This window comes from Balearica regulorum, chromosome 20, assembly GCF_011004875.1.
Source record: "Balearica regulorum gibbericeps isolate bBalReg1 chromosome 20, bBalReg1.pri, whole genome shotgun sequence".
Lineage (NCBI taxonomy): Eukaryota > Metazoa > Chordata > Aves > Gruiformes > Gruidae > Balearica > Balearica regulorum.
In genome coordinates, this window is record NC_046203.1 from 11,328,162 (window position 1) to 11,602,034 (window position 273,873).

Here is a 273,873-nt window from a genome sequence, read left to right on the forward strand (position 1 = left end):
ACGGAGCAGTCCCACAGAAGAGAGGAGCCCCTGGAGGCTGCAGGGAGGTGAAGCACAGGCGCCGTCCTCAGCACGTTCGTCCCCAAGATCCGGGGAGCGCCTGACTCCGCAAGGGCTGCACCCCGCCGTTTGGGCACAAACCCGGCCCCTTGTCGCGACAGCGAACCGGATGGGCGAACCTTCGCAACGTCGTACTCAAAATGTGATTAATGAAAAAGACGATCAAGTTGTTGAATTTCAAACAAAATACCTACACGGTAAAAAGAACATTTTACTCTTTATAGAATTTGTAAGGGAGAAGAGTACACTTCTGTTAACGTAAATTGTTAGGTGGAAAGGAAAGGAGCATGCAGCGAACCGAAGAACGTGCACGCTGGTTTCTCAGGGGGATCGCTGCATTTTCGATGGCTCTGGGTTTCGATGATTGTGGCCGTACGTTTGGAGGAGGAAAACCAGGAGCCCGTGGAGCCGGGCGTTTGGCGTTCAGGGCCTTCGCTCGGCGTGGAAAGGGCTCCGGTTCCCTGCGCGCCGCTCTGACACGTGGCTCGGAGGCGCTGAGCGGGAATCGGGGGCTCGCTTGAATGGCGGGTGGGGAGAAGAAACGGTCTGGGCCAGGGAGAAAATCGGGGTGGTGCTGGTGAAGACACGTTGAGGCTGCCGGGGGGTGGTTAACGACCCCCCCCCGGCGCGGGCTGCGGTGGGAAGGCAGCCGGCCCCAGCAGCGCTGGGAGACCTGGAGGGCTGCAGCCCTCGCAAACCCTGCGGCGAGGTCGCCCCGCAGTGCAGGGCTCCCCATGGTGAAGGGATCCCCACAGCAAAGGGCTCCCCATGGTGACGGGCTCCCCACGGGAGCAGTTTGCCGTCAGCCCTTCCAGCGCCGGGGTTATTTCGGGCAGTACACGGGCACGCGAGGGCATTGCGGCAGTTTGGGCTTGTGATTTCAGCCCGGGGAGCACTCTGCATCTTCCTCCCTGCTCCCAAGCCCCGGGATTTGTAGGACTGGCTTCGTTTTGGAAGTTCACCGTTGGTGCTGCTTGCACTCAGCCCCCACGGCCCCCAGCCTGCCTGACTCCTCGGAGGGACGGCAGAGCCCCGGGTGCTGCTCTGCTCGGGTGCCCACCGTGGAGGTGAGCCCCGGGTGCGTGCTGCCCCAGCCCCATTTCCAGCCGTGGCTTCTGCCTGCTGCTCCTCCAGAAAGCGGGCTCCTCCCTTCCTTTCGGCCACAAAAAGCTCCCTTTCCTATTTGGGCCTTTTTTCCCCGTTTTGACACCCTCCGTACTTCCCACATCACCCCCTTGGTGTGGTTCCCTGCCCTCGGGGACGTCACAGAAGAGCACGGTGTTACCGGGGGGCTGTGGCAGGAGGTGACGGATGGAGACCACCTCCCCTCCCCTCCCCAGGGTCTTCCACTAGAGAGGGGCCCCAGAGTCAGATCCCTGCTCACAGGGACGGAGCCACCGTGGCATCGGGCTGAGCACCGGCCGATCCGCCCGGGTTTGGAAACAGCAGGAGCCCCGTCAGCGAGCGGTTCGACCCCATCCTGCTGCTCCGAGCTCAGGTGGGACCCGCACCCCCATGAGCACCCCCCTGATTGCTCCCACCCGCCGGGCGATGGTGGATTCAGCTCTCCCCTTCCCGCGGTGCCCACAGTAAATAGCAGTTTACTGCGTTGCACCGTGACACAAGCGGGGAAGCTGGCCCTGTGGGCCCTCAGCACCCCGCATCCAGCAGTAACGAAATTCAGATTTTCTATCCTAATGTTTTGCACAGCAGGAAGATGCGGATCCCAAAGATTTGGCATTTCAGGGCCCGTTTTGTCCCAGAGCAATGAGAAAGCTCGTTCTGCTTACACCGCACAAAGCCCGTACACCCCCCGAGCGAAGGTCTCCGGGGGGGCTCAGCGCTTCTCAACGTCCCTTTCCCTCATTTCTCCTGAAGGTGCAGGTCACCAGAGCGGGAAGAAATCCTGGCTTCGGAGCATGAATGCAGTGATCAGGAAGATGGATTTTAAATGTGAAGTTAATGTAGGTTGTTACTATCTTTATCAAGCCCTTTGCCTCCTTTTTAAGAAGCCTGGCTTGGAAAAAAATGAATTATTGGCAGGATAGTACCCTCGTTCCGAGCACTACGTCGCTTCTACCAGAGCACGTGCCCTAAGGTAGCATGGGAAAGGTTACGTGTCCTGCCCCAGGAGGATTTCCCTTAAGTAAAAGAAATACTTTTCCCAATTATTTCCAGCACTGCCAAGTGGGGGAGAACCCAGGGGGTATGGGTGCGGGTACGGGTGCACAGGACACTTTAAACAAGTTCAGACTAAAATTGCTGCTGAAAGGGGTTTGCAGTCCTCTGCCGGGCTGTGCTACCCCAGGCAGCGGGAGCATTCGTGTAGTTTTGCTGTGGAATCGCTGCCCAACTGGGGCTGGAAGGGACCCGGCCGGCCACCCCCCACGCGGGCAGCCAGGCCAGGCCAGGCCGAGCTCTGTATCCCAAGGATGGGCCCCGCCGCGTCCCCACGGCAGGCAGTGGCCCCTCGTCACAGGTGATTTTTCCCCCTATACCTTACCAGAATTGGCCGCACCCCGCGTCCTTTGAGAGGCGGGAAGGCACCAGGTTACAGGGCGTGAGGGCCAGAGCAGCCGCGCAGCGTTCCCGCCTTGGACCACGCTCAGCTCCAAGCCAAGGAGTTAGAGACAGCAAGCGCCTGGGATCTCAGCCTTGTTTCTGTTTTATTCCCCGGCTGCCTCAGAAAAAGGCCCTACGAACGGCAGGGGAAAAAGCGAATGAAAGCGCAAAGCCACAAACTCTCCAGCTTTCGGCTCCTGTCAGCCGAAGGGGCTGCACAAAACCCCGCTCTGCCCACGGGGCTCGGGGCGGGCGAGGAGCCGGGACGGGCTGCTGGACCACGGGCAGAGCTGCCCCCCACGCAGCCCGCGCTGCAAAGGGACAGACAAAGGTTTTGTGGGCAAAACCTCGCGGGCTCTGCAGGGAACCCCGGCGTCTGGGGACACCTGCGTCAGGCTTTGGTCGCTTTTGCTTTAGGAATGAGGGTCCAGCTCCTCCCTCCACGCTGGCGGTCACGCCTCAGGACATACCACAAAATTGGTGTCGGCCACAGCTGTTTGATTTGCTAAAAACTAATTTTTTGTCGTGCCTTTCCCTATTTCACTACAGCCAGTCTTTGGTCTCAGTGGCCCTCAAGTCACCAAGGCAGCGTACCCGCGTTTCATCAGGCAGCAAAGGACAAGAGCGGATCTTCTCCGAAATCGTAAACGCACCGGTCAGCCCCAACTCCGCCGCCCGCTCATCCTCCCTCAAGCAGCCGCTCGCCCGCTGCAGAGCTGCCGGCCCGGCCTTTCTCCAAAGATCCTGGCAACTCCCTCCTGCCCGGGAGCCTAACGCAAAATTACAGAGCTGTTGCTTCATTAAACATCTCAGACAGCAGGACCACGGTGGAAAACGGGCACGATTCGCAGTTTCTTTTGGCTGGCCTTGATGCTGACCTGGCGTTTTGGATCTTGCAAGGACAGGCTAGGAGACTTTGCTTTCCCCGGGTCCACCCTTGAAGTTCGACCAGCTTCACCAGCAGGTACTTCAGCAGCAGCAGAGGAAATCGAAGTCTTGTCCAAGCAGTGGTTTGTCGTTAAATCACATGCAAACACAGGTGATTTCTGAAGCCCCTGCTGCTAACACAACATACATTTTCTGCTTCGTAAGCAGTACGAGGCACATTCCTACGGCATGACTCTGCGGCGTGCCGAGAGGCAGCGCTGAAGGCTCAGCCCAAGCCACAGGCCTGGCCTAAGCTAGAGCAGACCCAGAGCTTTAGTTTCACCAAACGAGCTCGCAGGCACTCTGCAGCTGAGCACCCTTCAGCTACAGCTGCTTAGGAACTGCAGTGCCTTGTGTACTAGAAAGTAACACCCTACTTGCATATACTTACTTGCACAAGCACTACTACAGGTGCACACCTCCTCCCATTCAGTTTGGGACAGAGTTTATTGGGAGATTTGAGTTTTCCCCTCCAGAGGCTCCAGCTCAGTGAGCGCCCGTGTCTGACAGCAGCAGACACTCCCCACCGCAGCGCTGCCCTCGTTCTGCGAACGACTCCGGCGGATCCCGGGAATAACCCGAACCCCAGCCAATGACTTTTAGCAGCCCAGCTAGCGCATACACCACACTCTCCCCTACACCCCCCTAGAAGTAGTAGCAGAACTGGTTTTTTCCTCCCCCAGTGCACACCGCTTTACAGTCCTGCTCGCCATAGCAGAGCTCCAGCCAGGATGGTCGGTACGCTACGCTACAAGAGCCGCCCTGAGCCGCTCCTACGAGAAGAGCTCACCAGGTACTGTCACCACTTTGAGAGGAGGAAAACATACCTGGCCGAGACCATTTTTCCAAGACCAAGGCTCATACAGCTCAGCATCTTGGGAAGAATTTGATCCCCTTTTCCTTGGGAAAAATGGGCCTAAATTAACATTCATGACTTTTTTTTTCCCCAGGGCACTGTTAGGGCTGAAGCAAACTGCAGTCATAATGCCGCTGCTAAGAGGGCTTTCAGTAATACCGCAGAGTCAGCTAAAGCCTTCTTATTGCCAGGATAATTTCACTTCACATGGAGGTTCCCACAGCCTGGAACCCATACGTCATCCCTCGTGCTGTACCGCCCCAGGGAAAATCCAGCCTCTGCTGGATGCAAAACAAGGTTTTCCCAGGATCTTTGGGGGGGATCTGTTGCACTGCCACAGCCAGGCAGAGCTGTTGGGGTGAGAGCCGAGAGCCAAGTGCCAAATACTGAAGTACAATTTCAAGCACCAAGCCCGAGACACACAGGAACCTCTGGAGGTTAAATATCTGCAAGAGGTTCCTTGTATCCTCACTGGATGAGACCCCAAGATTGTGTTTGCAAGGCCCTAAGTTTTGCCCCCCCAAAAAAGCTCATTTTCAATTAGCAAGTATCAACCTTTTGGCCTTTCCCCACCACACTTTTCAATAGCTGTGCATCCCTCCTCCAATCCGTACCATAACGGGCACCCACACCTCTTACTGACAGGTTTTCTATCTGGAGTAAGCAAGTTGCCTTGGCTTCAGGAGGTGCTAGTAGTGGGGCAAGTTGAGCTGGCACCCCTGCAGGTGCCCTTCCCAGCAGAAACAGCCAGGATGTTCACCGCAAAACACAAGTTCTGCGGCTCAGCCAGGTTTTAGGAGCCCTTTGACAAGCAGCAACACTGAGTTACAGAACACTCATGGAAATACAACACTTAAACTGCCCTTTTTTTTTTTCTTTCAGAGAACACAGCAGGACCTGGAACATAAGATGTAGAGAGGAGCTATAGGGCTTGCTTGCCCTGCTTCCCCAGTGTCACCATTCCAAGGAGTCAGGAGACCCAAGAAACACGAGACTGGGCCCTTTGCAACTCTCTGAAGCAGAGAGGACCACAGGATTCCACCCACAGACTTGCTCCTCCTCAGCCATGAAATAAAGCACAAAAATTCCGCTCAAGAACTGGACTGTGTGCATTGCACTGGCCACTAGAAGCAAGCCCGTATCTCCTCTGCTTCAAGGCACAAGAACACTGAGCAGAGAACCCAACCTGTTCTACAGCAGAAACCCCAGGATGCTGCCTAGGCCAGAGGTTCCTCCCAGTAACGAGGGGCCGGGTCACAGTACAGACTGCCAGGCACACGGAGCTGCTCTCCCCTGCAGTCCCTGCCCAACAGCCCACCTCAGGTCAGAGCCCGTCCAGCCCGCGCAGTACACCAGCGCGGCATTACGAGGCAGGCAGCCTGCGGAGTCATTGTCAAGCCTCAGTGAGCGTCCGTGTCCCAGCTGCAGCAGTTCAGGGAACCTGGAGCTGCTACAACAGCAGTTCCCCTAGCGAAGAGCAACACCCACCGCTCCCGGCTTGCACATTCAGCACGGGCAAGAACAGAGCTCAGAGCTTTACAGAGGCCACAAGTTACTGACATTTGCTCTTTACTGCAACACTGCCTTGAGGCAACTCCGCTCTCTGAACTCAGTGTTGCCACCAGCAAATGATTTCAGGGCAGCAAATAGGAAATGAGCATCTTCAAGCTTTAAAATCTGCAGACCCACCATCACCTCGGGTGATGCAGAGGGCAGGTGGTCCCCAGCCAGCACCCACTACTCAGGCCGCATGGGACAGGACAAACGAAGCCAGCAACGCTGTTTGCAGACAACTGCAACTTTTATTAAGTGTCTAAGGTGCTACAGAAAACTGAAGGAGCCTTTGTGTAGCAACTTCTTTTCTACAGTCTTAGCTCTGTTGAAAGAAGCAAATACCGCTCATTAGTAGAGTCTTAGTAAGTGGCCTAATACAGCAAGTTTCAGTCAGAGCTGGCTACTTACAGCTGGGCACTCAATTGCACCATTATTGATGTCATCAATGATATCATGTGGGTGCCTGCCATCAATGCTGCAGCCCACGGACTGGGCAGTTCCAAGAATCTCCTTGATGGTCCCTGCAGAGGGAAGATACAGCTTGTCAGTGCTTTACCACAGGGAAAGCTTTTCAGAACATGTAGAGAACTGAATTCCCCACACCTCAGCTCTTCCTCCCTCCCTCTGGGGTTTGCAGGCCACAGCGGTCACAAGGGGACAAAAGCCACTTGTCCCCAAGTGGCCAAGCGGCCCAAGGAGCTCCACCCCCCCCTTCCATGGGTATGGGCCCTCCCAGGAGCCAGGGCAGAACCTGGCTCTAGCACGTAGAGCGAGGACTCTGGGCAATCCCAACACCAGCACCCACCTGAGAGCTCCCGAGCCAGGGATCTGTGCCGCATCTGCCGCGCGATGTTCACTATCTCATCAAAGCTGACGCTGCCACTGTGCTTAACTGGGAGGGGAAGCAGCAGCACCATGAGCTCATGTAAACACCGGCCGTTCCAGTTCCCCCGGTGCCGTTAGAGAAGCACCATGCTCAAGCACTCAGACCACACCGGAGAGTTTACAACTACAGCGGGGCTGCGATCAGCACGCTGGTCCCAGCGCAGAGCTACCCACAAGAAGGATTAACCGTTTCCTGAGCTGGCACCTTCTGTCAGCTCCCCTCGGGACCGTACTACTCGCTGCACACAAGATGGGGGCAGTGGCGGGTGGCTGTTCTACCCCGTCTTCCAAGAAACCGGGCTCTGCCGGTGTACAAGCTTTATCTGTGCTGACACTTACAACCTAGAGGCAGGCACGTATTCCCCTCTTTGCACCAAATCACGTTTGGAACTAAAACCAGATGAAAACTTACTGTTTTTCTGCTTCTTCCTGTCACGAGGAGGCTCCTTCAGAGCTTTGATAATCAGAGCAGAGGCAGAAGGAACAACCTCAATCTAAACAAAAAGAGATTAATTGTTCCCCCCCCCTTAAGCAGAATTAGGCACCTAACGAAGATACTCGACCACGCAGTCAGTGCCTGGACAGCCAACTGCCAGAGCACTGCCGTTTTGGTTAGTTCACTGGTACGTGAGGCTTTTTTTTTTTTTTGAATTACAGTGCAGGAGCTTGTTCCCAGCCTTTCGGCACAGGCCTCCCCACGGCCAGAGGAGGACTGCTTCCTGGGCTGGGGCTTCCTCTCAGCTCACCACTGGAACATACCAGCCACCAATTCAGGACAGGTACAGTGGCAGGTGGCTACAGGATTAGCAAAAAGGTTTGTTTGGTTTTTAATTTCTATATTGCTTGAAATAAGGGGGTTTTTTTCCTGGTGAGAGGTTCTGCAGAAGAAACAATTTCTAACAGGACAAAAGATCAGCTCTGGCACAGAGCAGGCGCGTCCCCATCCCTCCACCCGGGCTGCGCACACACACACACACACGTAACCACCGGAGCCAGAGGCGCCGAGGGCTCACGCGAGGGTTTTAAGGTCTCCGCCAGAAGACCCCCACACAGCGACCGTGTGGAACTCATTTTATCCACCTCGGAAGGATGAAGGGCTGAGTCGACCCTGCCGGGGTTCCAGCCCGTGGTTCGAGCAAGCGGAGCCGCTGGGCGCTCTCCCCACGGGGCCGTCCCTCGTGGCGGTGGGTACCTGAGCTTGCCTGTTCTGGATGGTGAGCTTCACCGTGATCCTCAGCCCCTTCCAGTCGCCCGTGGCCTTGGCGATGTCATCACCCACCTTCTTGGGAGACTGGGGACAACAGACGCGTCGCAGTCACAAAACACGTCACCCACCGCGCGGCGAGGCACCCCCCGCACCCCGTGTCCGTCCCCACGCCGCAGCACCGGCCCTCCCCACCCCCCCCCCCCTCCCCGCTCCGGGGGCAGCCGCACACCGGGACGCGCTTCCCCCGCGGCCCCCCCCACCCCCCGGCCCGGTGCCATGAGGCTCCCGCCGCCCCCGGCCCCGTCTCCCCCCCGCCCGCCCGCCCCGGTGCCGCGGTACGTACCAGGCCGAGGGGGCCGATCTTGGGGGCCAGAGCGGAGGTGGCGCCGACCTCCCCGCCGGTGCAGCGCAGGTACACTGCGGGCACAGCAACGCGCGTCAGCCCCGCTCCGCCGGCCGCTCCCCCCACCCGCTCCCGCCGCCCCGGCACGTACCGACTTTGATCTCGTTGGGGTCGAACTTGGGCGGCATGGCGGCGGCGGAGGGCGCGGATGGCGGCGGATACTGCGGGCTGAGGCCTGGCGGGGCGGTGGAGAGGCCGCAGGCGCCGCGCGGGCACCGGATATACCCGCCGAGATCTCGCGAGAGGTCGGTGCCGCGCGGGCCCCGCCTCCGCCGCCGCGTCACCGGGGCGGGCAGTGGGCGGGGCGGGAGGCTCTCCCGCCTGGCGGCGCGCTGCGCACGCTGGGCAGAGCTCTATGGTCAGAGCGAGGCGCTCCGGCCGCTTGTCTCGACGGTCCCCGCAGCTGGGAGGTCACGTGACCGTGGCGGGGGCGGGCGGGAGGTGTCGCATCATGGCGGCGGGGAGCGGTGAGCGGGGACGGGCCGGGCCGGGCCGGGGTGGTGGGGGGGATCGGCTCCCGGGGCCTTGACAGCGTGTGCGGGGCGCTTCTCCCCTCGGCGCGGAGACGCGGGGCCTGGCGGGGCCGGGTTTGGCGGCGGATCGGCGGCGACTTCTGTCCCTCCCGCGGGTCCGAGGCTCCGTGTGGGTGCGAGATCCCTCAGGCTGCGCCCGGGCTCCTCAGAGGGGCGAGGGCAGAGGCACAGGGCTCCGTGCGGGCGCTGCTGCCGCCTCCGCAGAGACGACCGGGGGTTTTGGTGCCCGAAATGCGGGTGTTTGGTGCGGGAGGAGACGCTGCCCTTGCTCATTGTTGCTGCTTTCCTCAGGTGTCGGGGCCGGTGCCGGCAGCGCTCGGGCCTCCAGGCACAGAACGGCTCCATTCTGGCTGGTAAAAAGAGTAAAGAAGAGGAGGACCGAGAGAGATAGCCTTTGGAAGCGGTGTGACACCTGGGAGGGGGACACTGCAGGGAATCCCTAAAGAGAAGAAGAAGAAGAAGAAGAGAATAGTGACAATGAGGGAAAGGACTGAGAGGCAGAGCTGGAGCTGGTGAAGAAGAGAGGAGATTGGTTTCAGGTGTTGCCAGGGGAGGACCTTGTCAGGATCGAGCAGAGCCGGGTTGTTATGGGGGGTACAACTCTCATGACAGCTCCCCAGCACAAAGCGCAAGCGTGCTGTGGGAGAGTTAAGTCACAAAGCTGCAGTTTGCCTTCAGTCTCCTTCCTGCCTCTTGTTCCAGTGCGTGTTGGGCTGCAGGGCTTGCTGCTACCACTGCCAGTCGCTTGATAAGCTCCCTCCCAGAGAGCAGGACCTGCTGCCTGAGAGGTGTCTGTGGGCAGCTCTGTCCTTCATGACTAGGCGGCATCTCGGCAGGAGCCCTGCTCAGATCCAGACGCTGGCTCGCTGCTGCGTTGCTGTGCTCCTGAGCATTTTTTCCCAGAGAAAATAAAATCTCCCTTCCTTCCAGACCCCCATCTTGTCTGTGACAGTGCCATGCCCTATTTACAATGTCCAGAATGTTTTAAAAATTGGGGTTTGGGTCTTTTTATATAGCCGTGTTGCTGTTTCTTTTTGGTTACTTTTGTAAAATTAGGGGGTTTATTTTACTCTCGGCATCCAAACAACGGCAGGCTGTGGGATGCGCGGTGGGCATTCCCCTGCCCTTTCTCAGCCGGGGTGCGCGTTGCTGTCACTTAGGCAGGCGAAGCGGGTGCCTGCAGAGACGAACCGCCGGCATCCTCGGGGACGTGGGGTTTGCAGTGCATGGATGCTCACTGACTGCAGGGTGGGCGCTGTCCCAGGCACGCACAGATTGTTCTTTCAATAACTTAATAAAAATGACATCATATAAAATACGGTCACATGCCAAAGGCCCTTCTCGTTATTGACCGCTGAGTGCTAGTCTCACTTAAAATTGATGATGGGCAGCAGAGTGCACAAAGCTGATGTCACAGAGAGGAACAGCTTTGCTGTCACAGATTTGACATGTCTTTTCACTAAGGCAAGTTTTGACATTTAAATGCTGTTCAATCCATTTAACAAAATTGATGGATTGAGTCAGAAGTCTCTGATCCTTCTTCTTTTGACCCCGATACGATTCTTTCCCTGTTCAACTGTCTGTCCTTTAGCCTTCATGTCTTTAGGTATTTTCTTGGGTGAAATTTTAATGATTTTCCATTATCCACATGACTAATACATGATATCTAGCTGTAACAGAGAAAGGTGAGACATGACAAGGAGATGCAGGAGTCCTCAGTAAAGAGCTGAACACGTTCAGCGAAGTTCCGGATATCTTGCAGGCACCCTTGTCCTGGTTTCTCATCTTTAAATTTCCTCCTTTTGTTTCTGCCTGGCAGCTGACCCTTGCCAATGGCTCTTGATTGCTTTCCTGCATTTCCAAACTGTAGCTCCTGACAATGAACTTCCCTTCGTGCTCAATCTTCCGAATCTTTCCTCTTACCTCCCCTCCTGGGGTGAGGTGAGACCAGGGGGCATTTCTGTAATCTGAATTTGCAGCAAAGTGGGTCGGCAGGGAAAGAGCCATGAAACAGTTTGGGTTTGATTCTAACGCACACAATGAGTTTGTAACCGTCTTCTGTGTCTCGTAGCTGGTTCCAGCAGAGCGGTATGGCAGCAGTACAGCGAAACGGGACATCGTTGCCTCCTTGTTTCTGGACTGAAATGAAGGGTAGTTGCTTGGATGAATTTAGACTGAAGTTATACTTTGCTTTTACGCGAAGGATTTATCTACATAAAGCTTTGTTTAGTTTTTGGCGGAGATGTCCATGCTCAAGGAACACCTCTGGCTGTTTCCTGTGCGTACGTGCTTTTCTGGATACTTTGAGAGCAATTTGCAGACACCGAGCTGGCAGAGAACCATCTTTTTTACGTACAACACATGAGCTTCACGGGGCACTAAATGAAATTGTATAGCTGTGCCATTTACTGGTGAACGCACTGGTGATCTGGTGAAGTGTTGACTCTTTTTGTATTGTTTTTAAAATTGCTTATTAAAAGAATATTTTTTTAAAAGTCATTGCAAAGTGAAACTTCCGGTGCAAGCTTCACAGCTCATAGCTTGCTGTGGCTTTCAGCAGCTGTAGCTCCTGCCTGGGCTTCCCCTCCGCCGTGCAGTGCTGATCCTGGCTCCGTAGGTTCCTCGAGTAGCCCAAGGCTTCTTGCCAAGTCTCCCCGCTTTGAGCTCACTGTTGCTTTTCTGCCCCTCTCCCCTTCTCCCAGTCTCATCACCAGCCCAGACTCAGTCCCGCCTGCACCAGCTCCCTTTGCAGCCCTTGTCCACCCACACCCCAGCTTGGATTCTTTCTGCCTTCCCAGTTTTTGCCCTCTGCTCTCATGCAGTCTCAGATGAACGCCTTTTTCTCCTTGACTTTATTGCTGAGCTGGTCCCCATCTCTCTTTTCCCAGCATCCCAGGTGGTACTCATCGAATTACCAGCTGCTCTCCCCATTTCTTGTCCAGCTTTCTGCCCTTCCCACAAAACCCACCAACACACTCCCTTTTTCTCCCCTGCTGAGTCAGAGTCCTCTTCCAGAGCTTCTGCTACCCCCTCGCCCACCCGCAGTCCTGATTTCACCAGGCATCTTAACCACCATCCGCTCTTTCCTCTCTCTGGTTCAACTTCTCTTCCCTGGACACTTGGATCAGATGGTGTCTTTGCGTAGTCGAGTTGAATTAACAGGAAAACATTCTGCAGCTCTCAGTTCTGTAGTGAACTATTTTGGGGAGGGTCTGGCTGCCCTGTTGGCCCGGGATGGAGTTTGGCAATCTCACCTGGAGACACCCGGCCGGGGAGAAGCTCCTAGGTGCCCAGGAGGGCAGAGAGCTCACTGTGCACGTGGCTGGGGCAGCAGGGATCGGCTCTGGTTCGTAGTCAGAGTTTTTCTGGTTAGGTTCTGTTAGCTTTGCAGGCAGTTACTGGACTGTTAGAAATTGATTTGGCTTTATAAGCCTATTAAAAATCTGACTTTAAGCTGTTAGGTGTTTCAGCAGAATCTTTTCATCTCACTGTGTGCCTAAAATGGGGGAAGTTTTCCTGTGCGATTCTGCTTCTGTCTAGAGAGCAAACAAATCGAGTGTTTTGTTAACCTGGGACAACCCGTAGAGCTGAGAAGCAAAGTTTAGCTCGGGCACCCCGGCTCCGGTGTCTGCCTGGGGTCCCCTGACGCCCCGGGACGGGCTGTGTGACTGCATGACATGCCCGAGGAGGCTCTGCGCTGCTCAGCAGCCATCGGGTCCCTTGCAAACTGTTATCTGTATTTTGAACTGCGGTGGGGTCTTTATTCTCACCTGCCCTGGAAGGGGAAGGCAGCTGCGTTGCTCTCAGGATTAGGAGTTTCTCACACATCTAGCCTGATTTTATTCTAGAACATTTTACAGTTGCTTATTATTGTGCCAGAGTTGACTTTGAGTTTAAATAGTTTGGGTTTTGTCCCTGGTGCTTGATCTCTTGATACAGTTACAGCTTTTTTAGTTCCTATGCTAGACTGGACCCTGCGTTTTCCTGATCACTCAATAACCTTTCTCTGTACATGTTCCAGCTTGACTTAATTTTTCTTGCCCAGGGATGACCAAGACAATGAACCCACCTCAGAGACACAGCCGTGCTTTTGTGGCTCGTGTTAACGCTTCCACCGTGGAGGTGTGCTGGAATCTGCTTGTTTGATCAAGGCAGAGAACGGCTTAAACCAAGACAATTGCTGAGACAGTGATTTTTTTCTTTTTTCTTTTTTTCCCTCCACTTTTTAGAGCACAGTTCTGTAATCCAGGCTCCCCAGCAAACACATACTCCAGGAGCCCTCTGCCTTTATTTACACTGATCGTTTGTGCCGCTGAGACGGAGCTATCGTCAGAACTAAGGATGCCACTCTTCTTCCGTAAGAAGAAACCCAGCGATGATGCTCGGAAGCGCCTTGAATACCAAATGTGCCTGGTGAGCAATGCTGAGGTCTTTTCTGTTCTCTGTGTCTGGTCCTGGATGCCAGGTGACGTGGTACGTCCCCTGCGTCACCAGCTGTCATGTTACTGACCTTGCCACGACAGCAGGTCGTCTTCCTAGTGTACATCAGAGAATTCCTGCTTTCCCTGTCTCCCTTTGCCCTCCCATCCACGGGTCCCCCCTCTCTGCCGCTGTGGGCCCACGTAACGTCCTCCGCCCCACCTGCCAGCCCATCACTCCTTTCTCCTCCGTGCCCCTTCTCTCTCGCAAATCTCCCACTTTGCTTTTCCTGCCAAGGAACCTGTGACATCCCCTTTTCCATCATACCTGCCTTTCCTCGTGCCCTCTTTTGCTTCTCATTATTATTTCTTTTCTTCCTATCACTCAAAGAATTAACTTAATTAAGGATTTAGCCAGGATCTTCTGGGATAGATCCTCAGCAGGTTGCTGTCATGCCAGCGAGGTCAGCAGAACTACCTGCTTTACAGCAGCCAAAGATTTCGAGTTGGCTTTCTGAAAGCAATCTTCTTTTGAATTATTTCACCTATTCTGCTGTAGGAGCTGTGGACCGGTGCTGGCATAGGGGATCTGCTGTGCTCTACCCCAGAGGCACCTGCCTTTTAAAAGTGACAAAATTATGCCTGTTGGATGTCTCTAAGGTATTTTGGAAAGGAAGGGTTCGTTACGTACCGATAATGAAGCTAGTTTTACTGAATTTATTGAGTTGGAGGGTTTCTGTTCAGCTCCTGTGGGGCTGCGGGGGGCTAACTTAGTCTGTCCATTCTAGGATTAGTTTTGTGTCACGTGCTGAGTTTAGGGTCAGGATATCTGATTCTGAAGACTTAACAGAGGCATTAACACATGAGGGTTTGTTGCCTCGTGCAGTACCTTTTATTTAAGAATACAATTCCAGAGATGCAGTGCTGCTGACGGTGAGGTTTGTCCAGTTTCATTGCTGTTAGCAGCTGCATCGGATGTAGTTGATTTGAACATGGAAACCCACTTTTGAACAGCAGCAGTGAGTCCTTGCTCCTCCTTACACAGCAGAGCTGGCTCTGCAGCTCTCACGGCAGCAAAAAGGCGATAGCAGGTTATTTTGGTTTCTGTGTACAGTTCAGAAGAAGGTCTGTCTGCTGGGTGAGACATGCCAGTGACACAGCAGGCTCTTCACAGGCCAGGGTGGCACTGCTCTTGTTCCTAGGAAGTGATGGTTCTCTGGTGCTTGAGAACCCAGCGTTTCCTTGCTATGTCCTTTCAGTTAAAATTGCAGAATTAGGATGTGCTTTGGTTCTTCATGCAGAAATTCATTTATTGCGCCAAAAGGGGTTTTCTGCAGTTTGCTTTTGCTTGCTGCGTTGTAGAGCACGCCCTTTGCTTCTAGCGTCGTCATTGAATTACATGGCTGTGGCAGAGAACTGTAATTGCATTTTCTAGGGAGGGGCCAGTTGAGTAGTTTAGTCAATATGCAGCAAGAGGTCATGTATTTCTGCATGGTCTAATTCTCCGGGTGCGTTTCTCCTCTCTCCAGGCAAAAGCAGCTGGTGCTGATGACATTCTTGACATATCCAAATGTGAACTCTCAGAGGTACGTTCTCTACAACTTCCAGTGTTAGCTCACAGGTCTGATTCCTCTGTCTGCTTCTTGTTACCAACTGTCAGATTTAGTATCGTGTCTACGAGCCTTCAGACAGAAATGGTCTTGTTCCTGGTCCACTTCTTCCTACATCTGCTGAGCTCTGCCTTTCAGGCGGGGGCCTCTTCCCCTTTTTTGGTGGGAGATTGCCTGTTCTACCTGATGCTTCGACAACTTTTCTGTCCTGGGAATCCTTTGTCATCTGACAAGGTGGGAAGGGCAGAGTGGTCTCATACTCTCCACCAGTGCCTTGGTAGAACCCAAGTTTGGGACCTCGTGGCCTAATTTTGCTAGTCATAAGGGAATTTGTTTGCCAAAGCCTGACTGTTTCTAATCTTAGAGCTACAAGGTCTGCCACCCACACTTATTTTTCAATATAAGTGAAAATCCCTGGTTCCAGGCTGCTGGTTAAGGATGGAAATCTCACTTCCAGCTTGGCTTCCTTCATGGCAGCTAACTAAATCAGAAACAAGCTGTCTGCTGGAGAGAGAGTGGTTGGTGACAGATTGCCAGGCTTGCAGAGGAGACACAGCTTTTCATTCTGGCAGCCAGGCAATCCTGTTAAGCCGAAGCCCATTTCTATTTCACTTTCGGCTTTTATTAATTTGTCTTGCGTTTCTAAAAACTTGGTACCTGCGTAACCTTTTGTCACGGGTTGCCTTTGCCAACAGATATTGCAGGGAGAGATTTGGGGCCATCCTGGCGAGGATAGCTGTCTGCTGTGCAGTATGAAATGGCTTTGCTGAGACTTTGGGATGTTTTGTTCCAAGATGAGAAGCCAACAGCATCTTGTGTGTAGGTTTGCGAGCTGTGTGGGACAGCCTGCGAGCCAGTCTGGGTAACGGGGTGGCAGACAGAGGATGCGCTGAGCCAGCTCCATTCATAGCCGCAGCTGGTCTTGGATCCCCAGCGGCTCCTTTTGGATTGGTACCATAAAACTCTGTCTTGCTGTTTCTTTTTAGCTTTTGTTGTTTCAATAAATAAAGTCAGCCATCAGTTTGGTCTTAAAATTAACTCTGGACAAGAGTTTGGCTGATGCTGGTTCCTTGCTGCAGAACAGGTCACGGTGCTCAGCCTTGGCTGGCACGGGCTGAATTTGCTGGCATATCCCTTTTCTGAGTGCCCCTCTCCTGCAGAGCCTGGCCCTTATGAGGACACTCAGTCCTGCCTGTTGCTCACCTTTCTCATCTAGCCTGCTGCAGCGTGTTTGCCGAAGTTGCAAAACCACAGACTGCATTAGTATGATGACTAACTGAAAATGTGCCTGAACTCTTGAGTCATTTAATTGAATATTAAATCACCAAGACTTGAATTTCTGCCGAAACCTTGGTCTGTTCTGTGCTACGCACGACGCTGTCATGTTGTGGAAAGCCACTGCACGCTGTTTAAATGGAAGCTAACTGGGAAGTACTGGCATCCTGGGTCAAAACCAGGGCCAGTAATTTTAAGAATCACTTCTGTTTTCATTAAAGTTAGTTATTCACACTTTACAGGTGGACACTGTAGAAGTGCTTACAAAGATAGTATCTTGAGAAGTCTGACATGACTATTTTTAAATTATTTTTAGGTTCCTTATGGGGCATTTGCGACTTGTAAAGTCTTGCAAAAAAAGGTAATGTTGCAATCGGAAATTATTAGATAATTCTATTATTATGCTTGACTATTATTGGTGTGTTTGAAATGGCTGCATCTGGTTGTTTATGTGTTGCTTCAGAAGAAGCTTGCCTATAATGAATTTGGCCACTTGTATACGATACTACATAGAGAGCAATTTGGGTAGGACTAATCCTGCCTGTGTGCTTTGGGGCTGACTTCTGCCCTGAAAGATGCGATGGTTGTTTCTATCTTAGCCTATCTAACGGTATTTCTCATTGTTTAGATCTCATGTTAAATGTTTGACCTTCTATGAAAATCCATTTACTGTTTTAATATTTTGCATGATACTGAATAAGATATTGAGGTCTTACACAGCCCTCACAATTAAATCTCAGCAAATGTGCTTGTTCTAGTCAGCAATGTCTCTCGTGTTCATGTTTCAATGGGATCTTTCCTCCTCAGGTGCTGATTATTCATACGAATAATCTGACATCCTTAGTTCCAAAGTCCTGCAGCCTCATGAGTCTCATAACTGTGAAGGTAATTGTGATTCTTAACATTTTCCTTGCATTCTAGCTGCATTAAGTCACACTAGCCCAAATAAATCCCTTCTGTGTGACTGTCTTTGCCAAGAATCGGTAACAAGATGTGAAACCTGCCTTTCCTAGGTTTGCCTCCTAGGTAGACAGGTAGCGGTCACTGGGCGGTTTCTGTAAAATCGTAATGAGTCCCAGGACTCCTCTTCATAATCCCACACTTCCCCCCTCAACAGGCTCTCGCAGTGATGGTCAGTCAGGGCTGAGCGTGTTGTGGGGTAGATCTTCTGCACTGGTGGGTCATGTGAACGTGACCGAAACTGGTGGTGGGTGACCGTGTGTGATGGGGCTGTATCGCCGTGCCTGGCCTAAATGCTGAGGGCTTTCAGCTCTTCCACCCTGGTGCTGTGGTTCCACCAGAGGCAGAGGCATCCCAGCAGCTCCCTTCTCCCCGTGGAGGGAGGTCTCCAGGCATAGTCCTGCCTGTTCCCTGTGCCAGCGCTGGTGTTGGAGCAGTTCAACTTCCACGGAGCAGTTCAGCTCACTGATCCTGCAGAAAATGTCTTTCTCTGCCAGGCTGGCTCCATGGAGGTGATTTATCCAGTTGGCTCATCCAGTTACGTGGAGCAGCTCCCTTGGTGTCACTGCTCTGCCTACTCTCTTGTTTGTTTATCCACGTTTAGAGGCTTGAGTTTTCAAAAGACCGACAAGAATGAAGTGCCTATGTCTCCTTGAGAACTTAAGCCGCTTTTCAAAGCCCTGTTGGAAGGGAAGTAATTTCCATTGCTAGATAATTCATGGCCTTCATTCTTGCACTGTGACTTCTTTTTCCAACCTTGTTTGATGAAGTCGTCTACTCTTCCAGGTTCTAGACCTGCACAACAACCAGCTGGCATCGCTTCCTGCTGATATTGGTCAGCTGACGTCTCTTCAGGTAAAAGATTTGCAGCTGCATCCCGAGTGCCTGTACATGTTACAGGACAGCAAGAATGTGGGGTTACTGCTGTTTGTTTTATAATTAATCACAACTCAAATGATGGTGCTCGTATTGTCAGATCTATCCCATTGACATGACTGTCGCTGTTGAACTGGCTTGTTGGAGAGGGAGAGCAGGAGAAGAGCAGCAGAACAGGCCTGCTGAACTATGTAGTCCCAGCTTAGAGCAAGGGCTGTCAGTCCCAAAGGCTCACACTGCCAAGCAGGCGCTATGAGCAAGCAGAGCTGGAGCTTCCAGTGCACTTGATTTCCCAAAATACTCAGGTTTTACCATTCTCCCTGGGGTGATTATGTTGAGAACTCAGTGCAGCGTGTCGCTGTGCATGCTGAGGGTCCGCTCTGCTCGGGGTGCAGCTTTAGGCTCAGTCCCTGCTCCCCAGTGGGAGCTGGGGTGGGGGAGTGCTGCCTCGGAGGGGAGGACATTGCTTCCCGGGTCCCGCGACTGGCTTCAGCACCTCCTGCTGCTCTGGGTTGTGACGGGTTTCTCACTCATGAGGTAGCTAGACATACTCCGTATCCAGGGCTTCTGGAATTATTTTTTTTTAACCCGGACAGTATTGTCTAAGACCAATTTCAAGTTGTCCTTCTGGGCCCGAAAGTTGTCCCAACAGCATAGATGTGTAGAAGAACTGAGACTTGTGTAAAGAATGTCTTGAATATGTTTTCTGTTAATACTTTAGGTCCTAAACCTTGAAAGGAATCTTTTAAAATGTCTTCCGCAATCTATAGGAGACCTTGCCCAGCTCCAGATGCTCAATGTGAAAGGTATGGCACATGTTGCTTGTCAGTGCTCGGGGCATTATCCGTTTATTACCTGGGTCGCGTTGAGCTGCATTGGTAATTATTCCTTTCAACCCAAGCAAGCACCACGCGGTTTGCACTGTGAATGCTGAGGAAGAACGCCAGAAAGATTTGAATTCAAATAGTTGGCAAGGCAGGAGAAATCATAGAATCATAGGGTCATAGAATGGTTCGGGTTGGAACTACATCTAAGCTGAAAATGATTCCTAAAAATTCCCTGAGTTCTTAGGAATAACTGGGGTTGTTCGGCTGCTTCTTAGCAGATGCACGCTCTGTCTGCCTTGGTTCCCTGCCCTGTGGTTCGGCTCACGGCTCTCGGGTCCAGCTTGCTCCGTATGGTGTTTCCGTTCAGCTCATTGCCTTTCTGGAGGTTGTTGGGTCGTCATGCCCGATCTCAACAGCTGGAAGCTTGCGTGTGTGCCTGCACGCGGGCAGCATTTCGGAACCCAGCTGCCTCATTCCTGCGGCCAGGAGCACCGAGAGGGCTGGAGGCACGCGTCTTCCTCCGGGAGCATGAGACCCACCTCGGGCTGGGTGTTGTGCGTGCCCTGCAAGAGGAGCCCCAGGCTGGGGTTTGTCCCCCCTCTGGGTAATGATTTAGACCTAAAGAAACCTAAGGAAAAAAACGAAGAAATCTGTCTATGCAGGTTCAAGTGTAAGAAAAATAGTCGATCTTTGGCAGCAGCAGTTCAGTAAAGCAAGCAGAGTGGTCAGCCCGGATAAACTGAATTACAATTAAGTCCACCGACACCCAGAGCTTGGTCCTGTCAGCCTGCGTAGCCCCGCCAGGTTTGCACGGCCCTAACACAAAGCTCACAACCATACCTCTTTTCAGGAGTCCTGGGCATTTTCCAGATATGCAGTGCCATAAATTTGGGAGAAAAAGGAGACTTAGTTGCAGGGAGCTGTTGCTGAAACAGGGAAGGAAATGGAGGGCGAGGAACTTGGAAGCGCAGCTCAGTTCATTGCCGTATCTGTCCGCAGTACCTGCCTCTGACCCCTGGATGTGCAGTCCCACACTCGCTCCCCTTTCTCCCATCTCTGGTACTTGCACCGAAGGGAAGACGACTCCATGTTAGGAATATTCTCCTGATAAAGAGCACAGATCCAGCCTGCAGCACTGACCTCAGCTGAGGAGGTCGTTTCGGCATGAGGATCCACTACCAGACCCATGCACCTGGGCTGTGTGCGAGTACATCTTGAACCCCGTTTGCCTGGGTGGGCAACGGCAGTCTTTGGAGTCCTCCTGTGACCCGTGACAGCCCCGTCCCCGTAGCAGAGTATAGAAAATGAGTCACACGTAGGATTATGGTTTGGTGTTCCTGCAGATAAACTTGCTGGCTCCTGCTTTGGAAAAGTTACGTGATGCTAACTGGCTTTTCTCTCTCTCTAGGTAACAAGCTGAAGGAGCTGCCTGCTACCGTGAGCGGCTTGCGAAGTTTGCGCACTCTGGATATCAGCGAGAACGTGCTGCAAGAACTGCCGCGGGTGCTGGCTCACATCCGCACGCTGGAGGTACGCACCCGTCCCCTTTGAGCCATCTCTCCCCTTTGCAGGCTGTTTATTCTGCTGCAGGCTCTTTCCCTTCCTGCTTGCTCAATACAATAATAAATTCAGCACAGAAAGTGAATTTTTAGGGCTTGGGCAGGACCCACTGTGGGGGATTTAACAAGGTTATATGTGGTTCATGGTGTCCAAAACAGCTTTTGCAGACCCTTCCTGCTTTGATCTTTTCCGATCACTTTTTGCCATGGCTTAATCATGACAAAGTAATCCCCAGGGAGTGAACCCCCGGTCTTTGCTGCCGGGGCTGTCTCTGAGAGCACAAACTGTGCCTGTGGGCTCAGGCTGACTCAGCTGCTTTCCACCAAGGCTGATCCTACATCAGCAGATGGGATATTGCCTCCATTGCCATGACAGATCTCTGACTCATTGTCAGCCTCCGTGGATTTCTGGCTCCCTGGAGTACACATTCAAAATGGGACAAGCATCAAGATTTTTATGGATGTGTTACCTCCTGGCTGCCAAGCCTGTCAGTACTACTCTGTGCAAATGTCAGGCGACAGGGGTGACGCAGACACCGGCACGGAGGGTGTGAATAAATGCTCTCCTGTCTCACAAACACAAACATTAGGCTTCACTTCTCCTGTGGGCAGTCTCTGAGATGAGGGATCTGTGCAGCTTGCTCCCCTGTGCTGACAAAGTGGTTCCTCTCTGGACCTTCCTGCTAAGCCCTTCTCTACAGGAGGCAACGTTAGGTCCTTTTGGTGGCCACAGTAGGACAAAACAGCAAGTGGTCCTTCCACTTGTTCTTACTGGTATTCCTCTTCTCTCCATGTCCTTTCTGTCACCATCCCTTCCATGCATCATGCTCAAGGGCTCCAGCACACAGAAATGAGTAGAAAATCTCTCTAATTGAGAAGTGCTGTACCCTCTTGTGCTCATGTCTACAACGTAGACAAGTCTGCACAAGGGAGATGTTCCACTGAAGGACCAGCTGAGAAGCTCCCAAACAAGAGACAGTGGAGGCACCTCTGAAAGGTGTCAAGCACCCAGTGGAAATTCAATACAAACGTGTATTTATGTCAGAATTTAGGGCAACATGAAATTACCACTCCGTAAGTGAAATTTTGGGGAGCTGCAAGGGTAACTGCAGTTGGACTCTGGCTGGGCTGCCAGAATAACCTGCGGCTCTGTGTGTTCTCTTTTGGAGACGCTGACCTTGGATGCTTCTTCCATGACCTACCCATCACCTGATATTTGCAGTGCAGGTACAGAGGCCATTCAGCAGTTCCTCTGCAAAGGTAAGCAGGAAGAGTCTGCGGGTGGCAGCAAGAACCTGGGGACTGCGCTGTGCTCTCATTAGGTGCCGCGGCATGTTCAAAGATTGCATTAACGAAGGACAGACATTAGATTGGCTCTGCTTCTGGTGCTCTGCACACGTGGCACGCTGATCAGAGAGTTATGGGTCTTTGCTGGCAGAGAGCAAAACAGAAGTCCTTCCTTGAGACTTGCTTCTTACTGTCACACTGAAATTTGTAACGATTTTGTTAAAACACCAGAATAGCTGAGTCAGAGACTGTCTGAGTGCCCGTAAGAAGTCATTGCGTATCCCTGTGATTTGTTTTCCCTTTTGTGTTTCCTCAAGTGGGAGGATTAGGCATAGTCCAGGTACAGCCACCTTGGGACAAGGAGATAGAATCAGTAGTCCTTCGAGGTCCCTTCTCCCCTCCTTTTCTGTGAGAAAGGACTTGGGGGCTGCAGACTGCTGGTTTGTTAAGAGAAAGATGAAACCAGATGGGAAACTGAGAGGACAAAGATAAAGTACTGTGAGTTTGTAAACACTGAGTTTAATACAGACAGGAGGGTTTGGAAGAGGTTTTATGCAGAGGAAGTGCCTTGCCAGACATTGTGCTAATTCCTGAAATAAAAGGATGGTCAGAACGTATTTTAATATGGGCAGTAGCGTGTGCAGCCCTGCAGAAGTCAGTACCTGTGTGAAGGAAGCATTTCCCTCTGAGCAGCTTAGCTTTGATCGTCTTCCTGGTGGGAATGGGGCGGCAGCGTCTCCCCTCAGAGCTTCTGGTTGTTAATTCTGCATGAAGGAGCCCTTGGACGCTCGCCTGCGGTGGGGAGAGGGAGCACGGTTGGAAGCAGCCTCACACGCCAGCCAGCCCTCGGCCGTGCTACCAAGGAGGTCTTTAAGCACCAAATGTTCTTGTTTTGTCTCTGATACCTTTCAGAGTGTGGAATTGCGTACTACCCTCCCTTGCAGTATCTGCACACCGCGCTGGAGAGCGACGGAGGAGGAACATCGGAGGATGGGGTGGACAGGGCAGTGCATAAGTACTTGGAGGAGGAGAGCGAGTGGCAGGTGAGGTTCCACTGCATGTGAAGTTGTGCAAGAGGGGTTTGGATTTGTCTCACCACTCCATCAGTGGATCTCACAGCACTTAGCACATCATCCCTCATCACCTTCCCTGCCACGGGATGCCTCTTTTAGGATCAAGAGAGCATCAGCGCCCAGAAACAGGCGTAGCACTGTGGGCGTGGGTGGCTCTTCTCCTCCCCGATGGCTGGGGATGGTGTTACCACTGCTGACTCCTGGAACACACATCCTAAAGAACTGTCTCCATCCCTGAAAGCCGTGGTGCAGTCAAGGGACAGGGGTGACAATGTGACACGGGGTGTGCAGTGTGGTAACACGTGCAGATTTTTGGGGGGACAGCAAACTGCAGAAGAACGTTGTGATTCCCAGCCAAGCACTAGGCATGTCCAGCCCTACGTGGGACAGGTGAGGCTAGGCGTGTAATTCCCATGAGCTGTGCTAATTCCCGTGCTGTTTAGCAAGTACAGAGCAGATTTCTTTGACCCTGGAGATGCACGAATGACTGGACTTTGTGGCGATGTTAATCTTCTTGTGCCTTTGGTTGATGTCTGTACTCAGTTAGGGGAAGGTGTAATGTGGGCTAATAATATCTACAAAAATTGCTCCTGGGAGTAAATGTCTGCTGATACTGCTTATTTTTCAGAACAAATTCTTGGATTATGAGAAGAGGAAGGTAAGGATGAACCCCTGCAAATGCTTTCTCGGCAGAATAGCTCCACTTTTCTTCTTGTTTTCCCTCCTTTTATCCAGTTTCTCAGCTCAAACTGAATGTTTTGAGAACTGAGCTGTTGCAGAACTCCCCCACAGAGCTGCTCACTCCTCACTGCAGAAGACAAGTGGGAGCATGGGGGAATCTGTGGCTGGCTCGTCTGACACACACAGCCGATGAGCTGCCATCTCTCTCACCAGCGAGCAGTTCCAGTTTAAATCAGTCTGTGTTTGCTGAGTTGGATCCGGGGGCTTTCACGCCCGGTGGCTTTTTTCTCACCTCTCAGTGCTGAAAGCTCAGCTTGTTTTTCACGAGGTGGGCAGACGTGTGTGAGCAGCCCATGCACAGACGGCTCAGTATGTCCCTGCCCCGAACTCCAGCCCCTCCGTGTCTCCCACCTGGGCTGATAGTGCCACCATTCCTGCTCTCTCTTACTGTTCCTTCTTTCTGTCCTCCATTCCCCTCCCCTGGCTGCATTTTTAGTTTGCTCTTCTTTCTGTTTCATTGGTCTCTGTCTCTCGCCCTGTGCTCTGTCTGACGTGGAAATAATCAGAAGCTCCTGTCATGCAGTTCACCTCTCCCTTTGGCTGCAGCTGCTCGTAGCCGGCTGCTGCCTTCGCTCTGTTGTCTTCAGACAAGGGAGTCCCCTCGCCATCTGGAATTGAACACAACCTTAATTTTGGGCTTCCCTCCGGGTGTTTGTATTGGCTGTTTCAGTTGTATGGGTCGATGCGCAGGGACTTCGGCTTTGGGACTTCGGCTTCATGACTATGAAGTGGGTTGTGGGGAGTTTGGAGACTGTCATAAAAGAGCAGCAGCTTCTGGCTTCCTAAGGAGAGAATGTTTCCATCCCCTAGTCAAGCCTCGTGTTTGCCGTTTGGCTAGCTTTCTTGTAGTCGGGGGGATTACTGTGCCTTGTTCTACATTTTTGCCAGAATTTGTTCTTGCTTGGGAAGGAGCGGAGCCAGCAGTCTACTGATTTCATCTTTCTTCTTACTCCTCTCAGGAAAAAAAAATGCAGGAGAAGCTGGAATTTGAGCGACGCCTGAGTATGGGGCAAAGAGAACATGCTCTGCTTGTTCAGCAGATCAACAGTCAGAAGGATGAGATGCTGCAGACAGTGAGAGAGGTAGGTCTCCTCTGAGCCAGCCCCGTGCAGGACGCTGCCTTCCCTAAACCACGTTCCTCTGGTTCCCTCTTGCTTTGGCCCAGGACCAGATGAGGCTGGAGGAGGGTCTGACAAAGCACCAGCGCTATTTGGAGGAGGAGCGCCTGAAGCTGCTGCAGCAGTTGAAGCAAGCGGAGCAAGGCATTGCCAGCCGTATCCAGAAGCTGCTAGAGGACAATCAGAGGTAGGGCCCCAGGGTGTCTTGCAGTCATCTCTGTCCCTTGGGGGCTCGTGATATTTTGTCCCATTCTGAGCGGTTCATTTTGCTCTTTCTGAGTTTTACAGCACTGGTCAGGATCAATGTCTGTAGGTGGTGCCTTAGTTGAACTGCCAAAGTCCCATTTAAAGGAAGTGAAATTTGGCGCCTTAAAAAACTGTGTTTCACACATATCTGTGACGTTGGAGTTTTGCAGCGCTGTGGAAAAAAACTGAATTCCTCAAGGAAGGTGCATATTTGAACCCTGGTTCTTGGGTACCACTGACCTAGGTCTGCTGGATCTCCTGCTGGGCTGGTGCTGACGCAGGGTTACCGTTCTGCTTAAAGCCACTTTACTGTGCATGAGGAGCAAAGCTGTTTTCTGCCCTCTAGGGGAGCAGGATGTCCTGCTCAGCTTAATGAAAACCTCTTGGTTTATCTTTTTTTTAGGCAAAAACAAAGTTCAGACATTCTGAAATCCTTGGAGAATGAGAGGTGAGTTCTCTTTGAAATAGGCTCTTTTAGAAAACGGGCAAGAAGCTGGGAAGAGGGCTGGGACCTTCCTTTCAGAGCCACCAGTCTGAATCCACCTTAGGTCAGGGGAGGTTCATCTCATACCTGCAGCTGGAGGCGAGACTCTGGACTAGATGTGCCTGGTCTTACCCAGCCTGGCAAACCCAACGGGATGGTGATTCTACCTCTTTTTCATCTCTGAATGGTCTTAGCTAAGGAGTTTGGGAACAAAACCCTGTATTCCAAGGACCAACAGAAATCCTACATCTGTTGGAAATCAAGGCATTTATGAAGATGGTCCAGTGATGTGTACGGGCTGGGAGGAATACGTTGAAAGCGATGCTCCATTCAGCCCACACTCCGAGCTAGCTTTGTCACCAAAAGTGGTCGTCCCCAACTTTCCCCTGCCTATATGCTGCCCCCTCCCTCCAGCCAGCTGTTTGTGCGGTGGCACAGTAAACTGGATGGGGACACTGACCTGGCTGAAGAGAATAATCCCTTTGTATGTCAGATAGTTTTCCAGCCACGCCAGTTCCTGATCTGGTAAGTGGTGGTGTGTGCTTGTGCTGGGACGAGGACAGGGGAGGTGGGGATGGAGGCCAGGCTGCTTTCAGTGGCCCCGCTCACTTAGGTCGGCTTTAAAGCGCTCGTCAAGCCTCAAGAGAAAGGAAGGCAAAAAAAAAGGACTGACACTGTGTTTGGTGAGAATGTACGCACGTTGCATGGATGTTCTGTTTCTCAGAAAGATCAGCTTTCCACTCTAAGAAGCAATTGTCCCTGTGGTTTTGAGCAAAATTTACATTGTCTCCCATAGACTTAGAGGTTCCTTACCAAGAAATCACGGAGACTTTTGTGTCTCTGATAAGCACACGGCTTTGCTGAGCAGGTGCCGGGGTAAATCTGCCCAGCCTTTAGGCTCTGAGCTGGGTGGGTGGAGGAGAAGAGCGATAGCACTTGTTTGAAGGAGTGGCTGATTGTTCTTGTTTGTTTGGCAGAATAAGGATGGAACAGCTGATGGCAATAACACAGGAGGAGACGGAGCATCTACGCAGAAGGGAAGTGGCCTGTAAGTCCAGACAACTCTTTGGGGGGGTGAGATGCAAGAAAGACCTGGTTCCTCTGGAGATGTGCTGAACAGGTGACAGCCACATGGGAGATGCTCTGTCACACCCACGTTCTTGCTGTGCCGCTTGGTGCAGTGGGGCAGAGCTGCGGGGAGTAGCATTGCACTGAACCAGAGCTTGTCCACTGCTTCCACCTTCAGCCCACTGCCGGTTCTCCTTGAGGTGCAAGCTATGCTCCCTGGTGGCTCCAGGTGTCGCACAAGGAGTTTGTGACACTGGACATAAGCGCACAAAGTGCTTCACATTTCAGAGGTACCAAACAGACGTTAACTGATGAGGTTCCTGAGGCAGGAGGCGTATGGTAAACGAGAATGGTGCTAGGGAGCCTTTTCCGCTCATGATGACCGTGTCCAGATCCGCGGGGGCTGCAGGGGAAATGCTGTGTGTTGTCACCCCAAGGACGGTTGCTCTCAGTGGGATGGGCAGAGCCGCAGCCCGTCTGAGGGTCGGGAGGTGGTGACTGGGCTCAGCACAGGCAGAGTGGAGTTTGCTCAGCTAATTTCCCAATAAATAGCTATGATTCTTGCAGCTGAACGAGCCTGCTCTGAAATGAATGAAGTGGAAAAAGCAAGGACAGGTTGGGGATGAGAGAGAAGGCACTGATAGTTGCAAGTGATTGTAGCAGCAGTGGCAGATGAGCGCCTGTTCTAGACACCCGCTTCTGTCTCCTAGCTGCCATGCAACAAATGCTGGCCGAGAGCTACAAGAACAAGCTCATCCAAATGACCTACGAGTCTCGTCGGCAAGACCTCGTCAACCAGGCCTGCTCCAGGTATGGTGGGAGATGTCTGGGGCTGGTGGTGCTGTTGTAGAGTCCCTTTCTTTCCAGTAGTCCCTGGTGTAATTCCCATATTTACACCCAGGGACCCCAGCAGCCGCTGGAATACGGCAGGACAGCTGTGTAAGAGCAGGTGACAATGCAATTTACAGGGAGCGTCAAACTTGATTAAATGACCCACCTTTTAACCACAAGACTATGCATGTTAACCATACTTTGGATTAACTGTCACTTTTTCACACCGTTTATTTTACTTGGTACATATTGCTGAATGTGGAGGATGAAATTAGACTGGTCTTTTTCTTGTTAGCCAGTTCAGTGTCAAACTCTAGCACAGAACTCCTTTCCTCATCTCCCAGGGTTGTCTCGAGGATGCTGGTTGTATTCACGTAGGACTCGTTGTATTGCTATAGGTACAGAGAGCATTCTGTCTCTGTTTACAAGAAGGTGAGGAATTTTAATCTGTCAGCATCTGGCACTGAACAGAAACACCCTTGTGTGCCTGCGAGCTGCCCAACGGAGACCGGTGGGCAGACATGGTCCTGCCTGCAAGTGCAGGCAATACATGGCCACATTGTCTGGGTCTCCATCAGCGCTCCCTTTCCAGTGCAGAACACTGACGTGCAAGTTCACCACCTGAGCAGCTCACCGGGGCAGCAGCAGCCCCTGCGTGGACTTCCAGTCGTGCACGTGCAGGCAGCGGTGCCTCTGCTCTGGCTCAGTCTGTGGTGCAGGTTTGGTTTGGTTGTAGGGAAGGAGGTTTTTAATGTCAGTCTTCAGTGACCCTTTTTCCGTAACAAACTTCATCCCTGGATTCCCTGTTGCCCGCTTTTCCTCTTTTTTCCATCAAGAGTCTCAGACCCAGCAGTAACTCCATGGCAAATCCATCTTCTTGCAGCCTAGCTGAGATGGACCGGAAGTTCCAGCAAATCCTGGCTTGGCAACAGCTGGATCAGAACAAGGCTGTTAGTCAGATCTTGCAGCAGGTAGGTGAGGGAGCAAACTCCTTTTTGGGGGGCTGGAGGGAAAGCAGGGTTGAGAGTTGCACGTGAAAGCAGGGTTGAGAGTGGCTCACAGGAGCAACGGTGGCTGGGCTGGGCTGCATGCAAAAGTTATTTTGTAGGACACTAAGTGCTAAACTTTGGGAATCTCTGGTATTCTAACAGACTGATGTGGGTGATTGGAAGAAAAATGTATGTATTTCTTAACTAGACAGCAAATTTTCAGAAAGAACAGCAGCACAGACCACGGGAAGCAAAACTGGTCTGTTGATTAATAGGATTTTGAGACAGAAGTCCTGTCTGTTTGGCAGGTCTCCTGGTGACTTGGGGCAAGCTGCCTACAGGAAGCGTTTTGAAAGCCTCTGCTCCTTTTGAAAACCTTCTGAACCTGAGACCTCTGTGGCTCGCTTTCCAGAAGTGCTGGGTAGCCATGCCCTATTGCACAGCCTGGGTGCTCAGTGCTGCTGAAAATGAGAGGTGGGGTTCGTACGGAGCATTCAAAATGTGTGTTTGAAGAACACGAATATAATTTCTGTAAAGTGGGTTTTACCTTTTGGGCCTGTGGGATCTAAGCCATAGGGTAATCAGGACACTCGTACAGAGTAAGCACTGCTCGGGTGCTTGTACACGAGTCACTGCAAGGTAGCAGAGTTTCTTTCTTCGCCCGCTTGGAGCTGCATGAACAGCCCTGACTAAGCAGGATGCTGTCTGTCCCTTAGATTGAGATGCAGAAAGCTGCCTTTGAAGCTCTCCAGGTGAAGAAGGATCTAATGCACAGGCAGATCAGGAACCAGGTGAGTCAGCAACAGAGGAAAGAGCAACCAGCTACTCCGTTCATGCCACCAGTCAATGAGACACTTCTGAGGAGGATCAAAGCGCATAGAGCAGGGTCTGGAGGAAATGAAGAGCTCTTGCATTGCTAAGAGCTCTGGAACGAAGCATTGGGCAGTGGTGGTTAGACCACAGTCTCCCAGCTCCATGGGAGGGAGTGTCAATGCAGGTTTTAGATTCGTGGAAGTAGCGGAATTGCTGTTGCTTCAATTGTCTCAGCACTAATGTGGATGAAGTGCTGGAGAGTGGTCGCTAGAGGACAGACCTGCATTGGCTCTGTAGGGGTGATCTGCAAGTGCAATTACAATTTCCTTCAGATTGTGTACTTAGCAGGGCTGCTGTTTCCAGAGTCCACTGCATCTCCATCCAGCACATCGGAACTGCACCTTGAGCCATAAGTTCACCTTTTCTTTCCCATTCTCAGCCTGCCTTTCTGAGCTCCATTCTGCAGAAGGTGCAATGTGATAGTTGGGGGAGGAAGAGCCAAGAGCTGGTGGAGAAAGTAGCGGTGGTTGATGCATGGAGATGGGAAGGTAGCAGTGGTTGATGCAGGAGGATGGGTGGCTGGTTTCTGACACAGTGCTCCTCATCTGACCCTCTCCCGATCTGGCACCAGCAGAAGTGTCTCAGGTCAGGAGTTGGTGCATAAGCTTCAGGGTTTGGATATATCGAGTCACTCAGTGACCAATCTCTGGACCGTGCTAGAAGCCTATGGATCGTGCATGGCCAATCCAGGAGATGAGTCTAACAACTCTCCATTGCTCGAGTTCCTCAATAAGAGCCCTGCAATTTGCTTGCACTTGCTCTGTAAACAAAGGGAGTTTGTTCCCTGGTACCATGGCTGGACCTTTTACTACTGAAATCCAGCCCAGCCCACCAGCGTCCTGCCCAGGCAGTGAGCGGGCAGGAGCCCTGGGTGCCGCCTGCCGCAGAGCCCCGGGGTCGGCAGCAATGTCGTGGCACACGTCGAGCAGCGTGGCCTGGGGATGGGAGGTGGCCTGGCAGATAGGAGGGCTGGGCTCTCGGCTTGGCTTTGCTGTGGGACCTCGGGCAACTCACTTCACCTCTCTGTGTCTCAGTTGCCCCACCCAAAAGAGCCACGTATCATTATGGGATTTGCTGGAGCCTCTAGAAACCAGGGCTCTGCCCCAGTTCATCTGCGGTTTGAAGCAGTGGTGCTAGGAGGACTTTGACAACCAGCCGCTGCCTTCCAGAGTGGCTGCAAAAGGTTTGGCTGAACAAACCGATTGCAACGCGCTTCTAGACTTGAACAGAAGGTATTTAGAGCAGAGAGACAATTAGAGAGCAGGGGACATAGCTCCTCAGGCAAGAGACGACGAGTGACCTTAAGAGCATGTGTCACGGAAGGGCATCAGCAGGTTCCCCAAACTTCTGGGCGGCTCTGCAGTGCCCAGGGCAGCAGTTACACCTCATTTTAAAAGAGCGTAAATTAAAGTCATTTCAAATGTCAGTAAAAAAATGTTTCATCTTCTGTTTAGATTAAATTAATAGAAACAGAGTTATTGCAGTTGACACAGCTGGAGTTAAAGAGGCAAGAACTGGACACAGAGACGCTGCAGGTATGTAGGGCTCTGGGGCTGCCCCACCACCCTCTCTCTGCTCTGGGATCGCAAAAGCTCCACTTGCTTCTTTTGCTCCTTGCAGTTTCCACATGGTTTTATGCTTAGTCAGAAGGGTACGTACCCACAGGACACCACAAACCCCTCTTTATGTGGGAACGTTGCTGCTGCTCCTAAACATCTCAATGCATTTTCAGGGCAGAGACAATCGAGCCGGCCCTGACAGCAACGGGCAGTTCCAGGTTTGCTGGGTGGGGAAGGACTTTGCGATCCAGTCGTTGGCTGTCCCAGAAACACCTCCCTGCCGCGCATCGCATGTCTTCTTACGTTGTTATGTTGCGTTTTGGTTTTACATCCCTGCCAGTGATGGCTGTCAGCTCTCCCCCTTCGTTTCTAAGCCTTGTCTCCCAGGCTGCTCTGCCGCCGTCCCACCATTCGATGGGCTGACTTCATCAGCAGTCACACAGTGAGGAATAGGCAGCTTGGCTTAAATTTTGTTATTACGCCTTCGCGTCAGTTGTTTTCTTGTGCGTGCTATTTGCCGGGCTAGGTCACCTGTTAAGCGAGCCCGAAATCTGTAGCAAACACCATATTCTTTCGGAGAGTAGTGCACCCAGCAGGCTGGTAAGCGCTGACTTAGGCCAGGATCACCTCTGAGCCCTGTGCTGGACACCTTGAAGTGTAAGATTTGGGTTGTGCTACCTTAACTCACGCCGCTCCTCTGTATAACGCTGCATCGGAGGCCTGATGGTGGGGTACTGCCCAGAGCTCATGCAGGGAAGACCAAGGAACCCCAGGCAGATGTAGTTCAAATGACACTGGACTTGGGTGGCTCCTGTTAGGTGACCACAGGAGCTCCAGGGGAGTGCTGAAAACGAGGATCTGTCCTCGTGCCCCTCTGCAGCACGGCAGACAGCACAGCACGTTTGCAATTTCAGCACTGGGTGCTGAGAAATGAGGCATAAACAGCTTCATCTGTCTGGATAGCCCCTGCCATTTGGCAGAGATTGCTGATGGAACCCCCATCGCACGGGCAGCGCCCACAAAGTGCTTTGGCAGAAGCTTTTCTGCACTCGTGCTTCACACCGCCCGGGCATCAGGCAGTTGCTTCCTCCCCCAACGTACAGGTGCTTTAGTGATGACCTTGATAAATCATTGGAAAGCAGGAAGAACCAAAAGCACCCTGCGAAGGGGAGGTGTTTGCACAGGTCTCTTGCAAGGTCAGTCTGGGAGAGAGCAACCCCAGTGGGGTGTCCATGGTGCAGATGGGTAGAAGAGCTCATCTCCAGGTTAGCTGAAGCTGCCTGGGTTTCTTGTCTGGAGCAGCTCCCACGTGTCGTTAGTTGTCCCTCTTACCTCTGTGGGGGTCCTGACGCAGCAGAGCTCTCCTGCCGCCATCAGGGCAGAGCGTCTCTGATAGCTAATGGTGGGCTTTGCCTGTGAGAGGCAGGCGTTCCTGTCTCCTGCTTAAAAAGAGGACCTCGTCCCTGCGTAGGGTCCAGGTGCTGATCAGCGAAGGTTTCCCCACACTTCTCCTTTAGGAGGTCAGCCTTCTAGCGGAATCCCTGTCCCTTTGTCCATGGACACCTGAAGGCCTTGTGGCCGATGACTGCTGGCCTCTGCTCAGTTAATGATCCTCCAGCAGGTGTGAGCTCCCTGGGACTGACCCATGCAGAGATGCCACGTGGTCTCACGTTCCTGAGACAATTAACCTCTCCTCATGATTTACCTTGATGAAGGTGATGATTTACCTTGCCCTGGTACCCGGCAGTGCTTGACGTGAGACCCCCAACGAACGCAAACGTCCCAAAGGTGTGGGGAGGTTGCTGCTTCGCCTGTCCTGCATACCTGCAGGCTTCTAGACCTAGTTTCAGGCGATCCTTCTCAGTTAAGGAGGGGGACCGTGAACACTTGCGATGCCATTGACTGAGCTTGTGGTGGAGTGATGAAGAGCCGCTGCAGGCCAGCACAGTCTGGGGCTGCCCAGGGTGTGCTGGGGCCTGGTCCCACCACTGCTCGGTGCAGGACCCATAGAAATGGGCGCAGCTCGGGTCTGCCGTGCCAGCTGCTAGGACAGGACTTGGGCTGCCTGCCCAGCCCTGGAGCACAGGGGCTTCCACGGCTGCTGTGACTGGTTTGGGTATGGTAAGTGCTTTGCTGGAAACGCGGCGGGGGGGGCTTGCAGCCGCACGGTGTGGAGGTGTGGATGCCAGAGTCTTTCTGTTGCAGGGGGTGATCACAGAGCAACGCCAGGCTCTCGGCTACCTGCTGCAGCAGCTGCTCAAAGAAAAGAAGCAAAGGGAAGAAGAACTGCAGCAAATACTGGTAACGAAGGCTCCTATTTATGTGCCGTAGATGAGGAAGCACGTGGGCTGGCTGCAGGGAGAGGGTCCATGGCTCAGCACGGGGATAAAAGGGAGCAGAGCAGGGCTCTGAGGGGTTGTGTCCAGGTCCAGAGACTAATTTAACTTCAGTGAGTGCTACTGTAAGCTCTCAGGGGCATAGTTCCCGCCAGTCCCTGGTGCAGCATGAGGCATTGTCATCGTCCGTCTTCCCCCGTCAGGAAAGGGAGTCATAGGGCTAAATACTGCTTGCAACATTATCTGGGGCTGTGAAGGAATGAATTTGTTTTTCAGCTGGAAATGGAGGCAAAGAGCGAAACCAAACAGGAGAACTACTGGCTGATCCAGTACCAGCGCCTGCTGAACCAGAAGCCCCTCTCCCTGAAACTCCAGGTCACTGCTGCAGTTGATGCTTTCCCTGTACAGAGTGTGGGGGCAGCGATGGCAGCCCCGCCTGGACCCGCAGGCTCGGCTAAGACAGGCAGCGGGGCGCAGACGCCTCGCGCAGACCCCGGGCTGCCAGCGTGCTCTGTGCTGCCCAGCCGCCCCCGCGCTCGTCCCTGTGGAGGGACGTCCCTGTGGAGGCTGCGGATGGGGCTGTAAGGAGCCGACACTCCGGCTGTCTGCCAGCCGGAGCTGCCATCCCACCGTCAAACTGCGGTGCAGAGCACTCTGAGCACCTTCCAGGCAGGGCTTTTTGTGCCAGCTAAACCCCCAAACAGCCCCGCTTGGCTCCCCAGATTCCCCTGCAAATCTGTCTGAATGCAGCGACTCCTGCCCGTTCCTGCCCGTACGTATCGAGGCAGGACTTTGTGCTGTTAAAATACCGGGGGGTTCCCACGGGGGGATGGATCTGAGCTCTGCCCGTGCTGCATGTCAGCTTGCGTTTGCAAAGTGGGTGCTGTTGCAGACTTCGGCTGACAAAATGGTTATGTGTCGTTCTTCCCAAAACACGGTGTTTTGAATTGTGCTCATAAACCACCCGGGGCCGGAGCTCCTCCGGCTGTTGGGCTTCTGAGCTTTGCCAGCCTCGCTGCTGCCTGTCCCCGTGCTTTTTCTCGAGAGCGAAGTCTGGGAGCTCGCCTTGTGTTTTGCAGGAGGAGGGCTTGGAGAGGCAGCTGGTGAACCTTTTAATCGAGCTGTCTGCTGAACAGTACGTGCCAGTCTTTGCACACCATCGAGTATCCTTGCAAGCGCTCAGCACCATGACTGCCAGTGACCTGGAAAAGGTACGAGACAGCAGATACACAGTGCGGGATGACGCTGACGGATCCTGCCCTTGCTCCGAGCCCAGCTGTGCTCGTGGCTGTGCCCGCGGCAGGTCTGGCACGAGGGACTGTTGGTTCTCCTGGTGTGTCACCTCCCAGTAAGGAGAGGTGCCAGTGCTGCTCTGTGCCCGTCCCAGCAAGCGACTGAGCACTGGCAGGGCGGGCTGTTGCTTGGCTCTGTCTTTCCACACCCCTCAGATGCTCTTTGTAGCAGGCTGGCTCTTGCCAGCGAGGCCCAAGAGTTTGGAGTGTCCCCTTGGGGACACAAATCTCCTTTCCCCGCCACGAGCTAACAGCCCTGCTCTTGCACCGCAGATCGGCGTGACGGAGGCTGGCCTGCAGCGTGCCATCCTCAAGCGAGCTCAGGAGATCCTGGCTGTGGCCAAGACGCTCCCAGGTACCACCAGTTCTTTTTTGCCTGGTCTTGGGCACGTTGATACTCGTGGCAGGTACCTGAGCCTTGGCCGGTAGATCTGCAGGGCCAGGTGCCTCCCTTTGGGGAGCGGAGCTCAGGCTGCACTGGCGAGCTGGGGCCGCTGACTTTCCTATTGATTGGAGCCCCGAGCTCCCATCTGCTTGCAGCCACCCCCGTGTGTGCCGGGTGGGTGGGAGGGGGCAGCTGTGCTGGTGCTCAGACCTCCTGCTTGTGGTTGCAGAGCTGCTGAGGGTGGTGGACGCTGAAGTCCCTGGAGCCCCAGAACCCAGCACTCCCTTCAAGGAGCCTCCAAGCCCTGTGGTCCCAACGGTTTCCCCGCTGCAGTGGGATGAGAAGAAGTCGGAGTGCGTTGTCTGCATGGAGCAGGAGGTGAGAGCCGGGCACACGCGTGGTGCTGGAGCAGGGGGTGGAGTGAGGGCAGGTTCCAGCTCATCCCCCGCCTCCGTCTCTGTGTCCCCAGCCTGGCCCTGGGCAACGCTGGGTGCTCATCCCTCCGGCTCCCGAGCACAGCAGGCAGGGCAGGGCAGGGCTCCCTGCGGGAAGGAGCTTGCTGAGCTCCTGTGCACGTCTGTCCACAGAGCAGCCGTGGGAAGCGTCCGTGGGACTGCTCGGTCCAGCCCTGACCTGTGTCCTTCCCTCAGGCCCACTGCACTCCTGCTCCGCACAGCACAGCCCCTCGGGCACACGCAGCACCGGGCTGTGCCCAGGGATGGGGCGCAGGGCTCTGCCTGCCGTGCTGTGACACCCCCGGGCGATCCCCATCTCCAGCCCCGTTCTGTGCTGCGCTGGAGTAGGGCAGTGCTGGGATGAGCGCGGCGTGACACCAACGCTCTCCGTGTCTTCTCTTTCCCCAGACCCAGATGATTTTCCTGCCCTGTGGCCATGTCTGCTGCTGCCAGACCTGCTGCGAGCGGCTGCACACTTGTCCGCTGTGCCGCAGGGACATCGCACAGCGCATCCGCATCTTCCACAGCGGCTAGGCAGGGCGGAGGAAGGCGAGGCTGCCCGGCATCGCCTGCGTCACCTCTTCCCAGGGTGATGTGCCTCTTCTGCTCTGTGTCAGTATTAAAGACGCTAGCACAGCATGACCAGCACTGCCCTCCCCGTGCACGGCCCCGGGCTGGCTGCCGGCTGCACCCAGGAGTCTCGGCATCCTCCACGTTCCCGATGGCTTCTCAGCCTCTGCCTTGGGTCCCCTCTACATCTGCGTCCCCTCCTGCTGCCTGCCCGCCCAGCACCCTCCTGGCTGGTGGAACTGGGCACACTTCTGGCCCCTCCTCCCTGGCCGATGTATTTGCCTTCAGCAATGCCCTCGCTGCGCAGGGACACAGTTAGTGCCATCTCTGAAGCCACCTTGACCTTGCAGCTCCACTGCTGCGGCCGGGGCACTGCCGTGCTCCTGCATCGAGCGCCGTTAGCCAGAGGTGGGTGAATCTCCCGTGGGAGGACTCGGCCGGGGCGGGCGATGCTCTGGCGTGCCGGCGGTGCCTTGCACCAACGTCATGCCAAAGGTCTGGGGCTTCTGCTCTGGCAACCCACGGGAGTGTGTCTGGGGCACCGGTGGGCTGCAGCCGTGGGCAGCGGTGCCCGGGCAGAGCGAGGAGCTCCCCGACCCCTAATTCCTCCTCCTGGTGTAGAGGAGAGTCTGCAGCAGCCCCAGATCTGGGACGCGAGGGACCCGCTCTGGCCAGAGGAGCCTGGTGGGATTCCGCACCCAAAAACCTCGGGCTGTGAGCAGAAAGCGCTGCTGCCGCGACAGCCGGCACAGCGAGGGGGTGGCTGGGCTGGGGCTGCGCCCGGTGCAGCTCTGCATGGCCGCTGTGCGTTGGCATGTGGGTGGTTCTCCATCGGCATTAATAAGTAACGATCCCAGTCAGTCTTTCGTCTCTTGACCTTGAGGTATAAAATGCAGAGATAAGCCCGGTCCCGCCGCAGCCCTTCCCCCAGGAGAAGCTATTAAAAAGCAGCTGGTTTCTGCTGGTGGTTGTTTACTGCCTTTTTCCTTCTGGAGGGGGGAGGACGCTTGAAAGCCGGGGGCTGCGCAGCAGTGGCAGAGCCGCCATGTGCCCAGCTGTCCCGGCATCACCTCCTCCTCTCCCATCTCAAACCGGGAAGAATTTGAGGATCTTGGACTTCTCTGAGGGCGTTGCTTGCTGCAGAGCAGCCCCGGGGACTTCCAGGCAGCGGGAGAGCTCCGACCCTCCGCTGTGCCCACCTCACATGTGCTGCGCCCATGCAGAGCGTCATCGCTGGGCACGTGTGCGGCCTCGTGGAGCTGCCCGGGTGGTTGGTGCCACCAGAAACCCCGGGGGACGTGCCGCAGCGGCAGAGCTGGGCCCTGGGGTGTGCGGCCCCAGCTGAGCCCTTTGGGGACAGCCCCGGGGACGTTTCCCTGCCACAGCCTCTGCGGTCGTGCTGAGCTGCCGCTGCACGTAGGAGCCGGCAGGTCCCATCCAGGGACTTGCTGAGCGCTTTGGTGGGACTTGCTGGGCACTTTGGTGGACACCTGACAAGGGGGGAGCACACGGGAGCTGCTGGCATTTGGGGTACAGCGACGGGAGCCCCGGCAGGGATGCCTGAATGAAGGCAGGGAGGCTCTTGGAGGGGCTCACCCCCCCCTGCACCCCTCTCCTGGCCAGGGCGCAGGCAGCGAAGGCGCTCGGCATTCCCCGGGCGCGGGGAGGAGGAAGATGCCAACCCGCACGGCGAGGCAGCGGGGAGGGTGGCAGGTCCCAGCCAACCTCTGCAGAGCCCCAGCCCCGCAGGGACCACGCTGGGACCCCCGAGTGTCCGGCTGGAGAGGGAGAAACACCCTAATTCTGCCCCAAAACCTGCTCAGCATCAGCGATGCTGCGGGCTGCGCCCTCCATCCCATCCTGTGCTGTCACCTTCGTGTCCCAGGGCCATCCTGGGGGGGTGTGGGGGTGTGTGTGTGTGTGTAATAATAAGTGACAGGAGCTCAGGGCAAAGTCCACCGCCCGCCCGTAAATAAGTGCCAGCTTTTCCCAGCCCATCGGCAGTGCCGGGCTGTTCCTCATCCCCAGGACCACCACAGCCCCGCGTAGCCGCAGGACAAACCCCGCTCAGCCGGGTGTGGGGACACTGCAACAGCTGGAGCATCACCCAGCATTTGTCCCCCACCAAGTGATGCTCTGTGTCACCCCAGGCTGTGCTCGGGCATTTTGCAGATTTTTTTTTTTTTTTTTGGGGGGGGAAATAAAGAATAAATTGTTAAAAAAAAAAAAAAAAAAGCAAGGGGATGCAGCGGTTTGCAGCTGCTCTTTGCTCAGCACAACCAACTCGGGGTTCGGGTCGGCCTGGCAGGCAGGAACGTGCCGACGGCACGTTCCTGCCTGCCAGGCCGACCCGAACCCCGAGAGCGTTGTACCGGTTGCTGGCCATGGCCACCCTCTGTGCCGGGTGACAAATATGCCCCAGGTTTGGTGTGAAATGAGGCTGTGCATGAATGGATGCAGAAGGGCGGGCTGGTGTTCCCTGCCGGTGAGCTCACCCTAAAATAAAATAACACTGATACCCCCTCCCACCACATTGTGTTTGGGAAATAATAAAAATGTAATGGATTTGTAAAGGGAAAGGAGGGGCAAAAAAAAAAAAAAAAAAAAAAAAAGGAGAGTTGTGGGGTGGTGGGTTTTTTTTTTTGGGCAGCACCTTTTTTTTAGAGCGGCGGAGGAGGAGCGTGACGGTCCAGTGCCTGCCAAGCACCCCAGTGCCGGACTGAAGTTCAGCGGGGGGCAGCTGCCCTTGTGTCCGTTCCCCCCCCCCCTTCCACGCCTCCCCCCCCCGAGGCACAGCCGTCACCCGCCTCCAGTCTTCAAAAGCTGCGTCGGCCGGGCTGCGCTCCCTCGGAGCACCATGGTGGTGGGGCCAGAGGTCAGCGGGGAGTGCGGGATCTGCTACGAGACGTATCGGGGTGCCAGGGGGGGCCGAGCCCCCCAGCAGCTTCCCTGCCGCCATTCCCTCTGCCTGAGCTGCCTGCGCAAGCTGGTGTGCCGCGCCGCCGCTGTCGCCTTCGTCAGCTGCCCCTTCTGCAGGATGGTGACGCTGGTGCCTGAGCTGGCTCCGCACGGTCCTGGGGCGATGCCGGCCTCGGGGACCCCCCATGGGGAGGAGGAAGAAGAGGGGGAGGAAGGCAGCGGTGCCCCCCCGGCCGCCCGCCAGGCCTCGGCGCGCTCCATGGCTGTGGAGGTGGCGTGCGCGGCTCACGCCCCCGTCTTCGCGGTGAGCGGCATGGTGTCCCCCTGGGGCCTCCGCCGTGGCTCCGAGGTGCCGGGCGCGTTCATGCTGGGGCTGCCGGGGCGGGGGCTGCTGCTGGACACGCAGCCCCCCCTCGCCTCCATGGAGAACCTGCGCCTCGGCTTCGCCGCCGGCATCCTCGTCCTCATCGTCTCCACCTTCTTCCTGCTCGTCTTCCTCAAGTAGGTCCAGATGGGGAGAGGGGCTCCCGTCCCACACTGCAGCACCCCGCCGCCTCCCCTGGGGCAGCTGGAGCAGGCCTGGCACCAGGCTGGGGGCTTCTCAGGCCACGGACAGCTCGGCCCTGGCCCGGAGAGTGCTGAGGACGGGGCCAGGGGCTCAGCACCCCCCAGGATCCAGCCCAGGCATGTGGGGGGCCACAGGATACTCGGCTGCCCTGCACCCGAGCCCCGGGGCATCAGACTCTTTAAAAATTAACTTATTGCAGAGCTGCCCCTCACCCCCCGGAGTGTGGCTGTGCTCGCCTTGTGTTCATCGTCTTCCTGGCACCTCCAGACCCCCCCCCCGGCAGGAGTCGCAGTGTGGGGCCATGCGCTTCCTGGTGTTGCAATCCCGGAGGCTGGAAAATTCCCCCAGCTACGCTTCAGTCCTTTGTATCAGGCAGCGAGGATGGGGCAAAGGGGATGGGAAGGGTCCCACGTTGCTTTTCCATGGGTGAAACTGTTCGATTCAGAAAAGTCGTTTCCCCTGGAGCAGAGAGCCCGGCAGAGCACGCGCAGGGACGCGGCAGCCAGGGTAGCGCGCAGCCCCGCAGAGACACGAGACATTAAAGACAGACCTTGGCTCAGCACCGTCTCTGGTTGTTTTTCCGTGTGCTTGAGGCAGGGAGAGTCGTGCATTGAGGACAACTCACCACCTCTGCTCTCAGCACAGGGGATGGGGGTGATAACCAGGGCCCGGGGGTGGAGGAGGGGGTCCCCACCTTCCCCCCGCCCTGGGGGAAGCGGGTGTTGAGCCCCTTCTCCCCCAGCAACGGCCTCTCGGACACAGCGAGGTCCCTCCCTCCGTGGCCACACACCAGCACCCAGCAGCAGGAACAGCCCCTGTGCAGCCCCCCATGACGGTTCCTGCCCCGAGTCCCTCACTCAGAGCCCACTGCCCCCCAGGGAGCCCAGAGCTTTCTCCTGTTCACCCTTCCTGCGCCCGAGGCAGCCGTGCACAGGGACAAACCCGGCTCATTTTAGACCCTGAATCTGAGCCATGAAAAACCTGGGAGCTACAGCCGGAGGCAGATGCCAGTGTGGGAACGGGCTGCGGGACCTGCCGCATCCGCTTTTACAGGGACAAGTTCCAAACCTCCGCTCCTGCCTCCCATCCGCGCCCCCAGGCACAGCAGAGCTGCTCAGCATCCAGAGCCAGCGTTGGAGAGACCGGGCTGCTGCGAAGCCCCACGGGCTGCCCGAGGCCGCTCTGCCCTGAAGCCCGGAGGAGCAGCAGGCGGGGGACCCCCATGTACGTCCCCATTAGTTTTTGTACCCCAGCCCCCCGCCCTGTGACAGCCGCAGTCACAGCACCAAGGGACCTTCTCTCCTCTCCCAGGAGCGGGGTGGAAAAACAAGAACGCTCCCAGAAGAGTTTCTAGATCAAATTATTCCTGATTTGAGTCAGAGCCAAGTCAGTTTTCAAGTGCACAGAAATAGATCAAGCTAGACTGAAGTAAAGCCCACACAAGCAAAATCGACAGGTTTAATTGCACTTTATTTTTCAAGAAGTGAAATGCAAATCCCTCAGGTCATCTATCTGTGACAGGAAAGAAGTAGTGGAATTTGTTAGTATGAGTAACGACCTCCACGAGGCCACTGCCCCAGACGGGGGCAGAGGCCAGGTCAGGGTACCCGCCCTCAGACCAGCACGAGGAAGGGGAGTCCCAGAAAATCTGGGTTTCACACACCGTCACATTCACCACTGAGTAACTATTTGGTGCTTTGACCTCTGGAGCAGCTCCCCAGGAAAGCCCAGCTAAGCTCACCCTGCGGGCCAGGCCTCTGCACGGCCGCAGGGCAGCTGCAGCACTGGCGTTGGCCTCGTCCACAATTTCAGCGGCATTTGGCAATTAGCCACACTACGCTCCAGTGCTTTTTTTTGTCCTTCCTCCCAAGAAAAGGCGTTTAGGAGGGCACACATCAGAGGCAGTTGTAGAAACTAAACTGTAGTAAACTACTTTAAGCACTGCCATGTTATTAAGTGAAGGGGGGGTTTATTTGTTTTAAAGACACAAAGACCTGCTCCTAGTTTTAAGCTGTGTTAGTGCCAATGAGTGCGGAAGTGAGAGTGCCATGAGAAGCCCCAGGTGTTTGCCCAGCTGTCTGTCTGTCCGTCCGTCCTCGCTGCTTTACCCTCCTGGTCCCCTTAGACTGAAAAGTTACACCCCAAACCCCTGGCAGGCCCCAGGCAAGGTTGGGTTATAGCTTACGTCTGACCATCACCGATCTTTAACTCGCGCTGTGACGGTCACACCTTGAGCAGCAGAGAGAAAGGCACAGGCGAGGGGCTTGGCTGCCTGCAGTGACTCTCTCTCCCCCAGGAGCACGTTACACATCTGTATCGTTGCTTTCGCTGCCGGTGAAACACAACCCAGCAAAAAAAAAAAAAAATCTCACCTCTGGACGCAAAGAGCGAGGAGAGGAGGGGGCTGCACAGCGGCTCAGTTTTGTCAGGTCTCTGTGAGCCTCGGGGCTCTCGGTAATGCAGAGCTGGGGAGCTGGCTTCGTACAACAGCGGTTACTCGATGCTCCAGCTGTGCTTGGAGCACTGGTCCAGCAGAGCCCTGGCTGTGGGTACCCCAGTGCCGCAGCCCCGTGGGTGGGGGGGTCAGTGAGCACCACGGGGGCCGCAGCTCGGCCCCTGCCGGCCTGAACCGCCTGGGCACAGCCCCCGGGGCTTCCCCAAGCCGCCTGCGCGGGGCCGGGGGCTCACAGGAATCACCAGCCTGGGGTCTCTTGGCCAAATCTCCCGCTGCTCATTGCAAATACGTGGTGATGAGACGGTGTAGAGCCACCCTTGGGACTAGGAATATTCCAAGGAGATCTTCACTGGGGCAAGGAGGAGAGATTTTAGTCTGGGTCGTTTTTTTTTTTTTAAAAAGTAGTTACCTACTGCAGGGTCCTGCCAGACTTGTTCTTCTGAAGCACTTCACAAAGTTCATATTTGCATAAAGTTTCCGATTAACAAATCAACAGTTCACAGGAGTAGGACAGCAATACAAACACGCAGCAGGACCAGCTGGTTCCTTCAGCTCATCCCAACCGCTGCATGTGTTTGTTAGGTCAGAGCGACGGGTCTGAGCGTTCACGAGTGCAGAGAGAGCCACCCGCTCTCAGGCCCCGTCAGCTGGCCGTACAGGCGCCTGCAAGTCCCTGGTTGTTCACAACCGTCCCACGTACGAGGTCATTAAGTGCTCAGTGCACAGAAGAGGCCATGCCCAGAGGGGAGGGCTCAGGCTCACCAGCCAGCTCTTCATCCCAGCCAATCCAGATCGTCATCATCGTCATCACCAAAGAGCGGAGCAGGAGGGGGACGCCCCTTCATGCTCTAGAAGTCAAACCAGAGGGAAACTTGTCAATCTTCAAGCTTCCCTGTATTTAGTAACTGCTACACACTTCTAACTCTGAAATCTCTGTCAGCTTTAAGGAGATGATATTAAGAAGCCTCATCACTGCAGTTTTTTTCCAGGAAACACTTACAGGCTAAAAGGTATAGGAGAGTGGCAAGACACTAAACCCCTTCAATTAACCCTGCAAGCCTCACTAACTTCATGCCAGCAGGAGCTCACCGTCACTATCTCAGCCCAGGCAACCCCTCCAAGCTCAACAAACCAGCCCAGAGACTCTTGATTTCTACAGAGAACGTGTGGGAAGCGCTGAGCTCAGCTAGCAGGAGCCAGGCAGCCCCCACTGCCACAGGAAGGATTTCACAGTTAACACCTGAACCTGGTTAGGAATGGAAAGGTACGGACACATACCACTTCCTCTTCATCCTCCTCCTCAGAGGGAACTCGAGGCTTCAGTGGTTTATGAGATGGTGTTTCAAAGAAGTTGTCATCCTCAAAGAGGCTAGAAGAAGATAAAGAGTTAACAGTTTGCTTGCAGAGGATGGGATCTTGGTTTTACAAGTTCTGTTAATATGAGACCTGGCAGTCACCAATACCAGATCCCAGAGAAGTGGCACGCTCCCCTCTGCTCAGCTGGGATAACGGCACCACTGCCTCCACCCCGACACGAGCCTGCGGGGCTCGTGACACGAGCCGAGCGTGTCCCAGACAGCCTGGTCTCCCAGTGCCAGCCAGCACTAGCACCGCGATGGTGCTTCAGCCCTCCCACGCGTGCTGCCCTGCAGCAGGACCACCACGGAGCCAGCTCTGGCTGAGCCGCTGTACCAGACAGAGCTGATCAGCAGGAGCTGATTCCTCACCTGGAATCTTTTTGCCCGGGGCTGAAGCCCACTTCCTGCTGTCCTGCGGTTTCTCTGATGCTAGCTGAGCTCGGCTCTGCTCTGTTGGACGCTGAAGCAGGGTCCCTCTCGGAGCTAGGTCCGTCTGATGGGTCTGTGCAGCTCCCTCCCTCCCCATTTAAGGGAGGGGGCTCTAAACCTCCTGCAGGCTCCTCTGCCTTCTGCTCCGCAGCTGGCTGCTCTGGAAGCACAGCCATATCTCGCTGGGCTTCTAGAACAGAAGGTTCTGCAACTTCTGCTTGCAAAGACACTCCGGAGGGACTGCATTTAGTCTTGACTTTCCCGATGGGACTGCTCTCCTGCCTTTGCTCAGCTGGGACAAAGTCCTCATCCACCTCAGAAACAGGCTGTCCTGCAAGCACAGCCCCTTTATCCAGGCAGGATTCAGCTCCAGAAGACAGATGCTCCTCCTGGACCTTCTCATCTTCCAACACCACACTGCTCTGTGTTACCTGCTCCTCCTCAGGAGTTCTGGGCCTGGCAGACAGAGGAGCAGACTCGCCGTCCTGGTCAGACACTGTGGAGGCCGTGGTTGCTTCCCCAGGACCAGCTGGGCACGCAGCACCCTGTGCTGGGCTATGCTGCACAGGTTCTTCATGGTCTCCCTCTGCTCCAAGTGATCCCTCCTGTCTTGCTGCTCCTGTTCCAGATTCCTCCTTTTCACTGTTATGCTCTGCTCTCTCCTGCTGCCTGTTGAGTAGCTGCAGTGTTACAGTCTAAAAAAATTGAGTAGAGAAAAGGTAGGTTATAACTTAAAAAAAAAAATCAAAACCATCATAGATCCCTGCATCTTTCTTCTATTACTGTGCTGCTTTGCCACCCATGACAAATTTCTGCTTCACAGTTATTCAGACTCACAAATGCAAGTTTGTGTTTTTAGCCCAAGACTCATCCTCTCACACCAATCACCTTGTATTGCTGTTGTACCTTAATAGTGTTCATGACAACACCCAGAACTGTCCTGCCACTGTACGTCTCTTCCAGCTCAAATTCACCCCGAAGAGATTGAAATACACCATTCATTATCTTCTTTACCTGGAAAAGAGCAGGACAGGAAAAAAAGATACAATTCATTAGCACTGGACTTAAGATCAGATACTTCTCCAGGTGAAGGAACAATAAATCCAAACATACACATGTGGTTTTCAAAGAATCCACTTCTCAGATCAGGAATTCCCATAACAAAGCAGAATACATCATGCCATCTTAATTCAGAACCATTACATATGCATCAAACCCATCCCTCCAAAACTGAGGCAGATGGCACAAACCCAAGGCAGACACACTTATTTCTTATTATTCTTTTAATTTTAAAATCTAAACCTCAAATTTTAAGTTTTAACCTAAAAATTAGCAGGAAGATGACATCCTTTCTTCCTCTATAGACCCTGCTACTAGAAACACAGTGCTGCTGTGGAAAAAAGAATGTTTTTCCTTCTTATCTCCACTCAAAGACAAATAATTCAAGGTAAACAGACTAGATTTGCTGAGTAAGGAGAAATATTGGATAGTCAAACTCACTTCTTCTGTGAAGTCTGCAGGTGAAGATCTGCCCTGGTCCGTCTCCAGGTCTCGTATGCGTTCTTCATAGCGAGCCTTCAGCACCAGGGTATCAGACTGCAAGGCTGAATACTGCCAAAGGGAAACCGAAAGTCAGAACCGCTCCACAGCCAGCACCGCAGCGAACCTCGCGGTGGATGGGTTCTCTGTAAACTGTCGTTTAGCGAGGGGTAAATCGCCTAGTGCAGTTTTAAGCTGAGCTTTGATAGGGAGTTACAAAAGGCATGGCTGAAAGTAACAGCACCGAAATAAAGATACCCAACCAAGGTAATCCTTGGAGATCCACAACCACATCATTAGCTCTTCAAGTTCATGTAACACCAAGAACGAGCATGGCATTACCAAGATCCCAGTGAAACGAGGGCTGGGTCTCATTGGACCTGCTCTGTTTTGCTGGAAGCAATGCAAAGTTATTCCTTCCCTCTCATATTCTGGTGCTCATGTTCTTGTTTTTCTGGACATAGGCAGTCTGAGGCTAGTGATTACTGCACTCCAGTTCAGATCCAGCTTCTGTGTTATTCCCTTTACCTTCTCTTTGATAGGCTCTAGTTGCTCCAAACGTTGCTGAAACTCAGATAATTTTTGCTCCTCTGCTTTTTTCAAGTGCTTGATAGCCGCAAGCTGACAGACAAGAAGCAGAGCCCATCAGTTTGCAGCCCATTTCAGTGTTACCCACTTCAAAACAGTTTCTGCTCAAATACAGTCACTCAGAACAAGGCAGATAAGCAGAAGAGATTGTAGATGTTGCTTTAGTCCAAAACCAACATCGTTTTGGCTCTCCCTGATTCCGACCTGCAGTAGTAAATTCACGAGCCCACCATCCCAACGTAACAGATGCAAGTACAGACACATCCCACGGACAAGACCAAATTCCGTAACAGTCAAGAAATTAAAAAAAACAACCCCCAAAAAACCCAGCCACAATTAGGTGGGAGAGGACAGTTGGTTACAGTTTCCGGTTATTTGGCATTACATTTCAGCAATAAAGAACAGCCCTTTACCTTCTCTTCCAGCTGGGACACCTGCTGCTGCAGGGAATCTCTCTGCTCACACACCTCCCGGTACTGTCTAACATGCTGCTCCTTGGCCGAGGCCAGCGCACGTTCACATTTGGCTTCCCACTGGGATTCCAGCTCTGCCTGGATGAGCGATAGCTGCCCATCACATAAGAGAGACCATTAGCAACACACACAATCTGCATTTGCACAAGCAGCGGCTGAAAGCTCAGGGCTGGACATTATCTCCTGCCCCAGGCTGGAATACCTACATGCAGCCCTGCGGCTGGCACCAGCTCCTGCCCACACCTCTGAGTTCAATTCCGGCCACGATCCCTCAGGCTGGCCCGAAGGTCTGGCTCAGACTTCAGATCTCTCTGCGTATTTCTAAGCAGTCTTTCACTCATCAGCAGTCCTGCATTCTTCTCTCTACTCTACAAACTCACTTTGGTGCCTCTCCTTTCCTCAGTTTGACACTCTCTTTAGCACAGTCTACACCCGATGCTGCGTGCCAGCCTGCATCAGCGCTGCACAAAACTCTGCGGCCACAGCAGCGGCCTGTGATTCGAATGGCTGGGACCTGGCAGCCTTCCTGCCTACTCCAATCACACACTTCTAGAGACATATCAGAGTAAATCCCAAAGTCAGAAGCAGGGCCAACACACACCAGCAAAGACAATAAAGAAGTGAACCCTGTGTTAAAGTTAACCCTTACAATCAAGCAGATGACATTTTCATGACTATTTCCTACCTGTAAGTTCCTTCCAGACACTTGTTGGAGAAGCTCCCATGCCTGCTCACCTGCTCTGCTGCTGCCTGGTCAGTCGAAGTCCGTGCTTTTTTCAGCAACTGCCGAAGCTTGTCCAGTTCCTGCTGATACGATCTGCGTATTTCTTCCATCTCTTCCTCTGCTTGAGCTCTCTCCGAGAGGGATTTCTTCTTCCTCTCTGCAAGATTCTGCAATACAGAACAGGACTTAGCATAAGCCAGACTGCACCGAAGTAGCTTCTCTTCCTCATGCACAAAGAGCTTCCTAGAGCAGAGAATCTTGTCACTCTAAAAATGAAGAGGAGATTTATATTTTTAGGTAGAAAGGTTAGCATATTACTGGTTAAGATATTTAAAAAAAAATAAAATTCACATAAGCAGAAAGGTTCCACCAGCACAGGGATCCTTGCCTGCTGATGAGTCGAGATTCACCTAACTTGCGTATTTACAAGCAAGAATGTTGGTTAAATTTCACCACACAGCTGAAACCCTGCACCTCTCTGCAGTGCTAACACCAGACATACCCTTTCAAGAGTCTCCTTTTCCACTCTGAGGTCCGTTAGCTCTTCTTCCAGTGCTGTAATCTTCATGTCCAGCTGTTTGCGGCTCTGCTTCTCAGCTTTGAATCTGGTCTGAGTGTCCTCAGAAGCTTCTTGGAGCTCTGCAAAAATACACTTTACTGTGGTTTTCAGCACTACATGTTTCAGATTTGCATTTGGGGGCTGATGGGAAGGAACAGTGTCTCCTGCACAACAAAATCATCACCACTGTTTGCAGCTGTAGTACAACCGAGAATTTATCAAGAACTTCTGCGAAACAGCAACGCTTATACCTCAGCTTTTATCTTAACTTTTCAACCACTGGAACACCTCTGGTTCCTCTGTTAGACAGTAATGCCAAGAGATTGCTGCTACAAACGCATCCCTGACTAGATGATTTTGTTCATACATTCAGCCCACTTTCCTTTTAGTGGTAACACGGATGCAGATACCCTTCAGACATTTCAGTGCATCAACAGCCTTCTTCGATACCCTTGTGACTGATCGTAGGGAAAGCAGGAATAGATACCCCAGAAGAAAGAAAAATCCTGTGACTTACAAAAGAGAAAAGAATGACATAAAGGAGCTCTCACGGAACAGGCATAAGAAGTCTTACCTGCTAACTGTGCTTGCAGTTTGTTGAGCTGTGTCTCATGTCGCTCTGCCTCCTGCAAAGCGGCAGACAGCTGTTTCCGCAGGTCCATTTCTTTCTTCTGGTGCGCAGTCAGCTCCAGCTGCAGTTGGGAAACCTGTGCTGTGGCAGCTGCCAACTCCTCAGCCACTTTGGCCTGTATCGCAAAATGGAGCGGGGAAAAGGGAGGGAAAAAAAAAAAAAAAAGGGACGTGTGAGTGTGAGGAAGCACCAGAACTGTTCTCACAGCAAGAACTGACAAAGTACTGGAGACTTTATCGGGAAAGTGCTGGGATACAGCACCTCACAGACATCTCCAAATCGAAGAGGTAACAATAACTTTTTTGCCATGTTGCCGTGAGTCGTTTGGCTGGAACCTGTCCAGACTGACTAGAAAGTTGCACAAGGCCACCAACAACCTCATCACCACATTAGTTCAACTCTGAGTTTTTCTGAAAAGCTTAAACATATTTTTAAGACTAGTACCAGTGCCTGGTGGCTCTGCTCAGAGTTTTCAGGCTATGAGAACAGCTATTCAAGTAAAAGTCTAGGCTCCGACATCTAATTATCTTCAATAAGCTTACAAATCACTGAAAAGCCACACAAAACATAGGCTTGTTCCAGCCAAAAGAGCACCTTCTCTCCAGAGCACACAGTCACCTTGAGGTGCCTGCACGGGCAAGGCTGTCACTTTGGAGTGTAGTTCTCACAGTAATTTGTTGACCTGTTTAGATTTAGTATTGCTCAACATCAGTGACTCAGGTAACCAGGTACTAATACAGCTTGTTAGAAAACTCGTAAACAAGGTGTTAGGAGAGGCTCAAGGCATCAAGACAAAGACACAAAGTCACGTTCTCAATCTCGTTGCATGACACATGGAATTCAGAGGATGCTCTGCAAAGATAGAACTATGTCCGTCAAAAAACTTCACTTGCTGCAGGGAATTACCTAAACAGCTTCTATAGCTATGCCTACATCCAGATTCCCAACAGCCTTTCAGGTTCTTGTAAGTTCAGGAGAACTGGAGTTTCTCTCTGCTTTATCCCCATAAGAGAACTAAAGCCTTTCTCTTCAGACTAGGACCACCACCTTCTGGCAGAGAAGAGCTGTGAGCAAAATTGTTCTAACTCTGGTGAGCACGAACATGTGCTGACCTCGAGGGCTGGGATACTACACCATTCACTTTAAAGAGGAGGCAGCATTTCAGTAGAGACTGGGTAAAATCAGATCTGCCCTCCTCTTATGTTCCATAAATGTCTCACTGCAGTTCAAGATACTGACTCCCAGCATGATAAAACTAAAACAAAACCCCACAGCATATCTAAAGGTTATGTTAACACTTGCCTTTTTCGTTAATGGTACATAAAGAAAAGCAAAAAGGAAACTATGCCAGGAACTGTTACTAGACTTACGTTTCTGCAGTGAACGCTTCATGTCTATGCTAGCTCAGCTCCAGCCTCCAGCTACCGAGGATCTTACACAATCTGTGTCTGCTCTGACAATTATACGATCATGGCCTATTTCTCCCATGGGGAAGGTGAAACGAGCAGCAACGTGACAAACTTTTCTGAAAGCTCTCCAAGGAAGAGGGGGCCAATGGCTACATTGCCAGTTATAAAGCCCTTTTCCAAGTTGAAGATCTATGCTAACTCAAGATCTGAGGCAATTCTTTTAATGCCAATCAGCTCCTAGAGCGTTCAAGAGGCAGCTGGGCTGGCACTAGCTAGGACACAATTATCTATCACCTACACAGTCAGCAGACACACTGCCTCACCTGGTCCCAGCCCCGATCCAGTGGCAGCATGTGCTGGGAAGAGAAAGCAGTGACAGGAAACAGGAAGAGTTAAGAACACAACTTGAAAGGCAGAGGCATTAATCATCATGAGAAAAGCAAAATGCTTCATTACAGGAGCCTAAGGCATGCCAGAGAAGCCTTTAAATTATTCCAAGAACTGTAAAAGCTTAGACAGAAAAAGGTAGTGAAGCCTGGCTTAAAAAGAAAGAAGCTGAAGGTATCCTTACAGTACGTTACACACCACAGAGGCGGGAGCGGTCCTATATGTGACTACCGTTTCGCTGCACTGGAGAGTGTGGAGTATCACTTATCATCATGGAAGAGAAGCCTTCATCTAAAGCTGCCATGTGCTCTGCCAGGGTCAAAGATCTACAGCCCTAAAGCAGCAAGCTACTAATAACTCCTCTTCGTCATCCTGGGTACAGATGCCTGGCCTATATCACAAAATAAATGGTGAGTCCCTATTTTTAAGTAAAGGATAGATAAAATAGCTTAAAATTCTCTTCCCTGATTCTGTCTGTTCATGGTGATCTCAGCAAATGCAGTCACAGAACAAGCTAGGTTAGATAAAAGGAAGAGGAAGGAATACCAGCCTTCATATCTACAGTCAATACTCTCACAAAACTAGGGGAAATAATCTCCAGTGCAAGTCACGGCTTTTCTGGTCTTAGTCTGAAATCTATTCATGTAATGGTGTTATCACCTAGGCAGTGACGGCTGAATCAAGTGGAGTCCTGTTGAAGATGAGGCCCAAAAGATTCCTGAAGATCCTATCTTATACTTCCAAAAGATGCTTCTTCCCCAGGTTACCTATCATGCAAGCTGGATGTCGTGGTCACTGACAGAAAGGAATTTTATTTAGTATTTTGGCCTGACTTATTCCTGGTTAGAATCTCTCACACTCCCTACATGTTATGGGTATGCAACCTGGGCTCTCAGTGGAAAAATACAGCTCTCCTTCACTGTCTGCTCACACCAGCATACAATTGTCAGCCACACATTGCACTATTCTTTAGCGTACTTGGGAAAGCTGCAGTTTCTGTAATTTTTAGGTGCACTGAGGTACAGTTCTCATGCAGAGCAAGCATTTATCATCTCACATTGGAACCAGAGAAGTACACAACTCAGCAGAGGAGCATGGTGCAAGTCTGAACTTGGTGTAATTTAAGAAGCCAGTGCTTGAGAAGGCATAGAAGACACCATGCAATTACAGACCTCAAAGCTAGCCTACCTGGGCTGTCATGAGTGGACATTACAGGATATGCAGCCATGCATAGGTGTATTTAACTGGTTTGAAAGCTATTTCCCAATAGCCCCTTTCACAAAAGCACGTTAGTGGTACCAGCTTTTGATTAGTATTTAAAAAAAAAAAAGCGCAATGAAGAAAATCTAGTAGGAAATAATTTTTTTATAGCTACATTCACTCTATGTCAGTTTAATAAAAGGAATAAAACTTTTCTGAAACCCGACAAAGCCCTGTGATACAAACAATTCCTCAACATGTTGGCCATATACCTACAAAGTTAACAATAAATCAGACACTTTTCTGTAAGGTAAGAATATGCAAGCTACGACAGCATAAAGGTCTACATTTATATCCTCTGTGCTGCTTTTGTCATGAAAGCCATGAAAATATTCTATTTTTTTCCCCTCAAAACAGCTTTCAAAACACAAGTTCAGAACCGCAGTAAGAGATCTGACTTAAGCCTTTGACTAACAAGGCTTCTGCAACAACAAGCCCCTTTCCAGGCTGCAGCCAAAGGTCTACGACTGCTCACTGTCACCATTACCTTCTCCTGTTCTGCATGCAACACTCTTGCCTGTGTGTTTTCAGTTGTTGTTTGCAGTGAATGGTTCCTCTGCTCCATCAGCAAGTTACTTTGCTCAACACATCTGTGAACAGGAGAAGACTGCATAAGCATTTATTTATGTAAATATGTATCTTGGAGCAAAAGGCTCAGATAGAAAAGTTGATGTTTCAAAGCAGTTTTCTTCACAAGTCCGACAATTTTGCATGGTGCCCTGATCTCAAAAGGGTGGAGTGGGTGTGCCTGGCACAGCAGAGATGATATCAGTTTGCATAAGTGCTTTACCTCTTTGCAACAAGTCTAGTGTTCCTATCACACAATCAAGAGTTTAGGTAACCTGATATTCATCGATCTTTGCCATTTCCTTAAATGAGTAACTCCCCTTCTTAAATGGAATGGAACACACACCCAACAGAGGAACTAGGGACACCACTACACCACCTACAATTCCTTCTAACTCACTAAAAAGCTAGCAAAAGTGAAGTAACTCCCAGAAGCAGAGCAAGCGTGCTCAAAGAAGGTAACACGAAGGTTTTTTTCCCCCTTTAACACATTCACACTTACTGTAAACCACAGTTTTGGAGATATGTCCTACGAGGGGGGGGGGAGTGTGGGGTGTGTGAAACCCCACACTTTTACTGCCTTAAACATAATAAAAAAAATATCAGAACATGTATCTACCCTAAACACCACCCTTCCTAGTTATGTCTAACCAAGTGTAAACTAGAAAGTCTTTGCAGATGCAGGGGAGGCTGTACCCTCCCACTCCTTACCTCTGATTCCGCTCAATCAACTCGCTGATCTTCTCATTCTGCTCCTCAATCCGACTGCTCTTCTCAAATATCTCCTGCTTCAGCCTTTCATTCTCCTAAAGCATAGCCCAGTATGAATATTCATCTTACTTGGACTTTTTTGCAGCAGTACCTATACCTTTGTTTTGTACAGATGTGAGACTTGTCACCTTCTGCGGCGACACCACAGGAAGGTGCCATGCTGCACTTAGCAGGAATCCTGTCATAGGACTGTGGTTGCCAAACCACATTCCAGAGAACACTGTGTCTGGTTGACTTTTTCACCTACAAAACCCCAAAGTGTAAGGCTGCTACCTAAAAAAAACCTACAAAGCATAAGATTAAGTAATGAAAAAAGAAGTAGGTGGTTCTTGCAACACAGTACTTCAGCTGTGAAACTCTGTTCTGCAGGATGCTGTGGGTTAAGTCCGTAACGGTTTAAGAAGAGGCTGAATTTCCCTCACATGAACCTTTTGCCAAGGCCTATCAAATACCAACATATCAACTCTGGCTCGGAAAGTACCCAAACCACAAACTGCTGAGAAGAGCTTTTTTTTTGGGGGGGGGAAGAGGGGTGGAAATCATTGTGTATCTCATGCTCTTACCTAGGCAGCTGGTTTTGGCCACACAAAAATAGAACAGATGGGTGGATGGACATTTGGGCCAAGCCAGTACTGCTATCCTCATTAGGAGTAACACAGTGGGCTCCAGTTCCTTCTGGAAGTAGTCAAATAAAGCTGGCCATGCTCACCTGGATTATGCGCTGGATATTGCTCATGATCATTGAGGCTTCCATAGTAACAGAGGAGATACCCGGCAGTAGTGAGCTGTTGCCAGTGGTTTGTTTCTTCAACTCCTCCACCTGCAGGGATAAGCCAGATGAAATGAATTTATGCGTGTAGGTAAGAGTCAGCCATCTGCAAGGATCCATTTCACTGCTCCATCTGATCAGCTGCAGGGTATACACTACTGTGACACCTCCTGAATCTCTCCAAACACGATGCACCATATGATATTTAAGACCATAAGAGGCAGCACATTCCCCCAAGCCTAGGCTTAGCTTTTTCATAGGAGCTGAACTGCTACTACTTCAAGGTCTAATAATATCAGAATTTTCACTAACTTAGTACATCGCTTACAAACTTAATGTAGGCATTTAAATAGAGCCAACTCCTCGGACTACGTTTGGAGAGCAAACAGCAGTAACATCGTTAACAAGCCTGTCTATGCCACACATTACCTTGGCAGCCAGATGATCCATTTTATCTACTACTTTGCTAACGGCCATTCGGATTTCAGTGTTATGCTGCCGAGCTTCTGTCATCAAAAAGGAAGTAACATCCCCGGGTGCTTGAATGGAAAGAGAGAGATCTACAGTTACAAGGGGAAAATGCCTGCGTACAGACATATCAAAAGCAATGCTTAGCAGTTTGAAGCCTGCCAGATAGGACAGCCGAGCTCTTCCCAGAAATAAAAGGGACATGGCATCTGGAAAACTAATAATGTAGGTATTTTCCAAGTAATGTGAATAGGCAGGTGTACAACTACAGGAAATTCTTAAGCCACGTGACAGCACTTAGGTCAACAAGAGGGAAGCCCCAGACACAACAGAACAGTACACAGAGGTCGGATCAAACGACAGGAGTGAAGGCTGGCTTCTGAAACTTTGAACTGAAAAAACATGCTCCAAGAAAGGTTCAGCTATGCTCAAGTCTTCACTGACAGAGATTACCTAAATGGTTCTTTAAACACCTTTAGTCCTCCTTAGGTTGTGCCTTTTTTTGGGCTATGTTCTCCCACTTAGTAAAGGCGCCTATACATATGCTTAAATTCTTTCCCTGGCTGGCAAGATAGCTGCTTACTGTTACAATTATATTTATAACTGGAAGTACCAGCTATAAAGTACCTTTAATAATACGCAGCCTTGGAAATACACCTAGAAATTCCACCCCCCCCTTTCACACTGCATGAAGCTCCTTAAGGTAAGGAAAAGATGCACATTTATTGGGAAATGTTTGCCCCTATTCGGTATCAGAAAATAAGAATCTGTGAAACAGCACAGCCTTACCAACAGGATGTAAGTGTATGCTACCATTGTTACCTAAATAGTCATTATAAACAGTTTAGCGCAGGTATTGCAGCCTTCTGAAAAGCACGTACTTTTTTGAACATACCTTGGTAAGGTGTGGGATACATCTGGCCTACAGGCTGGAGCTGAGAAGCAGATGCAGCAGTTTGGGTGTAAGCAAATGCCATTCCTGGGTATGCCTTGAGGAACAAGTTCAATAGATTAGAATATGTTTTGATATCCTCCTCCCTCACACTTAAGTGATTTTCATGTTTTTGAAGCCCAAGAACAATGATGATATTTGAAAAGAAAAAAAAAAAAACAAACAAAACACCAAAACCACAGAATTAGGGAGAAGTCAAATTACACAATAGTCATAGTAAAGGGAGAAAACCAAAGCTGCTCTTTTGAGGCTTAGATATGTGTTCAAGTTACCACAGCTTACTAAGTTACCTTCTTCATTAAAGTTAAGCAAGAGCATGCTACCCTATGTTTTGAGAGGCAAAGATTAGCATGTGAACGGCTTGCTGCAGCTTATTGGATGTGCAGTAATCAGCAATTATGCTAATTTGAACAGAAGGCTATTCCTAGGAAAGGTCCAAACAGAGCAGCACAACTTGACTGCAACTTTACTGCTCAGTGTTCAGAAGCAGCTAAACAGACTGAAGAATGCATTAAATGCTAGGAGTACCTCACTCGTATCAATTTACTCTCTCAGGCAAGGAAAAAAAAATTACAATACAACTTGGGCCAAGCTTCTTCAAGAATTCAGGACACCAGGGTCAACTTTGAAAACAATACATCCAAATCACTGTCAGATTAAAACTTCACTTTAATAACTAGTTTCTATTTCATCAAACAGAAAAGCCTATCTTTATCTTGTTATTTGCCACAACTTCGTCATTTTCAATACAAGGAAAATGCAAAGCCAAAGCAATGCACCAGGGTTGGGCTTTTTGGGGGATTTGCAGGGGTTTGGTGCTTCCCCTGCCCCCAAACAGCATTTGTATTAATTATCAAATATTTTCTTCCTCTGCCTGAACCCTTGAAACAGTGCTTCTATGCAGCATAGGCCACTGTTTGATTCCCAAACCCTCCAGAAAATAGGTTAAATGAAAATACCTACAGAAGGCACAGGGTTTAGGCTTCATAGAATTGTTTGCACAATGGCTTTGTACTAAGTCTTCACTACCTGATGTGGCAAATGCATTGTGTGTTAAGCCCACAAAGTTTCCTTGTTAGCAAGCAGATTGCATCAATTTATAGCAGTGGCACCACAAACCTTTTAAAAGGATTATTCTTTCGCTGGATGAAGAACCATGACCCATAAACATGTTAAGCGTGCAAATGAGCTCCCACAGAAAAACAGACCATAACCAAGAAAAATTTCAACACTTTTGTTTTCACCTGCTGTACAAGTACTTGGAAGTTTTTTGTTTAGTATCTGCTTTTGTAGTGGATAAAATAAAGTCTAGTTAATTCTTAGCTCAACTTTAAGAAGCCATCAGCAGGCAGAAAATTAGTCCTTTTTGATTAAATTCTACGAGGCACGTGATGGAAACCTGAGAATACCAAAGAAGAGTCACAAGCAGCAGCCTGGGATGCTCATCCTTACCTAGGGCTATAGAATCCTTGCTCCCAGCAATGGAGAAGACAGTAAGACTTATTAGAAAGGACAGAATCAATTCTCCTTGATTTCATTTTGGTACCTGAAAACCCTGTGCTCCTCCAGGAAGAGATGAATGGGGCTGGATCGTTGCAGGTATTAAAGCAGCAGAAGATACTGAGGGTGCAGAACCAGATGCTTGAGGTACTGAAAGGGAAGGAAGAAAGAAAATCAGCATGCCATAAAGTAGCTAGAAATAATTTAACTCACCCAGTGTGAAATGACCAGAAAAGTCACTAAATAGCCAAAATTTCACACAAGCCTGTCTGCAGCCTTGTGAAAATTAAATCCACTCAAACAAGTGATAAAAGGTCAAGAAGAGAGTCATCTTTCACAGAAATTTCGCTTTCTGCTACATTTAGACAACCTCTTTTCATTCAAACAAAGGTGGTTCTGAAGTTTAGTGACACAAGATGTTACTCAGACTCTAAAGACTGCTCAGCTGACCAGCAGCTGACATTACTATTCCCTCATGGGAAGACAGCTCAAGGCCACTCCAGACCTGCCAGCCCTCTGATGCCCTTTGCTATTATTTCCATCATTTTCAAACAAACAAAAAATCTGTTCTCTGGGAAAGGATTTGTAACAGTTCCATTTACAAATCACATATCCTAGAAACCTCAGTGCCACCCCAGCACACACAGTGACAGAGCAGCTCATGCACTGTGGCTGCTTCTCCTCAAGCAGTAATACGTGCACAAGACCACAACGCAGATATACTCCAAAGACTTTATGAATTAGTTTACCTATGGAGATTCAGATCAACAAACATTATTAGAAGCTATCTATGAGTTCCTATTTCAGTTCCTGAAAGGAATCCTCTACTCATACAGCCCTTACAGGCAAAGCCTGCGAAGAAGTGAAATTTCTCTATACCAGTCCCAGGCTCACCAGTGTATTACCTTGTGCGGACACTGTGGGCAGCACTGCATGAGCTGGCTGGGATGGTCTGACGGAAGATGAAGCCATTGGTTGTGCTGTCCCTCTCAGTGTGTTTGGATCCTAAAAACATTTCTGCATATTACAAGGAATGCTAAAAAATGAGCAGTTAATCAGTCATCCGATTAACCCAATTGAACTGGATAGGAACAGTGGAATCCTTAAACCCTTTTACCACAGAAAGAGAGTATGCTTTCCCTGTGCAAAGGGAGAGCTATTGCTATGGGCTCCACTTTAAGGAATTCACATTGTAGAAAAAGCATCAAAAAAAGTCACGCTTATGTGATGGGTGATGTACCTCTATTTCCGAGTCACTGGAGTCAAGTTGACTACCTGCTGTCCCGGCAAGGAAAGGCAGCATGGGCTGTCCCATTTTAGCCATCCGAGAAATTAGCTTTGCCTTTGCTACATCTGGATTCTAAAAGAAACGTTTGCAGTTACTCTTCCCTTGTCTCTCAGCCCAGGCTTTTCAGACATTACAGAGACATCTGTCAGGATTATACTCTTCTAAATCACTGACTTAATAATTCTGGTTCTTTCAATTTTTTCAATGACTGTGTGAAAAACTGATTTTCAAGCACACAAGATAACACTGTGGATTCTTAACCTGGCTTGTCTTATATACTCTCCTTCTGGGATGACATTGCTGTCATTACATAGACAAATCCATCCCTGCACAAAACACAGCAACAAGAAAACCTGTCAATTAAGGAAGCTCCTTAGCAGCTTTTTCTATCCTGAGGCACATGCAAAAAGTCTTCTTCTCATGTAACTATATAACCTTATACTGAATGTCCCAGTTACTCTAGTATCCATTTTAAATTTGTCCATTTATCCAAGAAGACAACTAGCCTTGTGTGTATCCCCCTGGTCAAGCTAACTTTGCATTTAAGAGTAGGAAACAGGACTGAGGTTCCTCACGTTCTGCTAACCCCTTCAAAACCAAGGCCCTAGTCTGCTGTTTGTAAGGTGAACGTTTGAGAGCATCTTGCTTGCAGGATGCTCACTTTATTTTCAGCAACACTGAATGCAGAGGTGAAACCAACCCAGCTTCCCTACTTGAGGCTTCGACTTAGTTAGGAAAAAACAGCACTTACTGCTAGCTGTTCACTGATGGAGTTTGACTTGGCCCGAACGGCTGGCTCCCTGAAAAGCCAAACAGGTGTACATTGATATTGGAGATCAACAAAGATGACATTCAGGACTCAATATTCTGCATTTCTAAATATTATCAAATACACCTCGCCCTAGGAAAACCATTTTCTTATATCATGAGCATTTCTTTTACTTTTGGAAGATTCTTTGCAGCATTATATGTAGAATTCAGAACATCCTTATGGGCAAGTTCCATGGCTGTGGAACAGCTAATTACAGAAAGATTCCTTTGTTGATTGTTGTAATGACCACATTCTGGTACACTTTTAACCAAGTCCAATAACAAACTTCTTATGGCAACAAAAAGAGCACCTAAACTTCAACTCCTCAAAAAGAATGACTGACCCATTTAGTTAATTTAAGAAACAAACGACCATGTAAAATTTGCAATTAAAGAAGTCAGCCGTTACCCAAGACCAACTCATGACTATACCACCACCCGAGATGGGAACGCTGTGGTAGCAGTACCCACACAGCTTAATCACACTAGATCTCAGTACTGCTGTAGAAGAATGACTTCTTTCATCTGCGTCCACTTCAATCTCTTTAAACCTGAAAGTCAGCATTCAAGCAGAAACTTTCCTGCAAGTCTTGCTAGCAAGCATTCCTCGGCCACACTGACGGCACTCAGCTGGCACACAGAGGAGCCGCATTTGCCATACCACGTGTTAATGCAGCATTGTGCCAGGTGTTCATGAGCACTGTCAGCTTTTAACACAGCAAGTTGTTTTAACTGTGCTTACCCAGGCTTTGGGGGTATGGTAGATGGAGGCAATAAACCAGTGTCCGCAGAGAAGCCATCTGAATTGGGTACCGGAGAAGGTGCAGGAGAATCCCTTGAACTAACACTCTGTCCATCCGAACCAGAGCATTCCTTTACCAACTTCACCTTAAAAAGCATGTAACAAAAACATGATGTTTTTCTGGGTTCCCAAAAAAGTTTTCAGCAACTTGTTTACTTCTGATGACTACTCCTTTGTCAAACCCTTGCACTTGAAGCAAAAGCGTACAACTGATTCAGAACCGGAGAAGCTGAGTCTTTAGATCCTGTCATGGCTCACCGTGAGTATTTTGTTTTCCCAAATGACTCACAAATAAGACAATGAAAAGATCCCAAGACAGTCAGAACAGATACGTCTTAGTAAAGAGCCTAGAGGGATTTTTTTGAGTTTAGGGTTTTGTTGTTGGTTTTGTGTTTTTTGTTGGGGTTTTTTTTAATTAAAGATACGCATCTTCCTGAGGTATTTGGTTTGTAACAGTTTCTGAGCTGTAGTTCTCATGCCAACAGCAGGTTTTCACCTTGCAGACAGACACTGCCACCCAACAGCCATAAAGCAGACGTAAAATAAACGCTTGGCAGGAGACACTCACCCGCCTAACTTCCACCTCAAAAACTAGAGTAGAGTCTGGAGGGACACGGCCAGCCACTCCCTGAGCCCCGTAGGCCCATGCCGGAGGAATGATGAGATATCTTCGTCCTCCTTTCTTCATCCCCATCATTCCTTCTTCCCAGCCCTTTGGTTTCCAGACACAACAGAAGAGAAAGCAAACAGTCTGATCAGTGACATTACGGTTTCTTTTAATTACACTGATTAAGACTGCTTCAGGCACCTGTTATAGGAGATTCCAGAACACATATAGAGAGATTCTTGTGAAATCCTATTAATTTTCAGTCTGCAGCACTAAACCTTTGTCTTACAAGAAGCTATAATGGCCAATTACAAATTGCAACATTAACTTAAGAATAAAGATGCAGCTCCCGATGTGTTCACAGTGAAATCAAACAGCTACAGCCATCTCTAGCACGAAGGCTGGAGGCTTCCAGGTCTCTGTGTGCCTACAGATACCTGGTTCAAGTTTTAGATATCGTAACTTAAGCAGCTATCACATATCACACTGATACCCTGGAGAAAAGAACTGCATGCTGTGCGCACAAATTCTGCAGTTGCAGGTGGCTTGCAGGGCAGACAGTGACAACTTCTGATCTTTCCCAGAATGCTGAGAGGACTCCAGGTCACTGAGAGATCGCTTCCGAATTGCTATGGTTAGAGTTACAAAGCACCCACAGAAAACTGTTGTAGCGAAGGAGATTTCAAAATCAGAGCAATGCAAACTGTCAAATGGATGCTGCTATTTAACACTACACCCAGGCAAAAAAAATTTAAAAATTCTAAAAAAAATAAAGAAAAATAGTGCATCTTCAGTAAAGGACTACTTGTAACAGGTCATATATGAATTAAACAGGTAATGGAAGTGATCTGAACAAAAGTATCTCCAATTCACAACCTGATTTTATGGAATAACATCGGGGAGGAATGATATTTTATGGAATAACACCATCTGGATTGAAAAATTATTAGAGTCAAAACGCTCAGGATTTGACTTAGAGGGTAAAACCACGCCAGGGGGTATTTTTTACTAGACCATCCTAAAACTTGTCAGTTGTCTTCACCCTCCCATGCCCTTCTCCCAGGTGTTCTGCTTCTGAGGCACAATGAGTGGGGAGGAAGCTGAAGTTCTTCTCAAATGGAAATCTTCCTTTAGAGATAGGGTTCCCTGAGAACAATGTAATGGATTAAGTGACTTCCAGGGAAAAGAAAAAAAAAAAAAAAAAGGCAACCTCCCCAAAAAAAACCCCCAGCTCTGGAAAACAGGAAGCTTCCTTTTTTACCAAACAGGACGACTTCTTTCTAACACTAACTCTGAGAAGGAGACTTGGCTATACTGCGCAAATTAAGAAGTTTGAGTGCGTCGCTGTTACAGAGTGTTTTCCATCAAATGAAACGTAACAGAAATAGCATATATGAATTCTGAAGATCTTCAGTGATTCAAAGCTCTGAGACTTCAATTATTATAATGAAAGTGCCAGAAGTTCTACCTTGATGACCTTTCCAGATCCCAGCCTCAGCCGCAACAGCTTGTCTTTGTTAATATTTGAGTCAAACACCTAGAGTTGAACAAACACACAAAATACACGGATTTCCCAACTGTCTCAAGATTCTGAATGCTACTGTACACATTCCATAAACTCTTAAATCTCTCGTGTGCTATGTCTCATTCTGCTACTTCCAAAGTTAATTCTGACACATAAGACAGAGCATAGCTAGAGCTTCTCGCCCATGCACAGTACAGTTTCTTGAAGTGAACGATAGTTGGAGACTCAGATTTTAAAACTGCTTTGAGCTTGATGGTCAAAACAGCATTGGGCCAAGTACGGCACTACACAACAGTTTCATACCAAGCAGCAAACAACTGTCTAGGAGTTTTGTACATTAAACTAAGACGTATGCAGCTGAACAACTCTTTCAGGAGACTAGAAGTAAGCTCTGCTATGTACCATTGGTACACAGAGAGAAGCATGCCAGGCAGACCAAGAAAAACAAAAAATCCTTAAAGATGAAAAACAGAAAGCCTTTTTCTATAGCAAAACGATTCAACTGCAAATGGATACAAATTCAAAGCCCTTTGGCATGAACGTCTCTAAGAGTAAAAGCAGCAGAAGTGTTTTAAAGGTAATACTTTGAAACATCAATGCATTTATTTTGCTTATTAGCAAGCTGGTTTGGACATAGCTGTAGAGGGCGTAAAAGCACTCTCATTCTGTTAACATCTGGAGATGTGCTTTGTGTCAGACAAGGCCCTTCTTATCATCTCCTCAAGCCATTTCCAAAGGAGCATTGCTACCTTCATTGATCTTTCTCATTGTTTTCATTAATATTAATATGTGAGAGTGCCTATGAAAGTTAAAAGCATCTCAATCACCTCCTCCTGAACAGTAATGGAACCCCTAATTATTCTACAGGTAACACATATGATCTCACGGTGCCATAAGTGACTGAAAAAATACCTTTAACACCAACACTACGCCAGATGCAGCAGGTTCCTTCCAGGCACTTTCGCACTCACTCAGCATGAGGAGGCAGCAGAAATGTCTTTACCTGCCCAAGCCCGTTGTTCTGGAACAGCCAACCCGTATAAGCAATCTCCAGAGAGTCTCCTCCTTCTACTCCCTGCCCTTCTCCAAGAAGCAGATCCTGGCAGAGGACCGAATCAAGCACTGGGGAGCTGTTGCATTTGGCAATGCATACCTGCAGAAGGAAAGCCCATCAATACCTCTGGCCATTAAAACAGAGTGTTCCACATAGTTACACTGTGGCTGATTACAGATCTGATGCATTTCTTACTGTACTGATCAAGCCCAGGTTACAGATGCACTAAGAGGCATTCCATGTTTCCCTGTGCTGAGTTTTGCTGAGCTATATAAGTAAACACCCTCTGCTCTGCAGAACCGTTGCTCTTACAGCACTTGAGAAGCTCGATTAGAAATCCCATGAGAAGTAACAGGCTGCTTGCCTCAGAGGCCTGGATCTACTGAAAAAACTCAGCTCTTCGCAGATCTCAAAGCTAAACTTCAATGAGAAAGTACAACTCTGACTTAGAACCTTCCAGCAAGTAAGGGGGTCTCAGAGCTACACCTTGATTTGCCTGTTGTTTTGAACAGGCCAGCAAGTCATACCTCACACAGAGGGAGTAGTTACCTGCTTACTGAAATCCATCGCTGCCTTTTCTGACTCAAACATGATGGACCAGTTTTGTCTCTGATCATCATAGAACGTACTGTAATTGTTGGGCTGAACCTGGGGGAAAGGAAATCAGTCCTATGTTATACATGAAAAGATGCACTCAACTAAAATAAAAAAACCCCAAACAATCCACATCCAAAAGCAGCTTAAAGAGCTACTGAAATTAAGCAGAGGGAGAATCCTGCTGTATTACTACCCAAGTTCAGAATGCACAAATTATCTCTTATTTATGTGCTCCTTATTGTGGAAGAATTATTGTAACTCAAATACTTGAGCAAATATTAAGTTCTTCATAGATGCTGCAGCTTTCACAAGATGGTGAGAGCTTTCACAAGCTTCCTTGAAGCTAGGTTCTGTAATATACACTGAGATTTTCAAGTGTAAGTCATCTCCTTTTCATAAGTATTGATTATATTTAGACTTCCAGAATCGATTGGAGGAGTCACTCTTTCCACACTTCTAAAAATCTGTGTCACCGCTGCTGAGCGCATAACCCATTCATCTTTCAAAATACGCTTATCAAACTAAAGAGCAAACTAGCACCCTGGTCAGAAATGTGGACTGAAATTCTATCTACCAAATCAAGAAATTTTATGTCACCTGATGAGAAGCTATGAGCAGCAAATCCACAAGCCAATTTTGTATAAAACTGGCAGAAAACAGAACTTCCTGAGAGATCCTATTTTAGGACTTACAATGCTCCAAATTGTTCTTACCAGCAGGAAAATGCTGAGTGTCAAATTTCCAAGAGAAAACATTTCCTTGCTATCATTTCCTTCTGCTTGCTCAGTTGTATTCTCTCAGTCACTTAACTACAAGTTATTAGCAAGAAGAATTTTGCTCTGTTTCTACCCATTGTAGGACTGCAAAACTCAAGTCATCCCCTGTGATCGAGAAGTAATAATATACCTAATGACATACCTCCTACAGAGCACGAACTCGCATTATGAAACCTACTGCTGAAGTGCCCTGCACAAGGCAGATGTAACAGTCTCTTGTGCAACGCAAGTTAGGAGGCGGAGCAGAACAGTATTCCCAGTCACGGTGACACCTCTTGCTGAGTCAGTCAGATGTCTGACCTCAAAAGCTACAGTCTAAGACTTAAGAAAGCATTTCAGAGTCAATTCCTGCTTGCTGTGAACAATACAGATCACTGGAAGCTTTCTCATCCAGAGTCTTACCGTGAGTATGAAGCCTGGATGGATCCTTGCAGTTGCGATCTGTTGCTGCTGACTGACGTAAAGGAGGATCCTGTACTGTATTCCACAAGGAATTGGGCAGGGAAGAAGAACAAACGGCAGAAACTCAAAACGTCTTCAATTCTAATGTGCTTTGTCAAATTCTGAACCTAAGGCTACAGCATTTATTTGCCAAATACACCTTGCAGCAGCATTTTTCACGGCAAAAATACTTAACACAATTTTGTAACCTATTAAAAACTCTTGAAAATATGCAAGCCTTATTTAGCTACAGCAATCAAGCAATTCCAACTAATTATTTTGCAATAAGCAAGATGCTCTCACTAATTCCACATTTTTCACAGTTACTGTGTAAAAAGATGGTGCACTAACCCTTCAATACATAAAACTCATAGTACATGGTATACAGGCATAAAACAATGTAAAAGATTAATAAATTGGAGGGAGCTTTCGAAGTACTATATAATGCAGATATAGCATTATATTGACATATTTGGCTCTACTAGACATGATCTAATAAGGAAAAGTGCTTTCTTTTATGCATCTGTAGGAATAGCTTCTCCACTCAGCGCAACTAGGTGGGGAACTGGGAGAAATCCGCTGTTCCCAGCTGTGCAGGCTGCAATATTACAAAGGCAGCCTGAGAAGGGCTGCATTAGCTTCCTTCCGCTAGCCCTGTCCTTCCCAGCTCCCCCACGAATGCCGCATCTGAACGTTTCTCCCATCAGCGACTCAAGAACTAGTTTACCAAACTGCTATTTTATTTTTGTTCTTGCCAAAGCAAAAGCAACTTAGTGAGACAACATGAATTAGGAGATACGAAACACCAACATCAAGGACAGATCAGACTATTCAAAATATCTTTGAAACACACCGATTTAGAGGGCACCTCATGGCTGTGTTCTTAGAGAAGTACTTGGCAAGGAGAGATATTTTTGATACCAAAGTAAGGTATCAAAAGGTATTAAGCAAAGCATCCCTGTACTACTGGACAAAATTTTCCTTTATATTGATTTCCACATGCACAGATTTGTGATCCAGTTGTCAAAGACGGTCTGAATAAATATCAAAATCACTTCCAGAAACATTGGAAAAGGTGCAGTGCCTGAAACACTGCAAAATATTTCAGGCACAAGTTGTAAGAGAACTTAGGAACTCAGGGACTGCAGAAAAGGAAGATGTCACCAAGTTAAATGGCTGAGCCACAAGAAAACCCAGGAAAGCGTAAGCAAGAGTGGAACTAAGACCTCCAACATCAAAAGCAAAGACATTCTGGTGAGCTCAGAGAAACACTACCTCACACAAGCACACTCTCACTAGGAAAATGTTGAATTAGTGAAGTGTTTCTCACCTCTTTAGTAGCATGGTTCCCCACTACAGCTGCTCCATACTTGCCTTGCTTCAGGTACTGCCCGTTTGTACTGGAAGACAAGCGAGATATTCAGCTGTAGAATTGTCCCTGCCTCAGACTTCTCTCTACAGTCACTGAGTTTTTCTTCTCTAGAGTTCAGGTCTCTTTCCTCATGCCTGAAGTGTTAGGCAGCCTTTCTTTGCTTAAAGCCATTACAACTTTCTTGCTTGCCCACAGGAAGGTATAGGAGCATATATTATGGAGTTGAAAACTGCTCTTTTCGCAGATCCAGGGCAATTGAGTTTTTACATGATGGCAGTGTCAAACGGACAGAGAATTTCACTGCTGTCACTCTATGCTCATGCCCCAGTGCTCTGTGAGGGAACGTATGAGACGTAAGCTGAAGAAGCTGCCCAGAAAAAGCACAAATGTCAGGTCACCATCCCAGGATGCAGCTCCCTTAACGGGAACTTGCTGTTTATTTGACAACTTTGTAACCCTGAACTGCAGCACAACTGAAACTTCTTTTGAGCAGAAACTTGCATCGACTTGCAGCATTTGTTCCCCGCAGACACACATCTGTAAGCAATGGTTTCTTCCCACTCATCCAAAAACTATCTTCCCTTTACAATTAGGTTTTAAGGTCCCAGAGACAGACTCCAAAAGGTCCCGCAGGAAATCCCTGCTGCACTTACTATCGATACGCATGAACTGCGGTGGCCACAAACACCGATGGTGCTCCTGAAGCCGCTGGGGCCACAGGAGCCTTCTGGGCAGCCTGACCTGCTGAAGAACAAAAAGCAGGAATACTTGTCAGTGATACAGAGCTGCCACACGCACTGGCCAGTGACAATGCCATGGAACGTTCCTTCCCCCAAGGAGAAATAACTCCAGAAGAAGATTAAAAATAAAGAGTGATGTTCCAAAGTCACTAGACTAACTAGGCGTAGGGAGGGTACTAGAGGATAATATCATTCGAGGAAACGAAGCGCATTATTTGCACTGCTGTTCTTCATCAAAGCCCTCATTCTCCCAGCAAGACACATGCTGCAGAGTTCCTTCTCCACACTCAGGCCCAGTTACCTACCAGCTGCCATTTGACCCTTCTTAGGCTGCTTTGGTGCAGTGTACTGGAAAAATTCATTTCCATGGCTTGAGACTGTTTGATCCAGACCAAAGAGAGAGGCCAATCTGGCACTGGAAAGAGAAATAAGCTGTTTTACCTTATTTAACACTGGCTTTATAGATAACGAACAACATTAATTATAACTTTTATCAAATATAAAATGTTTACTATCACTTTAGAAATAAACCAAGGAATGCATGTTAAGCAGCTCTATCCTAATTGGCCATTTAAATTTGAATAAGCAGAACTTTTACCCCCAGCGGCTGGGGTAGGTGGCACAGTTGTGTTTCATTTCCTCAAAAGCTACAAGTTAAAATAAGGACTGAAACTACACCAAAAAAGAAGTGACTTTAAAGCAACGACTAGGCCTGCCCTCATATGAAATAGTTGGTCGTTACAATAGTGAAAAAACTACGCGACAAGAGAGAAGCCACCATTCAGCACTAGAATTTGTCTTCTTGAAACGTCCAGGAAACTCATTCTCCCACTAAATTTTAAAACGGCAGGTGTTCTCCCATCAAAGGGCAGAAAGTTAATGCTGCTGGCAAGTAGGTTATTCCTACAAGATACGTCATTTGCAGTTTTTCTGCTTTAAGCCTGTTTAAGCTCACCTGCTCCTGGTATCACAAGACAAGTGAATAATTCACACTACCAAGCAGAATCCACAGAGGACAACACCCCTGTCAGTGGACCTGCAGCATTTTCCATGAGATACTTACAAAAAAATAACTGTTTACTAACGAAAGAGACGATTAGTTTAGAAGACTTGTTGAACAGAAGCTCCTTGAAGGGGACGAGGAGCAGGTACAGCTGAAACAACAACTGCCGAGGAGCCTCCAAGGGGCAGCGGGTTACAGGCCGGGTTACACGGTAAGCGATGACAACGGCAGCTGAAAAGTGCCGAACGCGGCCGGAGCGGCCACATCACCTTCCAGCCCCCCAGCCCGGCATTTTCACCCCCTCATGGCAGGGCCAACCTCCCGCCGGTCCCTCCGCCACCAGCCGCTCCGGTTCCTCCGGGGGGGGCTCACGAAAACAGCCCTGCCCGGGGTCTCCAGGCAGGCGGAGCCGCCCCCGGCCCCAGGTCTCCGGTCCCCCGCCCCGCTGGGCACACCGAGGGGCCCGCTCCGGCAACCAGCCTCATCCCGGGGGCACCGGGGTCCCCCTCCGCCCCCACCGAAGGGGGACGGGAAACGGGGGGGGGGGAAAACACAGGCCAGGCGCTAAATCCAGTCACGGGAGGGCAGCTCCCCGCCTCGGGTCCGGCCCCGCCGGTGGTTTTCGCCATCCGGAGAAGACCCCGCGGAGCGGCCCGGCCGGCATCGGGGGAAGCTCCGCAGGCCGCAGGCCCTCCCGCCGCTCACCGGTCCGGGTAGGAGCGAGGCCCATTCCAGGGCTGCGCAGGGGCCTGACCCTCCCCGTGAAGGGGCTTCACCGGGACCGCTACCCCGAGGCCTTTCCGGGCCACCGCTCCCTCAGGGCGATGGGTGAAAAGGGGTGAGCGCTTACCCACTGGCGGGGGACAAGAAATCCGCGTCGTCCTCCTCAGCCGCCGCCGCCGCCCCGAACATGGTGACGGACCCGCCGCCAACCCCCGCCCCCCCGCCCTGTTCCGGCGATGTCGTAAACACGTTTCCCGACAGCGAAACACTTTCCGGCAACGACGGGACGGGGAAAGGCAACCGCGTTTTGGGGGGGGGGGGGGGGGAAGAGAAGGGCGGGACTTAGCGGACACGTCGGAGGGGGGCGTGGTTTATCGGATGGGGCGGGGCTTAGAGCGCGGGGTTTGACGGAGCGGAGGAGCGTTGTGGTGGCGGTCGCGTGGTGAGTGACGTGCTGGGGGTAGGATGGTCTCGCGCCCCCGTCGCCACCGTCGCCTGAGGGGTTCGGGACCGCCGATCCCCGGGCGCCCTTGTCCAAGGGCGCCCGGGGATCGGCGGTCCCGAACCCCTCAAGCGACGGTGGGGTCGCGGTCTTGTCAGCAGCGGGGTGACCGCGGGAGGTGCCTGAAGAAGGTCAGGCAACCCCAGGCCTGCCCGCGGCTTTAGGCGAACAGAAGGCCGCGACCTCAGCGGGGGGGGTCTTCGGGGGCGGAGTGAGGGTGAAGGCCTGAGGAAACTGGGTTCACCGGGGAGCGAGGAGAAGCTCCCGGTAGAACTATAGGACCTGGCAAGGTGACAGCTAGGTGCCCTGAGGCCTTGCTGTGGGTGCATCCAACCATTTTGTCCCAAAAGCTGACGGGGGGGGGGGGGGGGCTCGGTGACCGGCTTGTCTGCAGGGGATGGTTTGGCTTTGCCAAAGGGTTTTATCGATCCGCTGGTGCGGTTTGGCAAGGTGCCGGCAAATCTGGGGTACGCTCTCAGTATGGGAAGGTTAGGGACACATGGGTGCTGTTATGTGCCAGATTTAGTTCCTTCTAAATTACCGAGGGGCGACAACTTCTGTGCAATACACTTTCTTCTTAGCATCAGCATAGTTTCTTCGTTTTAAAAACACCTGAGCTGACCCTTTTTAAGCAATTTTTTACCTTTGCCTTGTAGCTTGAGAAACGTGCCTCTTTTGCTGGTGGGTTTTTTTTTTTCCCCTCTCTTGAAAAGCTGGTATCTCTAGGTGCTTTGTGAGACAAACTGCCTTGGCCTTAAATTCAGCACTTCAGAACCAGATGATGTTGACATGCGGCAAAATGGAATGCAAGGGAGAGCAAAATGGCAATAAGGGTTGAATAATTTCCTGGCTTTGGATATATTTCTGGCACTGATCCGGAATTTGTAACAATAGTTACTTTTAGGATGTTTGAGACCAAGCGTGAGGTTGCCAGGTCTGTTGTAGTGCAGCGTTTGCAGTAATTTGGGGGTTTATTGCAATGAGAGTGCAGCATGATTGGGATATCAGTGATTTCACTTCTAAATGGAAAAGATGAGGGGGAGTATTAAGTAGCTTTTTTATTGCAAAATGTGTGATTATTTTAGAATGAAACCTGCAAAGGGTCAAAAGCCTTGTTTCTGTTAAAAAACCCCCACCAATGTACGTGCACACACAATAGTTATACAATAATTTGATGTAAATTCCTAATGGGAGCAGATTGTTCTGTCCTGATAGGGCAGGTGGACATGAACTTCATACAGGAGCTGTGGTTCCTGTGTTCCTTAGATGAAGAGATAGTTTGTTGCTCTGCCTCCTTCCGTATTTCTGTCAAATTAGCACTCAAGATACATTTTTTTAAACAGTGAAGACCTATGTGGCTAAGTCCTGTGTTGCACTTGAATTTAGGGGGTTTTTAGGCTTTAGGACTGTACCCAACTTTTTCTAACCTGATGTGCTTTCCCACACTAGTATTCAGCGCTGGCAAGCCTTAATGTCAGTGAAGTGGGTAGGTAGCTGGTAGGAGTATGTACTGCAGCGCTACCACAAGCATCACATCCAACTCCTGTCTCAACCACTTCTCTCTTTGTTACTTTTAATTTATTTAAGCTTTGTTCATAGCCCGGTTCTGGATTTGAGTTTGCAGGGGGCTTGTGGCTCCACTTGAGTTCGGACTTAGACCAATTTTTCCTGTTTGTGCTCAAATTCCGAGATTCCAAATGCTTAATAGTATGGTATTCCATGCAAAGGTGGATTGAACTCTCTTCACAAGTATTTATTAAATTTACTTTTAATCCGTTTGATCTTATCTTGCCTCTGCTTGAGCCTGAGGTAAATAAAGCTTCTGCAGTATTTTTCATGAGTAACAATATGTGATCTTGTAGAGTGAGTTAGCATTCAATTTAATGGTCCCAATTCATATAATTTATGATGTAATACTTCCTGAGGCTTTCATCAAGCTTTAGGTTTTGCATTACTTTTTTGCCATCCTTCATTAAAAAAAGGGGGCACTGGAAATGATGTGTAAATATTGCTGTTTAAATGCACGTTGGCTTCATAACAGTGTGGATGCATTGGTGAAGCTGACTGTGACTGCCCTGCTTCACGATGCAAAATTAAAGTGACGCTTTTTGCTATGAACACAGAAAGTTTTGCAGTAAGCAGGATTTTTCTTCTTCCACTCCCTCCCTCCCACCAAAAAAAAAAAAAAAAAAAAGATATTTAAAAGACTAAAACTATCAGGAGTTGCAGGCTCCCACACAGCTTTGTATTGAGAACTGAGAAATTTTGCATGGCTGTTTTCTACCGAGATTTTGCTGCTTGTTAGAAGTTACAGAAAATTATTTTAATTTCATATCAGATTTCTAATCTAGAGCAGCTTTTTAACTAGGCTGAGAATTAGAATAATTTCTGCCAGTAGAGAGGAGGAATTAAATAAGCTTTCTGAGTCACTTTTGCATGTTTGATTTTTTTGTTGTAAAGGTACAGTCCCTGCCACTTACTTTGACTTGCAGTGGTGCAAAGACAAGAAGGTTTATGCTTTTTTGTTTGTTTTGTTTTCTTCCTTTTTGGAAGAGAGGTTTGGGGTTTTGTACCCCTTTACAGTGTAACTTCACGTTTTGGATTAGTGAGACGCTCTATCCCCGAACAAAAGCTTAATGCTTGAGAATACTGATCTTTAACAGTCTTCTAGTAGAAATAGATGAGAAGATCTACCATATTCACACGTGAGTTTTGAGTCGGGGCCCTAAGGACCTTCCTTTCAGCTGTCTTGTTTTCCAATCAGACATTAGGTCAGAAAGAAGACAGAACTTTTTGTTCTTTGAACTAAAATGCAGTATTTTCTCCTTCCCTTTTTGATTCCTGTATTTGCTATAAAGACCTCTCTCCCCAACAGGAAAATGTCATGCCTCTGCAGGGCTGCCTTCTCCACCTTTGCTCACCATGAAAGTTAGCAGTAATCTGCATCAGAATTTCGTGAAGTTGAGCTGAAGCAGACTGCCAGTGTGAACTTCTCCAAAAGCCTGCCAGGAAATTACTGGGAGCCTTGGCAATTTTTTCTTAGGGAAGGATGAAAAAGACTCAATCTGGTTTATGTTGCTTTTATCTGGGAAATCCAATCTTAGATAATCTACTGCATTGCCTTTTGTTTCAATCTAATTTTCTGGAAATGTTCCCAATCAAGTCACAGGGGACTTGAGACCAATGATTTTTTCATTAACCTTTTTTTCAGCTGAAAGCTGGAATCTGCTAATGCAGAGAATAATGGGACTAGTTATTGTAAACAAATTAAACTCCTATTTTTCTTCACTACAAATTAACTTTCTAAACCCTTTCATTTATTGGTCTTGGAAATAGACTTTTCCAGTTTAGAAGCCAACCTAGAAGCAGGAGGCCGTGATGAAATATCTCTTTTTTTTTTCCTTCCTTCTCTGTTTCCACAGTCTTTGATGTCATCTTCCCAACGTAGGCTTCATAACATGTCAGTTCTTCCCTCTGTCTCAGCAGTTCATACCTGCAAGGGTCCTTTCGATTTCTAGTGGCACTTGAGCACCTGTGATTGCTGGCTAGAACAATTGCTTGTGGGGAAAATATTTTAAAATTTTCTTTTTGCTCTTTCACTCTGCACCTATGTAATATTAGAAAATCCCACAGTAGTTGTTGTATTACAGATGTAAATGTCATTTATAATCTGTTTAAATAGTTGTACATGCGTATAATCTGTTCACTCTATTGTTTATCTAAATTAATGTAGCAGACCATGGTAGCTCTAGATCATGGGCCAAAATGTAAGTGATCGAGCATCTTATGTTCTCACCGGATGCTCAGCATATCCTGATACCAAGTCTGAGAAGCTGGGAGAAAACTAGGAAAAGAGTACGTGAACTAACAGCGAGTGCACCCAGTTCTCTCCTGAGACTTTGTGAGTGCTACTTCACTTTCACAAAGCCTTCTTTTCCCACATACACTCATTAGTTACCAAGGATTCAAATCTCATTCCTCTGATAAAGGTACGTGGGCTTGGAACATGAGCTTTGTCTGTTTAGCTGATCTTCTGGCTAACCAGGATAAGAGAAATCTTTTTTTTTTTTTTCTTTTTTTAGACACATAATATATTTCTTCTTGCGGGGAAGGAGTGTGTATGGTAAATACACTTCCAGGCTCTTTCTCACATTACAGATAATTTAATTGGACTTGGATCTGTAGGATTAAAAAGCCCTTTCAGGCCACCTCCAAGATGCTGCACTTCTGAGCTTACAAGCTATTGCCTGTTAGCCAACTGGCTAGCCTGCTCCTTTGTGAGCTTGGAAAAGCAGCAATTTGAAAGGTATATGGCTTCCACCTCCTGGTGGAGATGCTCGTCCCTGTGTCCCAACCTGCTCCTTGTCTGATTTCTTTCAAATGGTGAATGTACTGCGTATGGGAAAGTTGGAGCAGCTCTGTACTGTCCCGGTGCGGGCCGAGAGCCTGCCTCAGTGCGCTGCGCAGCTCAGCAGCTCCCTGCAGCTCCTGGCTGGGTTCCTCTGTACTGTGTCTGGACAGAGGCTGCACTGGGAGCCAGGGGTCCGATTAATGAGTTACTGCCTCAGTTAACTTTTCCTGCTCTGAAAGGTGTTGTACTAAAGAGACTTGACAATGTGTTGTCACAGCTGGACTGCATTTTCAAGCTTGCATCCTTTACTTGGGAAAGAAAAACACTAACAAACATGGAGCAGACTCAAAGCCAGTGCTCCCAGCAGGCAGGTGATCCCAGTTCATTCTCCTCCAGCCCTCGGGAAGTGACCGACTGCTGTCAGTGTAGCACTCCGTGGGATTGCAGCGAGATACTGTGCGCATTTCCGATATAGTAGTCAACCCTTGTACATCAAAGTGATCAGGGAAGTAGAAGTGCAGGCTCCTGAGGAACACACCCAGCCCTGGAATACTGTGGAAGTGAAATGCAACCCACAGCACTGGTCTGGCTTTCTCAGTTGCCTCTTTTATGGTCCCCTTCTTTGTCTGAGCTCCAGGTCTAATGGATTTGACAAGAAACTGAGTCATGATTTCTGGGTTCTCTGCCAGGAGAGTTTTACAGAAATCACGTTACCTTTGACTTTGGTACCCTTCATTAACTTGGATAAGATATTATCTCACAAGGACATACCGAACCTTAATGTTTAAGGCGGCGTCAGGTGAGAGGAAAATGTTACCAGGTACTGTCAAATCAAAGCCTAAACAATTTGAAAGATAGTTGGGAGTTTTACAGCTGCCCTCATGTTCCTGCTACAGGTTTAGTTGTACTTGTAAAGCCTCTTTTGTGCTGCTCTCTTCATACAGGGCATGAACACAGAGGAGTGTCCTTGGCTATAAGATGTCCTGCTATATGGATAGTAAAGCCTAATATGCTTTATTCTGACTGTTTTGCTGCTTTGGTAAGATGTAGGTTTTTTGGTAAAAAAACCTTTTGGCAGTAGCATGATTTTCCTTAATTTGCTGATTTCCTTAAGTGGAACCCTCCAGTACATCACAATAGCAGGACCATGTGCACTGCTTGCTAGTTGATCCCTTTTTGTGCAACTCTTGCTTTTGATCTTGCTTGAAACCACTGCCCCTACAAGAAGGGCACTTGTATTGCAGAGCACAGTACAGCTATACTTCTTGCTATACTTTTTCTCCTTTGTCACGTTTTGCTTCAGTAGTAATTGCTGGCGCCAGCTTTCCAGTCAGAGAGGTCAAAGAGCCAGCTACCCTGACAGGATTTGTCTTGTACACATTGTTGAAGAATTTCTGCACAATTTATTATATATCTGCCTAGTTATTTTTTACCACTCCCCCAAGCTCCTAAAAACTGGCCTACAGCTTTGAAAACATTGCATTTCTTCACTGTGGGGTAAATACTAAAGGAAACGAAGCTTGCTTTGTTACAATACTCAAAAGCGAGCAAAACACTTGATTTGAAGTATTTGAAATGCGATTTGCATAATGTCTTTGAAAGTCATCTCTGCAACACATTTAGCCTAAGGTCAGGGAGTTCTAAAATCTCTTTGCATTTTTGCAAAGATCTCATGAGGAAAACTCGGGAGTTACTTTTGCTGTTACGTGGATCTTTATATGAGCATCCCAGTCCTTGGGCTGGTCCTAACATGATTGGCTTTTGTGGTCAGTGAGCTGCATAGTCTGAGCAGTAAATATTTGTCTTGGGTCATATGAAATCTTTGGCTGTAACAATAGTGATTGTCAATATTTTGTGAGGGATGGTTTCACCCAGGGTAGAATGGAGCAGAAATCCCTGCTGCTTCAGCCCTTACCCCTGTTTTGCATAGCTAGGAGAAGCTGAATATAAATATTTCCTACTGACCATATTGCAAGTAACAGGTCTGGTTTGAAATAAGCTGGGCAATAAATAGGTTTAAAGCAGAGTAAAAGTGATCATAGCTAAATCTAAGCAGTAGTTAATGATTAGCCTTTGATATAGATAATGATATGCGTTCTGCTTGTCAGCATTACCTGGAAGTTTAGAAACTTTGATCCATCTCAGACTTGCAGCCTGTTTGGAGAAGGCTGCTCTCCTGGAGGCATTAGATGGAAAACCTGTCTCTGAAATAGTAAGTACTCAGCTTTTTTTTAGTTCTGAATCATTTCTGCTTTGGATTAACAGCTCTGCGGCAGGCCAAAGGTTTGAAAGCTAGATGAAAAAGGCAGTGTTTGAAGCTTTTTCTCAGAGTGGTTTATTGTCAGTCATAACTAAAATAAAAAATTGTTGATCGCTATTTGTTCTACCTTTCCATGCCCGAGACGTAGTCCTGTCAGAAGAGTGTCACGAGGCCAAGGTTCTTCCAAAGGCAAGTTCCTTCCCAGAGAATGGCTAGATTCAGTTGCCCTTTCCCTCTTCCTGATATCGCAGGAGATCTTCTACCTTGCTGAGCTGACAAAGAGTGAAGGTGTGGTTGTATTTTTGCATTTTCAAAAGTGAAAATGTAGAGGTGCTCTGTTCCGTGGACTAGGGCTATGAATTTGTTCTCCAAAATGTTACAAGTCTTTGCATTACTACCTGGAAGCTATTTATATGTCACATGTTCCATCCTCTTGCTGTTATCCGAGATCATGGAGCAAGACTAGGAAAGTGCCTATGGTGATGTATATTTTGGTCTTACCCGTCTGCCAAAACAGAGATCGACTTCCTGGGCTTAATTAAAAACACATTGGAATGGGTTGTGCTGATGATGACCTATGTTCTACCTTGCATTTTGCTCAGAAATGGCTTCAGGCTTCTCAAAACAACAGGTGTTTTGAACAATTGAAGCACAAAAGAGTTTGATTCTTGGCTGTGGTAGAACAAGCTTTTGTTTTGAGGGAGAGTCATATGTGGTGATGCAGAGTGAAATGAACACGCATGCACTTCCTTCCTGCAAGAAAGGAGAGTGTAAGTATTTTTCTAAAAGTCAGTGCCACGAACGATTGGGTCTTTCGTGAAAAGCCTGTGTTTAAAAGGTGACCCTGACACACCAGGGTAGGAGTTGGAAGTCCCAGCGTGTTCCCGTAGGAGCTGACATCAACAACGCATGGCTATTGCAGCAATGTCTGGCACGGACTGGAACGTGACAGCTCCAGGGAAGGTGAATGGTTGAGTGGCCACCTTAAAATGCTGCGTCTGCATGTGGACACTCATCTCAGGAGTAACTGTAGACAAACCACTACTTAAATATGAAAAGAAAGGAGTGGAATGTACTCCTGGGGTTGTTATTCAAGGAAGCTTTCACATGTGGTGGAAGCTAATGCACAATGAAGATGGTTCCCTGCGATGAGTGTGTGGTAGTACTGGAGATGGAAAAACGTGTATGAATTGCTTAAACCAGTATGTCTCATGTCATATGTGTGGAATGGATTCCTAAAATTTAATTAACAAGGAGTTCTGGAGGGTGGTTTTCTTCTTGTCCAGATTCTCAAAACATACCTGAAAGCCAGTGCAGAACTTATACAAATGTACTTAGCCTTTTCTGGGCTAAGGCTGGTTATGATGTTGACAAACCAATGGAGGGGAAAAACGAGCTTGTTCTCCGCATGTGCGGGTTTGTGTCGATGGCTAGGTTGTTTGCTGATCCGTTAACTTAAAACCGTCTTTATTACCCCTGCGCTGCGGTGCCTTGGGCGTTGCCCGAGCTCACTGGGGGGAAGATTTCTCTGCCAAAGGATTTGCAGGATGACATGTTCAAGAACAAGAGCTTTTTAGTTTGACTGCAGGATCTGGATCTCAGTCCATAAATGATGGCCTTGCCCTCCAGAGCACGCAGCAGCTCCTCACCATCTCTGCAAGAACTAAGTTCTTGACGTGTACAGGTTATCAAACCTCACGTGTGGTCGCAATGCTTGGGGGGTCATAGGGTGCTGACTAGGCGGCCTGCTTTAGCTGAGCCTGCTTGAGCAGAGAGGTCGGACTAGATGATCTCAGGAGATCTCCTAAACCTCAGTGGTTCTATGACTGAAAATTTTAACTGCAAGTCCTCCTGTGGTGGCTTTCGGAACAAGGGCAATTTAGGGTAAGATCTGGGAATCTTCTGTGAGTCTTCTGAACCATCTGTGTTGATGGACTTTAGGCTCCCTTTTATGAGGCCTGTAAGAAACCAATGCCATCCATTTTATTACCCTCAGCATTAGTTTTATCTACATGAGACACAGGTATTTATGATGTTGCTAGATAGCATCTGTAATCTTGCACCTGTATGAAAGGCCAGGTAGTGCACTTTTAGGGCACGTTGAGTCACATTGCATTTTTGCAGCTGAGGAAACTTTTGCTTGCTTGGGAATGCACTTGATGCCTCCTAGTTTCATTTTGTGTCTCCTGAGATTATTTTACAATCTTACAGGGCTTAAGGCTAGAAGGCACCATCTCAAATAAATCTGGTTGGAGCTCTTTATACTGTTTAGCCTGATGTCTGGCCTTCCTACTTAAGCAAACCATGTAACAATGGTTTATCAGATATTAACTTTTAAGTTGTACCTTGTCTTGCATCCTGACATATCTGGCATTCCTTGCAGATTGAATGCTTCGGCACATGGCCACTGCATGGTCACAGACAGTAACACAACTCCTTACCCTCTGGACAGAGACACCCTTCTTGTATGAGACAGGCTGGCTCCTTTTCATAAATACCAATGGTGCGGGTGGTGTGAACCTGCAGGAATCTGGATGCTGAATTAGTGAGCATGATGAAGAATCTTGTACACAAAAGGTTGTTTGGTTTTTTATTTTAAGTTTTTCCATCATTAAAAAAAAATAAAAATCTGTTGTAGGTAGAAGAATACATGCTAGAAGTTGTTCTCGATTAGGGTATATAAAATAGGAAGAGAAATTTGTCGCTAGGGCTGGGTTTTCTAAGGAAACAGTAGTTGTCTAATCTTGCAGGATACGTATCTTGCAAGATACAGTTCCAAATACTAATTTTTTTTAGATTAAAAAGTTTCTGAAGAGTATCGCAAGGCTCAGGACTCTGTCCTGCTTGTTCCTCAGCATACAGTGAGGCAGCAGGATGTTTCCTGCTCTCTGGCTGTATGGATCACATCTCCCTGGCCACCATTCCTGCGCTTGGTTGTGTAACATCTCTGCAGAAATCGCCACCGAGGATAAGGAAGTATCTACTTATTCAAGAAGTTACGTAATCTTGGAAAGTGGCAGTACTCAGTCACGTGGCACTTTTTTTTGTCTCTTCCCCGCTGCTCTCCCGGTTCTCTCCATCGGTGAGAAGGAGCGTTAGGTGGCTTTCTTCAGCTGACAAGTGATCGCCAAGCTCTTTTTAGCAAGAGGGTCCTTCGGTGATCTCTGGCCAACAGTCGTGCAGGGTAAGCAAGCTGCGCCGAGCTGTTCTGGCATCCCAGCGCGGCCTGTTAAGGTGCTGGGATTTAAGCCATTCTGCCTTATATCTGCTTAAACACAGCATGGTCCCTGGAGGGAAGAGGAAGCCTTCAGGTTTCTCCTCCCTGGATGCTGAATACTGGGTATTTTGTGACATGGGTATGCATTACTGTGTTACTGTTACATCCCCACGATGATCTGAGGAAGAGAGATGAAGCCGTGATAAAGTGGCCTGCCAGACTGCAGTCCCGGAGTAATTGCTTCAGAAGTCTTTGATGTGCACAGGGAGTGCTGAAGAAGTTCTTCTGTTGATGCCTCCTGGGAATTGCCTTTGATGGAAACTTGTTAGTACTAGCTCTGAATTCACGCTGGCGTTGGCTATAAGGAATTTTGGTGTCTGACATGCTTTTGTGGGAGCCCTTTAGCCTGGAGTTTTTATAAAGAAATTGTAACGTAGTATCCTCTGTCAGTTTTGGTATCTGTAATGCCATGCTTTTCTCTCCAGGTGAGTGCTTGAGTCAGCGTTGGTATGGCATCGTCTCTGCTTTGGAGGCTGTGGGACTGGCATTTGCTTCTCAGGTCTTGCATGTGCTGAGGTGCCTCGATTCTGCTGCTCTCCAGAAACTTCTGTGCTCTTGGGTGTCAGAAAAGGGGGACAACTGCCTCATCCGGCGAGACGGAAAGGGGAACAATAAACAGTGCAGTGCACAGGCTAGTGGTGGAAGAAACAGAGAAATGAAAACAGGGAAGGGGGAAATACTACACAGGTACAGAACAGAACAGAAGAAATTGTGCTCGTGATGGGCTTGAGCATGGCAAGTCGCTCCTTCCGAGCGCACAAGTCACAGGCCTGCTGCAGAAGTGATCTGCTGTGGCTTTGGTATCCCGTACGACACTTGCATGTCCTTGTTTTTTGTGCCCAGCGAGAAGAGCTGGCTGGAGGTGGGTGCTATTGGAGCTGGAGCAGTAACGGGGAAAAAGGGGAATGTTTTGTGACACTCAGAGATGAACAGGCAAAGTTTGAACTACTGAAGAGATCCTAATCACCTTTTAATTGGTACCACCTTTGTCACCATCTGAGTTCACTGTCTGCTGATGTATCATCTCGCCTTTCTGAATACCGACTCTAATGTTCACTGACATTTGTTAGCAGTAAAAAAACCCAACTTGCGGTGGACATGTCTGTTCCTGGTCTTCTGCTTCTGGTCAGTGGGTGTGCGGCTCTGGGCCGAGTGAGCTGTGCTTTGTTCCCTGAACTGCACTTTTGATTTGCTAAGCTTATAATAGTCCCTCCGGCTGGGTTGTCAAAGATGGCCAAGGGCGGAATATGCTCAGATCCTTTGAAAGTGTTCCACTGGGGACTTCAGGTTCATTTGGGCTCACTCAGGTTGAAAGTACTCGTGCTTTATCAGGATGGTAGCAGGTTATTGCTAGTGTAGTAGAGTACTCTAGTTCACATCATTTCTGACATCTGTTTCTCCAGAACTTGTTTGCAGTGTTCTGCCTGGCTGTCCTTTGTGTGGATAAGAGCCATGCACACTAACTGTCCTCAGCCTCATGACACCCTTCAGCATCTGTCCATCACCCAGAAATATCTCCCTTGGGCCACACTTCTCTGACAGATGTGTGCTCAGCAGCGTCTGCAAAACAGACGAGCACTAGGCTGCATTTTGCAAGCCTGTACGTACCCTGTGGTGTTCCCAGGAGCTGCCAGATCCACTTCCAGTGTCATTCCTAGTATCGTGCCCTTCCTACCGTTTTGCATTGGTCAGGGCAAGGACTGTGTTATATTTGCAACGGCATTAAAATGATCTACTAAGATGTACCCACTGCTGTATTCTGAGCCCAAAAGCCTGTTGTGCACCTTCAAAAATGTTTTCACTTTTAGCACTGTATAGGGGACAGGAAGAAGCAGCTTGTTGCTGCTGTGCTGAGGAGATGGTGTTATCCTCTCATGTCCTGCCAGGAGGGAGGCAGCCTGGAGAGCGTGTGTAGGTGTTAACCCCAAGATTTGGCCCAACAGTTGGAGGCATGGATCGCTCTCTGAGATTGCAATTCTTCTTTCAAAGGAAAACTTAATGTTCACTCATCTGTGCGGGAATGTGTGCAGAATTCTCTTGAAGATGAGGGGAGTTTCTGCCAATTCCCATGCTGATTTAGTGCCCCCCCCCCCCCATTGCTGACCTAGAATTTGTGAGAAAAAGAGCCAAATGGAGGAACGATGGCATTGGTTCTGTCACCCCTTGCTAAAGGTCAATGTAGTCATTGTGGAAGTAATCTTACCTGCCCTACTGAGGCAAGGACTGAGAGGTGCCAGCACAAGCGCAGTTGTCGTAGCTTGATGGAGTTTGGGACCGTTTGTGAGACAGGAGATAACACTCTTGGATGTCAGTGCAGAGCTTTGTGTGTGTTCCAGGTGCTTGAACTTGGGTGTGTCAGACTTCCCTAGCAGAAATGAGGTTACAGCCAGGAAAACATCGGCAAGGACTCCTCACTTTTGCTATGCTTCTCAGGAGTATCCTTCATTTACTGATTTTCCATCTCCTGTAGTTTTGGTATGGCTGAGCAAAAAGCTTATCCAGAGGAGTCTGTTGCTCAGCCTGCCTAACTCATGATTTTCTCCATCTGTACACATCTCTCGCCAGCATTTCTCAGCTGTTCCTCCGATGTTATCAGTCTTACAGTCTTAGGTTTTCTACTCGCAGGATTGTTTTCTGCTGCCTTTCACTTCATTGGGCCTGTTAGTAATGACATGGGCTGGCATGATGCTCCGCTTCATGAAGTTCAGTGCATTGTCCTGTAAAGAACAGTGTGTCCTTTGTTGTTTTTTTTTTTTCCTTGTTCAAAGATTTAGAGATTTCCTGAGGAGTCTACAGAAGCTGGAAGATTAAGAATGACCTTCCCGTTCTAGGGAAGCAGATCAAGCAGGGTCTCTAACAGAAGGTAACCAGACAAGTTTGCTATGAAAATAAACTCCATCAAAGGGACGTGATGGTAGCCATGCTGAGAGGAAGAGCTCTTACCCCTCCTCTAGTGATGGGGATTGTGTTCAGTGAACGCGACCAGCTTTGCCTTAGTTGTATAGCTGAGGGTTGCTTTGGTTCAAAGCAAAGGACAGGACCTCAAGGCTTGAACCAATGCTGATACTTTATCAACTTCTTTGAATCTTCATTTTAATTAAAAGTTGATTAATGTATATAACGTTGCCAAGCTGCCAAATAGTGTTATACAACTCCAGGAAGCCTGTGTGAGCCAGCATCTCAACTGACATCCATAGTCTGACATCTGAACTTTTTTTTTTTTTTTTTTTTGTGATCCGTGAGTGCTACACGATAGGCACGTGTGGAGGGTGCAGCCTTTCTCTTAGGGACAGAGCAGCCCTATAATGAGAGGGACAAACGTGTGTTGGTACAAGTGTGGAATGTGGGAAAGAAACACAAGGATTTGATAAGAATAAAATAAGTAAACTGTGGCAGCCAGGAGCCCTGAAGGGTAGAGGACTGCAGCTCAGATAAGTGTGGGAAACCAGCAAAATTATTCTACTTGGCAGGGCTCCGATGTGATCTTTGCAAAGACCTGCAGAGCCCCCATGAGTTCCCCCAGGCACCGAGGAAGGGGCATGTACTCACAAAGCGTGATTATTGGCCCCAACCATGTGATCTGGCTGTGCTGCAGAGAACCCGAGCTCAACTCTGGCTTAATCCTTCACCTCCAAACCTCCCTGTGTGGGTGGCACGAGGCTTTGCTCCACTCTCTCCCCATATCCTGCCTGTAGGGTTTGTCAGGGTTGCCTTAAGACAGGGTCTATCTCAGCCTGGGCGAATTCCATCAGTCGTGGGCATGGCTCGTGAACAACTGAGCATTTTTGATACGTCATGTTCTCTACCGTCACGTTCAGCATCCGCGGCTGTGCTGTAATGAGATCCCCGATGGAGGTGATGACAGAGGATCAGTTCTGCGTGGCTTTCTCCCCCCATGAAAAACTTAACAGGCCTGTAGGTTATTTTTAAAAGCCCGTTATTCTGCTTGTATTGTGTATGATAGCTGCGGAAGAGCTGGTCTCTACATGCTACCAGCTTGGCTGTGTCTCCCTTCTGACGTCCCTGCTGGCTGCTTCCATCTCCGCACGTCACAGTCTGCCCAGACATCATCCCCTTTCAAAGCCGAACACAAGATGTTGTCTGTGGCCCTGCTCAGCTCTTTTTTTGCCCATCGTTCTCCACTCCCTGCGCTCCACCCTCTGGCATCTCAAGCTGGACATCCTCCAGAGTACCTGGCTTCTTCCTTCAAAAGCTTCTGAAAGCCATCTGTATAAATAGCTCAGCTGTATCCCTTCTGCTTACAGGTGGCCAGAGAGAATGTGCCCTCTGTCACACAGTGGGTTTTTCTGCTTGGCTCCACTGATCTGGCCTGAATCGATTTGCAAGCTTCCCTGGTCACGGACAAAACCCAGGAAACACAAACTAATGCAGCCTGACAACCTAACCCTCAAAATGCATTGGAGCTCCTCTCCTGAGCTGTTCCCTTCTCTTTCTGCCTCTTTATGTGAACCCCTTCTAGTGTGTGGAGCTTTTAGGAAACCTTGAACTTCTGGTAAAGGCTTTTGGTTGGGACTCTAAGGTGGTGACTCAGTACCAGGACAAGCCACACAGTTCTGCTGTGACCTTGCAAACATGCCTTAAATTCTTAATATAGCACTAAGAGTTCCTTCTTCAGGAGTTGCACAAGAGAAAAACAGAAGTGTGCAATTAAGAGGTGTGTGGGTCAACTGTACCGGGTGCTGGGCACGCCACAGTCCCTCTTTGTGTGTCTGAGTCCTAGCCTGGGTTGCTGAAGCTGCTCAGGAGAGCTCCAAGGGGAATTTTGGCCTTGGAGAACCACAGCATGTGTCTATTAAAACACATTATATTACGTTACTGAAGCACGATCTGTTTGTTCTCCGTATCTTTTAAGTGTGCCTATATAGCTCGACGCAGTTGGGCTCTGGCTGCCATTGCTGGATGCTCCTGTGGTATGAACAGGTAGAATTGGTCTGTCGCTCAGCTGTGCCTTTAAGCAGCTCTGGAGTTAAGCCTGGGATCCTGGAGGAGTCACAGCAAATCCACCCATTTGGAAAGGAAGCAGTTAAAGTTGCCCAGTTTGCCAGGAAATTGAATAAACTAGAAGCAGTGCTTAAGTCTCAGACCATTCAGTGGAGACCACGGTTAGAGCCAGTGAACAGTGCTGTAGTGTCTGCAGACTCCCTGCTTCCCCTCCCACCTCCATTCGCAGAACTTTAAAAAACGAAAAAAGGATTGGGCTTGAGACCACGAGCTCAGAGCCAGTGGAGCTCAAATAGTCGGCCAGCTGGAGCTGTAAGTAGAGCACTGATAACTTTTGGTTGCCTTTTCCATTTCTTGTGTTTTATATGTAGCATTCCTTTGTGTCATGCAGGACTGAGGCGTACGTGATATGCAAGTAAGAGATCTTTGCCTTTCCAACTTGCTATTTTCAGTCTTTTCCCCTTGGATTTCTCTCAGGAGCTTTCATTTTAATTCCTAGTAAAACTTACCAGATCTTTTTCACTTCTTGTTCAGGAGAAAAGAGGGACCCGCTGACCCTGTTCTTGCTACCAGAAGCGTTGGTGGAGAGACCCCAGGTAAGAACCACTCCAGCTGTGTTCAGACAGAATTCTGGAGCCTTTTGTGCAGGAGCCAGCCCCGCGGCACGGCTGGCCTGCTTGCTGCCGCTGCGCGCCGGGCCACTGCAGCCAGCACCGTCTCTGTTAAACAAGTAACTAGCGTAAAGGAGACTGAAGAGGTGTTTTTTAAGGCTCCGGTCCTTTTGGGCAGAGCCAGTGGAATTAGTTTTATTTCTTGCTTTTTTAAAACTGGCATGGGAAAGATGAGGCACTGTTTTGAAGGGAGGAGTTTGCTGCTTTAATGGGCATTGATTTAAGACTCCGTTGTTAATTTCTGATTTGGAAAGTGGCTTCATTCCTTTTGAATGTGGCTCTGAGGAAGCTCTGTTCACACACTGTGTTTCAAACTGAGCTGACTTGTAAAGTACTTTCTGGGAGCTTGGCATAATCTGTCCTGTTTGTGCATGTCCTGTGTTTCTGCATTAAAAGGTGTATCTCCCTTGGGTGTCTGGGAGGCTGTTTGCCACAGGAGAAACTCTGTGATTTACTGTGGAGTGGCAGGATTCTGGATTAACTGTTTCCAGGGCGGAAGCGATAGATTGGGAAACAAACTGCTGCGGAGTTATGTGTAACAGCAGTTGTCCTATGGCAGAGAGCTGCTTGAGAAAACTGCTTTGTGTTTGGCATCTCACGAGGTCCAGCTTGTTTACTCGTTGTTTCTGTTGTGCGCTGGCATAAGGTACCTGTCTTTCCTCCCCTTCTCTGTGCCCTGGAGTCGTGAACGTGGCTTCCTTGTACGCGTGAGATGAGGCAGCACTGGTTAAATGTTGTTGGAGGGTGAAAGTAAGTCCTGATGCTGAACTCGAGCTAACAGTTTGTTATTGCCAGATCCTGCTCCTGGCTGCACCTCTCCCTGACCCAGCTTGGCTTGCTGACTGCCAAGGTGGCATTGCAATGGAGGGATAGAATCCTCTGTCTAAACAGAGCCTGCCTGTGTGCTGAGGTTGGTCCTGCTCCAGGATGATGGCTTAAAGTAAGAGAAGTCCTGTGTGTAGCTCTGAGTCTTGCTGTTTTCCTTAACAATTTGAGGGGTCGTGAAATGGAGGCTGAGGCTCCACTGACCTGGGATGATGGCACCAGGAGGGAAAGAACAAGCCCTGGAGAGAATTTCCTCATTCCTCTCTCCTGTCCCACCCTGTTTGTTTTCTTATGTGGTAGGCTGCTGCAGAGTACAAAAAAATCCTTCTGTGTGGGCATCCCTGGTAACAGTGCAGCATCGAGGCAGGTGCACCGTGAGGTCCGTGCCCTTCAGGTGTGCAAATGCTCTGCAATACCTGAGCCTGCTGAAGCCGAGGTGTGTTCCAGCTCTCCTCTCCATTGCGTGCTCAGGAATCCACTCCCATGCCTCTCTCTCTCTCTGTGCAAACATGTGGAGCAGGCAGCAGTTGAGAGATCAAGTCAGCCATTCAGACAAAAATACCCGCTGCTGAAGTGCTGGGTTTGTACAAGGCTAAACCTATCTAAAGAATTTGCGATAATAGAAACTTAGGCGTGTGGATTTTTTCCTCCAGGTATGGAGTCAGACTTGTTAAAAACAGCACCCTTCTGCTTGTGATACCACAGCTCCATGGCAGTCAGCTTATCTCTTAAGACTCTGTGCAAGCAAACCAGAGATGTGGAACTCAAAGTATTACACAGCCATTAACCTGTTGCTGCTGCTGCCCTAGATATTGTTGTTTACCCCAGGGCACAGGTAGAGACCTCCGAAGTTGTAACTCAGAGACTGATTGTACTGGACTGTTCCACTGGAAGTGATTTATTTTTAAACAGAGATTCTTCCACGTGTTGGTAACCTTGAGTAACACAAAAGACAGCTGAAGTGGCTCAGTCTAGGTTATTTCTTCTTATGCTACTTAATATACCATCCTTTTCAGCATCTCATAAAGTGCCTTTCTGTGTTGGGTAACTGCAGCAGGGGGTTGGATTAGGCGTTGGAGCACTAGTAGAGCCGGGTGGGAAGCAGCTACACTGGTGAGCAGCAAGCATGCTCTTTGCAACCCATACCAAGACCCTGCCCATCCACATGCAGCCACTTGTGAGTACTTGACCTTGTTGTTTGTTAATGCACTGTAAATATGTAGAAAACACAACCCCTATTTCTCCCTTTCTGAAGAGCAGTGATGGTAAATTAGTGAGAAGTTAGACACAACCCAGCCACGAAGGGAGTTTTTAACCTGGTAAACAGCCAGGGCTTCTGTGGAGCATACTGGAATCTCCAGAGTTTGGCGGAAGCACGCAATCCTCAAATGACTAATTGAATTGGACAGTAGTCACTAGCGAGAATGTTGCATCCAAAGAAAAGCAACGTACCAACTCTCAGTCAACTGAGTGAAGAAGAGGGAGGAGATGAGATTTTGGCTGGGGGAGAGGGGAGGTTCTTATGTTGCTTCTTTCCTCTTGCAGCACACTTGACTTTGATCCCATGGTGTAAAGCACTTTGGCCGCTCCTCCTTCCCTGCTGCAAAAGACGATCTGAAGTTCGTGTGTCTTGGCAGAGGATTCCTTTCCCAAGTGTTTTTATTTTGGGACTTCAGTTCTAGCGCTTGAACATTTAGTCTCTGAAACAGTATAATCTTAAAAGCTATGCTATAAGAAAATCACACCGTTTGTTCTGCAGGTGTCCATTGGTAATGCTTTCCTGTGTCAGGTGAGCTGCTTCTTGCATTAGTTTCTCTCTTTTTTTCTTCACCGTGGACATTTTTCTGAGCTGTTTTTCTGGTCTTAATATTTAAGCACGAATCAGGGGCAAAGTGAGCTAAAAATACTAGCAGAAATATGGATGGGAAATACATTCTGCTTTTAGCCAGTGCCATTAGGTTATATTACAAGTTAACTTTCCAGGGGAGTTACTGTGAAATTGTCTACTGCAATAAGAGATTGGCTGCAAACTTCATCTGCACAAAGATGCAGAAAATGCCTTTGCCGTGTGTTGCTGGTGTAGCTTATACCAGCTGACTTGGGCGCATTAACTAATGTCAGCGTTCGCAAGGAGTGTTAATTCCTTCTCTTGAGTTCTTCCCCAGTACCACTGGCTGTCCTTCTTATCATCCCCAAATTTTTAACTTCTCTCATTACTCTGTTTAATTTAACTCCAAAGCCTTTCGAGATCCCCCCCATCACTGATGACACTGGCAGTCGTGTCCTGGGCCACCGGTGATTCCTGCATGGCTGTGTTGTAAGGTCACTGTCACAAACCGAACCAGCTCCGCCATCAGCCGGTTGCCATTTGGGGTTTTGTTTGCTAGTGCTGCTTTCAGTTTAGAAGTTTCTAGAGTTTCATTTCCCCTATCCAGTCTAAATACATTCATACCTATCTCTTCAAACACCATACTGTATTTTAGCTTAAGAAGCTCTTTTTTCACAGTTGTGATCACTCCTGATGATTTATCTGGAAGGAAGTGTATCTGCTCTCATTTTTATTTTTTTTAAATTTTAATTTGATAAAGTGTCTGGTTTTTGTTTTACTTGAGCACTGGACTAGACTGGGACGGTACTTGGTATGCCACACAGCGGTGTCGGTATTTACTCATCTTCAGTGGTGTCTCACCTGGGCTGTGCTAGGGTTCCTTTGCCTGGCTCCGTCACGCTGACGGATGCTCTTGTTTCAGGACTGACTGGTATTCCCAGGTTATTTTCTCTCCTGTTGCCGTTTCACCTGGTGACTTTTCATTTCACACCAAACTGTCCCAGGTTCCATCCCAAGTTGTGCTGGGGTGCAGAGTGTAGGAGCCATGTCCACGTCTAAGCACGAGGTGTATTTTTATTTTTAACGTAGTGTGTCCAGACATACCTGATTTGCAGTAACCAGATTAGAGATTTGGACCAGCAGCCTCTTGAGTGTTTCTCTCATGGTGTATAATGTGATTAGAGGGGAAGATGTGACAATGTAAAGCTCATGGAAATGAAATTGGATTGCCTGTGGCTATTGGAGACCTTTGCCTGGTAATAGGTCTTGTACCACCTAACATAATTTCTTTGTTAAACATGTTCCCAATAAAATGCATAACTGTCAATTAAGAGAAATATTGTAATCTGATCCTTTAGTATATGCAATTTAAAATGGGGCTTGAGATATTTTTGCCTCTTGCATGACTGCAATTGAGAAGAGACTTGCCTTTTTTCCTGTTACAGATAAGAAATGTTCCTTTATGCTGAGCAGTTGTCCCCATGTGCCACCTCAATCACATTAGGCTGCCTTTCTGGCAAGAATGTTTGGGATGGTGCAGCAATACGATGATGTAAAGCTCAGAGGGACACACCTCCCTTAAATTGTCCTGGTCGCTTTGCTGCGCGTTCTCTGTAGGCAGAGTGCGGGACCATGAGGGTGCTCCAGAGGTTTATCCAGAGGCAGTAGTTCTCAGTGGCTTAGAGTATTTTCTCTTGCAGTAGCAGTAGAGAAACCATCTTCTCTTTAGAAAAGCGCTTTTTGTTTTTGTTTTTGTTTTTCAGGGTCCCACTTTTCTACGTGCCTTTTTGAATACCTCTGTTGTAAAGATGTCTCATGATCACCACATGAACAGCTCCACATTGCCAACCACGCATCCTCCTGAACATGTCCACTCAACAGCAGCCCCAGGACATGATCATGGATCTGGAATGATGATGATGGTAAGTGGAAAAGTCATAATTAACCAGAGAATTTTTCCTTGTCTGTGGTTCAGAGTAACTTGTCATCTTACAGAGAATAGGAAATTAAACTTGGAAGGCATGAATCAATCCAGTTAAAACACAGACCCCATTGTGGCTCCTCTGGGGTGAAGGAGTAGTGTGAGGTGATATGCATCACGAAATGTATTTTAGGGCTGGAGATCCTTTGGCAAAATGGTCTTGTCTTGCAAAAACCTTTCTAGCAGCCAGCCTGGTGTCTTTAGCCAGCTAAAGGCAGAAATGCAAAGTAGGCATTTTCCTGCAAGAAATGGATGGAGTTCTCCAGAACTGTTAGTGTTGGCAAAAGCCTTACCCAGCATTGAGAGGATTGCGCGTTATTATGATGGATTGTACTGACCTGCAGGCGACCAGCCTCTGTGCGCTTTTCCTCCTGGACTTTAAGTACGCGCTCAGTTTGGGGGGCCAAGTGTTACCAGGGCTCTTTGACATTGGCATTAAGGCTGTGTTGGTCCTGAATCCTGCTGCTCAGCTAACTCTGATTTAAACGAGTTCAGACTTGTGCACGCTGGCATCACCGAACCTTTGCAGAGATCCTGGCCAGAGTTTCCATGGAGATGACTGTAGGATCTGTGCCATTGTGTGTACCCAGTTCTAGGGACTTTTTCAACTTTTTCTCCCTTTTCTAAGTACTTTTGGAGTGAGTTTCAGATTTTTTAAACATGACTCGTTATGGTTAAACTTTGAAAGGAAGGGAGAGCATGCCTTTCCATTTGAAATGAGAATATACTCAGGAGTATATTTTGCAAGCCTTCAGTTGAAATTTGCCTGCCAGCCATGTGCCCCGAAGAAGGAATCAAGAATCACTGCTTCACTTACATTGCAAACAGTACCATAGCAGGAGAAAGGACTAGAACAGCCTTCCCCTTTGCGAATGTGGCCAAGTACAAAGCCCAGTAGTGCTGGTGGAACCTGCAGTCCAGCTTTGTCACTGATGTCCTTGTGAAGCTCTTCATAAAATCTAACAGTGAAGTACTGGCATTCTTCGATCGGTTCCGTTCCGTATAAGTGCCATTTCTTTACAAGTGTCAGGTGCTCTTATCTTCAGTGGATAGTTACAGGACCCTGCCTTACCTTGCAACTGAAAACTGTGATTAATTGCACAAGATTTTGAATTAACATTGCACATAAAACTGTCGGGGAAGGAGGTACAGCATCTTAGATAGTAGAGTGAACACATTTCGATGGGTGTATATTCCCATTCCTCACTTGCACCAAGTAACAGGCTCTGTTTCAGCTGTGGTTTATGGAACTAGGCTGTAACACTCTGGGTTGTGGGAGTTTTGCTTTAAAGGTAAAGATATTAAATTCATTAAAGAAATGGATGTACTCTCTGAAAGTGGCTTTATAGTGATTTCTGCTCTGGGGGTAATGAATGTCTGCTCATTCTTATGGATGCTGAAATTAATCATAATTCTGATTTTCAGCAAATACCCTTAATTAAGCAATGAGGGGAGTTCAAAGAGAAATTCCTCTAGCTTAGTGAGTACTTTACTTGTGAAAACACTCTATGCAGCTATAGTCATGACACGCTAAACTGCAATGTATTTACCTGGATAGGAAGATTATATGAACTCCAGCTGGCCAGGGGATCATCGATGTCTCCCCTTCCCACAGTATTCAGGTTCAGGAGCCCTTATTTTCACCCAGGGGAAGCTGTGATCCTGCTTTATATATAATACTCCTTATTGTACCTGTATTTGGGCCTCTATTTCCCATAGGATATTAGGAGGTTCTGTTAGGGAGATAATGGTCTGCTGGCACGGTGCAGGGTGCCACCAGACGATTCAGCTCTTCAAGCCGTTATCTGTGTGAGCTCGTATCAGATCAAGGTGGGGAGAAGAACGTGCCCATGAGTAGTCATGGGGAGGCAGGGATGAGCTCCACCGAGACATCCCCAATCCCTGACTACTTCTGATGCTGAGGAGAAAAGGAGCTCCAAAAGCAAGGAGAAGGGACTTTTCTGTAGCAGGTACTGTGAAGGACAGCGCCTTCTGCCCAGGGGCACTGCCTAAAAGAGCTACCCACTAGGATTGGAACCTGGAGTATCGTTAGCCATGTCTCACTTGGGTGCGTTACGCTAGATTTACTGACGAGTTTCTTCAAGTCTATCTGGTCACTAACTGAAGTGATCTGAGTTCTTGTCATAATACAAAAATCTTTGCTAAATCTTGTTTTGAGCTCTGTCTCTGCATGAGCCATTCCAGCTTATCTTGATGTTCTTTCTGGTTTGGGCAGGCAATGACTTTCCACTTCAGCTATGAGAATGTGCCATTGCTGTTTTCTGGACTTACAATCAATACTCCTGGAGGTGAGTAAAACCGTCTTGTCCAATCCAAACAAAAACTTTGCAACTGATGAATATTTGAGGAATTACCTTGCTATTTATCCCAAAAATATGCAGGCACGCTGCATCGAGTCTGGTTTAAATGGCATCTGTGGGGTGAAAGAAAAAAGAAGATGTTTGTCTAGTTTGAGAATTTGACTGGTCTTACTAGCAAAAGTGATTGCTGGTTTCACTTCATGGGCAAAATTCCAATTAGCGTATGGATTAAACTCACATTTACCATCTGTACGTGCGTGCACGCAGTGCCCAGTCATAGCCTGTGCAGTGTGACCGTGGTTGTTGAATCATACGGTGCATCTTCTGATGTATTTTGAAGCAAATACCTTTTGTCGCACAGATACGTTAATGTTTCCTCTTTTGTCAGAAATGGCTGGTGCTTTTGTGGCTGTCTTCTTCCTGGCCATGTTTTATGAAGGCCTTAAGATTGCCCGAGAGTGTCTGCTCCGTAAATCCCAAGTCAGCATTCGCTACAACTCCATGCCAGTGCCAGGTCCCAACGGCACTATCTTGATGGAGACACACAAAACTGTTGGGTAAGAATTTCACTTCGTTCTAAGATAAGTTTTTTCAGCAGCTGACAAAGGTGAAAACTGGGACAGAAAAAATTTTATGCAGCCAGTATTACTCTCTGCAAAGTATATTGACTCCAGACTGGGATACTGCTTGACGCTGGAGGACACTGCGCTTGAGTCACTTGGCCACCCTTTAGGATGGGGGACAAAAGGAGGAAAGATAAGCAGGGAGTCAGATAAGCTTGTTTTATTTCCAAAGCAGTAACAAACACATTTGGGGAGTTCCCAGGAACAGAATTTGGGTGTTATAGCCAGCAACCCTGACAGAAAATATTTAGGATCCTTCTGTTGGTAGATGGTCAAAGCCTCTACTCAGAAAAGAAGCCATCCTGCTTATTGAATGTGGGGGTAAAATAAGCTCATAGAAGTCTCTTCCTCAGCTAAAAGTTTTGTCCTCCCAGCAAGTGCCATGCTTTCTTTGGTATCAGTCAGCTATGTGGGGAAAACCACTGTTAAAAGTGACAGATGCATGCAGAAGCCTATGTCCAGCCTGCTTTGTTATCTTCTCTGCCATTTCATGCCCACTGTGGCAGCTTGCCAGCCTAAGAGCTCTGTTTTCTCTTTGGGGATGTGCATTTTCCCATCTGTGTCTCACAGACACTGACTGTTCTTTGGGTTTTGTCTTCCCAGACAGCAGATGCTGAGCTTCCCTCACCTCCTGCAGACTGTACTGCACATCATTCAAGTCGTGGTCAGTTACTTCCTCATGCTGATCTTCATGACGTACAACGGATACCTCTGCATAGCTGTGGCAGCAGGGGCAGGGACAGGCTATTTCTTCTTCAGCTGGAAAAAGGCAGTTGTTGTGGATATCACGGAGCACTGCCATTAACACTGGGTGCCGCCCAGAAGCCTCTCCACCCCAATGCTCTCTTGAAGTGCAGCCATCACGAGGACTGGATCATTCCTAAGCTGAAAGAGAAACAATAGAAAGAAAATCAACTGGAGTTCACCACGAGTTCCTAGCTGGGGTGTAGGGATGTGAGGAGCTGGGGTACGCAGCTCCTCCTTGCTGCAGGCTGGCAGCAGGATTGACTGTTGAGGGTCCTGTGGTAGCCGTTCTTGGCTAGGATTTGCTTTATTCTTAGATTATGCCGTGATTGAAATTAGTTGGCTGACAGAAATGTAGAAATTATTCTTTAAAAAAAAGTATTTTATTTTTAAATTGTAAATGCTCTTCGTGAGGGTTTTATGAACAGTAGGTAAAGATCGAAGTTGCCAATGAAGCCTACATATGCGAATGGCTATTTTAATTCTACTTTTTTTTTTTTCAATACCTACATAATGCAGGGGAGGAGATCTCCCTGGCATTGTGGCTTTTGGGGCCAATGATGCCTTCTGTTGCAGAAGGACTCAGCCTCTGAGGAAGACTTGGTGCTGCGCATGGGACACACTCAGCTGTGTCCTGCCAAGGGAGTACTTTGACAGAAGTATGTGACCCAGGTGCTTCAGGACCCGTCAGAGTAGGATGAGTGGTGTTAATTGTCTGATGCACCCAGCAGCTTTACTCAGCTTCAAGTGAGAACAGTTGGGTTTGGCTGCTTTCACTTCCCAATCATGGAAAGAAACGGAGTAGATGCAGGACAACGATTGCGTATTCACAGGGCAAAAAGATTTAAAATCAACCATTGAACCCGTATTTACTTCATGCTGAATTGCACCTGGATGGATCTAGAGCTAGACTTTTGGTTTACTAAAACTAGTTCTGTAAATGAAGTGAGAGCTAAATAATGATTTCATGACACTAAAACTTAAAATGTCTGAAGAGGGTGTTCCTTGATTGAGATGAAGGAAATAAAACAACCATGTTCCTGTAAAGGAGAGATTTGGGGAAGAGAAGAAATAAAAGATAGGACTACAGCGGCCTTCAATCTCTTCTCAGGTGAAATTTGGAGCCGTGTGGGCTGATTAAAAAGTATTCCTGACCCAAAATACTCCTTTGTCCTAACAATCATGCTGTGACTGTGTTAGCTTGGAGGTGCACGAGTTATCCGTGCCAGTCGGGGACAAGTGGTGTAGCGTAGTAAAGAACTTCCCGTTCAGTGCAGTGAGCTCTACACATTTCACGGGCAAGACGGGCAGAGGCACAGGCAAAACCAGCTTGCGGCATGCCCGATGGACATCGTGTTTTCATTGGGCAGTGCAAAGACAGACTAAAAGGAGATGAGTTAAAAGCAGGATTAGGTTCCTAAAGAGCTGCTTTCTGTAGCATCAAATTTGTATCTGAGTGAGAGAGGCAAAGTTATTTTCATGGAAAAATTCTAGCCACCTCCCGATGAGAGAAAAGAAAAGCTCTTCCCCAGTCTGGTCTGCGAAGGGAGTTGTGTCTGGAACAGACTGCAGGACATACTGATGCCCTCTCTGCATCTGTCACAACGGTCAAAATCTTGCGTGCCCTCTAAGCAATCATGCCTCTGTGAGAGCGGAAAACAGACCCTTCCCATCCCTGTGTGAGGGGTGAAGAAATCATAGTGTTTGTCAGAGAAAACTGAAGCAGTGAAGTGCTGGAGATGGTTGTGTATGTTTTGAAAGCTTTACACTGCAGGGGCTCGATTCCTGAAGGAGTTCAGAGCCAACGTTGCCAACACCTCTCTGATCCGTTTCCCTTGAACGAGACGGAGTTGTTGCCGCTACAGGGCCGTCTGATTATAGGGTGTAGTCATGAGTGGCTTTGCGTGATGACACTAGTCACTTCATATACCTCTTGCGGTGTCTTTCTCTAAAATAGAACCTCTGCTTGGCCTGATCCTCTTGCTGTCACCTTTTAACCACCTTTCCTTGTAATCAAGTGACCAGACTTGAATTCTCTGATTCAGGTGATCAGAGATGGATGACTTGGAGATTAGGCAATAGCTGTGGCTTTTACAATATAAATTTGGTTCTCGTTAGCTTTTCTGCCTCATTCTATGTGTAGCATCTGTGCCCTTGAAATTGTTTCTCCCCTGAGGAGGAGTACTTCTGTCTTGAAGGAGTTCTCTCTTGCCCACGCTCTCACAGGAGGGCACACCGCTTTCTCCAGTGTGCAGAGAGGGAAGTGTGGTTGCTTGGGGAGCAGAAACCTGGGCAGAAATACCCCAAGTGTCCAGCAAGCACCCCAGCTACCTCCCAGCAGCCTGGAAGAATGATGGCTTCAGCATCAGGCAGCACCCGAGTTAGAAACGGGAGCCCAGGCTGGGCTCTGGGGAGAGGTGCGCAAGGGAAGGTGGTTAAGGCGAGGGGATGGAGGGCGGTGTCCTCTCTGCTGCGGAGCTCGCCGATACAGAACTGAAAGGGATGTCGCTCATGTCTCCCTGCCAGCTCTGCCCGTGCTTGCTTTTGGTTCCATCTTGACAATCCAGAGAAGCCACCTACCTCCCTGCGTCCCAGCCTGCCCCTGGTCCACCACTTGCCACCGGCTGCTGTGTTCTTGGCCCAGGTTGCCATTTGCTTTGCCAGAGGCTGAGCAAAGCCTGGCCTCCCTACTCATGACTTGTGACTTGCTTTGGTGCAGTCCCAGCCTTTCTGCTGGCTGTAGTTAAAGCTGTCCTGGTAACGCTAAACTCGCATGAAGTAGTTTTGGAGGGAGGTGAGGACTTACTATGAGACTTGAGTAAATTAAATTAATATGTCACCACACGTGTAGCATGCTTGGAATGTGATGTCCTGTATCTGTCTCTGTACCCTGATGTTTGGTCTCCACACGCTGTGCCTTTGGATTATCATCTTGGAAGAAGTGCATGAAGTATCCGGGCTGTGTTCATCAGCTGGCTTTTGTTGGTTTTCTTTGAGTGCCTTTTCAGTTCTTCTGAAGCCAGTCCCACCAAATCCAGCAGGATTTCTAGTTTTGTTTACAGTGGACTGTCATTTTTGTTTTTACTATTGCTCTTTGTGGAGGTAACTTGTCTAATGTTACTGTGAATATCAAGAATCTCCTGTATATAATTAACCAATAAAATAGATTGCATTTTACTGCAGTGGATGTGTGTTTTGGAAACAATCCTCAACACGGAGACCGCAGCTAACGCGGAGGCTGGTGGCTGTTACTGCAACATTCAGAAAGTGACTCGGAGGGTAAGCACCCGCTTTTATTAGCAAGAGGCCCCACAGCCTGGCAGCTCCAGTCTGGCCCTGGAGCCACGACCCATCTGTGCCTCTTCCGACGGCGGAGCAAGCCGCCGGGGCCAAGCATCCATCTTCAGGTGGTTGGGGACGGGAGCGAGCAGCAGCGGCCGCCAGCCCTGGAGCTGCTGGAGGGGGAACGCGGGAAGTCACCGATGCACAAGGAGCTATTTGTTTCGGTTTTTCTTCCCCTGTGCGACCCAAGGATGTCTGGAACCTGCCGAGATGTTTCCCTGTTGGACTGGGGGCATGCTGGGAATGCCTGAATAACAGAGCAATCCCTGGCAGTTTTATGCGGCTGGAAAGCAGCTCTGCTCCAGGCCAGGCTGTGGCCCTCTCCAGTTTGAAAAGTTTCAAGTTCCGTACATTTCCCCAGCCTCACCTGAAATTTGATGCACTTACAGCATATGAAGCCTGAATTTAACAAGTCTGGTTTGGAGCATTGCTGGAGGCACTGAAGAACTGTAAGTGATGGCTGTGCTGGTAGGGAACAGTCCCAGCCGGGAGCAGGGGAAGCCCCCGTTCCACCTCCGAGATCCCTGCGGGTGTCCTGGCGCAGGCCCCGCGGCTGCTGGTGCCCCGCTCTGCCCCCTGCCCCAGCCTGCAGGGACCGGAGTTTCTGAAACACCAACAAGCTGCTTCAGTTTGTGTAACTAACTCGGTTCCTTCGGCTCACCCGCCTGCACGCTGAACTCCTCCTCTTTGGGGCTCTGCGTTCCCTCACCTTTCCTGACGTGCCCAGCCAGCTGACGGGGGTACGAGTCGCTGTTGTGAATCCGGGTACGTGCTGGTTACTCTGTCAGAAATCAATCCACCTTGCTGCTTTTTACGTGACACCAGCGATAATTAAACAGCAACAATCCAAGCAACAAACATTGCTGGCAGCTACCTGAAACAGGGTGACAAACTAGCATGGCTGAGGTGATGTGCTTCCCGGGGCCGAACAGAAGCAGAACGGGCAAGCACGAGGAAGAACTGCTCAATCAGAAACTACGGGATATCGTTCCGCATCCGGGGTGGCAGCCGTTCCCTGCTGAGGGCCCGACCCCCATCCCAGCTGCGGCGCTGACTGAGCAGTGGCTGTGCAGCCGTCCCTGTGAACGTCCCTGTGAACGTCTGGGACTCGCGCAGACGCGGGGGCTTCTCTCCTGGCCCTTCAGGACAGGGCAGAGCAGCATCTGCGGGTGCCGCCGCCCGCACCCAAGCTGCAACACCCGCTGCCTTTATTCACGTGGGCTTGTAGAACGTTAGCGAGACGCTCTCCAGCACGTTGTTAGCGGGGTCACCAACTCGGAGGGCTAAAGGTTTAAATGGACACGTTCCACTGGCTCCATTCTTAACATTATTAAAGCAGAAGGTCCTTCCGAAGTGGTGTTTTACCCCCTCGCTGTACTGGGGCACACAGAGGCGAAGGAAACACCGGTGGCCTTGGTGTTTCCATCCCTGCCTGTATGGTCTGCACAGCCATTTAAAGCCCCTCATGTGATTTATTTTCTTTTTTTAAAAAAACCCAAACATTTTTATTTAAAACAAAACACTTGGCCAAGGGGCGTTCATGGGCGTGTTAACAGGACAAACTTAAAAAAAACCAAACAAAACAACAAAACAAACCCAACAACCCAAACACTAAACACGGGGGGGAGGTCGAGGCCCGGCTCCCAGCCCCGGGGCCCCTCCCGAGGCGCCGTGTCCCGGGCAGCCGGGGCCGCCCCCGCCGCTAGAACTCGAAGGTGCCGAAGTGGGCGGCGCGGCCGCCGGCCTTGGGCTGCGGCTTGTAGCCGATGCGGTCGTTGATGATCTGCTCCCGGCTCTTGTGGTCGGCGCCCAGCGCGATGGTCGCCGCCTCCTCGCCGGCCGCCGCCGCCTCCGCGTCCTCCCGCTGCTTCTTGCGGCTCTACGGGGCAAAGGGGCCGCGTCAGGGCGCTCCCGGGCGGGGGCAGACGGACCCGCCGGGGGCCGCCGCGGCCGGCCCCTCTCGCACCTCCAGGTCCTTCCGGATGCTCTCGAACTCCTCGATGTCGTCCAGCTTCAGCTCCAGCCGCGTCGGCTTCCGCCGCAGCATCGCGACCCGCCGCCGCTCTCCCTCCGCCTCAGCCGCCAGCGGCGAGGGCCGAGCGCCTCCCGGCGTGCCCCGCGCGTCCTGCCGCTAGCGGGCACCGCGCCTCCCGGCGTGCCCCGCGCGTCCTGCCGCTAGCGGGCACTGCGGTTCCCGGCGTGCCCCGCGCGTCCTGCCGCTAGCGGGCACTGCGGTTCCCGGCGTGCCCCGCTCCCCTGGCCACGTCTCCCGGCGTGCCCCGCGCGTCCTGCCGCTAGCGGGCACTGCGGTTCCCAGCATACCCCGCGCGTCCTGCCGCTAGCGGGCACCGCGCCTCCCGGCGTGCCCCGCGCGTCCTGCCGCTAGCGGGCACTGCGGTTCCCAGCATACCCCGCTCCCCAGGCCACACCTCCCGGCGTGCCCCGCGTCCCCCGGAAGTGGTTGTGAGGCGCCGGAGCTTGTGCGCGGCGCGTTGCGGTTCGTTTCGCCCGGTCCGTCCCGTCCCGTCTCCCGGTGCGCCCCCCGGTGCGCCCCCGCCATGGCCTCCGTGCGGGCACCAGCGGCGCGCGGTGGCGCCCGGGCCCCCGTGCGGGCCCCCGCGCCTCCTACGGAGGTGGGTGTCTGGGGGCGGGGGGGCGGCTCCGGGCCCGTTACGCGCACGGGGTGGTACCGAGCCGCGGGCCCGGAGGGGTGGGGAGAGGCCCCAGGCCGAGCCGGGGGCTCGCGTTTGCTTTGGGGCGTGTGGGGTTTGTGGCGGCGGAGAGCCCCCGGTGGGGGGAGGCACCCCCGTGCCGTCGGTGGCACCGGGGCCATTCAACGGGCCGCGACTGCAGCGCTTATGTGTTTTCACGGGTTTTTACAGAATCCCGCAGTTGTCCTGGGAAAGTCTGTTGTACCGCGCCTCTCCCGGGAGGAAGGAGCCGTTCCCCTTCCATCTGCCTCCGCTTTCCCGCGGGGGCACCGAGGGCTGGCGGTGCAGCGCTCCCGCCTCTCTGGCGCTTCTTCAGCGACATTAGGAAAAGCTTCATGTTCTAAAGTGGTTTTTTGAAAAATCAAAACCCCAGAGCCTTAAAAAATGAGGTCTAAGCAGATAATAAAGAAAGCAGCATGGTCTAATTTAAGCAAATTATTTAACATCGCATTTTACTTTTGATCTTTGCGCTTGGGGCGTGACCTTACTGTCCCAGATTAACACCTCACACAATTTCAGAGCCTCTTCATGATGTACGTACTAACTCTCTCTTGCAGAGCAGTGCTTTCTTGCACAAGCAAGCTGTTTGTTGACTCCTTTTTAGTCGAAACACACTTAAAATTCTGCCTTTACCTTCCAGGCCACAAAAAGCAAGCCAGCAGAGGAGAGCGATGCTCCTCCAGCCAAGAGAGCCCCCATCTTTTATGGCAGTTTGGAAGAGAAAGAGAGAGAGCGTCTGGCAAAAGGAGAATCAGGACTGCTGGGAAAAGAAGGGATGAAGGCTGCGATCGAGGCTGGCAACATCAACATAAGCAGCGGTAAGAATGTTTAACGATGTGGTTTTTGGTTTGTTTTTTTTTTTAATCCTCCTGCTCTGGAATGTGACACTTTCAAAAGTTTCTGATCAGCTTTTGAGCATAATTTAAAATCCAAAAGGTGAGACCATTGCCTGGACTGTTGGCTCCTTGTTTGGATCTTCCTGTTGGAGAAGGATCTCTCGTTCAACCTGGTTTCAATCTGATGGTTTTGGGTTTTGTTCAGGTGAAGTCTTTGATCTCGAAGACCACATGAGTGAGCGGCAGGCGGAGGTGCTGGCTGAGTTTGAGCGCAGGAAGAGAGCCCGGCAGATCAACGTGTCCACCGACGACTCTGAAGTGAAAGCCTGTTTGCGAGCTCTCGGGGAGCCCATCACGCTCTTTGGAGAAGGTCCTGCAGAAAGGAGGGAGAGGTGCTGTGTCTGTCCCCAAGCGTTGCAAACAGAGAACGCTCCGCTTTAGCCAGTTTATCAAGTTCCTGATGTTTTCCCTCTAGTTGGGGTACAGTGAGTGCTGCCAGTCAGTAACGCTTCATTGCAATGCAGCAAGAGCGCCGAGGAAGAAGGAATGGCAGACAGTGATGATTTGTCAGGTTAGCTGAGAATTCACTGAGTGAATACGACTTAATGTGGTTTTTTTCCAGATTGAGAAATATCCTTTCGGTGGTTGGCACGGATGCATTAAAAAAGACCAGGAAAGATGACGACAGGTCTAAAAAATCCAAAGATGAGGTAATGGTCTCTCTTGTTCTCAGTGCTGAGGGGGATCTGTATCTTTGAGATATCTTATTTTGACGGTCCCAGGACTCTTGACTTGGTCAGTCCATGTGTTCTCATGTTGTCCCTTTGTGCTGCTTCTGTGTTGCCCATTTTAGCAAAACTGTGGCAGTGTTTTATCTAAATCAGGAGTGTTAAGCCTTGCTTGTACTTGCAGGTCAAATTCCATGCTGCGCACAGCTTATAAAACAGGAGATTGGACGTTTGGATTGTTACTTAGTATAGCGAGTCCTTCATTGCTGTTTGTCTTCATACTCGAGAAAAAGAAGCTGTGTTCCTGCTACTGCATCTGTTTCTGCCTTTGATCTTTCTTTCTGCTTCTCTGTCTCCTTTCTGAGTTGATTTTTTCCTTATTATTTTGGGAGCTTATTGTAAGAAACAAGGATAATTTCTGCAGCTCTGGGCTTCCATTGGACTAGGTGATGTGCCAGGAAGGAGGGAGTGTAACGATCAGCTGCACGTCATTAAGTAAAATGAGTTACTGTTCAATGGGAATATTTTTGAGTGAAGTGGCCGCACCTCAGGATCTGATCTGTAGGGCAGAGAGTTTGACTTGTCTCTCTTAATCCCTTTTCCTAGGGCTGATAGTTATGCAAAATGCCATTGAAAAGAGGCCTTAACACAGCAAGATTTAAGAGCAGATGCTGTGGTGGCGCTTACGTACTAAGAGGGGGTCGTCAAAGGTAACTGACTAGAAGAGCAGTGTCACAGAAGAGCTTTTTCTTTGGTTTTGTTCTTAACAGTATCAGCAAACCTGGTACCACGAAGGACCGCGCAGTCTGAAAACAGCGAGGCTGTGGCTTGCTAACTACTCGCTCCCCAGGTGAGATAAACCAGCACAAGTAAGGAGGGAGATGCAAGCTTTTGTAAAATCTAGCTGCTAACCCCACTGCGGGCCGTGCCGGGAATTCGAGATGAAAGGAATGAGGAACGTTGTCCTTGGTAGACAAGTCCACTGAGCTCAGAGCTTGAGTTCTCAGTCACTGACTGCAGTGTTAGCCCAGTTTGGGGGAAGAAGGGGGAGAGGCTTGTTTCCAGCAGCAGGGCAGGGAAAATGTAGCGGCTTGTTACTCCACTTTTCCTCTTCACAGGGCAGTGAAGCGGCTCGAAGAAGCTCGGCTGCTCAAAGAGATTCCAGAGGCAACCAGGACATCGCAGAGACAGGAGCTACACAAATCCCTGCGAGTAGGTTTGGCATCTGCTCAGCTGCTGTTCTCACAACTTTTTCTTGATCTTCCAGAGAGATCAGAAAGAGATCAGCTGCCCGGAGTTTGGTTTTCTGCACTGTCATCTGTTAGCTCCGCTTTTTTTCTCTTCCCCTGTGCTATGCCTAAGCATGTTCTAACTCTTTCTTCAGTGATTCAGAGGGATGAAGAGATGTCCCTGCGTTGCCTTGCCGCTTGTCTGTGAAGCTAAAGGAATTTATTCCTGGCTTTGTCACGGGTTTAGCTGGCTAGGAAGGGACTGCTCACTTTCCTCTTTCTGCACAATGGTCACTAGGGAACCAAGGGAAATAATAACCAACGCGATAGTGCAAAATGTGTTTTAGATGACTCCGAGACGCTCTTTTCAGGCACGTTGAATCAGATTCCCAGCTTAACTGAACAGAAAGGCTCAAACAGACAGTGTGCTGCTGCTCAAATCCTGTTTACACCCAGAGTTATTAGCTGCTGGAGGATTTGCTTCTCCCCTAAGTGCACCACACTACCTGCCCTAGTCTGGTTGTATTTATTGGATGAGCCGTAGAGAGGCCAAAACTATAGCAAGTTCTGTGTCAAACCCGTAGTCGCAAAGCAGGCCTGCGGGATTATTGGTGGCCAGCGCCATGGGTGTAACGTTAGAGCTGAGCTGTGCCCCGGGGCCACGCTAGGTGATGGTCCAGCTGGCTTGGTGGCTCTCCTGCATGCATTTGCCTCCTTCACCTCAGTCTCTGGCCAGGGCTTTCCCTAGGTCGTTGGTACTTTACTCATTTATTGTTTTCTTTTTATTTGGTTACAGTCCTTGAATAACTTCTGCAGTCAGATTGGAGACGATCGCCCACTGTCCTACTGCCACTTCAGCCCCAATTCCAAACTCCTCGCTACAGCCTGTTGGTACGTTTTCTTTTACAGCACTTGCTTTAGGGGCGAGGAGTGAAGGAGGGGGATGTGATTGGAGACCGGTGAATTGTGAGAGTTCCGAAATCCTTTTTCTTCCTACTCTGAACTCTCTTCACCCCGTTTGAGAGCTCAGCAGAGATTTGACTCTGAGTCCATTAGTCCCTATGGTTGGTTGCCCAAAGCGTATTGGTATTTTAGCTGTTGCAGAATGCCCCCAGGGTGGTTTTGCAGCTGTTTGATCTCTTCTTTGACGTTTCTGTCTACACTGACGTCTGTTTCTTGTCTTCAACAGGAGCGGATTGTGCAAGCTCTGGTCCGTGCCTGACTGCAACCTTGTTCACACCTTACGAGGTAGAGAGCAACTTTCATTGAGACTCTTGGCTTAGTTCTTTTGTTCCTCTCTGGGTTGAGTTCCCATGTCTGAATTACTTTGTGATTCAAACAGTAGCTGTTCTTTGGGCAGGTTTTATTCTAATGAGAACATCACTCAGGCTTGCGGAGCATGGGCACATATCTCCTAATCAAGACAAAGTCCTGGCCTTTCTCTTAGAGCCAAGACCCGAGCTTGTTGTTCCTGTTTGAGTGATATTCTTGTTTTGTTTTAAAACCTGATTTGAGATATTTTGAGCCAAATACCAGCATCTTTGGCCAGGCCACTTAACAGCGGTGAGGTTCTTTGAATGGTGGTCACAACTTTGACTAAATACACATGTGAGGACAAATCTCTTGATTCCTATGTTGAATTTTCACTGCATTTTGAGGGTTACAAACCTCAGCGTGTGAGACTTTTAAGTGGCTGCTGCTGCAGTTGCAGTTTAGCTGTCCGCAGGACAGATGTGTCAGTAATTATAACGCAACTTCCACTCCAGCGTGGGAGGACACAGTGAAAGTGTTCACTGCTACCTGACTAATTAGTGACAAAGAAATGCTGCTTTTCTGAAGAACTGGCCAAGATTTTGATTTTTCCTTTCTCTTAAGGACATAACACCAATGTAGGAGCGATAGTCTTCCATCCCAAAGCTACTGTCTCCCTAGACAAGAAGGACGTCAACCTGGCCTCCTGTGCCGCTGATGGTTCTGTCAAGCTCTGGAGCCTTGAAAGGTCAGAATTGTGCCAGACATGCGCAGCTGCTGCATTGTTGTTTGGGGGTTTATTTTGTGTTATTAAACCTTGGACATTTACCATCCTCCTGCAAATATAACCTTTTCTTGTAGTTATACCAGTGCAATTCCTGGCCTCAGTATGTGCCACCTTCTTCAGCAGGAAAAGAGATCACCCTGATTAGGGGAATCAAGGTGAGGGGAAATCGTCTGAAAAGAATCGAGTCAGAACTGCTGCTGGGCATTGGTGAACTGCTTTGGGTGATGGATGGAGGATTTGGAGATTGTTTTGCTCTTACCTTTCATTTAGGAGAAAACTTCCTTTCTTGTATACTAAGAAATGAACTTTTGAGTTATTGGGGAGCACCAGTATTCGGAGAGGGACTGACCAAACGCATGACCATACACTGTAGCTTCATCCTGTAATGAAAACAAGTGGCTCTGTCATTGCACAGCGTAGTTTTGGATGTGCAGCATCTGTCTCAAACCTGTGAAGAAGAGACTGGTGTAGATAGCGAGCCCTGGCATCTGCTGGGTTTGAAAAGTGGAGCCCTGCAGTGCACCTGAGGAAGAGGCAGGCAGCTCTGAGATCCTCACTTGCTTATCCTTAGCTGAAAAGCACCGTTTTTAATTGCAGAAGCGTGCCCGTGTGAAGGAACAGGTTGTTTATGAGTCTCTTTAGTTGATCTGTTGAAAAGAAACTCTAAATGCTGCTCAGGTCCTCTGCTGAAGGCTACTGACCTGCCGCCTGTAATTCTAGGAGAATAAATACTCACTCCATGCTGCCTGCCCTGCGGTTCTTCAGAATAGCTGGATTTGCTGTAGTTCAGGATGTGTTCTGTGTAGCTGCAGTAAAACACCCTGCTGCCCAGGGAGTCCGCGGTTTGTTTCTGCTGTTACTACTTTTAAAGTGCTATTAACAAGGGGCTTGTTAATTTTCAGGAAATAATTATCCCAAGAGAACTTTATAACCAACAGGAATGTGGATAAAGGGTTTCACTTAGAGCTTTGGCCATGTGAACAAAAGGCAGAATTCAGAGTCATCGCTTGAAACTCTGATTTTCCTGTCTGGCTTGTGTTTAATTAGCAGCTCTCTTGCTGTGATCGTAATGTTTGCAGAGGCCTGGCTAGAGCCAGCTGCCTCTGACCAGTGTCCCATGATTTTTGTTTCTGTTTTTCAGTGATGAACCGGTGGCAGACATTGAAGGGCACAGCATGAGAGTGGCACGTGTGATGTGGCACCCGTCTGGGAGGTTCCTGGGTACAACCTGGTATGGAGATTTGGTTATTTGCTTTAAGACATTACCATTAGCTGTCTGGCCAGTAACCCAGCGGGCACCGCTGCTTGTCCACAGAGGAGTCCAGCAGGGCAAGGGTTGGCCATTCTTGACAACAGCTGGGCTGTTGCAATGTAAATAACAGCAAGTCACTGGGATTCCAATGACAACACCACCGAGCTGTGTGGTGGGTCGACGTGCTGGAGGGAAGGGATGCCATCCAGAGGGACCCGGACACGCTGGAGAGGTGGGCCCGTGCAAACTGCATGAAGTTTGGCAAGGCCAAGTGCAAGGTCCTGCACATGGGTTGAGGCAATCCCAAGCACAGCTACAGTCTGGGCAGAGAATGGATTGAGAGCAGCCCTGAGGAGAAGGATTTGAGGGTGTTGGTGGATGAAAAGCTCAACATGAGCAGGCAATGTGCGCTCACAGCGCAGGAAGCCAACTGTGTCCTGGGCGGCATCCCCAACCGTGTGACCAGCAGGTTGAGGGAGGGGATTCTGCCCCTCTGCTCCGCTCTGGTGAGACCCCCCTGCAGTGCTGAGTCCAGCTCGGGGGTCCCCAGCACAAGAAGGACACGGAGCTGTTGGAGCGAGTCCAGAGGAGGCCACGGAGATGATCCGAGGGCTGGAGCACCTCTGCTCTGGAGACAGGCTGAGAGAGTTGGGGTTGTTCAGCCTGGAGAAGAGAAGGCTGTGGGGAGACCTCAGAGCCCCTTCCAGTCCCTAAAGGGGCTCCAGGAAAGCTGGAGAGGGGCTGGTGACAAGGGCAGGGAGTGACAGGCCAAGGGGAATGGCCTGAAGCTGCAGGAGGGGAGATGGAGATGAGATGTGAGACAGAAATCCTTCCCTGTGAGGGTGCTGAGGCCCTGGCACAGGGTGCCGTGAGAAGCTGTGGCTGCCCCTGGCTCCCTGGCAGTGGTCAAGGCCAGGTTGGATGGGGCTTTGGGCAACCTGGGCTAGTGGAGGGTGTCCCTGCCCATGGCAGGGGGGTGGGACTAGATGATCTTTGAGGTCTCTTCCAACCCAAACCAGTCTGGGATTCCATGATTTCTTTCTCTGCACCTCATGTGAGGCCCAGCTGGTCTCCAGCTAGAAATAAAATCCCCACAGAGTTAGTGAAATATCGTTACTCTCCTTGGAGATACATGTCGTTAAACAAAGGCTTTGTTTTTACAGCTACGATCACTCATGGCGCTTGTGGGACTTGGAAGCTCAGGAAGAGATTCTCCATCAGGAGGGGCACAGCAAAGGGGTCTATGACATTGCCTTTCATACGGATGGGTCTCTCGCTGGGACTGGGTGAGTTTGTGGGTGATTTCTGCTGGTGAGGCTGAGCAGACTCTGGCAGTTGCTGAAGTCTGATGGGTAACGCGGGCATTCTCTCATCCTAGTGGACTGGATGCTTTCGGCCGGGTGTGGGACTTGCGCACAGGACGCTGTATCATGTTTCTAGAAGGCCACCTGAAGGAGATCTACGGGGTTAACTTCTCCCCAAATGGGTAAGAAAAGAACTTGCATGGTTTACGTGGGAGCTCTGAGTGCAAACCCCAGCTCCCAACAGCGTGTTCTTCCTCCACCCTTTGGTAGATACCACGTCGCAACTGGCAGTGGTGACAATACTTGCAAGGTGTGGGACCTCCGCCAAAGGAAGTGCATCTACACCATTCCTGCCCACCAGAACCTGGTGACTGGGGTGAAATTTGAACGTAAGTACCTCCTATCCAGTGTTCCTTATCCCTGCCTCTCCTGAGCTGAGGTGGCCGCTCAAAAACACAGAGAAGGCCTGTACTGGTTCGCAGAGATTTGTCATGATTTTATTTGCAATTCTCACTTTTCCCTTTTTCTCATCCTCTGCTGCAGCCAATCACGGGAACTTCCTGCTCACAGGCGCTTACGACAACACGGCAAAGATCTGGACTCACCCTGGCTGGTCCCCTCTGAAAACGCTGGCTGGCCACGAGGGAAAGGTGATGGGACTGGATATCTCCCTCGACGGGCAGCTGATAGCGACTTGCTCCTATGACAGAACCTTCAAGTTGTGGACAGCAGAGTAGCTCAGAGGTGCTGCTGATGAACTGGAATGGAGACATCAATGGCTTTCAACTAAGACTTGCTTTTTTTTATTATTAAAGAAACAAAAAAAGGATTCGGCTATTGCAAGGTGCATTACGGCAGCTGTAGTCACTGGCCCGTCTTGGGCTGAGGTGGTGTTGAAGCACCTGTGTTTGCCAGGGCTTGGCTGAAGTTAAATCTTGGGTGATGTGTTTTCCACTTTTTAGGACTGTTTTTATACTGCAGATACTGCTTTTCTGCTGTAATTTGGAGATGATCCATCTGCTTCACCCTCCCTCCCAAGTTAGGCTCACAGGTTTTCTCCAGTCTGTTCTAAACATTTGTGGGTAGCGGCACAACCCCCGGGTATGGTGCGTTGTACAGCCTCTCCTAATGCCCTTCTTACCTTCCATTTTCCAGGAGCCTTTGGTAGGAGTCTGGCTTCAAACTTGATTTGCATTCAGAGAAAGAAAACTAGCTGTCAGCATTAGAGGAACACGGTGCCCTGGTTCTCCTGCCTCTGCAGAGGTAGTCACTGAACGGAGGCCTGTGCGCCTTTGTGTTCACTCACAGTAGATGTTAAAGGCCTGGGAGGTTTTTCTTTCCCATGTATGACCTCAGACCATCTCATGGCGTAGCTCCTTGAGCTGTCTCATGAACTGGGTGTTTCAAATCCAGGTAGGGACCTTCTGTTGAAGTTTTTGCTGTGTCTCACCTGACGTGATACGAAGAAGGCTATTTCAATGTAGGATTGTTTGTTCTAACTTACGCTGTGGGGAGCTTTCTTCTTGTTTATGCTTTACATTGAAGTTTTGCAAATGTTGTGTTCTGGAAAAATCAAAATATGTTTTGAATGTGTACCCTAGCCTCTGGATCTGACTAAGGAATGGAGAAATTACAGGTACTTCACAACACACAGTTTGATTTCTGTCTGCTATCGTAAAAACCTTCAACAGAAAAGAGAAGACCAATTCACCTCTCCTTTGTCACCTGGAGAGCAGCTGCCCACGCTCCTTGGGAGCGAACACCGTTCTGCTCTCAACACTTGCAGTGCAGTTGGGGATTGTGTTTTAAGAAAAAAACCAAACCGAATGCACTCACAAGTTACTTTTCTTCTAGCAGAGTGTTGGGTCTTTCTCCTTTCCAGCAGTGTGGTGGCAGCTGCCACGTGTTGTACGCTAGCTCTTATTTACTCCCAGGGAAAATACCATGGGACGAGAGGCCAGCAACTAACACAGAAACATCTTTCATTGCGGTCTTGTGTACAAGCCCAGACACCCAGCTACGCGTACTCAGCTGCTTCTTCGGTGTCTCACGCAGCGTCCGCTAAAGGGACCGCGTGAGCCTTTGTGGGGGTCTGTCAGCCGCACAGCCAGGGTGTCCCTGGCCATAATCCCCCACCCAGGGTGCTTCTCATCAGGTTGCCATTCATGGGAGGATCCTGGCCCAGGAGGCTCCCACATTCTTAGCTGGCTTAGGATGAAATCTTGGACACGAACAAACGCTCTGTGTTTTACACTCACATTGTTCTGGTGTATAAATCCGAGCGCAGGGTTTCTGTCACGCCGTGTTCAGCTCTGCTCAAGTGGAGCAAGGGCAGGAGGGTGAGCGTTCCCTGTCCTGTGCCCTGGTGTCCAGTGCTGCCCCTGGCCTCTTGCAGCTCATCTCCTCCCTTAGCCCCCATCATGTTTGTGTGGAGGTTTTGTAAATAAAATGCACGAGGCTCTTTCAGTAGCCAGAACTTGGCCTGAATGCATCCAGGATTTGGCTTTTCTTCTAGATAGCTCTAGTGCCTTCCCGTCCCCCACAAACTGAAACCAGTAAATCCCCCTGCCCCAGTGGTCAGACACGTTGCCGCTCTACAGGCGCAGAGTCTCCTGGTGCTCGTAGTCAGGGGAAGCTCTCAGGGAGTCGCATCGGGCAGTCTCTGCTGGAAAGGTTACTATGGTCAAAACGCTGCCACCTCCTCCAGCGCTGGGTCTGCGCGGTCGCTCACCCGGAGTACGTGGATTCCCGAGTTAGAGCTGGCACAGAGCAGCGTGGAGCTGGCGCAGACAGCCAGCGAGGACAGAGGTCCCGATCCCTCAAGGCACAAGGTGGCCAGGCAGGCTGGGGAGAGGGCACACGAGTCACTCAGGACATGGTTTGCTGACATGAGACGTGACTGCACCAACCTCCCAGCTCTGCCCAGGTGCGCCCGTCTGCTCGTCTAAGAAGGGTGTCCAGATCCTGCAGCCAAAGCATCGGGACGTGCCCTCCAGAAGAGAGACCCTCCACCCCCGTGAGCCCCATGGGGATCTGTGTGTTGCCCAGCCAGGCAGTGGCCAGCTCATGGGGACCCAGGCTGAGGTCAGGCTCTGCCCCCTCCCTGGAGAGGACGCAGAGATGGGTGGACAGACAGATCACGCTGGGCAGAGCTGCAGGGCTCGCCTGGAGGCATGCCCAACATGCCTTTTTCTCCCAAATTGCATACAGTCCAGAAAATTGTTTCCTAAGGGCTGTGCTACACTCAACGTGCGGTTATCATTGATAAGCCTCCAAAAGGGAAAGAGAAATCAGATTTACGATATCCAGCACCACATCAGCCCTTCTGTGTGTGTCCATTACTAACAATACCTGGAGGCAGGATTTGTGCAGAGACACCAGCCCGGCTCTGAGCTGCTCACAGAGCTGCATCTGGCATGGACGTCCAGGCAACTGCCTCTCAGGGTGACTTACACCCTTCCCAGAGCGCCTGAATTAAGGCTGACGGCTGTGGAGGTCCCCCAGTTGTGAAGGCAATAGGATCAAAACAAAGCTGCTGCCAACCCCACGGCCGTCTCGGCATGCACAGGCACCCGGGTGAGAGCAGAGGGAAGTGAAACGGAAGGTGAGAGCTTTTCTGTGGGAGGCCATCACGTTTCTGTTTTCATCCTATGTTAAATAAGTGCGTTTGGAGCAGTGCTTAGCCCCGGGGTGTCTAATGCTGATGACTTTACTGCATTTGGTGCCCGTCCGCGAACCTGAACGGCTTCCCAGGAGGTCTCTGCCTTTGTGTAAGGCATTGCTAACAGGCGTGCCGCTGTGGCAGGGCTTGGCAGGGAAACAGCCGCCGAGTCCAGCTCAGGTCGGGGCTCGGCCTCCAGCGAGCAGAGTTAACCCCAAAATGCCCCTGATTCCCCTTGAGAGGAGATCAAAGTGAGGGCAGCTGCTGACCAGCCCTCTGTCCTCCAGCACTTCTGTTCCTTACAACTTGCCACTCGTATCCTCTGTTCTCTTTGCTTTTTATCGTTTGTCCTTTCACTGCTGAACCTGGATGTCCCTTTAAAAGCCATCTCGTCATTACTGCCTTTTAGTTGAGGCAGGACACCTGTCACCTCCAACATTACGCACCCCAGCGCCCTCCTTAGCTGGCGGGCAAGCCAAAGCCCCTGGGTTTGCTTTGGGGCAAATCTCCATCTTGCCCTGCAGCTGGATTGGAGTAAAACCCAGAGATTTCAGGCTTCATTGTGCCCATTACCATCGGGAGACAGAAAGGAAGAAAGCAGTTTCGTTATCCCAGGGCAGGACCCTCCCCTACCTCCAGTGTCTCGGTCCCAGACCTTCACTGTGCTGTCGTACGAGGACGTGGCAATGCTGGGGGCGAGAGCTGGGCCCCGAGGAAGGAAAACGCATGAGGTCGTGGTCTGGAGATGCCCTTTGTACTCGCGCACCCGGTTCCTCGTCTGCCGCAGGTCCCACAGCTGCAAGGCAACAGGCAGCGTTTAGAGCTCAGCATCACCTGCCAACACGGACCTGTTTTACAAAGATAGGAAGATGGGTTTGGATAAAGAGCTCCTCGCCAATCCTCGCAGTACGATGCCCCCTTTGTCTCATGCTCACAGTCCTGGAGAACTTCAAACCCAGAAGGATTTTCACCATCGGTGACTTTGAGCATGTGCCCACACCCGTTAGAGCTGACGGGGTAAGACTGTGCGGGCAGATAACCACGTCTCCAGCCTGCTCCCGTCCTCGGCCCTGCTCTCCCCGGGATGGGACGGTCTTGTCCTCTTGCTGCTCGCACACAGGGCTGAGAACCTGCAGGACTGAATCAATCCCTGGTTTGGAAACCCCTCGAGTAAGGGGTCCCTTACAGCCTTTCTGCAAGAACCTCGTGCTCGTTGATGCCATTACTGGAACAAAATCCCAGTGAGATACGCTTTCATCAGCAAGAGTATCTGCTCAGCTATTCTCTGAGCAGAGGTCTTAGAAAGGGACAGGCAGGAAGACAGCTGGTTGACACCAGCGTAAGGCCAACGCAGTGGGAGCAAGCAGATCCTTGGAGCACTGATCTGCTGCTCTCCGCTGTATGCCGTGGACATTGGAGGAAAAACCCAGGAAAAGCAGGGTTTGCCACCCAGCAAACTCACGGTGGCCTCGCCGCCCTCCCCGGCGGAGCCGCTGCTGCTGCTGAGGCAGTACCGCCCGTCCTGGCTCACGTCGCAGCACGTCTGGATGTGCCGCTTGGCTGGAAACGCGTGTGCCACCCGCAGCTCCCGGCTGTCCCAGATCCTGGAAGGAACAGGAGTGGGAAGGGGGACTCCGAGGCATCGTTGCCGCAATGGGCTTCCCTCCGCGCCCTCCCGCGCACCTCGCTGCGCCCTCGAGCTTTGCCCTTGCTGCCATCCCTCGCGGGGCAGGGCCCCTCCTTCCTCCCAGCAGGCCGACCTCCCACGGCTCTCGCTGCATCCTTGCATTTACCTGTTCTGGATCCATCTCCAGCCAGAGCAGCTGTGCTGAGATTTCTTTTTGATTAATTCTCCTTTTTACCCCCAGTCGCCACCCAGCGCTGCTTCCAGCCACGGGTGTCCCCATACTGTCCTCCCTGGGCAAGAGACCACGCTCCAAGACCCAGGTGAGCGGGAAGGTGGCTTCTAGTCACCCCAGCAGGGCACAGGAGGCCAGGCGGTTGTGACAAACCAAAGAAACAGCCCCTTGTCCCCTGGCATCTTCCGTAATCCCCGTGTGCCCCGGGCTGTAACTCCCTTCTCTGTGGCCACATGTAGAATTTACCTGATCGTTTTATCCTCTGAGGTCTGGACGACGTAAGGCTCCCCAGGAACCCAGCACAGATGGGTGACCTGTGGAGAGGAAAGGATGAGCAGAAGCCCACCTCTGCGTGCAGCCCGGGCTGGCGTCCGCCTGGAGATACCCAGCCACCCAGCTCCCGTCCTCTCCCTCCTCGTGCTGGGTTGTGAGCAGGAAATGTTGGATGGCGGTTTTTTTCCACTTCCCACCGATGCTGCTCCCGTCCCAGGTTCAATCCCAGCGTGGATCCCGGGGGTTTGCAGGCAGGGAGGTGCCAGCAGCTCACCAGGACACAGAGCCATAGGGGCATCAGCGGACGGTACTCATGCCAGCGCCACTGCTGGGCTGGTGCAGAGGGGATGCAGCTCCCGCTGCACAACGTGCTTCCTAACGGCTCTGAGCTAGAGCATTAATAAACTGCCGTATGTCTCTTGGTATCTCTGTGCTCCTGGATTATTTGTTACCTGGAGTAACCAGCCTCAAGCTTTGGTCTCCCCAGGTGTGCCGGCAACCTGTGCAGTGCCCCAAGGGCTTCTTGTAGCACCAAGCTCAGAGCAAATTCGCTCTACACGGCTTCGTGTGCGAAATAACCGAGTAGGCGGCGAGGTGCCGTGAGGGGATGCAAGGAACCAGCGGCTCCTACCAGATTCCTGGAGATAGCGGCTCTGCCCAGACACTCTCCGGTCTCTGTGTCCCACTTGCACACGGTGTTGTCTCGTGAACCCGTGCACAGCCGGGAGGCATCTGCAAACACAAGTTAACATAAGAAAAGCGTCAAGAAATGTTATCAAGAAACCCGTGGGGAATGGGAGTGTGTTGTCCCTCACCCGGGCTCACAGCCAGTCCCGTAACAACCAGGTCGTGTCCTGGGAAGTGCTGCCTTGGCCCCGAAGTCCCGTGGAGCTCCCACATCATCACCGTCCTGTCCCGGGATGCGCTGAAGACTCTGTTTGAGTCAAGGGCAGAGGTGACCTGCCAAGGACAAGACGAGAGAAGCCAGTTAGCCTCCCCAGCCAGCCCAGCCCTGCGCAGGGAGAGCACAACGCTCCTGATTTTGTGTCCAAGCCCAAGACGTGCAGAAACGTGACTGCGAGAGCCTGACCTTCAAACTCTCTTTTGTCCGTGCTGCACGTGCACAGGCCGGATTGCCCGACGCTCACGCTGCAACTCCTGCTTGCTTCTGCCCTGCCTGATCCCGGCCACAGGCAAACCCTGGCTGCAGCCCGTACTGTGGCCGTGCGTGTCGTGGCGGGGAATGGCGGGCAGGTAGGCTGTGCCACCCGCTAGCGGGACCCACGTCCTCTCAGAACCAGGGAGCTGGATGGTGGATGTGTGTTCTCAGATCTTGTTCTCAGAAACCATCAATTTTATGCGGAAAACTTCCTTAAAAACCCAAATGAGTCCAGGGCACAGTTGCTTTGAGCGTTGGGATGAATGAACCCCCTTCGTCCCTCCCGTACCCACCTCACAGGGGACCTGCCGGGGCCGTGCCCAGGCGCGCTGGCCACCCCCTGCGCACACGTACACACCCCCCCCCGCACATCTGCTCTCCAAGCAGCGTGTTTGGCTTTGTAATCAGGATGCCAGAAGGAAAATTAAAAAAGCCCTGCCGTTCCCAGGCACGGCTGATTTGTAGAATAACGACGAGTCTAGTGGAATGAGACCTGAAGAAAAGTGAATGGCATCTCTGAATCAAAAACCTGACCTAGTGATTCATCCTGTGTTTTTCCTACACCGTCTCTGGGAGGGGAGGATAAGCACAGGTCCGAGCCCCCCGGAGCCCTGTTTAGCCTGGGTGCAGCCACTCCGTGCTGCTTCCCTGCACTGCGAAGTATCAGCTGGGACCCTGGGAAAACCCAACGCATTCCGATACCCCTGACGGAGCAAAGCTAGCCCTCTGTGGATGACAAACCGTCACTCCATCATTCCTGGTTCCCCAGTTTCTGACAGGTAACAGTGCAGGACACCCCACCGCACTCGATCAGCTGTCGCTCACCTTGGTGACCTCCCGCTCGTGGCCGATGAACCGTCGCAGCGCAGCCCCGGATCTCCAGCTGGAAACAGCCACAATCTGCCGAGGAGCAGGGAGAGGCAATCAGCAGCGGCAGCAGGACAGCAGGCGCGGGAGGACGACGCGCGTTCTTGGTTACGTCGTGGCCCTGCACAGCCCAAGCTTGGAGAGGGAACAGGTTCTGGTTTTGAGCTCCTACAGCATATACAACTGTCTTTAGAGCCCGTCCGCTGCTACGTAACACAAGAGAAGAGCCAGTCCAGTGATTCCAAGCCTGGGTGAGAGCATTTGATGTGATCTGAGCTCTGCAGAGGTTATAAAATTTGGTTAAATGTGCCCTCACTCTAAGCTCATCTTTTCTTTCTACATTCAGGAACTGACAAAGTTGCTACCATTCACGGAAACGTTTAAAGCTCACATTTAAACCTGATTTTCCTAACCTGTGCTCCGTGCCCCATGGCCGGGGTACTCACCTGATCCCTTCCCCCTGACACACACAGGTCTGGTTGGAGAGCAGCCACACAAGTGACGGCGTCGGCGTGCGCAGGGCTGTGCTGCTGAACGGCTCGAACAGGTCCCGTCTCTTCCACGGAGCCGTCGGCCCTGCAGCAGACAGACAGACAGCGGCAGGAGCTGCAGGGCGCTTTACGGTAAAGTCGGGGTGCCGTTCCCCAGTGAGCCCCAGGTCTGGGGGTGGCACCGCGGGCTGGGCTGCGGAGTGACGACATCCACCTTCAGAAACCCGAGGAGAAGCTGCGAATGGACAAACACGTGTCCGGGACTAGGCGAGACAAAGTCGGCCTGTTCCACCTCTAGAGCTGCTAAATATTTAGATGTTTATTCACTCCATGCTGGTGCAAGGAAGAAAAGAAACTCTGGTCTTACCAGCCTCCACTAACCCCTTTCGGGCCCTGCTGCTCTCCTGTGCTCTCCTGGCCTTGCCAAGCACGTCGAGTCCCCCCTGCTGCCGCCCCGTGCTCTCAGCTGATCCCCGGCAGACATTGCCCACCCTGCTGCCAGACACCGAATTATTTCATCTTGCCAATCAAAGCCGATGAGAGTCGCTGAAGAGACAATGAAGCAGTTTGGGTATTTGGGGCAAACAGCCAGCCCTGGAGCTGTCAGCCTTCGGAGCTCTGCCTGAGCCATCATGGAGCACGGCCACCAGCCACATTTATGTGGCCTGGCTACATTTTGGATTTCAGTCCTCCAAAGAAGCTGAGCAGACTTTAGAAGCGACGGTTGAAAATGAAAATCTGATTCATACATTCAATAACGAAACTAAAACCACGTGCTCGCTATTCTCTCTTCACTCTCCTTACTGGTTTATTAACTGAAGACATGATGATCTGGCATTGCTTTACCTGTATCTGGAGTGGTGGGAGCTGATTTTACTCTGCAGTTTCCCCATGGCACTGCCGACGAGCACGGCTCCCACCACCGCCAGCAGCGCTGAGCATCACATCAGCACCCAGCACTGCTGGGACGGGACCTGCGGGTGAGGAGACGCAGCATTACAGGGAATCCAGAGAGGATGAGGTGCTGATAACACGTTACCTACATCTTAACTTCATTTAGAATCAGAGGGAGAACCTCAGAGGAGGGGACATCTGGAGCTCTCTAGTTTAGAGCAGAGCCAGCTTCAGAGGTGAAGTTACTGGGACCTTACAGCTGAGCCTTAAAAATACCCAGGCTTGGTGAGGCCACGATAGAGATGGAGCTGCTGCCTGTAATTCTTCTAGTGCCTCACACCTCCTCTTAATCCCGTATCTGCTCTTGACTTGATTTCCCAGAGATCCTGATCTGCTCTTGGTTTCCCAGAGATCCCGATCTCTAGACTGGTGAACGCAAAAACCACCTCCAGACTGAAGTTCATACAGCCGGCTGGTGGGACTGTACCGTTGGACCAAGATAACTGCAGTCACAGGCAGCCCAAACTTAACTGAACCAGCCTGGTTTAACATAAAGCTGGAACTGGTCTTTCCACAGGCTGAGGAACACTTTGGGAGCAGCAGCTTCTATGTCTAAACTCCAACCCCAGGTCCAGGCTAGACCAGACTATCTTGATAACCCCAATGCCTTCAGCAAAAAACTTCTGGCTGTCCAGGCTGAGCCCAGCCTGCCCCGTCCCGGGGCATCCCCCACGAGCGGCACCACGACAACCAGACCCCGCAGCAGCATCCGTCCGGGTGCAGGAGCCTTTGGGGGAGCAGGGCTCGGGCCGAGGCAGCATCTCTCCCTCTTGTCCTCACGGGTCACAGACCAAGCAGAAACCAGTTTCAATGACAGTGAATTGCCACGTACAGTAATTGGCTTCTTCTCAGCTCAAGACGCACTAATTGGATTTAGCCTGCACTTGGCGTGTGTTAGCATTCCTGTCTTCTGGGTCAGTAGTGTTTTGCTAATAAAAATCACAAAAAACCCCACACCTGCTTGTTCCAGCAAAGGAAAAAACCTGCTTCAAGGCTCTGCCCACGAAAACTTGAAAACCAAATACTAGAAGCACTAAGCAAGAGGGGTTAGGGTTCTAACAAAACGTTCCTTTTCTAATTTTACCCTGAGAGCCTCTGTGATTAGCAATTAGTAATACCCAGTTAATCTCCGCTTGTTCTACCCATGAGTTTGCATGTTCATAAGATGTGAAGAATGATAAATCTCACAGCTGAGGGGCAGTGATAATTCAGCAATTTTCTTCCAGACAGACTGAGTGTCCAAATCATTTCAGTACGTGAGGAACAAACATGATTTTTCTTTGACAACGGGAGAACTTTGGAAGTTGTTTCTCCTGGAACACAAGACTCTAGGAAAAAGCTAAGATGTAAATTCTGATTTTTTAATTACGATGATTACTATGTTTCCCAACCAGCAGTTAGTTTCCCCAGTTGTGGTTAATGTACACGTGGAATCGTCCCTACCCGCACGCCAGCTCAAACCGAGCTGGAAGAAGGCAGAGAGCTGCCGGCGATGGCTGGAGGTCTGCCTCGTGTCTAACTGCCTTCTCCTGCCTCTTTCCCTCTGCAAAAAAAAAAAAAAAAAAAAAAAAAAAAAAGTAGATCTTTCTGAATCCTGACTGAGAACAGTAGTTGCTCGGGCAGGATGTTCATCTGAGGTTTTACTATCTGGCAGGTTGCCTACATGTTTATCGTCAGCCTGGTCATCACAAAGCTCTCTAACAGCACAGGGATCCTGCAGCAACCGATCCATACAAAGCCGCCCCTCCAGAAGACTGAATTTCACGCTGGAGGATCTCCTATCCTCCCTTCCCCCCAAATGCATGGCTTAACAGAAATGGAAAACTTTTTTTTTATTAAATTGGTTTTAAAAAATAACCCACGCTGCTGCCTAAGCCTGTTCAGGCTTTGCAGTGAAATCCGTACCACGGAAACTACAATGTCCACAGCAGCGGGCACAGAAATCACAGCAGAGCTTTCTCCCCGTTGTCACGGGGAGTTAAACATCCCTTAGAAGAGGGGTGCCTAACCAGCTTTTGGAGGACACAGGGGCAGCCCCGAGTCCCTATAGCGGGGGGGTGACCCCACGGTGATGATGCGGGTCCCTATAGCGGGGGGTGACCCCACGGGAATGATGTGGGTCCCTATAGCGGGGGGGTGACCCCACGGGAATGATGTGGGTCCCTATAGCGGGGGGTGGCCCCGTGGGTGGTCAGTGGGTCCCTGCGGACGGGGGGAGCCCCACGATAGGGTGGGGGGCAGCCTGGCGGGGGCACTACGGGCGCAGCCCAGGTCGCTACAGCCGGGGCCGCCCCTGGGAAGGGTACGGGGACAGAACGGGTCCCTGTAGCTGGGCCAGCCCCACGGGAAGGGTACGGGGCAGCCCGCCCAGCCCCGGGAACCCGCCGTGCCGGGCCGCCCCCGCCGCGCACTCACCGGGGGCCGCGCCCCGTCCCGTCCCGTCCCGTCCCGTCCCGCCGCCCGGCTCCTCGGCAGCGCCGGGGCGGAGCGTTGTGCAGGGCCCGGGCGGGGCCGCCGCCGCCCCCGCGGCAGGTGCCGGGGCGCAGCATGGCCCAGCGGGGCGGGGGGGCGGCGGAGCGAGCGGCGGCTCTGAGGGTGAGCCACGGCGGGCACCGGGGTACCGGGCCCCTGTCCTTCCCCGGGGGGCGGCTCTGCCTCGGGCCCGGGCCCGGGCCCTTCCCCGGTGCACCGCCGGGGGCCGAGCAGGGCCCGGAGCGTGTGGGGCTGCCTGCGGCGGGGGGGTGGAGAGGGACGGTGCGTGGGTCTGGGGAGTTCCGGTGTGGCGCGGGGGAGTTCCCGGGCGGGCTGTGGGGCCCTGGGGGTCCGTGGCGGGGTGGGGGGGGCTGTGTGAGTGGGTCCCCGCGGGGAGGTGGGGTCTCTGCGGGGCCCCTGGAGGGGTGTGGAGCCACGGGAGGGGTCCCCCGTGGGGATGGGGGCTGTGGGGCTGCGTGGGGTCCCCAGTGGGGTGTAGGGCCGTGTGAGGCGTCCCCCGTGGGGAAGGGGGCTCTCTCTCTGTGGGGTGGTACACGAGGACCCCCGGAGGCGTGGGGCTGGCAGGGGCTCGGGGCCGCCATCGCCGTGGAGGCCTGCGTGCTGCCCGCCGCTCTGCCTTCCAGAACAAGATCGTGGACCGGTGCGAGCGGCTCCAGCTGCAGAGCGCTGCCATCGCCCGGCACCTGGACGGCGTGCTGCCCGCCAAGGACCAGGGCGTCCTGGTAAGCACCTGCCCCTTCTCCCAGCGCAGCGGGGAGCTGGCCCCGCGTGCTCCCCTGCTCGCCATTCCCGGCGGAGATGTGGAGCTCTCGGGGGGCTCATGGGTGGGCAGGGGTTGCCCCCCTCCTGCCCCGCTGCTTGTGCAAGCAGAGTGCCAGGGGCACCTGCTGTTCCTGCTTTGTCTGCCTATAAAACGTACGCAAGCAATAAATTTCTTGGTGTTAGCGTACAGCCGTTAAACATCCTGCTAGGACCAGTCTTAACGATTCCTGATATATTTTGTTTGTGCCTCACTGTCACCAAGGACAAAAGACAGTTCTGGTGGTGGCTCTGTTTCTCACTAATGGCGAGTCCAGGGAGATCTGCTGAGGGATGGGGCTCTGGTCCCGCGCAGGTTGTCACAGGTACCACGGTTAGGCCAGGAGGCAGGTTTGGGACTGGCTGTCCCGTTTACCTCTGCTTGCATCGTGATGATTACTGAGGCCTGGGCTCAATTAATGGAGTCGTCATAACCGCTGAGCCCACAGAAAGCCGGCAGAAGCGGTTGGTGCTCCTGTTGGGGTTTACCCAGGCTGATGTTTCTCCTCTCTCCTTGCTCTGGCAGAACGCAGCCAACGCAGCACGGGAGCTGGTAATCCAGAGGCTGATCTTCGTGGGGAACGCATGTGAAAATGAGGAGCAGCGTTTGCTGGAGAAGGTGCACGCGGAGGAGGAGCGGGCGCACCAGAGCATCCTGACCCAGCGGGCGCACTGGACTGAGGCTTTGCAGAAGCTGGCTGCCCTCCGAACCTACCTGGTGGACGTGATCACCAACCTGGATGACCAGAGCCTGGTGGTGAGTACTGCTCCTTGTTCTGAGGGACAGGTCAGTCAGCCCAGAAGTGACCTAGACGTTTTATCATTGATATTATGGGACTTTAATACAGTGTTCAGCAGCTTGCTGCACTGACAGCAAGGAGGCAGAGTTGGACAGGACCTGTGTTTGCAGGTTTAGCTCAAGGAACCTCCTTCCTGACCAGCCCCTGTGGTTTCTTGGTGGTTCCTAGAGCATCTGCTCTGCCCGATGCTGCTTTTGCTTGCAGTGAGGTTCAGAACCACCAGGCTCAGGTCCCCAAGCTCTTTGCTTTAAACTGCTCGCTCTCAGGTGCCCTTAGGCTTGACCGCCAGGACAGCTGTGGGTTGAGAGCTGCTCTTACAGCAGGCAGTTGAGCCACCAGTTTTCTATTGTTCGGTCTAGTTTTAATCAAACCGTGACCCTGGGGAGCACCTGCAGCTCCCAAGGTGGTGGGAAACACAGTGTCTGTCCTGCCCCAGCATCTTCTTAGCTGCCTGGGCTGTGGCCTCTCTGTGGAGAGTAGAGGTTGGAAAGCGAAATCCATCAGTGCCTGTGGCAGAAAACAGCGTGATCCTCAGTGTCTCCTTTTGCCACATAGTGGAGGGAGAATAAGGATCGTACGTTCTCCACCTTGGATCGCTGGTGTTGGTATTTGTGTCTATCGGGAATCGATACGTGTCATGTCGCAGGAAAGTGAAAGGCATGTAGAGCACCCCGCAGCTCATATTTGAGCAGGGATCAAATATTTTCCTACCACTTTGCTAACTGGGCTGTACCTTGAGAACACACCATTGCCAGTGGGTACAGAAACAAGTGGGACTGATCACGAGGTTATCTGACTTGTGGCTTAGGTGCTCTGACCCAGGCAGCAGCTTCACCCCTTATTGAAAGCCTTGGGGGTTGTTCGGTGCCAGCACAGGATGTTCTTGCAGGTGCCCTAATGGGGTGGGGGAGGAAGGGGACCTCAGGGCTGGGGTTTTCACGCTCTGGGCAAGGCAGATTGCAGCAATCAGAGCTCCCAGATGCAGACAGGCTGGTGTCTACCAGAGGGTATGGAGACAGAGCTGGTTCTTTGTGGGTCTGAGACTTTCCACCTGCCTTAGCTCTCCTGCATTTCCCTCATGCCAGATGATCCAGCTGTGCTTGTGGTCTCCAGCTCTCACACCGCCTGCACGTGCAGCAGAGCGGTGGCAGGCTCTGTCCGGCTGTTCCCGTGCCCTTCTCGAGCTACTTGTCACCCAGCCACCCAGTCCCACTGGCGCAGCAGGCATTGCCCCTAGCTAGGTGTACAAGATGTATCGCCCTCAGCCATTTCCACTCATTTTCTGAGTCAGGGAGTGGAAAGTGCTGCAGCTGAAGAAAATGGATGTCGGACGCTCGCCCTGTTCCCCAGGGCCAGCGATGGGGTGAGGAGTAGTTTCTCTGGGTCAGGAAGGAGAACGGTGCTCCCTGGGGCCCAGGATTGCTGTGATTCACAGATTTTATCTGTGGGGATTTCAGCTGTGATGACTCTTTCTCTCCTTGTCCCCAGCGCGCAGAACAAGAGATCTTCGAGAGGTTAGTACCTGGCTGCTCCTGGTCCTTTCCCTGACCCCTGCTCTGAGCTTGCCCGCACCCTCAGTGGCTCCCGCTGTGAGCAGCATGCCATTGCTCAGGCAGCAAGAGACACCCCCTCTTTCCTCCCTCGCGCTGCTTTTGTTGAGCACAGAGATGCCAGCGTGGCCTCTTGTCTCTGCTCCATGTACTGCGCTGCAGCTCAGGATGGAGAAGTCTTGGCACCAGAAGTGCTCCAGGGGCAGCGTCTCCCCAGAGGCATTGCCAGATGTTTTGGGGAGACCTTCTCCAGCTCCACACTCACGCTGCCTCCCTCCCCAACAGAGAGGTTGCAGGGAGGGGAGAACCACGTGCAGGTGTCAGCATTTCTGACAGTCATCAGTAACGCTGGGCCGCCCTTCCTTGAGAAGGCAGCTCCGTGGCTGCGTTTCTGCAGGTATTCCTTTCCGTGGCTGCTGCGAGGTGCTGGCTAGCACCGGGTGGGCTCTGCTGCCCCGAGGACTTTCAGGAGTACGTTTGCCTGGAGCCTGCTTATAGAGAGTAAGAAATCGGCCACGGCACGTCACCCGCAGCCAGTGCCAGAGCCTGTACTTACAACCACGAGTTCATTTGTGCACTGCAGGCCGCAGGAACCCAGCAAATCCTCGATCTCCTTCCTATGCTGTATGAAACCCGGCATCCCGGCTTGCTCCCCTGTTGTATCCCCCTCTGCTCTGACAGTTGATAAAGAGGGAAATCTGATTCTCTCGCCGCAGCCTGTTCGTTGTGCTCCTCTTGTACCTTGACGGCCGCTCTCAGACATGTTTAATCTGTGTCTGCTGAGTGAGGAGGCTGTTGACTCAGGCTGCTGGGATTGTATTTGGAAACACTGAGGTCCTTTCAGAAGGGGCTGTAATCAAAACCAACCGACAGTATCACTTGGGAGGAGAGTTTGCCCAGAAACCCCCCGGGTGCAGTTTCTCTACAGTAAATACTCCTCTTGCAACTGCTCCAGCTTGTATTTCTGCTGTACTTACTAGTGATCTTAAACACCTCCTGGCACTGCTCAATAAATCATTGTATTTCGAAATAACTCTTGTGTTCCTTTGCTAGGACAGAGGTGGCAGAGGGAATCTTAGAGCCACAGGAGTCCCTGAAGTTAAACTTTAATCAGACCTGCGTCCAGAGTCCACTGCTGCATCGACTGTGGGCCTCCGCCGTTCTCTGCTGCATCGCAGGTCAGTGTCTCGCTCAGGTCTCACGCTCTCTGGGGATTCCTGCGTGCTCATTCACGTTGTGCCCAAAGAAACACCCTGAGGCTGTGTCAAAACATCCTGATGCTCGTCCTGCCCAGGACATGGGGCATCCTGCCCTCCTCTGCTGTCCCAGCCCCTGCTAGTTGCTTGGAGCCCCCCCGGCAGGGGGGAGCAGCAGCTGTAGGAGGTTTGGGAGGAGGGACAGTGGCTCGAAGCGGCTGGTTGTGGCTAAGAGGAGAACAGGGGGTTGAAAAGACTGTGTCTTTTATCAGCTCTGTTGATTAACCTCACTTGGTTTCTTTTGCTATTTCCTGAGTCACTGGGTGACAGCAGCGAAGCTGGTGCTGCCGTAGGAGTCTCTGTCGCAGAAATTCCTCAGCACGGTGTTTAGCACGGGCCTGCTGGTGATTTTAAAAGAGGGTGCACCGGCCCGCGTGGTGTCTGAGAGAGGCTCTGACGTGCTGGAATGAGAAGTGAGTAAATGCAGTAGCTTTCTGATCCTGAGCCGAGATTGTGGCTGTGCACGAGCTGGTGGTTTGTTCGAGACGTTTGTGATCTGGTTCAGCTCTCGCTGTGCAGCTGAGGTTGCATCGGAGGCGTCTGTCAGGCCAGCGGCGTGCTCTGGGAACGGTTTTACCAGGTTGGTGTCAGCTCTGGTGAGCAGGGAGAGATGTTCTTCCGGCAGTGATCTGCGTGAATTGCTGGTTGTGAAATCTTTGCTTTTACTCTGGCTTCCAGGCCACCCTTAGAGCATTTCAAACATATTTTTTGTTCCTCAAAGGTGGCAACGTCCTTCACAACTGGAAAACGTTTGTCTCATGTGCCGCCTCATGAGCAGTCCCTGGGGTCACCTTCCCAAAGCTTTTGCATTAACCTTTGGGTTTTGCTTTTCTCTCTCTCAATGCTGATGAGGGGTTCACAGTTTTTCCCCGTTTCCAGGTCCCTCCCCAAGGAACGTGCTTCTGGCTTTTATTGCTCTTGTGCTTTCCAGTATTAGCTTGAGAATCTGCGCGTGCCGGACACCACCGTCGTTTGTTTCTTCCACTGCAGACTCTGGTGTTGCTCTTTGTGATTAATTTCCCTCTGTTCTGAGTCTTTGAGTGCTGGCAGCCGTGCACGCTCCTGCAGTTGTACTCTGGCAAAGTTGAGCAGGCTCTCAGCAGATGCTCAGAGCTGTCATGTTGTGCAGGAAACCTTCCCCTAATTCTCTTTTGTTGTGACATGGTTTTTTTATGGATTCCTTTCCCAATAGCATCCTTGTCAAATGTAGTGACTCTAAAGCAACCGATCCTAGTCGCGGGTCTGTTGGTGCTAGCATCACACTCTGGTTTGGGTTTTTGTGGTCACATTTAACACGTCATTATTGCGTGCTGAGGATGCCTGCCATATCCTTGCTTATCTCACTAGTCCATAGTGTGCCCAAGACCCGGCCTTAGAGATTCGATATTAACTGCAGTGGTCCTAGCTTCCGTTAAGACACAGTAACGTTATGTTTCACTTGGTGGTCCCTCCTCCCAAAGGCAGTTGAACGGTAGCAGTCTTGTTTATTTGTGTGAAAACAGGAATTCCTAGCCTTGATGGTTTGCCCCGTAGCCTCTCAAAAACTTGGAAACCAGCAGGGAAAAGAACCTCCATTTCACTCTCAAAAATAAACACGGTTCCTTTGATGTCTTCACTTGGCATCCAGGCTTGTGTATCACGTACGTTTGGGGTTGGCAGCTTCTTTCTTAAACCAAGAGATGCTATAAACCTCCTGGCACCGTTCTGGGAGGGATCTCGGTTCACGGCCACCCGTGTTAGTCCTGCCGGGGCGCAGGTAAGTGGCGGTGCTGGCTGGCGGCCCGATGGAGGACCCTCTGCAGGGCTGGCACAGACTGGAGCCGTCCCAGCTGGCTGAAACGTTGGGCTGCTCCGCGGTGAGCTTCTACCCCGGGGACCAGGCTGGGGCTGGGTTCCACCTTGCTGCCTAAATCAAGCTACAAGGATTTTAATTTGAGATGTGGGAGTTTGGAAACGGGAACTTGGATTTTTAAAAGTAGTAAACTGTGCTGCAGCTAACACATAGGTACTTGACAGAGATGTTAACCGTGTTAACTTACCGACTCAGCATCCCTTGTGTCTCTAAGGTCAAGGCCACTCCAAGGGTACTGTACACAGAGAAAATAGATTTTGGGGTGAGATGAATTCCTGGTGGAATTGTTCATCAGAATATACAGGAGTGTCTGGAGGGCAGGTTTAATTATGACAGAACACTTCTCTGTGTGGGAAAATTTGCTGATCTGAATTACTCTACTGCTACTCTGCGAGCGCTTCCCCTCCCTCAGATGCTCCTGTCATCGTAATTCCACCACGACGCTACGTGGGCGTCAGCGGGGTGGTACTTCCTCGTGCAGATGATCCCTGTACAGGAACACCAGAATGCAACCCCGCACCCAGCTGAGATGTGTGTTGCACAATATGAGGTTTAGTGCCCTTCTTCTGTCAGGGGAAGGTGAAGTCTCGTACTGCTCCGTTTTCTATGAATTCATAGCAGTGTTTGGCTTCCTGGAAAGTCAACCTACGAATAGGCAGCGTGGGCAGGTACAGCTGCAGAGACCTACGGAGGGCACAGCGTGGCGGGCAGGCGTGCTGCAAAGCTCAGGGAAATAAATCGTCAAATGAATGAGGTTCTCTGCTTCAGCTAGAAGGGGATGCTCTCCTCAGCTGCTCTCTCTGCTCGCTGCTGCCTGCAATAGCTTCCACCTAACGTGCAAGCGTGCGTGGCACTTCCACGTTGTGCAAACTGCTAACTCAGCCTCGGTTCGTCTCCTGCCGGGGAGCAGCAGGGCAGGTGGAGCCCTAGGAAAGCCCTCGGCCGGCGCTGCTGCTGTTCGGTGCCGCTCACCGGTCAGGGGGATGCTGACCTGGGTCCGCGTAGGTGCCGGAGCAGGTCAGGCTCTGGGACGAGCGCATTCAGGGTGCGGCATAATGGTTTGATTCTTTAAGGGCCTCATCCTGCCGCGTGCTGAGGGCGGTTGGGAAATGGCCGGAGCAGGCACGATACGGTGCAGCTCTTGTTGGCGGCAGGGCTGGGGGAGCAAATGACTCACCTGCTTCCGTGGGGGTTTAAGCCCTAAAATGAATGAAGTGAGGGTGGGGGAAGGCAGGGCAAGGAGGGGCACCCGCAGGCAGAAACTCGCTGTCCCTGGGAGCAGCTGAGTCACCTGGGCATCAGCCTCGTCTCTTTGCTTGGCAAATTGAAGGAGCGAGGGAAACACTTGCGCAGTTATTCAGCACTCGCGCCGGTCTGCAGAGAGGGGCCTGGGGGGGTGCAGTCAGGGCAGGGTGAGCGGTGCTGGGTGCTGTCAGCCCGCGGGTCTGAAGTGGAGCAGAACCCCAGCAGCTCTCACCCCGGGCTGCGGCTCGCTGGGTTTGTGCTGTGGCATAAGGGCAGCCCCTTAATTCACAGCGAAACCACGGGCAGTCGTGGCCGTGCTCATCTCGTGCCTGGTGCCACCTCCCGCGGCTGCTCCGAAGGGGCTCAGGGTGGGTTGATTCTTCACTTGGGCTGTATAGGGGGAAAGGGATTTCCCCTGCCCAGCCCTCGCAGTTCCTCCTCGGTCCGGTATTACCGGCTGTACAGGTTTTCTGCAAACAGCCCTGCATTCTTGCGGCCGGGGGAGGAGAAGTCGGGTCCTGCTCACCCACAGTGGGGGTGGGAAGGGACGGGGCTCGGATTTGGGTCTCTCCGAAAAGCGGGATGAACCGAACCTGCCGAGTTCTGTTTTGGGGGGATTTGGGCCAGGGTCAAAGCAATATGAGCAGCATCTTCTCTGACTCTGCACGTGTCTGGTGAACTTGACTGGTGGCTTTGATGAGCCTCTGCATTGTTCTGGCCCCGGCTTGAGAGGGGAAGCAGCGGGGAGCTGCTGTGCTGGCACCCAGCCCCAGCTGGAGCCCCCAACACCGTGTCACCCCAGGGAACAGATTGTGTTTCTGATGGCTGTGACTTCAGGCAAGGGCCACCGAGTTGCTGCTCACCGTGTGGCTTCTCTTGCAGGCTCACGGGAGATTCACATCGATGAGAAAACCATCAGCCCCCACCTCAGCCTGTCGGAGGACAAGAAAACCCTGACCTTCAGCCCCAAGAAAGCAAAGGTGGACTTGGACTGCCCCGAGCGGTTTGACCACTGGCCCAATGCTTTGGCTACTGCGCCTTTCCACTCGGGAGTCTGCGCGTGGAAGATCAGCGTGGAGAAGAGCTGTGCCTACAAGCTGGGGGTTTGCTACAGCTCCCTGCCACGGAAGGGGTCTGGCAACGAAGCCCGCCTGGGTTTCAACACCGCTTCCTGGGTCTTCTCGCGCTATGACAAGGAGTTCAAGTTCTTGCACGCCGGGCACCCGCAGGTGGTGGAGCTGATCAGATCTCCGGCCGAGATCGGGGTGCTGGTTGACTTTGCGGGAGGGGAGGTGCTCTTTTACGACCCCGATTCCTGCACCATCCTCTTCTCCCACAGGGAGACCTTCGCGGAGCCCCTCTATCCCGTCTTCGCTGTGGCGCACCAGAACATCTCGCTTGTCCGGTGAGCGAAGCATTGCGCTCACTGCAGGGGTGAATATACAATTGTATATACGGTGACTGTATATACACTATACAGTACCTTCTTGGGGGAAGGGAGCCCAGACAGGGCTACCGGCTCGTGTACAGTGGCATTCAGACAAGACCTGCCTTCAAACTACTTCTGTTTTTCACGTGTTTTATGGCACTTTTGGGAGGATTATGGCACTTTTGGGAGGAGCAGGGACACTGCGGGAGGCTGTCACCCACGGGGGACCCACGCCAGGGCACCCCTGAGGGGCTGTGGCCCGTGGAGGAGCCCATGCCAGAGCAGAGGAGTAAGAAGCAAAGGGCAGCAGAAAGAAACCTTGTCTGGGCTGTTCCCTGCCTCGCCAAAGGGAGTGTAACGTGGCAGAAACACGGGGAGGTGGTGTTAGGGAGGAAGGAGAGGTGTTGGCCTGAAACGGAACCAGGGAGAAGAGCAGGAAAGGTGTTTCCTTAACTGTTTAAAATTTCTCTTCTTTATTTCTCACTACCAAAATCAGTACTGCAAAGTTGATGTTAATTGACAGTAGGTTAAGTTCAATTCCCGCAATCCAGACTGTTTTGCCCCCAGCAGAGGGATGCGACTGCCTCCCATCGTCGCTGTCGGGCAGAGGGGAATGCTGGCTGTCCCTCCCCCCAGAATGAGCCTTCTGGAGCGCAGCTTCACCCCATCCCCAGCTCTGCTGGGGGGGACACCACCGCTGACCCTCTTCCGTAGCGGTTTTAGAACGATGAAAGCAGCAGCAACGCTGAGCCTCAGATACGTTTTACTGCATGAACACCCCCCCTGCTCTGCGGGCAGCGCTGCTCCCTGCGCTCAGAAGCGCTCGCTTCTTGTCCCTGCCCAACGGGCAGCAAGAAATCCCACGCCAGGACCAGTTCACCGCTCCGCAGTGGCGCGGGTCCTCCTCTGAAACACAGCTACCCCCTCTCAATAAGAGCCAGGAGGTGGTCGAGCGCGGGCAGGACGTGCTCGGGGGGCACCTCCGGCTCCTTGTCCTGGCCCGCAGCCCGGAGCAGGAAGCTGTGCATGCCCACGGTGCGGGCTGCCCTGTAATCCCGGGTGTAGTCATCCCCGATGTGAGCCGCCTGCTCCGGGGGGACCCCGCCGAGGCGCAGGGCTTTCTCGAAGATCCTCCCATCCGGCTTGGCGAAGCCTGCATCCTCGGAGGTGAGGACGAATTCAAAGTGGTGCCGCAGGTTGCACTGGCGGAGGACGTTTTCCAGCCGGTTATCGAAGTTGGAGACCACCCCCATGCGGAAGCCGCGCTGGCGGCACCGGCTCAGAGTCTCGACGGCTCCTGGCAGCACCTCCCAGTTACGGGCGCTGCAGAAGTCACGGTAGAGGTTTTCCGCCATCAGCGTTAGGACTCTGTCCTCGCGCACGCCCGAGAGCCTGAAGGTCTGTTCCACGACGTGGAGCCACCACTGCCGGGAGCTCAGCCCCCAGCCCCGGCCGTAGTTGGGGAAGCGCCGGCTCTGGGCTCCGTACGCCTCCCGGAAAGACTGACCGAGAGTCTCCGGCTGCACCCGGACCCCGTGAGCCCGGGCCTCGGCCGCGTAGCTCTCCCCCACTGGCTGCCGCAGCCGCAGCAGTGTGTCCTTCACGTCCCACGTTAGTAAGCGGAGCCTAAGCATGGCTGTAGTAAAGCTCAGGCCTAAGGGAAACCTGGAACAAAGGGGGGGCTGAGCGCCAGGTGCTCAGCTGGAAGCGTGCGGCTGCGGAGCGGGGCTCGCACCGGCTGTATCAGAGGGGTGTGGGCACCGGGCCCTGGCCCGCGGCGCACCCACTGCTGTCAGTGACTCCCGTGGGGGGCTCAGGCCCCCTCTGGGGTCTGCAGCGAGATATGGCGGGGGAGGGCAGGCCCCGCTTCGAGTCCCAGGGTGCAAAGTCTCCCCGGCCGGGGCTGCTGGTGCAGACCGGGGTGGGGGTGGGGTGTGGGGGGGTGTGCGCACCCGGGGCTGGGGGTGCGGGGGGGGCACGCGGGGGCTGGAGGTTCGGGGTGTCCCGGGGCTCCCGGAACGGCGGGGCTGTGCGGCTGCGGGGGCGCGCGCTCCCGGGGCCCACGGGCGGCCCCGGCCTGCACCCACCTGCGCCGCGGCACCGCCCGCCCCCGGAAGCCCCGCCCCCCGCCCCCGGAAGTCCCGCCCCCCGCGCTCAGTTCCGTCCCGCCGCCGCCGCCTCCTCCCTCAGCCAGCGCAGGAGTTGCGGTGCGAAGTACGTGATGATGGCGTCGGCCCCTGCCGAGAGAACAGGCGCTGGAGCCGTCCCGGGGGGGGGGCACGGCCGCGGGGGCGGGGGCGGGAGGGGGGGGGGTGGCAGGCCCCGGGGCCGCCCGCCTCACCTGCGCGCCTGAAGGCCGTTACCGTTTCCCTGACGGCAGCCTCCAGGCTGAAGGCCCCGGCCTGGGCCCCGTGCCACAGCATGGCGAACTCCCCCGAGACGTGGTACACGGCCAGCGGGTGCGTGGGGTGCTGAGGGGAGAGAGGTCAGCCGGGGGGGCGCCCCTGCCCAGGCACCCCAGTGTTCCCAGGGCGAGCACGGAGGGACCCGGCGGTGCCCCAGTGCCCGCCCCGACGTGTAAAACCAGCGGTCGCATCCCCCTCCGGTTTGGGTGTCCAAATCTCCCATCCCAAACACGCACCTCCCCTCGCCCTCCTCCCCCAGGGACACCCAGTGCCCTCGCTGCCCTGCACAAGGAACTTACTCGGGCCTTGACGTCCCTGACAATGTCCAGGTAGGGCATCCCCGGCTTCACCATCAGCATGTCCGCTCCCTCCCGCACGTCCCGGTCCTGCGGGGGGAACACGCGCGCGATGGGGCAGCTCGAGGTAGAAGAACATTTTCCAGCAAGTCCACAGTTGGTTTTCCCCAGAAGTTTTGAGTCCCTAACAGCCACTGGAACCCACAGACGGGCTGTGACGGGGAAGAGCCAATGCTCCCCTCGCCAGACAGGCAGTGCCTGGGGAAAGCCATGGCTGCGTGTCCCCGGACCCAACGCCTCAAGCCACAGTAGGGTACAGGGTCACCAACTCCAGGCTCCCAGCGCACGCTGGGGACCAGCTCTCTGGCAGGCTGACGGGCGTCACGTTTCTCTCACTTGAGAGGGAAGACCCTCGGCCATTTTGGCTGGTGTGCCTCCTTCTGCCTCCAACACCCCTGGGCTTGCTCCCCGCAAACCCACGACCCTTGGTGCCGCCCCGGGCAGCCCGACCCCGGCTCACTCACCACGGCGCGCATCGCCAGGCCCCTGGCACCCAGGGGCAGCTGGTAGCATTTCCTGTCTCCGAAGGCGGGTTTGGATAGCGCAGCGTCCCTGGTGACAGGCAAGGCAGAGGGCAGGGTGTGAGGACCAGCATGGTTCCCTGTGCCTCTTGCCCTGCAAAGCTTCAGAAACATCAGGACAGGCTAAGACCTGGGCCATCGGGGGCAGGAAAAAGGGGGCTGTCCCAAGCCTCAGCACCCCAGGATCACTCTAGGAGGTCTGACAGGCCATGGCCTGGGAGCTGCTTGAATACCCGCTGCCCTCCCCCTGCCCATAGTCTGGGGTAAAACCCTGTCAGACATTTCCCTTTTGCTCTTTTCCAAGGCAGGTTCCTCAGGGATGCCCTGTTGGTGTCAGGCCGTTCGTGGGATGAGGTCTAACAGCTGACTGAGCTGAAGCTTGTCCCTGAAGCCACCCTTTGGGGCAACCCCAGCTCCTGCGACTCCCCTCCTCGCTGCTCCTGGCAGCTGCAGGCAGCTCCCTCCCTGCCTGCCTTGCCACCAGCACCCAGGACAAGCAGGTGAAGGGGTGGGACAGAAGATCACCCGGGTGATCTTCCCACCAGCCAGCCTCTCATGGGAAATGTACACTAGTCTCCCTTTTGCACTGGGAAGTAGGAGGACAGCGCTCCGAAGTGACCAGCGTGGCCCCAGCTGCGGCCCAGGCTCTGGCCGAGCCCCGTTCCCAAGTAACTATCTGGGAACGCACCTCCCGGGCAGCCTGGCGCCGGCCGGGGCTGCTGCCGGCTGAGGGACAGACCCACCTGAAGGGACCGTAGAAGCATGAAGCAAACTTGGCGCTGTAGCTCATCACTGAGACCTGCAGAGGAGGGTGGAGCCGTGAGGGCTGGAAGCTCGGTGCTGCATCCCAGCACCAGGGCAGTAGTGATTCCCTCCCACGGCTGTTTTATACTCTGCCCCACATCCTGCTTCCCCTGCCAGCGGCCTGGCACCTTGCTGTCCCCGTGTCCAGCCAAGGACATTCCCTTCCTGCGTGCACTGGGGTGTGGAAACGCCTGCGGCACATCCTGGGCGATGCGGGCGTTTGCCTCTCCCACCACTTGCCCAGTCCCGCTGTGCTGCAGCCTCCCTGCAGATGTCACTCCTGCCTTTGGCACACGCAGATCCCGAGCTCACCTTGTTGCCCAAGTCATTGGAGATCAGCGCCTTCTTCACGGCCGCGATGCGCCCATCCATCATATCTGAGGGGGCAACGATGTGGCAGCCTGCAGGGAGAGAGCGGAGATGCTGAGCAGTGCCTGAGGCTGTGACGGTTCCTGCAGGAGGAGGTGGCCCCAGGGCAGAGGGGCCGGGGGTGCGTGCGGCTCTGTTGGGGCTGGCGCCAGGAGGGCAGGGGGAACCTCCCCCGGCTCGCAGCGAAAGCACTCCTGGTTGGAGCCAGACTGCCAAACTCGGGTACCGCTGCCAGGAGACTCCTCACCCGCTCTGGCATAGGCCAGCGCCACTTCTGCCAGCCGCAGGCAGCTGGTCTCGTTCTGGATGGTGCCGTCTTCGCGCAGGATGCCTAGGAGACAAACCTGGAGTTAGGCGAGGGGCTGGCCGCCTCGATCCCTAGGTTGGAAGTGTGGCTCTTGGGACAAGCTACGGAGATGCTCTGAGCAACAGCAGGGAATGTGTTAAGGGAGCTGGGTAAGGAGGGGACCAGGAGACCGATAACACAGCACTCCAGGCACTGGACACGGCACGTGGATGCTCCAGGGAAGGGAAGACAGATGGGGACACAGATGGGTGCTCAGACGGACTCAGAAGGCCAGGGAGCGGGTGCCTGAACCACCCATGCCTCCCACCCTGCTGTCAAAGCACTGGACAGGTCTCAGGCTCAACTGCACCAGTGCTGGGGAGCCAAGTCTTGGGGCAAGAGCTGGCCAGGCCCCACCAGCATCCTGAGCTCCTCAGCAAAAATGGGAAACCCCCGAAGAATCCCAGTGCCAGGAAAATGCCCAAAGAGCAGCCCGGGACCCCAGGCTCTCACCGCAATGCCCGTGGGAGGTGTAGGGGCACAAGCAGACATCGCAGGCAATGAGCAGCTCTGGGAAGGTGGAGCGGATCTTCTTGATAGCCTGGATGGCAGGTGTGTCCTCGGCATCAGCAGCGGAGCCTGTCTCATCCTGTGGGAAGAGAAATGCCTCAGCATGCGGCGCTGAGGGTGTCCCACCAAATCCTCCCTAGCAGCAGTTCCGCCCAAGGAGCATTTTCTGAACTGCAAGACCCTGTAACGCGGGGCGGTGTCACCACCACCGATGGAAGAGGGCGACAGAGCAGTGTCTCTGAGCAGTAAGGGCAGGTCTCGGGGCCGCCCACAACAGCTCCCAGCGCAAGGCTGGGTCAGGGGGAGCCGTACGGGAGATGCCCTACCCAAGTCATCCTGCAGCGCAGGGCCGACTGCTCTCCTCTGCCTGCAGTGACCCACCACTCGTTCAAAGGGACAGAGGACAGCCAGAGTCACCAGGAGCATTTCGGGTGTCGCTGCGGTCTCCCATCCCTGCCCTGCTTGGCCGAGCGGGGTGCTGGCATGCCCAGAGACCCTGAACTGCTCCTGTGGGATCAGGAGACCCCCCGGCCCCACACTGCTCTCTCCCCCACACCCCCTGTTGCTACCCCAAGCCCCCTGCCACCACCACACACGCTGACCTTGTGGACCTTGCTGGGCACCCCGAAGATGAGCACGCACTTCAGACCATCCTCGACGAGGGGACGCAGCATCCCCTCCAGCTTGTTGACTCCATACCTGAGAAGAGCAAAGCGAAGGGGGCTGCCAGGCACCCAGCTCTGCCCCGTGGGACTCGGATGCTGGTCTGTGAGTTGGATGCTGTCTGTGAGCGATCCAGCACCCACCAGCACCCACACCAAGCAGCAGCTGGAGGTCCAGGGGAGGTGTTGCCTTAACACTGGGAAGAACAATCCAGGACCTTATCTGGGGCTACAGGAGCGTTATCTGCTGGGCACGGACACTCTCTGCTCTGAAAGGATGAGCGTGCCCTGCCCTTGGATCCCTTATCTTGGTGTCCCTGTTGCAGATCCATCCCACATCCCCACAGGACCACCTCCCCTCGGGCCTCTGTGACTACAGCCCTGCTAACGTAGCAGCAGATGAAGACGGGATCTGCCAGTCCAGCAAGATCTAATGCAGGACCAGAGCCCGTGTCCTTGCACAGGTTTTCTAGCTGCTGCTGGAAAGCCCATTCACTTCCAAATTCCCTGCGTGCCCAGCCCACACGACATGCGAGTACTGTGGGGCATCGTGAGACCGTGGCACTTTTCCTGCCAGTACTGGTACTTTCCCAACATCCCCAGTATGATTCCCTCCACTTCCATGGCGGACGAATGCTCCCATCCTGCCTGATGTTGGGGGATCCCCACGGCAGGGACCACAGAGGTTGGAAGCGTCACCCTGACCCACGCTCATCTCAGCCATACGTCAACCCTGCTCAGGCACGGCAGCGACTGGCACGCAGCTCGGAGGGGCTGGTTTCTTACCTGGCTTGTCCAGGGAGGCTGGGGATCGGCTCCACCGCATCAGGGCTGTCACTGCAGGAGGTGGATGGGACAGAGATGTGAGGACTCGGTGTGAGAAGGAAGCCTCTACCCCAGGCTTGTCCACAGGGAATATTTTGGGGAGTAGCTCGTGGAGCACCTGCACCAGTCAACCTGAGCATGGTCCCAGAGAGCCAGGGCTCACTCACGTGACAAAAATGGGGTAGATGAGGTTGGAGGCATCGAAGGTGGTTGCTGTACACTGCCAGGAGCGTAGCACCGGGTGGAAGTAGCCACTGTGAAGAAGGGAGTCTGCCTGCATCTTGGGCCTTCACCAGGGGGCTGTGGAAGGAGACTCTGAAACACCAGAAGAAACCGGCAGGCTGGTTAGTGGCGGCGTCCCGGTAAGCCATGGCTAGCGGTGCGTGCGAGGGGGACTGAGATCCAGGCAGCCACTGCAGGACCGTCCCTGTCCTGCTCCGGGCACACACAGGGAGCAGGAGCTGCTGCCCAGCCAGCTTCATCCCAGCACCCCTGGGCGCTGCCCTGTGCCGGGTGGGTGTTGCGGGACACACCACTTCCCGTAAACAGGGATGATGCTGACGCCTCTCCGCAAAACCTCCCGATTCTGTGTGTGAAACCACCAATTTGCAGCCACCGGCGTCCTCCCGCAGCAGAACTACGTTCACACGGTTCAAGACTACCACCCTCCTCGGGCTCTGTCTGCTCCTTCCAGTGTGCGTAACTGTACCAGCAGTTTTCTCGTGACAAGATGGTCATTGCTTAATTTGTTTTACTTTTGCTTAATGCCATATAATTGTGTGATACAATTTCGAGTAGTCGAAAACTGCTCTGTGTAGCACAAGGTATTTGTAGCCGCAGCGTGAAGGTGCAGTTACAGAAGAGCACGGGCACGGGAAGGGAGAGAGGTGCAGGAGCACCCTGAAGGGACCAGGGCTCTGAACCCTGCGGTCACAGAACTCTGGTGGTAAAGAAAACTTGGGCAAAACAGACTTCAGGGGTAACAGAGAGCAATTACTCAATATACATAAATCAAGTGTTAGCTATGTTATTGTTGAAACTTCTTCTGTAGCAATATTTTCTTCTTCTGTAACAGTTAGATTTAGTGGTAATTCTGCGATTAGACCACTAAGATTTAAATTTCCACTAGCGTTAAACTGTCACCAACATGTGGTTGGTGACAGCATGAGGGAAGGGGCCGGGGGAAGGCGGCTGCCCTGAGACGAGGCGTTTGGCCGCAGCACAGAGGGAGCAGCTGTTACGGCCCTGGGAACCACAACCCGAGCAGCAGACTGTACGGAGCGGCTTCCACGACTTCTGCCAGCTGGACACGCAGGGCCACATCCCACAAATGCCCCGTGCGGAGGAGCCGGGGGTGCCCTGGGGAACAAACAGCAAAGGGCCTACCGCAGATTTTGTTTTAAGGGCTGCAACCCAAGGGAGGCGAGTGGGGGGAGAGCTGGAGTCAGGCTGCTGAAAGTCAGCGGGATTCCTCCACTGGGACCCTGGGCAGGGCAGGGATTCCCACAGGAGACAGAGCGAACAGGAGGATGGGATTCCGCAGGGAACCCATCCTGACGCCCCCCCGGGGGCCTGCACCCGGCTCTCTCCAGCGAGCACAGGGCTCCCTTGGCATCCCAGGACACGGTCCAGGGGAGAAAGTTTTACAGCAGTGCTCGCAGCGGCAGTCAGCAAGGGAGCTGGGCTGCAGATGGCTCCATTCTGCTGGAAAACCTTTAATTTGAAGCATTCACCTATTTTACACACTCAAGATCCTTCAGACATTCTAGTGCTGAGCCAAATTCTCAGTCTGCATCAGGCCACCCCAGCGCACAGGGCGCTCGTAATACAGCGACATCGCGTTCAGTGCAGGGCTTGAACCGAGCCTCTCACACCCCGGGCAATCACCTCTGCTTGGGGACGGGGGAAAAGGCAACTCTCAGTTACCCACAGGCTTACACGTATAAAAACACGGTATAAAAAGATCAGACTGTGCTTGCGCGGGATGCAGACCAGCTGACGGGCATGCTGGCAGCGTCACGGCATCATTTGGCGAGGAATTTTTAGCCCTGGAAAGCTGCTGCTGCTGTCCTTACTCGCAGGGAACGGGACGGCCCTTGGGTGAACTGGAGTTGGCAGCCCCAGTGCGGCCGCTGGCGGCTCAGGCAGGGCTGCAGGCAGGGCTGCAGGCAGGGCTGCAGGCAGGGAGTGAGCGAGAACAAAGGGCTCGGTGAACAAAAAAATCCAAAAAATGCTTTAAACAGTTAATCCCACGGGAAGAAGGGGAAGGGGGGGCGGGTGGGACCAGAGGCACCTGACTCTGTATGGGACAGATAGACACCACAGCTCCAGGAACCGCCCTCTCCGGGGAAGGAGGAGATGGGCACCCGCAGAATTGCAGAGCGGAGATAGCAGCTGCGGCGGGTGGGCCCCGGTGGAGCACCCTTCTGCTGCCAGGCCCTCCTGAGATGAGGGAGAAGCTGGCGGGCGCAGGCCGCAGGCTCACCTTCCCACACCGGGCACCCGGTCGGACGAGGGCACCGGGGTGTTACAGCCGCAGAGCTGCCACACGCCCCGCAACTGCCCGACAGCCGGGGAGGGATGGCAGCGGGGCAGAGCAAGGTGCCGCAATAAGGGGACGATGCACCACCACGTACGTTACACCCTCGAATGGGGCTGTTCCCCCCCCAGATCCCCTTAGGGCTCCCAGCAGAGCACAAGCGCCTCTGCCATTAAAGGCCCAAATCTGGATTTCTAAAGCAATTTGCTTAATGCACACCCGAGCCTCAGTACGGAGGGGTTTACGAACAGCCCCGCGGCACAGAGCACATTTCACCTTTGCTCCTCCGCGCTGGGACTGCTCGAGGGCCAGCCCAAAGCCGCAGCACCCGAACCCGCACTTCTGCCCAGCCCGGGCCCGACGCGGTGACCCGGGTGCCTCGCTGCGTTCGAGGCAAGAGAAGCAACTGCAAAAACGAGAAAACCACGCACACGCCGCCCTCCCGTTTAGCACGAACGAAACAAACTTGGCGGACGGGCTGAAGCCAGACCCGACGCACGCCAAGGGTGAGCTGCAAAGGTCTGCTCCAGCTCCTGACAGCACCGCCGAGCTACCGAGAGACGAGGAAGTTGCTTTTCAGCATTTCGGGATACAGAAATGGATGCAGCGTCATCCTTCGGTACACAACTATTTACCTGAAGTCCCGGAGACACACGCAAGCTCCCGAAATCCCAGGTGGGGAGCAGGGACAGACTAGGAAAGCGGAGCTCCCTGGGGAGAAAACAGAACTGCGGGTTAATTAACAGTCACTAACAAAGGTCAAGAACGTTATCGAAGATTTCCTTTTCCAGGTAGGATCTGGAAACGGGGGGATGCTCAGGGAGGGTCTGTAATTACACCGCAGGGTGAGCAGGGGAGGGTCAGCCCCCCTGGCATTTACGGGTTACCGAGCAAAAACCGGAATCGTCCCGATCTCCGGCCTCTAGGCAGCCCTACAAGAGGCCGGGGTCGGGGACCGGGGGGGGGGGGGGAACCGGAGCCGGGGAACCCGGCTCCGGTTCCCCCCCCTCCCCGGTCCCCGACCCCAGCTCCCCGCACTCACCTACCGCCACCGCCGCGTCCCGCTCCGGCCGTGTGACCGTCCTCTGAGCTCTCGATTTGCATAACCCCGCCCCCCTTATTTACATAGTCACACCCTACCTGAGGCGCGGGGGGGGGGGGGGAAGATGGCGGGAAGTCTCGCGCGGCTGGAGCGCGGGAAAAGGTTGGAGGCGGCGCGGCGTGGAGGAGGGGCGGGGGTTTAGGGGGTGGAGGGGAATGGAGAAAGGTTTTGGGGTGCTGAGGCGGGGGGGGATGGAATAGGGCGTTAGGGTGATGTGCGGCCATGCAGATGGGTTTTGGGGTGCTGCGGGGGGCACCTGGAGCCGGGTTTTGGGGTGCTAAGGGGGGGTCTGGAGCACAGCTGAATGGGGCATGGAACAGGGTTTTGGGGTGCTAGGGGGGTCTGGAGCACAGCTGAATGTGCTGTGGAGCTATGCAGCTGGGTTTTGGGGCGCTGAGGGGCATGGAACAGGGTTTTGGGTTGCTCGGGGGTCTGGAGCACAGCTGAGTGTGCTGTGGGGGCGTGCAGCTGGGTTTCAAGAGCTGCAGAGGGACTTGGAGCCAGGTTTTGGGGTGCTGGGGGAGCCTGGACCAGGCCTTTGGTGTGCTGGGGGAAGCCTGGAGCTAGGTTTTGGGGTGCTGGGGGGCCGTGGAGCACAGCTGAGTGTGCTGTGAGGCTATGCAGCTGGGTTTTGGGGTGCTAGGGGAGCCCGGAGCAGGGCTTTGGGGCACTACAGGTGCTTAGAGCAGGTCACCAGGGTGCTATAGGGGACAGGAACAGGGCCTGGGGTGCTGTGGGGGCACAGAGCCAGGTTTTGGGGTGCTGCAGGGGCCTGGAGCTGGGCTTTGGGGTGCTGGAAGGGGGCAGGAGCATGGCTGAGTGTGCTGTGGGGACATGCAGCTGGTTTTTGGGGTGCTGCAGGGGTACCTGGAGCCAGGTTTTGGGGTGCTGAGGGGCATAGAACAGGGCTTTGGGGTGCTGGGGGCCATGTGGCTGGGTTTTGGGGTGCTGCAGGGGGGCTGGAGTCAGGTTTTGGGGTGCTGGGGGGCCTGCAACAGGGCTTTGAGGTGCTGCAGGTACCTAGACCAGGGGCAGGGCTGGGTGTGCTGTAGGGGCACAGAGCCAGTTTTTGGGGTGCTGGGGGGCCATGCCAGGCCAGGGGAGGCTGGAGCCACACTGCAGGCCCGGCGGCACGCGGGCAGGATGTGCAACCTCCATCTGAGAGCACAGGGGGTGCAGGGGGCAGGTTTATCACACGGTGTTCTGCAGCTCCCGCACGGGAACATCGTCTCCTCAGGGTCTCCTTGGCCCACTGCGGCGCATCACCCCAGCTCCCCCCATCCCTCCTCTGTCCCCCCCAGCCTAGTGCCTCTCACCGGGGCCGAGCCGAAGGCTCCTCCCGCCAGGGATACAAACATCGGCACCCACCCCTCGCCTCTCCGGTAACTGGAAATCTCCTCCTTCTCCGTAAGCGATTTCACAGCCAGTTTGCTTCTGCCTCACTGCAGGCTCAGACGTGGGTTTACGCAACTGCAACCTGCTCGGTTTATTACCAACAGAAACAAGAGACTCCATTTATGTAAAAAAAAAATTGGCTTTTATTTGGATATTGTTCCCTTCCAGAATATGCACCCCAGATGTGTACTAAAAGAGGACAAAAAGGAGAAAAAAAAAAAAAAAAAGAGGAAAAGCTAGAAGGAAGGCCTTTTTTGTTATTGGAGATAACACTTCATCTGTCACTGACTGTGCCAGTAGAAACTTTGACAGCAGAAAATCTTTGTTGATTTAGTTCTTTTTGGGAGCTGGGCTTCTGTGTGTGAAAAGCCATCGTGCCATAAAAGCATAAAGCAGAGTAGCTCTGCATCAGTTTTTTGGTGAAAAGGACATCCTGTTCCTCACAAATGCTATTTTAAAACTGCACGTAAACAAAATTAGTGTATTTTACTTGAGCGTACCTAAAACTTCCCTCAAGTTTCCTTTACCAGACCTTAGTTAAGTTCAAATATTAGGTTTATTAGTCTTCAAAAAGATAAGTCACATAATAAAGCATTTTTCCCCCAAAAAACCCCTTATTCTAATAGATAACTTTCTCAGAGAAGAGAAAGGAAAGGCATCAAACCTAAGAATTAAAGTATGAAAGAACAAACCTGTATGAGTACTAAGGACACAAAGAGCTTGTTTCAGCCCATCTTTCTTGAAGGCTATTTTAAAAACCGCAGGCGTGAGGCTGGCCCTCCAGGGTAGGAACGTCCCGTCCTCGCTGCCCTGGAGCCCATCACGCTGGGAGGCAGCCCGCACCTCTGGAACGACTGTCGAAGGCTAACGAGAGACCTCTGATGTAATTAGTCCATTCTAATTGGAATAAAAACCCCACCAAAATCCACCACTCTATTCTACCACATTTAAACTTGTTGCAACCATCAACCTGTCTGCGGAGGAGGTGAGACCATTGGATCCAGCGGTGCCCACAGCTGATGTCCAACAAATGTACCAGTTGATCCAGCCGCCTTTTATCACCCCGAGACACCTTCTAGCCATTAATTTTGCTTCAGATTTTTAAGCACTTTTGGTATTTAGTTGAAATCCTAAGTGCTGTGGAGTTTAATTTAGGTTGGTTTGGGGGAGAAAGTCAGCTGAGCAGACCCCCGCACCTTGGACGGTTGCAGTGCATTGCTGCATGAGTGGTACGGTTCACAGACACAGTATCGCCGTCGCAGCTGCAGCAGGGAGAGAAGGCACAGCCAGAATGCAGGAAAATGAAGGGAAAACCCCCCAAGTTCACTTGGATAAAAAGCTCCTATGTTCAGCTTCCAAGTGTCCTGACATCATCATGTAAATTCTAAACCCCAAAGGGTTAATGACCTATTTGACTCAGCCCCTGACTTGGTTTAACGAGCTTATCCAACAGTCTCTCAAGTTCTCCTGGCCAGCTTCTGTACTGAGCATCCGACATCTCTTTTTTTTCCCCCTCCATTCCAGAGCCAACCCAGCACAATGCGCCCGGTCCCAGGAACGCGGGGAGGAGCGGGCCTTCCACGAGAAAAGCTTGAGCAGAAGTCCTTTATGTACAAGGTAAAGCCAAAAAGGGACGGGCCCCACAGGAACAGTACAAAGCTCTACTGGAAACAAGAGGGGACACAGCAAGGTTGATTTACAGCATTTATATCCCTCTGAACAAATCCCAACCCCTGCGCACGTCTCATCAGCAAGCTCAGTTGTCCACCTCTTCCTCATCATTTTGCTCTTCTTCCTCCATCCTTTCGTCATCGTCATCGTTCTCTTCCTCTCGGCTCTTATCTTGCTCCTCTGAGTCTGCCTTCTTGTCTTTATCTTTCCTTGCTTCTTTCTTCCCTTTCTGTTCACGCCTGTAAACTAAAAAGAGAGAACACTGAATAATCGCAGGCCAGCGTTTCCACGGCACGAGCAGTACAGTAGCTGATGTCCAACGTCCACTTGCTCTCCAGGCTTACAAGGGGAGCAGCGAACTCATAGCAGCAACTCACCCTATTATTTGAGCTGTGCTGACCAGCTCCATAGGAAATCAGGTTAAGTTTCAGCAGAAAAGTGCTGAAAAGGACGCAGGAGTTCACATTTACAGGCAGCACCTAGGACTTTCCTTAGATAAACCTAATAGGGGAGTGAGAGCAGATGAGACTTTCTCAATCCTCATCAGTTGTGAAATAAGGTTATCCCAGTCCCGTTAAGGTGCACATTATTTACTCCCCAGGCAAACCACGGTGTAGGATGCTGGGCAAAGAGAAAAGAAACGAGACAGGCAAGTAAGTGTTGCTTGTCCAGGGTTCGAGGAAAACAGGACTCAGTGCTGCTTAGACTCCCTGGACACAAACTGAGGACGATACCTTCCAGGGATTCTTTCAAAGGGGCTACAAATCGCTGAAACTCCATTTCCTCCATGGCAGAGAGAACGTCACCAGCGTTCAGCGTTTTCCTCTTCCCCTTCATGGCAAAGTTATTTGCGCTAGTCGAATACAAGAAGGAAAACAGAGTTAATTGGTACTATCATCAATTTTGTCTTCTTAAACTCACAAGCAACTTCAAAAATAAAAAGCCATCTTGTAAACATTTGGGGGCATTTTTAATCACTTACTAGTAGTAGTTTAAGATACGTCTTGTTTACATTGGCTGTTTGTGGTTTCATCTAGTTGCACTGCTTTCCCACAGCATTGGCTTTCTGCTTGCCTGGAACTTTTCTACAACCAGGGGCAAGGAGAAAGCCTGAACGTTGGCTGTTGGGTGACAATTCCACAAAGAGTATGTGACACCAGAGGAGCGACAGCCTGCACAGCACATTCCCAGCCACCCCAAAGACGTTGCTGTGTTCTCTGCGACCGGCCCAAGGCTGACTAGGTCGGCTCACGCTTGCCCTAACGCAGCTACGTGACTTGGAGAGCGAGCTAAGGGCTCTCGCCGGAGCCAGGAACGGCCACGCAGCCATAATCTAAGGGTAACGGCAGTTTGGGAGCCCAAACGTCCCTGCTGGGGTGGGGGCACCCCTGTGTGCAGAGCCAAGCTGCCCTCCCTCCCCACGGGTGTGAAACCCAACTGCTGCAGTCTGGTACTGGGCTAGGGTAAGAATTGGTTTGTTTATATGCACAGACAATACCGCAACAAATACGCCAGGACAGCCAGCAGAGAGGGGAATTATAAATCATCTGCGCTGGTTATCTGATGCAGCAAATTCTTACCACGATGTTGCATAAAGCACAAACACGCTTGCCGCTCGAGATATTGCGCTCCGAGCTTCTTTGGAAATATTTACTCCATCGGGAAGCTGAAAAACAAATTCAACTTCTATCAGCAGCTGCTATAAATAACTTAAACTTGCATAATTCACGTTAGTTCCATTAAGGTATTCAGAGGGCTCAGCACAACTGGAAACCAGTCGTGGATCTCGGATGCTATCGCAGAAACGTTGATGCCAGCTGAAAGCCAACCACAACTGGACTGTGCTGTCCGAGACGCGGGAAGCTACACAGAGGCCAAGTAACTGCTGGACCCACGTGGGTCTGGCCACCGTCTCGGGGGCAATACTGGCGATGACTGTCACGTTCCTGACACGGACCAACCGCCCCGCCAGAGCCAGACACGCTCATTGATGTCTCGCAGCTCGAGACCACCCATACCATTAAATTAATACGGGAGTTACTCCAGAGTTTCGCACAGATAAGGAGTTGCTTCCGCTCTCATTTTGCGGGGGAGCGGGTTCAGTTAGTCCCGCTGCGAGAGGCCCCTGCCTTTGAACCTTCCTTCTGATGGTTACATGGCACATCACCGGGGGGGGGGTGCAGCCGGGGCCCGCCCCGAGAGCGCCCCTCCGGCACGGGGGCAGCCGGCACCGCGCCCCCCGGGGAGGATCCTCCCGGGCCCGGCTTGGGCAGCAAAACCGCGAACAACGAGGCCCCAGCGGGCGCTGCCCGGGGAGAGCTCGCTCGTCCGCAGCCCCCCCCGCCCCGGTGGCCGCGCTCCCGGGACCGGCACCCACCGCCTCCTTGATGATGCGGGTGATGACGGCGTTGGGCAGGTTCAGGTCCTCCGGTCTCTCCGCCATTCTGGGCCTCCTGCAAGGCAAACGGGGCGTCACCGGGAGCGGGGGGTGCTGAGGGACCCGGGGGGGGGGGGGGGGGGGGGGGCGGGACTGAGAGGGCTGAAGGGGGACTGAGGGGGCCCGGGGGTGCTGAGGGGCCCGGGGTGGGTGCTGAGGGCCCCGGGATGGGTGCGGACTGAGGGCCCGGGGTGGGTGCGGACTGAGGGCCCCGGGCTGGGTGCGGACTGAGGGCCCCGGGCTGGGTGCTGAGGGCCCGGGGGTGCTGAGGGGCCCGGGGTGGGTGCTGAGGGCCCGGGGTGGGTGCTGAGGGCCCGGGGTGGGTGCTGAGGGCCCGGGGTGCGGACTGAGGGCCCCGGGATGGGTGCTGAGGGCCCCGGGATGGGTGCTGAGGGCCCCGGGATGGGTGCTGAGGGCCCCGGGATGGGTGCTGAGGGGCCCGGGGGGGTGCGGACTGAGGGCCCCGGGATGGGTGCTGAGGGCCCCGGGATGGGTGCTGAGGGGCCCGGCCCGACCCTACCTCGCCCGAAGCGGCCGTACGAAGCGCGCGCTCCGCCGCTGCCCTCTGACCTCTGCCCCGTCCCGGCGTGCAGCGCGGTCCCTCCCGCCCGCCCCCGCCGTTGCCTGGTAACGAGAAGGCGGCGGGGGCGGCCGGGCCGCCACGGAGAGCGGGGGGCGAGGGGCGGCGGGCCTGGGGCTGCTGGCGGGGGGCACGGACGGGAGCCTGGGGCGGGAGGCAGGGGTAGGCGGTGGAATACCGGCAGTCAGGGGGGGCCTGCGGGGTGTAGGGGCTGGGGGCGGGAGCAAGGGCAGAGGGTGAGAGCCTGGGGGGAGCTGATGGTGGGTGCCCGTGGGGGCAGGGGCTGTGCCCCCCCTAATGCTCTCTGGCCTCTCCCCGCAGTGCTGAGAGGGTGAGGGCACACAGCCTGTGTGCGTGCCTTCAGCTAGGGCATCGCTGTCCCGCAGGCCGCAGCCCCGTGCCTGGCCCAGACTTCTGTAATTTCACAAGATTTTATCGCTGTTGATAACCTGGCAAGGTGATGAAAGTTAGTCAGCTCAGAGTGCCAGGAGGGGGTAGAGTATAGAACCATAGAATCCCGGACTGGTTTGGGTTGGGAGGGACCTCACAGCCCACCCAGTCCCACCCCTGCCATGGGCAGGGACACCCTCCACTAGCCCAGGTTGCCCAAAGCCCCATCCAACCTGGCCTTGACCACTGCCAGGGAGCCAGGGGCAGCCACAGCTTCTCGGGGCAACCTGTGCCAGGGCCTCAGCACCCTCACAGGGAAGGATTTCTGCCTCACATCTCATCTCCATCTCCCCTCCTGCAGCTTCAGGCCATTCCCCTTGGCCTGTCACTCCCTGCCCTTGTCACCAGCCCCTCTCCAGCTTTCCTGGAGCCCCTGCAGGGACTGGAAGGGGCTCTAAGGTCTCCCCAGAGCCTTCTCTTCTCCAGGCTGAACAACCCCAGCTCTCTCAGCCTGTCTCCAGAGCAGAGGTGCTCCAGCCCTCTGACCATCTCCGTGGCCTCCTCTGGACTCGCTCCATGTCCATTAATCTGGTGCTGTGTCAGGGGTGATATTTGAAATTGAGAATAGGGATTGGCAGTGCAGCTTTTTTCCATAGAAAGCGTATATTTTCTAGTAGCAAGGGCAGTACTACTGTAATGGGGACAGTTTACAGACATTTGTGAGACAAGTTTATAGGCAAAGGTTAGTTTTGGTGTCAGACATAAGTGTGCTGGGGATAGTATACAGCGGTTTGTGAAGACAAAGGTCAGACCTGAAGGAAGGCTTGTGTGCATGAGGGCTTGATGACTTTTCTAGTTATAGTGATTGGATTAATAAAAACCGTCACTGCGTGTACAAGTCATGTGTCTCGAGTCTCATTTTTAGCACACAGTAATGTATTCTGTTGTTAACTCCACGGTCACTTTGGGGCTCTCGGAGGTGGGATGCTGCGGTGGGTGCTGCATTACTTTGTGATGAAGGCAATGTTGGGTTGTAACCAGTTGATCTGCGACCGTAACAGACGGTGCTGATGTCGGCTTCTGGATGGACTGTTGACCTGGTGCTGTGAAGAGAACTGTCAGAAGCCGCTGCAGCTTGTTGTGTTTTGATTTTTGCCAGAGGGCGAGGTTGTTTTGCAGATGATTTGAGAACTAAGCCAGGCAGGGCCGGGCATCTTTGGGCCGTACCCAAAGCTTGCCCACTCACCAGCCGAGCCCCAGCGCCTACCATCGAGTCGTGTGTATCTCCCAGATATGCCAGACTCTTTTCTTTCTTGGATGCTTTGGTCACTGGTAAAATAACAAGTACGATGGTGTGTGCATATATTTGTTTTTAATTACAATACCTGGAGGGTTGAAGTACATTATTAAAGTGTTAATTTCTGTTTTCATGAGGTACAGGACATTATTGTCTCGTGCTTTTTGCTTTTCCACTCAGGCTGGCATAGCTGAGCCACTCCTCTGGTGTCGCTGTGTTAATACCAGTGCTACAAACAGCAATTTTTTTTGTACCAGTGTAAAATGTGACTTGCAGGTGTAAGCTTGACTACTGCAAGTTGCATTTAACATGTTTCATGTTCTACGCATGACAGCTAAGTGACACTAGAAAGCTGTTTTAGTATAAAAACTCTGGAGCTACAGGATGTAAGGCCAGGTTGTCAGCCTGCCGTGACCTAGGATGTACTCAGACCTGAGGACAACCTGATTCCTCCACAATTTTGTTCTGTTAACTTTATTTCACACTGTATACATCCTCAGTGGTTTGGCGGGTTTTTTCCTGCTAAGTTAATTTGCACAAATTTTCTGTGTTGCAGCATCTTTAAATAGATGATACCATCTCCCTGCTCTCCCTGCTGGAGTGGTTGCAAAGATGATGACTGCAGATGTGAACCAGTGGGATGAAGCTGTTTGGGGTACGTTTAGTTGTCAACATCCACAGTGCTGGGATACACTAAAGAGAACTGAGGGGGGAACATCCTTGGATCCATTTAGGAAACTCCTTCAATTTTTAGAGCCTTTTTGGAAAGGGAAGGTAAATTTATGGTTAAATTCTGATTTCCACTAAAGAAAGGAAAAGAACATTCTTACTCTTGAGATAACTAACTTGGAGTCCTAGCGAGGGTAAAGCAGTTTTTGGTTTTCACGTGAGGTGGTTGGTCAAGTTGAACACTGCTCACAGATACTTAGATTTCTAAAGCTGGAAGTGATCACTAGGTTGCCTAGTCTGACCCATGTAATGGAGGACTTCACCAGAATTTATCTCAGTGTTTAAATAAAACCTCTCTACTGTAAGTCAACTTGGATGGCTGACATCAATAAAGAAAGAACATTTTACTTTCCTTGGCAGGAAAAGTATTTCCTATGGCAGGAAATGGCCTGTTAGATTTAGGTGCAAAATTTCCAACATGATTTTTTTTTTATCATGTATATACATGCATATAACCTCACTCACTAATGATTTTATTCTGCCTGTGGACCTCAGCAACTTGCTTTAGTTAAGTCCTTGCAAGTGAGGTTTGTATATCAGCTGCCTGGAGCTTGCTTTATATACTCACTGGTCATCTCTTTCTAGAGTGTGCCTGTAGGTGTGATCTCCTGTTTAACCAAGTGATTCATCGATATCAGACAAATCTTGCAGTCCTATCCTTAAAGGCTTTTCTTCTGGCTGTCAACAAGAACTGGATCACTACGGACAGATAATTAAGGAGAAAGACTGGCTATACTTGCCTTACTAGAATTTCTTGAGATACACAGGAGTCTGACCACGTGCCCTCCTCTTCTGGAGCTGGAGAGAGCCCTTTACTGGTGGTTCTGAGCAGCAAAGGGGCTGTTGGGGCTGTAGATGCATTTTTGGCACTTAGGCCCTGGGAATGTGGTCTGCGTATAGGAAAAATTGTGGTTGCTGTAAGGTAAATTCTTTTTGTTTGCTTATCTAGAAATTCTGGCTATTGTTAAATGGAGCCATGGTGGCCGTGCACTCTACAGTCCGTAATTATCAGATCCTCGCTGTTCATCTTGCATTTGCTTTACTTTTCTTAGATGAACTTCTAACATGGAAAATAGTAAACATCTCTCCTGATCATTCTTCAAGGAGGTCAATGAGATGTTCCGAGCATCACAGGACTCCTTCCACCTCTGCCGCACCCTCTCTTCTGCATTCTCTGGTTCAAGAAAGCTCAGAAGATGATACTGATGTCAGGAATTACACTGAAGGCCTTTCTGTGAGTTTTAAGCCTGCAGGAAGGGTGGACGCTCTGATGATAGCCTGCTTGTTTTTCTCTGAATTTCACAAAAATGTTACATTTATGATCCAGCTGTAGCGGACATGGCGCTTACCACGTAGCATTTGTACTCTGCAGAATGCGCTCTTAGTACGGATGGGTTTGAATCTTGCTTAACTTTATTTCTGTGAAAATTATACTTCAATATCATCATGGCCAAAGAAATAATAATAATAGTAGTAGTAATAATAATAATAAGTACAGATTATTCCTGTATTGAGTAGTCATTGTAGAACATGTATATTGTTTTCATCGTTCTTGAAGATGTATTGTGGTAAGTGCAATACAGGTCCTGTAATAAAGAGGCTGTTACTGCAATAGATTAACCTTGTCCTCTTCTAAAAATGGGGGAGGAAGCATGCCAGAAGGTGGTACAGGTGCAAGCTGATGTTCTGATCTGCAAAACCTTCACCCTGGGCAGGAAAACCATCCTGTTGGATCTGCTGGGAATGCTCTCGGGTTGCAAGATTAAATGCAGACACAAGGCTCTGTGAGGTCTTGAGCCTGCAAATCGTTAAGTTCCTAATCACCACTGCAGGCCTCTTCCCCCTCGTTAGTGCTAACTAGATCCACCCTAAGCTGCTGTGGGGAGCAAGTTATCACTGCAGGTGAGTCAGAGGGGACAGCTAAGAGCTCAATGCAGGGTTCAGTGTGTGCTCTATTAGCTAGCTGTGTTTGGAGCAAAATGGCAAGAGAGAGTGTTTGCAAAGCTGAAGGCAAGGATGCAGCTCAAACTGGAGTGGCTTCTGTTGGGGTGAGGTGGTGTTACAGGTATTTCCATTTACCAGTTTAAATTTGTCTGGGAGACTGTGTATGGCTGCTCTGCTTGGTTGTTTGGAGTTTTTTTGGTTCTAGAAGATGAATGAATTTTAAACACTTGATGGTATCTTTTTTAAAAGGAAATAAGATTTTACTTTGTCATTATATTTTCTAGATTTTCAAGTGCATCTGTCCTCAAACTTAGCTCTAATGTCTGGAACCACTCCATCTTTCCTCTCCCCAAAACCAAAATAGGCACTGCAATGAGGAGCCCAGGTCCCAGGGGAGTGCACTGCCTTGTGGGTGTCACTCACACCCTTCTCTTCCCACCTCGGGTCTTCTAAGGTTAGACCATCTCTGGCTAAGGCCTCCAAATACAGCAGTTTCATCCTCAAAATATCTTCCTGGGAACCTTTTTTATCATAAACTAATTCAGCAGTTTTGACTAGCAAAAAATTGCTAGCCTAAAACTCTACTGATGGAGTGGACTTTCCTTTCTGACTGAAGAAAGATATTTGGACAAATTATGTGTACCAGTTAAGGAGCTATTTTCAGCTGCGTGGACCGACTATTATATTAACGCTAACTTTGTTAACTTACTTTGGGAAGTGCTTTGAAAGGGAAACCTGTAGGGTAACCTCTGATTTGCCTTTCGTACTGTTCATTTGAATTTGTTTCAGCATAAATCTTGCTTCTATTTGTACTGCAGTTCAGAAAGACCTGTTTTTCCAGGCCTGAACTCTGCAGCAGGGTCAGACATTATCTCACCTGGACAGATGAACCTCATGCTCTTTAATAACATTGTAAAAGTGAGTGCTTTCAGCTTGGAGGGAGGGGAGCACCTTTCTGACTACAGATAATATAATTGTTGTGAAACAATATATGCAATAATCAGGCTATGCTCTGCTAATTGGTTTAGAATGCAAATTAATCCATAGAGGTAGTTTAAAGCGGCCGCATTAAGGCTGAACTAATGGTGTGTCACCACCCAAATGGGATCTAACTCCTTCTATGGCTGCAAAATGTACAGTAAAGTCAAGTTGACCCTATTGTAGTGGAAAGTCCTTGAACTGAAAATTGTTATGGGCTGGGCAACTATTTTGGGAAAACGTCTCATGTGCCTGCTCTATTCTTGTGTTGTCCCCTAGGCATCACCTTCTGACCACTGTCAGAAACAGGGTACTGAGCTACACAGACCTTTATCCGACCCAGTATGTCTACTTTTATTTTCCTCAATATTCTTGAATTCTGTTAGGAAAAGGCTCTTCGTGGAGAGGGTGGTCACTCGCTGGAACAGGCTCCCCAGGGAGGCGGTCACGGCACCAAGCCTGTCAGAGTTTAAGGAGTGTCTGGACGATGCTCTTAGTCATACGGTTTAATTTTAGATAGTCCTGTGAGGAGCAGGGAGTCAGACTCGATGATCCTTGTGGGTCCCCTCCAACTGGAGAGATTCTATGTGCCTGCTCCCATGCTTGGGCAAAAGGGGAGAGTCAGGATCATACAGTTATGGGGAGAGAAAGAAGGCAGCCTCCCTTTCAGCAGCAACCTTTCACTAAATTAGCTTAATCCAAACATGAAAGTGTAGGAGAACTTTGGGATGTTTTACTTTGTGCTTGTGCAGGCTAGAAGTGGGATTTCGCCAGATGATGATGGAGATCTCTGCCAACAAGAGGGGCAGCTTGTCCCTTTCCATTGTGCTGTTTCTGGCGTTTGATCTCTGTCTCTCCCCATCACATGCCCTGGCCAATTCAGTTTGCTATGCTAACACCAGAAATAGTTCATTTTCTATGAAATCAGTGAGGTAAACTGGGTCACCAAAAGGTTGAATAGTGCCAGAGTCTGGGTGAAGCCCTGGAAAGCAGAGCCCAAGCGCGTGGTATCAGCTAGCTGGTAGAGCAACTCAACTATTTCATGTAGATGTAGCTTCAGACTGTGCACGCAATTCCGCTCAGGTGACAGGCAATAACTTTTTAAGCTGTTTTAACTTAATTACTTTTGTCTATGTAAGTGTACTGAGGCCAAAATCATAATTCCCAAGAGAGCTTTTGCTATATTGAAACCTATGTCTCTTATGAGAAGTGTCACTAAAATTTTTAAAGACCCAGCTTGATTATTACATTATTTTTATTGCATTAAAATAAACCAGCAATGGCTTAATACTTAGTGTTTGTCATAATCCAGTAATCCACAGCAGCTGCAGGCTCAGAAAAGTGACCTCCTGAAGTCTCTAATTGTGCTGTATCCGTATGCCAGCTTTGAGTGTTTCATTTTCCTGAGACAGCTGCTTCTAAGCAGGGGAACTGTTCAGAGTGGAAATCTGGTTGTTAAGTTGGTCCCAGATAAACAGAAAAAATATCAAAAGCCTGGACTTTTGTCCAGGAAGCAGTGTCAGAGTAGCGGATACAGAGGTAACAGCTACTCTGGCAGCAGAGCGCTGGATCCCAGCCCGGTGTGCAAGGCGGCAGGGTCCGAGGGCAAAGGCTCGGCGTCACAAACCCAGAGATCAGGTAGCCCCAATGTCTGCACAGGAGTTTCGAAGTGGCAGTAGCTGCTCCAGTGACCTGTGGGATCAGGTAATCCTTGTCCAGGATTGCTGCACATCACCACTTGCTGTTGAAGTTTTTGCTGTGCTTTCACTATATTTATTTTTTCGCGTATGTATTTGCTTGACCTCGGTTGCCTTCTTGATCAGTTGTAATGGGCTCTAGGACTGCTGCTGCAGGAGAACTGGATGTTCAGATCGGACGGCCTTTAAGAGATGGGGAACATCTCTCGGTGCTACTCTCCACTACTGTAATCGGGGATTCAGAGCGCATGGGGAAGAACGGTGCTGTGAGTTTATGTAGTGCTGTAATTAGCTTTTATTCAGGTTAAAGCCTGTAAGACAGGTATGTGTTACACACCTCCCTACGAACGTCCCACTGCCTTAAAGAAATGCAAAGCCAAGGACAAAGCCTTGGTAAGATTGTGAGGTGTTTGCGTAGCGTTCCTGAATTAGGCGTGTGCCCAGTCTACTGTTATTCTGCAGGCTAGAAATGACAAAAGGGAAAAAGGGGGGGGGGGAAGGAAGAAAATAGCACCAATGGGTCGTAACGAATTGTAGGGTCAGTATCTTCTCTCCGCCTTCGGAGAGTGAATCGGGCTGTGCTGTGTTCCTGAGGAGAGCCCACAGGCTGATCTGATTGCCAGTGTTACCTGTTGGTGCCGTTTCCTCACCGTAACGGGTGGCAGCGGGAGGCTCTGCCAGCCCTGGTGGGAGATGTTTGGTACAGGATGTTTCTGGAGCCATCAGAAGCATTGCTGTGCTTCAAAGGGTCCCTTCTGGGTTAGGCCAGGATGTCTTAGGCCTCACCAGCACAGGGCAGGCGAGGGAAGCAGTCAGGCAGTTTCTGCAGCCTCAGAGCATTCAAAACAGGTGAAAATCTTCAAGAACTGAAAATAAAAACAGAGCTTCTAGCTCTCCCACCTGTTTCTCTGCTGTGTACTGTTTCATGGAGAGGAGCTGATTTATGGAGTAGCTGCAATACAAACCACAGCCCAGCTGTAGCTGCCTTAGTCTGAACAGTTTCAGGCTCAGTTTAGCCTTAGCACTAGGAAGGGGTGAGGGACAAGATGAACTTTTTTCAGAGCTCAGCAAGCTTGGCCCTGCTGAAAGATGGGCACAGGAACAAGCAGTTGTGCGTGCAGGCTGTTCTGTGCTCTGCATTCCTGTGAGTAGCCGGGGAGGTCTGCAACAGCTCCTGCTCACGTGGGATTCCTTACAGATCCTTTGCCTGCCCTAGAAGTACTTGCTGTGCTTTAAGCCACAGGCACCCTGAGCTGGTACGGCAACGCCTCACCAGTGCAGAGGCCGAGAATCAGTGTGGGTTAATCCCTTTGCAGGTTCAAACTGTTAATTTTTTTTGGGAAGGGGCAGAGAGAGAGATTTAGAAAAGGGCTCAGCCAAATATGTTTGTTATCCAAAGCTACGGGTGAAAAATGTCAAACACGTCAGGTCCTATCAAAGTGAAAAGGCAAGGGTCTTGTAAAACTCTGGACATTGCAGTGACTCTGGTATCTCGGCAAGGCAGCAGCACTGAGCTGAGTGCTGTGTTGGGATCCTGTGCTGGCCGTGGGAGACCCTGCAGAAGGGGGTGGATGGCTTTGGGCGGTGGGCAGGAGCAGCTCGCATTTCCTACCTTGGGTCAGTGCTAGTTTAATCCCCAGTGCAGCGTTCGCTCTGTGCCATTGAAGGTGCACTTTTGCAGGAGCATGGAGTCCCAAGTGCATCTGCCTTGAAACCCCACCTGCGCTGTGAGCGGATGGAGCCGCAGTTTGGCAAAGGCAGCGGCAAAGACCGTGCTGGGGCACGGTGTGGGTGTTGCTGTGGGTGCAGTGGCTGGCTCACAGATTTGGGCTCCACTGGGACATGCAGACTCTGGGATGTGAGCAGAGCAGGCGTGTTGTTTCTGAAGATACCCTTGCAGCAGGGGAAACCTTTCCTGGGCCCCAGATTGGAAAAGGATTTAGTAATCAGCCAGTCTGCACCTCTGTTGGGTTCCTCACTGGCATTTTTCAGGGAACGATTCGGCTGTGCTTGCTGCCAAGGTGGTGTTGGGGACAGGAGCCCCCCAGCTCTGCACTGTACGAGATGCTTGCTGTAGACCCCAGGGGAGAGGGCGCTGCAGCAATCCCACTGCTGGGAAAGTGCTGAGGTTTATGTGTCTGTCCTGTATGGCAGACTTTGCTAATCCCAGAAATCTGCCCTCAGGATTTCCCAGAAATAGCCCAAACCCTTTCTGTTCCAATCATCTTACCATCTGGGAAGCCAGGTAATTTTTCCCAGTCTGATTTAGTTTCTTTAGTTTCAAAGCCAGCTTCAACCTTACGGGTTTTCTGTGTGCATATGTTACCCTTTTGCCTGGAATAACTGTCTAAGCACGTGTTTGGATTTGAATATCCAGCCAAAGGTAGATCCTAGTGCTGGCAAACTGAAATTTGTGATGGAAACCTGTGTTAAATTTTAAAAGAAAGTCATTAACTCCTGAGCCAACCAGCTGAATATGCAGTTTGCTGGAGACTCTAATAGAAATGCAGGTTAAGGTCAGTCCCCAGGGGTTTGAATGTTAAGAGGGAAGTTAGAAAGAGTTGGTACCTCGCTGTTGGGAGCCAGTAGGGAAAGGAGCCGTTGCTCACGCCACCACCGCCATCTCTTCCCGGCATGCAATTTAATTTGTAACTTCCCTGCTTCCTTGTGACATCTATATACTGGTTTTTTTTCCCCCCTCTCCTTTACGGTGGTGCCAAGGTCAGAGGCTCGTGGCAGCTAAATCACAGCTTGAGCACAAGACGCTGGTGCTTGGACGCTGCTGGCGCGAGTGACAGTCCTGCGTGGGAGTCATGGAGCAGCTGGGGGAGCCAGGGCTCACGCGTGAGTGCTCGGATGATTTCTCTGCTTAGTTTGCAGTGCTGCTCTGTCTCCTGGGTGAAGGATGGATTATGACTGTGCCGGCGCCTGGTTATCGCCACTGAACCACGCGCTGGCGCTTGGAGGAGACAAGGGGCTGTATCTCCCACACACCCTTTGACGGAGATGCCCAGCTCCTTGTGGGACTGTTTGCTGGTGGCAGACCTTGGGACTCTCTGCTAGCGCCTTGTGCTGTGGGATGGCACAGGCTTGAGTCTGCTGGGATTGGGAGTCAGGAGTGGTGTTTGCAGCCAGTCAGCCTCAAGCCCTCTAGGAGGAGAGTGTGTAGGACTCCAGTGGTTTTGGAGTTCCGGAGTCTGACAGACTCTTCTTTACCTTTTCTATTAGTTTTTTTATTTTGAAAAACTCTATCTAATGGGATTCTTTTACCCAAACTTGTGAGACTGGCTGCTTTAGAGAGAGACTGAGTTTTGTTACAGTCCTGTTTGTCTTTCCTTTTGTCTCTTAAAAGCATTTTGCAGTACAGACACAGAGAGAGGAGGCTTTGCCTGAGCCTGGGGAGCTCCTAGGAGACAGGGCGGCCTGTATGCCACCTCTCGCTGCATGGGCTGGGGAGCAGTGCTGGAGGGGAACAGCGCAAGCTGTGGTCTTGATGCTGTCATGAGGATGTGTGGTGAAGGAGATGAGGACGTGGCAAGGCTGGGCTGGTACACGCTGCTTGTGTTAACAGAGGTTTGGGATACCCAGGACTGCAGAGTGGATCGTTTGCTTGTTCCCTCAGTAGGACTGCTTGGTGTTGTGTGTGCTGTGGGTCGAGATGTGCTGTGCTGGTCGTCGATAGCTGGGGATGCTGTGCACTGCAACATGCAATCCTGGACTGTACGTTTGTTTATTTGTTTTCCAGGAGCAAGTAAATTTGCTGGGATAAAGCTTTAATTTTGATGGGTGACAGATGGAGATCACTGGGAATGTCAGCAAATGGATTCAGCTGAACAAATGAGGGGAAGAGTTTTTGATAAGCGTGAAGGGAGGGACATTTTGAAGTGCCTTAGAAATGACCCCGTGTCCCTGAGCAGTGCCCATCCCATCTGTGTGCTGGTTCCCGGTTGTCCAGGACTGTGCTTTGACGCCATTTACCTGTGTGTGTGGTGCTGAGGCATCAAGAGGGCTTCTGGGGGACGTGGCAAGGGATGGATGGATGTTGGGGACAGTGGCAGGGTCCTTCTTCAACCCTCCTGTCTGGGACGTGACAGCAGCACTGACTATGACCCAAGGCAGTCTGGGGCCTCTCTTCTGGGGACCTCCATCTGTGACCTTGCTGTTAGGCACAGCTGTAAGAGAGGGGTTTTGAGCCTCCATGAAGTTTCTCTGCAGCCCCTGGGGCTGGGATGATGAGGGGTCCCCAGACCCTCCCTGTGGGGTGGAATGGAGAGCTCCTTCTGTTGTATAAATACGTGTGACTCGGTTCCTCTCCCAGGGTTGTTGCCAGTGTTGCCTGTGAGGAGAGAGGAGGAAGGTGAGGGTGGGATGAAGGGGTTCATCCCCTCCCCAACTCTGTGTCCAGGGCTCTCTTGCATGTCAGCAGATGTGGCTGGGATGTGGTAGAGGATGTGACACTTCTAGTTTCAGGTCGTCAGGATTTGGATGAGCTCTGATGTTGGTGAGCTCTGCTAGAGCTGAAGGCTTCACTGCTGGGGAAAGCCAGACCTGCTCTGCTGGCTGTACCTCTGTCTACATGGGCCATGGGGATGTGTTTCTAAGTGCCAGCAAATATCTCCTTGGGCAGCTGGAGCAGGGAACTGCAGGATGTTGTGGCACAGGCTGCGTGCTTGGCCGGGTTGTCTCCTTGCTGGTGAGCCTGTGTGTGGTGCAGGGATGTACTCCTGGCTGCTGGTGAAGGACTGTGTCCTCTCTGGGGCTCCATGTTCCCCTCCTTCTGTTTCTGGGTTTGCACAACTGCATTAAACCCTACCTCACACAAAGCAGCTGTGCCAGATGTGGGAAGCAAGGTACTTGTTATGGGCAGAGATGCTTTTATCACAGAGCCCCAAGAGCTGGAGCAGCCTTTCCCCTCCTGTGTCCACGATGCTCCACCAGACCTTGCCCTGAGCTTGCCGCTCCCAGTGCCTGTCGGAGAGGCAGGAGCCAACAGCACCAGCTTCCCCTGTGGGTTGGTTACCAGGTCCTGAAGGACTCGGGAGCTCTGGAGGCTGCAGGGTAGCACTGGGAGCCATGGGGCCACCAGGCAGCCAAAAGAGTCTAGTCGGTGGCCCAGCTTTGCGGGGTCTGGACCAGTGTCACCAGGCTGCATCTTCTGCTCCCCTCCCACGCCTCTGACATCATCAGCCTCACTGAGAACTGGGGATCCATCTTTCCCCTGTACTCAAATTCAGTAGTATTGTGGGAAAAGACAGATGTGTTGGAGCTGCTGAGAAACCAGAGGTTGCGGGAGCTCCTGGTGCTCTGGGTCTGCCTGTCCCACAGGAGTTTCTGCTTGTCGAAATGTCCTGCACTGCTTGTGCATCCTCTGCATTTTAATTAGGGCAACAAAGGCCACTACGGTGCTAAACAAGCAAGCAGCAATTAAAGAATAAATCACATCTTTGTTAGGGGCCCCCTCTACCCTACCCTGAACTCAGCGTCCCTGTGGCTGGAGAGAGCAGGAGGTGATGGGGGCAGAGCTGGAGCCTGCTGGGCTCCCAGGCGTCGCTGCTGAAAGCCTGGGCAGCAGGAGCTGCTCGCCTGCGCCGACAGCTCTCGCCCACCGTTGTGCCTGCTGCCTCTTCCCCTGGGCTGTGCAGTCCCCTGGGTGCAGGAGGCTCCAGCAACGCAGCGTCCGTGGGATGGCTCTGGGTGCTTCCCTGAGCAGGAAGGTGACTCTCACAGCCTGAGTGGACTCAGCTCTGGGCTTTTTTTGCTCCACTGATTGCTGAGCTGCTTATCACACAGCTCACATCCCGACTCCTGCCTCGCTGTGATGCTGTGTGGAAAAGGGGCAAGGAGGCACCTGGCCCCTTTCCACCATGGGACAGGAGCTTTCTGTGGGAGCTGCCAGCAGCAAGTCCTGGTAGGCCTTCACGTGCTCTAAACATCTTAGGAGGCAAATAAAACAGTGAGTGGCATTAGCTGTCTGCTTGGCTGGGTGCCTTCTCAAGGCCCCTGCGGGTTGCCAAGGTTAGGGCAGAGCACTGTGGGAGGCAGGTAGCCCAAACAGAGCCAGGCTCTTTGTCTGGAGGCCTTTGGAGACTGCTGGGTCGTTATTTGTCTCTCCCCCATGCCCAAAGGTGCTGTGATTTATGGCAGTGGTACAATCGGTGTCTGTTGGCAGTGATGGACTGGGCCGTCCAGAGAGCATCCCTCCCTCCTTCCTTCCCTCCCTTGCTTGCTCTGCGTCCCTTCTGTTGCTTTTCCTGCAATTTCAGGCAGTTTTACCATTCAGCCAAATCAAGCCAGTACCCCTGTCAGAGAATAAGCCAAACTTTATGGGAAAAGACAGCTTTTCTAGTGAGCAAACAGCCCTTCCAAGTTGCCTACCTCTCATGCCAGGACCCTTTGGCTAGAGGCTGTGAGGATGGAGCTGGGGGGAGGTTTTGGGGTACCTGAGGGCATTGGGCAGTGCCAGGTCCTGTACATCCTGGTACACACTGCTGTGTCACGGGGCTGAGTGGCGCATCCTGGCTCCGGAAGGCTCGATCTTGCATCAAAATCACAGGTCAGGCTCTCTTGCTTTTATGGATGGGGGGTGTGTGTGTGTGTGTGGCACGGCTCCATCATGGGATGAGGGACGCTGCGCTGCCCCGCTGCCCTCGCAGGGGAATTAACCTGTGACCCCATGGCTTGGGCTGTCCCACGGGGTGTTTGCAATGGGTCTGCAGAAGAGCAACATAAGACACTTGTGCCACACTAATCCTGCGCTGCTTAGCTCTGTGGAAGAAGCCTGGGCAGATGTTTCTGATCCTCAAGAGTTACCGGGCCAGGCTGGTTCCTCTGCTCTGTGCTGTGGCTGGGAGATATCTCCATGGAGGCTCCCATTTCTGGGTCTGTGCACTTTTGTCTCTATCAGCACGGGATGCTCTGGCAGGTTCCTGGGTGGTGGTTTGATGGTTGTGAGCGAGGAGAGGCAGACTGGGGCTGGTATGCCATCTGCAGGGTGCTGGCCACAGGGAAACCATCCAATTCCTCTTGTGCAGAGCGTCCATGCTGCTTGGAGCCTGAGCACTTCAGTGGGTTGTGGACTGGGAGCTGGATCTGAGCCAGGGCCTTGCAAGACTGTCCTGAATGCCTGGCAGCGGCAGAACAACATCTCCAGCGTCCTGGAGAGCTCCTTATGGGCTAATGAAGCCCTGACAGGGCTGGTCATCTGTTTTAAATGTAATAAAATATAGCAGTGCTGCGCAGAGCCTCTGGGATGTGCTTGGTACATGTGAAGGGCCATGGTCAAGGCTGCAGATGAGACGCAACTCCCTCTGAATCTGGTGACTCCCTCTGGATGTGGGTCTGTGTGACACTGGCTGTAGTGAATTGCTGCCACTCCTCTCCTTTCTGCAGGCAGCAGGGCTGGCAGTGGGATGACGGTGTGGGGCAGATGTGCCATGCTGCCACGTTTGTGCAGGGCTGGCCAGGGGACTTGGCAGCGTGGTATTCTGGGGAAGGCTGGGACAAGGTGGAGACATACCCTTGTGGTGGGTAAAATCAAGGGTCCTGCAGAGCCTGTCGTGTCCTCTGTGTCCCAGCTCCCTGTCCTGCCATATGCTGTTCTCATCTCCTCTTTTCTCTGGTAGGGACAGGGCAGAGTCCCCGGTTACTGCAGCTGGAGCGTCTGCCAGCCCTGACGAAGGCGCGATGCGGGGCTGTACGACCCTCCCTGTGGAAGCAGAGGGGACGATCGGGGAGCAGGAGGAAGATCAGCCATGCACAAGTGAAGGGGAAAGGTAAGCGATGGGGGTGTGAGAGGGGCTGTGGGCTAGCCGGGGGCTCAGCCCTGGCCAGGAGTGTGTGGAGGGGTGAACATGGGGAGGAACAGCAGCCCCTTGTCAGGGCTGAGCTCTCCCATTGCCCACTGCTGCCCATGCCCAGGGCAGCAGGACCCGTGACTTGGCCGCTCTTCCCCAGAAAGCCCTTACGGGGCTGATGTAGGCTCACCACAGGGGATCTAGGCGCACCACACGTTGCTGTGGACCTGTAGCCTTGCAGCAGTGCCACGAGGAACCGAACTCATTGAGCGTGGCATTTCCTGCAGTGTGGGGTAGTGTGCGAGCAGGTCGCTCTGCTGGGCGCTCTACTGCTGGGCTGTGGGGAGCAGGGCTGCATGGATCTGTGGGTGGGAAGCAGAGAGCTCTGGGACAGCCCAGCCTTTGGGGAGGGGGCTTTCTCGGAGAAACCTTCTCCATCATTCCTCCGCACTCTCCAGAGCTTGTGCTCAGCCCCAGGTGCCTGCTGGTAAGGTGTGGTACAGTGTCCGGAGCTGGTGGGTGCATTGCCAGCTTCCGAGGGGTGGGAAGGGCTGCTCTGGGGTCTTGCAGAGTGACCCCTGTGAGCCTGGAGGGCTGCGTGCCTCTTTCCTTGTCATATGAGAGCCAAGCAGGTAATGTGTGCCCTGCCATCCCTCCCGTCCTTGTCTCACCCCCATAAGCCAATTCTCTTGCACCCTTTCCTTGCCTGCAGTAACTTCCCCAAAGAGCCGTGAATGCTGCTGTCCCGGGTCGCTCCGGTGGGACAGTTCCCCAAGCAGCTGAGTGTGTGCTAGCAAACCCGATGGCACTAACAGTCACGGGGATTACTTACAGCCTGGTACGCTGCAGAGGAGAGGAAACATTGCAAAGTATTCCGCTTTTCCCAGGAACTCATTCCCGGTGCATCAGCAGGGTGGCTGTGGGATGGTGCCGGCGTGGGTCCCAAGTCTGTGGAGGAGGGCAGGGCGCTGCCCGCGTCCTTGCACGTGGGGCTTGGGCCTGTTTGCTCAGGCAGGTGCGGTCCCTGTTCAAATCTGCGGGGCCAATGGGAGCCGCGCCGTTCAAACGTGCGGCGGTTGGACGCGTGTCCCATGGAAACCCGGCTGCACGGCTGCTTGTCACTCCCAGCTTAAACGGCTGCTTGGCTTTCCCGGGCTAGGCAGGGAGGGCTCCAATTACTGGCTAATTAGAGGTGTCCTGCCATGGAGCCTGGCAATGTCCACAGAGTCTCGCTCTGCACCCGCCAGGCTGACCTCCTGGGAGCTTCTTTCTACCTCACCACGTTTGGTAAGTGCTGAGCCTGCAGCTCTGGGGAGCAGGGGGTGCCCCCGGTGCCTGGGGATGTGGCCCTGGCCAGTACGGCACGGGGAGCTGCAGCAGGTCATGGCCAAAGCCTGGAGTGGTAGGAACAGGCAGGAGAGCTGCTCCCCGAAGGCATTAACGCTGAACGGCAGCCTGCTTGCTTCTGCCTCGCTGAGCCAGAATAATGCACGTCTCCATCAAGCTGGTGAACAGGAGAGCACCCTGAAACCAAGCTGCAGCTGCCGAGGCGTGCTGCAGCAGCCAGCCAGATGCCAAATACCTGGGTCATTTTTCCCCCTGGATGGGCATGAGCTGGGATTGCTGTGCTGGGCTGGCCAGAGCCATGGCCCCTGTTAGGGCAGAGCCCCAATTTCCTCCTTTGCTCCTTGTGGATCTTTTTGGGGCTGCCTCAGTTTTGCTGCATGGGCTTGAAGAAGCCCATGGGCAGTGGTGGCTTGGCACTGTGGGCTAGAGCTGGCCCAGCGATGGCTGGGCTACGAGTCCCATACACCCACCCTGCAAGCAGGTGAGTTTGGCAGCAAATGTCGTGGCAATTGCTTGTGTGTGATGGTTTGTCAGCTGCTGTCTTACAGAGAGGGAAGCTGGGTGCCCTTCCTGGGTGCTTTTTAAGCAGCAGTTTTCTTTCAAAGCTTTTCTTTATTTTAGTGAGCGGGGCAGGCAATCATGCAATGTGCTGTTAAAGAGGCTGCAGGGAAGCAGAGAAGGTTACGTGAGTGGAGCAGGGCATCGCTCCCCGGGGCAGCCAGGGACGCTGCTCCTTCTTTTTGGCTTGTAAGCGTCAAACTGCTCAGGACAGCTGGGAAGCTGAAATCCTCCTGTCTTTGTCTGCAGGACTTGTGCATGCCAAGTAATGTGAGTTTTGTGGTGCCTCTTGGATCTGTAACCAAGTGTGGGCCAAGCATCACCTCTGCAGCTACAGTTCCTTCATGTGCTGACCATCACTGGCAAGATTGTGGCATTGCGTGCTCTGAGCAGGGGCAGGGCCAGCCAGCCTTCTCCATGTGGGTGACCAAGGAGAGGGTCTTCACAAGGGCTGGTGGCAGGGCCCGAGGTTGTAGGTGGTGATCTTGGGGCGCTCTGCCTTGCGCCCATGGGGACGTCCCACACAGGCAGTTATCTGACACTACTTTCCTCTGGTCAGAATTCCCCCTGCCGTGTGCACCAGTGATTCTTCACTGTCCCAGCCAGGGAAAAACCTGTGTTTTTCCTCCAGATGAGCATTTAAGGAGCAGAAACACAAGTTTTCCATTTGTCAGAGATCATCGGTAAGGAACAGATTTTCCTGCCTGCTGGGTCTGCTCCCAAAGGACACCATTCGCGTGTCCCCTCCCTTAGCCTGGCAAATTTCTCTCATGGGTGGGAACCTGTTGGATTACCAGCTTGTGCTCGTTCATACCCATTTTTTCTCTGTTCTCCTTGTGCCAGCTTTGTTCATCAGCTTGAATCGCCTCTCCTGGCCCTGCGGGGCCCAGATGGATGGGGTCTGCACGCTCTCTCTGCTGTAGCCCTGCTCTCTGTGATGGGGTGTGCACCCAGGAGCTGTGTATGGGTCCTGTTGTCAGACAAGCTGTCAGCTTTTTGTCTCCCTCTGGCCTTTCTTTGCACCTATTTTCATTTCTACTAACCTTTACTGAACACAGGTGACCTGGACAAGCTGTGTCAGGGCCTCTCTGCTGAACCTGTTTCCCTTAGTTCATGTTAGGGATGAATCAAAACGGGTAAACCCAGGGGATAATGTTTCTCTGACCCTCTGCTCTTGGAGCAAGGTGGAAATGCGGCCGAAGAACTTGCCCTGATAGGGGATGTGCTTCTGCCCACCCAGGTCTGGAGGAAGGTTACTGGTCCGTGCGTCTGAGAAAATGCGACTGCTGCCTCTCCGAGTGCAGATGTTGGTACAGCAAATCCCTTCCACCAGCTCAGGCTGGATCTGCTCTTCTGACAGCAGCTCCCTCTCTGATCCCAGCCCCATAGAAACACTGAAATTGCCGCAAAACCAACACATGCTTCCCCAGCGTGAGCAGTCCGGGACCCCTTTGGGGTCAGACAGGCTGCCTGGGGTGTGCGACTTGTCCCTTCGTGTGCTTTGGAGATGCTTGGGAGCAAACGCAGTGAGAGAGAAATGCCATCTGTTCCTTACAGGAAGGAGAAGACCTTTCCCACAGATACTCCCAAATCCTTCCTACCAGGGGCCAATTCGTGCTACTTCTGAAAAAGGCACAATTGCCCATTTTCTCCCTGCTCTCCTCTCTTTGGTGCTGGTGTAGCCTGCGACAGGGGGGCCGTGGGCGCTGTCCCTGCACCAGAAGCAGCAGTAATGCACGTGATGCACGAGGCCACGGTCCCGTCTGACCCCATCCCTCGTTGTGCAGAAGCCTTGGTCCCCTGTGCTGCCCCAGGAGCTGAGTGTCCCCAGCGTCCCCACGCCAGGGCTGGGCACTGAGCTTCCCCCCCCCCCCCCCCCGCGAATCACCCAGCACAAAAGCTGCTTTTCTCCTCCCCAGGGCCCATTCATTACTGGGCTGACTCCTCGTCATGCTTGGTTAGACGGGGGCATTTTGCTTTCGTCTTGTAACGGTTGTTACATGCTAATAGCGAACAGCGAGAGGGTTCCCACAGCGGAGATCTGGAGATAGCAGAAGGGTTAAAGTCTTGGTCCGAAAGGCTGGGGTGGCACGATGAAACCGGGCGACAATATTCTCACTGTTGTAAATGGGTATTAGCTTCAATAGAGCTGTCCTGACTTACCCACCTGGCTCTTGTCTTTACTTTCTCACCTTGCTCTCACTTGCACATGTATATGTGCACATAGGGATGTGCACTTTCACGTGTGCACATGTGCTCTCAAACATGCAGATGCATGTGTGGACCCATGTGAGCTGGAGAGAGATTTGAAATTTTTCTGTCAATTTTTTTTTTTTTTGAGTGAAAAACAAGACATGAGTTCTCTGAATTGTTTCAGGTTAAACAATCCCATAAGATATCCCCACCCTGGCAAACCTAAGCCTTTGGGTGCATCTTTTGCAAAATGAAATGTTGATTTTTAATTTGAAAGATGTTTAGATGTCTGTAAAATTATGTTTACAAGTTTATTTTGTTTGTTGTGTTTTGTAAGCTGGAAAACAAGTGAAAATGGGATATTTTGCTTTCCACTAAATGAAACATTGTGCTAATGACTGTTTCAATCTTTTGATTCTCCAGGACTACTGGGAAATGTTTAATTTTGGGTTGGTCCAGAATGATTACACAGATTTCAGACCCTGCACTAGCCCTAAAATCCGCACACCCTATCCAGCCGGGCAGGCGGCAGCTCCCTGGGACCCCCCTTGGGAAGCCGTTCAGAGGGGCAGAGGCCTCCATGCCCAAGCGGGGCCAGCGAGCTGGGGGCTGGCAGCCAACTGCGCATCCCGGCAGCGCTTCACCTAGACCCTGGCAAATGCCGACAGCCGAGTCTTCGTGCCAGTCTGAGTATTGTGGATAGATTTTTTAGGGCTGATGCAGAGTCACTAGTGCGTGGGAAAGCGAGTGTGCAGCTGTAAGTCAGCTGGCAGCCCCGTGCCCTTGCTCAGCAGGGGTTTGCACGTGTGGCTCTCCCAGGCGCTGGGTTTTCAATGCTGGGAATCAGTTGCTGGCAGACAGGTCCAGGCAGTGTTGAAAATCACAAATTGCAGCTCCAGCTAAGAGGTGGGGGCTCAGGGATCTGGTACAGGCATTTCAAAAGGCAGTGGGAACTGCGAGTTGGATTTGGAGCTGTGTAAGAGCTGGATTTTGTTCTCAGCTCTGCTGAAGGGCCCTCACCTATGTGCAGAGCCGGCTGCGAGCAGCGTATTCTTCTGCAGTTGCAGACACTGTGCTTTCGGGTGGTGACTTTGCCCGTCGCCAGCCAAAGGTGTGTTTGGGAGGCTCCTTCTTTCATTCTTTCTTTAGAAATAACCCTCCCATCTTGCCCTTGCACCTCTGCAGAGGGGTTTCTGGATTCAGAGGCCTGCCTGAGCACCTCTGGCCTTTGTACTTGGGTTTCAGCTGACCCTGTCCCAAGCAGAGAAGCTCATGAGCACAGAGGTTGGATCTGCCCGTGTAGTCCACGCTGCGAGCAATTCCCCAGGAGGACATGCAGGCTGAGCTGAGTTACTCTGGTCTGCTCCCTGTGGAACCCTGGTCTGACGCTTTCCTGGCTCTATCTCTCCCACCTCCTCTCTCTGCTCCGAGTCTTCCCTCCCTCTCTCCCCTCAGGTAGCTGAAAAGGCACTGGTGGGTGGAAGTGTTCCCTGCTGGGCCGCCATCTTGTACAGTCCCATGAGGGAGGGCCGAGTCCCACGGTGAGCTCTTGCTGCTGTGCTGTGCCAGCCCATGCGGGGAGAAGTGTCCTCCTTAAGGGCTGCCTGTGGGGCGGGTTAGGTCCTGGGTCCTCCGTTAACAAGTCAGATCAATCTCCTGCTCCAAGAAAGATCCTGTCATTTGCTCCAGGCACCAGATCTTGGTGCTTTGAGCTCTCTTTCTCTTCTATGTTATTCTCTGGCCCGTTGAGGGGCAGAAGTGGACCCCCCTGTGATCTTACTAAGATCTGTTCTTTTGGCCTGTTAATGACTGTTGGAACCGTCCTGCCTTTGATCTCTTGTCCATGCTCCTCGCTCTGCTCACCACAACGATGGGCAGCCTGCAAGGTCCACTGCAAGGCTTGGAGGGGGGGAGCTGGGCACCCCAGGCGGGCAGCTCCTGCTTTCTGGCTTGGTCGATGGCTGTGGGTAAGCCAGTGCATGGGGAGAAGGGGCATCTGTATCCAGACCTGCTCCAAAGTCATGTTTCTTTTGTGTAGCTCCTCAAGGCTCTCCCCTGCCACCACCTCCTCAATCAAAAGCTGTCGGTGCCGTTGTGCAGGGAGCCAGGCGCTTCCCTGGAGGTGCTGTGTCCCTGGGAGCCGGGGGTCCTGCTTGGTCTGAGCCCCCCTGGGCTCTGCAGCAGTGGGATTGCAGGATGGTGGAGCGTTGCTCTTCCCTGGGAGTTGGGTGCTCCTGGCCTCGCTGGCCACCTGACAGTTATTCAGGACTGAAACCATTCTTGATTAATTCTAGATTAAAGCAAGTATTGACTCCTGGTTTTAGGAGATTACCTGTCTGCTCACCAGCCCGTACTGCCTGGGATCCCCAGGAAATGCAGGAGGCTGCACTGTGCTCTCGCCGTGCTTCGATTCCCAGGGGCTGGGTTTGTGCTGCAAGCAGTGCTGCATTAGTCCTTCTCGCTGCGTCCTCTCTGCTCGATGGTGCCGCTGGTGACAAACTGTTGCTGGATGTGACAGCCAGTGGAGGGGTTTCTGAGGCTTTCCCGTTTCCCCAAGCCCCCCTGGACAGATGAGGCATGCAGCAGGGCAAGCAGGGAGGAGGTGTGCATGGAGCGAGGTCTCTGCGGCAGTGGATGGATGAAAGTGGGTTAGTGCCATGGCCCGGGTCTCCCCCAGCGGGCCCAGCCTTGGCTGACCCTGCGCCGGCATGTTCCTGCCACCAAAGGCACCGGTTGTCCTTGGCGTTCGTCCAGGCCGTCTGCAGCCTGGCCCGCTGTCACCTTCTGCAGGGGTGACAGCCCCTTGCCCCCGCAGAAGCTCAGGGGAGAGGCAAAGGGGAAGTTGAATCTGGGCTGGGGGAAGGATTAGAGCACGCTGCATCCCCGTGAAACAAGGGCTAATGTGTCCCACAGCGACAATGTCATCTTGGTGGTCCCACTTCCCCTCTGCTGTGGGCTCGTGCCTTCTGCCACCGGAGGTTATGGTCTGCAGAGAGAACAAGATTAAGGTTTTCCTGGAATGTTTTTGCATCTGGAGCTATAAGACCTTCTTGGTAGCAGAAGATGTTTCCCCCCACCTCTTTCCCTCCCTGAGCCATGCCCCCGTGCCCGGGGTGGGCAAGCAGGGTGGGTTTGGCCCCGTGCAAGCCTCAGACTGCAGGGTCCCTCCCAAGTGCCGGTGCGGTGGGTGAGCCCTGCCTCCTTCTCTCCTCTCCCCTAGGCCAGCTGAAGCTGTCCATCGAGGTGCGGGGACGGGTCCTGGTGCTGCACAGTGAGTATCTCCCGGGGGCGTGTGGCGAGGTGGCCCCGCAGCCACGGTGGGCTGGTGATGGGGACAGCACTTCCATGCCCTTTCTTCGAGCTCTTTGGAGCTTCACGGCAGGTGTCGGGAACAGCTCTGTGGTAGAGTGGCGTGACTGGGAGCTCTTTGATTTAGAGGCCAAACTGAAATTTCTGGAGACCTTCATTTCTGGGTGACCACAGTGTGTTTTGCATGCAGTTGTATTTTTTTTTTTTCTTTAACTCCATGTGAAGAGAAAAAAGGCAAATATAATTTGGAAAAGAAAATCTGAAATGCATTGTCTCCACTGAAATGTCTTTTACATTGGCCAAAACTGTTTGCTACATTTGGCAGGATTTCCAAATCGTTCTGTTACCTTCAGATGCTGCATTTTTTTAACGCCAGCAATATTTCTTCAACAAAAGTATTTCACCTGGTCCAGGTTGGGGTTGTTGTCCCTCAAGCCATGGCATGTCCCACTGGGGACAAGGGATGCTTTTCTCTGGGGACTCAGAGGCCACCACTGCTGGGTACTGGTGCAGGACAGCAATGCAGCACCTGGGACACTGGCTCTGTCGCAGCCATGAGGCGGGGGACTGTGTCATTGCAGCTTTAATAGTGTTCATTAGAAAGGGCAGAGAGGGTCAGAACTAGCTCTTTTCTTTAGGAAAAAAACATATAGAGAGAGGCACTTATGACTGCTCCTGCAGCAAAGGATCTGTGTGTCCCGGGCTCCTGGCACACAGTTTTTTCTACCAGGGTTTGTCAGGGTTTCATGATAAGTAAATGGTTAAAGGATCAAGGGAAAAACTGAGAGCTTGAAGTGGTCAGAGTAAAAATTCCTCCCTGTGAACAAAGCAGGCTTGTTGCTGCCCCGGATTTGGGCTCTGTAGGGGGAAAGGAAAGCAGGGCCGTGGGACTCCCAGTGCTCTTGCAGGTGGCTACCCTTTGTGCGGGGAAAGCACCCCGGTCTCAGAGACCTGCATGGTAGGGCAGGGGGGATAGAAAAGACATTCCGTTGAGCAACATCCCGCCTTACAGCCCAGCCTCACCCCTGCCTGATTGTAATGAAGTGGGGGCAGCGGATGGCCTGAGCCTGGTGAGGCTGTGGGGACGGCTGAGCTGCGTGCAGCCCTTGTTCTTCTCTACTTGGCAGCCATGACAGCTTGCTGCCCTTTTCCAGCTCTGCAGGCAAGCTTTGTAAAAAAACCAAACCAAAAAAAACCCCCAAAACCACCACCAGCAGGAAAACATGGGTTTTTTTGGCTCCCTCTAAGCTGTGTGTGGTTCTTAGGGTCTGGCACAGGCTTTACCCCAAATCCCTCCATCTGGAGCAGCCTCAGCGTGAGATGGGTGCGAGTCACTGTTTCATTCTGATGCCGTCTCCAGTGGAGGGACTGGGAAGAGGGAAATGGTCCAGCAAAGAGGCAAGGGTCACTCAAGCCTGGGACCCGGCATCCTGCTGCATGTGCTGGATGTTCAGGGTAGTCACTGTGAGCAGGAGGTGGCTGGGTGAAGTGAGGCGATCCATCTTAGTTTTTCATTGTCCACCCCAACATCTTTAAACCCAAAGCAGGTCTGGCTGGAGCAGGAAGCTCTTAGCGGAGCCTGCCATGGAGGAACCTTGCAAACTGCTCTGCAGAGTACCAGAGGGTCTTGCAGAGCCCCTTTCCCCTTGTGCACTGGGGTTTCCGTCAGACTGACTTTGTTTTTTTAGGAACACGTATCTGTCTCTGACAAAGGCAAAGTCACTGCTACCTTGCTGAGCATGTTACGAGTGAGCTTCGCCTTGCTCCGACAGCCTGTCTTGAGCTACCCGGACTCTGCTGCATGGATCCTGCCTCCAGCCACACCGCTGGGCAGCGCGCGGCTCCCTACTGTTGGCAGCGGTGCGGTGCTGAGTCCCTGCTGGCAGGGCTGCCGTCAGGATGCGGCCGTTGATATTTAACTTGATGATACATTTGCCTCCGGGGCAGGGAGCCCAGAACTGTGTGAAGTCAGGCAAACAAAATGCAATTTGCCATCCGGACTCCGAACTGCATCTGCCACCAACCTCACCCACAGACACTTGTATTTATAGCACGTATATATTAAAATACAATAAACCCTTTTACCTGGCTGTGGGTGCCCAGTGAGACCAGGCTGATGAGGAGGTGTGCGCAGGATTCTCTCGGGGTCAGAGAGGGGTTCAGCCCCACAAGGACGGGGCACCCCATGGCGCAGAGCACCGCAGTGTAGGAAGATGCCATCCCTGCTGCTTTGGGGCTTGACTGTTTTGTTTCCTTTCCAGTCATGGAAGCAAAAGGTCTGATAGCAAAGGAGTACCGGACATGCGACTCCTATGTGAAGGTGGGTTCTCCTGGGGCTTTGGTTTGGGAGCTTTGACTTTCTTGGTGTTTGGGGTTGGATCTTCCAAGCATGCTCTTGGCTGCCTGTTCCTTCCCATTCCTCCTCTGTCCTACTCTGGCTGAGCACCCACTGCGTGAAGGGAGGTGGCTGGTCTGTTGCCCAGTGCTGGAGGGCTCACGGGTTTTGTTGGCATGGTGTCTACACAGAGCCAGAAAAAGTGGAGAACAGACCTTGCTAAGGGCTGTGTCAACCATTCATTGCAGGAGCATCCCACTGGGTGCCCAAGGGCTGTTGGGGAGAAACGTGTGGCCAGCACAGTGTGGCTCCGGGCTCTCCTGGAGGTCAGCTTGGCAGGCTGTTCCCACCACGGTGCGCACAGCACGGGGACCATCTCACCTGCGAGGGGGCTACAAGTCAGAGACTAGCCAGCAACATTTGTGTATGTTAGTCCTTGATTTTTCTTTTCTTTTCCTTCCCTCCCCTGCCCCGAGGAGTTTTGTAATGCAATTATTTGACACACGTAGGGTAAAGTGACCTAAACCACCGGTTAGGACAGGCTCAGCTGGATCTTTGAGGCTTCGCCATCCATAACGGTGGCTGTGCCGGTCTCCTGCCACTGTAGTGGCGGACCTGGCAACTGTGTGCTAGTGCGTGCTTTGAGAGTGCTAACACGCTGCTTGTTTTCCTCTGTAAAGATGTCGATTGTGCCAGATGCTGACTGGAAATGCAGGCAAAAGACGAAGACTGTGCCAGACAACAAAAATCCCATCTTCCACGAGCACTTTATTTTGTGAGTATGACAGGACAGAGGTAGCTCTGACCCATCCGTTACCTCCGTGTTCACGCTGAGCAGCGGGGGACCCACGTGGCAGCTGTCCTGGGGCACCCTCTCAAAGCCAAGACCCTGTGTTTGCTTTTGCATTACGATCTGTAATAAACACGCATCATGCATGAGCAGGTCTGCTGCAGAGATGAGGAGTGACAGACATTATTCTGCTGGTTTTTATAGCTGAAATGCCTTGAACTTTTGGGCAGAGCTCTGTGGAGGCTCACAAACCTGTCAGCGCACAGCATGGCAGCAGCGGTCGCGCACGATTGGACTTTTTTGCTGGGCAGGAGTTGGGCAAACACACTCCATTTCCTCGACCTTGCGCCTGCAATAGTATGGGCATCGGTATGAATGAGGAAGGTAAAAGGATTTCCTATAGCTACAGCATGTCTCTGCATGAGAAAGGAGCTGTATGGCTCGTTGTGTTTTGGTCGAGCTTGTCATTGCTGGCTAACCAGTCTGTGTCAGACCTCTGTCCCCATGCAGCCTTTAATCTGGCACTGGATGCTTGTTTCAGAGCATGAACTGTGGCTTGTTCCTTGCATTTAGCCTTTGATGTTGGATGCGTGTCTTTCTTTTTTTATTCTTCCCCTTAAACCACCTGAGCGGTGTCCCCCATGCCTGCCCAGGAGAGGTCACATCCCTTTGCAATTATCCATCAGGAATGAATGAATTAGTGCAACAGTGGCTTGTTTGAGGAGGTTGCCATCTGGGGTGATGCTGCAGTGCTCTGTGCAGAGCATGGAGGAGAAGACCTGGCTCTGAGGAGGGCAAGGGGTCTCTGGTTGTGAGGGCAGCCCTTGCTGGGTGCTCCTGGGGAAGATGGGTGCTCATGGGCTGTCTCCTCTGCTTGTTACAGCCCAGTGCAAGAAGAGGATGAGCAGAAACGTCTCCTGGTCACAGTCTGGAACAGAGAGAGGCATTCCAGGTAAGGGGCTGCCAGCCTGCCATACGATCTCTTTCAAATGGGGCTGGTGTGGCAGCGAACCTGCCATCTGCTCTGGCCACCCCACATGAGCTCCTCCAGCACCCTGGGCCTCAGGGGCTGGCCCTGACGTCAGGGCTGCCCTGCACCAAGGCTGCAGGCCAGTGAGATGGGGGGGAGCTGAGCAGCGGGGCTGGGACCGGGACCTGCTGGTGGGCTCACTGTCATGGGCAGCCCGTGCTGGTGAGCACCATGCCACGTGCAGGCTGGTGAGGAGGAAATCCTGCCCTTGCCGCTCTCTGTCTGCGTTGCTGCTGCTTGGTAGCCATCGTTTAAAACTCCTGCAGCTGCTCATGCTGCACAGCAGCCAAGTGGGGCTGGAGCCTGGCTCTGGCTGGGGACCTTCCGTACCTCTGGGGTCAATGCAGTGAGGAGGAAAGCCCAGCAACAAGGGGTCTGACTCCTGGCAGGCTGTGCTGCTGCCAGCATCAGGTAGGCTGGAGGTGACCAGGACTCTTCAGCCCAGCTCCTCCTTGCCCCTGCCGCAGCTGAGCCGTGCGGTTACACCGTGCTTGCTCAAAGCATGGAGAGGGAGGCACGTCCTGGGCACCGCCTGGCTCCCAGCGTGGGCAGGGATGTTTGTGGGGTCCCTGCAAAGGGCTGCGTGTGGGGAGCTGGTCCCCAGGGAGGTTTTGTCAAGTGTGTGCTGATCATCCCTGGCTCTCCTGCAGACAGAGTGAACTGATCGGCTGCATGAGCTTTGGCGTGAAGTCCCTCCTGACCCTGGACAAGGTACCTCTGTGCTGGAGCGCAGCGTGTGGGACTGGGCCCTGACTCAGGTCGGTGGGTGGATGTGGTGCACCCTTGGGGCAGGAGCAGGTTTCTCCCACTGTGGGACAAAGATGCTCTGAGGGTGCCCGGGGAGTTCCCTGGTCCCGTTCCCAGTATGGATGGCCACTGTGAGACACTTGGTGTGGTTGCTGGAGGCTGGGACGGGGAGGCTGTTGGAGGAGGGATCCTAGGACAGGGGACCATCACTCCCTCTGCAGGGACACAAAGAGAATCGCGGCAATTGGGGGTGCAGAGAGGTGGTCCAGCGGGTGCTGCCTGGGGGACAGGAGATGGGGCCAGCCTCTCCCAGCCTGCTGGCATGTGTTGCATCTGACACGTGTCCGGGTGGGTGCAATGGTGGGGACATGTTCCCCTGAGGAGGAGTCTGCCTGATTCCCTGCGCCCAGCAGCCACAGCTTCACCAGCTGAGGTGGAGGTGGGGAGAGGGCAAATGCAGAGATCTCGGACTGTTCCTGGAGGCAGCGGTGCTGCCAGATTGTCTCTGTGCCAGAATCCATGTCCCTGCTGCTGCAGATTTGGTCTCAGTACTGCTGCCCCAGCCTGGCTGCTGCTTGGTAATACAGCTTCACATCCCCTGGGTTTGCCTTCCTAAAGAAGCCTGTGAGGCTACTGCTGCAGATGACTCCTGCTGGTCCCTTAAAACACAGAATTGTTTCATCTGAGCTGCCAGTGGTTGGGGATTTCATCCCTGGACAGCCCTGGTCCGGTGTCAGCACATCGGAGTATCTCAGCAAGCTGGAAGGGGTTTATGAAAGTGTTGATACATCACCTGAGGTCTGGATATTTACTCCCTAGCAAGAGGTTTAAAAGGAGCTATTTGTGGCAATAAACTGAGAAGAGAGTAAGAGGTAGCTTGAGTGTGGCCTCCTCTGGAATTTGGACAAGATGCAGCTTTTTTTATAACAGTGAAGATAATTTGGTAGAACAGCTTTAAACTGCAGCCCTCCCCAGGAAGGGCCTCTGCGCTGGTCATGTTTGGCTTCCTCAAAGATGTCCCCTCCTTACCAGGTTTCGTCAGTGAGTTTCACAAGGTGTCATGGCATGCAGAGAGGAGGGAGTGTCCATGCGTAGAGCACCCACACACAGCATCCTACTCTCACGTGGATGGGAGGAGGATGCTGAGGCATGTGGTCCAACTGGGACATCAGCTGGGGCTGAGATGAGCTGGCCCTGTTCCCGGGGCTCTGCATGATGCTGCTGTAATATCTCTCCCTCTCCGCAATTTCCTTATCACGGATTTTAAACGCTCATTTTTAAATGGACCCCTTCCTCTGGCCTCTGGGAACATGGTTCTTGCAACTCCATCTAACTCCTGGGCTTGGGCCAGGGTGGTTGGTCCCTCTGGCTGCTGCCAGCAGCCTGGGGAGCAATGGGAGACAGCGGTGGCTCCCTGGAAGAGAGGAGAGGGATTGCCAAGGTCAGCTCTGTCCTCTTGGCTGCCCTGACCATGTGAATACGGGAGCCCCACTGAGGAGCACCCAGCGCTGCTGAAGGCTGGGCATCCTCCTCTGGGGATGAGGCTGGAGCCATGTGCTCCATGTGACACTGCCAACTGCTGCAAACATGATATGGACAGTTTTACTGGAGACTGGCTGGTTTTCTGCACCTTGTCTCCTTCTAAAAACCTAGAAGCTTGTTACTTCAGTGATGCTTGGTCCCTTCTTGCAGAGGGGGATGGAATTTTAGCTGTTGCTGTATCCTAAGAGAAGGACTCCAGGCTGTGCCTCCGTGTGCGAGCGTGTCTGGGCAGCCTCTGCATACTGGCCTGGGGCAGCTCCTGCAATGAGACCTTTCCAGGGCTGTGGGGAACCAGACTGCACAGACAGCTTCTTTCCTCCCACCCAGGAAATCAGCGGCTGGTACTATCTCCTTGGGGAGGACCTGGGCAGGACCAAGCACCTGAAGGTGGCCACACGTCGGCTGAAGCAGAGCAGAGGTGCGTCTCTGCGCTGGGATGTCCCAGGGAGTGTTGGCAAGGTTTGGAAGAGGAGTCAACCTTGTGTCTGTGTCTGTGCCTGTGCTGGCATGGCGCAGCCCCCAGCCCCACGGTGCCTATGCCCCCACGAGCACTTCTCAGCCCTCTGATGCTCAGTGGGCACCGGGATCCCAAAAGAGTGGCATGGGGGAGATGCTGGCTGGTTCAGTCTGCTCTGCACAGGCACCGAGCTCTCCCCTTCAATCCTCACTCCTGCTTACCTGTGGCTGTCTGGGGCTCTGTGGTGACCCCAACATTGCAGCCACATCTCTCCCTCTTGCTCAGCCTTTCACTGGGCTGATTCCTGCCTCTCTGGCTGGGGCTGATCCCATGGCCAGACTCTGTTTGGTTCCTGGGGTCCGTGCAGGATGGTGGGCAGCCCTTTCTGCTGCCTTGGTCTTGCTGTGCTGTCAGGGCACGTGGAGGACAACAGGCTGGCACAGGGCAGGGTGAGACAGCAGTGCCTGTCCCAGATGTGCAGCCACCCCACAGGTGCTGCCATGCAGGGCTGCCCCAGCTGGGGGGAGCTGTGCTCATGATATGTAATGATCTTGTATATAGGGTGTAGATGTTGTATGGGGGGAGAGGGGTTGTCAGGGGACGTGTGCTGTTGGGCTGATATGGCCTGACCTTTTTTGAATTATTTTATTTTTTTAAGAGTCGATGCTGGGAAGTCAGGGTGCATCACAGGACAGTCAGGATGCTGCGACCATGAAGCAGCTGAAGGTAGGTATGACAGGGATATGACCCATCAGCAGTGCGAAGATGTGGGGTCGGGAGCTGGCTGGCAGCAGAGCCTGCATGGAGGGGTTTCAGGGGCCCAGGGGCAGAATATGGGTGAGGGTGATGCTGAGGTGGGAGCTGTGTCAGTCTCCCTATCGACACCTGGCCTTTTATAGTTAATTAGTTATCCTGATCGAGCACCGATTGGTGGAAGTGGGTGGCGTGGGTAGTAACCCCACACTCACTCCCCATTGCCATACAGGGACCTCCTGTTTTTCCAGTATGGTGCCACAGAGACAAAGGACCAGCCATTGACGGGGAGCGCTGGGGATGGGGCTGCCGGCTGCCTGCCACACGACATCAGTGTGTGGCCGTCCCCATGGATGGGTGCGCCTGCTCCCCTCCTCCTTTCAGGGCCGTTTGCTCTGGGAAGGGAAAGGCCCATGGTGGAGCCTCGGTGATTTATAGGGAAGGCAAGGATGGGAAATGGGAACACAAACACGCGGCCTGCATCGGAAATTGGGCTCAGCCGGCCCTGTGATTTATCTGTGCTGAATTCCGCTTTGCTGCTTCCCTCAGCTGCATTTTCAGTTATTTGTTTTAAAGCGTAGTATTGAGCAAGACAAACAAAGCCAGCACCTCTCTCCTCCCTTCCTCTCCGGCAGTCGCCACTGACTTGAAAGATGGTGGCTGGGAAGGAAGACTGATCCTCCTTCCAGCTCCAGCCCTGTGGTGCGGCAGGCTGGGACAATGTGTCCGGAGTGGCCCCGGGGAAGCTCCTCCGATGGCCCCACCATGCTGCCGGGTCCCCTGGGAACGCTGGGGCTCCTTGCGCTCCCTCCCCAGCCTCCCCTGGCCCTGCCACCCCAGCTGCCGTGCAGGGGAGCCCGGGGTTTGGGTTCCCTTGAGCCTTTCCTCTCTTTTCCTTCCCCACGCAGGAGCGTGGAAGGTGCTTTCTTCTGCATTGCAACCCCATCTCCAAGGGGTTGTGCCGCAGCACTGGCAGTTGGGATGCACGGTGCAGACTCACTGAGTCCTGCTTTGTGCCCTGCTGCTGGCTGGGTTAAGAGTTTCTCTTTGTCTTTAATTCCAAAATTACACCGTGGGTGCAATTCAATTGACCTCTCTCCTTCCCCCTCCGTGACTCTGTGAGCACAAAGCGTCGGGATGTGTATCCTCTCAGTCTGTGCTTTCAAAAACAAACTCTGCTTTTTCTTTTTTTTTTCTTTTATTTTTTTTTAAAAGATCTCTCTTATCCTTTACAAGTGTAACGAGTGCAAGCTGTCTTTTTAATGAAGTGAAGCTCGCGCAGCCGGTGCCTGTGAAACGCCGCTTAAACATCCTCAAAGTGTTTGTGAGAACACTGCAATAACAAAGTGCTCCGTGCGGCTGAAGAATGCCACGGGAACAAAAGCCACATCAACAGAGCAGGGACTAGGGAATACTAAATAGTTGACAGGAATTTTAATATAAAACTCTCTCCCTTCCTTGTCAGTTAGGGTTTTCAGGAAGCCCTCTGGCTTATCGTAAAGCGGCATACAGCACAGACAGGGGCTGGGGAGGTGAAAGGTGGCTTCCTGCCATTCTTCTCTGGAGCTGGGTTCCCATGGGCGGTCATGCCAGTTTGACTGTGGTTTGTTCCACACTCGTGTGATACAAGGAGATCGGGATTACGGCTGCTTCGGGGGACTGGATTTTCATGGGCTAACGGCGAGTTTAGGGTTTTCCAGCCATGAACCGTTTCAATGGACTCTGCAAGGTGTGCTCGGAACGGAGATACAGACAGGTCTGTATCTCCTGGGGAGAAAAAATTCTGTGCGCTAGCACGTGCGTACGCGTTGCTGCAAGTCTCAGTTAAGTTTACGAGTGTCTGTGGGAGTTCTTACCGTTTCTGGGCAGTGTGTGTGCTGTTCCTAGGGTGTTGATTTGCTATCGTTATCATTTGTAAATGATAATATTGGGAATATAAGGAAAGCATTTTCAGATAGGTGTCTCTGGCTGATCTCTGCCCGTTGATGCAGTGTGTAAATGGGATAAAGAAGGAGCATTTACTGTGTAACTTGAGGGTAGCATGCCGATGATGAAAGCATTAAGCTGCGAGGTGTCTCAATTTACCACTCGTTAGAGGAGAGGCAGGCACAGCAGGCAGCTAAGTCTCTGCCAGGCTGCTGCTATCTCTTTTCAAAATTATTTTTATGTGAATATTTTTGGGAATCAAGTCTTGCTTGAAGCTGGTTACAACCAACGGTGACTTGCTTTATGAGAAGTAGATTGCTGTGCTCTGTACGAGCCAGTGCAAATTCTCTTGGACCTGCTCGGTGTACAATGCTGGGTGCTGGTTTTGCTTGCGCAGGTCGAGTCTCCAGCACTTTTGAATATAATTTTCCCCCCATGGTCTGGACTGGGGCTTCCGACTCCTCGTCAGCTTTTCTCTGCACTCCTGTGCTAATCTTTCATGTCATGTGAAAGCTGTGGTGGGGGACAGTGTATAGTGGGAATTGCACAAAGAACCAGCTTAACTAAAAATGCCCACTTCTTATCAGTGCTGTAGTGACTATCTGATGCAGGAATGCTGCTCTGCTTTGTATTAATGACAACTGACTCTAATTTGTGTCTTAGAACTCCTTAATTTTCTATTTTGACAATTTTTTCTGTATTTTTTTGACAAAGTCATGGGTACGGTGAGCCTCTGCGGTGCTGGAGTCTCTCACCACCTTGCTACCCACCTTCCAAGTTATGTCAGATGCTCGTATGTCTTCGTTCTGTGCACAGCGGCAAAAATGGACGTTCAACTCCCTGTAATGGCCATGGTGGTAGGAGCTGAGGAAAGTGAACCATCAGCATCGAGAAGCTTCTATTTAGCAGCACAGGGAAGGTGTCTCTGTTGGTTGTGGACAAGAGCCAGCCAGCTCAGGGAGAAGGAGTGGGAGAAGCTTTGGGCTAGGAAGTGACTGTGGAGACTCCATGGTGGGAGAGATGCTGGGCTGGCTCCAGAGGTAACACTTCTGCAGGACTTGGATCCCCTACGCTTTGTATTTGAGATGTTGGTTGGTTTGAGATGAGGTTGGTTCAAAGGTGCAGAGCCACAAGCAGCCTTCTCCCCTGTTTGGGGATCTACAAACTGCAGAGAGAAAAATACTCAGTGTAGTGGGGCTGAACCTACTTTTTGATCCTGCCAGGGAAAGACAGTTTCTCTTTTGAAGCCTGATTTTAAGCTGAGCAATCAAGCAGGGACAAGGTTCAGAGAAGTGAAAGCTTGCTGCATTTGCCCTCCCGTGGTAAAGGAGCGAGGAACCAGTTCCCCTCCTTGGCAGCTTCTGCTGAATTCCTTGTCTTCTCTCTGAGTGTTTGTTCTCAAAATAATACAGGTCAGATGTTGGATTTTTTCTTTTCTGTTCTCTGTCAGTAAAACAGGGATTGTGACAAATGTTTTGGGGGATAATCAGGTATTTAAAAGAACTGTCATGCTGAGCTGCTGCTGGAAGCCAACATCAAAAAATAAATATCACTTTATTAATAAGCTCAATGCTTCTTGAATAAGGAGGAGAAAAATGAGCCTAAATCAACACAGCATCCATCCTCTCCAAACTCAGCAAGAGAAAACATACTCACCCCAGCTAATGGGGCAATGCATGCAGAGCCCGCTCCAGCGCTGCCGCCTTGCAGACAGGAGCATGCCGATCCTCGCAGCTCCCTCTGGAGCAGAGAAGTGCTGCTGTTTAAGTATTGCCCCACTGGAAATGAAATGTTTAAGTGACTTACTTAGAGAAGCTGCGTTAGAAATCCATGTCAGAGCCAGACTGCCAGGTTTTCCTTTCTAATGGTTTATCAGACCTTTTCTTACACTGGCAAGTTGTGAGTGGAGACTTGTGTATGCTCAATAAACACTCACTTTGCGGCATTCCTCTGTTGGTCCTCAGCTCGATTTTGTATTGCTTTTTAGCACCCTTTCCACCCGCCTCTGGCTGCAGCAGGGGAGAGACCCGTTGTCTGTGGGGCTCACAGAGTGACGGCTCCTTTGGGCTCTGTGACCGCTTCTAGAAATGCCGTGTGTCTGCATTTCCAAAGGCTGTGGGGTGGTGTGTGGGTGAAAGGGGGGACGCTCACCGATCACACGCAGCGGCTGCTTTCCCACTTAACAGGGTAACTCCGGTGTCTCTCTTCAGATTACGATCCCTCGAGGAAGCGATGGGTTTGGCTTCACAATCTGCTGCGACTCCCCAGTCCGAGTGCAGGCGGTGGACTCCGGTAAGAGATCGGATCATTTTAATCCCTCTTACTTTGATTGAATGACTCTGCTCCTTTTTGCTTCCCAGAGCATGTTGTGATTCAGAAGCTTCCATGCCTTGCAGGACTCTGGTTACCTCCAAGAAACGTCACATAATGAATTCTCTGTTGCCTCTAATGAGGTTGGAGGCCATTAGGCTAGCACTGTGTCACTATTTTGGCAGTGTGTTGCAGTAATTTGCAGAGATTTTGTTCTCTTCCTTCTCCAACCTGAGAACCGTCAGGCTGGTTGGGGGGACCTTTGGAATGCATCCATGGGGGGGGGGTGTCAGAGGGGCACAGAGGGAAGTGGGATCACAGGAGCCCTCAGTTACCTGAGTAGAGCCCCTTGGCGTGGACCTGTGGGATGGATTTGGTGTCTCTGTTGTACCTTGGTGCTCCCCGCTGCACACCAGGAAACATGGGGAGTTCATGCAAAAGCCCTGAGGGAGCATTTATAGCTTTGTCCCAGGCACTGTGTGCGCGCGTGCATGTTGGAAGGTGAAGCTCCAGGCTAGCTGGCCCTACTTCATTTTCAGATGTGGGTGTTAGAGGAAACAGATTGGGTTTGGGGGAGTGAGTGGTGCAAGCTGTGAAGTTTTTCGGGTGTCTTCTAGCCTCAGGGCTTCTCTTTCCCCTCACGCTCCCTGCTCTCTGTCCGGCAGGTGACTGGCATTTGTCTCTTCTCTCTGTAGGTGGCCCAGCAGAAAAGGCCGGTCTGCAGCAACTTGACACGGTGCTGCAGCTGAATGAGCAGTCTGTGGAGCACTGGAAATGTGTAGAGCTGGCACACGAAATCCGGTGGGTATTCACCCTAAGAGATGGTTTGAGGGAGCCCAGGGCAGGGCAGCGGGAGCTTTGAGTGGCTAGGGGAAGGGGAAGGCTTTGAGGGATGAAGACAACTGCGAAAGGATTCTCTGGAGCAGAAGAAGAAAGGATTCAGGGGCTGGGGAGAGGAGGACAGGGGCAGAGGCATTAGAGGGAGGAAAGACTGCAGGGCTCCTGGCTGTCTAAACAATGCGGGGTGCCTCACTCCCTGCTGCTCCATCTCTGACTTGCCCCATGCCATCTCTTTCAGGAACTGTCCCACTGAGATCATACTACTGGTCTGGAGGCTTGTGCCGCAGGTCAAGTCAGGACATGAAGGCATGATCCGCAGATCATCCTGCAAGTCTGCCTATGACCTCCAGTCACCACCCAACAAGCGTGAAAAGAACAGCACCATGCCTCCGCGGCCCGAGCAGCGCCGGAGCTGCCACGTACTGTATGATGGGAGCGATGGGCTGGTGCTGAACGGCTGGGAGAGGTACACGGAGATTGGCAAGCGGAGCCAGAACACCATGCCACCCTTGTCCCGGGTCCCCTCCACTGCAGACCAGAACTACATCATCTTGGCGCCTTTGAACCCAGGGAGCCAGGTAGGGCTGCTCTCCTGCCCCACGCTCAAGGTACTGCATGTGGCTGTGGCCGTGCTCGCTGGATCCTCTCTTGGCCCGTGCTTCAGCCTTACTGAGCATCACCTCTCGATGTTTGCCAGAGCATGTGCTGTTTTTACAAGCCAGACCTGTGTCCTTTGGTGGAGCTCTCACTATTTTTCTAAAACATTTACCGTGAGGAAATGCAGAGCTGGGGTGAATGACCTGCTGTCTCCTCCTAGGGCTCACTCAGGGGGTAAGGGTATGGGAAGTGTTTCCACTGCATAGACCACAGTGCAATTTATATTGCTCTCATTTTCTGCTGGCAAAAGGGCAAAAGTTATTTTCACCTCTCTGGAGTGCTTTGGCTTTGCTGGGTTTGGCATGTTAAATTTGCAGTGGTTGTTGTGAAGTCTATCTCAAGCCTACTTCAGGTGACTCTGTCCTTTCTGGGTTGTGTCTTACAGCTGCTGAGGCCTGTCTATCAAGACAACAATGCTACTGTTGGTAAGTTGCCGATGTGCTGAAAATGCTGCTCAGAGCACCTAGCAGAGCTGAACACGGTCTTTCTAGCACTAGCAAATCCTTGTCCTTAGCCCTGCAATGCTGCAATGGAGTCCCTCACGTTCTGAGGACAGTGGCAGAAGCCTGGGGCTTTTGGGTGGTATAATTTTCCTACTCTCTGCGTCCAATAAAAGCAAGAGCCCTACCCCTCAGCCCAGAGGAGAGCCCAACTGCTAATGTCACTGGATGAGCCTCGTGGTGAGAAGGTCTCTGTGGGAGCTCACAGTGTGGCTGAAGAAGGGAGGCTGGTGCAGGCCGGGACTTTCCATCTGGGGCTTGATGAAAGCATGAAGTGTGGAAGTGCTAAGTGTTGTTATTGTGGTTCCTCAGATGCGTCTTGGGCCTTGCTGTGATATGTTTGGCTTCTTGTGCATGATGCCTTCCTGAGGGTGCTAATGCCATGGCCCCTGCTTTGAGTTTTGTTTTATTTTATTACTAAGGGAGTAGGGATGGCCGTGACTCAGATTTGTACAGGCACTAGTGCAGGTTGAAGTGCCAGGTTTGGGGAATACTCATGTCCTGGGCTCCTACAAGGGCTCTGGCAGTCTCTGGACCAGCTCTCGTCAAAACCTCTTTGAAGCATAAACTCATTTTCTGCAACAGGTATACTTGGTCTTCCTGGAGAACCAGGTGTGGATGGGCTCGCAGGAAGGTGAGGCGTGCAGCGGGGCAGTGCATGAATCCTGGGCTGCCAGAGGGGGAGCAGAGACTAACGCAAGGCCCCCCAAACTAGATACCAACAGACGACTGTCATTTCCAGTGGGAAACTGGGAACAGAAACAACCCAACAACATTGAGACCTGGAGATGCTCCCCAGGGTGTTCACTGGGTGCTGTTGAACTTGCAGTTTCAGTTTTCAGCATGCCCAGCTCCACGCAGAACTGCCTCTTACCACTTTGTTCATTCAGGAGCTTTGGGAGGCCACGCTCGCACCCTGGTCTGTTAGGATGCCCCTTGGATGAGCTGTGTGTCTGTAGCAGACCTGACCTCCTAGACATGGTCTTGCAGGAGCGTCTAACTCGGCAGTCCCTCCCTGGTGCAGGCACAGCTATCAGCACAATTCCCAGCTAAAAAAAAATTGTGCCGCCTGTAAAGGCGGGGCAGTGTCCATGGAAGGCAAAGTGTGGGGCTGGCACAGCTGTGGTGGGGATGCCGGCGAGCAGGAAGGAGCAGTGTGGGTCTGAAGCCCCTGTGCTTTGGATGGTCCCAGCCCTGGAGTTCTGTGGTCAGAAGTATTTTCTGCAGCTCAGCTGCAGGGGATGTTTTGTACCGTGGATAACTGCAACTCTTTCCTGCTCTTTGCGGATCCTGTGAAAAGATAAACTGGACCGTGGGGACTTGTTTTTACAGCAGGGTGGAATTTGAAAGACTCAGGCTTCTTTCCATAACAATTTTTAGTGATTGTTTTCAGTTTATTTAATTTTAAGTCTTCAGAGGGCAGAATGCACTTGTTAACCAGAGCAGCGATTAAGTGTGGCGGTGCGGAGCTGGCCACCGGTCACACAGTGACAGGAGCTGATGCTTCAGGCAGGCTGGATGCGTTTCTGTGCCAGTGTGCAGAAAACAGGACTTGTGCAGGTGATGAATTCCTCTGATAAATTCCTCTGATAAAATGAGGTGATTTAGGGATAAGAGGAAAAGCAGATCCTGAACAGCACAGACAGATTGTATCTGTCCTGTGTTGAACTGTCTCTCGTGCTTTGATTTTTATCTGGCAGTGCAACCATGAAAAAGGAAAAAGAGAAAATGTCAGGATTATTGCACTTAGAGGTGGAAACAACCTTTTAGGTCACGAGGGCCACCCCCTGCAAAGGCAGGCTGTTAAAGCAAGCAGTAAACATCAGGTCTGGATTTCCAGCAGCATGGTCTGGCTCTGCTGGCGTTTATCTGAAAGTAAATGCGCTATTTCCTAATACTTAATGGAATATGTAATGTTGGGTAGGTTCGGATATTTGCTTTGGACAAGACCTTATCTGCTCTGAGCCATGTTCAGAAGTGTTTTGGCTCGTTTCTGCTTGGGAAGGTTATGGGTATCCGTTACAGCGCAAAGGCAGAAGCCACTGCGCTGAAAGCTGCTGTGGTGGCCGTGGGGCTGGGCGGCTGGGGGGGGCTCTGCTGGGACACCCCTCTAGCAGGGGGCTGCAGGAGGGTTGGCTCATACATGTTCCTGAGATTGCTGTGGGGCAGGACCCTGGGCTGATGCTCAGTTTCTCACCTGGATATGTTAAAATCCAAGTGGAGAGGTCTGCCGGCTGGACCCTCTGGTTTGGTTCATCAGCTTCGGGGGGGAGGGAGAAAATACTTCAGTCTTTCAGTGGGGCTTCTTTTGAAGGAGGAGTTGTTGGTTAGAGACGTACGCGGTTCCCGTTAGAGCTGTTGCCTGCAAGTGCTGAGACAGAGCACAGGCTGCTGGTGTGCAGCGGGGCACGGCCTGGGGTTCAGGGCTCTTGGGAGCATGAGCCTGTCTTGCCTTCTGTCCCCAGCGTGGTACGTCCTGCTGCCGCAATGGGAGTCTGCGTGTGGCAGGAGAGATGTGCGCTGTGGGCCTGGGGACGTCAAGGGTGGCCAAAACCGGGGTCATTGGGGAACACATGGAGAACCCTTGGGCCTAATGGATTAACGTCATTAATGGGAAATATTTCAGAGCTGTTCCCCACTTGGCAGCCGTGACCTCCCAGCACTCCTGAGAGCAGAGCAGCCCAGCGGGCAGCAGCTCCTCCCTGGTTCTGGTCCCGTGTGTTGTTTTCATCCTGGCTCCAGGTGATGATGGGTCTGGGGAGGAGGATGCGTAAAGCTGTCCTTAGCTCTGCTGCCTCCAGTGTATCACCCACCAAACCATCTCGCTGCTGACGGTGTGCAGGCCCTGGCTCCCAGCGCTCTGATGTTCTCACCTCTGTGCGCTGGTGCTGAGAAAATGGCAGTTTCTATCCAGGCAGAGCATCCTCAGAGCACCCCACGTCCTGCGCCTGCGCTCGCGAGACAGAATGCTGATGGGAGCTTGCTGGATGTATTCAAAGACAGTCCTCTGGGCTGGGAGGAAAGGGCTGAGAGATCCTCTATAGCAGCAATTGCCCAGCATTAGGGGAAGGAAGGACTCACCCACGCAGCAGCTAGCGGGGAACAATGATAATTGTTAATAATTTATCAATAATGCTTTTAATCACAAGATTATCAATTACATTAGAGATTCCGGGACTGGTTTGATATATCACCTATGTCCCCTGGCCTCTAGTAATGCGGACTGGCAGGTGTGGAGCGGCCGCGGTAGCTGGTGTTGGCTTGTTGGGAAAAGTTATAGCTCTGCTCAACCAGCTGAGGTGAGAGGCTGCAAAGGAAAGCTTCTCTGTCATCGCTCCTTTGAACGAGGATAATGGCTTTCTGCAATGAAGAGAGACAGAGCAAAAAACCAGTCAGGCTGCTTGGACTTTTTCCAGCACTGAAATGTAATGCTGAAAAACAGTGGATGATGTGCCAGCCTCATGCAAAATTAGGTCATCCTTTATAAATACACCCCCATGTCTGGGTAACCATCACATCCCTGGGAGCGATTTGGAAAGGCACGGATTGATCCTGTGCGTATGAATGTTTTTATCACTTCTGTCCCTTTCTCTGACACTCCAATCTTAGTATCTTCTAACAACTGTGATTGACCTGCCACCCAGTGCCCCGTGATGTGAAATTCCTGCACTTTATTAACTCCCATGCCCAGAATCCAGAACTAGCGGGACTTGTGTGAATAAAAATGTCCCAAGGTTTAAATTGCCAGTGGTGGTTTGTTTGGGGTTTTTTTTTTTTTTTTTTTTTTTTCCCTCCCACCCTGAGTTAGTCCCAGATGGCTTTCCCCTCCCTGGAGAGGGAAGGGTTCAGTGGTGCAGGCAGGTATTCCCCAATGGTGGGAACTTCCTTGGTGCTCCTGTGATTCAAGAATGACCATTTAAAGTTAAGTTTGGGGTTGTTCTGTATTTCTTATTTTAAATACTTTTAGTACTGCACAGGGAGGTGTGTATAATAGTACCACATCTCCAAAGTACCGTTCAGAAGGCAGCATACACCCAGAGACAGATATGCTGGCCTGCAGCTGAGCTTGCTGTGACTTCTTGGGTTTTCATTTGCACAAACATAGATGTGTTTGTGCTCCTGGTGTGATCCGGTTGAGTCCTTGGTTCAGCAAGTGAGTAGCTCTTCATTGAGCAGAAATGTCAAGGGACATCTCATTTTGCATTAGGAAAAATTAAGTCAGTGCTGTTATTTCATGAATCCCTGGGAAACTTTGATAGCAGAGTGACGAATGTCCCTGCAGCTTTCAGCTCCAGCTCTTCCCCTTAGGCTTTACGTGCCCTCCTCTGGGCTGTGAGAGCAGGAGCGGAGCCAGCAGCATGCAGCAGCTCTGCAGGACCTCTCTTCTGATTCTGTGTTTCTTTCTGCTTCCTCTGTCGGTGTAGGAAATGCATGTAAAGGGAAATCACACGTGGGGTCTGGGAGAAAATCCAGGCTGATGAAGACCGTGCAGACGATGAAGAGCTATGGGAACTACCAGAACTGTACCATAGTAAGGCCACACATCCCGCACTCCAGCTACGGCACGTATGTGACTCTGGCTCCCAAAGTGCTGGTGTTCCCCGTCTTCGTGCAGGTAAGAGAGGCTGGAAGCGAGGTGTGGGGGATCTAATGGAATCGATGCCCGGCGCAGCGGGTTGTATCAAGCTTGCTGCCGTAGGTCAGGTCCAGACTGCCATGCGCAGTGGTTGTATTTCCCAGCAGTACATACCAGGAGTGCATGGATCCCTGTCATCCTCAGCTCTCTCCTCTGCAGCTGGCTGTACTCAGCACAGTGCTGGGTACCCTCTCTGAGGGAATTGTGTCCCGCTGAAGAGATTCTTTGTTGGAGGTTTTTCCCTTTTCAGTTTTCAACTCTGGTCCTCAGTTGCTTGCTTGGGTCAGGAGAAATTTATCCTAGCTTCTGGGCTTCAGCAACCAACTTCACATACTTGAAGATCAATGTGGTTTCTTCCTGTGGGTTCTTTGTGCTCTTAATTATAGTGTGCAAAGGTTTTTTTAGTATAGCTGATGGCCAGCAGTAAAATCATGAACAAGGATCCAGAGCAGTAATGGCTTGACAGAGCCTCTTGACAGAGGATGTTCTCACTCCCCAGTTCCATAAATGATTTTCTCAAAATTTAGCCCTGAATTTGGTGGTAGTAGCTCTAACTACCTCTGCGCCTTCCATTTTGTCCTTCGTATGGCAAGAACCTCAGAAAACCTCTTCTGATCCAGTATATTTAAGCACATTACTGGTGCATACCTTCATCTGGTAGGAACACAGCTGGTGCTTCTGTCTCTTTACTCCCAAAACTTGTGTCTTGGATTGACTCTGGGGTGTTTCTGCCACTTCAGGAACTGGGTTTTATGCTTCGCCCCATCTCATACCACAGGACCCCTGTGCAGCTACCCTCTAGTGCTGGGCTGGTTTTGCAGGGTTTGTTCTGCAGTCAGGACAACTGAACCTGTCCTGTTCTCCTCCAGCCTTTAGCAGAGAAGATGTTGACTGGGGAGCTGCGTGTGGTGCATGGCGTGAGAAAGGGCAGCCTCTTAAAGTCGCTTTACCTGACTGCGAGAGTAATCCATAAAATCATGCAGCAAATATTCTCGTCTGAGGGACGTGAGAACCTAACGTGCCACTGTTGTGGTTGTGTTTCCTGCTAAAAAGTACCTGTAACCAAGCTTGCACGGTGCAGAACAGTTAACGTACAGAGGCAAGCGGCTGATTGTCTTTTTATAGATGGGCCTGACGTAGGTGTTAAGTGTAATGCTTTCTTTTTATTCTGTAGCTGGACCACAGACTTTCTGTCCTTTTGAGCACAGTGTGGGGTGGCTTCTCTCTGAGTTACAGCTTAAAGTGAAGACAAAGTGGGTTTGGTGGGCGGAAAGTTTTTCTGGCAAACCACACTTCCAGTGGAAGGTTTGACTGTTTGTTTCCTTTTCTTTTCTTTTTTTTTTCTTTCCTTTCAAATGTAGCCTCTAGATCTTTGCAACCCAGCCCGGACTCTGCTTCTGTCAGAGGAGCTGCTTCTTCATGAGAGCAGAAGCAGGACTATACAGGTAAGACTCTTTCTGTGCTGTCTGAGCTTTCTAAACATGCGCTTCCACAGTCTTATGTAGTAGATTGAGAAGGGAAATGTTTTATTGTGCAATATTTATATTAATAGGATACTTGAAAAAACTTCTAGTCAGTTTATCATGAGATAAACTAAATATCAAAACTCTTCTCTGCTAGAAATCAACTTTTTTCCTTGTCTTCCTTCATGCTCACAAAGAAGAAACCGTGCATGGCAAATGCATGCCAGTTACAGCCTGGCAGTGAGGCCTCTGGCACACTCAGAAAGAGGGAATTTAAGAATATTTTGTGCCAGGCTAGAGAACTAGACAGAAAACTTGTTACAGGGGTTTTCAGAAATTTAGTTCCTGAAACAGGTCACATGTCCAAATTCCTCTCTGTTTTCTTACTTTACCTTCTTCTCTGCAATGTTATCGGAGGGCTGTTAAAACTCTGGGGAAACAACTAAGCTTTGGCTACATGCTGAACCTGCGTATGTGACATTTCAACATCCAAACTGTCAGAGGTTGGAAGTGTTGATTACATTTGCTGCTGGCTTCACTTGCATCCAACTGTAAAGTCTGCAAAGCCCTGGAATTTGGGACAGAGGAAGCGGCAGCTGGGAGAGCCCACTCATGCATTGCTCACTAGTGCTGAAGGAAACTGTTGTTTCTTTTGGGGCATTTTCAGAGAATCTTGCCGCTGTACAGAATAATTTTCATTTAGCTGAAGTGAACAAAATGTTATGTTCCCAGAGCCATAGAGGAACTTCTACTTGACAAATCTTAAGTTTCTGGGTAACACCTTCTGGGTGGCCGACAGCAGAATCCCAGAGCCACATCATATCGCTGGCCTGTACAAAACAGAACAAGATTGTGTTATGTTAAGTGACTCCTCTCTCTTTCTGGTTTTATACATGTAATTCATCCTTTGAATTGAGTCACAATTTTTTTTCTTCTTTCTGCAAAGTACATGAAAAATTTCATGATCCATTAGGAAACTTGTCAGCGATCTGTAAATAAAACTCTTCCCCTGTCTGTCCTGCTGTTCTTTGCTGCTCAGGGTTTTCTGGGTACCTGCATGAATGAAAATCAGGTAAACGCACGGCTGTGTAGCACAGCTATGCTGCAATGGCTTGGAAATACGCTGACCAGCCTGAAGTCAGGATGCTTCTCGTGGGTTTGGTGTTGCTTGCTTTCAGGTCAGACTCGGAGGTCTGCAGTAGCAGCCAAATGTGCAATAATTATGACTAACTAATGCCATTTGCAGCCTGAGTGGAACACGTGTATGGGAGTGTTCATATTTAGATGATGGAGAGCCTCAGGAGGAGTGTGTTTGGAGGAGGTGGGCAGCTCTCTCTCCAAATGGCCACGTTAGCCATTTCAGAGACCCAGCTGTGGGCAGGACCAGAAGGGAGGGTGTTTCAGGGAGAGGACTCTGCTTATGATGCCCTAAGGATGAGCATGAGACTGGAAGAGGATTTCCCAGTTGGTGCTGTTGCCAGGAAAAGGCAGGATGCTGTATGCTGGGCAGGAACGCGAGACAGCGTTTGAGAATGATGGTGCCTTGAGGCCGTGATGTCTGTGTAAGTCTGGCAGAGGGGCAAGGCAAGAGGTTGTGAGTAAGCATAGTAAAAAAAATAGAAGCAGAGAATGGGAATGAGCATGTGGCAGTGTCTGCTTTGGAAGGTAGGAGTCTTTCCCTTGATGTGAACCCAGATGTGGTGCTGAGCCCCGTATTGCCGGGAGCTGGCAGTTGTAGGTAGCAACTCCAGGACATCAGCCATGTCCCTGGGGAAGGGTGCTCTCATGTCTTGCAGGGTGTCACGGGGTCACGGCAGGCTTTGAAGAGCTTCAAGGGATCGATGCAGGTCTCTGGAAAGCCAGAGACTCCCCGTCTCCAGCAGAGCGAGGGTGTCTGCTTTGGTCCTGACGGGCTGTGAGATGAGGGAAACCAAACTTCCGAAGCTGGCTAGACCTAAAACGGCCAAGACACAATTGGGTTTCCCCTGGTACAGAAGGGCTCCGACTTCTCTTTTTGCTGGACTTGAGCTGGCTCCCTCTCAGCCTTCTCTGCTGCCTGAACAGAGGCCGTCTTGTTTCTCATCCGTCCTTTCTTCATTGCTCCATGTGCTTTTCCATTGTCCCACTGCTCCTCCCACCCAGCCTCTCTCAAACTGGACTTGCTCCTGTGGTTTGCGGGACTCTTTTCTGTATGTTATTCTGCTTTGGCTAAGTGGCTCGAGAGAGGAGAGCCCATGTGCAGGGGCTGGAGATGGAGGTCCTATTTCCTCTCAAAACCAAAACCAAACAGAATCTTTCCGCGTCAGGCACTGCATCCTTGTCACTGAGCAAACTCTCTCCCATCTCCTGAAGGAGTCAACCTATGTCTCTGGAGGCCTGCCAGGATCTGTCCTTTCCCTGACCTTACCTCTGGGGCAATCCTTATTCAGGCCTTAATCACATCCTGTCTAGACTTTGTTGCAATTCCCACTTTTACGGTCTTCCGAAATCCCTCCAGCCTGTGGAGTGCCAGAGGAACCAGCGTGATGCAGGCAGTTGCGCACGAGGTGTTGAGCATGGGCTTTGTCCTCTTCGGTCCATCTCTAACGTACCTGGAGGCAACTTTCCAAAGCCCTGCAGTACCTTCACAGCGTGGGCCATGCTCACCCTCTTCTCAGCTCTCTTCTCTGCCATCCTGGCAGGGTCTGCAGATCAGGATGGTCCTCCTTTGAACTCTGAAAGCGCCCAGCTCTGCCAGGAGTCTGGAGGACATGGACCAGCATGCCTTCTCTTCTTATGCTCTTCTTATGCTCTTCTCTGCAGGTCAAGGGGCTTTCCTCTCTCCTCCAAGTGTTGTGCTGCAAGTTCCCGGCACTCCTGGCCTGGGATGGGGTTGGCAGGTCCCTGTTTCAGTGGGTGGCTGAGTTTTGGTCAACCCACTGTGCTGGCCAAACTCTACTCCCTGGCATGGATGTTTCAAGACCTTGTTTTCAGCCTTTCTTAGACACTTTCATTTGGGTGCAAATACCAGAAACTTTCACTTACCTTCTCCCTCCACCACACTAGTCCCACTTACTCTGTCCCTTCTTCTTCACTGCCTCTTAATATCCTTCTCTTCCTCATTTTTCACACCATTTCCCCATCTGCACAGCCACTGCTTATGCTAGTGTTCAAGGGTAGGTGTGTGACCCCTTGAGGTCTTCAGTGCCTGTTCTCCCCTGATGTTCATGTTAGAAGAATATTTGATTCAGTTAAGCCAAGGTGAGGTTCGAGGTTGACAGCTGAAGCCTTCACCATGGATCTCCTTTTGGCAAATGTGGTGGTGTATCTGTATCAAAGTCTAGCTGAGTGTATAAACTCCTTCCTGAGTGCATAAATTCCTCGCCAATAATCTTGGCAGAAAAAAATGTGTGAGGTGGTAAAAGAGGGTAAATGCACTGTGGGCTAAAAGACTGCTGAGAAGTCTTGGAGAACATGCATATAATGTGGATGTATGCAGAAGTAAAAATCCAGGAGCAGGTGATGCTTAGAGAGTTAGCATGGAAAGCAATGACTCAAAGGCTCTGGTGTGTCACTGAAGGGCGGTAAAGTTTCCCTGAGTGGGGAAGTTATGGCCATCAAGTGCCATGCCTGCGTATGTGCACCTACCTCAAAGCCTAGGCTGCTTCCTTTTTTAGACTGGGGCTCAGCTGACTGAGATGCTAATGTATGAAGCATTAATGTAACTGGATAACTCTTAATCATGTTCTCCTATTGCTCTGATCTCTCTGAAAACTAAGTGAGTAACTGCCAGTGCAAAGCTGTAGTCAAGAAAACCACAACTTTGAAGCGTATGATCAGGGGAGCACTGAATAGAGGTGACTTGGTGATATCACTCTCTATGTGGGTCATTCTTGGTCTGATGAATCCAACAGTGATGTCTGCTTCGTAGAGGATACTGAGAATTTGGATGTTCCCACAAGAGGGCTACAAGGATAAATCAAGATCTGAAAAAATTTGGGGAAGATTAAGAAAGTTTCATCCATTTAGCTCAACTGAATGAATGGGGACACGTGAACTCTGCAGATACAACCCTCATACTGGTATCACTGAAGTTTTTCTTTGGGGTCGCACCCAATTCTTCTGGAGAAGAATCCAGCACTGGTAAAAAGAGAACGTGTGTGGCTCAGTCCTGAGGGTGGATACCTGTCTTAAGAGCTCCCCACCGAGGATTGTAGGATTTCTCTAGCCAGCTGCAGGCAGCATTCTCTGGCCAGCAATGCAGGGGATCATCATCATGTTCTCCTTTGGCATCTGAAAGCTCTATCATAAAAAACCTGCCTCTGCTTGGCTCTGCTCCCTCTGTTTTGCTGGGCACAGCTAGAAGACTGTTGCTAGAGAGAGTGATGTCTGGGTGAGCATCCACTGGCTCAGGCTGCTCCTGCCGAGCACTGGGACAAGCGGGCAGGGTTTGCACTGATCCGTCGTGCCAGCGTCTCTGCTGATGCAACGTGCAAACTCCCCCCTGCCGTAGCCCAGGTGGCAGTGGCTCCCCATGCGTCGGTGAGCAGGGGAGGACGTGGTTAGGAGAGAGTTAACTGTTCTTGAGCTTGAATGTGAAGGTACTTTGGCTGCAAGGCTTAATTTCTGGGCACCTTTTCATAACGTTTTTGTTACCATATTTTGCATTACAAGGCGTGGTTATGGCTTCCTCCTTCCTGCAGCGGGGCTCTGTAGCAGTCCCAGTGTTGATCTCCAGTTCTCATCTTGGGGAAGCACACTAACCCACTGCTTTCCACCTTCCCTTCTGGTTTTCATTTTCTCTTGTTTTCTTTTAGGAAACACTTTAAATGTGCCCCTTCCTTCTGTAACAATGCTTTTCCAGTTACGTTCTGTAGCCAGTCAGGTCTATCAGCAGAAGGGGCTTTGCTGTTTGCCGTGTTGCAGAGCACACCTAGGTGAGCAGTGTCCGAGACATCACTCCCAGCCTCTATGAACAATCCTTTTGCCCCCTGTAAAATCTATTTACAGCCACCTAAAAGGCCTGTGTGACAACTGCCACGTGGCCTTGATCATTCTGGTAATAACACGGGTGCCTATCTCTGTCTTCAGAGGAGTCCTTACATCATGCCAGTTGTTTTACTTCTGATTTTTGGGGTAGGAAATTAGTTCTGGGAAATACACAAAGATAGTCTGACTCTCCAAGGAGCAACTCTGGTGGATTCTGTGTCTCACCTGGATGAATTCAGGCACTGCGTTTCTTTTTTGTTTGCTCTTTTGCTTTTATGAGCCTTGTGATTTTTCATGGTAGATACCAGATCTGTTTGCAAAGGGCTGTTAGAGACATGTTACAGCTTGTCCGCAGTGTGATGGCAGCCCTAGGCACAGCTCCAGATTACTCCCTCCAGCCCTCCCCTCTTATACCTGTTGGCTGCTGCCTTAGGGTCATCCATGATTTGAGTTTCCCGTGCTCAGCTCTTCAGGTGGGGTGAGTGCTCTCTCCCGCAGAGCCGGTCCTGCTCCCACCACTGCGAGCAGGGTCTGCTGGAGCCCTGGGCCTCGCGGCGCTGGGGTGCTCTTGGCAGGCTCTGGCTGTGTGGGTGGAAGGGACACCCTCACTTTCTTCCCCTAGCAGCTCAGAGGAGCAAAGGGACCTCTATAAACCCTTTTGTGTCGAGCTGCTCTAAAATCAAGTGTCTTCCTGGAAGCAGCATCTAATAGAGATGCTTTTACGTAACCCGCACTGGCTGCGCTTTTATCTTCTCTACATTCTGAATACAATCAGTCCCATCTTCCCATAAAAGCACAATGTTACCTGTAAATACTTTTTGTGTATTTTCTGTTTCTATGATTCCCTATTTAAATCTGCTTGGTTTTGAAGTGATGTTTTTTCCCTGCTGACCCTTCTAATCTTTTTTTCTACCCTTTAAACTTACATGTGTATTAGGTCATCTTTTTTTTTTTTTTTTTTCCCTTCCATTTCCAGCATGACCACTTGCTGATCATGCTTTTATCTCCTTCACTTCGCTGAGTTGCTATTCTCGAAAACCCTGAACATCTCTTCTTTGAGGCTGAGGGACCTGGGATGGCACCAGACCTGTCCCAGAAAATACCTTTTGACACAAGATGGGCATGGGAGAAAGTTTGTAGTGCAGTTTGTACTTCGTTATTCCTTATATTAATAGTAAGGTCAGGAGTAACAAAGAGGGTGAACATGGGCACTAGGCCAACAGCACGTTGAGAGCAGAGGAAGGGATTTTCCAAATATTACAGAGAAAAACAGACACTCCCTGGTTTCATTGTCAATTAAAGCTATGCCAGTAGCTTTGTGCTTGTTAAGAATCCCACAAAAATTAATTTGCACAGCAAGGAGAAATCTTGTGTCAAGGGCTTGATATTTGGTTTCAAAGCCCCAGATGCTGCTGCCCTGACGTGAGACTCACCACCACGTGATGAACTGTTTCCCAGCTTGTCCTCCTGATGTGTGTCTGTCAGCCACCAGGCATGGAGACAAACTGTGCTGGCAGTGCGTCCCCGTAAACAGTGACTTGGTCCCTGTCCAGAGCAAAGTCACCTTTCAAGGGGTGACTTGGTGGTGGCCATGGTACCAGCTCCCAGTGAGCCCCTGGGATGCTGGGTTGTCTTCTGCTTTTGTGAAAGGGTTGCTAAAAGGCCACAAAACCTTCCTTGCTGTTGCTCGGTGTTGCAAAGCAGCTTTCCCTTTGCTGCGGGAGGTTTTTTGGGAGCATCCCAAGGAGCGGTTAAAAGCAGCCACGTGCTCATATGCTGCATCTTGTGCTGAGAGCAGTGCATGGTTTGGCAGTATGCAGAAGGTCCAGTATGCAAGATGCCCACTGGCATATTGCAGCCACTTCCTGGCATCTTAAGTTCTGTTGCATGCCCCCAACTTCTGACAGGCTCAAACCTGAGCTACTGGCATAGTGATTGCACCAAGCTCCTCACCCCTAGTAGGTTTCTGGGTCAATGGGGATCTCCATTACAGTGGAGAAACTAATTCTTCTTGTTTTAAAGATCACACTAATCTGTACTGATCAAATGAGGGACCTCAGGCAGGAGCCAGAAGCAGAATAAAATCTACCTCTTGAGTTGTGAGCACCTACCACTGCTCTGGAGTAGCTCCCAGCTTGTAGGACACTTGAATTGCTGCTCAAGCACAGAGCTGGGCAGATGCTCAGTTCAGTGTTTGCTTTCCACCCATCAGCGTGGTTTAAAGGTGTCAAGTTTGTTCCCTGCAACTGCTCTCATGGGTTCTGCTGTTGTAAAAGCCTGTGGTGGTTTTAGCCCAGCCAGCAGCTAAGCACCCAGGACAAAGCCAAACTGTTATTTTCTCAAAGGGAGCTAAATGGGGCACGCAAAGACTGAGAACAGTGCGAAGCTCCTTCGTGAGTGTGTTTGGGGAGATCACATTTGTTTTTAGGTTGCGACTTCTCCAGTGTGCTGGGATTAGTCAGCAGCTTATTCCCTCCACCTGCTCCTCTGATTTATAACTTCTGTAAATGGGAAGTAACACAAGAGAGCAGAGGGGGTGTGTTTGTGTAGTCTTAAACTTTCAGGCAGGTTTATTCCTCTTGTCACGGGACTCTACAGCCCTTGGTAGGTGGCTGCCAAGCAGGGGGAGCCTTGCCCAAAGCTTGCTGGGAGCACCCTGAAGGGTTTAGCAGCAACCAGCCCCTTAGGGAAGGGGTTCCTGGGCTGCCTGTGACGGCTGGTGCCTCTCCCAGGGTAGAGGACCTTTCCAGGATGCTGTCTCAGTGCCAGGAGATGAATTTCTTACAGCTTCTTCTTTGCTGCTGTTGTGCTTCCAGGTGACCCTCTTTGTCTACTCCGACCTGCTACTCTTCACCAAGGAGGATGAGCCTGGGCGCTGCAATGTGCTGAGGAACCCTCTCTACCTGCAGAGTGTCAAGCTCCAGGAAGGTGAGTGTCTGCAGCAGCAGTGGACACGTTTGGGGCATTTTCAGGGCTGCTAGCTATAAAGGTTTTTGGTCAGCAGCAGGATAGCACCCCACTATCCCATTGCTTCCAGTATGTAACAGTACCGTCCAACTGGTGCTGCCAGATCATCCTGCCTTGGGGTGCAGGGCCAGCATCGCCCTTCTCATCCCTGCATTAATCTGGTCCCTGGAACTCCATCTCCTGGGACGCCTCAGGGGCACGCAGGTAGCACCACTTTCCAAGGCTTTTTGGGTGCGTCTCAGGGATTTTGGGCTGTCATTCCTCAGGGTCTTGCGGTGCTGGGCTGTTCCCCTTGCTGGTGTTACACTGCCTACAGCGGGGGCTTGCCGAGGCTGAGAAAGGGAAGTGAAGTCTTGAAGTTTCCCCCACGGTGCCTCGAGAGAGTTCAGAGGTTGTCTCCAAGTGAGTCTGGCTAAGCCCTACTGACCTTTACTTTGCTACTTCTCCCTTCGGCCACCCACGTTTTCCCCTGCGCTAGCATCCCTTCCCCATGCACATCCCCCGCCGAGGTCAGAGCAAACCCTGGCCTTGGGGGAGGCTGTGGACCGTGCCCTTACTCTCTTCACCTTGGCTGGGCTTTCATGTCCAGCTGAGGGCTCGGAGAGGGCTTCTAGGGCAGGGGGTGACTTGAAATCAGTTATTTTAAGTTGAAATGCTGAGGCTGTGTAAACGATGGCCTTTGGGGTCAAAAGAGGAACGAACAAATTGCTTTACCACATCCTTTTTGCTACAGTGGAGACACTCCTTGGCCCTGGGCCCAGTCCCACCTTGTTTCTTCTCTCAGGGCAGTTGCTTTTTGGGTACGGGCTTGTTTTGTGTACAGTCGCCTGACTGCGTCAGTGTGGGGCTGGTGCCCCAGCTCCTCCTCGAGCCCTGGCAGCGGGTGTTGCTGGACCGGGACCCACGTGGGAAATCATGATTAGGTATAAAGAACAACTTTCCTATGGTGAGATTGGTCAAAGATTAAGTTGCTCAGAGAGGCTGTGGGACCTCCTTCCCTGGAGGTATTCAGGACTTGACTGGGCACAGCCCTGAGCACCCTGGTCTGGGTGCTTTGGGCAGGAGCTTGGACTAGGTACCACCAGAGGCACCTCTTCTGTCCCGAATTACTCTGTAACTGTGTGAGCCGATGTCTCTGTCTCTATGCAGTCCCATGGCCCTGACCAAAAGGGTTTAATCCAGACCTGGGCCGCTTCTCCAAAGGGATCATTTTCTGGATGAATTTTGCCACTTCCCATGGCTTTCCCCAGCCCAGCTGTAAGCTCTGTGGATGAGCTGCATCTCTGCATGTGCGCCACGTTGTTGTGAGCCTCAGTGCTGCGGATCTGCAGTCCTGTGCCAGACACCACAGGCTGCCTGTCAGTTGTTACTTCCCATTTCCAACAACATTTCTGCTCCCAGATTAATTCACTGACCTATTTCGTGGGGGCAGAAACACAGCGAGGGAGATGGTGCACCACGGCGTGAGCCATTTAAAGAAGCCATTGAAGCTTCGCTGGGGTTTGTTGAGTTTGTTCTCAGTGCTACTTATTTCTAAGAAACGGACAAAAGAAATTGTTCCTCATCGAAGTGCTTGTTGGTCAGCGTCCGCTCCTGGAGCGCGTGCCGCCCCGGCTGCTCTCAAAGGCTGTGCAATAACCCGGCTCTCGTTCGCCTCCTTGAAGGAATCTGCTTCCCTGGTGCTGGTCCCGGTTCCGTGCGTGACAGTCTGTTTGCAGCTCAGCACAGGACTGTGCCTCCTAACCTCAGGCAGAGCAGTTGGATTTCGTGAGCAGTTTTCTGCCACTTATTTCCTTGTTCCGTAATAACTTGGCTGGATCACATCTGGAATAGCTTAACAAGCCTCTCTGAAGGGGATGTTTGTCTCTGCAGTGCCGGACGACCCCCCGTACACCAGGAATCCAGCACAGTCAGTTTTCAGGCAGCTTACCATCCTCGTTTGGGCAGGGCTGCTTCAAAGGCGGGTGGAACGAGCAAAAAGATGTCAGTCCCTTTTGGCAGGGATTTTCTGTTGGTCTCCTAAATAACTGAATGGTGCATTAATAGGAACAGGCGTATTGCTGAGTATAACAATTGAGACATCTCCGGTACACTGAAGACCATTGTGATGTTTCCTGTTTCTGCCGCTCGCTGCCCTGTGCGAAAGCAAATCAGTATAATCTGCTTTACAATGCTCTGTCTTCCTGCTTTAGAAGCAGAGCATGGTTGATGAGCACCACACCGGCCAGTGTTTCCAGCGCGACAGGGCTGGCTTCCTCACTAGATACTGTGGGAATTTCCACGCGAAGGTCGCCGCCTCGCTGGGATCCTGGCCCCCCTGGGGGGGTGCGCTTGGCTTTGGGACAGAGAAGAGCGCTCCTGTTTCACAGCTGGAATGAGGACCCCCAGGCTGAGAGCCCCATCCCCCAGCCAGGATCCTGCAAGCGAGGACTTTTCCTGTGCTGCTTCGCTGTTCCCGACATCCCAACCCTCCATATCTTACAGCAAACAGCTCCAAGATAGTCAGAAGCTAAGAGTGTGATTTATTGGCCTTCTGCCCTGCTATGGCTTCTCCCTGCTGCCCCCAGGACGCTTGGAAGCACCTGGGGCTTGCACCCTGCCAAACCTCCCTGGGGACATGTCCCTTCTCGGGTGTCAGGTCTGAACGTGCACAACAGCCTTCCTCTGTCCCCGTGCACCCAGGGCCCCGCAGCACCCTGCCCTGTGAGCTCCTCTTTGGGTGCTGCATGCAGTCCTGTCCTCGCTGAGCGGACGCGAGGGGCTGGGGAGCAGGGTACCTGCCCTTGCCATGGGCATTGCCACAGTCCCTGGGCTGTGCACGGAGGCTGTGGAAAGGAGCAGGACAATCTTCCCTCTTTTCCCATCTTTTTGACCCAATGCCCCACATGGACCACCCAAATCCTACAAGCAGTGGGTGTTTTCCTTGGGTTGCACAGGGAGGTGGGCAGAGCAGGGCGGCGCTGAAACGTGCTGCTGTGCCGGGAGCTGCATAAGTGCCTGCCCCATGCCGGATGAGGCTTGGCTGGAGAGGGGGACGTGTCCCCACAAAACTCACACCTTGCTCTTGTCTGTGCCTAGCGCACGCAGCAGCCCAGCCCTGGGGCAGGGATGGGTCAAGTTACTCTGAAAGACAAGCCAGTCCCCGTCACAACGCATCAGGAAGAAACTGAAATATCTTAAAGTGAGTTGTTTTTTTTTTCCCTCCTGCTTATTTCCTTTGTGTTTCACTAAATTTGGCTGAGGGTATGTGCCGTTCAGCTGTCAGAAAAGGTGCAGATGAAGCACCATGTGGGGAACGGAGCTGTGTGGTTTAGCCTGGGGGGCTGGCTGTCACCTCCCTGGTGTGAGGTTGTGCCTCTCCCTTTGGCTTTCGTGGCCTCTGTGGTCCTCGGTGCAGGAGGTGAGCAGGGCACGTCGTACGGCTCTGGGGCGCGGCAGGCTTCCGGCACGCCAGCCTGACCCTCCAGAGACTGGAAAAAGCTCCAGTGGAAGAAATCCTGGAAAACCTGGTTTGTGCTGAAATCTGCGCTCGGGTCTGCCCTTCCTGGCTCTGCCGTCGCTCTCCTGCCTCCCCTTGCGCCTTGCCGGGGATTGGCACCAGCTCAAACCCGGCTGCTGGGCTGGGCAGCCAGTCTCTTACCTCCCGTTTGCTTTCTCTCTAAAGGCAATTACTGGTAGAGAATGAGATTTAAGTGATTCCTTAGCCTAGGCTGGCTCCCTGCTTTGTGTGTCCCGTAGGCGCTGGGCTGCTTGGCCGTGTGTAGCAGTGAGTCTTGGAGGGACAGGGGACAGGAGCTGCTGGTGGTGGAGGTTGCCAATGCCAATATTCATAGCTCAGCAGAGAGGAATTTGGAAGGAAACTTAATTCTGATGGTTTTGGGTTTTGTTGGGCTCACCTGTTATTGCAGAAAGAATAGAGAGAGGCCCAAGAGAAGTGAGGTCATTCCCAGGGCCGTTACACTCCAGCATCACCTTTCTTTGCCGAGGGTGCGTGTGTCTGGAGGGTGACTTGTTCCTCAGATCAGCTGGGAAAGCTGGGTTAAAGCTCCTGAGGGAAGGTGGCTGGGACTTGGTCTTCTGCAATCTGCTTTCAAGGCAGCCTGGAGAGCTTTGATCATGGCACAGGGAGAGGAGCAGAGCACCCAGCTGTGAAGACAGGGCGTCTTTTGTGCTGCTGACTACTTGGGAAGCAGAAGCAGTAGAAGGGGATGGTGGACTCGTGGTGTGCCAGCAGCAGGTTCAGATCCTACCTCCAAACCCTCCCTCAAGGGGAGAAAAGCACTGGCTGAGGAGTTGCCATTGGAGACTTTGGCTGCACAGGGAAAATGTTCCTTGATGGTCCTACTGGGATTTATGGAAGAGGGTGCTGGGAGAGCTTGGGCAGAGGTGAGACACAGGCTCCTAGCCAGGTCTGCTCAGGGGGCTGGCATCACTCCCTTTCTGGAAGGGAAGATGTGGAGGGGCAGTGCTGGAGCCCTTTGGCTGGCAGCCCTGGGGCCAGGCTGCTTCCCTGACCCTTGCAGCACCCAGCATGGAGCAGAGCGAAGCTCACGGGAATGCAAAAGGGCTTCTCATCTGAGAGGTCTGCAGCAGCACTCCTGGTGGTGCTGGGCTCCAGCATCCTGGTGTGGCATGATGTCCCAGCGTCCCCATAGCGATGTTCCAGCCCGTTTCCTGCAACGTGCACTAAAAGCGAAGCTGGCAGCTGAGGCACACCTGCAATCCCCCAAAGGGCAACTGGAAGGGGAACGTCCAGCAAACAGTTCCAGGCCATTCCAATTCTTCATGAGTTTCACGTGTCCTGTGGAGTGACTCAAGAGGCATCTGAGTCCCTCAATGGATCACAGCTCTTATCTTGACATTTGGGCTGCTGCCTGTGGCAGAAGAATTGCTTTCCTCTGGGGAACAGGGTGTTTCCACCGCTGTACAGAGCCTGTTCCCATCATTAGCATAGCTCAGGCTGTTGAAACGAAGCAGAGCTTGTGCTGACACTGCTTTGAATAGGATCTGCAGCCATGCCCTGACTGCAGATCTGATCTCACGGCAGAGATAACGTCATTAAAAGGGTTATGAAAGCTGCAGCCCAGCGGTGCTGCACGCTACCAAGGGCAAAGCTGGTGCAGGGCACGCTGGTGTGAAGGAGCGAACCGGCTTCAGGAGATAGGATGTTCTGCTTCAGAGCTGAGGTGACCCTGTCCTGTGGCAGCTTCATGTTCTCCTGCGAGGCTGATGTATGCCAGGAGCAGGCTTCCCTTGGGGCTGGGAACGCTCTTGTCTCACCAGCAGGGATCAAAGACCAGGGCAGATCCTCAGGAAAGCCTTTTTGTTGGGGACGGGGAACACCAGTCCTGCAGAAACCAGCCTGGTGGAGCATAACGCATCCCTGGGACAGCTGGCAGCAAGATGAGGAGCTGAACTACGCTGTTCCGTGATTTAGCAAGATGGGGAACACAGCATTGGTCATTGCATTGCCTCCAGCACCATCTCCTTTTCCAAAACCATGGAAGTGGAGGTCCCTTGGCCAGGTCTCCTGAGCAGCACCATGCTGGTGGGAGCTTGGGGAGTTTACCCTTGGCCCGACAGAGCAGGATGAACTCTCCCCCCTGCCCCGTGTCAGCCACTTCCCATTGCCCTGGGATTTGGCTCCATCTCCTTGGAGAGGCACCAACCCCAACCACTAGCACTGATGGAGGCTGGGACAGACAGCACTAGACAGAGCTACCACCAACGAGCCTGGGGCAAGAAGCTGGGAATGAGCAAGGACGTAGGAACGGGAGCTGCTCTGGTTAGTCCTTCTGGGAGCAAAGCATCTGCAGAGGTAAGATAGGAGAGCCCCGACCCCGGTGCTCAGGATGGCTGCGTGGGCACTGCGGGGCTTCTGCAGCCCCTGGGAAGGAATCGGGCTGCACATACCACAGCAGGTTGGGCAGAAGAGCTTGCACGTGGCCTCTGAATGAAGCAAACCTTCTTCCAAAAGGACAAACCCAAAGGAGAATCCGTGATATCCCGGTGAGTCCATGCAAGAGGCCACAGAATGCAGCCTGCCCAGCACAGGGCCCCTGCAGATGCAGCACACATCTGGGGATCACAGCCTGGTACTGTAGGATGACAACAATAAATATTCATTAAATGCTGTCTCTTAGCCAATTCCTCTGCCAGTGGCTCTGCTTGCAGAAATGCAGTTGTAGCTTAATTTTGATCCTGTTTTCTTCTTTATAGGTTCAGAAGATCGGAAATTCTGCATTCTTTACCTTGCAGAGGTGAGTGGTGCTGTTTTCCAAGTTAACTTTCTAGTGAGAGCTGAACACATACTAACAACTGATCCTTCTGCTGGGGCAAGGAGCACTGAACGGGCTGATTTTAACTTCCTTTTTAATTAATTTGCCAGAGGTCTGGAAAGGAAATGTAATGGCTGTAGCCAGAATGTATTAGTAAGAAGCTGCTAAAAGCAATCTGTGACCAGGGAGGCTGGGCAGCACTGAGGCAGGTTTGCTTTTCCCCTTCCCCCTGTGCGCAGTAGGTGGATCTTCCTCACAGCATCTCACTTCTGCTTTATCTTGGGATCCTTTCGCCTGGGGGCAGATTTCCTTGCCGACTGTTTTGTCTTTATTTTATTAGGCATCTTGCTTTTCTTGTCTTCAAGCACCCAGGTTTGAAGCCCTCAAATAAAATAAGAAAGCTCAATCTAAAAGACATATAAGTGTAGCTCTAAAAACACGCGTGGCTGGTACTCGCCTAAATGCTCTAAACAGATTTGGAATCACTCAGACATTGGCGTAGTTACATTTGTGTTGTGAAGCAGCCAAGGAGACTGCAAAATTGGTTCACAGTGACTGGACCGACCTAATCATTGAATGCTGCGGCTTTTTTTTCCTTTGCAAGTGACTTTACTGTGTTCCTGGTTTCAAGGCCTTGTATTTTCAGAGGTGGAAATTTGCATCTGGGAAAGATCCCCAGGGCGCGGAGGAGAAAGGCAAACATTGCTCAGCAGCACTGCAAAATAATAAGCTATTGTGAAAGTTGGATGAAAACGTTCAGAATGAAAGTTGTTCACCTTGAGTGGCTGGGATTTGGGCCAAAGCACAACTTGCTGCATAACCATGGGCTGACGAGTTCTCTCTCACGTTTCCCTATCGTTCCTTCCTTGTCTCCTCTGTTTCTGCCTGGGGCGGTCGGGCAGGAGCTGCCCCTTGGGGGGTTTGCTCAGTGCGTGTCCCAGCATGACGTCAGGCTTGCGTGATGTCTCCCTACCCGGCTAATCCTGTGCTGTGACTCAGAAAGGCTGCGACGGGCGTTCGTCAGCGACATCCTGACAGCGGGATGAGGCACTCCTGCATTTTTTCATGCATTTGGAAAAATGTATTTGTAGCCTGACATTTAATTTAGAAGCTTTGGGCCCCTGAGTAGAAGTGGCTGAAAGAGAACTGGCTGGTTTCGTGAGATGCTGAGAGGAGAAGACTCGGCTTTATCAAGATGTAATGAAGTGCTTAGCTTTTTTCTGATGGGCTTAAATGGTTCTTACAGCTCTGAGATCCGTGGCATCTGTTGCAGTCGGAGTGCAGCAGTTGTATAGAAAATGTGAAACGTTTGCTTTCCTACATGCGTGCTCCCTCACAGAGGACAGTGGGCCTGGACAGGCTGTGACTGTGGGGTTCTGCAAACCCCTTCTCATTCCCCCTGTCCGCCTGAGGTATTTCGGAGCAGGTTGCAAGTGGAGCAGGAGGTTCCTGACCCACCTGCCATGTGCCCGTACCCCCAGAGTGGCTGCTCACACCCTGCGCTGTGCCAGCCCGTGGCTTTTAGGTGACATTGGGGCAGCCCCTGGCTCAAAGACGGCATCCTGCTGAGCCGGACGTTCCCTCCTGGACCCCACGGGATTGCTTTGAGGCTGGTGGTCTGCACTGCGCTGGGGATGTCAGGCTGACGTGAGATCTGCCTGTGGGTAGGTGGGGGGGTGATTCTCTAGTCGTGTGGTTTGGCTGAGCCTTTCCTGCAAGGAGGGGAGAAGGTGGCTTTTATGTGTCCACCATGAGTGAAGAGCACGGAAAGAAACAGCTGGTTTCAAGGTTAAGGGAACAGTGCACTTCCAGCTGTTACGTCTCACCAGACTCTCAGCAATGGGCAGTTTTGGTTCAAAAGGGGAAGCTGAGGCACAGAGAGGGGAACGTGCCTGTGAGTCAGCAGCGAGCCAGGGCAGGACGGTGCCCTCCTGACTTCCCCATGGCTGCTTTTCTGGGAAACGGTGACCTACAGTCCTGAGCGCCATGTGGAGAGGGTGACTGGGCTGCAAGGTTAAAGCCACCAGGCTGCGGGTGGTTAAAGCATGAGAGCAGAAACCTCTCACTTTTGCAGTGCAGGGGTTGTGTGGCTCAACAAACTGTCCTCAGTGGAGACAGACCTCAGGCTCTTCTTAAATGATGGGGTGCTGTCGTGGGAGCCAGCCTGGGAGTGTTTAAGCATCATCTTCCTGCAGGGAAGCTAAGAGAGTCACCTCCAGGTCATCCCTCTTTTCTTCTTTGCATTCACTTTTCAGGAGCAAAGCTTTAGTTACAGGTTGTGGGGGTGTCACCAGGAGATTTTAAGTCTTGGCAGCCCATGGGAGGGAGGGGACGGTCCCCCTCAAAGGCATTCCTGCAGTCTGGCTGCACACAGAGGCATTGCAGGGGGCTTGGGTGCCTTGCTGGGCTGGTGGGAGCATCAGTGTTTGATGTTAAGGTTATTTCTGCAGTCGGGTGGATTCAAGGCTTGCTCTGCTGTCAAGGGAAAGCTGGGATTTGGGCCCAGTGAAGCAGCACTCTCATGTTGCAGCAGCATGTGGGGCTGGGGTGTGGGGGTCTCCAGGCCAGCCCTGCGTGGCTCTCCCCGTTGCCTGATGGACGTGGTGTCCACTGGGTGCCGTGTTCCTGGCTACGTGACCTCTTTTTGTCCCGGTGCAAGGCTCAGCCTCCTTCCTGACTGTGGGAATGAGACGGTTTCCCTCTGCAAGGATGGCTTCCCACGAAGAGGGGCCGTGCTTAGGCTGCTGGGCATCAGGGTGGAAGGAGGCTCAGGAGGGCATCTCTGGAGGGTGCTGGCCCTGGCCCACTCCCAGCACCCTCGGAGTCCCAGCCATGTGGTGCAGCGGTGCCCTGCGCCTGGGTCCTGCTGGCAGACACGTCTGTCCTGCTGCCCACCCCTGCGACTGCTTGTGGCAGCTAGAAGGCTTTGCATAAGGATGCATAGGGAAAGGATGCTTGTGCGGACACGGCTTTTTTGTCCTGTGTCACCTTGAGGGGTCTCTCCCCCTCCTGATCTGCTCCTGTCCTGCTCTTTGCAGCAGGACTCCATGCTTGGGTTTGCCAGCAGCGCTTTACCCTGCTGGGAGCCTTCTGCTGGCTCAGCTCTGCTGGCTGGTCCTCTCCAGAGTGGAGGCGATAGGTCCAGGGGGTTTGGTGGTCGTGATTATCTGAGCTCTTCTGTTGACACGATCTGGGCAGACGCCTCCATCTCACCACCATGACGGGGTCTGGGAGGTTGGTAGAAGCTCTCGTGCTGCTGTTTCTTACCCATAAATCATTTGCAATGAGCGGTAATGTATTTAGTGCTGCTGTGAATTGAAAGGGAGCCCACGGGGCTGGGCGGACTTTGCGTTTGCTGCGGGAATAGCACTTTGCCGAGGCCTTGAGCTGCCGTCTCCGGCTCCTTCTCATCTGGAAGCCTTGTGAGTAATGTTCTGACCCATAAGGTCACATTTTTGCATTTGGATCTGGCATGATCCAAAATAAAAGTATGTTTCAATGTCTGTGAGCTGCTTAATTTATTTTAAACAAGAAAGAAAAATTCCAGCCTTCAGGGAAACTGGAGTGTCATAAACAAGCTACTGCCAGTCATCCTGTCTAATCGTGTGTAAGTAAATCACTCTGCAGAGTTTAAATCCTGTGCATTACGGTTATTTACAGTCAGATGGCAAGCGGTAATCTTTATAGCCCGGTGTAGGTTACAGCAGAAGGGGTGTTTATTTTACAGGCTCTTCAGCGTGTGAATTGCAGTGCTTGGAAGTCCCGAGTGCAGGTGGCCCCGATCCTGGTGGGGCACGTGGTCTCCTGGAAGGGAAAGGCCAAATATACGTTGGTGTTGGAAAGAATGCAGAAACAGAGGGAGGTTCTCCACTCAGCTGTCCATTCTTGGTGGTTGTGTTCCTCGTGGCAGTCATGGGGTAGTTGCGATAGTCCCGGCACATAAGCCGGCCAGGATTTTGGAAGTGAAGGTGGTACCTCTTGATCTGATGAATACTGTGTACACCTGGCAGCTTGTCTAGCTTTTCTAATTGCCAATTGGTATATGAAAAAATACTACTAATGCATACAAACCTAGTCTAGCCTACATCTCGTTTCAGTATTTTAAATCCAAATTTAGCAGTTTAAAGTCTGCTGAACAGACCCTGCTTGTGAAAGCTTTGGGCCGATTCAGTGTGGACCCCGGAGAGTTTGGAGTGTGGGAGTTTGGCTTCATTTCCCCCCTGCCTGCACGCCATTCCCTGCACGGCACATACACCTCGTGTGATGGCATGTGTAAAAGCTGTCAGAAGAAAACCTTTACTGCCTGGTGGGAATCTGCAGTCTCTCGGGGAGCCGGTCCAGAGACGTGAATGTGGTCCAGGACTGTATTCACACCCTTCCCCGCTCTGGAAATATCCTGCTGATAGGAAACTGCAGATCAGTGTTTTACTGCATTGTTAGAAGTTTTTGATTTGAATCCAGCATGTTCAGACCAAATTGACTTAATATCAAATAGCTCAATAAGTTTTTCATTTGAAAAGCACTAGCAAAATTGATCGTTTTCTCTGGAAGTTTTCTTCTGCAGACACTGGAATTTCTCTTGGGAAACTGCCCCAACAGAAAATCTTTCCAGTAGCAACTTCTTGGCCTGCCGCGATGAGCACGCTTACAGACCTGAGCAAATTAATGCTGCGGGTCTGTGCTTGATCTTGTTCTGCCTTGGAGATGTGCATCCCAGCTCTACACGGGAAATCCGCTAGACAAGTGTCACAGAAATGACGCTGTCACCCCCCGCCCCCCACCCCGTGCCCTGGCTCTCTGCGGACACATCCCTGCACCCGCGGGGACCCCAGGGGCACGTTTGCACTGTGGAGCTGTGTCCCAGCTGCTGGCAAGGGACAAATGCTTCGAACAAATGCTTTTTAAATTGGACCACAGCTGTGGTGAGGGGCAATATTGTAGCTTGTGTAACTGTGCTTAACTCCATAGTCTTCACTGGAGATGTCTCAGCTTGCTCCATAGGAGCATTAATTTCCCAGAGCATTCTCTGTTCCTCCTAGGACTGAGCGTGACTAATTTAATGCCCTTAGGGATGTGGCATTGCTCATTTCTGCCCTGCAGGGAAAGAGCTGAGGTTCCTGTCTCCATACAGGGAATCTGAACACTTGAAAAGCAGTTTACTGGTGGTGCACAGGACTTCAAGGCTCAGGGACACGCTGTGGCATGATACAGATATTATACACCTGGGTAATTTTGAAGTCAACTGTTCTGGACATGTCGTCAGAAGAGTTTGCAAGGAGCTTTTCTGGGTACTGTCCTGGAAGGTGGTTTGGTGATAGGGAAAAGGGCAAAAGGACTGGCCGGGGATGACATCAAACCTATGCAACCAAGTGAAAAGCTGAGATGAATTTGTTTACTAAAGAACTTAAAAAGTAATTATTAGTGAAAGAGAGCTAAAGATCAGATGGGCACAACTAGAGCAGACATCCTCACAGGCATTTGGCTTGATGTGACACAACACTTGGCCTAAAAACCTGGAAAGACAGAAAATTGCTGTGGTGCTTAATAAATAGTTAAAAACTCTGGTCTGAAACCTCAACATCATCCTCTGTGAGCATTGCTCTGCCAGGGAGGGCTTGGGGAGCCTGGCTCTTGCTTAATTGCAGACAGTCATCATTGACATGGTAGAAAACAGCAAATCATGCCTGATAAAGTGTGCATATCACTCAAAATTTGGGGAAGTAGGAGGTAAGGAGGGTAGCTCAGTGATAGAGCAGTGGGGGTTAGTTGTTAAGGCGGGTGAAAGCTGATGACGTGTTTTCATATGATCATGGGGAAGAGAGGACAGAAGTGACTGAGAAAAGGTTCGTTGGGAGAAGAATAATCAGCAGCCATCAGCTCCTGCAGCAGAGAGATGGCATCAGTGATGATAAAAGTTTGGGACTCAGTCAACTTTCCCCTTCCCCGGTTCTCTGACCCCAAAGTGATAGCCAGAAGACTTGCACTCTGAGTTGCATTTGTTTCCAACCAAAATGGGATGGTTTTGGCAGGGGGACAAAGCCAAGGAAGTTGTTCCCCTTTTTTTTTCCCCAGCATTATGAGGATCTGGTGCTCAGGGCTGGGCTCTGCTTTTGTGATTTCCCATCCCTGGTGGGGCTTGAGCAACCTGCAAGATGTCTTGATCCCTCCTTTTTGAATGCTCCATCTATACTGTTGGTGCTTAGATACAAGAAAATAACCACAAAATGCAATGACAAAAAGGCCAGTTTGGAGACATGAGCTCAGAAAACCTTAAGGCTGTGAATGAGACACGGAGACCACAGCTGTCCCCAGCTCTGACCCCAAGGCAGTGCTGGCCAAAGAGCCTGTTCTGTGAGCCCCCAGCACAACTTGCTGCAGGAAGATTTTAACCACCAAAAAAAGCAGTGATTTAGGAGTCCCTCAGCCTTACCCAAACATAAAATTCTGAATTTTGTGCTGTGATGGTCACCCTGCAGATGCAAGAATGCTGCAGGGTGGAGGTGTAGTGGGTTTTAAATTCCTGGTAAGAGAAAACCAAGTGTCAGCCAGCATCGAGTGCCGTATATGGGATGGGAGAAGGTAAAGAGGTGAGTGTTTGTCTGTGAAGTCAACCGTGTGCTCAGTTGAAATTGTATCTCAATTTCCTCTAATTCGTAATAGGAAAAGAAATTATGTTTGTTAGATTTGGGGGCTGTGTTGTTTGTCAGATGAACTCATTGTACTGCAGCAAGGTGAAAGATCCTCTGGGCTGTGGTGGAGGGGGGACCACAGACAAGGCTAGAAGGGTTGGGATCGGTCATGCCTAAGGACTTCAAGTACAGAAAATCTAGATGTGCTCCTTTCTGCCTGCGCTTGCCAGTTTTATTACACAAATTTGAAGCACACTGAGAGAATATGAAGGGTATTCCTCTGCCTTCCTCCTCCCGCTCCCAGTCGTATTCAGCGTAAGGGGGGGATGCCCTCTCCTCCGCCTGCTCTGCTGGTGATGGTCAGGAGATGGTACCACATGAGAAATCCTTTCATGCTCTCTGACTTTTCCTTTGCTTCTTGCGTGTCTCACAAGCAGCGGCTCATTCCTGGGATGCCGGAGAGGTTCACCAAGCGGGGCTGAGTCCTGCGGGGCTGTGTCCTGTGTGGCATCGCACCCAGCTCACGTGAAAGCTGGATGCTCAATCTGCACACACTGAATCCCTCTGCCATGTCCCCCCTACAGCAGCAGCTTAACTCTTTCTTGAATAGAGGTTTCCATTTTCCTCCATCCAAAGGATGGCAGGTCCCAGCCGCTGGATTTCTCTGTGCGTGACGCTGAGAAATCTGAGCTGCAGCCTGAACTGCAGATGCAGTGAGATAACGTCAGACCACAACTGCCAGTATTTTGAAAAGTCCTTCTGAAGGGTGTTGTGACATGAACCCGTGTGCCGATCACCCTAAATGCCGATGTGTTGCTGAAACGCAGCCCTACCCTGCATCGCCATGACATGCCCCAAATTTCAACTGCAACTGAAATGTTCATCTGGTTCAAGCCAGCGCTCTTCTGGCATACACCCGGAGCCAGAGTGTGCAAAACGATGCCTCTGGAGCTGGTGGCCAGGCTGCTCCTCTGTGCAGACAGATTCCTGGGCTCTGTCTCCTCTGCCAGTGCACATTTACCTGGGTTAGATGATGTGGAGTGACACCAGTAGCAGGAGCCCTGGGTTGCCATAACCCATGGCCTGGGGCAGGTCCTGGGCAGTGACAGCTCCCAGTTCGGATCTCTCTGGGCAGAGCATGGAGTGCAAGTGTCCCAGCTGGAGAAACAGATAAACAGGGGCACTCTGCCTCCCTGGTTTTGTGAATCTTTACACGGTTTACCCTGAATCTGTGTTTTGAGATGATGGCAAAATGTAATTTTTGGAGCAGAAGTTTTTACTTTTTTTTTATTTCCCCCAGCCCTAATTCTGTTGTCACATTTCCCAGGTGTTGGCAAAAAAAAGAGCTGATATGATGTGGTTATGGTACTGGAGAGATTTTAAAAAGGCCCAGGCACCAGTGGATGACTTCAGAGGGGAACTGCTGTTCCCTGGGACTGGCAGCACAGGCTGGAGCTTGCTCTCTTTGGGTCTGTGCTGGGGGAAGAGGGACAGATAGCTCTGGGGCTGTGTTTGCAGCGGGCGGCTGAGCTCAGTGGTACTGTTGCTGGGACTGCTCAGCTCTGAGCCCTGTCGCCCAAGAGGAAAGGGCGTTTGCAGAATGGGAAGGCGGTGGACCTGCTCTCTGTTTGCCAGAGTGGTGTTTGCACTGGGACCTGCGTGCCCGGCTAGCCTCAGGGCTGGGGATTTCCGTGGAGACTGTTATCTGATGAGCCACTTAAGGGCAGCCTGCTGGCCTGTGAAGACAGACCAAGCCCTGTGTGCTTGTTGGCTGCTCCAAAGTTGGTGGAAAAGGTTCTTCAGGCTGGGTTTTCCTCCTGGAGATTTAGCATCTTCCAGGCTGTGCCATGATGCAGTGCTCCTGTGGCATTGCTTCTCCATCTTCTCCCTCCTTAGCAGCAGTGTCTGAGTGCAACAGGGTCTGACCCAGGGTGAGCTGGAGCTGCTGGTGGCTCTGCACCATGAAGTTGCTATATTGGTGCCTCTTCTGAACCATGAGCGTCTGTAGGACAATGAAAACCCATTTCCTAAGAGCCAGCCCTTGGTGTCACAAGGAAGGATGGGCACATCTATCCTTCACCTTCATCTATAGAGCCTCCCTGGCCCAAAACCAAGCCAAACAGCTTCTCTGCAGAGATTGCCGTGCCCTGCAAATGGCAGCTCCATGCACATTGTCTGCTCAAGCACCCATGCAATCCTGTTACCTTTTGGTCATCCCAGCTTTCAACAGGGCCCCTGCTGTTACTGCCAGTGTTTGTTTTTTGGGCACCACCAGTATGCCTAGCAGTCCAAAAACCACAGGAAGAGACGTGGTCCCCCATGCTCCCCCCAGTACAGCTTAGCACGGGAGAAAACTGAGCTTTCTCATCAGACCTAGCTCCATGGGTCATGAAATAACCAGCCAGCGGTTGCCTGTGTTTTGTGCACAGGATATTCCCAGGGCTTGCTGTTTTGCTGGTGGAAGGTTTGCTCTGCGATTTAAAAACTATTGTAGTCTGGAGCCCGTTTCCGAGGTACTTCCCCTTTGGGATCTCTGCTGGGTTTGGCTGCGGACCAGCGCTCTGAACGTTCGAGGCCAGGGGCTGGGCAGAGCTGAGCTGGGCTCTGAGCCCTGTCCCTGAACCACTTTACCATAAATTCTGTAGAGGAGAGGAGCCTGGGGAAGGGAGCAGAAGTGCATCCCCCTGATCTGCAGGGGGAACATCCACCAGGCAGCGGTGAGATGAGAACAGCCCCCAGGGCTGGGCTGGTGGCTGAGTTCAAGGCTTTGGAGGTGTCAGGCTGAGGCTGGCTCGTGGTGGTTGTTATATCTTTGCTTTGCAGTGACATGTAGAGCCACACTTGTGTACCAGATGCTGTTGTGCTGGGTCCTGCACAGAGGGGCATGTCTGCGGTGTGGGATCTTGGTCTGGGGGTCCTTCCTGCGATGTGGTGCTGTTCTCTGGGAGGTCCTCAGCTGATCTGTGGGCTCCAGAGCCAACAGTCCCTCTTTGGTTGGTGTCTGCTGGGGTAGCCTGGAGCTCTGCCTGGCCAGACCCCTTGCCTGTCATCTCCCCGTGCTCCTGGGTGCTGTGGGCTGAGGCTCAGCCTGGGGGAGTATCTGCAGGGGTGAGCTTTCCCCACGGAGCAACAGGCACCTTTTTCTGCCGTAGCAGGGCCCGGTTGGGGCTTGTGTTGGCTAGCCTGGGTCCTCCTCTGCAGTACGTGCCCCGTGTTTTCCTCCTGATCTCCCACGGGCAGCACTGCCGTGGGGTCTCGTGCTGGTGCGGGCTCACCGGAGGCTCCTGCGCCAGCCAGCATGCAACACCTGCAATAACATGTTTTTCAAAATGCTGGGGTGAAGGCAGTCAGAAATCAACTGGCAGCCACTTCAGTCGCTCGCTTTATCTGGTCGCAAACGCCCCCTTCACGCCATCTGCATCCTCCTTTCCCAGCACCGTGAGATTAAACCCTGTTTTCTCTTTGTAAATATTGGCAGGCAACGCGGCAGCCTCCCTGAATGAAAACAATAGCGGGGAGGCCGGTTCCCAGAGCGAGCCCTGAGCGAGGCAGTGTGCACAGGGCACGGTGCAGCCCCGGCGTTAGCCGACCTCCCTGCTCCGGCCTCCCCGGTGCGCAGGAGCGCTGAGCGGGGCAGCTCGGTCCCCAGGCAGGGGCTGGGCTCCAGGGGCACGTGTCACTGGTAGAGCTTTATCCCATGTGATGCTCAGTCCTTCACGCGTCTGCCCTCTCTCTGGCTGGATCCCAAAGGACTTTGCAAGCAGGAGCCTGTGCTTTAGAGGCAACCGGGGTGGGGGTGCTCAGCCCCTTGCGGGTTGGGCTGCCTCTGTCCTCAGCAGAGTTGCACATTATTTGAGGGGAGCAGGTTGATGGAAGAGGAAGAAACAGAGCTCTTCCCTTGGAAAATTTGTGTTGGAGAGGTTGAATATCACTGCAAAGGAATAAAGTGCCGAGATCTCTACTGCTGTAGAGCAGAAATGATAGTAAAATGTGTACGGATTGGATAAATGCAATTTTGGCTGTTTATGTACCCCCCTCAGCCTTGCCGACAATACCAGGACACTCATTGGGGTGGTTGACTTTCTCCTCTGCCTTTCGGACCAGAGTGCAGTCTCCTTCCCGGGGTTTAATATTCGCGGGCTGCTGGGGCCAGGGTGTCTCGCTGGCTCGCTGAGGCTGTGCGGGAGGGAGAGGGGCACTTTGCCCTCAACAGCCAGTGTGGGCTGAGCATCACTTTATGCTAAATTCAATCAAAGAGATGGGGACTGTAATCGAATCAGCAAGGGGCTGCAGAGCAGGGGTAGGTGAGCTGTGCATCCGTCACGAGCAAGGGGATATGAGATGCCCTTGGAATTGCTTTAAGCCTCACAGCAGGGGAACTGCAGGAGCTCGGCAGGGACGGGGGTGTGCAGCAGTTACAGCATCAGTGTGGACACCAGACTCCTTGCAGCTGCGCTGATGTCTTTGAGACTCCACTGAATCCTTGTCGTCCTTCGCTTCTGGTCCCGAGTGCGGGGTGGGGAAATGCCAGCCCGGATTTCCAGCCCGGCAGATTGGGACCCACCGTCTCCTCTAAAGTAGGAACCATTAGGTACCTTCCTAGGGATGAGTGGATATCGCATTGGTACAGCCTGGTAATCCACTGGCATGGGACTGGGAGAGACTGAGATGTCTGGGATGGGAGATAGTGCTGTGCTGCTCCGGGAGATGCTCAGAGCATCGCTGTAACTCAGATCTGGGGACAAGGGGAGCCTCTATTCCATTTTAACAGTGTATAAGGAAGCCTGAGCATGCCTTTTCAATGTTTTAACCCTGTTTCTGCTGTAGGAATAGATGTGGTGATGTACAGTCATAAGAAAGATCACGTCTTCCCTTTCCTGGAAGTCTGCTTGGAGGGGCAAAGAACTGAACTAGACATTTCTTTTTCTAGAGATGATGTGGGAGGTTGGTTTATTTACCGCTTTAGTAGGGATTTTGTATTAAATGTGAATGAATTAGCATCCAATGAAAACAGTGTTTTAAATGGTGCGACTCTAAAGCATTTCCCCTTTTGCTTGTGTTGTGTCTCTGGAGTCACAAAGCTGCAAGTTCCTTAGTTCTCTCTGACCTTTCTGGGAAAAACAGGCTATCGGGGACCTGCCCTTCTGGAAGGACATCCTAGGGGGAAATGAAAGGCCTTTTTCATGCTCTTTAGTGCAAGATTCTTTTTTCTTTCTTTGCAGTTCTGTCCCAAAGTTCTGCTTTTCTTTTTTTTTCTTTTCTTCTTTCTTTTCATATCTGGCCACAGAAGAAAATGATCCAGCCATGGGCATTTCCAGACTCTTTTTAAAAAGTGAAACCCGCAAAATCCCAGTGGGCGGCAAATGTTACTAATGCTTAATTTTTAGCACAAGAGATGAGCGATGTAAGGGCTGGGAGACACTTGGCCGAGAGAACTTGGTCAGAAGGTTTCTTAAATGAGTGGGATTTGACCCAAAGAAAACCTGTCCAAGAGGAGGAGGTCCATATCAAAAAGGGTGTGTGCAGAGACGGGGCTAGGGCACTAGGGGAGGTGGGTTCAGCTGGGATGAATTCCCATCGTTTCTCTTATTCCTTCCTCACTGCACGTTGCTCACAGACAGTACATGACCGGAGCTGGAGCATCATCCTGAAAACAGCCCCTGCTGCATGCTCTATGCAAGGAGCAGAACAGGCGAGGCTGGTCTGGAGCTTCTCCTGAGGTCTGCCTTCCTCCCAGCCCAAAGGCGCTTGTTTTCATCAGTTCATGCTATGGCGCCTCATTAATGTTTGCATACAGCAAAGAGCAATTTCCAGCCTCTAAATTAGCTTAATAGACGCGTTTCCACTGTGGTAGCAGAGGGTGCAGAATTGCTGGTGCTCTGCCCATGCCTTACCACTCTGCTCCTGCTTATTAAAGCAGAAGTCTTCTGCTCTGCACCGCAGCAGCCTTTCACCCTCTCTCTGGAGGAGATGCCACTGTGAAGCTGATTTCCCATCTATTTTACTTTCTTGTGCCCAGAGTGCAGGATGCTAGTGCGAGCTCTCCTGTTATACTTACATTCATCTGATACAGTGTGTTGGAAGCGAGTAGTTTGCAAACAAAGCCGGGGCCTGCGACACACAGCTAATGACCTTCTCTCTGCCTGTGTTTCCTTTACGTCAGAAGTCGGAGTGCTTATTAAGTTTGGAGGCTTACTCCCAGGAGCAGAAGAAGAGGATCTGCTGGTGTCTGGCTGAGAACATCACCAAGCAGCAACATCCGGCATCGGCTCCTACGGAGAACAAGGTAAGCAACCCATGCAGGAGCTCAAAAACCCCACTCGAGCATCATGGGGCTCTGCCTGCAGCGGGGGCTTTGCTCCAGTGATGCTCCTGCCAGGCGAGCTGCTCCGGAGGCTTTTTTTTTTTTTTTTTTTTTTTTTGCCAGGTGAGGAGCAAGTTTGTATTCAGGCACTGCTGCGTCTGTAGCTTCCTGCCCTGCTCGGGGAAGCAGTTATTGCATTTGTATCCGCTGACCGGAGTCAAGGCAGACTCCAGCGAGCAGGCTGCTTCTGACGCCTCCCAGCATCTGTATTTGGACAGCTGAGGCCGCGCAACCCAGTGTACGGCCTTCCCCGAGAGCTCGGCTCTAGGGCAGGACTGAATGCAGCAGGAGAGGTTCAGGCCATGATCTTTGAGTCCTGATTAAAAGGCCAAGGTCATGGGAGCAGTGGTGCGGAGATATGTCCCTTCTGTGTGCTCTGATGGGCTCATGTGTTTGATCTGGACCCCACAGATGGTCTCAAAGCACAGAAAGGTCATCTGATGAGTGCTGTTTTTCATACCTAGCAAGGCAGCACCAGCACTTTTCCCACAGTGAAGAGCTTCAGCCTGGCCCGAGTGCGTTGTCTCAGCACTGCTGGCAAGAGAAATGTGTGCGTGGAGTGGGTCTGAAGCACTGTCGGACACACCTGCCCTGCATGGATGTAATTCACAGCTCCCGACTGCCTGGCTTTGGGGCCAGGGCTGTCACCAAGTTGTCTGGGACAGTGGCAATCTCTGCTGGAGTCATCTCATCCCCAGGGATTGCGTTTGGACTGTTGGTGGGTGACCCACTGCTCTGGGAGAAGAGAAGCGCACTGTGCTGAGTGTTTAAAGAGCTTTAAGTGAGGCAGATAGGGATCTCGGGGGTAAAACCAGCCGAATATCCCCCCTTGGCTGGTGCATGGTGATGGAGCAGCTCCTGCCCCATGTCGACATATAGATACAGCCTTGGTGCGTGCTCCCCTCTGACTCGAGGGCAGGCGACTCTCACTGTACATGCGGGCAGGAGCAGGTGGCTGCGCTGCCACCCAGATCCGGAGGCAGAGTGACGTGGCTTTGGCTCTGCACTGTCCCAAACTGGGTCAGCACAAACATCTCCGCAGGAGACAGAGCCTCCGGATTCCTTGTCTTGCACGTTTCAGAAGTACTAAAATAGCAACAACATAAAAAGCCTGAGAACCTAGTTAACAACCAAACCTCTAGAAATGCAAATAGCCCAGAGCAGCTAATTCAATCAGGTGACAAGAATCTGCCATGTCTCTTGTTTGCCTGCGATGCATCTCACTGGCACAACGCAGTGCCTGGGCAGAGGGTCCCAAGCTGCTCGGCGTGGGGGGGGGGCGGTACGTGCGATGGGGCTGCTGCTGGGGGCTTGGCATGGTCTGCGCTCAGCTGGCCGCAATCCAGCCGCGGGCTTGGGGGATCCTCTGGGGCAAAGCTCTGCAGGGACACGGTCAAATGTGAGCATCTCAAATAGAGCCTAAAAGTGGGGATCTTGGCAGCTCTCCATCATGACACGTGCTCTGGGACCATTGGGGTTTTTGGGTGATATTGCTGTTCACCCTCCCTGCACCAGACTCTGTGTTCATGGTAGGGTGTGAGATTTTTGGCTCTCTGCTAGACTTACAAGCCCTGTGGCTCAGAGAAAAGCCCTGAAGAGCATTTGCTCCCATGCTGTTGAAGGTATCTTGCTACTGGAAGGATGAAAAAATACTCTAGAAGACAGCACAAAACTTTCTAAGGCTTTTCTGTGCCTTAGCAGCTGAGAGGGTGCTCCCTGGGTGCAGCGGGGAGCAAGCGTGGGCTCTCCCGGGTTGTGAGAAGGGGGTTTTATCTTGGCCTTGCCAAAGCTGATGCAAATCCCACTGGTGGGATATGGGGTCAGGAGGGAGAAAAGGCGCATAAGAGCAACCACCGGGCACTTCATTGAGTTCACAGCACCATTTCCCATCCCAGCAAGGTACAAACTGCCCAGGACGTAATTTTAGGATCATAGGATATCCTGAGTTGGAAGGGACCCATAAGGATCATCGAGTCCAACTCCTGGCTCCACACAGGACCAGCTGAATCAGAGCATATGCCTGAGAGCATTATCCAGATGCTTCTTGAACTCAGTCAAGCTCGGTGCTGTGAACACTTCCCTGGGGAGCCTGTTCCAGTGCCCGACCACCCTCTCAGTGAAGAACCTTTTAAAGCAAACCTGATCCTGAAGTGCAAGAAGGAACAGTGTGGGGAAGGAAGAGCAGCCCTGCGTGAGGCTGCAGCTCCCGAGTGGACAGGAGAGGATGCTTGGTGAGCGCACAAGCTCAGAGCAGGGTCTGCGGCTGCACGCGGGGCTGGGCTGCAGGCAGGAGCCTGACATGGGTGAGCTGCAGTTGGGGCTGCTGTGACCAGTCTGCACCGTGGCTGATTTGTCGGGGCAGGCATCTCCAGGGATGCCGGTGCAGCGGGAGGCAGGAGCTGGGGAAAGTCAGTCGCTTCTTGCAAGGGAGAAGTGATCCATTAGCTTCGCTTATTGCTTACAAGTCATTTGATACTGGTGCTATTTAAGGAAACAGAACAGTGTCTGTGGTCTGTGAACAAATTAAGCTGGAAACATCAGCCTCTGCACGGCTGATTTCTGCCCCAATCAGGAATCTGATTTGCAAATCCTTCAAAACTGCTCCAACTTAGTAAGAGGCAGCTCCTCTTGCTGTGGCTGGAGCCCAACCGAGGGTATGTGGGCTTTGCCATGCGACGGGAGCAAAGGGCCGGTGCGGCCTCGGTGCCAGGCGGAGATGTGCCATGTGCCAGCTGTGCGCTGGAGCTGGAGAAAGGGACACTGTCTGAGCAGAGAGCAGCTCCTCAGCAGCCTCTGTGGCTGCTACGCCAGCGTGCAAGCTGGGAACGGCTCTCCCTTCAATATGTCAATGCTGCTGTTAATGCCATCCCTGAGTCTTTCCCAGAACAGATGGTTTGCGATGGGGCAGAGGATCCCCAGCAGGACAGTCACATCTGGAAAGGAGGGGCTGGACTGGTTGAACTGGTGGAAGTTGCACGGTGCCAACTTCTTGGAGCTGTGGGAAATCAGACAAGCTTCACTGAGTGACGAACCCATCCTGCCAGCTGCAGCAGGTCACAGGAGCTTTCTGTGGTTATATTTTCTTCATCTCCAAAGCCTTCTCCACTCTCATCCTCGGGTCCAGGTCTGCCCTGGGAGGCTGCTCCCTGCCCCTTGGTTGTGCTGAGCAAGGATCTGTGAAACACATCACCAGGGTGACCCAGCTTGGTGACAAATGTCCCCAAACGGGGAGGCATAGAGCCTGGAGGTGGGCAGGGTCTGGTGAGGAACCACAGCAGCAGCAATGTGATTACAGCGAGAGCAGCTTTATGAATTAATCGAGTTAGCGGGGCTGCCTCCTTGGGCCAAATAATGACCATCTGCGCAGGGCACAGTGCATCACTGCACTGGTCCTGTTTCCAGTGTGGCCCCGTGACGAATTGCATTAGCACGATTGAAGAAATGGCAAACTGCAGAGCAGGGGCAAGGATGAGGTGCCAGGGGCTGGAGCTGCTCCAGCTGGTTTGGCTGCCAGGGAGATTAGTGGCACAACACCCTGCTTGTAGCAAACCTGCTGCAACCATCTGATTCTCACTGCTTGTTTCTTTGCATCTTCCACGCTCAGAACGGCTGATTACTCTTCCTTCTGACTCCATGACCTGAGATTACCTCGGAGATGATGCCTGGCTGTATCTGAAAGATGTAGATTATCCTTAAGCTAAATAATTATGGACACCTTGTGCTGTGGACTTTGGGCTGCAGGAGTCCAGGACGGGTGCTCCCCTTGTTTCCCATGGGAGGTGGTGGATCCTCAGCACTTTTCAAAGCCTGGCCACCAGTCTCTCTCCCCGGGGCTGCTGACAGTGTGAGCAGGCGTGGACCGATCCTGCGCCCTGGCCCTTCCTGCAGCGCTGGCTCCGGTGCTGGGAATGAGCCGCCGGCGGGTGTGCGGCTGGGAGGGACGGGCCGGCCCCTTCCTGGCCGTTCCTCTGGTCAGGAAGGGCAGGGCTGTTTCTCTCACTATTTACAGTGTGCTTGACAAGTTGCAAGTAAATGTACTGTCAACAAGAGCAAACACCGTGTAATCGAGGGATGATTGAAACCAGGGCCGGAGCGGTGGTGCGGGGAGGACTCTGCGGAGGGCTGCCGCGGCCGTGCTGCCCCGTGCGCTGGCCCCAGCGCCTGCAGCGTGGGGAGGGGTGAGCGTGGGTGACCCCTCTCCTGTCCCATGCCCTGCCGTCTCTTCCTTGAGCACCCCGCAGTGCCCCAGGCACCCACCCCATGGCGTGTCCACGTCCCTCCGCAATCCCCGTGCCCCAACACCCTTTCCCTTTACACGGGGTTGTCTCCCGTTTGGATAGTGGCCACGTACACCCTTGAACTGGCATGGCCAAGGGGCCACTGGCATTGGGGTGGCCGTGTCAAGCACTTGGGCTGGGGACAAGTGGGGTGAACCTCTGTCCGATCCAGCGTTCACGGGGTGCTTCACTCGGCAGCAGCATAGTCAGAGTGCGATTGGCTTTTTGATGGGAAAGGAGGGGAGGAATTTGCACCTTCTCACTTTATTTTTGGCCCAAAGTCCTTCCTTTTTGGGCTGGGAAGCTGCTGCCCTGCTGGTGCCAGCTCTGCTCCAGAGGGTCCTGCTCACCTGCTGCTGTGGGGCAGGGCATGGCCGAGGGTGCAGGAAACCTGGAGCTTCATCAGAGCCTGCTTTTCTTCCACGGTGCCAACATGAGAGGCTGGGCAGGGCCAAACACATCACAACAGGATCCGGAGGACCAGCCTGACCCTGGCCACACACCCTCCCAGCACCTCGCTTGCTCTCAGAGCGCTCAAATGGAGGAGAAAACCTTGAGGTTTATTCTGTCCCAATAAGGGTTAAAGCATCAGCTGGCAGTTCTTATGAGCCAGGTTACAAAAGTAAAGCAAATAAGTGTGTTGTTCCACGCCAGCAAACACAGCGCGGCTCTCACCCTGGGCCGGAAAAACTCGTTACTGAGAACAGCCAAAGGCTGCTTCAGTCACGCTGTGAATTTGGGAAGCTGCAGGAACGGAGATGCTGTTCCCCTGTGGGTCAGGCTCCAGTTCAGCTCACTTAAATACCTGGAGGAAGCTGTCCCTGCCAGAGGTCCCCGTGCTGTCAGAGCAAATGGGACCTTGAATGCACGTTGGTGACCTCGATGCACAGTGGCACATGGATCTCAGCCTTGGCACCCGACGGGCCAAGGACAACGTGTTGACTTTAATTCAGCTGGGACGGGAGTTGAAGACATAGCAGTAGGCGTAAAGCAGGCTGCGAACATAAAAGAAGTAGATGCAGTTTGAGCTACCCCGAGTTGATTCATCCTGAGCCATATTCTTGCTGGGTTTGTAGCCCTCTTTCATGGGAACAAGCCCCAGGGCAACCAGGGCATTGAAGACTGGGGGGGGCGGATTTTACAACTCCCTGTGGGGCTTCAAAGCATGTCTCAAATGTCCCTTTATGAATTTAAGGACCCTCTTTATGCAATAGTCTGAGTGTTAATTCCCTGGAGTGCAGCTGAGCCTGGATGAGTGCTGAGGTGTGCTGGGGCTGATCTTTCACCTCATCATTCCCTCCTTGCACATCAGTTGGCTTCCAGTCCGAAGCGCAGGGAGAGAGCACAAAGCCTGGGGAGGCTAGGATTTGCCTGGCCCTTCGTGTGGGGCTGGGCGGGATGCTGGGTTGGGGTACTGGGCTTTTTAGCATCTTCCCTGGCACCGAGCCCTGGCTCCACCAAGCTCAGTTTCCAGCCCTGCTGGCTCTTGGTGCTGGCCCGGGTGGCACAGAGGTGCTGGGGGCTGCCAGCCAGGACAGCTGCTCGCTCAGCCCCAGTGCCGCTGGCTCATGGGCTCCCAAGGCACGTGTGTGCTGGGAGCAAGCAGGGAGGGATGACAGAGCAGATGGGCCAGCTGAGAGCCGCAGCTCCTGCTTTATTTGTTCATTTGCTTAGCTGGACGCCAAAGCCATAAGGAAAGCAGACCTCTCCCCTCCGGCAAACACCAGCTCCTGTTTCTCTGGCGCTGTGCGATGTTCTCCCTGCCGCGTCCAGTGGCACCAGTGATCCTTCCCGCATCGTCCCCAAGCAGGAAGGCATGGTGCTGTAGCGGGGGCTCGGGCAGCAGCCGACACTGTCATCACGGCCAGAGGCATTTTTAAACCCTTGAAGGTCTGTTTCTCGTGAATCCCCAGAAGGGCTGGTAAGAGCGAGCGTGCTGGCAGGAGCGGTGCTGGCAGCCCAGGGCGGGTTAAGTGGTGTTGAAATCATTTGCAGGGGGTGGTCAAAGGCACAGACTAAGTGGTTTAAGCCAGCGCTGCTGTGATTTAATGAAGGTGCTGGAAGTGCTTTGGCGCAGAGCTTCCTGTGAAGGGGGACGCTGCCTGTGCCAGGCAGGGCTGGCACTGTCCGCTTGGCTGGAGCACTCCTCTCCTGTGCCCATAGGACTCCTGTTTCGGGTAGTTGCCAATGCTTTTTCCTTCTAGCGTGACAGGGGGCTGCAAGCCTGTGGTTGGGCAGACTCTGAAGCCAAGTTCAAGGAACTCCTTGCAGAAGTTACTCAAACCCTGATGTCTTTGTGCAGCCAAAGGATGTGTTTGAAATGCTGGGGGACTCTGGGCGGTGATGCCCATAGTGGTGTGGGGTTGGGAAGAGTGGCTTCATCCTGCCCTCGTGGGGTCCCCTGGCCCTCTGTGAGGCTTGATGTCCTCTTCTTTAACAAGCACCTTCCTGATGGAGCAGCACGGCAAGGTTTGACAGCAAGATGGCAGGAGAGTTGCGTTTGGCTTTGGGGGCACCAGTGTTGGTTTTGGTACTGTCTGGGATTCCTCCATTCGGTGTGTGGCTCTGGCCATGGCCCTCTTGGTGCCAGTTTCAGGCAGAGCTGCTCTGCCAGGTCCTCTTCTCCTGGTGGTTGTTTCCTCACAGTGATCTGTGCCGGCAGCAGCAACAGCTTCCAGCACTGACCTCATGGTCCTGTTGTAAGTGATGTCAGGGTGAGTCCTTCACAATGGCTGAATGCATCAGCTCAGGCTCCTGCTGTCACCTCCCTCATCCTGCACAGGGGACAATGCTCTGCCCCTGCAGATAACGCTGCAGAGATTCCCCCACTGATCAGCACCTTGTCACCCCTGGCAGGGAAAGGATGCTGAGGGTTGTGGGCTAAATGCCAATGGCAGGATCCGCTCCTTCCTCCCCTTTCCCACCCCTCTGCGTTTTTACCGCCAAGGATATTTATGACCCAGATGTCATCTCACTCTTCTCCAGCACCGGGTCCCACTGTGCTCACCCTGCAGAGGCAGGTTACCTGGGTCAAAAAGGCTACAGGCAGTAGCTGGTGCCCAGCTTGCGCAAACTGGAGCTGTATTACCAAAGCGATGGACACAGAGTGGTGGGGGTGTGCAGGTTTGGATGGTGGCTGGGTTCGTTCCTGGCTGGGAGGGGCCAGGCTGGGGGTGCTCTGAGTCTCAGGGGCAGCTGGGCACCCACAGTGTGGTGACACCCCAGGGCTGTGTCCCCATGTCCCCATGTCCCACAGACCTGCAGCCAGCCAGGTGGCATCGGGGAGGGATCAGGCACAAAACCCACCAGGTCCAGCTCCCTTCTCCAGGGCAGGCAGGATAAGTGCTGACCACAGTGCCGAGGTGGCCGTGCCATGTTGCTGCTGTCGGTGATGGCATCGTGTAGCTGAGCTCAGCTCTGCGTCCAGTGAGACCAGGTGAGGGAGCTTTTACATTTCCTCTACCACTGCAAAGCTGTGGCTACCTGCAAGGAAGAGGAGGCACCACATTTCCCCTGCTCCATCCCAGGAGCATCCACGAGCCTGCAGCTGGCTGGGAGCAGGGAGACACTTGTGTGCCTGAAGTCCTGGAGAAGACCGGACAGGAGAGCCGAACACAGCTTGTCACCGTGGCAGTCTCGCTCAATAAAGTATAATACCAGGAGGATAAATGTCCAGGCAAGGCAGTCAGGTCCCCAGCCCGGTGTGTCACGAGAGGGCACTGGCCCCTGCAGGAGAAGAGAAGGGGCAGATGGTCATGCATGGGGTGTCCCCTGGATGGAGACTGTACAGTCTCCTCAGTATTTTTTCTCGCTGTCCCTGCCCATTTGGGTAGAGCCGCTTGTAGGGGATTGCAGTGCAGAGGGCAAAACGCCATGCTGCAGAGCATCTCCCTTTTCCCTAGAAAGTAGATTGGGAAAAAAACCAACTGCGAACCTGCAGCAGAGTTTTGTTCAGCCAGAAGCATGGGTATCGGTCTGTGGCTCGGTGTTGCTTGGGGGCAAGACAGGGCAGGAAAAGGGGAGCTGCAAAAGCCAATGCGGCGGGTTTCAGGATGATACATAGCTCTTCCTCAAGGCAGAGCGGTCATCCACTTTTATCAGCAGGTAATAGTGCCTCCAGGGATTGCTAGCAGAGCCGTAAATAGCACAAGAGGCACAAGGGAGCAGTGTCTGGGAGAGGCTGGGGCGGCTTCAGCTGCTGCTTGACACGGACATTAATAACCGCAGAGGCAGAGCCAAGCACTGCACTAGCATCTGCTGAGCCGCAGCTGTGGGCACATGTTGGGGCTGGGGCCGTCGGAGGGAGATGCTGCTCGCTCGTCCCGTGCAGCTGGGATGCGACTGAGAGCCCAGATTTGGTAGGTTTTGCTTTCAAAGATTGCAACCTGGGGGCTGCACCCTTCCCTGGGCAGGATCCGGCCACGGGCTGAGGAAGCAGCACAGCGCCGTTGGGAGCACTGATGTCCTTTTAGATCAAAGGCATCTGCCTGCTCCCGCGCTGGTCCCCCTGCACCCCTGCGCTGGGCTGGTCCCTGCTGTCTCCTGGGGAACCTGTGGCTCCTGCCCAGCTTCATTTGCCACCAGGCTGGGCTTGAAGGGTTGGTGACGAGCAGCATCTGGGGGGAGCAAAGGGGCCTTTGTAGCGATGGGGACTTTTTGAGGTTCCCTTACAAACTTGGGCTGCGTATGGCTGTGCCGTCTGCATCGGCTGGCTCTTGCTGTGGGAGCAGCATTGCAGCACACCGACATCGTGGGCTTTCTGCTCCACGGCTTTCACAGCTTTTTGGAAACTCTCCGCTTACTGGCACTGGGGACAAACCAGCAAATTCAACCCTTGCGACTGAAATCGAAGCTGTGGGTGTGCTTGTAGCCTCGGTGGGGATGGAGGGCACCGGCCAGGGCACAGGTTGGCATCCAGAGCTGGGACTGCCAGCGCAGCTGCAGGTCGGGGCTGGCGGTTCGGGGCTGGCAGCTTGGTGCTGCGGTGGTAGCAAGTCTATGTTAACTCCAGCTGCTCGGCTGAAGTATGTGGCATGGGGAGGTTTTGTCCCAGTTTGTTCGCTGACACCTTCAGCAGCTGGTCCCAAAACGCAGGGTGCAAGCTATGCCTGCAGACCAGGCTCCCTCCTGCACACCCTCTGCTATGGGTAAGGCCGTTGCCCTCGATTAAGCATCGGCTCCTGTTCACTGCGGTGTTGCAGGGAGCAGAGCGGCTCTTGGGAGAGGCACAGCGTGCGGTCACTGCAGCGTCAGGGCTGGGCAGTACCCCGGTCAGGCCCCTTCTGCAGAACAATCAGTTGGGGATGACAGTAATGGGGTAATGGGATTAGCGCAGGCTGCTGACACGGGATCATTTCCTCCCGTAGAAGAGGACTTCTCCTTCCAGGGCTCTGAGATGTTTCAAGCCCAGGGTTTTTTGGGTGGTGTGAACGTTCACACCCCACAGGTATCTCATCGGAGGCGTATATCCACCCTCGCCGCCCTGCCCCAGTGCACTGTTGGATCCTGCTGTTTGGGTTTATACATCAGTGCTTGCTTTTGCTGTTACACTAATTGCTCTGTATCAATTATTCATCGATTCAGTAATGAAGCAGGGAATGGGTAGAAAACCCCGCTATGCAATGAGCCCTTGGCTCCGGCCAGCCCCATGAAGCCAACGCAGCTCAAGGAGGACAAGGAGTGGAGCTGTCTGGGGGATGCTCCTCATGAGCACTTTCAAAATGACTCCCATGAAAATTTTCTGACTTTTGGTAGTTCTGCTTTGCATTTCTGGATTTGTTTTCTTCCTCTCAGCCCTGTGCTGTGTATTAGATACCGTTTCTTGTAGCTGTGTGCTTATTTGGCTCCTAACGGTCACTTTTTAAGTCTTGAGGTGCTCATCATCAGTGGTTTTGGTAGAGTTTCACAGGGCCAGTTAGAAGTTTCTGTTCTGATGGATCTGGGCACAGTTTATCCCATACTAAAATCCTGAAATTGTGATTTTTTCTTCCACTTTGGGAAAAACCTACTTTGGAGACATTGGTGTTCCCCCGGGTGATGTAGGTGCTGTTTTGCCCGCGTTCCCTCTGCCTTGGGGAGGGATGTTACCTCCACACAGGGAACGCACTGCCAGCAGTGAAGCTGGCTGCGTTCTCCCCGAAATCCCCCTGGAGAGGGACTCGATCTTATTCCTAGGGAGTTTAAATACTTTTTGCAAAGGTGGATTTAAAGGCAGCAGGAGCCAGAGAGGTTCCTCCATAGGCCTCACGGAGGATGGGGCTGCTGTGGTCTGGGGACAGCCCATGAGAGCATCTCCTCCAGCAGCATCTCGGGAGGTCCATTAACTCCCCCGGGGTGAGAGTGCAGTTGGAGCAGCGCATCCCTCACTCTCGCACTCGGCTCGATGTCCAACAGTCGGCCTGCAGGGACTTTCCTGCTTTTCCCAACCCCTGATTTTGGTTGAGGAGCTGCCAGGATGCAAGGTGCTGCAGTCCCAGGCGTGTTTAGCCTCCTTTTCCCCAGAATTACCGCAAGAGAAGGATGTGCGTTGCAAAACCTGAGCATCCACGTCAGGAGCCAGGAAAGACTGAATTCAATTTTCTTGTATCCAGGCGTTACCTGAGCTACAGCGGCTCCCTGACTGTGAGAAGCAGAGGTTTTGAAATAAGAAGCTGAGACCCTCAAAAAAATCCCTGACCTCCCAGAGCTGGGGATTTAAGGGAATGCCAAATATCACAGCAGTTCTGGCAGCATGAGAGCTGGCAGCACTGGGGGAAGGCCAGTGCAGGCTTCAGCCCACAGCTGTGCCGTCTCTGTGGCCGGTGTTTTCCCAGCTGGAAGTCCCGGCTGTGGGCCACCAGAAAGGGCATGTTATTTAAAGAAATGCTGGAGAAGTCGAGGGTGCGCTGACAAACCCACATGTGTTTGTTGAAATTTGCTTTGCTGGCGTCAGAGCAGCAATCAGAAAAAAATGATCACATTACAGACCGAGGAGCAGAGGGTTTGCAGTACTTCTCTCCTGTCTTGGTTTCAAGAAAACTTGTGAGTTAGCGAGTGATGCCAAAGGCAGACGGAGTCCAGGCAGCAGGTTACAGGTGAGAGATTGAGGATGCTGGAGCAGGCAAGGCAACGTTTGGCTTTTCTGGGGCATGTTGAGGCTTGTTCAGTGGGGAAATTGGTATTAGGGACTCTATTGCTGTTGCTCTGATCTCAGACCAATCGTCCTCCTTCTCTAAAATTACCCCTGATAGCTGTCCTGGGACTTGGAGGCAGCTCTTTCTTCTACTTTCTCTTCCCCTTCTTGGGACATGCTGCCTTGGCTGCTTTAGTATGAGACAGAAACTGAAACAGTGAAGTGTGAGATCCTCCAGGGACGATGTAGTAAAGCCTCTAGGTCGTCCTGGCTCAGGACAGGGAAACCCAGGTGTTGAGAATGGGAAGACCAACGTGTTAAGGACAGGGAGACCCAGGTGTTGAGGATGGGAAGATGCATATGCTGAGAAGAGGGAAACCCGCATATTGAGGTTAGGGACACTCAGATGTTGAGAGCAGTGAGACCAAGATGTTGGGGATGGGGAGATCCAGATGTTGGCCACTGGCTCCTGAGCTACTGCTGCTGGCCGAGGAAGAGGGACCTATGCTGCAGTGAGACCATGAGATGTTTAGGATGAGTCCTTGAGGTGGAAGATGTCCCCTTCACCTCCCTGCTCAGACAGCATCAGCATTGCCTCCATCTGCTGCCTCCTCCAGCAGCTCCTTGGCCGCGATGATGGTGAGAAGGAAGCGTGGTTGCATCCCTGTCCTTGCTAGCCCAAATCAGCTTTGCGCAGCAGGATGGCCCTTGGCTTCATGGTGATGAAGTCCCTGGTGCCTCCAGCCACGATCAGGCTTGTTTGCTGGCCGTGATGGCATTACTGCCGCTTTCCTTCCCTGTCTTCCCCCACCATCAGGTGATGTTTAGCAGAGCTCAGCCATGGCCCTTTCTGCGAGGACAGGATTTCACAGCCCTGGTGATGCTTTCACCCCAAGATGGAAACCTCCCTCGGTGGCAAGGCTCCTGCTCATATCCTCTGTGCCACTGAAGAGCAGCAGAGTCTCTGATTGAATTAGTGCAGGGATTTAATTTAATCCCCAAACATCTCTCATTTTAAAGGAGCCTGTTCATTTCCTTCTAGGGCTTTATCTGATGTGGGCAACCAGCAACATTAAGCAGAAGGACTGGACAGCTAGGGAGCTGTTGGGTAGGGCTTTGCAGGGAGTGTGTTGAGGTCTGCATGGGCTTTTCCTCTAATTATTTCATGAAATAATGATGACAGTGATTGCAGTACAAGTAAGACATAAACAGCATCATTAAAACACACACTGGTGCAAATAGCATCCTTGCATGGTAAGTCTGGAAACATTTCCTTTTTGCAAGAAATTACCATGGGGGAGTGAAATAGCCCCAAGGATGGGGTAAGCTGACCATTTGCTTTGTGCCTCCCACCAAATCCAGCTGTTTTGGGGATGGGGATGCAGATGGGGCTGAGGACATGATGGTCTCTGGACTCACTGGGGCAGTTCAGGTGATGCTAAATCTCTGGCTGTGGCGAGTCTGGAAGAGGACAGAGCGGGTCCTCTCCACGCTCACTGGTGTAAAGGGGGCCCTTTTGACGTGACAAAAACGGACGTGGTGGACGTGGGTCAGCTCCTCTGCGTGCTGCCTGGGAGGCAGCGGGCTGCAGCACTGAACTCAAGCATCTTTTTGGAAATCTGGCCCACTTTTTGGACCTGTTATCTCAGGCGGGTGCCTGTGGATGCTGCTGAGTGCTGTTCAGTCTCTGTGCCATCCCCTTTCTGCAGAGTGGATGATGCCAAAGCTGGGGCTTAAACACCTCCAGGGTATTTCCTGGGGATGACAGCAGCTTTTGCAACCCAACATCTGCATACAGCTCGCTGGTGATATCCACTGGCCGGTTATAACCCACGTGCACCGGCTCTGCAGGGCGAGGAGGTGTTTAGCAGTGGGGTGGCTGTCCCAGGGGCTGGCTCGCAGGGGTCTGCTGTCACCAGCCAGGACTAGCATGGGGATACCGCCCCCGTCCGCTCTGTGGGTGCCTCTTTCCAATGGGATGTGAGGCTGGATGGGCTGATTCCTGGGACCACTGCTCTTTTTGAAGCTGAAGTCAACCCAATTTATATAGGGGTGGTGGCTTTGTTGACTCCAGCTTTCTGGTTGTCATCGGGCTCATGTAAATGCTTGGATCTTAACTGGGGCTACAGTGACATTTTTTCTGCATGACTTGTTATCTGGGGCTGTTCCTGTACAATAACCCCTACCCCAGCCTACAGGGTCTGTGCAAATGGGAATTGCTTCCTGGAAGGAGGACTTTTCTCTGCTTTGGTCTTTCTCCCTTGGTTTCTCCCCTGGTTTTGCCCCTCTGGCTTAGATGAGCTCTGTGCAAAGTGAAAATCACACAGAAGAGAGGACCCAGCTCTGGCGGGAGGGGGTGGGGGCGGGCTCATCGCAGGCTCCCCCTGCTCACGAAAAAGCCTTGGAGGTTTTTTCCCTTTGGCTGCTCTTGGCTTTTCCCTTTGAAGGGGCAGAGCTTGCTCAGGTCTTTCCTGGCTGCAGACGAAAGCTGGCAAAAAACAGCCCCAAAGGCTGAAAAACCCGAAAGGGGCTGGTAGGGAGTGGTTGTGGTTTTGCAGGGCCACGTCTGCGCAGGGCATGGTGGGGTGACCGTGGGGAGCCCCACAGCCCGGGGCACCCGGTCAGGGAGGCTGAGCTGCTCGTGGCTGCGGCTGGGCTGAGCTTGGGCAATCCGCAGATGAGCAGAACCCGGTCCTTCCCTTCTGCATTTAATAATGCGGTGCAGGAGGGGCCGGAGCTGCCGGCCAAGAGCTGCTGGTTTTCTCTGCTGCCCTGCCGACCTCGGGGAAGATTTCTGCAGGGCTGAGCTCCCCCCGCAGCTCCCAGGGGGACGGGGGAGCCATCGGGGTAAGGATGATGTTACCGGCTCTGCCTCTGCAGCCGGAGCCGAGCGTGTCTGTGCCGGCTGTGCTTTCGGGCTGAGCCACCCACGACCGGCCCCCCCTGGTTTCCTCCAAACCCACCGGTGCTGCCGGCTGCTGGAGCTGGGAGCTGGGTGGCTCCATCCCACTCCTGCCATGTAGCACCTGCTCACTGCTGGTGGGGGAACCCGGTGCTCCAAGGATCAGGACCAGGACTGGGTGCTGCAGGAGCAATGGGTGATCTGCCACCACCTGGGGACAATGCCGTCCCGCCCCAGCAGAGCACTGTTAGGGCTGTATGAACTGGGGCCAGCCGTGTGGTTGGGGTGGTGGGAGCGAGGGGGTCCCCAGGAAGGTGGCCAGCAAGAGATTTGGGGTGCTTCTGCCTTCATCCTTCTTTATCTTCTCTTCTGGGCAGATGCTGGAGACGGATGCTGAGAAGCCGGGGAAGATGCACTCGGAGGATGGGAAGGCGGCAGCAGGTGATGCTCCTCCAGCCGCAGAGGCACCGGCTCCAGCCAAGTCCTGGGAAGCTCTGGGAGCCACCCAGGGTCCTGTCCTAGCAGAAAAGCAGCCAGTGGCCACTGAGAAGGGAGAGGAGCAGCCCAGCTCCCTGCCAGCCTTTGTCATCCCTGAGCTGCGGCTTGACAGCACCTTCAGCCAGAGCGCGGCGGGCACGGTGGGCGGTACCACAGATGGTGAGGACGAGGAGGAGGACGAGGAGGAAGAAGATGAGGATGAGGAGGATGATGATGAGGACAGCGACGAGCACTACTTGGAGAGGAATGAGGCGAAGCGCAGCAGCATGATCGAGACGTCGGGCTGCCAGCCGGTCTACACACTGAGCGTGCAGAGCTCCCTGCGGCGCCGGACCCACAGCGAGGGCAGCCTGCTGCAGGAGGTCAAGAGCCACTGCTTCACCTCCGACACCACCCTCAACTGCTCGGACAGCCAGGGTGCCAAGGGCCACTGGGCCCTGCCCTCCCCTAGGACTCTCAAGAAAGAGCTCACCAAAAACGGCGGCTCCATCCACCAGCTCACCCTGCTGTTTTCAGGCCACAGGAAGGTACGTGACCTGGTGCTGGCTCCGCAGGGTGGCCGGCTCCTGCTTGGCCACGGGGATGGGGGAGCTCCTGGGATCCCAGCATGTGGCCCCTCTCTCAGTGGCCTTGGCAAAGGTTGGTGCCACTGACAGTCAGCTCTAGGAGATGCTTAGCACCCGGGGGATGTCACCCAGCGTGCTGGTGCTGTGGGTGGGCATCTCCCACCAACACCTCCAGATCCTACAGGATCCCATGTCCTGGAGAGTGCTGTCTGCTGAGACCAGTGGAGGGAGAGGTGCATCTGAGTGTCTGCTCTTGCAAGAGCTGCTTGCAGCGGCGGGGACAGGGAAAAGCCAGGCTCCAGAGAGCTTTCAGTGAAAAACAGTCCCTGCTGTGCTTGGCGATGGTGGGAGTGGGGTGGCTTTCTGCCCCCAACAGCCTCATGCAGGGCCTTGATGCTTGCGGAGGACCTGTCTCAGAAAAAGCTCAAGGTCAGCAGTGATTTCTGACCCCCACAAGCAGAAGGGCGGGGGAGTGGCAAGGGCTGTGCAGCAGGAGCTCAGCATGGGGCCGGCCCGTGCTCACAGACCCGGCGATCTGGGGTGCTCCCCATGGGGTGCTCCTGGCGCAGAGCTTGCCTTGGTTGTACTTTTGCATAAGAAATATTTACAGGAAACAATGTGCCATTGCAGAAATTGTGTGTGAGAAGTGCTGCTTGCCCCGTTCTGCCCCGGTGAAGCCTGGCTGGGCGCTGGGAGCGGCTGCCTGCTTTCCTGTGGTGCTGGCCCAGCACCCTGCTCTGCCCGACCGTGCCCATGCCAGCTCGATCTCTGCCAGCGGCTGTGGGTACTGCTCTGCTCGGGGCTGCATTGCTTGGCTCAGGACCACATTGCATTGCTCAGGGTCATGTTGCGCAGCTCAGGCCCATGTTATGAGGCTCAGGACCATGTCATGCTGCTCAGGACCATCTTGCAGACCGCAGGACTACATTGCCTGCTGCTCCACAGGGGCTGGCTCCTTGGCAGGAGAGGCTGGTACAGAGCCCTGCCTGCCACCAAGCACAGCAGCATGGTGGGGTTAAACCCGTGATGGGGTTAACCCTCTCCCTGCCAGACTCATGCTGCTTGAAAAGCCACCTCTGGTGCTGTTTCCTGGAGCACGTTTTTGGCTCAGAGTCCCGGCCAGCTGGTGAGAGCCCTTACAAGTCTGACAGGCCGGTCAGATGGGGCTGCTGTGCAAAAGCCCAAACTCTCTTAGAGGCTGATGCCAGCAACTGTGGCCTGTGGGGTTAAGACCCCCTCCTGGATCCTATCAAGAAGGGTCACCTCTGTGGCAGGGACACCCACGCTGCCCGGCGCAGATGCGAGGGAGGTGGTGGCAGTGTCAGTGCCTGGTGAGGGTGTCCCGGTAGGGCTGCCAGTGATGAGGCTCCTGGAAAGAGGTTTCACAGTGCCTCTGTGCGTGCAGCCTAGGAGCGTGCAGCTCTGCGGTCAGAGGCTGCTGCAGCACTGGCTGAGACCCGGTGGGCTGCACGCTCACTGCTGGGAGAGACCCAGGGAACATACCCCGCTCCTGCGCCGGAGAGCCCCAGCTGTGCTTTCTGGCTGATCTGGGTGGATGTTTTTCAGTGAGGGGCAGACTGACCTCCTCCTGGATTAAGCTGCTCTGGTGCAGATGAGACCGGGTTTCTTTAGAGCAGGGACCAGGGCAGCCCATGCTGGTGGTCAGACCTCCTGGTGCTCCCACTTCCAGCCCTACAGCAGCTCTGTATGGTCCATATGCCCTCCCGGAGCACCCCCGCCTGCTCCCATTGCCCTGCCTCTCTGGCTGCCTGTGGAGGGGCCTGGGGGCCACAGTGGGCAGGGGAGCTGGGCACGGTGCTGGGCCACCACATGCATGGGATTTTGGGCTAGTGCCATCCCCCAGCTTGCACTTTGGAGGGACTTTTGTCAGGCTGTGCCTTTTGGCTAGTTCAGCAAAACCCTCTGAGTTTTCTGGAGCAGGGCACTGATGTACAATTCCCATATGGATCCCCTGCAGCAGCAGCATAAGGCACGGGTGATACTTGTACCCAGTGGCCCCGGCAGCAGGTCCACAGCATCCATCAAGGTGGTGTTTTTCTTTTCCCCTTGGGGAACATTTCAGAGGGGCTCATTTTGCTGACCCTTTTAACGCCATCATGCCCGGTGTGCCTCCCTGCTCCCCTCCTTCCCGTGGTCAGGGCTGGGAGGTGGTTGTTTTAAGAGTGTATTGTGGCCGGGAGCGCTGGGAGTCCTCGGGTGAGATCCACTGCTGCCTTTTGTCCCTGAGCGCGGCGGAGCCTGTCCGGACAATGGCAGGAAACGTGCTCTGGCTGCGTGTCGCCCTGGCCAGCCTGCCTGCCGGGGCCCTATCTGCTTGGGGAAGGTGCTTTGCAAGGGCTGCATTGTTTGGGGCCGATAAACTCCGGAAACCCGGGCGCAGAATGGAAGGAAGTGTCAAAAGCCTCAAGCCCAGGGCTGCAGGGCTGCGCAGCAGGTTCCCACGGCACGGCCGCGGGGCGGCGATCCTGGAAAGTGCCTTGCAGCCCCCGGCAGCGCGGGGCTGAGCTTGATGCGGGGTCGAGCTGGATGCGGGGCCAGCTGTGAGCATCTGCCAGTCTCATTCGGTAACAGATGAATTACTAAAGCCCCTGAGCTTTATGGTGGTCCCAGTGGTCCCCATGCCTGGTCCTAGGTTTCACAACTCGGACGCTGCGCTGGTGCTGCCCCGAGCTCATGGTGCATCCGGGGTCCCCTTGGTTTGCGCAGACCACCCCAGGGTGTTGGTCGGGGAATGGAGCCCTCTGGGTGCTCCTTGGACTTGAAAGCTGCCATGATATGATTCAATTATGGCTGAACTGCTCTGATTTTTCCTGCCTGGGGACTGTTGGGGGACCCCTGATTGATTTTGGGTGCCCAGCCTGGTTCTGGGGGGGTCAAGGTGCTCTGCAGGTTGGGGAGGGGCCCCTGTGCCCACTCAGGACAGCAGAAATGGGAGCATCAGGAAAGGGGATGTGGGAGGTACCACTGTCAGCTCTTGAACCTGGAGGGGTACCTGGGCCACCAGCCATGGTGTCTCCTCAGATGCGCCAGGAACACCACGGCTGGAGGTGGCATAGGATGGGCTGAAGGAGGCAGCGGAGAGGAGCTTGTCCCTTGCACTGCTGCAGCCAGCCCTGGTAGTGGGGAGAGAGCCCTGTGGATGCCGGGGGCCATGGGGGACACTGGGAGCACTGGTTGGTGACACTTGGAGTGCCACTGTGGGCATGCACTGGCATGGTGATGCAGACGCTGTTTTTCTGTTCCCCCCAGCTGAGCGGAGCCGACCCTGAATGCAGCTGTGATGAAGGGGATGAGACCTCCCGCAAGAAACGGAGCAGGAACCTGTAAGTGTCACATCGTGGTGGCATCAGAGTGTACCAGGGCTGTTTGCTGTGGTCAAACACCTTGGCCGAGCCCCGCTGGTCCGGGCAGCCCTTGGGGCTCCCTGTCTTGTTCCCCCAAGCTTTGCTGGGAAGAAAGCAGCAAAGACATGCATGAACTAAGGTCTCACTTCAGATGGGGACTAATGATTTTGGTGCAGGAGGGCGGGACACGTGCTGGGACCATCGCACAGCCCGGCTGGGAGCAGCCCCCTGTTTGCCTTGCTTTGATAGACGAGGCAAAGGAGCCGGCTCTTGCCGGTGGTGTGGGGAAAACAGCTTCCCCGGTGCCGGCAGAGCTCTGCTCTAGCAGCGCCAGGTTCAGGGAGAGGACATGCAAGTGGTGAAACACGAGCTGGGGGCCTCCTTCCCACTGGCCCCATGCTGGGAGGAGGAATGGGGAGGTTTCCCACCGTGGGACGGGCTCCAGCCCTTGCAGCACATCACAGCGTGCGGGCAGCGTGGTGGGAGCACCGAGCGTGGGCAGCTGCCAAGGGATGCTCGCAGCCCCACTCCCTCTCCTGGTAAGGCTCTGGGGTGCCCAAAAGTGGGTTTCAGCAAGGACGAGGCAGCCGTGGCCTTTGCTTCCCATCAGTGCAGCTGCAGCTGGGTGGGGGCAGGCGGGGACGAGCGAGGATGTTTTGGAACTGAACCGTCTCTATAGTTTTGCGATGCAGGATCTGGCCGGGTGTTACGGCCGCAGGGATGCCCGGGGCTGGGTCTTTCCCCACTCCACGTGGCTCAGGGCAGGTGGAAAAGTCGCACGTGGTTTGAGCAGCTCAGGGGGTGTGAGGGGGCCGAGCACGCCGGCTGCACACACCAGCTGCACACGCGACTGCACACGCCGGCTCGACGGCTTCTCCACTCGTGCTGCTGCCAGCGAGCGGCACTGTTGTCCCGCACGCTTCCCAGCTGCAGCTGGCTATTTTTAGCTCTTGTCATTATTTCTCTTCCCCCCCCAACCCGAAATTAAAATGAATCCCTCTCAGGCTGCAGCAGGGACGTCCCCCCATCCATGTGTCTCTGCTGCAGCGTTGAGCCGGGGGAATTGGGCTGGCGGGGGGAGGCTCTGCCACCCCCGGCTTAGCTGGGTCAGGGGCGGTTTTCTCCTCACCTTGAGACTGCAGTGGATGCACTGGGGAGCCTCTCGGCATCGCACCGGCCGGCTATTGGCTGCGCAGCCTGGTTGCCAGCCATCCGTGGGGAGTATTTATGGTGCAAGTGGCTGGGGTTTGGCACTCAGCTCCCCTCCCAGCACCGGCACGCTTGCCGGCCCTGTTCACTTGCCGGCACTCCCTGATGTACCACGCGATGGTGGACTTTTCTGAAAAATACCTGGAAAGGTAGGACTTGAGCTTCCTGCAGGGAAAGGTGATGCGCTTTGCAGGGGATGGTTTGGAAGCAGTGCAGGGTGATGGGACTGGATGTGGCCTCATGACTGTGCAGGGCACTAGCTGTAGATCACTTTATAGTGGTGACTCCAGACAGAAACTAGCACTTTCTTATGAAACATTATTTTTGCCATGGCATTTTATACCTCAGACTGGCCACAGCTGGGAGCTGTGCCTGCTTGTGGCTGCTGCAGACTGGTTTCATGCTGCTTACTATTTATTTACAAGCATGTGCAAGAGGAGCAGCGGGCTTCAAGTTGAGGAACTTCCTTAGGCGGTGCTTCCTGGCGTATTGCAGTCGGCAAATCTGCCCACGAGCCGCGATGACCTGCAAGCCCCGGAGCCTGGCGTGCAGCAGAGCTGCCCACTGCAGCTGGCTGGCGTTGCACAGTGGGCTGTGTGGGTGGGGGCAGCCCACGTGCTGGGGACGCACAGAAGGGCTTTTCAGAGCTTTGAAAGCCCCACCGGGTGCTGAGCTGCGGCGGCTGCCTTGCTAAACTGGGAACACTGCTAAAATTGTTTTTTGGGGCTGCGTGGGATGGCCTGTCCTGTGTGGCGGCTGGTCCTCAGTTGCCGGCATTGCTGGTGGCGCGGTAATGGGAGGCAGATGGTGTTTGGAGTGTGAGGCTCCATGTTTGGATCCGTTTTTCCCACGTTGTGCTGAGCTGGTGCCTGGCAGCTGGCAGCAGTGGGATGTGTGTCCTGCTGGGACCACAGCCCAGGTGATGCAAAGGCAGTGAAACTGTCTGTGCCCCCACGAGGGCACAGACAGCACTGGGGACTGGGGCGGGGGTGTGTGTGTGGGGGGGCGATTGCCCTCTAAAATCCTTCCCTGACTCAGGGTGCTCAGCACCTTGCAGCTTTGAGCCCTGGGGTTGTGGCAGCTAATTTTTTCCCAGTGGATCGCTGTGTCTTACCCTCCTGGGACTGGAGAGAGTTGTGGGTTCAGATGGCATCACTCGGGGTGGGGTACACCCTTGCCTTCATCCCTCCTATGCCCCTCGTGTCCCCAGCCAGCCCTGGGCATGGCCAGGCAGAGGTGGCTCCTCCGAGGAGCCTCATGTAGACCCACTGGTGTGGGTCCCGTGGGAGGTTGCAGGGGGTGTCCTGGCTATGCCACCCTGGGGCCCCGAACACCCTGGTGTCACCGCCAGCCTCGGTGCAGGACGCGTGTCCCGTACCACGCTGCGTGTCCCCTGCGCCCCTTCGTGCTGCGTTGTCACGCAGGGGCTGTGCCACGAGGGGACAGCATCGTCCGCGCCTGCCTCTCCCGTCACCGCTTCCACCCCCCGCCCCCCCCGGGCCCCGGGAAGCCCTGGCAGGGCCGGGCTGGGGCTGGGGCTGGGCTGGGCTGGGCTGGGCTAGGGGTGCCCTACGCCCTTTCCCACGGCACTTGCAAAAAATCTTTGTCCCGCTTTGTCCTGGTGGCAGTTTCCTGGGGGAACCGGGTGCCCTGTGTCTGGGTGCACACCAGTGCGTGTGTCCGGGGGCGGCGGAGCTGGAGCTGTGCAGGGTGACAGCGTGGGGTGTCTGTGCCCCAGCACCCCTCCGTGCCGCACACTGCCCGTCCCCACCACCCCGTTATGGAGATGTCCCCACGGCCGTGCCCGTCCCGGGTCGGCACCACAGAAGCGTGAGCACCAGTGGGTCGCACGTGGGCTCCCAGCCCCGTCCCTGCAGGGGGGGACACGGTGAAGTGCTGCTGTCCCGCTCTGCTCCTAACCCCGCTCAGCCCCATCGCTGGCCCCGCTGCCTTCCCCGGGATGCCTGCGCTCTATAAATAGCCCTTGTAAATCCCTGCCGTGATTATTTTCCCCTCCGTCTCTTGAAAGGCCCCACTATCCGCCCTTGGCGCTGATTTTTCCACCTTTCCTCAAGTTTCCCCAGCAACGGTGGAGCCGTCTGAAATAGCACCGGGGCTGACACAGCCCTTACTCACGCGTGCCTCGCTCGCCCCACGCTGCATTTAAATCTCCTCTGGGCTGAGCCCTCCCACTTCCGCGCTGGCCGCACCGGGCGGGAGCGTGGCACAGAGCCGGCGTCAGAGCGCCCAAGCGTCTGGCCGCGCCGGTCGCGCCGTGAGCCGCTGCACGGGCCGTCCCAACAGCCATGCCCTTTTTCCGTGACCTTTCCAAGCCCCAGCCACTGGAGTTTCATGCGGAGATGCTGCTGGGTGTACAGAGACCCCACAACGGCAGCCTGCAGCGCCGGCACACCATGAAGGAGTAGGTGGTGGGCACGGGGCGGTGGGCGACGTGCGGGACAAGGCTGCCGGCGGGTCCCCTGGGTGCTGGGTGTCCCCCAGCCCCTCGCCTGCCTGCTAAAACTTGCTCTTCCTTCTAGAGCCAAGGACATGAAGAACCGGCTGGGGATTTTTCGGCGGCGAAACGAGTCTCCGGGGGCCAACCCCTCCGGCAAGCTGGACAAAGTGCTCAAATCACTCAAGTAGGTGCTGTGAGCGGGTGGCGCGGGGACTGGGGGCCGCAGGGGCTTGGGGACGAGCTATGCCAGGCTGAACATCACCTCCGGGGAGGCTGGGGACACCCTATTTAGGGAAGCTGTGGACAAACAGTTTTTGTATCCACAAAAGCATTAAAAACATTTGTTGGCTGACAGTTCCCCCCGAGACGGGTGGGAGGTCTGTGCCCGGGAGGCAGCACAGCGGCAGCTCGGGCTGGAAATTTCCCTGATGGCTGCTTTCCCCGGTGCTTGTATGTGAAACTTTAACTGGACGGAGGATGGTTTGAAAAACCACTTTGCTCTGGAGATGCTCCAGAAGCCAGAGACGAGCCCTCCCCGCTCTTGTGCCCAGCGGCTTATCTGGCTGCTTGAGCAGGGCAGCTGAAATCCCCGCTGTCCCACGGGCTCCCCGGCATTGCCCAGAGCTTTTCCCATTGTTGCTCAGACACCCCAAGCAGCACGGCTGCCTCTTTACATCAGAATTTCTTCCTGCCAATCTAAAGGCAGAGGTTTCCTTCCAGCAGAGCCACCACGGCGCTGCCCAGTGCAAATCCTGGCTCTGCCTGTGGATGCTGTGGTGATGCTGGTGCCGATGTGGGAGCCGGGGCCAGCCCTGCTGGGGCACATAGCATTGCTTTATCGGCTGGAAATGTTTTGCTTGTGTTGCGTCGCAGCAGGCGACGATCACGGCTTTTGCAGCTTCACTTTGCAAACGCGCCGTCCTTGTCCCGCAGGCCCACTCCCGAGGAAGCTCTCAAGTGGGGGGACTCCCTGGAAAAGCTGCTGCTGCACAAATGTAAGTGTTTGTCCATCTCTTCTGCCTCTGTTTGCTGCCGGGGGAATATCCAGACATGTGCATGGATGAAGCTGGGATTTCCTGTGTTAATCCCTTCCGGTGTTTGGGGGTAGACAAAGAGAAATGAGGCTGTCCCTTGCCTGCACCCCTTCTGCTCCTGCCTGGACCGAGGGGGATTTTGTGATAGGAACCGCGGACAGCCGTGGGTTGGGGCTGCAGCCCCCCTCCAGCTTGGGGAGGAAAAGGCAGCGATTTGTGTCTGTGCTGATTCAGAGCTGTGCAGTGCGTCCATGAAGCAGGAGCTGCATTAGACCACAGGGACGGCCAGGGGGTCCTCTCCCTGTTGCTCCCCCCGCTCCATCCCAGTCTCCCTCTCTTGGCTCTCCGTGCATGCAGCTGGGCTGAGAACTGCAGATTCAGCACACGGCTTGCGTTGCCAGGCTTCGGCTGGCAGTGCCATCACTGCCTCCTTTGCACGGGGGCTCGCAAGGGGATTTTAGGGGACAGTGCGGGAGGTAGTTCAGGTTGCACCTCTGCAAGGTTGCTGGGCTGAGGGTCTGATGGGGCTCTTCCCCACCTGAGAGCCGGGAGTAGAGATGTGTGTCTGTCCCCACAGATGGGCTCGCTGCCTTCAGGGCCTTCCTGCGCACCGAGTTCAGTGAGGAGAACCTGGAGTTCTGGCTGGCCTGCGAGGAGTTCAAGAAGATCAAATCCCAGTCCAAGATGGTCTCCAAGGCCAAGAAGATCTTCGCTGAGTACATCGCCATCCAGTCCTGCAAGGAGGTGAGGGCTGGCTCCTGCGCTGGTGTGTGGCTCTGTGGCACGGCAGCTGCCCATGGAGCCGCTCACCAGCACTGGTTTCTCTGCCCGCAGGTCAACCTGGACTCCTACACGCGGGAGCACACCAAGGAGAACCTGCAGAACATCACCCGCAGCTGCTTCGACCTCGCGCAGAAGAGGATTTACGGGCTCATGGAGAAGGACTCATACCCCCGCTTCCTCCGCTCTGACTTGTACTTAGACATAATTAACCAGAAGAAAGCCAGCTCCCCACTGTAGACCCAAGGACTCTCTCGGGGCAGGCTGGGAGCTGTGTGTTTACATGAAATCGGGCGACGGAGGCCTTCCCGGGGGATGGCGGGAGCGTGCCTTCCTTCCTGCTGCCGTTCGTGCCCCCAAGCCATATTCCTGCAACGGATGGGTGTGGGGCAGCTGAAGGCACCGAGCATGAGGCCAAGGGGACCAACAAGCCAAGCAGTCTGGTACTGCTCCATCGCCCCGTCTCACCATTGCTGGTACGATGCCTTCGGGGTGACTCCGGCATGGATTTTAGCCGGGAGGGAAGCTCCCACAAGACTACTGTGAAGCACGCGCCCGAGCTGCAAGCATTGCTGGAAGGCGACGAGTGATCCCGACTCGGCGAGGAGGAGGAGGACTTTTGTGCAGGGCTCCGGCAAGGGGACCACAGCACCGACATGAACATCTTCCCTGGATAAAAGACTTCTGAACTGGACCAGCCCCATGATGCTGCTGTGCTTCCCCATGCCGGCAATGCCTCCCGGCTCCCCCAAAGCAGCTATCTCGCAGGAGCCCGGCGCTTCCTTCGCTCGTGGTGGGTCCCCCTGGGAGCAGCGAAAGCCGGGTCCTTCCCCTGTGCTGGAGGTGTGCAAGACAACCGCCTCCCACTCCCACCCCTGGTTTATTTATTGACCTCCTATAGCTGGACGCATTGCTGTGTATTAGGAAATCCTTGTGTCCTTTCCTGTTCTGAAATTACAAGTGCAATATTTGTGTGTGTTGCGGCGGAGTTCTCCGGTGGAGTGGATGCCTTTTTTTCTGAGTGCGTACAACATTTTCTAAGTTAGCAGGTTTTATCTGACCAAACGCGTTCCCTAGCAGCGGGCCGCTGGGGGAGCCTGGGTGTATATATCATGCCCTGACGACGGAGGGTTTGGTGATGGAGATAAGCAGCTCTGTGAATCAGATGCCCTCCCTACTCTGGATAACAATATTGTGTTTTGAGAAGCGGGGGTTATTGCTGAACCTGGCAGAGCTGGACGGACTGCCTGCCTCCAGGCGCCCAGTTTACAGTGCGAAGCATCTCTGCAGCTAGCAAAAATACATTGTCATGGTCATAGGTAAATAAAAGGAGAATGTAATTTCTTGTAGCTGCCTTTTCTTCTCAGCACTGTTTCTCAGCACTGGCAGAGACGGGCGTCCCCTGCTTCACTGAGGGGCATAAAATCTTGTACTGCATGGCTAAAGATGGGAAAATCTGGTTGCATGAATTTCTGAGCTGTTTTTTATGGTGGAGCAGCTGCCAAATGCTTCTGAGGCCAGGCCCGGGTGTAACCCTGCAGGAACACAGAAAGTTTTGCCCAAAATGAGACTGTTCCCAGGGATAGTGTTTGTGATTTAAACACGGCAGAGCATGAACCCCTGAACATGGAAATGCCCAGAAACATAAGTGACCTGGTGTAGCTCCAGATCTCTCTGGGGCAAAAGAAACAACAAAAAGCCCAACTGTGCTCTTTCAGGTCCCGGCTGCACGGCTCGGCAGTGCTGCTCCTCCCCCAGCAAAGGCAGTGCTTTGATGGTTCTGGTGTGCGATGAAATAATTTTGTAAAGGCTGTTTGTGGTGCGTTTGGTAGCTGAAGTGTCTTGTGCCAGTCACCGGCTCGTGGTCGGCCTCGGATGGCTCAGCGATGTGCTTACGGTGCGACGGGGCTGTGCCGTGGGGCAGTGCGACGCGGAGGCGCTGCTGGAGATGCCCAGGGATGGAGGTGGTGTGGCTGCCCAGCAATCCCACCTGGGCATGGATACGATCTCTTCTGGGGAATTGTCTGTGTTTCCCTCCTTAAGCAACCAGGAGGCGATGGCCAGGTGGCAGGCGGGAGGGGACCCCTCAGGGCTCGGCTGGAGGCAGCAGGGTTGGTGGGACACCAGTGTGGCTCTCCTGGGGATGCTTTTGGCACCCCGGGGTCGAGGCCCATGGGCTGGCGTCCCAGCCGCGAGCTGGTCACCAACACCAGAGCAGCTGGGACCCGGCGGGTCTGTGCAGCCTCCCTGCCAGTGCTGCCACGGTCACCCCAGCTGGCTCCTCCAAGCCAGACCCTCAGTGTTGCTGAGAGCCTTCACCTCCTCTCCTTCCAGCCAGGAGGGTTTCCCTTCATGTTTGGCCTTGACACAGGTTTTCTTGCTCTTCCCCCTCCCCTCTCTCCATCACCTACATGCCCTTGACCTCCCCTTACTCAGTCCCAAGCCAGCAGTGTTAGGAAACTGTTAGTGCAGGGTCACTTCATTGGCCCCCCACTTTTCCATGCCCCCGGACACCCAGGGGCAGCATCCAGGCGAACTCGGCTCGGGGACCCTTGTGGGTACCGGGCAGCTCGGTACCATTACCTTCTCCCTGCCCTGACCACCGGGTCCAGCGAGCCCTGCTGTGGCTGCTGGTGATGCCCCAGAGCATCCAACCCACAAAACTAGCCTGGTTTTGAGCCTGTAACCTGCCTTACGTGAATTATCCGAGCCCACCTGGCAGGGCAGGCAGCAAGGGCTGGAACTGCTGTGGGACATTCGGTGTGGGAATCTGGTGCATGACTTTGAAAAAACACCACTGACCTGCCTGCAGACGGTCGCTGCAGGGGACAGAGGCACCGGTGTGTGAGAAAGGCAGAGAAATGAGGACCTGGGGTGAGTCCCTGGAGAAAACGGAAATAGCCCTGTGTGAGCGATAGAAATTTGGTCATTGCTGTAACAGAATTTATTGCTGGCGGGCCAGGTTAGCCTGAGTCACTCTGCAAACACTGTCCCTGCGTGCTTGGGACGCACTTGATTTCTAGGAGAGGCAGGGCTGGGGTGGGAGGTGGAAATGCCGGGTGCTGGTCCCATCTTCTCCTGGGATGGGCAGTGCCCTCTGCTTGCCCTCTGCAGCAGGACAGGTCTCATCATGGACCCTGCGGTGACACCACAGCTTTGTCCCTTCCATGCTGCAGGAGAGGAGCTGTGCCATCTTCTCCAAGACTTTGTGCCACAGAGTGAAGGGTGTGAGAAACTTGGAGCGTCTGGATGGGAACTGCATGGGGGATGCCAGCTCTGGCGGGGACATTGGTCAGGATGGAGATGCAGCCCCACCACCCTGAGCACCTCCTTTTCCAGGGGGCATTAGGGGACGGGGAGCTGCTGAGGCTGTTTTGGGGGCACTGAGCTTACAGCACTAGCAGGAGGGGAACAAATGTCCGTATTTAGCACAAAATAAGATGTCCAAGACAAAATCCAACCAGGCTGTGAGGGATGTGAAGAGAAGAAATTATTGAGCTGTCGATGCCAATGCGATGAGCCTAAGCAATGAAAATGGGAATTAGATATTCCTAATTCCTAACCTGAGGCACAACCTCAAACCGACCAGAGTTGCTGACAGCCGGAGGGATGTTCCCAGGGCAGCAATGCTGAAATCGCCGGGCGGTCATCTGGTTGGGGATGGCCCTGGGGAGGGAGAAGTGGACTTTTGCAGAGAAAAAGCTGTTACCTGTGCCCAAGCCCCCGCCACCGAAGCCGTGAAGGTGGTAGGAGGCACAGGGTGGTGACAGCGAGAGCCGCTGCCTGTCACGGGCTCATCCCCTGTGTGTGTGTGTGCAGGCAGCTGCCTGCAAACATCGCTGCCGCCATGCTGCTGTTTCACACAGAGGCTGAAGGCAATTTCCCAATGTGGAAACTGCTGCCATCCAAAATGGGGAGGATGCTGCAGTGGGCCTTATCTCAGCAGATAACAAGGATTTATCTCGGGGCTAAAAATTAGTGGTTGCTCAGTTGCAGGCAGTCACAACTTGGCTGTGTTTGTCATGTGCAAACAGGGTAAAGTCCACCAAGGTGTGGGTGTTCTTGGTTCATTTGTGGGACGAAGCTCACCAAGCTGAAGGCAGCCACGAGGCAAAGCACCCCAGGGAGAGGATTTAAATGGGAAAATGGGAATAACCACCAGAAAGTGCTGAATGGTTTGTTAAGTTCAAAAAATGCCGTGACCCCATAGGTGAAAAAGGTTAAGACTGCTGGGAAGAAGGTCCTGGGTTTAACATCACAGTTTCCTCACACCCTCAGGGATGAGGAGGTTGGGATGAACAAAAAGGCCTTGGGGAGGCTAGTAAATCACTCTTATCTGTCCCAGGTGATGGGCCTTGACCCTGCAAGCATCCCTCAGTATTTCATCAGCTTCCTCTAATGTAGCAGCTAGAGATGGGTGCTGGGGTCACCTGTGATTTACAAAAGCAAATGAATTTCTGAAAATAGCAGCTACATGAAAATACAGTTCAAGTTGCCAAGCACCTCTTGGATGAAGACTTACTGGGAGAAGCTAATGAGCAGCGTGGGTGTCGCACGCTGGGGTTGTGCCCGTGGGGCCAGCCTCGGCCAGCACCAGTCCTTGCCTAAACGTGGATGAGTGGCCACAGCCCCTGGGGAAGTGAAATGCTTTGCACCAAGCAGCACTCAGCACAGGGGACTCATTTCAGACCTGGCTAGAAGCCGTGAGCATAAAGCCTTTCTCTTATTTCTGCAAAAATGAAAACTTTGCGTTTTTTACAGGTGTGCACCATGCCCCGAGACACTCCAGCAACGCACAGCCTTTATTGGGCTTTTCCAAGGCACCCATCCTGGAGTATAAACTTATTCAAATAAACATAGCTTTCTACTGAGCAAAATAATTCCTTGGACCCCTGATTAGACACTCTCAGAATAGAAACAAGGCTACTTTATAGCCATAGACTAAACATAGCTCAACAGCTAGATATCAAAACTGCAGACACAAGAATTTCCCTGCCCTGGTGAAACAGCTGACTTGCTGTGCGAGTCACTTAACCCTGCTCATAAAGTTACGGAGGCTTATCAGGAGCACACTGAACTCTTACTTGGGTAGCTGAGGTGCCCAGAAGCTGGCTGGAGACCTGCCGTGGGAACACCCAGTCTCTGGTCATCTGCATGGCAGGGCTGGAAATCGGGGTTGGTTTGGATTTGTTTGGGGACTTTTCTTCCACTGGAATTGATAAGGGCCGAGGGGATGCAGAGATGTATTTGAGGGCTCCTGTCCTTCCAGACGGTGACCTTGGGGCTGGGCTCAGAAAAGCCATAAGGGGCAGATGAGGGGGGGGTGTCTCTGCAACACGATGGGGGGTCCCTGGCCCAGCACTGCCCTGTGCAGGGTTTCATCCTGCCCAGGGGAGCTGCAAACAGCGATGCCCTTCAGATGCATCCTTGAATTGCGACTGTAAAGACAAGTGCCACCAACCTTTGTGGCTGGCATTAGCAATGTCACTCCTAAACAATCCAAGGGAGCAAAGAAGGAGAAAATAAAGTGCTTCTGAAATATAAATAAAAACAGTCAGACTCAGATGCTGTCTGTCAAGGAAATAAAATAAGCTCAGCTGGGCTGCTGCCAGGACAGGAAATCCAGCGGCGGTAAGAGTCCCCTGGGTGCTGCTAACTCATTCGGGAAGCATTGTTATGACCCTCTCATTGCTCATTTTCTGATTCTTCTCTGCATTAGGTCATTTTTACTCAGCTCATCCAGCTCACACATTCCCCGGTGCTGGGGAAGGAAGGCAAATAATGCCGAGTCCCAGCCAACCGTGAGGCGCCGGGGAAGGCTGGAGAAAAGGATGGTGAAAAATATTTTCCTTTGTTGCTGAGCAGAGCTGCAGGGCAGTGACACAGGGGTAGGACAAGGAGGACCTTCCACCACCAGCATCCCCCACGCCGCTTTGGGTACCGCCGAGCTGTGCACGGGGATGGGCAGAGCCGGAGGTGATGAACTGGATTCTCACCTTGGAAAGATCCGGGACCCCCCCTCTTCCCTGCCTTCATCCTTTGGCAGAGGGTGAGGAAGGGGGAAGTGGGGGAGAGGGAGAAGAGCCAAGCAGGAGCAGGTGGGGACTGCGGATGGGGTGTTTGCATAGGAGCCATTTGCAAGTAATTTCTTGTCCCTTCCTGAACTAATAGGGCAATTATTTCAGAAGGACACACGTGTTTCTCATGGAAACTTCCACCCAGCCCGTGCGTCAGTTCATCAGTGTAGCAGCCCTATTCTCCCTAACGCAATCACAGTGCTTCTAGACAAAGACAAGTGGGTGAAACCTCCTGCTCCTGGGACCGGGGATGGCAATGACCGGTCGCAGAGCACCAGACAAACCTCCCAGTCCAGGGCAAATCAACAGCTCCGCAGCAAATGGGCTCACGTGTCAAAAGCCAATCCGCAAAGCTGAACAAACACCACTCTGCTCTTTGACGTAGCTTCTGTGCTTGACACTAGATGTTTGGATGAGTGCATCTGATTTTGTATCCTGTTCCCTCCAGCCAGCTCAAGGAGGATGTGGAGAAATTGGAGGGGGTTCTGCAGAGGCTACAGAGGTAGTGATGGAGCTCAGGCACAGGACCTGTGTGGAGGGATGGAGAGGGATGGGGTCTAACAGCATCCAACAACTTTGGGAAGGACAGCTACAAAGGTGATAGAGCTAAACTCTTCCTGGTAGCACCAGGTGATAAAATAAGGGGCAACAGCCACAATGTGTGACAACTTTAAGACTTTCAGCTTGGACAACAGGAAAAATATTGCCCAACATATTTCATTTGTTTTGCCATTTGAATGCAAACAATTGACTTAACTATATGATCTTTCAGGGAACTACAGTGTTAGTACAGGTAGGAAGTCCGGTAAGTTAATACAGCCAATCTTTCCTTTTCTAAAATAAATAGAGAGGAAGGAAGTAGGATGAGAGTCCTTGCAAATCACGTTTTAACATAGTGTCAGCTTTTATGGCTAAGCCATAAAATAGTAGTTCCTGAAGCACTGGCACAGCATTAATTAGATGAGAATTATGGACACAGTCATTATTGCAGCTTCATTACAGCCCAGGAATTGACTCTGGCAACGAGTGTAGCGGGTTCCGCTGTGCCTGCACTCATTTGCTGCCAGGTGTCTGCATGGTGGGGAAGTTATTTCCCGGGAGTGCTCACCACTGCTCTGCGTGCACTTCCCACCAGCTGAGGGTCCTGCCAGGCTGTTCACAGCAGACTGGACAATGTTCTGGGTCTGTGTGTGCAGTTTTGGGATGCACGGCCCCGCAGACCCAGCACGGGGGCTTTGAGTGTGGTCACAGAGTGATCTCCTTCTCCCCCATGCAGCGAGGAGTCTGAGGAGCAGCTTTAGGGCCGCCACTTGAAGATCCAGAGAAGTCCCAGCTTGGACCTGTTGGTCCATCACTGCAGCCAAAAAGGCTTCAAGGGCACTGGACCCTCTGCAGAGGAGTGTTTTAGAGGGATGAAAGTTTACTGGAAAATGCAGTGGCTCTTACTGGCTCCTCATTCACACTCGAGTTGTCCAGAGCATGCAGGTCTCCACCTGAACTGGTCAACCAGAGACCTCGGTGGTCTGCTCAGAAAAACATCCATGAGAGAATTACTTAGTTGATGCCCTGCAGGCAGCTGTGTAAGAGGAGGTGACTAATGTCCTGTTGTGCTGCTTTGTCCCCTTAGACCAGGACAAGAGCTTTGAGTTCTCCTGGATCCGGAGAAGCAAAGACCCCGTGGAAGGTGGGAAGATACTTTTCTGCTTGTGTTACTGGCCACACAGGTTTGTGGAGGTGATTGTGTTACCTGCCAGCCAGCCTGAGCACTGTGGAGGGTGTCAGACACTGGAGATATTTTCCAGCCTCTGAAGACCACTCGTAGTTGGTCTGCTTTCTGGGTCCAACCTCTTGCTCTGTTCATCTCCTCCACTGCTGGGCATGGCTGAAGCTCACACTTGCTGGCTTGGGAATTTCAACTGGTTTTTACCTTCAGGGTCCTGTCTCCCTGCCATGCTTTCATTTCTTGGGTGGGATTTTTTGAAACCATTGAATGTGTGTCCTAGTGGACACATTAAATCCCCCAGCTTATGTCCCCACAGGAGGGGCTCCATGCCAGGGGTCGCCTTGCTTTCCCTGGGTCCACCAACCGACCCAGTCCGCAGGGAGCTGAACCGAAGGGGTCCTCTGAAAAATATCCCCTCCCACATCACACAGCCAGGACAGTCCCCCCCCGAGAGCTGGACCTGAGCCGGACAGGCATCTTTATTCTGCAGCTTTGGAATTGCTCCCTGCCTGACACCACATCCCTGAGGAGTAATTTTAAAGCTTTTTTTTTTTCTTTTTCCCCCCAGCTATATCCTCACTGTTGGCTTTCAGAGGCACGTGGGCAGTTGTCCATGTCGGTCCCCCCGTGTTTGAGCCTCCAGACCGACTGCCGGACTCATGAGGGTGCCCAGCCTGCATTGGGAGGCAGAGAGGGGCCGTTCCCCCTGCGCTAGTGGCATGTGCAGAAGAGATGCTCTGCTGATCCACATGCAGAGGTGGGCCCAAAACACACGGTGGTGGGGCAGACTTGGCCTGCAGGCTTTGGGACAGCCTTGATCTCCTCACCCAGATCCTCTTCTTGTCCTTTGCTGGCCCTCTTTTCTCCAGCTGCCGTGTTCTGCTCATGGTCCATCCTCTCCACCCCTCATCTTGGTGGCTCCTCCTCATAGCCCATATCTGCAGGGTCCTCATCCTTATCTGTCTCTGACTGCTCTGCACAGAGAGTCTGGCTGCCATATGGTCCCTGGCATTTCTCCTCTTCTTCCTGCTCCCTGGTCCTCCTCACCTTGCCCAGCACACCCTGGTGCCCCTGCCCACCTCCTCCTCTATCTCTGCCCACACATGTGGGCTCCAACCCTCCAAGCCACCTATGATAAAAACAAAAGCTGGCAAATCCGGCTCATCTGTGTGAGATGTGGGGGCTTGTCATGCTGGCAATGCTGCAACACCCAGCCAGTGTGGCTTTGCATCTGGCAGACACATCTGGGCTGGCTGGAGACACTGCTGGGGATGTGCCACAAGCTTTGCGCCTGCAGAGGTTTGTCTTAGCTCCCATTATGGCCAAATTTCAGGTGGGGCTCAGGAAAAACAACAAGCACCCAGGTCCTGGTCCAAGGCCAATCTCCATTCCCAGCGTTCCCCCAAACACCCCAAATTTGAAGCCCTTTGCTGCCGGGCGCCTCATTTGCTCTGCTCTGAGACCACCCCCCTCCTGTTCCCCGCCTTTCATGGCTGCATGGAGTCATAAATAAACGTGTCAGACCCCTCCAACGTGAGGAGACAGCGATAGAAATCCCCGGGTTGGGGAAGGCATTGCACAGAGCCCCCCTCGGCTTCCCTGTGCTGTCTCCTGCAGCGCCGCGCTCAGTTATTTCCAGCTGCGGCTTTTGGAAACCTTTGGTGCATTTGCCACTTTTAGCTCTGGCAGCCCAGTAACTGCTCCTGGCAGGACTGCCGCTCCTCATTTTCTGGAAAAACCTTAAAATGCTCCAGAATGTCAGAAGAATGGCCAGCTAAGGAAAAACAAAAAAACAGAAAAACAAACCCCAGTCTTTTTCCAATCAAGCTGTTGTTTTTTTTCAAGAAAATGATATCTACTTTTTTCCTGGATCAGACTGACCCCTGCATACGCACTCCCCATTGTGCCGAGCTCCTAAAATAACCTCGGTGGTTAATGGAGATAAATCCCTGGGAGAACCCCTCATTCCCGTCTGACCATCCAGCCCGCCGGACGTGCCACAGACCCCTGTGCCGGGTTACAAATCTTTGCTGTCTTTCAAATGGCAGCGTCACTTTGCGAGGGGCCATCCCGAGACGTTTCTCTTCAGAGACGGGCATAAATCAAATGCAGCGCAGGGACGGCAAGCGCTGGCTGGCTGGGTTTGTCGGTGTGTCCCAGCGGTGTTTAACCTCGTCATCTGTGGGGTCAGCAGCACAACACAACAGTGCCCGAGCCTCAACCAGGGCATTATGCATCCCGGGGGCTGCACTCGGGCACGGGGTATTTGTGGGGCTCCAACCCGTCCTGCTACGTGCAGCACAAAGAAATACAGCCCTTGGTTAAGCCAGTGATGCCCAGACTAATTTGGACATGGGAGTGCTGAAGATCTGCATGTTCCAGGTCAGGAAAACAAACAGTCACAGCATTCATTCATCTGTTTGAAATCCCTCGAATAGTCGTTTGCCGTGGTTTTTTTTTTTTGAAAATCACTCTTCACAAACTTTTTCCTAACCTCCTGCTGTGTCCCCAGAGCGGAGGCTCGCGAACCTGGGTGCTGTGAGGCTGGGGGGGCACACACCCACCTCCAGGTGTGGGAGCAGGGGCAGCTCCGGCAGGCAGAGCCAAGGACAGCGGCTCTGGAGGTCTGATCTGCAGCGGAGATACCAGGATTGGTGCAGAGATACCTCCCTGGGAGAGGAGGGAAGGGGAAAGGGGGGGTCATGCCACTGATGGATGGCAAAAGCGCCTTCCTGCCTTACGCTGACACTCCTGGGAAATGCCCTTTTCACCGTGGCACAGGCCTGCAGTCCGTTTTCTGGGGATGTGCCCCATGAGCAGAGCTTTTTTCTGCTTTGCTGCTCCATCCCAGCAACGCTCTGAGGGTGGCTTGCTGCGTGGATCCACCCCAAAGGGGGACCCTGCCCACAGCTGCCTGTGGCATTTCAGGGGTTTCAGGGGCTTTCCCACAGCCTCATCCCACAGTGGCAATGAGCGTGTCGGGGCTTTGCTCTCACCCCAGCTCCTGACCCGTCCGTGTGGGACCCCCAAGCACTGAGCAGGGGATGGCTCAAGCCCTGACCCTCTCCTCCAGGAGCTGGCCCTGCTGCCTGCTCTTGCACAGGCACAGCTATGTTTACGGAGGCTCCCTTTTCAATAAAATACAGAAATCCTCCAAAAATGCAGAGCCAAGACCGGCCTCTGCTGAACTCCCTGGGGAGGATGCCCTGGTTTGGGGCTGCAGCAGCTCCAGGGCACGACTCTGGTTTCCCATGAAAGGAGTGAGCTCTGCCAAGGCTTTTGCAACCAGATCCGGCTGACATCAATCGCAGAGCGCTGGCGCGTCTCACCGCACTGCTGCCTCCTGCTCCCACAGCCTTATCGGTGCTCACTCTTCGTCTCGGCTCGTCCTGTCCTCCATCCCACAGCCTCCCTTCCCTGCCAGATGGGAGAGCAGCTCAGCATGGTGCCAGCTTTGGGGGAAGCATGTTCCATGGGTGGAGGGGTTGGGGTCAAGTGTTGTCCCCCCTCAGGTCTTTGAAAGGCAGAGGGGCAGCTCTGCAGAGCATCAAATTGCTGAATTTTCTGCAGGGTCTGTTTTTATTTTAGTTTGAGGGTTTATGGGTCACCTTTTCCACCACTTTTGTCTAACCCAGGTGACTGGGGACTCAGCACATGGGCAGGAATGGACATACCTGCTCCAAATGCTGGGGAACCCCACAAAAGGGCTGGGACGTGGCACAGAGAGATGCGGCTTTGTCCCAAGCTGACCAATGTATGGATGTAATGCATTGTCATGGTGCGTTTTGACTCCCAAGTGAGGTGAAAGCCAAGGACAGACCTGCCCACAGGCTGTGTTATGGCACGTGCCACCATCCTTTTCCACGGGCACCAGCAGCGTCTTCATACCTTGCCCTGGAGTGGTGGGGCTGGCCCTTTCCTAATGGACCAGTGTGATGAGTTTGGAAGTTCTTGAGCCCCAGTAGCTCAAATCCAGAGGTCTCGTCATGGTCAATGCTGAGGCCTTGAACGCATATCCTCCAGGAGCAGGTTTTGTGCAGGCCAACCATGTCTTTCCTTGTCCTCCAGCCAAGGTCTTTGGAAGAGAAAGGCACATGGCCAAGGGCTGGAGGGCTCGCTGCAGACCTGCAGGAGCAGCTTCTGGTGATTTCACTTCACTGACCATTCTATTTCTCAGTGTAAGGGGTAGAAAAACCAGCTGTGGAGAATGCAGGGGTGGCTGTTTTCAGCACAGCTGCCCCTCTTTTGAAAGTGGCCACAGGGAGGAGACCTGGGTGGCTGTGTCACCCACGCATGCCCAGCCAGCACGAGGACGTGGCTCCCCTACCCCTCCATCTGTGCCCTGACCCTTCTGAAGCAGTCACGGTCCTCCCGGGAGCAGTTCCTAGTTTGGGACTGGATCCAGTCTGTTGCAGTGTGTTTCTCAGAGATTGCCCCAGCTTCTGGTTTAGTCATTCCCTGGCTGCGTTGCTCCTGCCCTCCAGCTCACCTCCTGCCCCTGGGGCTGCATTCAGTTTGCACACTCTCATTTCTGCAGTCTGGGATCGCTTCTGCTCCTGCGACTGCCATGCCATGGGCTGGTGTGTGTGTGGGGAAACAGCAGCGATGGGACATTAGACAGGAATGTGCGAGGGTAAAGGGCTGAATAAGAGCCTCCCATGCTCCTGTCCTGAGGTGACGAGGCTCCTCCTGGGTACAATCAAGGCTGACACCACTCGTAATGCCCAAACCTTTCCCATCCTTTGACCGTGCCCTTGGGGTGACTGGCCTGGAGGAGGATTCTTCCAAAAGTGGAAAAAAAGCACAGGTCAATATTGGTGTGAGGTGTAGCTGCTATCATCCAGGGCTAGGCGGGGAAGGGAGCGGCAGTCCTATCAGGTCTTACGTGGTGACACTCTGGGATGAGTCACAAGTGACACGGCCTGCCCAGGTTCACGGGGATTTGGTGAATCATCTCCAGGAGCCTCTGTTGCACTGCCTCCTGCCACATGGCCTGGCGCTGGGACAGGTCATGGAAGTGTCCCTTGACCTGCAGAAGACCTGCAGCAAAACCACGGCCAGACCAAGATGGTGGTGCCTGCAGGATGGGCACCAGCCAGGACTGGGGGCAAGGACTTGCACCGGGCTCCCAGTGAGGATGCTGATAACTCCCAGGTGAATCCTATCGGAGGTCAGCTCTGCCCACCCTTCAATGGAAAGCACCCACTGGGTGCTGTTCTTTAAACAATGGGCTATAAATTGGGGTGATGCAGCAGCTGCCTGTTGGCAAGGCAGTTCAGTGTCTGTGTCCCTCAGTCCCTGAGCTTGCTGACAGCCTACATGAAAACACAGTGTACTGGGGGAGGGGGTCTATCCTGAATGAGGGTTTGCTGTGGTCCTGCCAGCACCTCCTCACAGGGCATTGCTGAGGGGAGACTCTTTTGATCAGTACATGAAGGCACTTGGTGGGATGTGGAAGACCAAGTCCTCAACTGGTTGAGGAGGCTTTGTGGACCATGCACAGAATGGCACCTTGCCTGGTAGGTTGGAAGAAATGGGGATGGGGCTTTCTCAGATGAAATCACCAAGACAGTCTGAGGAAGCCTCGCGGGTAGAGCAGGGAGAGGTGAATTCTGGTCCCTGCTTCAGGGACTTCCAGCATCTTCTGTGCAGCCCTCGCTGGAAAGTGTTTTGCAGTGTGCTGGCCCAGCTCTGTGCAAGGGGGTGCACTGGGTGTCCTCCTCCATGGCCCGGTGCTCCAGGAGGAGCAGCTGAAAGGGACCATTCCGCACACAGGTGACTCCTAGCCATTTGACCCAGCAGTGTGGGCAGGAGATGATGCTGGGTGCTGCAAATGCCCCTCACGATGGACCTGCACTGGACTGATCTGATAAGTCTGCTGAGAAATGCAGCTGCTCTGGGATCCACATGTGGTGTAATCCCAGAGGACCCTTTCCAAACACCAGTGAAGAGCAGGATGTGGCAATGCTGTAAGCTGTGCTGTGGTGCAGATGTGGCTCCAGAGCAATTCCCACTTAGACCCATTAGCCTGAGTGAGACCTGAGCCCATCTCTGGTGACAACCTGCTCCTGCCACCATCCCTCCATCTGCTCTGTCCTCCACCTTCCACTTGCTGCTGGGGTTGATGCTACCTCTGTCCTCTCTAATACCTCTACTGCAGTCCATGGACTTCTTGTCCCAGGGCTGTTCCTGCAGCCTGCTCCTAACCTGCTCAGTTTCTTGGCTTTTTCTGGAAATGCGAGCCAGGCTGGTGGCTGCCAGGGGGGTTCTGCAGGGTGGAGACTTCATCACATCATTTTTCTCATATTCTGCTGATGGCAAATCTCAAAGCCTTTGAAGGTGAGGTTTGTGTTTGAGTGTTACCAAAGCAACCCCTGGCAGGCTGAGGAGCCTTGCCTGTCTGTGGCCACATCTGTCTGACATCTGTTTCCAGGCAGACTGTACCTGGGGGCTTGGTCTCTTCTGAAGTGCAGGGCTCTGCTCTGCAGGGTCCCCTTCAGAGGGACACTACCTGGGTGGGAAGCCAACAAATGGCTCTTGCATTTCATTCCCCATCTGCCTCAAGGATTGGACCAGGCTCTGGAAAGTGAAGTTACGGAAGAAGGCTGAACTCAATGTAACTAACCTAGGGACAGGCAGAGGGAGTGGGACAGTGCTGGCCTCGTATGGCCAAGTTCAAACACTGTCCACAGCAGAGCTGCTGCTGCCCAGAAATTACATGCAATCAGCTCAGTGACTTGTACCAGACTTTTGGGTTTCCATGCCAATCCTTTCTTGGGACGTTGAGGCTCCCTTTGCAGCACTTTCCAAAAGAAATAACCTTGACCTTTGCAGCTAAGATCCAGCTAGGCACAAGATGTGAGTCACGTGTGGGCAAAAGGCCAGCACAAGGCTCCAGAGCATCCTCTGATGCTAACCCAGCGCATGCAGGGGAGATGACTGGGGACAGCCCTGGGAGTTTGGGTCTGTTTGTGGCTGGGACCTTGTGGGAAAGTCCCCTGTAGTTGCTTGACTCACAGCAGCTTTCCAAAAGAGCATTGTGCACATGCAGGGGCCAAATAAAGCCTGGTCCTGTGTCTGCAGGGGAAGGAAACTGGCCCATTCCTCTTGCTGTTTCAGTTCCCAACAGTATGGAAGTGATTTAAAGCACATGTCACGAGCTGCTGAGGCAGACTGCCGCGGGAGCTGGGGCTTGCCTTGCTCCTGCACCGAGGCAGGGCTGCCTGGGCCTTGGTGGGTGCCCGTGCAAGCTGGCAGGCAGAGTCTTGGTGTATGGGGCAAGGTGTCCTCCTTTGCAGGGGTGCCAGGGTGGGACTGACCTGCTAAGCATTGCCTGTCTAGTGCAAACAGAGTCCTCTCCAGTGTCTCCACTGTTCTGGGCTGTCTTGTCTGGACTGCAGTGGCCAGGTTGGTTGTACGGTGAGATACACCTCCACCCTGGGAGGTGGAGCTGGATCCTGGTTGCTAGAGCAAGCGAAGATGTGAAATCCCTGTTGGGAAGGTGAAAACTGCTCTGGTCTGGATTTCTCCATGCTGCATAACCCAGCCAGGCTGCAGGCAGGAGGAGGAGGGCTGAGCAGCCTGTCCTGCCTGCCCGATCCCACCTTGCTGGGGCTACTCCAGAGAAATGCGCTGCTTGGTCAGGTCGCTTCCCTGGGATATGGTCACCCTTCACGCTGGCTTTGAAAGAGCAACATTTCTGGTGGTAAACAGGTCTCCTGGTATGTCAGCCTGCCCTGGGCTGCAAATTGGATTTGCTGCGAGGGGTGCAGAGGAAAGGACTTCTAACAATGGCTCCTGGGGAAGAACAAATGTGTTATTCCCAGTCACTTTCAGAGGAGAATTCCTCAGACACTTCACAAGGGTGGAAACTTTCTAATAGCTACGTTTCAAAGAGGTGCTTGTATATGATGTCAGCCTGTGTTTGAACTGGAGCAGGAGAACCACTGGAAAGGAACAATTGTGAATTTTTAACACCAGAAACTCAGGGGATGGAAAAAAAAAATTGCCCTCAATTTCTTTGGGCTCCATCCCAACTCATGAGGATTCACTGGAACAAGCCAGGACAATTAATTCTGCATTTCTCCTGAACACACTGGATGTTCCCTTCTTCCGCAGAGACTGCAGAAGATAAGGGCTGTGACCTGGCACCAGCTCTGGGAGCTCAGGAATTTCTAACCTCATGTTCTGATAAGAGCTCTGACAAAGCCTGCCCCAGGATAGTTGGAAACAGTCTTTTTTTTTCATGGGTACTATGCAAGGTCAAGTTGTTTAGCATGGACCACCCCACGCTTATGCTGAACACTGAAATAATGATGGGAAAAGAGGCTGTGGCATTGCAGACCCTGCAACCCACAGTAGGGAACAGGCTCCATCCATGCAGTTTAAGCAGTGTGCAGGTCCTGCTCACCCAGGAGAAGGAGAGGGAAGGAGGGGCGTTCAGAGATGTAAAACCGCTGCATGAGGCATGTGCTTTGTCCCTCTGCAAGGGGAAGGGGCTGCTACCCCATGGGTTGGTGTCACCCACCCTGGCCAGCAGAAATTGGCTCCTGTGTGTTTGGAGTAGAGTGATATTTGCTGGCTTTAGGCTTGATTAGAATCTGGAAAATGCAGAGCAACACTCCTTCCCCAAAAATTCTGTGGACTAATCCAACATTTGCACCTTCACAAGGGGAATGAGCCTGCTCCCCTGAGCAAGGTGAGGAACAGGGAGTCATCTGGCCAAGGAGAGCTACCCGTGTGCTATCTGCTGCAGATCGACAACCCAATTTCCAGCTCCAGCCTCCCACGCGTGCTGCATCAGCGCTAACGTGATTCAGCTCAGTCCAGCAAACTGACTCGATTACTTATTCCTTAAAACAGCATCTTCAAAGATGCCCTCTCTGCGCACAGCTCCCTTGCACAGCCGAGCTGACCGCTCTGCTCTCTCTGTTGGGTTTCTTGGGGCAGAAGGCTCATGCAGAGCAGTGCAATGACCCCGATGTTAGGACAAGTTGTGTGCTCCAGGCGTATGCTGAGTGGCAAGAGATGCCTGGGCTGGATGTCAGGGGAAAATCCTTCCTGCTGCAAGATGCAGAAGGGAGAAGCCAGAGCAGGCAGGAATGACAGGACACACCAGGGTCATGGATTGCCCCTGTGCTGTGGTGCCATTACAAGTATTGGAAAAATGCCACTGACTGATAACTGGCTAGCAGCTAGGCCTGTTGCATCCTGGAAAGTGTGGTTTCCACCCATTCGTACCTGCTTATCCAGCTGAAAAAGGTTTTTGCCTCTTCAGAGGACTGGCTGCTTGGTGGGAACTTATGCAGAAGAGGACAGGGAGTCACACCCCTTCCAAATCCCTTGATGTGTTTGTTAAAAGGGCAAGAGGAGAACGTATGTGCCTTGACCTGCTAAACAAACAGGCACCCACATGAGAGGCTACAAAGGCCGGGTCCCACCCTGCGGCGTGCTGGCTGCTGACCACTGCAAGGAGCAAAATGCAGCAGAACACCTGGGTCCTCAGAAGCGGTCCTGTGAGGGCTGGGAAAGGAGCTTTGGCACTGGCAGTGCTTTCTGCTGCACACAGGCTGCTTATTCAGGAGCTGATCCAGTAAAACACTTGAGCACAGAGGTATCATTGAGTTCAGACGGACTGTGTACCTCCGTAAATGAGGTACTTGTGTGTTTGAGGCTACAGACCCGTGTAAGTCTGCTGGATCGGGGGCTTAGGGTGTAACACAGACTGCAGGATACTGAAATGCTTCAGGGCTGAGATCACTCTTGGCCCCGTGAAAGGACTGCGGAAGATTTATTGGCGTTTATCTTCATTGCTGCAGAAAAATGAGTGGTGTGTTTGGGCCAGAAAGCAAAAATCAGGCTCTTGGAAAAGCAACACAAAGTGTTTCCAAAGCTGCTGTGCACTTTAACGAAGAGTTTCCCCCACCCCAACCCATGCAATGCTCTTGCAATAAAGTCCCAGCTGTGTGGCTGGGGAGTGGGTGGGCAGGCGCAGAGTCTGGAGTCAGGGATGCTCCGAGGGGCCGAGGCTGGATCTGATGCACGGCTTCCCCGGGGGCTGCCGTGGGGCATGGAGGCCTGGCGCAGAGGAGGGGTCAGGAGACCATCAGAGGCTGCCCCAGGAAGGCGGAGTCACACTTGGCCTCCCAGATTGCTATGAAGAGTTCATGTCTTGCCCTTCTGGGGGATGGACCTGGGCAGAGCATCACCAGCACCATATCCTGAGCAACCTCTGCCCTCCAGTGCCAGGATTCAGAGCGGCTCAGAGGCTTTTGGCCATGAAAAGTGATGAACTTAAACTACAGACAGTTAAATCGTGTAAAGGAACAGCTGGGAAAAGGAGTGGGGGGAGTGGTCCATAGGGCTTTAGTTGATGGGAGGCCACAATTCTTGCATGCACTATTTGTAGAATGCTACCTGGACTTGGAAGGGGGATGATGGCCACCTCTGAGACCTGCTTGGGCATGGCTGATGCTGACCTGGTTCCTTGGTCTCCCTCCTGACAGGTATGGACGTGACTGTGGAGCAGGGCTGGCACCCCATGTTGGTGCTGGGAGGGCTGAGGGCTGGTGGTGCAGAAACACTGGACCTCATGCCAGGAGCTCTCTGGGGAGCAGAGGGGTCCCCCAAGGTCAGGGCGTTCTGGTGGATGGGGGAGGTAGTTACAAGGAGGGTGGCTGTGTGTGTCCTGCATGGCCACTTTGAGCTCCAACAGCCCATCCTGCATCAGCAGAAAAGGCATCTGGGCTATTTGGGTGGCACAAATATTTTGTCTGAGTGCTCTGGGATGGCCAACCAAACTGGAGCTGATCCAGCTGATCCAGCCAAACATCAGCTGATGGCTGATGCAGCCTGCTTGGCTGGAAGCTGTTCCTGCCATGTGGCTTGGTTTCCTTGGGCTGTCCTCCCTGCTCTGCAGGGAGCTCTGAACAACCCCCAAAACATGAGACCCCACCCCCAGAGACTGTTGAACACCAGCCCCTTTTGGTGGCTCCCTGGTAGAAAGGTGTCTGTCAATACCTGCCCTCTGCACCATCCATGGCTTTTGCAAGGGAAACATTTGGTGACCACCCCCAGGGGAGGTGAAATGTGCTGCTGGGGGGGGTGTGTGTCCATCCCCCAGGGCAAAGCAGGGCTTTTCTCCATAGACACACCACCCCAGGCCTGACATCCTTAGCAAACATCTGCAGATGCTCTTGAAGTGTGGTCTGTTGCTTCTGCATGTCTGAGTGCTTTGCTAATGCCCTTTGCTGCTCTTGCGACGTCGTTGCTTCTTGCTCCAAGGCATATTTTTAGCACAGAGCTGCATCTGGTCTGAATGCGAGTCTCCTTGTGAGTCCTCCAGCGCAGATAAGGAAGCAGGGAGGAAACAATCGTGGCCTCAGTTATTTTTGGCTATGAGAAGATCCTTATTAACAGCATGACTTTTTAATAGACAAAATACCCCTTCATTCGAGGCGAAGGGGAAACAATTGGTCCATTTATCCCCTACACTAACGAGGCTGCAGAAAAGGAGCTAATGGGAGCTCAGTTGATGAAGCAGACAAGGGGCTGCAGAACAACAGAGCTATTCTGGGAAGGGCAGGAAAGGCTGCTGGGACGGGAGGCTGATTTTCCTCTCCGTCCCGGAGTCTGTTCCCATCCACTGGTGCTGCCTCCCTGGCCAGCTGGGAGAGGGCAGAGCCATGGATGCCTGTGGGTTGGAGCCCACCCACCACAGATGGCCCTGATTTGTTCCTCTAAGTGGTTTGGGGGATGTACAGCCCCTCTGGGTCTCTTCCCCACCCTGGCATAGTGTGGGCTGGAGGCTGGGGCCACCAGCACTGCTGCTGATGGATGTGTGGGTCTGCAGCGACCTGCACTGGAGGGTCTCAGCCATCCCATGCTTCATTCAGGGCCGGCTGTTGGCATGGAGAGCCCCTTGGAGCCTCCTGCCTGTGCTCACAGACCCAGTCCCCGCCAGTACACCCCACAGACTGGGAATGACTGACCTGCCCATGAGGTCAACCAGAACTTGCCTCTGACCTCTGCATCTCTGCCCTGGCTTGGCTGGACCTCGCTTCCTGCCCCTGTGTCCAGACACTTGCCCCTTGGGATGTCTCGCAGCAACCTGTGATGGGAGGCAAAAGGACCCAAAATGCACGAAGGCCCCAACTCCCAACCCTGGTGCTGAGCCAGAAGTGAGGGGATGGTGCTTTTTTTGGAGAGAGCTGAGCACACAGTCCCTCTGCTGTCCCACCAGTGCTGCAGGAGGTGCAGGTACCCTGGACCTGCCTGGTGGGACCTGGCAGGGCTTTCTTGGTCCCTTTAAACCAAGGATTCCACCATGTCTGTGCTGGAGGGCTGGACTTTGGAGGCCCTTGGGCTCTCCCTTTCTTGCTGATGATTCCCTGAGCAGAGCTCTGCAGCGTGGTGCACAAGGAGATGGGGGTGCCCTCTGGTGACAGCACACCGTGTTGGGGACCTGCATCTGGAGCGAAGTGTGGGAGCTGTGGCTGCAATGCCAGCCAGAGGTGACAATGTCACAGGAGGGTGGCAGGTTGGCTCTCTGCAGCTTGCTGCTGCCTGGGACTCGATCTGTGCTTTCAGACCAATATGCATGCACTGGTTTGAACCCTGTGGGCTGGCACAGGGAGGAAAGAAGTTCCTGCGTCTCCCAAAGGGCTCAAAGGACAAACCCATTGCTTCCCTGAGCCCTTCTGCCAGGTGAGACTGCACCATCTCATGCTGGCTGCTGTAGACTTCCCGTAGGGCAGCAGAGACTTGTCTCTTGTGCAGCACTGCAGAAGTGACCCCCGGGATGTGATCTGGGCAGATTTAGTCTCTGCGGCAAGAGGAGCTGAAGGAGGCTGGGTGGCTGCTGTGGGCGGCACAGGGAAACATCATCCAGGAAAGGGCTGACCGAGGACAGGACCTCCTACACCACTGCCTCCCATGGGAGGCTGTTCAGCTCCCACACTTGTCATGCCCTTAAACACTGGGATGGCTAAAAACTATTTTCTGGCACTTCTGTTGAAGCAGACTGGATTCTGGAAAGCAGGAGTGCAGCCATGTTCAGGGCAGGCAAAATCACTGTATTGCTGTGCTTGCTTGCCTTGGTTGTCTGGAGATTTTAGGATACCCTGTGGTTTTCTTCTCTGTGCTCCACAAGGGAGGTTGTGTCCCTGGGAATGGCTCATGAAGGAAACACAAGATGAGGACATCTGATAAATGTGTTAATGTTGAGGAACACCACTTCTGGGACCAGGCTGCGTGGTCGTTGTTAAAGTCCTCAGGAGATGCCCTTTTTGTCAGTCCTGAGTCTGGCATCAAGATGTCATGGGGCATTGGCTCTTTGACCCAGGAGCCAGAGCAGCAGGAGATGGGGGTCTCTGCTCCCAGCATCAAACTCAGGTCTTTGCTGAGTTGCTCGACTCTTTCCTGTGCAGTTGGCCAGTGTTAAAAGAGGAATAAAGTCTCCTCTGGAGAGATGTGGCAGGCTTATTTATAAACATTTTCAAGTGCTCTGGGCTCTGCAGATGAAAGGGATTGTTAAAGTGCAAAGCATGGTCTTCTTGTAGATTCATTAACTGTCTGATATACAGCTCAAGTTACCCTGCTATCCTGAGTCATTTTGATTTCCCTGACAGCTGATCACTGCAGTCGGAAGGATGCAGTCTTCTGCAGCAGTAACAACGCGCTGCAGCAACCAGCCTCTTCCTTGCGATCTCAGTTCAGTGGCAGTGTCCAGAGATGGCTGTGTTTACTGGGAAAGGGTGCACCTTAGAATAAGAAAGGCAGCCAGACAGATGCTAAAAACCTATTTTATTTACATGTCAGAAATTGGACAGTGGGGTTTTTGGGCTGCATGGCCTCATGGGCAACTTGTCTGACTTGACATAGGCTTGGCATCTTTGCTGGAGGAACAGGTAAACCCTAGACTCACTGATGGGACCACGGCAGTGCAGGACCACCTCTCAGAAGAGTCCTTAGCTGTGTCATCCACCTTCTCCAGGCATTTTCCATGTGCTCGTAAAGCTGCTCCTGCCATGAGCTGTTTGGGTGAGTGACAGCTCTTCCAGTGGTGACCTCTTCACAGGTGACATCTATGTGACATCTCCAGAGAAAGCTGGCGTCCGCCAGAGTGGCTGGAGGAACAAGAGAGAGCAGCAGAGAATTCAAGTAGGGCCTGAATTGTTATCTGTTTGCATCTGCTTAGTCCTGCGCTATTCTGGGAGCCTTAGATGTGGTCAAGGCTCTGGAGGAGGTGGGGAGAGCTGGCAGGCAGACAAGCATGACTGGAGCTCTGGGGATGTAATTTCCAATCAAGTGATCCCCCACAAGCTGGGTAAACATCCTTTGATTTGAGCAATGCTCCAGCAGACAAAGAGATTGTGCTGTACTGGCTCAGCAGGTCCCAGCACTATCGAGCCGTTGTTCAAGTTCCAGCTCAACCCAAATCTGACCTTCCCAGTACAATCCACAAAAATAACCCTGATGGGCTCAAAGCTGCTAGGTTAGCTCTAGAGGGAAGGGAAGTTTTTCTCATTTTTCTCCCAAAAGGGTAATGAATGGGGCAATGGCTTTCAGAAACGTGGATGGTGGTCTGAGGGGGCTGACCCCAAGGGGCTGTGAGACTGCAGCCCATGGCACAAGTCTTGTGGCTGCTCATCCCTGGAAGTGCAGATGTTTCTCATCAGAGGATTGGGATGGTGGCTCAGGTGCTCCTGTGCTTCTCCGGGACAGCCTTTTCTCCTGGTCCTGTCTCCAATGTCCCCTGATCTGAAGCCTCTCGTGGGAGCTGGGAGAAGGCTGACTTGTCCCCCACCCTGAGACTCTGATTTTGACCAGCTGGGCCCCTGCCTAGAGGGGAACCTTTGGTTCTTGGGTCAGTCCTGATGGCCATGCTGTCTGGAGCTACCTCCTGGCTTTTGTAAGGTGACCTATGGCCACGAAGGGCAGGGACAACCTATATTTCCTGTGTTTTGCTTTCAGCTGGGGGTATTTGTGCCTGGACATGCCCTGGTACCAGACTGTTTCACCCTGTGGTTGTTTCTGTTCCTTCTCCCTCAGCTCCCACCATGCTGGCTGACCTTCACCCCAGGCTAAGGAGGAAGCTGTGCAGTGTGATGCAAAATACCAGGTGGGAAATAAGACCAGGATAGAAAACATACCACTGCTCTGTCCTTGGGGGAGCGGACTAATACATTCCTTCCTCTGACACCGTGGCAAGCGGCCACCTCTGCAGAAAGGAAAATGTGATGTACATCTGTGTCCAAGGTGAGAGCTGGGGTGATGATACAGCTACTGGGGATCAAACATCCTGCAGTTAGGGCTAATAGCTCGGGCATCACTCCCCATGTGTGAGGTGAACACCCTTACAGGACAGGGTCTTGCCTGGGATCTGCTCCTCCTGCACCTTCCAGGTTTGAGGATGTCTACGGCAGGAGGGACCAGTGGTTGCACAGACTGGGTCTTGCATAGTGAGGCTTCAGTAACTCCTCCCTTGCAGCAGCTAGGGCATGCCTGTTAAAAAGACCACTGAACAACAGCTCCAGAAGTCCACCCTACATCTGGTCTGGTCACTTTAGGTACTGTCTTTGGGTATGATCATCTGGGGAGCTGTATTGTGGCCCTAATGCTGGGGTTTAGTATGGAGTTCACACGCATAGATATTGGCATTTAGTGTCTTCAGAGATGACCTGGGATGTCCTACCTGACTTCTGTCTTCAGATCAGATCTGTGGGAGCCCTGCGCTGGGTCATGGGTGCTTTAGCTACCCTAATATGTCTAAAACAGCACTGGGTGCCTGCGTTCAAGCACCTGACTCCCACCCCAGGCTGCTGGACTAGATGTTCTCCATGTAGAGAGTCTGTGGTGTAAGGACTGGAAAGCTGGAGAGGTGGTAATCAAGGTCAGTTAGAGTCTGTAGGGTATCAGCAAGGTTGCTTGGTCCCTCCAGTTCATCCTGCCTCAGACAGGAGAGGAAGGACTCTCCCGGAATGAAGGGCAATAAACTTAAAACAAAGAAGAGGAAATATTTCTTCACTCAGCATGTGCACAGCCTGAGGAATTTACTGCAGAGGGGAGCCAGTGATGGATGCTGTCTTTGGATTGGAAACGAGGTTGGAGCCTTTAACACTATATTTCTGGTCTCACAGGCTCCCAGAGTGTTAATGTGTCTCCTGGCCACAACTGGGGAAGAGGACATCTCTGGGAGCCCCATGCGATGACCGGATGGGGAGCAAAGCATCATTTCCTTGGAGAGCGACATGTCAGCTGGTGTCACAGCATCCCTCCAAGGTCAGGTTAAGGGTCAGAGGCTCCCACCCCACTGTCTCCAGAGAGTGGGAGAATGCTGTCACGGCTGGTCTCAGGACAGCATCGTAGGAGCCATCTGGACCCGTACCATTTGCAAGAGTGCACAAAGCACAGTTGCTGAGCCTTTTATGAAAGGTGGGGGAGCAAAGTGGGGAAGGATCTGAGGTGGAGCATGAACTTGGTCACTCAGGTGGAGAGGGACATTTCCAATCGGCTCATGAAGCATGAGGGCAGTCAATAGCCAGATGTGTGGAGGTAGGGAGTGGTGTTAGAAACATCTCCTAATTAATCAAGGAAACTTCCCTTGGGCAAGTGGGTAGATGTTTCACAGGTCTTCATTCAGACTCATCTCAGAGAAGGGAATTTATATAAAGGGAAGGGAGCGATCTTAATCCCAGGTCCTGCTCAGCAATTGTGCGCTCAAAAGCAGAAAGTCTGCACAGGAGACTTGGCCCGTGCTCAGGCACTGCTTGGCCAGCGGATAGCAGGGAATGAGAGCAGCCTTTGGCTCGTCTTGGTAGAGCCAAGCCCCGTTTCATTTCTATCTCTCTTTGTACCATATGTGAGTATATTGCTCCTATTTGACTCCTGAGAATAGATATTAGCTTGCTTGCACCATTAGCCTGGCTTATGCTAATGGTAACTTCCCATCTGGCAGCCAGACTGTGAGTCATTCCACCCCTCCGGGCTCAGCAATCCCTAAAATCAGGGACTGGGCCTCTCCTGCAGCCCGGGCAAGCCAACACAGTCTGTTGTGGAGTGGCACAAACCATGCCCAACCTCTGCTCTGGGAGCCGGCGCTGTGCAGGAAGGGTGCTGCGATGGGAGAGCTCCTCAGTGGGCAGCAGCCAAACTGCCGCGCTGGGACAGGGCAGCAGGGTGTTTTGGTCTTGCTCAGGACCTTGGATTCCCTCTGGGAAGGCCTTTTGGAAGCATTTTAGCTCAGGTGTGAGCTGCTGGGTGCCAGGGACAAGGCAGGTTGGGCTGAGACTGCCACGGCTGTCCCCACATTGCTGCCTTTGCACCGGGAACATTTCCAGGGGCTGCCCAGAGGTGGAGGAATGGGAAGAGACAAAGCCCAGCACTTTCCAGAGGAGATGGAGGTCTTGGCAGCTGTGGGGAAGCTGGTCACACCAGTTGGGGTGCAGCGCTATGGGACTGGAATTCAAAGGAGGGAGTGGCTGGAGAGGGGCAGCATCTCCAGCAGAGCCTGGGCTCCTCGCTCCCGTGTCACCACTTCCAGCTGAGCATCTTACGCAACGCAGAGGCGTGTGGTGCCCGGTGACCTCCTCAGCTCTGGATAGCTTGGGGATGTCTCAGCACAGCACTCAGCGCCATGGCCACAGGGCTGGGTGGAAATAGGCACCAGAGAGGAGGATGTGACAAATATCCAGCCAAATTCTCACATCCCTGTTTCCTAAAGCGTTGTCCCATTGGGACTGGAAGCAGTGAGCCTGGAGAGGAGTCCCAGGAGCACGGGATGCACACAATGCAAAAGCAACCACGCCTTGGCAGGATCCTGGGTTTAAGTGTTTTGTGCCACTCCAGCACGGGCACAGGGCAAGAGTTAAACTGCAAACTTTCCAATACTTTTCACCAGTCCATCACCTTTCTTTTGTGAGCGTGGAGACAATTTTAGCAGTGATATGCTTCTGTCCATTCATGTTTTTTTCCTGGATCCCATGCATCACAAGGGCAAATCTTTCTCTGCCACCACAAACCGAAAAAGGCACCTCTGATGAGGGATCAAGCTGAGACTGCCATGCAACAACTTGTCCTCACGTTGGTGCCACTTTCTGCACTTAAAAATGGAAGTAAAGCCATGAATGCCAAGGATTCCCCCAGATATTTTAATATCCATAAAACATTAACACTATTATCCCCAGAAAAGTGCGTGAATGTTGTATATCATAAGGCATCAGTTGTGAGCATCATGACAACCAGTGCTTTTTCATTTGGCTTTCTCGATGCAACATGGCAGATAAAAACACCCCAGCAGTGCTGCAGCAGGGATACAGACCCAGCTACTGCAAGGGCTCAGGTCAGAGGAAGAGATTTCATGGAGTCCCTGTGCTGGGCTAGAGGTTTGATTAAGGGTTTGCCATTAAAAACTGTGTGATTTTACCATACAGCAGCTGGCACAGCTCAGGGATGCCACTTCTCATCCATTTGTCGTTTAATTTGTTAGCTTGCACGGCAGTCCCAGGCTTTAAGGCAGTCACATAAACCTGCCTTCCTTGTTGGGGTATTTTGGATCCAGCTTTGCTGAGCCCTGATTATGCAGCTCTTTTCACTACGCTCAGAGCTGAGTTTCCAAACATATAACTTTTAATGCATGGAGAAAGCCCCTTTCGTATATCTCCCTTTCGCTTACTGCTGCTCTGCCAATTAAAACTAAATGAAAACCATAATGCCATAAAATCTGGGAAACATCCAGAACAGGAATTATGAAATCATTTCCTCTTGATGTAAATAAGTAATCAATCTCTCTCAGTGAAACTACTTGTAATTTTTGTATAATTACAATGCTTTTCATGATGTTAACTAACGATCCACAGCATATTTCCTACCATGACTCTGACTTATTATTGCTTTTGATGTGGGAATCTTTTCTATTTCTTTTGAAAATGAATAAGTATGATTCTATGGTTGGTTTGATACGCAGATTCTAAGTATTTATGTATTTCAACAGCAGTACTTTGTTTTTCCTAAGCTTTATATCATTGCAAATCATGATTCCCCTCACATACAGCCCGACTCTGATTTCTACACAGAGATGGGCACTTCTATCTTATTTCTTCCCTGGTGACTGGTTCAGAACACATCTAGCAGCTACTGATAAAGCTGAAAATAAACAGCTAAACTAGTTATTACATTATAGCACCAAGGAAGATTGCATGAGAGCAGCAGTAACACACCAGGACTCTGAACTCAATCCCTGGCCTCTGAGAGGGTTATTTCCTCAGAAATATTGGGCAGCAAGTTGTAAAGGAAAAGACAAGTGTCTCGGAGATGAGCGTCTCTCATGCTGGAGTGTGGGATGCTGGGCTGGCTGGGGTGTTTCTGCTAACGCACTGAAAACGCAGGGTGGGAGCTGGCTGCTTTCTGCTTGGTGCTTTCTAATCCCAGAGCTCATTCAAGCACTAAGGTAGGGCGCTGCATGGGAGTTCAACCACTACTTTGCATAGTACTTAGAAAGATGGTGTCCCAGGCTGCTGGTAGCATTTACTTCCATTCAATAAATACAGATTTTCATGCTGCTTTGCTCCCTGGCATGTCTCTTACGCTGGACTTCCTGGGTGTAATTTCTGCCTTTTTTTCCACAGCCTCCATTTCAGCCTCTTTCCTCTGCTGAGATGAGCTGGATGCTGAGATGAAGGAGAAAGGAGGAGTTGGGGAGAGAAGAAAGATGACAAATGGGTGAAATGATAACTTATGCCTCTGGAGCAGAGGCACAGGGGCAGCTCTGAGGCCTGCAAGTTGGGAAAACAAGGAAGAAGCTGAACCTGACCAGGAATTATAACTGTTGATAAACAACAGGAGCTAAAAATAAAGGTGGTTTTATTGTTGCTGCTATTATTATTATTATTATTGTTATTATTATTATTATTTTCAATCAAATCCTGCCAGCTACAAGCACTCTGGCCTCAGCTGTGATTGCATCTGTTGATCTGTTGTGGACTGTGCCCGTGTTTGCTCCAAAACTCTACATGATGCCCTAGAATGGCCCTGGAGATCAGCCTTGGCCTGGCTTCCAGATGTGGGGACGGTCCCTCCTCTCTGCCCAGCAACTTCAGCTCTGGGGCTGCATCTCAGCAACGTGGATCATCTCACACATGAGTGCTTAACCCTCTGAAGGAAGCCTGGCATTTCCAGGTCCATTTGTGGTGGTCCATTTCTTCCAAGTGCTGGCAGCCTGTCTCAGCTCTTCCTCCAAATGACTTTTACTCTTCATCCTCTTTGCTATTTATTTATTGACCTGTGGTTTGGTTTCTTGTTGCCTTACGCAAGTCATGCAGCTCAGAAAAGCTGCTCTGCGCCAACCTGGGGAGTAGATGCACGTGTCTTAAGTCCCTGTTTTTCAGGCCACGTTATGATTTTAACCCATGATGACTTTAACTGTTGGTGCGGCCTCACTTTGAGGACTGTGTGCAGTGCTGAGCCCCAGTATTTAAAAAGGATGTGAAGGTCCTTGAATGCATCCAGTGGAGGGCAACGAAGGTGGTGACATGTCCTGTGAGGAGCGGCTGAGGACACTGGGTTTGTCTGGTTTGGAGAAAAGCTGCATCAGAGGAGGTTCAGACTTGACATGAGGAAACATTTCTCTATGAGAGGGTGGTCAAACACTGGAACAGGCACCCTGGAGTGGTGGTCGATGCCCCATGCCTGTCAGTATTTAAAAGGCATTTGGACAATACCCTTAGTAATATGCTTTAACACTTGGTCAGCCATGAGGTGGTGAGGCAGTTGGGCTAGATGATGATTGTAGGTCCTTTCTAACTGGTCTATTCTATTCTATGACTGAGTGAAGTTCTAAATTTGAAGGAAAACCCAAAATGTTGGCATTTACCCCAGAAGAAATATGATAACAAATTTCCACTCAGTAACATTGAGTTGTTTCTTTCTGTTAATGTCAGAACATAAACATTAATGTAATCAGAAGTCTATTTAGCCAGAGCATCAAATTTAATATACTGTTGAATTAGGACATTATTATTAAACCATTCATTTAAAACATTGAAATGCATAGTCTATAAACTCCAAATGAAACTGTCCTGCCACAGTGAGAAATTAGAAATCAGTCATTTCATTTTGGCTTGCTCTTAAGAAAAGTTTTGGTTCCAGTGTGACCACACTCTCCAGTGGGAAACTTTCTCCCAGAACAACTTGACTGCTCTGTGGTGAGGTTTTATCCTGAAACCCATTTTCCCACGTGCTCTATTTCTTGCTTTGTGGCTCCACCTGAACCTCAGGGAGGGTCTCAGGAGGGGGGGTGCTTCATTCTCTAGTCCTGCAGCTACCTCTGCTAGCAGTGGGCAGACTCCTCAACCCAGGCTGCCTTCACTGCACTTGAAGGACTTTGTGCATCTATTTAACACTTGGCTAAACACCACATACCTCCTCTGCAGAGCTTGGCATGTCCTCAGGGTTTAATCAATATTGTGGTCACCTTTCACTGTCCATTGCTTTTCCAGGGTACAATCTGAAAAATGAACTTTTCCCATGTGGCCATGATCTGTGGAGGAACAATCTTTGCAGTGAAGGTGTAAAGCAGTTTCCTGCCATTCCTGGATGACAACCATGTTTATCAGGTACCAGGCTTGGAAGAGTGTTTTATTTCTGTTCCTGTCGCAAGGAGCAGCCTTTTCTTCTGGCTGCAGTCTATCACCCCAAGTTTCCACCATCCAACCCACCAGTTTGGGGCCAAGATGTGGCAATTCAGCAGTGTGGGCTGGCAGCAGGAGCCATTGCTACTATGTTCACTGCGGAGCAGACCAAGCAAGTGCAGGTTCCATTGACTTGCTTCTTCTCTGCTCTGTAAGGGTGGATTAAGGTTGAGTCCCAGGCAAGACAGGGCTTGAAGAAGCTGGTTTTGTAGCAGTTCTGGTCATGGGGAGAAAGATCCTGGACTCAGCATTTGCCTTTGGCGGTGGTGTTCACCAGCTGCTTTGCCAAAGGGCTTGGCTGGTTTGCAGTAAATAACTTCTGGAGCCTGACTGCCGTGTCCAAGCCTGTGACGGCAAAAGATGGTAATTGACTTCTAAGCACATGATCTCACTGGCTCCTGTCCATTGCAAAAATACCTCATGAAGGACCCATTGATCAAGGAACTGCCCTGTATAGTTGTGTCACTTACAATCTCTAACAACATACGTACAAGAGCAGCCAGGCATTATCTGGCCACAAAACACTGCTGCTGAGGGATGTTTAGAGTCCAGCAGAATCCACACGACCAGGGAAATTGAGAACTGAGGCTGGAAGCCTGGCTTCTGCTTCAGCCCCAAGGGCTGTCCCAAAGACGTGACTTTCAGAACCTTATGCCAGGCAGAGAGCATTGGCCAAGGGTTGTCTTCCCTTGCTCTCTCTGCCTCAAGGTTTTCTCTACCTTCTATGGTGAGTTGGCCCTGGCTAGAGGCCAGGTGCCCCCCAAAGCCGTTCTATCGCTCCCCCTCCTCAGCTGGACAGGGGAGAGAAAATATAATGAAAGGCTCGTGGGTCAAGATAAAGACAGGGAGAGATCGTTCACCAATTACTGTGACAGGCAGAACAGACTCAATTTAGAAAAATCAATCTAATTTATCATCAAACAAAACAGAGTAGAGCAATGAGAAATAAACCCAAGTCTTAAAACACCTCCCCCCACCCCTCCCTCCTTCCCAGGCCCAACTTCACCCCCATTTCTCTCCCTCCTCTGCCCCAGCGGCACAGGGGGACGGGGAATGAGGGTTGTGGTCAGTTCATCACACGGTGTCTCTGCTGCTCCTCCCTCCTCAGGGGGAGGACTCCTCACACTCTGCCCCTGCTCCAGCGTGGGGTCCCTCCCATGGCAGACAGTCCTCCACCAACTTCTCCAACGTGACTCCTTCCCATGGGCTGCAGTTCTTCACCAACTGCTCCAGTGTGGGTCCCTCCCATGGGGTGCAGACCTTCAGGACCAGACTACTCCAGCACGGGGTCCCCATGGGGTCACAAGTTCTGCCAGCAAACCTGCTCTGGCGTGGGCTCCTCTCTCCACGGGGCCACAGGTCCTGCCAGGAGCCTGCTCCAGCATGGGCTTCCCAGGGGGTCACAGCCTCCTTCAGTTGCCTCCACCTCCTCTGGTCTGGGGTCCTTCACAGGCTGAAGCTAGATATCTTCTCCACCATGGACCTCCATGGGCTACAGGTGGATCTCTGTTCCACCATCATCCTCCACGTGCTGCAGGGGGGCAGCCTGTGTCATCATGGTCTTCTCCACAGGCTGCAAGGGAATCTCTGCTCCGGCACCTGGAGCACCTCCTGTCCCTCCTTTTGCACTGACCTTTGTGTCTGCAGAGTTGCTCCTCTCACATCTCGCTCCTCTCTCTGGCTGAAAACGCTGCTCCTAGTTTTTGTTTGTTTGGGGTTTTTTTCCTTTTTAACTATATCATCCCAGAGGCACTACCACCATGGCTGATTGGCTTGGCCTTGGCCAGCGGTGGGTCCATCTTGAAGCCAGTTGGCATTGGCTTTATTGGACATGGGGGAAGCTTCTGGCAGCTTCTCGCAGAAGCCACCCCTGGACCCCCATCCTCGCTACCAAAACCTTGCTACACAAAACCAATACACCTTCTTAAGATCCTTCCTGCCAGGAGACCCCTAATTCTTTACCTCTTCCCATAGCACTCTTACATCTTGCAGCAGTCATCAGCAACACTCCTGACTCTGCTCTGCAAGGACTGGTGATGGAGGGAGGTTGCTCTGGTCACTGCTTGAGCTGCTTCTCCCCTCTCCGATAATTTCCATTCTTCGTTGTTGTCCCATAGGTTGCTCTCTCTGGAAATGAGTTGCTGGACAGGCTTGCCAACTACTGCCCTTACCATGACATGCTGGCAACCTTCTCTCCCAGCGTGATAGGCAACCTTCTCTCCTAACTTTCTTCCAGATAGCAGAAAAACATCAAAATACTCTTCCACCCCCACACTCATCTCATCTCACAGGGGCTCAGTGGGAGACCTAAATCCATTTGGGGTGTGCCCTGTTCCAAAGTAAAGGAATGAGAAGGACTAGAGGAAGGACCTTCTGAATGAACCTCATCTCACCTCTTCATGGATTAATACCAGGTTCCTTGCTCTGGTTTTTGTCAGTCTAGAGGAAGGCAGTTCTTGAACAGCATCTTAGGGGGGCCCTGCTGGAAGGCACAATGAGATTTGGAGGATCAGAAGGGTCTCTACCTCCCTTTGGTATCTGAACTTCACAGATGCTACAAAAGTCCACTTGTCTGCAAAGGAGAGCTTGAAAAGGCCTCTAGAAGTCCCTCATAGGAACTGACATGTCAGACATAAATGGGTTGGAGGTCTGGAGGAGGAGGACTGTGTGCTGGTGGAGACTGGGCTGCAGGGAAGGAAGGCAGGACAAAAATGGCAGATGGTACCCAGGGCAGAGTTAAAAGATGCTGATGACTGAGGAGAGAGGGAGTTTCCATGGTGCAGTCTTGCACTGCACATTGCCTGTACCCAGCCCGTGATATTAATCACTCACTTTCACCAACATCAGAAAAAATAGATCCCTCCCCTCATGATATAATAATCAGAAAATTCAACAGCTCCAGTTTAGCCAGAGCCAAAACCCTCATTCTGGAAATACTGCTCCATTTTTCAAAGTCCTTTGAAACCAGTTCTTGATTTTTTTGGGATGACTCTCCTTTCCCAAAGAGCACTCCAGCACTGTCTCTGCAGCCCTTCTCCCAAACCATATGAATCACTCTGGCCTCGGGGAACTGCCACAAGTCACTTGAGCAGCTAAAAATATCTCAGAGGAAGCAGGACAAAAATACACATATCCGCTGCCGTAATGCTAGGCTCAGGAGGGCACGCACTGAATTAACATGTTCCCTTTTCTGCTGTTTCATTCCCCGCAGGTTTATTCGTTAGTGAAAGCCGATCTGAACAAACACAGAGGTTTGTAGGAGACTTTATGGGAAGTTGCTTTTCTGGGGAGGAAGGGTAGTGGAAGAAAATTTATGTATTTCAAAGGTGGCCCACAGCTCTGATTTCCAATGTCTTTCTGGCTTAGGGTTCTGCTGTACAAGGGTTTCTTCCAGAGTGATGAGTGGAGCCTTGCTAAGCCAAGGGAGCTGAGGTGCATCTTCTGTGGACTCCTCTTGGTGGCTGATGGTACTCTTGATGGTCTGCCTTGGTCTTCAGGGCTGGGTGTTTTGAAGTGGCAGCTGTGATTCAACTGCACTGTAGCTGCCTTCCAGGGGTGTGTGAGTGTTTATCTGCCTGGAAAATTTAATCCCAACAACTTTTAATAGAGAAGCTACTGGCAACAAGGGGACAGAAGGGGCATGCACAGCCATGCCTCTAGCTGTTGTGTGTGATGAGCTGCCCTGCAGATGCTTTACCCATTTGCTGGTACATGGATCCTGCAATGAGGGTTTTTTTGTGTGTCTGGCGGCTGATGATGGATCTGCACAGAGAAGCAGCCATGGTGATCCCCAGGCTGCCCTATGCAGTGGGGCCAGGAAAGGAGTCCAATGTCCCACGTATCTCCAGAGGTCCAAACCAGCCAGAAATAAACCAGTCTGTCTGGAAAATACACTCTTATTTTCCTGCAATATTAAATTCTCTTCCCCAGACCGGACTCCGTCAGGTCCAGCAATATCTAATCTTGGAGCAAGAGCACCTTCAGAGTCGTCAGTTGCTGTAAGCACTTGTGGGTTTTTAAGAGCCATTGCACTCAGGCACAGAGGGCATTATCTCACCCGGTGTCCACAGGCAGCCTCCAGCTGAAGGCAGATTTCTGCTGCAATAACTTCTATTTCATCTTATACCTTGAATTTATGGCATAGTGCTGGTTCCTTTCCACTGTCTTTAAAAGGAGCCTGGATGCATAGGTCAGTTGGAAACATCTCCATGGGAGATGTTTACAGTCAGACTGATGAGTCTGTCGCTGCACGTCCTCAAGGGAGTCTATGAAGTCAAAAGACAATATGCCGTCATTCCCAACAATCCCACGTCCGCACTGGGAGGCTGCTAGTACAGTGTGACATCAAGTCCATAGAATCCAACTGTCCTACCTGCTCTGAGAAATGTTATCTAAGCAATGAAAGGTCAACGAGGCTCTGAAGCCTGATGCTACATGTGTAAACACGTTTAAGAAAATGTTTCCAGCAGAGGATGGACGTGGATTTTTGTTGCAGTGGCTATAATGCATGACTGCCTATGCCAAAGACAACACATGGTCTCTATGCTGGCTGCTGTATATAGAATATATACTTAGGCTTTATGACAACTTGGAAGAATGTCATGTCCTAAATGGAAACTAGTTACAGTGAAGTAGGTTGGCTGTTCCTCAACTTCTGAAGTAAGAGATACTGAAATGATAGGGGAAAGACATTTAGGTTGGGAAAAATATAAAAAAAAATTTGTTAGACTGCAAACAAACCAAAGAATTAAAAAAAAAAAAAAATTGGAAACAGTCAAATAAACATCCTCCATGATGATATTTCCAGACACTAGATCTATGGTCCAAAGCTGGCCTGGATTTGTTTATGCTGGAAACAGTCATATCCGAGTTAAGAATTATTGCATTCACTTCCAGAAATAGCTAGAGAATACAACCACCAAACATCATCTCTTGTACAAAGGTTATATCTGCCGGACGAGGCATACCAGAGATCCCCAGGCAGTTAAAGTTAATGCCCATGGACTGATGTCATGAACATGACATGTTTTGCTTGACAGTGCAGGAATATATCTTTGAGTACAGGATACCTGGTATCTACTTAACTTACAGGAATTTGGGCAAAGTATTGAAATAAAAGTTATTTCACTGTGATTTTTAGCCCATTCTGCCCATCCTCCCTCTTGGTTTCTGGAGTTATTACTTCTTTTCACCAGGCCCCTTGTAATGAAGTGAGGTCCAAGTACAATGGAGCAGACTGCTCCAGGCTGCTACATCCTTGTTTTCTCCAAGAAAACACCACCAAAATACAAAGCAAAGCAAAGCAAAATAGCCCATTTAAGCCCTTTTAACCCATTAGCATTTGCTTTATTTAGGTAGCTCTTGATTCCCCCTCCCCAAAGGCAGGCGGGAGAGGGGCCAGAGCCGCACGTCCTGCTGGTGAGCTGGGGCCGGCTGGTGATCCCCGGCACACGGCCAAGGAGCCCAGGAGCCGGACTGAGTGAAAAAGAAGCAGGACATGCAGGTCCAATCTGTTTGCCCCGTGCTGGCCCATGGGAGAGGAGGTTGGTTTTTTTTCCCCGTGAAGAACTCATTGGAATCAAGAAAGACGTTAATAAGCCAAACGGAGACTGTCTTGCTTCACCGTGCTGCCTGGCTCACTTCCAGTCCAGGCTGTTATTAAATTACCCAGAAAACAGGAGGAAAGAGCCCCACACGCCAGCTTTCCTAGCAGCCTTTGTCTCTGATTTGTGCCAATCAGTCCTGAAACAAGAGCCAGGCAGCGGGACACCTCCGTCGAGCTGTAACGTCTCGTGCGGGGATCTCGCTTCACAGCTCCCTGCGGACCCTGCTCCGTGGCACGATGCAAGATCAGACGGCAGCTGCAAATTTGGCTCGCTGTCCGAGGCTCCACAGGCTCCCGTGGGCAATGAAACTGCCAGAGCTTTGACCCCAGGAGCACAAAGGGGACAATCTGGTGCAAATTGGAGTGGACCATATCGGTCATTTCAAATTCAGGTTTATTTTCTGCGGTGCAGCCAAGGGGCTTTCCAGCTCATGCAGCCAACGTGCCCTGGCTATCTGTGCTGGTGGCAGCTGCTCAGGCCAGGGACAGGGGGTCGGGGTCCCCCTCACCCCACTTGGGTTACTGCTCCCTCTGCAAAATGATCTGGGGTCACAAAAGCAGCGTGGAGGTTTGTTTAATGGACGACTGCGATGGGCACACTGGGGAGGAGGTATCTGGAAGGGCTCACTGGGGACAGCAGGCATCCCTCTTGCCCATCGATACCTTATTTAAAAAGTCCTCGTTATTCATGGACAGGATGACAATGAGGCTTCCATTCATCTTGGCTTTATTTTTGTTTTCTTATCAATCCATAACACACTTTGTATGGACAAATGATGTTACTTTGAGACTCGTCCTCTAGCAGAATTGGTATTTAGCAGCTTGTTGCAGTCTGTCCAGATCTGCTTATGCATGGCACACATGGAGACAGCTGTAACAGCTACAGGAGATACCTGAGGTTTTGATTAACAGATAGAACTGGGATTCACAGTTTCATAATTAGACTCTTCCCTAATTCAAGACTCCAGCAAGCCTGCTCTCAAATTTCAACACTGTTCTGATGTTTACGATTTCCAGAAAAGTCAGCATGTATTTCAGGGAAAATGACTGAATCAGGTTAAGTGAATTTCATTTGCTGAAATCACTGTGAAGTCAGGTGTTTGAAAGATAATGCATACAGCCAAACAAAGTCCTTTTCTACTTACTCTGCTCTGCAGTGGTGTTGCTTTTCGTTTAGAGAAGGCCAGCATTTATGGCCAAGGAACTTGTTGTCAGTCCTTGGCTGTAATTTACACTTCAGTGAATGCATGTTATAAATTTTGGCACAGAAAGATTGATGTAGTCTCATTGTAAAAGTATTATTATGCATTTTAAAATTATCATTGAAAACCGTCAGCACTTGCATACCGAGCACTTTCCATCTCTCTTGCCATCTGTATTGTATTAAAGAATATGAGATCTTCAGCTGTGCTATTCCTGCTGAACACACTGGGATAACTTTCTTACGAAGAGAGGGACATTTTACAATGGGCTGCCTCAATATTTTGTTGTATTTAATATGAAAAAGATCCCAAATCCTCTGCAATTCTTAAGCTTTTTGCTGGGAGAAGGAATTCATAAACTTCTGTTACTCAACATTCAAGATCACACTATGAATTTACACCATATTTTGTAATGTTTTACATATGTCAGTTGAGCACTTAGAAGCAAATATTCAGCCCTTTTTCCCCCTCCTTTAATTTCTGGATCAAATGGTGACTTTGAAAATTAAAATTTTGGTGGCAAATGATGAATCATCGCCAGAATTCAAACCATATGATTGAAGTATTTTTCACATTTTCAAATATTCCTAGCACTGTTTCATCCTTGAAAATAAATAGACAATAGATTATTCCCCTTTTAGCTGAGTTGTAATGACCTATGTAAAATGCTTTGAAAACCTCATGGTTTGAGAATTCAGTAACCGCAAAGAAAAGTATGAACATTTTAGCCAAGTCTTGAATTATTTTCTCCAAAGGGTAGTTAATATATTATTGGTAATACATGAAGCTTTTGTCCTACCACAAAGGATCGTTTTAGCCATGGAAAACAACTGTATTTAATTCACAGTCAGAGTCGAGTATCTCCATGAATGATTATAAACAGCACTATGGTACACATCTGTGTCTTCCGCAGTGGTCATTTGCTTATTTTTATGTTTTGCTATTTCTTAGCAACAAAAGGAAGTTTGAAGATCTTTTCTTCTTAGAAATTACACTAGAATTGTTTTTATGATCCTCTTTTACACTTGACAGTGGACCACGAGCATTTGAGAAATTTCCTTTGCTCATGCTGCGAA

General features: G+C 52.3%; 12 protein-coding genes, 1 long non-coding RNA gene and 1 other non-coding gene across 45 annotated transcripts; 6 read left to right on the top strand and 8 right to left on the bottom strand.

Moving 5' to 3' along the window:
• Nucleotides 1-5,957: 5,957 nt before the first annotated feature.
• Nucleotides 5,958-8,704, bottom strand: RPL12 (ribosomal protein L12). The gene is made up of 7 exons (XM_075772294.1): nucleotides 8,546-8,704; nucleotides 8,395-8,468; nucleotides 8,037-8,135; nucleotides 7,257-7,338; nucleotides 6,765-6,851; nucleotides 6,368-6,480; nucleotides 5,958-6,281 (listed from the first exon to the last, which is right to left on the bottom strand). Exons 1-7 carry the CDS (start codon nucleotides 8,580-8,582, stop codon nucleotides 6,276-6,278), a joined length of 498 nt encoding a protein of 165 aa, XP_075628409.1. The 5' UTR covers nucleotides 8,583-8,704; the 3' UTR covers nucleotides 5,958-6,275.
• On the bottom strand, nucleotides 7,509-7,636 carry LOC142604677 (small nucleolar RNA SNORA65). Its single transcript, XR_012838526.1, has one exon. It is a non-coding gene; the product is annotated as a small nucleolar RNA SNORA65 (small nucleolar RNA).
• A 93-nt stretch (nucleotides 8,705-8,797) lies between the features above and the next one.
• On the top strand, nucleotides 8,798-36,783 carry LRSAM1 (leucine rich repeat and sterile alpha motif containing 1). Of its 5 annotated transcripts, XM_075771984.1 has the most exons (26): nucleotides 8,835-8,921; nucleotides 9,279-9,340; nucleotides 13,217-13,400; nucleotides 14,935-14,991; nucleotides 16,607-16,651; nucleotides 17,098-17,175; nucleotides 18,037-18,105; nucleotides 18,848-18,932; nucleotides 20,362-20,483; nucleotides 21,682-21,772; nucleotides 22,712-22,842; nucleotides 23,501-23,530; nucleotides 24,573-24,695; nucleotides 24,779-24,918; nucleotides 25,381-25,425; nucleotides 26,439-26,509; nucleotides 27,240-27,339; nucleotides 28,244-28,331; nucleotides 29,066-29,140; nucleotides 30,677-30,757; nucleotides 32,987-33,082; nucleotides 33,394-33,492; nucleotides 34,197-34,328; nucleotides 34,683-34,764; nucleotides 35,024-35,172; nucleotides 35,658-36,783. In XM_075771984.1, the coding sequence occupies exons 3-26, from the start codon at nucleotides 13,329-13,331 to the stop codon at nucleotides 35,781-35,783; spliced, it is 2,187 nt and encodes a 728-aa protein (XP_075628099.1). In that variant the 5' UTR covers nucleotides 8,835-8,921; nucleotides 9,279-9,340; nucleotides 13,217-13,328; the 3' UTR covers nucleotides 35,784-36,783. The 5 variants fall into 5 exon arrangements, with proteins under 5 accessions (XP_075628103.1, XP_075628099.1, XP_075628098.1 ...); XM_075771988.1 differs by lacking the exon at nucleotides 9,279-9,340 and having other exon boundaries at nucleotides 8,798-8,921; XM_075771983.1 differs by lacking the exons at nucleotides 8,835-8,921; nucleotides 9,279-9,340 and adding an exon at nucleotides 9,516-9,634.
• A 3,972-nt stretch (nucleotides 36,784-40,755) lies between these two features.
• FKBP15 (FKBP prolyl isomerase family member 15) lies at nucleotides 40,756-68,168 on the bottom strand. 2 transcript variants are annotated; one of them, XM_075771970.1, is made up of 29 exons: nucleotides 68,011-68,168; nucleotides 66,463-66,572; nucleotides 66,071-66,161; nucleotides 65,376-65,445; nucleotides 64,007-64,081; nucleotides 62,781-62,879; nucleotides 62,181-62,330; nucleotides 61,121-61,189; nucleotides 59,614-59,757; nucleotides 58,986-59,131; nucleotides 58,185-58,233; nucleotides 57,386-57,505; nucleotides 57,051-57,150; nucleotides 56,192-56,295; nucleotides 54,589-54,682; nucleotides 53,655-53,764; nucleotides 53,166-53,276; nucleotides 52,397-52,491; nucleotides 51,606-51,708; nucleotides 48,006-48,177; nucleotides 47,375-47,511; nucleotides 46,884-47,039; nucleotides 46,089-46,241; nucleotides 45,616-45,708; nucleotides 45,049-45,159; nucleotides 44,455-44,562; nucleotides 43,489-44,243; nucleotides 43,040-43,130; nucleotides 40,756-42,609 (listed from the first exon to the last, which is right to left on the bottom strand). In XM_075771970.1, the coding sequence occupies exons 1-29, from the start codon at nucleotides 68,070-68,072 to the stop codon at nucleotides 42,535-42,537; spliced, it is 3,753 nt and encodes a 1,250-aa protein (XP_075628085.1). In that variant the 5' UTR covers nucleotides 68,073-68,168; the 3' UTR covers nucleotides 40,756-42,534. The 2 variants fall into 2 exon arrangements, with proteins under 2 accessions (XP_075628085.1, XP_075628086.1); XM_075771971.1 differs by lacking the exon at nucleotides 57,386-57,505.
• Nucleotides 68,169-68,244: 76 nt separating this feature from the next.
• SLC31A1 (solute carrier family 31 member 1) lies at nucleotides 68,245-95,405 on the top strand. 10 transcript variants are annotated; one of them, XM_075772528.1, is made up of 7 exons: nucleotides 68,279-68,325; nucleotides 83,770-83,831; nucleotides 87,649-87,815; nucleotides 88,323-88,481; nucleotides 90,777-90,849; nucleotides 91,250-91,418; nucleotides 92,088-95,405. In XM_075772528.1, the coding sequence occupies exons 4-7, from the start codon at nucleotides 88,368-88,370 to the stop codon at nucleotides 92,287-92,289; spliced, it is 558 nt and encodes a 185-aa protein (XP_075628643.1). In that variant the 5' UTR covers nucleotides 68,279-68,325; nucleotides 83,770-83,831; nucleotides 87,649-87,815; nucleotides 88,323-88,367; the 3' UTR covers nucleotides 92,290-95,405. The 10 variants fall into 10 exon arrangements, with proteins under 10 accessions (XP_075628642.1, XP_075628637.1, XP_075628643.1 ...); XM_075772529.1 differs by lacking the exon at nucleotides 68,279-68,325 and adding an exon at nucleotides 78,037-78,180; XM_075772522.1 differs by lacking the exon at nucleotides 87,649-87,815 and having other exon boundaries at nucleotides 68,266-68,325.
• Nucleotides 95,406-97,022: 1,617 nt separating this feature from the next.
• CDC26 (cell division cycle 26) lies at nucleotides 97,023-97,692 on the bottom strand. The gene is made up of 2 exons (XM_075772532.1): nucleotides 97,537-97,692; nucleotides 97,023-97,449 (listed from the first exon to the last, which is right to left on the bottom strand). Exons 1-2 carry the CDS (start codon nucleotides 97,615-97,617, stop codon nucleotides 97,273-97,275), a joined length of 258 nt encoding a protein of 85 aa, XP_075628647.1. The 5' UTR covers nucleotides 97,618-97,692; the 3' UTR covers nucleotides 97,023-97,272.
• A 330-nt stretch (nucleotides 97,693-98,022) lies between these two features.
• On the top strand, nucleotides 98,023-107,319 carry PRPF4 (pre-mRNA splicing tri-snRNP complex factor PRPF4). Its single transcript, XM_075772509.1, has 14 exons — nucleotides 98,023-98,203; nucleotides 98,922-99,099; nucleotides 99,323-99,509; nucleotides 99,740-99,827; nucleotides 100,616-100,695; nucleotides 100,964-101,057; nucleotides 101,871-101,965; nucleotides 102,264-102,322; nucleotides 102,950-103,073; nucleotides 104,254-104,343; nucleotides 105,528-105,650; nucleotides 105,743-105,850; nucleotides 105,939-106,057; nucleotides 106,212-107,319. Exons 1-14 carry the CDS (start codon nucleotides 98,129-98,131, stop codon nucleotides 106,403-106,405), a joined length of 1,614 nt encoding a protein of 537 aa, XP_075628624.1. The 5' UTR covers nucleotides 98,023-98,128; the 3' UTR covers nucleotides 106,406-107,319.
• A 314-nt stretch (nucleotides 107,320-107,633) lies between these two features.
• WDR31 (WD repeat domain 31) lies at nucleotides 107,634-117,421 on the bottom strand. 9 transcript variants are annotated; one of them, XM_075772517.1, is made up of 11 exons: nucleotides 117,348-117,421; nucleotides 114,825-116,475; nucleotides 113,934-114,063; nucleotides 113,446-113,520; nucleotides 112,277-112,421; nucleotides 112,093-112,193; nucleotides 111,435-111,502; nucleotides 110,792-110,933; nucleotides 109,963-110,125; nucleotides 108,400-108,512; nucleotides 107,634-108,330 (listed from the first exon to the last, which is right to left on the bottom strand). In XM_075772517.1, exons 2-11 carry the CDS (start codon nucleotides 114,869-114,871, stop codon nucleotides 108,307-108,309), a joined length of 1,008 nt encoding a protein of 335 aa, XP_075628632.1. In that variant the 5' UTR covers nucleotides 114,872-116,475; nucleotides 117,348-117,421; the 3' UTR covers nucleotides 107,634-108,306. The 9 variants fall into 9 exon arrangements, with proteins under 9 accessions (XP_075628632.1, XP_075628629.1, XP_075628627.1 ...); XM_075772514.1 differs by having other exon boundaries at nucleotides 113,934-114,213; XM_075772512.1 differs by having other exon boundaries at nucleotides 107,634-108,512; nucleotides 113,934-114,213; nucleotides 114,825-114,952; nucleotides 116,376-116,475; nucleotides 117,348-117,368.
• On the top strand, nucleotides 117,204-126,487 carry BSPRY (B-box and SPRY domain containing). Its single transcript, XM_075772520.1, has 6 exons — nucleotides 117,204-117,527; nucleotides 118,049-118,147; nucleotides 118,750-118,980; nucleotides 120,512-120,537; nucleotides 121,627-121,751; nucleotides 125,809-126,487. Exons 1-6 carry the CDS (start codon nucleotides 117,480-117,482, stop codon nucleotides 126,333-126,335), a joined length of 1,056 nt encoding a protein of 351 aa, XP_075628635.1. The 5' UTR covers nucleotides 117,204-117,479; the 3' UTR covers nucleotides 126,336-126,487.
• Nucleotides 126,488-127,101: 614 nt separating this feature from the next.
• Nucleotides 127,102-128,279, bottom strand: HDHD3 (haloacid dehalogenase like hydrolase domain containing 3). Its single transcript, XM_010303751.2, has one exon. The coding sequence runs from the start codon at nucleotides 127,987-127,989 to the stop codon at nucleotides 127,273-127,275; it is 717 nt and encodes a 238-aa protein (XP_010302053.2). The 5' UTR covers nucleotides 127,990-128,279; the 3' UTR covers nucleotides 127,102-127,272.
• Nucleotides 128,280-128,444: 165 nt separating this feature from the next.
• Nucleotides 128,445-136,804, bottom strand: ALAD (aminolevulinate dehydratase). 3 transcript variants are annotated; one of them, XM_075772061.1, is made up of 13 exons: nucleotides 136,735-136,804; nucleotides 136,328-136,403; nucleotides 133,321-133,468; nucleotides 133,115-133,165; nucleotides 132,269-132,365; nucleotides 131,610-131,745; nucleotides 131,058-131,141; nucleotides 130,754-130,842; nucleotides 130,381-130,436; nucleotides 129,581-129,668; nucleotides 129,060-129,146; nucleotides 128,697-128,826; nucleotides 128,445-128,592 (listed from the first exon to the last, which is right to left on the bottom strand). In XM_075772061.1, the coding sequence occupies exons 3-13, from the start codon at nucleotides 133,431-133,433 to the stop codon at nucleotides 128,510-128,512; spliced, it is 1,014 nt and encodes a 337-aa protein (XP_075628176.1). In that variant the 5' UTR covers nucleotides 133,434-133,468; nucleotides 136,328-136,403; nucleotides 136,735-136,804; the 3' UTR covers nucleotides 128,445-128,509. The 3 variants fall into 3 exon arrangements, with proteins under 3 accessions (XP_075628176.1, XP_075628178.1, XP_075628177.1); XM_075772062.1 differs by lacking the exon at nucleotides 128,697-128,826 and having other exon boundaries at nucleotides 128,474-128,592; XM_075772063.1 differs by lacking the exons at nucleotides 128,697-128,826; nucleotides 130,381-130,436 and having other exon boundaries at nucleotides 128,471-128,592.
• Nucleotides 136,805-138,726: 1,922 nt separating this feature from the next.
• On the bottom strand, nucleotides 138,727-142,879 carry POLE3 (DNA polymerase epsilon 3, accessory subunit). 3 transcript variants are annotated; one of them, XM_075772065.1, is made up of 6 exons: nucleotides 142,818-142,879; nucleotides 142,238-142,313; nucleotides 141,441-141,526; nucleotides 140,595-140,713; nucleotides 139,931-140,106; nucleotides 138,727-139,853 (listed from the first exon to the last, which is right to left on the bottom strand). In XM_075772065.1, exons 2-5 carry the CDS (start codon nucleotides 142,301-142,303, stop codon nucleotides 139,946-139,948), a joined length of 432 nt encoding a protein of 143 aa, XP_075628180.1. In that variant the 5' UTR covers nucleotides 142,304-142,313; nucleotides 142,818-142,879; the 3' UTR covers nucleotides 138,727-139,853; nucleotides 139,931-139,945. The 3 variants fall into 3 exon arrangements, with proteins under 3 accessions (XP_075628180.1, XP_075628179.1, XP_075628181.1); XM_075772066.1 differs by having other exon boundaries at nucleotides 139,335-139,451; XM_075772064.1 differs by having other exon boundaries at nucleotides 138,727-140,106.
• Nucleotides 142,880-152,620: 9,741 nt separating this feature from the next.
• On the top strand, nucleotides 152,621-237,844 carry RGS3 (regulator of G protein signaling 3). Of its 6 annotated transcripts, XM_075771977.1 has the most exons (24): nucleotides 152,621-152,756; nucleotides 157,535-157,684; nucleotides 165,024-165,074; nucleotides 167,374-167,432; nucleotides 168,128-168,222; nucleotides 169,121-169,189; nucleotides 169,918-169,978; nucleotides 171,884-171,974; nucleotides 172,672-172,739; nucleotides 176,903-176,984; nucleotides 177,698-177,803; nucleotides 178,081-178,420; nucleotides 178,885-178,924; nucleotides 183,424-183,614; nucleotides 184,997-185,080; nucleotides 192,883-192,994; nucleotides 199,253-199,293; nucleotides 212,104-212,226; nucleotides 226,972-227,619; nucleotides 230,929-231,002; nucleotides 234,773-234,874; nucleotides 235,624-235,685; nucleotides 236,302-236,468; nucleotides 236,559-237,844. In XM_075771977.1, exons 1-24 carry the CDS (start codon nucleotides 152,726-152,728, stop codon nucleotides 236,742-236,744), a joined length of 3,033 nt encoding a protein of 1,010 aa, XP_075628092.1. In that variant the 5' UTR covers nucleotides 152,621-152,725; the 3' UTR covers nucleotides 236,745-237,844. The 6 variants fall into 6 exon arrangements, with proteins under 6 accessions (XP_075628092.1, XP_075628093.1, XP_075628094.1 ...); XM_075771978.1 differs by lacking the exons at nucleotides 152,621-152,756; nucleotides 157,535-157,684; nucleotides 167,374-167,432 and having other exon boundaries at nucleotides 165,043-165,074; nucleotides 176,879-176,984; XM_075771979.1 differs by lacking the exons at nucleotides 152,621-152,756; nucleotides 157,535-157,684; nucleotides 165,024-165,074; nucleotides 167,374-167,432; nucleotides 168,128-168,222 and adding an exon at nucleotides 168,448-168,621 and having other exon boundaries at nucleotides 176,879-176,984.
• Nucleotides 237,845-254,293: 16,449 nt separating this feature from the next.
• Nucleotides 254,294-267,311, top strand: LOC142604641 (uncharacterized). The gene is made up of 3 exons (XR_012838494.1): nucleotides 254,294-254,809; nucleotides 263,930-265,915; nucleotides 267,099-267,311. It is a non-coding gene; the product is annotated as an uncharacterized LOC142604641 (long non-coding RNA).
• The last annotated feature ends 6,562 nt before the right edge of the window (nucleotides 267,312-273,873 follow it).

Bases quoted from the DNA above. Each gene is read 5' to 3' on its own strand.
- RPL12 (XM_075772294.1), bottom strand. From the start codon at position 8,582: ATGCCGCCCAAGTTCGACCCCAACGAGATCAAAGTCG. The intron at 8,136-8,394 runs GTACGTACCGCG...TGTTGTCCCCAG, and splicing joins AGATCGGCCCCCTCGGCCTG to TCTCCCAAGAAGGTGGGTGA. The intron at 7,339-8,036 runs GTACCCACCGCC...CTTTTTGTTTAG, and splicing joins TCCAGAACAGGCAAGCTCAG to ATTGAGGTTGTTCCTTCTGC.
- LRSAM1 (XM_075771988.1), top strand. From the start codon at position 13,329: ATGCCACTCTTCTTCCGTAAGAAGAAACCCAGCGATGATGCTCGGAAG. The intron at 18,933-20,361 runs GTATGGCACATG...CTCTCTCTCTAG, and splicing joins CCAGATGCTCAATGTGAAAG to GTAACAAGCTGAAGGAGCTG. The intron at 34,329-34,682 runs GTACGAGACAGC...CTTGCACCGCAG, and splicing joins CTGCCAGTGACCTGGAAAAG to ATCGGCGTGACGGAGGCTGG.
- FKBP15 (XM_075771970.1), bottom strand. From the start codon at position 68,072: ATGTTCGGGGCGGCGGCGGCGGCTGAGGAGGACGACGCGGATTTCTTG. The intron at 53,277-53,654 runs GTAATGTGTGGC...TTATCCCTGCAG, and splicing joins TGGATCATCTGGCTGCCAAG to GTGGAGGAGTTGAAGAAACA. The intron at 45,709-46,088 runs GTAAAGGGCTGT...CTTGTCTGTCAG, and splicing joins TGTCCCAGCTGGAAGAGAAG to CTTGCGGCTATCAAGCACTT.
- SLC31A1 (XM_075772521.1), top strand. From the start codon at position 85,858: ATGCTCTTTGCAACCCATACCAAGACCCTGCCCATCCACATGCAGCCA. The intron at 90,850-91,249 runs GTGAGTAAAACC...CTCTTTTGTCAG, and splicing joins TACAATCAATACTCCTGGAG to AAATGGCTGGTGCTTTTGTG. The intron at 91,419-92,087 runs GTAAGAATTTCA...TTGTCTTCCCAG, and splicing joins GAGACACACAAAACTGTTGG to ACAGCAGATGCTGAGCTTCC.
- CDC26 (XM_075772532.1), bottom strand. From the start codon at position 97,617: ATGCTGCGGCGGAAGCCGACGCGGCTGGAGCTGAAGCTGGACGACATC. The intron at 97,450-97,536 runs GTGCGAGAGGGG...TTTGCCCCGTAG, and splicing joins GCATCCGGAAGGACCTGGAG to AGCCGCAAGAAGCAGCGGGA.
- PRPF4 (XM_075772509.1), top strand. From the start codon at position 98,129: ATGGCCTCCGTGCGGGCACCAGCGGCGCGCGGTGGCGCCCGGGCCCCC. The intron at 101,058-101,870 runs GTAGGTTTGGCA...ATTTGGTTACAG, and splicing joins AGCTACACAAATCCCTGCGA to TCCTTGAATAACTTCTGCAG. The intron at 104,344-105,527 runs GTATGGAGATTT...TTGTTTTTACAG, and splicing joins AGGTTCCTGGGTACAACCTG to CTACGATCACTCATGGCGCT.
- WDR31 (XM_075772511.1), bottom strand. From the start codon at position 114,188: ATGTCGTCACTCCGCAGCCCAGCCCGCGGTGCCACCCCCAGACCTGGG. The intron at 112,422-113,445 runs GTGAGCGACAGC...TGTCCTTGGCAG, and splicing joins ACGAGCGGGAGGTCACCAAG to GTCACCTCTGCCCTTGACTC. The intron at 110,934-111,434 runs GTAAATTCTACA...TGTTCCTTCCAG, and splicing joins TCAGAGGATAAAACGATCAG to GATCTGGGACAGCCGGGAGC.
- BSPRY (XM_075772520.1), top strand. From the start codon at position 117,480: ATGGCCCAGCGGGGCGGGGGGGCGGCGGAGCGAGCGGCGGCTCTGAGG. The intron at 117,528-118,048 runs GTGAGCCACGGC...TCTGCCTTCCAG, and splicing joins AGCGAGCGGCGGCTCTGAGG to AACAAGATCGTGGACCGGTG. The intron at 121,752-125,808 runs GTCAGTGTCTCG...CTTCTCTTGCAG, and splicing joins CGTTCTCTGCTGCATCGCAG to GCTCACGGGAGATTCACATC.
- HDHD3 (XM_010303751.2), bottom strand. From the start codon at position 127,989: ATGCTTAGGCTCCGCTTACTAACGTGGGACGTGAAGGACACACTGCTG.
- ALAD (XM_075772061.1), bottom strand. From the start codon at position 133,433: ATGCAGGCAGACTCCCTTCTTCACAGTGGCTACTTCCACCCGGTGCTA. The intron at 130,843-131,057 runs GTGAGGAGTCTC...CTCTCCCTGCAG, and splicing joins GCTGGCCTATGCCAGAGCGG to GCTGCCACATCGTTGCCCCC. The intron at 128,593-128,696 runs GTGAGGCGGGCG...TTCTCTCGGCAG, and splicing joins AACGGCCTTCAGGCGCGCAG to GGGCCGACGCCATCATCACG.
- POLE3 (XM_075772065.1), bottom strand. From the start codon at position 142,303: ATGGCGGAGAGACCGGAGGACCTGAACCTGCCCAACGCCGTCATCACC. The intron at 141,527-142,237 runs GTGGGTGCCGGT...TTTGTTTTTCAG, and splicing joins CCCGCATCATCAAGGAGGCG to CTTCCCGATGGAGTAAATAT. The intron at 140,107-140,594 runs GTATCGTCCTCA...CTCTCTTTTTAG, and splicing joins TTTGAAAGAATCCCTGGAAG to TTTACAGGCGTGAACAGAAA.
- RGS3 (XM_075771977.1), top strand. From the start codon at position 152,726: ATGGAGCAGCTGGGGGAGCCAGGGCTCACGC. The intron at 169,190-169,917 runs GTAAGGGGCTGC...GCTCTCCTGCAG, and splicing joins AACAGAGAGAGGCATTCCAG to ACAGAGTGAACTGATCGGCT. The intron at 235,686-236,301 runs GTAAGTGTTTGT...CTGTCCCCACAG, and splicing joins AAAGCTGCTGCTGCACAAAT to ATGGGCTCGCTGCCTTCAGG.